Genomic DNA, 212,710 nt, shown 5'->3' with positions numbered 1-212,710 from the left:
ACAAGCAACTCATAAAATTCCTCCGATTTTAATAATTGGCTCTTATAGTTTGGTATGAGCTGGCTCCAACCATTTGCTATGTCCAAGCCTAGGGTCCATTTCTCACTCAGCATTTCTCCCTCCCTTTCTGGTTTGCCCCCCCTCTGAAGTTCCCACCAGGGACAATACTGTATTGTCATTTGCTTCTCATGAACCTTCTACATTAGAATCCCCACATGAGCATGGCCACATTCCAGACCAATTGAATCCAATTTTCTGGGGATGGGGCTTGGAAATCTGCATTTGAGTGAGCTCTCCCACCCCCTCCCTCTCCTGGTGATTCAGAGGCACAGGAAGATTGGAGGAACACTGGGTTTAAGAGACTAGTTTTGAAGTTTGACAGAAACATGTTCTAACCCCAGGTCTATTGCTTCAGGAAACTGCTCGATGACTTTATCTGAAAATGAGGAACACCATGAGCATTCCATGACATACTGCAGGCAAGGGAGTGGGCACAAGAAAAGCACTCAATAAGCAGAAGGCTTCTGTGTCCTTTCACTCCTTGCTGGGACAATCTCCTGAGTCATGGTACCCTCTTACTGGCCACTGCAGTGCCCCATCCAGGCATTCCTGTTTCAGAATCCTTCCTCCTACCTTCTGAACTCCACTCACCAATGCCTGTCATTCCTGCAGAAATGCTCTTAACCAACCTCCTCGTAACCAGCTCTCCATTCACACTCAGGCGCATTGATGAATGGAGGCCCATGCACCTGCCCAGGGCTGTGGCTGCTCTCACAGTTCTCTCACCACTGGGTTGTGTGTCTACGAAGACTCAGTCAGGTGTGTCACCAAAATGTTCATGCCACTGTTACTTGTCGTTGTGTAATTAATTAAAAATTAGGTAAAACTATTTTTAGGCAAGAGTGGAAAAAAAGTTGAATGCTTTTGGAAACACTTGAATTTTTTAAATGGAGTTAGGTATAGATGAGAAAACAGTGGAGGACTGAGGAAAACTCATAAAAATCTCTCAAGATTCTGTTCTTAGACTGGTTCACAAACCTGTCACTCTACTTTAAAGAAATGAAAACTGGTAAGGCTAGAAAATGCATTATGGTAAAAAGGCCCTGTTCCTACAACTAGCCACCAATCAATGGATGAGTATATGCTTACATTTTAAGTTTAAATAAATTATTAAAATTGTGCTTGTATGCTTCATTTTTTTCGATTCTCTTCTTTCATTGATTTCTTTCGCATTAATCACCCCACTATCTGTTCTGGTTGTATTGGTTAAGAGGATAAATATGTACCATAGCAGACAGGTAACAACCAAATGCATTCTGTATGTGATGCTTGAATCAGCTGGACAGCACTTCATTTACAAGCATCACCACCTGAATATCTAATTACCAACTTAAATTAAATATGGGCCAAAGGGTTTATCATTGTTTTTCTACAACTCTACCCTGTACCAATTTCTCTGTATCTCAGTGGCCACCCCAATATTACTGACCTTCACACAATACTGCCCAACAAAAATATAATGTGAGCCATATATGTAATTTAAAATTTTCTAGTAATTGTGTCAAAAGAAGTAAAGGAACAGGTGAAATTAATTATAATAATAAATTTTGCTTAGTCCAATATATTACCACTTTAACTTGCAATCAATATAAAATGGATTCATGAAATAGTTTTTTATGCTAAGTCTTCAAAACCTGTTGTGCAATTGACATTATGGCACATCAGCACAATTCAGACTAGCAATATTTCAAGTGCTCAATGTGCATGTTTTAAGTAGCCACATGTGACTAGTGACAATGGTATTGGACAGCTGACAAATCTTGCTGTTCTTATATTCTTATCTTCTCTAATGAATCCTTTTGCTTTATCTTCACAGTTAATGCCTTGGTCCAGATGCTAGTTATTTGTTGCCTGGACTATGGCAACCTTCTCCCCTGGAGATTACTTCTCTCCATCACTGGTTAATGCCAGTTTTTAATCTTGCTGTCAAAACCACCTTCTGCATCATTCACCCGAATTACACTATCTACCATATTGTCACGTCCATCATTCAGTAGATCAAAACCAGAGCCACGATCCTCTTCCATAGAGAATTTCATTAGAGAGTCTTAGGAAATCTTGCTTCTCCTCCTGCTTCTTTCATGGCTTCATTTTTATCTCACAAACTATTACTTCAACTTCCTGCGCCACCATTCCCCAAACTACCACCATATTTAAATCTATATGATCCTTACCTCCCAAACTGTCTTTCCTCCTTCCAAGGACAACCTTATTCCCTAGACCATGTTCCTATCCTCCTCTTCTCCATTAGGCAATCTTCCATGTTTCCCCGAAAATAAGACCTAGCCGGACCATCAGCTCTAATGCGTCTTTTGGAGCAAAAATTAGTATAAGACCTGGTCATATTTTACTATAGTATAAGACCATGTCTTAATATAATATAATATAATATAATATAATATAATATAATATAATATAATATAATATAATATAATATAATATAATATCAGGTCTTATATTAATTTTGCTCCAAAAGACGCATTAGAGCTGATGGTCCGGCTAGGTCTTACTTTCGGGGAAACAGGGTTATTCTCTTCTATACTTTCAGGTCCTCTTTCTTTCCTTGCCTTTCCCCCTTTGCACAATTTTCTCCTATCCTCTTGGGGGGAAAAAAAAAGGCAGAAATTCTCACTTGAGTTCACTTTCCCCATTAGTTATCATTGAAACGCTTCTACTTTCTCACATCTCATTCATCTTTTACTTACTTACTCTGTAGGTTCTACCCTTCTAATAAGACCTACAACTCGTTGACCTTTCCTGGGCTTCCCTGGGGCTCCACACTTGGCCCATGCTCTGCTCCCTCTTCACATGCCCTGGGTGAGCTCATCCATGCTCATGGTTTCAATTATCACCTCTGCTCCACGAGTCAGAGTCCTATATGCAGTCCCCTCTACTTAGAGACCAGCCTTATGTTTGCCTCCACAGCCTAGCACAGTGACAGCCATAGTCATGGGTGCTCAATGTGCTTGCAGATGAATGAATGAATGAATGAATGAATGAATGAATGAATGAATGAGTAAATCTGCTACCAGCTTCCTTCTAACTATGGCACTCCTCCCATGTTTTTAACGCTCTGCTTACTTGACAAGTTCCCACAGTCTCCTACAGGATCCCTTTCTCGATGGGATGCCAACAACCGCAGTTTCCTCTTCACTCATCAACCACATTTGCCAGGTCGCTTGCACGTAACATAAGCCACTTGCCAATTTTCTCATTTTATCTTTGTAATTAGTCAATGTATTAGTTTGTTGCAAAAGTAATTGTGGTTTAAAAGGTTAAAAATAATTGCAAAAGCCACAATTTCTTTTGCACCAACCTAATAGTTCCTATTTCTGTCTGCATTATTTGTCTGTATTTTAAATCGACCACACCTTAAAATTACAACATTCAGAAGAGAAAAGTGGAGTTTCTATTATGTTCTTACCTTTGGAAACCAAATTACTAAAATGGAGATCGAATTGCCAATTTCTATCAGATAAACATCTCAAAGAATGACTGGTTTTCCCTTCAGCTATTGAACGCTGACAAAGAAGAACAACATATAACAACTCTATGATGTAAAAGGCTAACAACTTTATGGTGCTTAGGAATATTAAGCATTATGTAGATGCACAAAGAAGTACTGGAATCTTGCATTATAAACAATAACCATGGCTTATCTAGTATGTTACTGTTCTATCCATGATATAGCTTGGACCTTTTTAATCTCAAATGTCCAAGAAAGAAAGCTGTTCGCCTCTTTGTTTTACACAGCATATGAGACAGCAAGATGAAACAGTCTCTTATTTGTCAAAGCTGCTCATTTCCTAGCAAGACTACAAATGTATAAATGTATATAAACATATGCTGTGTCCACACATGTGTGTTAAAGTGTCTCCTGCCTTGACCAACACTTTGGAAGACTCTGCTCCTAGATAGACTGACCAATGTGCTAATTCAGGTCAAAAATTAAAGATAATCAATGATCCACGTATAATAAGAAAAACCAAACAAACAAGTAAATCTCTTACTCATTACTAGGACTGCACCCTTCATTTCAAAGAAGTTCTACGGATGAGAACAAACTCATCCTCACTGAAGGACTGACAGCTGAAATCACCTACAGGTAGGTGTGTGGTCAGTCACATGATTATTTGCAAAAAAAACAAAAGGAAGGAAAAAAAACCACAGCACATTCATCAAGGGGAAGCTCCAAACACTATTCACCAGTAACTATGACTTTGTTTTTAACATGGTACCAGCACATAGTTCTTGCTCGTGTACACCTCCCTGTCAACAGATCCGTCTTTGAAGTTGAATCAGGATTCTCCTACACCCTAAACACAATACTTGCTTTGGCCCTTCTACTGAATAGTGACTCGTATATGGAGTCTTGCTCCAAGTTAATGAAGAAGACAGCTTGGCTCGCTCCACTTGGTTGCATGCCTTACTCCAGGGGTCTGCATCCAGAGGTGTATAACTTGGGAGAGGGCAGAATCCACTATACTGCTAGGGAGATGAAGGGCCAGGAGGTATGGAGTGGTAGCTGCCCAGCAGTCCTGTTGGTGGTTTAGCCTCAGTCTGGGGGCTAGTTTTGCCTTCTCATGAGTGATTTAATGGATTGTCTCTTTCAGAGGGAACACTGTGGGTGAAAGGAATGGAGTTTAGCCAAGAACCTAGGTGGGATTTGTGTTAAGAGAAGGAGAATGGGAGAGTGGGGGGAGGGTGGGGAGAGAGAGAGAAAAACAGTGTAAGAGAGGAAAAGAGAGAGAGAAAGAAGAGGAGGAAGAGGAGAAACAGGAGAAGGAAAAAATAAAAGCAAGCAGTGAAGAAAAAAAGCACAAGTAAGGCAGTTGAAAATCCAGTAATATCTCTATTCAAGGGACTTAGGAACTTTATAAACTTCATCTACTTTGCTATGATGAGAAGTATAGGACATTTACCTTCCTTGTAGATAGATGAGCAGTCCTAAATCAAATTGAACAATTTCTATATCTTATTCAAGATACACAGTAGCATAAGAAAAAATAAAACATAACATTTATAAACTATTTCAGTGTTTACAGAGTGCTTGACCTGCATTTTCTAACTCGAATCTCACAATGACCTCATTTTATTATCCACATTTTACAGATAAACCACCTGAATTCATAAAGATTAAATTCCAAAGCAAGGATACATGGGATCAAAGAGAAATATTATTAACTCAAAGATATATTTTATAATTACTGCTTTATTTCATTTTTCAGATCTGAGCTGATTCTATTTTAGGAAAACCTACTACAAATCGAAAGTCTTAACATGTTACTAGGAGTCAACAACGAATTGAGTTTCTGTGTTCTCCTCCTTCTCGCAAAGGAATTATTATTCCTGTACCCTTACCAACTATACAATGTAGCATGTCTTTAACAACTATAAAATGTGGTGATCGTGTGCATCAGAGTTAACTTAAAATGATATACTCTGCTATTTTAAAACAAGATTCCCAAAATGGAACAAAAAGGATAACAACTTATAAGATGTTCTGCTGGGCCCGAGTATTATAGTAGAGGATGTAGTGCTTTATAGGCCTTAGTTTTTCTAATGACATATACGCATGTTTGAGAATGAAGTTACCAAAATGAAAATCAAATGCCACGCTCTGGTCAGACAAATGTCACAAAGGATGATTGGTTTTCTCTTTAGCTATGGGACGCTGGCCGTCTTACAAGAGTAAAAATCTTATAAATTAATAAATCTTGTAAATAAATAAGATCTTTATTTATGGTGTGAGTTAAGTTGTTTGGGAAACTACAATGATAACTAAACAGTATACAGATGTACATAACAGTACACTAATCTTTCATTACAATCAAGAATCAGATCTACTTGGATCTTTAATACTCTTACCAAAGTCTGTATCATTGCTCCCCTTCACCAAAACAAAACAACAACAACAAAAACCTGTTTTTCTTCCAGTCTACTTTATCTCAGAAATGGCCTCATTATGTATTTGTTCAATAGAATTCCATTTTACACCCTCGATCTTCCCCTTTTCTCCATGTCCCCCACTAGCAATATCTACCATAGATATTAAATTATATCATATATATGAAAGCCACCCCTTCTTGCCAAGGCCACTGCCACTACCCTAATCGAAGGCATGAACTTTTCTCACAAGAACCATTGCAATCGCCTCCTAACTGATCTCCCTTACATCTACACCCCCCTCCTAGAATTTATTATTTACACAACAGCCTGATTAAAAAATATAAATCAGATTATAATACTCCCCTGCTTGAAACTTTTTGGCAACTTTCCAATGTTCTTGGAATAAATTCCCAACTTCTTACCATGGTTTTCACCATCACACAGAATCTGTTTCCTGCCTGCCTCACCCATCTCCTCAAGTACCACTTTCTCACGTGCTTAGGTACAGTAGGCTCTCCCAGGGACTATCTGTCACGTATTCCTGTTCATTTCCTTCATCATGCTCATCACAAAATGTTTCTTCACTTGTGTTGCTTTCTTTTCCTTCTAGAAGGTGAACACCTTGAGGATAACCCATAAAAGAGATTCAATAAATATTTGTTGGGAAAAAATGAGACATATGTTCTACCTTTTTAAGACCACAAAAATTTTATGCCTTTTAAACTTTAAAGATTTCAAGAAAATAACTAATCTACCTCTAAAAGATTATCATTCCTAATAACCTTCACAGCTAAAATCTTTGACCTAGGCACTGTACTATTGGCTTTAATCTTCCACCATCTGACTGTATTTTACAAATAAGGAGACTAAAATTTAGAGAGGTGAAATAATTAGTACAAGTTTATATAAAAAAAGAAGTGATGAAGTAAAGATGGTGAAGAAACACAGCATTTTTTCCATAGTATCTTGTAGGGCTTTCATTTATTCATTCAATGAACTCTTATTTAGGACCTATTATATGCCAGGTACTTGGTAGATACTTGGTGGGATGTGGTCAACAAGGAATATAAAATTGATTAGCATGTAGTTCCTGCCAGAGGGTGCTCAGAGCTCATTCTCCAGTGTAGAGACTCAACATTGCCTTGTCATGCCATAAGCATGTTCTCTGGCTAGAACCAATCACCATGCATAAGAGAGTTTATTTCAATTGGGATTTAGCTGAATTGAAGTCAGGGAAAAACAGGTGCTGTTAAGAAGTGATTTTTTCAGTATTTTAAACACTTTCAAAACTATATACAGTAACTAGATTGGTTAAATAATTAATTCATAGATTCACAGCACACCACACCCCAGCTGCTTGGGAACCCACTGTGCCAGGAAGTGGTACCAAACCCACTGGTACCAAACCTAATTTCCCTGTTGTGAAATTAGGTTTGGATGCCACATTGCTCAAAGTTATTTCATGAAGGATTCATCCAAGCTTTAATATTTCACTTGTTCTGCCTTGTTCCTTGCCTCAGCAAATTAATATTTTGACTCCTTCACTTGATAGGGCAAGCTCCCTTGTCTAAAGTGCTTCAGAAACAAACTCCAAAACACATGAGTTAGCTTTATTTTACCCAACTTCTCTCGCCATCGTCATCATTGCTTCCATTCTTCATGTAGTATGTGGCATATTCCATTCTCTCTTACCACCAGATCTTAGCACATGCTGTTCCCTTTACTCTTCCCTTTCTGTCCCCACTCCACTTCTGGGTAATTTTTGTTGTCAAGGTCTCAGATTAAACATTACTTCCTATGGGAACCTTCTCTAACAGCCTCCATCAAACAACAGTAGATCCTGCTGCTATGTGATCCCAAAGTTCCTTGTGCCTCTCTCCCTTTTCAGAGATTTGTTAATACTTACTTATTTAATCGACCACAATCTTCCTGATATTATACATTTTGTGAGGACAGAAATCATGTCTTTCATGCCCCCTGGTGTACCCTAGTGCCTAGCAGTGCTCATACATAATTGAAGCTAAGGAAATATTTACTGACTGAATGAATATATAAATTCTTATAGAGATCAAGCTTTGCTTCTCAGTTCTGACACCTGGTACTCCTCCACTTAAGTTGAGCCTCAACAATTTAAAAATAACTTGCTCAAAATCTACTTTCATTCAGCTGCAACCACGTCTATGCAGGAAACAGCCCATGGTTGTGGATGTGTGCAGATCTGAGAGAAGTTATTGTTCTGAGTCTGAGGAAGAACCCATCACCGCTGCCTGATCAAGGAAACTTGGAATAGACCTCTACTGACTCTGAAGTCCTTAGAAGGTGACCTAATCAGGACTTGCTTTGTTGTGACTAAAATAAACTGAATTCAAAATGGCACAGTAGGAAAGAAGGTAGGGATGTAGGGCACTTATTAATTCACATAAATGGAGCTGGCCTCTTTCCCAACTTCTTCCCAGAACTCCTCCAGCATTAGGAATCTCCATCTATCTATCCACTCACCTATGGGTTACTTTCTTGCCTCCACCTGTGTTAGCCTCATTCTATTCAGTGAGGAACGTCTACAGGGATTACTGTAGACACTTTTAGCACTCTCTCAACATTCATACATAAAATCCCAAATAATTGTAGATTTGGGGATCGGCCTGGCAGACTTGGGGCTGGTGCTATTCTCAAGCTAATCACTGGAGGTAAGAAAATGGGATATTACGGAAGGTTACAATTAAAATTTGAAATCTAAAAGACAAGAACAAGTAAAACATTCAAAGAGGGTTATCTAAGACTAGAAACACAGGTAAAGATATATGTCACCAAGCACATACTCAATCTGTAAGAAAAATATGACATTTCCAGATTTTTTAGACTTAATATACTTCTTAGACTAGAATTGTGCTTTTAAATAATGCTCCTTATGTAAGAAACAGTCAAGATTTTTTGGTGACTTATTTCTACCTTGCTCCTTGAAGAGAACCACCACGTTCCGTAAACATCCTTTGACCACAATTAAATGTTAATCATTACCAAATTCTCAGTCTGGGACTGTTCAGGCTGTAAACAATTAAGGCTGTAGAGGACACAGGCTGCCATATTAAAAGGGAATATTTGTTAATAGTGAAGTCTCAAACCACTGCTGCAATTTTGTCGCTTGTCCTCACTACACTGAATTGATGCTTTCAAAACAATTATTAGTCAATCCTCAGTCTCATAAGAAATTCTAACATATAAGCTAAGTGCAGTAACTAGAGACTACCCTTGGACTAAATGGTAAAAATAAACTGGAATAGAATGAACAAAATTTAATAAGACCATTCACTTTGGTAAATTGTTTGGGAGAATAGCCACCTGGACTATCTAGTCCAGAGTTACTTCATGCTTTCAATCCAGCATGGCACTTCTCAGAGCAGGAAAATCACTTTCATATTTGAAGTGTTATAAGAGGTGCTGCAAAATAAAACGATTCATTTGGATTAAAATAAATTGACAAAATGGCTGATAAACATCATTTCAGTGTAAAATTTCCGATGAAATTGAAAATAAAATCTTAAGCTTTCCTTAATAAATCTGCTGTTACACTACTATGAACTAATAGCTATTTCAAGTTTAAATGTGCACTTGGTGTTTACTCCAATTTATTTTGAGTATCTGTACACACATTTTATAGAAAAGTATTTGTAAAAATTATGTATTTCAGTTGGTGTGCACACGGAAAAATGTTTCCAATGAAATGGATAAGTATTAGTTCCAAATTTTCCATTTCCTTGAGTCTGTTTGAAAAATATTAGTCAATTAATTCAGAAAATCAAACCTCAGTTATCTTAATTTGCAGCTTTTTGTTGCTGCCATTTCTATTATGCATTAGATTCTTTGCTGGGTTTTTTATAACTGTGTTTAACCCTCACAACCTTCCAAGGTAAGCATTAATATTTCCATTTTACAGATAAGGAAACAGAGGCTCAGTTAAACAACCTGTCCAAGGTCATACAGACAGGTCCCACAGTAAACAGCAGTGTCTAGCTCCTGCAGTTCCCGTGCCATTTCCATGGGCCTCATGGCTTCAAGCAAATGTCACAAGTTGACAATTAGCTACTGCTGATGGTGAATTTGCTCTCCCGCGATGATTAAATGACTTTGAAGGTCACAAAGGACACAGCATTCTGAAATGTCTTCATCAACTCTGGAAAAACCTCCATTTCTTCCAGGTAGGTTTTCAGGCTAACAGGAGGAAGAAAAATATCTTCTGTCTGGATTAGTCTTAAAGAGAGAATGTGGTGAGTTTTTTAGATCTCTAGCATCCTGGTCTTCCATTTAGAATTAAAGAAAATATGTCCATATTGCTTCTTATGGCTTGAAATGCGTTTCCCCAAAAGATGTCAAAGCCCTGCATGTAGCCAGCTATCATACTTGATAGAGTTGTTCTACACTAGGCCTCTCTATTTACTCAAACTATTTTTTGTCATGATTGCCAGATCTTAAATAATTCCTGGTTACTTCTTTATATATTAGTCAAAATATGACATACCGTGTTTCCCCGAAATTAAGACCCTGGCCAGACCGGTCTTTAACATATAATAAAATATAATAAATATAATTAATGTAATATATAACATAATACTGGGTCTTATATTAATTTTTGCTCCAAAAGATGCATTAGAGCTGATTGTCCGGCTAGGTCTTAGTTTCAGGGAAACACGGTAGTAAACATAGTATGCTTTACCACGTGTAGCCAACCAAAGTGCAATAAAATGACACCGTTCACTTCTCTGCAGGTTAGGCCTGCCACTAATTCAGCGTAAGACTGCCTAAACTTTTGGGTAAGTTAGTATATGCAGTCTACTAAAATTCTCGTTTTTCAGACATATATTGCTATTAACCCAGGTCTATAACTCTCATCCTCCATTTGTGCAGCACAACTTTAAAACAAAAAACTTGTTGGATCTTGATTCTGTCATATAGAACAAACATTAGCTTTTCTTTTGCCTGAATCATAAACTTGATAAGCTTGCCTTCCGAGGTCATTACCCGAGTCAATGATAAATATGTTTAACACGACAAAACCACAGACAAAGCCTGTCACAACACGAGAAACTCATTACTCAAGATGTGGATTCAGCTGTTTAACCAGGTTAGTAATTTCACCTTATTCCTGGCTAAAAGTGATAAAGGAGGTACCCAATTTCTTGATCCAGGTAGTGATTACGTGGTTATGATCATCCATCAATCTGTGTGCTTTTGTGTTTGTATAATGTACTTCAATTAAACTTTTCCAACAGTATTGCAAAATACTGAAAACCAGCATTGTAATCTCATTCAGAGCTGTTTATAAGGCCTTTGGGTCACAGGTCCTTTCTTCAAATCTACATGGTCACACCTCCCATGGGCGCAGGTTTGTTTTTCACAGAAATTGAATAAAAATTGAAGAGAAGGCCCAGGACTCTCCAAATACTTGGGAGGCCATGAGGTGGGCATCAGGCTGAGAACAGAGGGCACCTACGTACTGAGCTACGGATCTTAAGCACCCTTTCCATACTTAATTCTCAGAATGTCTGCATCTGGGCATATTCTTCCCTAGACAGAAATAGAAAGGTTCTTCTCTGGAGAAACTGAACCTGAATCCAATCTACAGAAAAAGACAGTCTGAAAGGACTAATTTGCTGCCTGATCCTCTAAAATGGTTTCGCAATCATATTTGCAAATTCTTTCTTTCCCTCCTCAGCAAAGCAATTCGTTTGAACTTAGAAACTTCCACGTTCATTTAAAGCTATTAGGGACCACATTAAATTTTCTCCTCCTCTCTATTAGGATTCAATGCGCTCTTCACAGAACTATTTTACTTCCTATTCAAAAAAAGGGGAAACTTACCAAAAAATGGCTCCATATTTTATAACAATTCAGTACTACCATACACTAAGTTAGAATTATTAACTCTTGATTTGACTTGGAATCTAGACATTTGGAATTAAGTCATCCCTAAAAAGTTTAGCTCTATTCTTTCATCTGTACAGACAACATACATTCTCTAAGTAGAGAAAAAAGCTGCTTCAATACCCTCCACTTCATTAGGTCAATGGAATTTCCCACAATAGATAACCCAATAAACACATGTTGAAATTGGAAAAAAAAAAGTTCAGCAAATGAAGCACTTACAAAAAATAAAATTACTCCTTTTATTACAAAACTTAATAATTTCACGATTTCTGTACTTTTCCTTGTAAGAATAAAAGGTGACAGCTGGTGTTCAAAATTGGAAACCAGATAATCTGACAGAAAAATCACATTTATTTCAATAGCTCAATGTGCAAATACACTAAGTCAGTTCACACAGTTTCAAGATACAGCTTTAAGTATAATAAAAACCTGATTTTCAAATATTAACAAGTAAACAGAAATAAAGCTTCATTTTATAAAAAGTTCAAGAAACTTGAAAACCTTTAGACTAAAATATTCCACTTACGTCAATCCAAAAATGCCTTTAAGAGACGTCAGTAGTACATTGGAATCCAAAAGGCCTTCTCAAAGAGAGCATCACCCCAAATCAGTCAGCTCCAAACAAGAGTGTAAATTCTTGGTGCTGGCTATTCCTCATTTTGCGGCCTTACTCACACTGTATCAACTGGTATCATTTAACCCATGACATTTTGATCTTTAGGCAAATCTAAAAACATGTTTCAAGTTCAATATGAGGCCAATATGATTGGCCATTATGAGGGCCAATCCCCTACCAAGAGTTTCTGAAGTGCCGGGAGTATTTAGAAGATTCAAAGACCAATTTCAACTTCAGGCCTACGGTATTACCGAGGGAAAAGACGTAGATTAATAGTTCTTCTATTACGTAAAACCAACATGGCCTTTAAAACTTCCTTACTTCTATACATACAGAACTTAAATGGAGAACGTTCTCACGCGAAAGATAAAGGTTAATCTTTTTTTTTTATCACTTAGTAGCCAAGACACATTTATTTCCGCTCCCCAAAAGCAACGTTACTACTAGTTTTAATTCAGGAAAATGTACGTATGTCTTCAGGAAGGTTTACATAGATATTTACTCAGTCGTTTTTCTCAACCTTCTTCATCCTTTCAGTGTAGGCAATAAATTGAGAGTCTGTTCCAAAAAGTCTGTCCCACCATGTAAATGTTGAAGCATAGTTTCCAATGAAGTTCATGTGGTGAAAATCATGATGCCGAGAACCAGCATAAAAAGGGATGAGATTTAAAGGGTTGAGAGGAATATCATAACCACTGAAATAAAAATAATAAAAATTATAAAGGAAATAAATACACTTCAAATAACTGACACTTTTATTGATAGTCATATGTTTGTTCACTAATTCAAATAACATTCCAGTCTACCTAAGTCACTTTATTTTGGGTATGTTTACAAGACAAAAACTTAACAGAAAATTGCATATTCTAGAAACCACTTTAAGAAAGAAATGTTTTAAAAAACTTAGATCTATGGAAATTGTATATCATACATCAGGGGATGTAAGAGAGGAGTTGTAGTAAATGAATAGATTTTTCAAGAATTATTTTTCTTTCTGTTTTAGAGGAGTTTTCTCACCTATAAATACTACATGTCTTTTAGGAAAAGCTATATGAAATTAGTATCAAGCATTAAAGGTTAGACCTGAGAACCACTGTGCTGCAACTTCTTTTAATTTTTCAGGCAACAAGTTGGAATTAAATGTACCATATTAATTACAATATTAGTGTGCTTTCTGTAGTTGGGAGAACACATATGATTTCAAAAAGAAATATCAGAGTATCCTCCTTTATTTCTAATACTTTTCTAAAATCTGACAGCCACAATTATACCAGTCCAAATCACCCCAATCTCTCCCTCCCTGTAGGAGGCTGAGAGGGAAAGAGAGAGGAGACAATGGAAGGAAAGAAAGAAAGAAAGAGACATCATTTACAATTTATCTACAGAATGTTCTCTGCCTAGACTTAGAGGCATTAATTTTACTATTAGTGGCTTAAAACTAATTCTTAGAATATTCTGCTTTCATGGGTATAGTAATAAATCCCAAATCAAAATGCAATGAATATATAATTTTTAAATAATGAAAAATTAGGATATTTTAAAAGGCATTAAATATAAATAATTTACAACAAAATATCTTCCAATCAACAGAAAGGAACATGTGAAGTATGTAAATATTTTAAGTCGTGCTTTCATCAGTGTTGGGCAGTGAGACTAGAAATACATACTCTTATTTAGTGAAGGTTAAATATTTCAATGTTTTTTTTCAAATAAGAGTTAGGCTTTGATTCGTTACAGAAGGATAAAGGAATAGCTGATCCTGAATTGTGGTATTTAACCAAATTTTTAAGAAAACCACATAGTTTCATTTGAACAATGTTTCAGGAAGACCTAAGCAAGGCATGACTCCAAGAGCCATCAAGAAAATGACTGATTTTAATACATGCAATTAAAAACTTCAGTACTAGAAAAGAACATCGAAAGTTAAAATTCAAATGACAGAGACAAAATATTTAGAACATATGTAACAAACAAAGCTTACATGAATCAATAGGTTTAAGATATATAACTAACAGAAAAATGGGCAAAGGACATAAAACGGTGATTCAAAGAACAAAAATACTATTGGTCAATAAGCACACAAACAGATGCATAGCCTCATGGGTTCCTGGAGAAATGCACACAGATCAGTGCACTCAAAGCTCTCCGTCCTCTTACTGACAAAGATGAAAAGACTGTAATATCTAGGTTGGGAAGGGTGTTGAGGGAGGGAAAGCATTCCAACACACTTCAGCTGGAAAGGAAACAGGGCCGCTTTCAGAGGGCAGTTTTGAAGTACCTATCAAAATTTTATTTTATTTAAACAACTGAACTTATTCTCACTGTAAAAACGACAACAGCCACAGACAGAGATATAAAAAATCTCCATTATTTGAACTTTTATCCAATGATTACGTTCTCTTGTTTTCTTAAAAATAATAATATTAACAAGATTAACTTCTATTTATCTACTTAGAAATAAAGATAATCTAATGGCCATGAAAACAAACACATTTTATGATACCTCATGCTGGAATAGAAACCAAAGCTCACCTGTGGACATCAATAGTTTCTAGCAAACGAATGGTCACCCATGCCCAAAGAAGAACTACATGATCACATAAAAGTACGATTCCAATAAAAAATCCAGTGCCAAGAATTAGGGTTTCCAGGGGATGTGCATATTCAGCTTCCATTCCAAATGGAGCCTGAAATAGACAGATAAGAATTCCGTAATATACTGTGAGAGTTAATTCTAAGCGTCGGCTGGGCTAGGCGATGGTGCCCAGTTGCTAAGAAAACACCAGTCTGGATGTCGCTGTGAACGTATTTTTCAGATGTGACTAGCATTTAAATCAGTAGACTGAGTAAAGGAGATTACCCTCCACAATGCAGGTAGGCTTCGTCCGATCAGTTGAAGGCTTTAAAAGCAAAGATTAAGGTTTCCTGAGGAAGAAGGAATTCCCAAGACTGAATCATCAACTCTTTCCTCAATTTCCAGCTTGTGGTCTGCCCTACAGATTTCAGACTTGCCAGCTCCACAATCACATGAGGCAATTCCTTAAAATAAATCTGTATGTGTGTATATGTGTGTATCCCCTCTTCTTTCTTTTTCTCTGGAGAACCCTAATACCTATTTACTATTTATAAATATACTTTTATAAAATTGTTGTTTCTACATGTAATGATAGTATATCTAGCCATACATATGTAAACAATAAAAGTAATTCCTAATAAGAAAATCTTTTAGTTCCTACCAAACATCAAAGGTCTAGGGATGTCCTTAATAGTATCTTAATAACTATCTTTAATGGTTTATAATAAAGGCATTAAACAATTGACTTCAACTCTAATTTTGGTTTATGCATCTGAATTTGTTCTGCCAAGAAAGAGATGCTTGCTTTAGCATACTGTGTAATTAGGATCAATGCAGAACGTCATACAACCAGTTTGACAAATGTGCATCAAAAGCAGTTCTGATAAAAATCACTGTTGTTATGGGAGTCAGCAATGTGGTGAGAATGTTTTAAAACTAAGTCGGTAATTCTCTCAGAAGTTTAAAGATTAAAGGTCTGTTGTTTGTGGGTCCCATTCCAATGACCCTAACATTGCTATAGCTTCTATCAAACAGCCAGGTATTCACCTGCATCAGATAGTGCACTGCCCTGAACTATTCCATGTAACATTTTTCTTTCAGGTCTCAATTTACCATGAAATTAAGACACTACAAGAAAATTTGATAGATGTTGTATTACAGAATTGTACACCTGAAACTTATGTAACTATGTAACTTTACTAACCATTGTCACCCCAATCACCTTTAATTTAAAAAAAAGAAAATTTGTAGAATTGGCTGTGTGTGTGTGTCTGTGTGTGTGTGTGTGTGTGTGTGTGTGTGAGAGAGAGAGAGAGAGAGAGAGAGAGAGAGAGAGAGAGACAGAGAGACAGAGAGACAGAGAGAGACAGAGAGAGAGATGTTCTTAACAATCATGGCAAAGGAAAAAGAAATAAACATCACGAACAATTTTTTTTTAAATGCTCAGGAGATAAAAATGACATTTTGCCTCTAACAGAAAAAAAAAAGTATTAAATATAATTCTAACATACCTGAAACTCGTGATGAATTTTATGAATATATTTATATATTTTTTTGTGGTGTAAGAGCCTATGTAGGAAATAGTGCCAGGTATCCTCAATCACCGCACAACCAAAGCATCTTGCCAAAAGCATATACCTTTAAGATGAAAATACTGTCATGAGTATCAAGTACATCTAGACTTTTACTTGGGATCACTGCTTGAGACATTACATAAAACCAAATACCCACTTACCAGCTTGACCTAATTGGATATACTGATTAATAAATTCTCCAAACTGCTAGATACAAGGTAGCTATGTGATACCACCCGAAGAAGAGGCAAAGAGATTTACCACTATACCAATTCTAACTCACTTTTTAAAAAATTCACAGGCATAAAATCGGAGTTAAGAAAAAAATTCAAAACTTCTAGAAAAACAGTAACATTAATGAAGGATCTGAACTAAGATTAATAATAGTAAAATCATCACTTTTTTCCACCAAAAAGAAAAACATAAGGGCAATGGGCAAAAAATATTCTATACACAAATGAACACATACAAAGAAACTCTTTCATATGTTGAATATATGTTATATAAAAAAAGTATATATCTACATATTGTATGTGTATCTGTATTCAGGTTATGTCAGGAATACATAGTTGAATACAAATATTATTTGAACACAAATGCTTGTGCTCAGATAATATGAGATGAGGTATGATCAAAAAATACAGTGAATGCTGCTGCCGAGTGCCATTCAACAGAAAGGCAGGGATCTTCAATACGGGAAGCAGCTCATAGAACCTTAGTAACAGAGTGTGACAAGTTTCAACTTGTTCAGTGCAGTCAGTTGGGTGTGAGCTACGGTTGACAGGTGTTTTTTCAAGTGTGCCATAAATCATCCTCCATCATGACAACGCTCCATGTCACACATCTCTTCTGGTATATGGCAATTTCTGTCAAATAAAAACATTATGGTGTGTCCTCATCCACCTTATTCACCAGATCTGGCACCGCATGACTTGTGTTTCCCCAGAGTCAAAATGATCATGAAAGGTAAACGTTTTGAATCAATTCAGGACATCGAGGCAGCCATGACAACACAACTAAAGACATTCATGAAAGGACTTCCAGAACTGCTTTAGCAAGTGGCAAGAATGATGGGAAAAGTGTGTATGAAGCAAGGGGGAGTATTTTGAAGGGGATTAATGGTAATGTGTCTTTTACTGTAGTAAGTTTTTCTTTAAACATTCACCGTATTTTGTAATTACACCTCGTATATTTGTGTCTATATGGACACAGTTTTTATAAACCTCACAAACCACTATTGTTTTCATTCATTTTAGACTTAACCTGGAATATATTTTCTCTTAGTATAAGCACCTTCCAATGGAGTATTACACTAAAATACAGAAACATCTAAAAATGGGAACATTTTAAGTTTCTACTATGGCTTACTTTTCTAAATTTTATTTACTTCCAAAGTTCAGAAAAAACATTTAACCAAATGAAGAAAGAAGATAAACATTAAGGATATTTTAACTGGATAGCAAACCATCACTGAGTCTAAAAATCAAATATTTATTTACATAAAGATTTATTTATATCTACGTACCATCTTGGCATTCTTTCCCAATCATAAGGAATATTGAAATACTCTGTAAAGTAATAAGTTCCACAAATCAAAGGAAGCTGGATACAAAAGTGATTAAAGATAAGTACTTTAAAGCATTTCCATTGGTTTTCCCATGTTTCTGGTTTATCCTATGGAGAAAAAGCACGATATTTAGTATTAGCCTCCATTTTCAGTAGGTTAGCCCACTATGCGGAAGTAAATTCCTAGTTCTTTCTCTAATGTTTATTGAGACCTTAATTATATGTTAGTTAATTAATTATGTTATGTGAATTCTACATTACAATAACTAAGACCTAGGAATCACAACATCCTCCCCTTCTAAATTCTTGACAACTACTATCAGTACTTGAAACAGGTGAAGAAATTAGACAAACCCAGGCATAATGAACATAAGATCTCAAACCAAAGAAGCATGACAGTATGAGTAACTCCAGTCTTTGCTGCCCACAGATCATTTACTTCTTTTACCAGGAATATCAAAAAAGAAATGTTTTATGCTAAGATTAGAATTGGGTTTTCCAACTGTTGAAGCAGCTGTACCAGCAGCACTGAAAGCCTTTGTTACACAGGTAAATTGATGTTTCCAGACATCTGGCAGTATTCATTCCCAGAAATCAGTGCATTTTTGTTCATCTACAATGACAGAATTATAAACTCTCTGAGCTGGAAGAACTTCAGAGGTATGTCCAGTGGTTCCCAAAGAATGGAGAGCTACTGCCCACAGACAATGAAATTCACAGACTGAAGCCAAACAGGAAAGGTGAGATCAAATGTTCATTTAAAAATGTTCAATTAAACCTCATTAGCATACCAACTTGCCTAGTAAGCCATATTAAAAAAGGAAACTAAATTTACCCAATTTAAAGGGCTATACTTACATAAGAAAAAGTGTTTGCTCTTGTTTTATAAAAAGATGGTGATAACAAATAGTAGTTATTGCTGTGTTTTCAATGTTCTTACTGAATTAAAAATTCAGAAATCTGCCAAGGAAACTTTTTTATCTATAATATTTCAAGCATGAGAACTACTGTAATTAACTTTAGTGATTTTTTTACTTGTTTTTAAATTCCCTCATATTATGAAAACTTGTACTGCTTTACCATCACAATTTATTTTAGTATCAAAAAAACTCAAAGCACAAACTTTCGTGGTTGTAAAACTCAAAGGAAGACATGCTGAGGACAGACCTAAAGCCACACTACCCAGCCTTTTAATCTCTGTTTATAAACCACCTATAACCAATTAGAGGACTGCTTGTCCTTTATTTTACCATATTTTCTTTCAAGCCACTCTTAAAACCTTGGCTGAGAAAGGTCTTCCTGTCTCTGGAAATGTTAACACCTCTGACCAATGAGCCAACTGCAAGAGCCAGGAGGGCAAGGATTCTATGGCCTGGCCAGCTAGCCACACGATGAATCAGCCAGATAAGCCAATCAGTGGGCAACACATGGCAGCCAGAAGCATCCCAAACACACAGGAGACCTTTAGACATCCAAACTGAATTCTCCCTTTCAAAGCAGGCCTTTTTATAGAAAGCATTTTGGAATTTCTGTGTCCTCAATTTAGGGTAACACGATATTCTCCTTTGGGCCACATCTCTTTTTATTCCCTCCCCCTTTTCCTTTTGTTCTTTCCTCCTCTGGCTTGGAGTCCACAGGCACCTGACCCCCTGCACTATCCCCAGAGAGGATCAGTGTCAGTACCGGCCTAACGTGAGACTCAATGGGAGAGGCTATAAAGCTAAGAGACTAGGAGAGAACGTGTACACCGACTGCCATCCAACGCAGACTCAGTGAGTGCAAATGTGTCTCTATGGATGAACGCTTCCAAGACACCTACTTTCTACCAAGACCGTGTGCCCGTGAGTTTGAGAGTTTGGCATGACTTTTTAGAAAACTAAAGAGTAAGCGCGAGAAACTATCCTGGGTTTACCAAGTGCTGATAAATCCTCTGTCTCTAGGTAGGCTAGGCCAGATTCTTTCCTGGGAACTGTCAAGCTCATCAGTCTACACATTAGTGGAGGTCACTATTTTCCCTGTGTTTACAACTAAGAGGCACTACACAGATGTCAACACCTTGTCACGCACAGTGGGTTCTCAGGAAACATTTAGTGCACTGAAGCGAACCCCTCGAGACAAGGAGCACGCCTCAGGGATGACATGGACACTGCAAAACTACCACCTTATATTTTGGGAAAAAACAAAACTGTAAGAGCTCTGACCAAGGTCTTAGAATATTAGCATACACTTAGGGGCTGAGACCTCAGGATCTGGAGGGAATTGCAAAATTAATACGTACAAATCCCCATAACGTTCCTTTCAGCTAGTTTAAAAATTAAATGTATAAACCCATTACATAAACATCACATGTACTTAAAGCACAATTTAACAAATAATTCTTGAAAGATTTTCAATAATGATCGAAGGCTGTGCTGTCCAATATGGTAGCAACTATCATGTTTCCCCGAAAATAAGACCTAGCCGGACAGTCAACTCTAATGAGTCTTTTGGAGCAAAAATTAATATAAGACCCGGTATTATATATTATTTTATTATATTATATTATATTATATTATATTATATTATATTATATTATATTATATTATATTTATTATATTATATTTATTATATTATATTATATTATATTATATTATATTATATTATATTATATTATATATTACTGGTCTTACATAAGACCCGGTCTCACATTATAGTAAAATAAGACTGGGTCTTATATTAATTTTTGCTCCAAAAGACGCATTAGAGCTGATTGTCCGGCTAGGTCTCATTTTCAGGGAAACACGGTAGCAACAAGTCTCTACTGAACACTTTATATATGACTAGTCTAAATCGAGATGGGCTAAAATTAGTGTAAAATACACACCAGACTTCGAAGACATGATGAGAATACGAACATAAGATATTCCATTAAGTACTTTTTAATTCTGATTACTTATTCAAATAATAATAGTTTAGACTTATTGTGTTAAGATTTTAGGTTGGTGCAAAAGTAATTGCAGTTTTTTGCAATTATTTTTAACTCGTTAAACCACAATTACTTTTGCACCAACCTAATATATTATTAAAATTAAGTTTCCTGTTTCTTTTTACCTTTTTACGTATTCTACTCGAAAATTTTAAATTACACATGTAGCTTCATTATATTTCTATTGACAGTCCTAATCTAGAGTCTCTCAAAACAAAGTTACGTTTTAAAAATATTCAACAACATTAATGATAACATTCCATTGAAAGTCCATAGTACTTACCTTCTGAATTTTGTACTTTTTCATGTAAGGTATGAATTGAAACAAAAATCCAGGTAAACAGAACAAGAAATAAAGGGCTTCGTGAACTATGAGGGATCCCCATGTTGCAATCTGGAACTTTGTATAATTATCTAACATATAGATCCAAGCATTTTTAAATGGTTCTTGCAGAGGATTCTCAGGTAAAAGTGAATCTACATACTCCACAGCCAGGAATGCTGAACTAAAGATGTTGGCACTTTCATTTGTTTCCATTTTTCAAATCTCTGCAGACAGCTTTACAGTTCTGTGAACATAAACAAATACACAATACCTATCAGATACCAAACACTTACCAGCCATCAAAATAAATACAACCTTTGACTCAGCAATTTTGTCATTCAAGTGTATCAAGACAGGCACATTAAGACTGAAGGAAGCATTACTTAATAATAGCAAAAACAAAGAGAAAAAAGAAAAAGAAAACATAAATTAAGTCCATTGATAAAAAAATCCATTAAAAGATTCTGTTAAGTCCTTCCACAGACAATTACACAGCCACTAAGAGAACGAGGAAGATTTATACGTTCCACATAGAAAGATGCATAGGACTCAGTGATAAATGAAACGGCAATGTGCAGAATATTACGTATAACAAGAGCCTCACGTATGTTTTTGTGAAAGATTATGTATTTTACCTATGCACTTCATGCATATGTACATACAGGCACATACACACACACACAGAAAACGTATGGAAGGGTACCCAGGGAATAATGCACAGTGGTGACCTTTAGGAAAAAAGATCAAGGGTAATAGGGGTGTGTGTACGCTCACGTGCACACACACTGTGGGAGGTTGTTACAAAGGAGAGGAGGAAAATTAACTTCTCATTTTATACCTTCTTACAATTTTAATCTTTTTCATGAGCATGTTTTACTTATATAATAAATACGCTTAATAGGTCACCAAATCAAAACTAGAGGAACTTATGAAGAATGTTCTGTTCCTAAAAATGTTCACTGCTGTTCCTAATTTATAAATGATGATGGACCACTCTCCAAATATTTGAAGCCAAAGAAGCACTCTTAATAGTGCTTAAAACACTTCCCTCCCCTCTTTCAACCCGCAAATTGACCTCTGATCCCGTTCCTTGTAGAAGATACTGGGAAGCGTAGCCAACTTCCTCAGCTCTCTGACTTCACTCTGCATCCTTCCTTACTGTCTGACCTATTCTCCGTATACCATGGAGACTCTCGTATTCCATCCTGTGCCATCCCAACCTCAAAACTTCTTTGCTCACTCACCCTCTCCTCTAAGACTGACTTATCTTGTGTTCTTACCTTACCTCATCAAGAACTTGTCCAGCATTCACTTAACTTTTCTCATCTTTTGTCTTTCCCTCTTTATTGAGTCCATTCCCTCAAGTTTAAAAACATACTCAAGTCTGCCTTTCTTGAGAAAAGCTTTCCTACCCTCTTTCACTTCTCCTCTCAAGCCACTGTCCCATTGCTGTTTCTTTGAACCAACCCACTCCTTTCTCAAAGGAGAGATCAACCTAAAGTCTGATTACTGAACTTGCATCCACACAACTCCCTCGACTATTTGTAATCTAGCTCTGTGGGGACAGAGCCAGGAGTGCAGTTTCCAGGCTCTCAGCCTCACGCTAAAAGGTGCTCACTCGGGTAGTAAATGGCCATCAACTGTGATTGGGTGGCCATCAGCTGTGGCTAGTTGGCCGTCAGCTGTAACCAGTGAGCCATTGGTCACTAATACAACTGCTGTGGCTACGCTAGCAGCAAATGGGGGCTAGCAAGAAGATGGTGGCTGGCAAGCGCAGATTGCAGTTAGCACGGCGGAGTGTGGGTTGCAGATTGCAGAGAAGTGGATAGCAGGTTGCAGACAGTGTGGCTCCTGCTTCCTGTGTCTCCAACCTAGCTGCCAGCAAGACCATAGTGGTGTGATTCCCCTACCTATGGCTCCGTGGGTGTTCCTTTTTGGCCTCACCATGTCCTGCGTTCCTATGTGGGGGGAGCGGGAGCTGAGACCCCGCAGGCCGCCCTGCATGACAAGCTCCCCACCCAGATGTCATCAAAGATCTTCTAAACTGCAAAATGCAAGTCATTCCAATCCTCATTTTCATGAGGTCATTAACAAATTTGACAGTTTTGAACCAACAGGACTTACTAGCTCCGTGACCTTGAGCAAGTTACATAACCGCTCTTATCTTAGCCTCAGTTTTATCATCTGCAAAATATAAAGAATAGGAAATAGATGGTGGGAATCTTTTCACAATATCTAATCACCATGATGTACACTTTAAATATCTTACAATTTTATCTGTCAATTATACCTCAATAAAGCTGAAAAAGAAAAAAAGAGTAACACTAGTTCTTCCAATGAGTCTAAGAAAGCATGAGTGTGAAGTTAATACTTAGCACAGAATCTGAAACACAGTAATTCTGAGAAGCTAGTAGATTTTGATTGAACACTTTCTATGTGCCAGGAACTGTGTTCTAAGTGTGCTATATATTCTCTACATATTAGACTTTAATTCTTACCACACTTTCACGAGGTAGGTACTTTTATTGCCCCCATTTTCTAAATGAAAAACTTCACCTGAAATCTATGTAACTTTACTAACAATTGTCGCCCCAATAAACTTTAAAGAAAAAAAAAAAAAAAAAACAAAGAAAAACTCAGCTTTAGAAAGATCACGAACTTTCCCAAGTTATAAAAGTGCTAAGTGGGGAAGCCTATACTCTCATCCATTATGCTATGAGTAAAAACACACACAATAAATATTGTAGTAAAAGCCGAATAGTTCCTACAGCTTATCCCAACCTCCTGAAAGAGTCTTCTACACAGGCTGTCTTCCTTTTCACATTTCCCATTTAGTCTCCAGCAACTAGAATCTACTTTCTATTCTCATCACTGCACTGAATTTACTCTTACTAAAATCACTAAGGATCTCCTAGCTGTCAAATCCAAGAAACATTCTTTGGAGTTTATTGTATTTGACCAATCTGGGAGATTAGATACTTCTCTCCTTGAAATACTTTCCATCGTTGGTTCTTGGAATTCTCATGCATTCAGTCTGATTTAATGTGCGCTACGAGGGTGCAGTCACTGTGTTAGCTTCTGCCCTCACCCTGTCTTCACAAAACATAAAATCTAGTGAGGAATACAAAGAAGGACACAGACTATCCTAAAAGCACGTGAAAGAACAACAAAGGCTGGGAAACACAGAGTGCTATGAGAACACAGAGGACCAGAAAGAGTTCCTAAAGAAAGATGCTATCTAAACTGAGACCAGGAGCATGAGGGGGAGGAGACCAGATTAAAAGAGAGTAGAGTAAAAGAGTTTCAGAGAATAAGGGGATTTTTTGAGTAGAGGGGTCCAAAGACTCAACCAGGAGATGAGAAAGGATATAGCGCTTTGATTGGGTATGTCTGTGTGTATGGCTTTTGAAAAATGAAGACTTGACAATTGAAACTGGAAAGTTTCCCAATGATGTTTTCCTGTCTCCTTTTCTAGCAGTAATTTGGTAATTCCAGATTACCTTAGGTGATCTTAACTACTTCCTATTTTTAAAATCTGCTGATATTCATAACCTATGTCTAGCCCTCGCCCCTAAACTCCAGGTTCTGCTTATCTAAAAGTCTACTGGATAGCTCCAATTAAGACAGTTCAGAGGCATGTCAAACCCAACAAGTTCAAAAGTTACGCACCTGAGCCTCACAACCCTGCCCAAATACTCCCTAGTTTCCGGTAATGACTAATTTGGTTAATTGTACACACCTCTTTAGTCATCTCTGACAATGTTCTACGTCTCTCCTCTCTCTGCTGCAAAGGTACCTTCAAACTTTCAGTTTAGAGATACCTGGTTTAACTAACATTCAGGAGTTAACTCTCCTTACACAGGGAGGAAAACGGGCACACTGCTGCCAACTGAACAAAAGCAAAAAATAGAAATTAAACAGGAGAGGGGAGAGGAAATAAAGAGTGAATTTTCTTTTCCTTTTCTCATCCTTGGACCACCTGATTGACTGGAAACCTGCGCCGGGGCAGGATGATTAGATCCTCAGGAAAAAGAAATTTAGTTATTTGCTGATTCTTTGAGAAACCTTGAAGTTTAGCTCTGAGTACTGTCAGCCAATGTTGCACCCTTTGCCTTAGTTAAGCCGGGATTGCACCAGGTCCCTCATTTGCTGGAGTTGCCTTGCCTCCAAGCTTGCTCTTCTTAAACTTTATGTCCACGACCCCAATGCCAGGATCTATCTAAACAGCAGAATTCACGCTCTTAAAGCCCTTAAAGTTCAAGGGAATACCTCCCCTACGGATAAAGACTAAGGTCCTCAACGATGCAAAACTGGCCCTGCCAGGCCTCTCCACTCTCTCATCCTATACTTCCAATTCTCACACTATCGGCCCTCCCATTGCTCCTACTGCTTAATCCTCTCTGGCCACGGAAACAGCATCTCCTTGCTAGTAATGTCCTCCTATCCAACTCCTTTTCCTCCTTCAGTAACCTCCTCTTAGACGCCTTTGCGCATCCCTCTACCCCCATTACACACACATGACAGATCTTATCCCCGCTGTAGGAAGTGTTTCTGTTTTGTAAAACTTTCATCACTCCATCACCCTGTGCTGTAACTGTCGTCCAGTATGTCCCATCTCCGGATGGCTGTAAACTCTTAAAAAGGAAGAAACACGTCCCCCCACCCCAGCTCCACCACTTAAGAATTTCACACCGTTTTCCGCCCTCCTCCCCGGCCCCCCTCGCTTGGGGTATGGGTGCCCCTATCCGGCCCTGAGCGCGCATCCACGCCAGACCCCGCTCCACTCCATCCCGTGGAACATAGTGCGGGATCCCGCACGCTCCCCCTTCCTCACCTACTAGCCTCCCTTCCGGCTCCCTCACCAAGACGTTCGCGCGGGCAGGTGCAGCGGACCAGGTACAGCGGAGCCCGGACGCAGGGCTAGAGCGAAACAGCTGAAGGGCCGCTCTTCCTGCTGTTATTGGCTTGGGAGGGCTCCGCCCCGCCTCCTCGGCGCTGCAATTGGCCCATGCGGTTGCCGGCATCGTGCGACTCGCGCAAACGAATCTCTGACGGTGCCAGCCATTGGCTGTGCGGATGGAGTGAGGATAGTGAGACAGAAGCGTCCAGTCAGTGGCAGGCGCCGCGCCACTACTGGAGGCGGGGCAGCGTGAGGGAGCATGACGTAGGAGGGGGCGGGCACCGGCGCCTCGGAGGAATTCGTCGCCTTGGCAACTTCGGTTCCGTCGCGGATTTCCAGCGAGCTCCGGCGCATTCTCTGGGAGAGCGAACCAGACCATGGTTCCTGCAACTTTAAGATGTAAACGATACTGTAGCAGCCACATGGCCCAAAACCGGAAAAATAATAGGACAGAGGAGTTTTAAAATCTGTTTTGACTGTTTTTGTTTAAGGACAGCTGCCCCCTTCCTCTGGTCGCCTCTGGATTTAGATCATTCTTCCTTGTGTCCCCACCCCAAGAATCCTTTAATAAACCGCTACATATGGAAGATGGAGAATTTCAAATGCAATTTATCACCTGCGACAACCCAGAGTTACCCCCACTTGCAGATGGGAAAACCCGATGCTCGGAAAGGTTTAGAAAACGATTTGACTTAACAGATGGCAGATGGCAGGTGGCTGCCCCGCTGGGATATTAAGGCCTTAACATAAGCTGTCCCTGGGTGTTGCAATCCCTGTACAGGACAGTGAGCACCAGGGGGCAGAAGGTTGTCTACAGCTCTGACCTCATCTCAGTCTCGCTCACTAAAATGTTGCGTACTAGGGTATAACAGTGTGTACACAGTGTAATGCACCAATTTAACTTACACTTAAGAGTCCCTTTTTAAGATTTGCACAAGGGCATCCTTTGGGCAGGTTGAAGGCATTTTTTATACAGTAGTTTCTGATAACAGCATGCTGTTGTTTCTCTCACAATATGCTCAAACTGGCTCTTCTGCCTCAAATAACCATTTCCTCCCCTACCCATCAATTCAGGTACCACCTGTGTGAAGAAGTCCCCTCTTGAGGTATGTCACTCCTTAGGTCCAGTCACCACTACTCTTCTAACTCTTCCATGTGTCTGACACCCACATTCTTTGTGAAGTATCACGACAGAGAGGTCACACCAAATGAAGAGACGTGGGATCTGTACCTTGGGTGGTCAGAGTCAGAGCCCTGCCTTTAGGAGGCCTGTGCACACAGAAGTGAGCGGTGGCCTGGAGAGGGTGCTGTGATGCACCACCGAGGTCCCCCTCTTCAGGACTAAAGCAGGTGTTCAGCTGAGGAGTGCTGGCAAAGAGAGCCACCTCTCCGCACGGCATAGCCTTTCCAGGGGCAGCCTGAGTCCAGCGACTGGTTGATGCAGGGGTATCAGGCCCAGCCCCTCACCCCGACTTAAGACTACTTTACTTGGCCAGCCCAGCTCCACAGCTTCCCCTCCTATTGGCTGAGGTTGTGGGTGTGACTGCACCAAGCCCACTTCTCCCTCTGCCCAAACCTGCTGCCCTCTGTCAGGTAGTGTTAAGAGCATGCACTATGGGGTCACACTTATAAAGCGTTGTCACTTATTAGCAGTGTGTTCTTGGATAAGTAACTCCTCAAAGTCTTATCTAGTATTTCTGTAAAATGGGTATTATAATAGTACCTACATCTCAAAGAGTATGACATTTAAATGAGATCGTGTACGTAAGGGCTTTTGCACAGTATCTGAAATGCAGGAAGTGCACAGTAAACACTGGTTATTTCTGATTTAGAATCCTACCACATTAGATATATTTTCTAAATCAGAGCAAGTGTATGTATGTGGTGGGCTGCAATTATTTTAAATATTGGAGACTGAGAACTGAAAGGCAGTACGGATATGGCAGCTCAATTCATTTCCCCACAATGAAGAAATGGGAGGTTCAGAGAAGAGCAAAAGTAGCAATTTGTTAAGCGGTCTCTGTATTTCAAGCACAATATACGTATCTTTCAAACTCCACAATAACCTTGTACATGACACAAACACTACTGTTGCTATAGTGAAGACAAAATTAAGGTCAGAGGTTAAGTCGTGTGTTTTAAAGAAGACAAAAGTCTGAGGTTAAGAATCTGTTTATTGTAAAGATTTTGTAGAGTATCCGATGGACACTTGTCTCATTAGGGAGACCACATCAGGGATGATGTAGATACCTGATCACTGTACTGTACACCTGAAGCTGAAGTTGAACAATAATGAATGTCAACTATAATTTTATATATATACATATATACATATATATATATTTACAAGAAGCGGAGTACAGCATTAGGAATAGAGACAGTGGAAATGTAATGGCTGTGTGCGATGTCAGAGAGGTAGTGGTAGGGGGTGGGGGTTGTCACTGTGTGAGGGATATAAATGATAAATGTCAAACTAGTACATTGTTTTGTGCACCTGAAACTAATAAAAAAAAAACGGAAAAAGAGATCTGTTTAAAGTCACAGAGAGCAAATTATTAGTGGGGGATGAGAGCCATCTGATTCTTATGCCCATGGGCTTTCCTAATAGATCACACTGATTTTTTTCCTTCAAGTCATGAAGCCAGGGTTAGAACCCTAGATTCTTGATTCAAAGTGTGATTACATTCACCTATGGAGCCTCCTTTCCACAATTAGACACTAGAGCCATAAAACTCAGTAGGAGGCAATTCACTGAAGACCAAATGGAAACAAGAAGCAGGCTTATTAGCACATCACTGTGTAAGAGTATGATATCTTTGTACCTAATAAAATAAGAAGTCTCATAATTCATCATCAGCTGAGATGATAAATACCTAGGTCCTCATACTATCTATAACGGATGATAATAAATACCAGGAATCATATGCCCGAGTCCATAAAAAATGTGAAGGGATCTGAAAAGTATCCTGGCAGTATACACACAATCCCCCTTAACCCTCTCCATCACTGTTTTCAGCCAAGAAGGCACAGATCCAAGCAAAGCAGGCAGCAGAGTTGCTTCATGAGGCAGGTGCAGGCATCTAGCCTTGAACTCTGCTCAAACCTGGTGCTGTTTCCTTGACAAAATTTCTAAGACAACTCTTTGCCTTAACTTCTGACATTTTATTCTACAGTAGAACAAGCCAGGAACCCTCTTAAATATCCTTAAAAAAAAACACACACACACCAAGATGTTTCAAACTGAAAAGACAAAGGCTGGTGTGACGAAAGGGGACATGTTCAAAGCCCCTGAAATCACAGGTTATGAATCCACCCCGCTACTGACAAACCCTGGCAAACTATTTTATGGTATCGCTATTAAAGCTGCAAAGCAAGTAAGTAAAGACAAAGAGGTATCTGACATGCTAAATATTGAAGACTTTGTTACCCTAATAGATTATATTTTAAGAAAAGCTTTAAAATGTTTTAGATGTCTTTCATTCATAGATTCATGGAGTGTTTCATGGAACATTAGTGTTTGAAAATGATCAGGAAAGAAAACACCACAGATTTTTCTTGGTGCCAGTCAGAAACAGCTGGCAACGTTCCAAGTTCATTAGACCCTCATGTTTGTTGATGATGGGTGTGCTTGGAGCCACCCTAAAGTGGAAATTCATGTTTTCATAAGGTAAGCATAGGCTTTTTTCTTTTTCTGATTAAATTCCCTTCTCTCATCTCTTGTGTCCAGCACCTCAGCTATCCACCCAACTCCCCAACTCCCATTTCCTCAGTGCCTTTTATTTGGTATCAAAACCACAATTTCTTTCTCAATTGCTATAAAGTAGTGTTTTTTTTAACTTACTTTTTAGTCCAATGTTATTTGTTGTATCTTGTGTTCAGCTCATATTAGGGACAGAGGAATATAAAAACTTTAAATTTCACAATCCTTGGGAGACTTTTCCTTGATGGTTGAGTTAACTTTTTCTTGAAGAACAATTTTCGGTAACTTTAGTTATTGATTCAGCAGACTGTTCTTAAAGGTTTCTTTGGCAACAAATCAAAAATATCGATTTATGAAGTTAGAAAATGCAAATTTTACAAAAGAACAGAAAAACTGAACAGGCAACTTTCTGATCAAATTAAATAGATAAAAATCAAGGACAATGTAAAACAAATAATATACAAACTTTTATTCAAAGGTAATTCAAGAAAGACATGTTTTGGTCATTTTTAAAGTGAGATTAATTGAAGATCTCAGAAAAATTTTACCTGATCAACGCACATGGCTACTCACAGAAAGGTCTCTCTTCTGTTAATAGCAGCTAAATTTATACACACAGAAAAAATTCTTAAGACCATGCAAATTCAGTTGAATTCCAAACATTCATTATATTCATCAAAAACCTGCAGTAATGTTCATGCCCACGTGTTACTTTAAGAAAAAAAATTAGAAATACACACCAAAACATGACCAAGATTAAACCAAAGAAAATAATAAATAAGCATAATTTATATTTTATTTAAAAAAAGTTTGGCATCACACAGATTCAAGTGTGTTACACCATGTTCATTCCTCAGAAGTGGCATTTTAAAGTGTTAAGCACTGTTAAATATCAAAAAATACAACTCTGTTTTACAATGTTTTACTGGCATAATTCAAAGTACTGTGCCAATTATAAATAGTATAATCAAGTTTCAAACATCTCCTCAAACATATTTAAAGGAAAGCATATAGACACACAGTTATATGCACACCATTTATTATACTCATGTAATCAAAGATATTTTATAAAAGCAAACAGTTTCATCCCTCAACTAGTTTGTATACTTACATAGATTTTAATACCTGTTCAAAGATTTTCAGTTCCTGTGTATACAGATTTTCAGGAGAAGGAATAAAGAAAGATAAAATTTAATTTTACAAGAACACATAGTACTTTATCCTCCTTCACAAAATAATCCACAGTCATTCAAGGCTGATAACTAGTCTTTATGAAACCAACTGTTGTCTAAAGACTACAGAATAAGTACTGCAGTCCAGGTTACTTATTAAAATTCAGTCAGCTGCTGCTCATTGCAGAAAGAGCCTACACGGTGCTTCTAGCAAAAATAATCTTCAGTATCTGAGGCCTATAAAGGCAGACGATCTTATCTTCTGCAGAGACTTAAAGTGCAGCTACAAGTGGAGAAGTGCTAGATTCGCAGTCACTTCAGAAATACTTGTGGAAGTCTGTTTCTCAAATATGCCGAAAATGTCCTTCAGGCTCATAACGGTTTATCAATAACGGTGACCCCTATGCAAAGAAATGAAGAAAACAGAAGTCACAAGCAGCATTCTGTATCTCTGAGAAAATACTGAATATTTTACTACTCAAGCAACAGGGACTGAACAAAGCATGATGTTTCAAAAGAATTATCATTTTAATTGAAATGACAGTGAAATTTGTTTATAGTTATAGACCAAAACTACATCAGACTACTTAACCCACAATTAGTCTTTTGCCCTTTGTAGTTACAATTAAGCAAAAATAGTTTTACTCAGGAAATGTCAATCCACCTAATACTGAGGGGCACAGAGAAACTTTTGGGCGTGCTGAATATTTTCATTATCTGGATTGTGGTGACTGTTTCATGAGTATATACATATGTCAAAACTAATAAAATTGTATACTTTAAATGTACGCTGTTTATTCTATGTCAGTTATAGCTCAATGAAGCTGTTAAAAAAATATACCTAATTTTGGGCCATGTTATTCTGGGACCCTGCTGTATATAGTTCTATTAGGTGTTGTTTGGCATGATACATACACAATAGTGATGGTTAATTAGTATACACTTCTTTTTTCTCCATTATTGGATCAATATTAAAATGTTACTGAAATATTCTAATATTTAAAGCAATATGAATATCTATCATCAGAATAATTAATATGTAACATTTTTAATATGTAACAGTTTTAAAGACTACTCATTATAGTTTTACCATTAAAGAGTATTACCATTTCTCTTACTAAGAGAATAGACCAAAATGATATAATTCAACCTGTGCTATGCTTAAGTAAGAAAATTCCTCCACAGCCGCACTAATAATACTATCCCATGGAGCCATGCCAGGGGAGATATTGTAGGAGTCATATATCTTGGATAGCTGAGTAATTAAAGTCTTGCCACATAGTGAATTCTACTCCACTGCATACAGATGTTAGCCAAAAACACAAAAACAAACAAACAAAAATTTTGAGAAAAGCCTTTCTTCATATAACAGAAAAACATTCTTAATGCAAAAATCATAATGATGTCATCTTTTTTGCATTGCAATAGAAGACTGTAAGAAAATCAGACAATTATTACCTGCATAACTTCTCCCTGTGCTCATACAAGATGATACAACTGTCCATTTATCAGTTGTTGGGTTATAATATTCTACTGATGCCAAGTTACAGGAACCATCATCTCCTCCGACTACATATAACAGACCATTAACAGCACAAACTCCTTTAAAAAATTACAGAGAAAAAAACAATTATTTTTTTAAAATTTGGATGAAGAGGAATATCCCTACTCATGTTTGGTGAAGTGATCCAGAGACATTTAATTCCTTAAGGAGGCAAGACGAGAAAATGGTGAACAGGGAAGAAATCCTTTTTATATGTGAGAGTCTAATACCACTTCTAAGCTCTTATCCGTGTCATTTATGCAGTAGTTGCTTTATTTTTTCATTACTTCATTTAATCGTCACTATAACCTTACTTTACAGGTGAGACACAATTTTAATCTTCATTTTATTTTATTTTTTAAATAGAAAATTAAAGGTCAAAGAAGTTTAGTAACTCTCCCAAAGTCCCTTTCTTAGGGACAAAATATATATTAGTAGCAGATAAAAATGATTGTGAATTTTAATTATCATACTATTTTATCTCCTTTAAAAGGGGAGAACAATATTATTGATTTCATTATTATTAGAGTAACTCATGGGGTTTTTTGCAAAAATTCAAAACATCTAGAAAAGTATAAAGAAAAAAAGATCACTTCTAATCATACACCATTGAAATTGTGATCTCTATTCTTGCTGATGCTTTTCTATGCACATATACTCAGACACTTCTTTTTTATCCCCAAAGCAGTTCATATTACACATGCTATTTTATTACTTACTCACCCACTCCCACCAAACAATATACCTTGGACATTTCTCCAAATTAATAAATAAATATAGGTCTACATAAATTTTAACGACTGCATAGTCTTCCATGTCTGATGATACCATAATTTATTAATTGTCTTTGATGGATACCAAATTTTTTTTTACTGATGAATAGTAAGTTATTTGCAGTATTTTTACTTTTATCAATGATGTGGCAATGAACAACGATTCCCTCTTGCATACTTCTTTGCATTTTTATGTAACTATTTTCTTAATATAAATTTTTACAAATACAATTACTGAGTCAAAAGATAAACACCTTGTAAAAGCTCTTTATTCCAATTTTTTTAAAAGGCATATTAAATAGCTTTAAACAAGACTCAGAGCTATTATGAACTGGTACTAGAGGGCATCAAAAAATCCAAAAGGGGCCGGCCCGGTGGCTCAGGCAGTTAGAGCTCCATGCTCCTAACTTCGAAGGCTGCTGGTTCGATTCCCACATGGGCCAGTGGGCTCTCAACCACAAGATTGCTGGTTCAACAAATCGAGTCCCGCAAGGGATGGTGGGCGGCGCCCCCCGCAACTAGCAATGGCAACTGGACCTGGAGCTGAGCTGTGCCCTCCACAACTAAGACTGAAAGGACAACAACTTGAAGCTGAATGGCACCCTCCACAACTAAGATTGAAAAGGACAACAACTTGACTTGGAAAAAAGTCCTGGAAGTACACACTCTTCCCCAATAAAGTCCTGTTCCCCTTCCCCAATAAAATCTTAAAAAAAAAAAAAAAATCCAAAAGGATGCTGCCCACACAATGGTCTCTGCAGTTTTGTAGGTAGTTTTGCTAGTAAAATTAACACATGCTTGCAGATTTTTAACATAACAAAATAATGAGCCCACACTACATACAGCATTTAAAAGAACACGTGCAATAATATCTTCTGTGCAAATGGAGTGGATCTTCTCTACTCAAATAGTGTTACTATTCTAATCTCTTCAGAGGAAGCAACTTCATACCATTTTAAAGTAGTTCAAATACTTGCAAACCAGTTGGAGGACAATGATAGCTCTACATATACAAATTATCGCCTTATTCTTTTGGCTAACAGAAATGAGCTAATTTTGATTTGAAAACAATAAAACAAGGGTGGAGAAAAAAATAAGATTATTCCAAACTGCAAATTTTCCTAAAGAGTTCAAATTGCAAATAAATTTCCTAACACAGAAAGGCATACACACATATTACTATGACTTTTCTAACTTAATATGTACTGGGTCAAGCACTCATTCTACCTGGGGCTCAGTTCTGTAGGCCTTTACCATGGTCCTGGACTATCTACAGCTGAGAGGTTTTTAGTACCTCACCAAATACAACAAGTTCAAGTAGAATTATAAATTCTGTTCTGTTGTTGACAGCCCTTGCAGTCTCATGTATTTAGTTTCCCATAGTAATCACATTGAAATTAATGAGAAATTCAGAGGAGCGTTGGGAAGGGCAGAACATGCGTTTTGCAACAGCATCCAATGGTGTATGGTGAGTTCGAGAATCATCAGGAACTTATATGGACCATGGAAAATGGCATGATGACATTGGCATTTTAAAGACTAGCATTTGCCAAAAAAAGACTATCTAGTTTTACTGAATATATTTTCCATTTCTATTTCCCTTTGTGGATCTTCTTTTCAAGTAGTTAGTTCCCTGATCTTAAAGACCTCAGCTTTCCTAAATTATTATTTGTTGTTGTTTTAGCTTTTCCATTTTATAGAAATCCTGAACTGTATTAAACTAGGGTTAGCTTCTTTGGGCTTCCCCTCCAGATTCAGATAAACAACTGGCTTTTTAATCTGGCCATAAATATTTACTCAACTAGAGTAAACTCCCTGAGAACTGGGATCCCCAATATGTGGTACATGGTAGGCTCTCAAAACTGTTTGTGGTAAGAATGAAGGAATTAAAGTATCAAATAAAGAGGGCTCTTCCTCTAATTTAGTCTCTACATTCATCACCCAAAATAGCCACTACCGGGTTTCCCTGAAAATAAGATCGGGTCTTATATTAATTTTTGCTCCAAAAGACGCATTAGGGCTTATGTTCAGGGGATGTCATCCTGAAAAATCATGCTAGGGCTTATTTTCTGGTTAGGTCTTATTCTCGAGGAAACATAGAAGTAGAAATTGTAAGTTAACTCAAGTGTCACAAAAACCTGCTGTGTTCCAGACACTATACTAGGCATTCACTATATAGGACTATTACGTACGATTCTGCCTTTAAAGAGCTAATCTGTTAAGGAACCCAGATCACCAAAAGAACAATGGAAATACACATTTATTCTAGTAAAACTGTAAATACAAATTCATATAAGTTTCATAAATATACATATACCTGCATTTCTTCGGCACATGTTCATATCTGCAACCTGTCTCCATGTATTGGTAGTGGGATCATACACTTCAACACTTTTTCGTACTAAAGGGCCATCGTGACCCCCGACAGCATACAGTAAGTTGTTTAACACACCAACACCTGTAAAACACAAAGAACCAAACTATAGTAGAAGAAAAGGGACAAGAAATGTATAACATATTAGGGTTATTCAAGTAACTTATAATTAAAACTTTTGAAATTATTACTCATAGTAAAAGTAAGTTGATATTCAAGTATACAACCTAAGAAATGGAAATGAATAGAATGGACAAATGAGAATCTCAGTAAGAACTATTCTTCTAAAAGAAAGAGGCATGCCAAATAGAATAAAAATAATGCATAGATGAACACAGAGTGGGAAGTCCTTTAACATAATCCTTTTGAGAACAACTTTCACGGTAAAAGCAAACCAGTACGACAGAGGAGATGATGTGACCACTACAGGACCCTCCTGCTAGATCCAGCTGGATCTGGGCCAAACAGAGATTACTTCCCTGGAAGTCCCCTCAGAGACTGTCCCCGCCTTCCCTACGCCCAGATGGGCTGGTTCCTGGAACAGGCCTTTGCCCCCCCAGGCATTTTCCCCTTCTCTGGGCAGGTCGAGCCCCAGTAGCCCTATGCATCCTGTCCTGTTATATATAATAACCCCATAATGCCTGCCACGTAGTGGGAAGGATATCCACGTTCTCTTGCTGCAGCCTGAGACATGCCTCGTATGTAAGTCCCTTCATAAACTCATACTGTAATGCTGGAGTTGTCAGTCTCTTTCTTTAGTCTCTCAGCCCCGGGAAAATTTTACATAACAAGTATTAAAGCACAAAATTTGTAAGAAATGGATATGAAGAGACTTGATTATTAAGCAAGTTCCCCTATAAGCACTAAAAACAAATTTTAAAAAACTAAAAAACATGCCAAACAACATAATTAAATGAAATAGAGAAGCAGCTTTTAATAGAGCACTCAGAAATTTTACAATGTGAAATTTAAGTGAGCTACCTACCACTACCTGTGTAATTCAAGACATTTTAACAGTGTCATTAGAATCAGTACACATATATATATGTATGTATGTATCTGAAAACATAAAGAGATATGAACGCATCATTTCACTTGTTTAATCCTTTTCCATCATTTTCGTGCTTCAGTTGCTAAATGAGGTTGGTATTCACCTGCCCCGCTCCGCCTGGTACTCATTTCCGCTATGTAGGTCCACTCGTTCGTTGTGGCATTATAGCATTCTACTGTGCTCAGACACTGACGTGAAGCTCCATCATAACCCCCCACAGCATAGAGCAAACCTAAACATGGAATCACAAAGAAAGCCACATTCTTAAAAAGTTCTTTTTTCAAGTCAGAAGATAACATATTTTCCTCCGTGGTGGTACAGTTTCCCTTTAATGATTACTGATTTTTATGAAGTATCAAGATCTTGCCTACTGGTCAGAGGTGGAGTTACCAAATCACATTATGAAGATCTGCAGGGTATATAGATGATAATAATTTAACATTTTCATCAATAATCTGACTGATATAACAGAAAGTACACTCATTATATTTTTAGATAACACTATTTGGTAAGTGAACAACACTCTGGAAAACAGATTTAATATTAAAGTTATCTTAGTAAATTAAAAGTTAAATCAAGGTTAGTACCAGCGTACAATGAAATACTATTTGGCAGTAAAAAGAAATGAGGTACTAGTAAATGCTACAGCATGCATGAACCCTGAAAACATTGTGCTAAGTCAAAGAAGTTAATCACATACTGTATGATTTCATTAATATGAAATGTCCAGAAATGAGAAATTGACACAAAACCAGAAAGTAGAGTAATGGTTGCCAAGAGCTGGGGAGGGTGGAGGTGACAGCTAAGGGAGTAGGGCTTCTCTATGGGGTAATAAAAATGTTCTAAAATTAATTGTGATGGTAGATTCACACTGAATTGTACATTTAAAATGGATGAATTGTATGGTATGTAATTTATCAACCCACAAATTTACTGAAGCAATTAAAAAAAAAAAAAAAATCACACCAAAAAATACTTATAGCCTTTCTTAAACTCCGCTGGGGCAAAGTAGAATGTAAATAAATAATTGTGGCAACCCATCCCTTAAATGTTAAACAACCCTTCTCCAGATATAAATTTTGCGTATATGCCATCTGATTTGTTCTTCAAACAACTGTATTAATAGCAGTTAACAGTTTTATATAGGTTACACATGCAGAAAGAGACAGAGAAAGAAAGAAAAAAGACAGAGGGAGAGAGGGAGGGACAGAGGGAGGGAGAGATGCGGCTAACCTGGGAGAGGGGGGCCTTATATAGGGTAGTTTATATCGACAAGCTAATTTTAAAAAGAGGATAATTAAAATTTTACAGTAACTACTACTTTCCTTTTTTAAATGATCGTTTGCTCGCCTGTTTAGAAGACTGGTGTTCAGATTATTGGAAGAATCACTCCTGACCCTCAAGAAGCCACAGTACCTGGCAGCGTCCACCAGCAGGAGGCAGCAGCACCTACCTCCAACAACACCCACACCAACACTGCTCCTCCTTGTGTTCATGGGGGCCACGTGAAACCATTCGTTAGACTTTATGTTATACGCTTCCACCGATGATAAGCCTGCAATAAAGCACACGGCTCTTCACTTCCTCCGCTAGAAAACATTTAAGGGAACTGTGCCTTCATATATATTATTGGGGAAACATACTTCAGGTATTTTAACCTGGGCTAAAATGGAAAGAGAAAAATGACGGAATGTAAACATATCGATTAAGTGATAAATCACAAGAACTTCTTTTCCACAGGGCTCCTACCCAAGCCACTGACATCTTGGGCTCCTACCCAAGATACTGATGCATGAGAAAGAAAATCTATGCACTTACCACTCTTAAAGGAATCCTCGGTGGAAATTTTAATATTTATAATACCTGTTAAAACACTCAGATATCTATCTCCTAATTGTGCCACGATTTGTTCTACCATAATCACGACTGCTATGTTAATTCTAACAGCAACATGGAAAAGACAAAAATGAAATTACCTGTACTGCCATCAAAGCCTCCCACTGCATATAACAATCCATTTAATACAGCAGCACCCAAAGTGCTTCTCCGGTCTCGCATGTTCGCGACACTGGTCCACTGATCTTTCACAGGGTCGTAGGAATCGACCGTGCGGACTCTCAAGGAACCATTAAAGCCACCAACGGCAAAAACCAGCCCAGCCATATAGACCATCCCTGCAAAAGAAATACAGCAGTTAACGATGGATATGCGACTGAACTACCACTACTATATAAAGATTGCTTTACAATATGTCACAGCTGCGGTCAGAACATATGTTATTTTTAGGAGAATCTGACTGAGTAGGTCCTAAGAAGCGCTATTCATTAGCAAGAATATGTAACAACTAAACTGTCCTCCTTTCTAAGATTATTAAAATTGTTAATGGCACGGGCTGAGGTATTTACACACTTCAATGAGCCAGTATTTCCCAACTCCTTGAACCCATGTATGTCTCCCGTGGCTTTCAATGATCTTCCACGCTGTATGTTTATACTTAATTTGTATAATGTGCTCCCAGTTTATCATGTTAGTGGGCTACATCAGGTGTCTGTAAATTATAGCCCGCAGGCTATTTTTGCAGAATCCAAGAGCTAAGAATAGTTTTTACATTCTTACATTTTTTACTTTAAAAAGTGGTTGAAAAACAATCAAAAGAAAAAGAATTGTTCCATGATGCATAAAAAAATTCTATGAAATTCAAATTTCAGCATCCATAAATAAAGTTTTATTGGAACACAGACCCACCCATTCATTTATGTAGTGTCTGTGGCTGCTGTTGCACTGCAGTGGCACCTGAGCAGTTGTGACAGTAATCGTATAACCCACGAAGCTTAAAAGACTTCCTGTTTTTTTAAGAAAAAGTTTGCTATCTCTGGACTAAAGAGATGTTCCGGGATTACCGTAAAGGGATTACCTCTAGCTCATCCCGCTAGCCTAACCAGTTCAACCACCCTTTCACCTTTCTGAGCTTTCTCATGCTGTTCTCCTTATCTGAAAAACTCCTGTCACCATCCACTCTGCTTTCTTCAAGTATCAAGCCCCAGTGAAAGGTCCACATTCCCTATGAAGCTTTCCCCGAACTACTTCAACCATAAAGTGATTACCTCTAGCTCCTGAACCCCTCTAGCAAACACACTTATTTTAAGGTTAATAAATCTTACATAGTCTGCCATTATCATTGCTTTAAATTGTTCAAGTTTTTGTAGGCCTTACGTTCTGTAATGTTTATGTTACTGGCCCAGCCTGAGGGCAGGCACTGTGCCCCACAGCTCTCTGAATCCCACTAGGGAGAACAGGAATGACCAGCTCTAAGTGTCTAACTAGCTCAGTGTTTCATATGATGTCACCAGGGAAAGCGTGCATCACGACCCCCTACTGCCTTACCCTCTGGTGCTTTATCACCCTCCAGCCCCCAGAATGTTTATGCTGTCAGGGAGAGGAATGACTTTTCAGTCCCTCATTCAATCACAAAATGAATACTCAAGCTACTTTCTGGTAAATCCAGGACTGCGCTGAGGAGAGCTGTGGGCAACGCACAATTTAAGTAGGCAGAGAACGAGCAGATGATTAAGGATAACCATTAGATTTCCTGAGCACCCCCAATAGCAGGGAACATGGTAGATCTCCTGGCAGAGCCTGGGGGCCAGAGAGCAGTGACAAAGCGGCAGCATATTTCAAGCAGGCAAAAGTCCTGAAACCAAAATCATAAGTAACACGGGGGAATGTTCATTGCAGGAATCTGGGCCACTGAAATGTTCATTTTCTTTTCGCTACAAATAAAACAAAACAAAAATCTATCATATTTTAGTGACACTATCGTATGCTTACCAAGTATTAGGGTATTTCAGGTGACAAGGAAGAAAAAAATAAATGAATCAATCTATGAGGTAAGATTCCCCACCCCCAAACACTCCAGGTGAAGAGGGGGATCAACTAAAAGAACTGATCACTCCCCTAAGTTACAGGGAACCAAAGCTCCCAGAAGTTTGAGTAGTTTGGCCACGATTACAGTTAGTTAAAGGACATCAGCTCTGACCTAAAGGGGGTGGGGTCATGAGGGTACAATAAAGGTAAAAAGATAAAATTTACTCACGAGCCGTACACTTTGGAATGGATCCAATGTAATGACTTATGGTGCGATGGAAAAAAAAAACAACTGTACCAGGAATCTGATATTAAGAAACCAGTTATAAATATCATGGAAGATTCCATTTCCAACAGTTAACAATAAAGATTAAAAAAAAATAAATAAACGTGGCAAGAAACATACAGAGCCATATGGAGAAAATGTTAAAAATCTATTGAAGGACATAAAAGAAGACCTGAGGACGATCCCTAGGTCCTACCATGTATTACAAACGTATTACAAAGCACAGTAATTAACACTGTTCTGTTTTGATGCGTGAGGCAAGGCAAATCAATCGAACAGAAAAGAAAATTTGGAGTAAAACCAAGTAAATGTAGAAATTTAGTATATGATAAAGGCAGCATTTCAAATGAGTGAAGGCAAGTAGATTAGTCAATAAAGGTGTTGGGAAAACTGGCTAGTGATTAAAAAAACAAAATCCATACCTTACTTCTTATATCAAAATAAGGTTCATGTTTTTGATATGAATATAAAAAATAAAACTACAAAAGTACTAGAAAAATTCCTATTTTTATAATATAATTTTGTTATAAAGGAGAAACCTGGCAGATACCACTTAACCAAGTGATCAAGGTTAACATCTCCAGAAGGAATCATAATAAACGCAATCTAGTCATAAGAAAACATCAAACCCCAAACAGAGACACCTGACCAAGTATTCTCCAAAAGGAATAGGGGCAAGAAAGACAAGGAAGGACTAAGGAACTGTCACAGCTCAGAAGAAACTTAGAAACTATGACAACAAAATGCAACGTGGGATCCTGAAACAATGTGAACATTAATGGAAAAACTGGTAAAATATGAATGAAATCTATAGTTAACAATAATGTAACAACACTAGTTTAATTTTGATAATCATTTAGTATAGTTACGCAAGATACTAATATTAGAGAAAGAGTACTCCAGGACTCATTGCACTATCTTTGCAACTCTTCTGTTAAGTGTAAAATTATTTCAAAATAAAAAGTTTTAAAGAAAATGTGTGCACGCTGCAAATAACTTTGAAGTAAGGCTTTTCTATACAAGAAACAAATCCTTACATCCAAAGACAAAACTCTGATGTACAGAACTTCATAAAATGGTAAAAATTTTTACATGGCAAAAATAACACAATTAAAGTCAAAAGAAAAAAAGATTACTACAAATAAATATTCACACCACATATGACAGACAAAAAGGCTACTTTCCTAAACATATAAAGATATCATAAAAATAAAAAATGGCAAAAATCATAAGCTGACAATTCAGAAACATGTTTAAGGTTCCTCATAATAAAAAAAAGTACAAAGTGAGATGAAATAGCATTTCACCTGCCAGACTGGCAAAACTCAAAACATTTAATTATAAGGTGTCGGGAATGTACGGAAGTTGGCAGCTCCATATTTTACTGTTAGTGGAAGTAACAATTGCTGTATCCTCTTAGGATGCCTTTTGAATCAGTAATTCCAGTTCTAGAGTTTTATCCTACTATAATGTATTAGCACATGTACGCAAGGATGTATGTATAAGGAATTCTGTATAGCATTGTTTATAGCATAATATTAAAAACAATTTTAACGTTTAATTAAAAACTAGTAAAAATTATACTACTTCCAGCCCACTCCCCCAGAAAAAGAATTAGACGGCTCTTAAAGAATGAAGTCAGCTCTACGCTGATATGTGACAATCTCTAAGATGTACTGTTAAAGTATTACCATGATAGCAATGTTCCATTACACTGAGAACTCATTTTGCTATGGGAGCTATGAATAATGGATCCAAGTCGGAGTCCCAGGAAGAATCCTTAGTTTACAATGGCCTTTTCTGATTGCAGTTTTGGCTAAATAAGGTCTATTTTAACAAACGTCTGTAAAATGGTGCTTGGAAGAAGGCAACTGTGGCTTATAGGTAAGTCAGGGATCTCCTAGAACGAAAGGTCCCAACCTAGAGGATTCTTTCTCAGCACTTCAGCAAAGGTAATTAAGAAAATATCCAGCAAATTGCTGGCTCCTCCACCTTATATTTGAGATTCAGAAAGGTATGTAAAAAGGAAGGCAGAGAGGCTTTCCCCGCCGATGTCTTGTGAGTTATACGAGGCTCCTGAATCAGTTTAACCGCATAGCTATTTTAATCACAGCTTTTCTAATTCATACAATAAGACCTGAGACAGAAGCTGCCAAAGACCCAGCTGTAGGGAACGGCTTACCTGCCCTGCATCTCCTGGAAGGTAATTCTGCCACTTGGTGCCACCGCTCTTCTTTAAAGTCGTAGCATTCCACACTTCGGATAGCCTTCGGCGCCTGGCCCCCAACCACCACCATCAACTGGAAAGGCAGAAATATAAGCACCTGAACGAACAACCATTGCGTATGCAGGGGTATTTTTTTAAATGTCTTACGAAGACACTGATGCAGAGAGTGTTAGGATGAAGATGGTAGGGCGAGCTGGGGGAAAACAACCACCTCATCAACATTTCATTAACATCAACAAAGGGGCACAGGTTAGAACTACAATTCTATTCTGTAGCACATTTAGTCAAAAATAAGGATTTCAGAAACTAACGGACGTTTCTGATCCTTCAGCCAAAGCAGTATTTAAGCCAAGAACAGCAGGCAGGCAGCACTGACAAGGCTGCAGTGTCACAGGGCTTGCTGGAAACCAGGTCCTGGCTTTGTGATGACCAGGGATTACATCTCCACAGTCCAGGAGAGCACACAGAAGTGACATTGATGGTAGTGGATAGGTGAGGGGAAAGGACAGGAAGATATTAAAAGAAAGATGGAAGAAGGGGAACTATTGAAAAAGGAGGAATACTGAATTGGAGTTCACAGGAGAGCTCAGATTCCTGGATCTCAAGTAAAGAGACGTCCCTTGATGCCCCACAAATAAACGAACCGAATAGGACAGATAATGGAGATACTAGAAATCATAGTGAATGAATGAATGGCACAATAGTCTAGTACTGAGAATAAATGAGATCTATAAATGTCTTCAATTCAACTCAGTCCAACAACTAGTTCTAAAGTGCCTATAACCTGTATTTGTCCAGAATTGCACTGTTATGCACAAGAAATGTAAGACATGGTCTCCTCCCCCCAAGAGCGCATAGATCCCATTAAGGAGACAAGACACATGAAGTAATTCAAGAACAATATACAATTATATATGACCACAAGCTATATGATTACTATAGACATTAATTGCTACTGCTGATCAGAAAATGGAATGTTGCCGTAATTCAGGAAAAGTTTCCCGGAAGGAGTGGAACCTTGAGAGATAGATGGAATTTAACAGTCAATGTCTTTGTCTTCTACTGAGTACAAATGACCACTTTTTGGCAACAGTGAAAACACAGCCTTCAAATCAGAAGAACATAAAAGTTAATGATGTCACATATGGAAAACAATAAAGAATGGCAAAGGACCTTGGGGGAAAAGATGAGGTGATGACAGGAAAATCTATTCAAAAGAAACAAAAAAATCAAAACAAACAGAAGATGGAATGACTCAGACATACAACAAGGGGAGGTTTGCAACCTTGACTGAGCAATGACTTATCTGTACTTAGAACTACAGAAAGATGGGTACATAGAAAGCATGATTCCTGAATCAGAATAAATCCCAAGTTTCCAAAAAAGAAACCTATTTTAGTAATTTATTCACTGGAGAGTGGAAGGAATTTTAAAGGTATTAAAAAGAAGATTGAACATAGACCAATTATACGATTTTTTTAGATCTGCTATTCTCCTAGCGTTGAATAAAAAAGTAAAAGAAAGAATTAACAAAGAAAATCTGCAATACCCTCCCCTCCTACCACCAAAGTGGGGGGTGGGGACCACAGAGGTAAAACACACAGTAAGATGACCCCTATACATAGGTATTTATATAAGATCTATCTGGGTTTAAACTTCTAAACTCTGCCTGGCAGTTAGACAATAGCTAACATCTCTGATGAAGATCAATTTTTTTCTTTTTAAATCTCTGAAGGGAATACTTTTCAAAATAATCCTTGAGGAACAATGATTAGATTTCATGATCCTTGAAGTTTGACTATTATGACTTCCATGTAACAGAGTTCACTTTTGCAACATCAAAATGAGGATGGATGGGAAAAGGTGCTACTGAGTACAGAGAACGGTAGTCATACCTATCCTTTACTCACCCAAGAAAAGTAAAATGGGGTGAGGGTTTGGGACTCCAGGAATCAGAGATAACAGGGACAAGGAAGAATGTATAATGGAAGAAAAGGGAACAGGGATAGTTGCATGAGATCAAGAGACTGTGCTAGGAAAGCACTGCACTACTACCACCAAAAGAGGCGCTCACGGCTCCGAACCCGTTATGTGTAAGGCCCGCGATCTCATCTGAAAAACACCAAACTAATTATGCTCATGTAAAGAAAAACTGGGAAGACCTTTTGTATGGAGAAGTTAAATGTGACATATTTAAGAAAGACAAGGGGTAGAGAGTTGAACAAATTCAAGTGACCATCCTGAAATGTAGGTCAATTAAATTTTGTTCTTTTGTTTTCTTCACCTATTAAATATTAACTTAAAAATTGCCCCTGAAAAATCAAGTTTCATAATTTTCCAGTTATAAATCTCCATAGACATCTGGGGTAAAATATAAAAATATATAGATACCCAGAAATAATATGATAGCATTTGTAAAAATACAGATTCCAAAGAGAAAAAGAAGCTAACAAGAAAGCACAGTAGCAAAACATATACTTTTTCATTATGCTGTCTGAATCCAAGAGTGCCTTATACAATCCCAATACTGTTTATTGAAGATGCAAAACTGTGATATACAGAAAGAATCATTCATGCAGATTAGTATGAGTCCACAGAATCAGACCCTAATATAAAAAGTACTAAGTTATTGTGGTAGAAATATTTTCAAAATGTTACAATACTTTCCTCAGTACTACTGCCACATTCTGTCTGATCTAACTTATCATTACTATGAAAAAAGTGCATGACTACTATGAAATATGTAAGCACGAGAAAGTTTTTTTCAGTCCTCTCTTCTTCATTCTTACCTATGTACTTAGAATTAATCTTGAGTATACCACTCTAAAATGACAGAGTGCTGTTGAAAGAGCATCTAACACAAGCACCTTTTCAAAACTATGTGTAGGTAAGTAAATTGTGAGAAGGGAACCACACAAATGCAAAGTTGGAGCAACAGTGCAGTTCATTCTCATCGCTCTCTGTCACATCTGCAGCCGCTTCTTCCCTAGCCACCCTGATAGAGCAGAACAAAGAGAACCTTCATGGATTAGCATACTCACCCCAAATATAAAAGCTAAAGAATTGAGAAATCCAAAAGTATAATACAGGCCACTCCAAAGCTACAACCAGAGGAGCCCAGAAATAATGTCAACTTAACTGATGGTCACAACTGATTTTATTTTCTCTACAAAAGAGAAAATAAAATACTTGATAGGCTTGTACCAAAAACTTTTTAGAAGGTTTCAAAAGTGATGTGTTTATTCCAGAAATTAAAAGAGAATTAGTTTTTACCCTAAAAGTCTCTGCAGCACAGCTAAAGATACCAAAACTAAAGATGCCAGAAGACAGAATATACAAGAGATCTATTACGAAGATCAAATTATTAAAGATCAAATAAACTATTTAGAAGGAAGTTGAAAAGACTAGCATAAAAGAAATGGTCATTTAAACGAGCTAAGACTATGAACACTTTTTTAAAATAAATCTATTTTTTGTAAGAGCAAAAAACTGACACCAAATAATATGGACAAATGTGAAGGAATGAAGACTTATAAAGATGGCTACTTATAAAAGCAGGAAAAAGGGTATTTGGAAAATGTAAACATTTATAAAATCAGCAGACCCAGATGGCATGCATACTAAGGTGTTAAGGGAACTAGCTAATGTACTTACTGAGCCACTTACAATTATTTTTGAAAAATCTTGGAGAACTGAGGAGAGATCAGAAAATTTAAAAAAGGCAAATACCAATTTTCAAAACAGGGTAGGAAGTGAGTGCCTTGTAAATACCTTTTAAGTGATAATAACTGTCATTAAAAATTTAGAATATTTTGAGAAAAGCATTCAAACTTCTAGGATCCGACAAAATGATGAGTAACACACAGAAGGATGTTAAAATAAAAATCATGCCCAATTAGAATCTATTTCATCCTGAATCTCATCGGACGTTATATGTCAAATTACTTATTTTTGGCTTAGATAACAAATGTAATCATATGGACTGAATTTTCTACAAATGGACTATGTCAGTGAATCGATATTTCTAATGAGGTGTCTGTCACCAGGGAAAGTGTTGAGGTCCATTGTAAGTTAAAATATTTAATTTAATGATCTAATAATCTAGAAGAAGGAGTAAATAGCATACTGGCAAAATATGCAGTTGGTTCTAAATTGAGAACTGTTGTTAACACTGGCAAAACAGGAAAAAAACAATACCATACCAATATAGATTTGAAGCAATAAAAAAATGTAGATTCCAAAAATAAAATTTGAAAAAACATTAAAATGAAATAATTTGAAAGACATAGTTTAATGGAAAGGATTAATAACTAAAGATAATGTAAGAAAACAATGGATAACAGATTATTTCTTAATCCATCATTGCCCCAAATACACACAAGAGCTAAAAAAAATACATAAATAAAAGCATTATATGGATCATTCTGATTAGACCACACACAAAATGGTGCATAGAGTATTGGTCTTACAGTACCGTAAAGATGCAAAGAGAGCAGAAGGAATTGCAAACACAGAGACAGAAATGAGGGGTTATTCCATAAGGAAAATTAAACCAGTAAAACATGAATGGCTTCAACTAAAAATATGAAAGTAGAACAAAAACTTTCACATAGGAAAATATGAACACACTGGAGATCTGGAAAGACATAGGGGAACTCTACACTGAAATGGCTACATATCATGCGTGGATAACCATCAAATAGTACACAACAGGGAATAGGATGGAAATGAATTGAACAAGCCATTTTATCCTCCTTAGTTCTAACATGTAATTCTGTGAAACTACTCAGTTTCCAATTATTATCCAACCCAAGTAGCTTACAGAGATATCTTTCTAGCTAGTCTGGTTTTTTTCCTTTCCACTATAACTAGAGCTAATAAAACTCAGAAGGGACAGAAACCAGTTGCCTTCTGTTCCAGAAGAGTGACATCATGGAATTATAAACATTCAATGAACCAAACAATCCCCACCCTCCAGAGACAAATTAATAGACAAGTTGAACTATATACACAATGAATTCCTACACTGCTGTTGCAGAGAAACTAGAACAATAAAGTACGGAAATTCAGATGAGCAAAAAATCTTAACAGCTTCACTAAGGACCTTTCGGATGAGGTAATAACAAGTATGAACAATAGATCCTACTTTGGGAAGGTTCATGGGTGTTCTCAGTCGGGTCCGGACACTCTTCATTAATATCCGCTGCTCTGTTGGCAGCAAATGATACTTCATGGCTTCAATGAGGTAATCTTTGCAAGCACTGCTGTTCTTGACCAATGCTTCCTCTTCAACCCTCTGTGAGAAAAAATCAGACACACCACATGAGGGGACAGATATTTCGTCATAAAGCTGGCAAAGAAACAATAGTAAAGAGGAGGAAACAAGCAATAACTATCCTCTCTAGTTCAGTGTAAAAGTTAACAGAGGAAAGGTTAAAATATCACTAAGAGTAAACGAAACCAAAAAAATGCTCAAGTACCTGGTCTGAAGAGAAAAACATATAAAATAAAGAAAAAAACTAAAATGATAATTGTATACTTCAATGTCAACTATTGAATAACCTGTAGATACTATTACAGCCACCTGTTTCTTACCTTTAAACGTCAAGCCAAACAGAAGAAAACCAAGAAAAAAAAAATTTAGATATGAGTCCTTTAGGTGGGGTAGGCTATCCTAATAAATTAAAGATAACCTTTTTCAAACTCAAGACGGCAAATAAAATATCCAGAAAAGGGATTCAAAATACTTTGTGACAATGTGCCTAACCCACAAATAAGTTCTGTCCTTGCGATGCCTGACTTCATATGCAGGGCAGGTTTCTTTCTGTTCATTTCCTTAACAGCAGAGTTACCAGTGGTTCCACGGATCCCGACAATAATGAGGCTTCAAGACATCCTGAAATGCTCAAATCTAATCTCTTACTAAAGAAATGTTTCCTTAGATGGTTTCAATTATAAAAATGTGGAAATGTCCCTACTAGGATGCTGACAGTAAAAAGTAAGGTTAAAATTTGTTCAGAGACTACTAAAGGTCCATTTATTCCCATTTATTTCAAATAACCTGGTTTCCCTCCACTTAGAAGTGAAGATAGAAATCCAGTGCCTGCCCCTGTGAAATTATGAAGTAGAACGAAACAGTATTTGGATAGAATGTCGACATTCCACTTCTGCAAGGCCATCAGAAGAAGCCAGCAAAAGGAAAACAACAAAGACACAGAGCAGTGAGATGGGGCCTCGGGTGCACTTACTGACTGACAGGCACTTACATGACCTCAGACACCGCCTGCATAAGGTCTAGCACCTGCTCACCCACATCAGAAACAGGCGGGAACAGGGGCCTTTACTGTCCCTCTGTCCTGCGTTCCACGCATCTGCGCTTCATACCTCTTACCACTTTGTAAAGGGGATGTACATGGCGTCAGCCCAGGGACACGGTGCTACATGTACTCACGTGCTCTGCATATGCTTTTACCTGAACTAAATATTCCCGGGGGAGCAAAGGTAACCGTACATGTTCCATCAGCCGAGCCATAAATTCTTGCCTTACATCTTTGTCATGGTTCACCCAAGCTATCACAGCTTCAAATACCTTGTGGGAAAGACAGGGACAAGAAAATAAGTAATGAGTTTGTATCATCATGAGTAAAACATGACTACATTTCATGACACAACTCTTGCTAAGACATCCAAGTTTACTCCGTGGCTGAAATGTTTTCAAAGTCTTGACTTGTGATTGACTTAAAAAGCCATTCACTGAATTTTTTTCTTTTGTTCATTTGGTACTTAGTATTTTCTTGTAGCTTTGTGGAGATATAACTGACAGATAATACTGTGTAAGTATAAGGTGTATGACCATAGGTATTGATTCGATATATTTACATATTGCAAAATGATCACCACAGTAGCATTAGCTACCACCTCCATTATGTCACATAATTACCACTTCTTTTTTGTGGTAAGAACATGTAAGATCCACTCTCTTAGCAATTTTCAAGTATACAGCACAGTATTGTTACCTATAGTCACCATGCTGCGCATTAGTCCCACAGAATTTCATTATCTTATAACTGGAAGTTTGTGCACTCTGACCGACATCTTTTTGTTTCCCTCACCACCCAATCCCTTGTAACCTTCACGCTATTCTGTTTCTATGAGTTCAATTTATTCAGATCCTACATACATGTCATATCATACAGTATTTTCCGTTCTTTGTTTGACTTATTTCATTTAGCATAATGCTCTCAAGGTCCATCCATGTTATCACAAGAGGCAATACTTCCTTCTTTCTCATGGATAAAATAAATATTCTATTCATAATAAATATTAATAATAAATATTGCATTGTATATATACACATCTTTATTCATTCGTCCGTTGATGGGCAGTAAGTTGTTTCCATATCTTGACTAGTGTGAATAACGCTGCAATGAATACGGGAGTGCAAATACCTCTTTAAGATCATTTTTTCATTTCCTTTGGATATATATCCAGAAATGGGATTGCTGGGTCATATGGTAGTTCTACTTTTAATTTAATAGTACTTTTATGTATTTAGTGAGTACTTTTCATTTGGTATTTACTAAGCCTCTCACCAAGTACCTTATCTAATCTTCTTGAACTTGAGTGGTAGCTGTGATAATTTCATGATGTATGATCTAATTCACTGTTGATAATTTTTCCAAATCGAACTTGGTTCTATTTACCTAAATTTAAATCTCAAATCCCTTTGGAATAAAGCACCTAAAATAATAAATCAAAGTGACATTGTGGAATGAAAATCATGTATCCTTATCAACAACTCATTTTGGCTCTTCCTCTAGGTTTATAAACAGATGTTGGACCATACACTTCTAAATCGAGGGTCTGAAGAATAGATTAAAACTCTTTTGTCACAACAGAATATATTAAAATGTAATATTTTGAATTTAAAATAAAAACTAAATAAGGGCATTATAACTTACAACATATACCTATGAAAAAGTTACTATGAAGACAGTATTTGACTACATAATTTCCTTCCAGATAGATGAATATATAACTCAATAATCTTTACAGGTTGTAGAAAATGTTTGATGCTGTGTAATGGATTATTGAAAGCTAAACATAGGTTATTTTGATGCAGGAATACAGTAAGAAACTAAAAATAATCTACATTATAATTAATATATATACCTCCATAATTCATTCAATCAACAAGTATCTAACAAGAGCCTCTATGTGTCAGGTGCTAGAGAAGAAGAGGCTCCTGTTAATTCTACTATATCTCCACTGTCTTCTTTTCTCCACCTGTTTCTACCATTCTCCATAAGATCCTACTGCTCATGGGTATGACTCCAACATCCTCCTACCTTACCCCTACTTCGCCTCTGGTCCATTCTGCACTCCACCCCTGGAATAGCTGGTCTCCAAAGACGGTTCCCTAATAAACCACATCTCCCGGTATCCACAGTTTATCAGGTAACCTCCCACAGGAAATCGAAGCAGGCCTTGTGGAAGCAACAGAAGGTGGTGGAAGCTGCACTTTGTGACTTCTGATGCTGGGTCACAAGAAGCCTTCTGGCTTTTACTCTGGTCTCTTGAAATGCTCATTTGGGGGAAGTCAGATGTCATGTAAGAAGCCTGATTACTTGAGATCACCATACTATGAGAAACCCAAGCTAGCCACAGAGACGAAGAGGAGAGGAGGGGGGAAAGAAATGGGGAGGAGTAAGGGGAGGGGGAGGGGGAGAAGGCGGGGGGGAGGGGGAGAGAAAGGAGAGGAAGGAGAGGCGGGAGAGGAAGGAGAGGGAAGAGAGGAGAGAGGAGAGGAAAGGGGAGAAGGGAGAGAAGAGAGGAGTGAAAAGAGAGGGGAGAGGGGAGAGGGGAGAGGGGAGAGGGGAGAGGGAAGAGGGGAGACGGGAGAGGGGAGAGGGGAGAGGTTAATCTCCTCATATCTGGGACTCTACAGCAGTGTCTGGTACACGGTAGGCACTCAATACACACCTATTAAATTTGAACAGTAATGCATTCCTCTCCTCTGTATTTCTAGAGTGCTAAGGTGAAACATCTCACAACCAATTTTCAGATTTTTTCATATGGTAAATGTTAGAGTAAATGTATCTTTTTGCCCTCAGGTGAAATGAATATCCCTGAAGAACAGAATTAAAGCTCACACATCTTTATATGCAAAGTACACAAAGGAAAAGCTCCAGTTTCACTTCCTCCAAATGCAGTGTGTTCACAAATTTTAGTGCCCTGATTCCCAGGGGCTACAAAACCTACCCAAAGGAAAAAACCAACTAAGAGAAGCTTCTTCCTCCACCTGTATGAATGGTACAGGTGGTTGACAAAGGCAATTCAAAACGTGGGGAGACAGAAGGCTACAAGCAGATGGAGCAGCTGCACAGAAGCACTGGGGGGGGCTGGAGTGTATAAGTAACAGGGGACCAGTCTAAAGGAAGAGTACAGTCCAAGATGTTCCGTCTGGAAGCGGCTGAACTCTGTCACCCAGGGTAACTTCTTCCAACTTAGAAGATAGTGACATTACTTCAGTTTGAGAAACAGTGCATTTAGATCACAATTTTTATAGGCATCTAGTTGTAGGAAGAAATCCAGTTCCCAAAAGACACTTGTTTAAGACAATTCAATGTATGCAAGCTCTTGCTGTGGAAGTCAAGTGCAAAACTCTAATATCTAATTGTTCAGGGAACTACCTAAGGAGTGAAGAACACAGTAATTTACACAGACAATCAACAAGTCAACTAGCTGGGTTTTCTTAACTTCCAGATCAAAGATCACTGGCTGGCACTACATAAAGTTACAAAACAAAGTCAAATAAAGAAAGGAAATATACTACCTTGCTGTACACTAGGAAAAGAAATACATCCTTACCTTCTCTTCTGAGGAAATGGTAAGTTTATCACTTGAGATTAAGCTGCATACTTGTTCAATGCCGAGATTGAGAAATTCTTCACTAAGTACTACATCTGAAAAATGTTGCTCTGTTTGAAGGTAAAAAAGAAAATCTATTAATAACAACATTCCATCATCATAGTTTCAAAGTGCTTAAAAAAGAAGAGGTTTTTCTTAATCTAACCCGAGAATGAGAAAACCAACTGTATTTCCTCAAGGCCAATGGTTTCGACATGGGTGCCAAGACCCCTCAATGGGAAACTGTAGTCTCTTCAACAAATAATGTTGGGAAAACTGGATATATACATGCAAAAGAATGAAGGAGGGCTCTTAAGTTGATTTCAGTTAGTGACCTATAAGTTTCATGAACACGAATATCCAAATCTCTTGCCAGATTTGGGAAACTGTCAACCATTATTTCTTTAAATAAGTTTCCTGCCCCCTCCGATTTCTGGAACTCCAATTGTTCACACATTGGTCCTTTGGATGGCATCCCACAGATTGTGTAGGCTTTCTTACTGTTTTTCAATCTTTTATCTTTGTTCTCTTCTGACTGAATAGTTTAAAAGTTCCTGTCTTCAAGCTGATTTTTTTCTTCTGCTTGATCCAGTGCATTGTTGATGCTCTCTATTGCATTCTTCATTTCATCCACTGAATTCTTCAGCTCCAGAATTTATTTGATTTTTTTTTTATGATTTCTATCTCTGTTAAATTTCTCCTTTTGTTCATGCATTGTTTTCCTGATTTTGTTGAATTGTCTTTCTGTTTTCGTAGAGTTTGTTGAGTTTCTGTAAAATAGCTATTTTGAACTCTTTATTGGATAAATCATATTCCCACGTCTTTGGGCTCAGTTACTGGAAGATTATTGTGATCCTTCTGTAATGCTACGTGTCCTTCATTTTTTACGTCCCTTGGAGTTCTGCAAAGCTGTCTTTGCATTTGAAGTAAGAGTCACTTCCTCCAGACTTTACTAACTGCCTTCGGGAGAAAGATACCTTCCACTAGCCCTGCTAGAAACTCTGAGGCTTTCTCAGGGATTCAGTTCATCAGCCTCTCTCAAAATATGGAACCTGAAAATTTCATAGATATGGTCTTACCCGGGCATAACAAAATGTGATCTCTTTACATCTTTCGGGACACAACTATATTATTGATTGCTGTTAAATACACTATGAACTAAAACCCTAATACCTTTGGATTGGTTTGGCCAATACAAGTCTAATACTTCTCACAAAGCTGAGATGAGATATTCTTCCTTTCACTGAATGAATTCTTATTCAGCTCACCATACCTCAGTAAGCACCATACCTCAAAATTAGCAGTTTCTGCACAATGGCAATAAACATACACACACTAAAATGCACCTACAAAGCATTTACCTAAAATGTAACGCTAAAGGGCAGGTCATCTCAGAGTTTAGTTTGTTGCCTCTACTCATATTCAGGGTTAGTTTCCATATCTCCAATCTTGCTTCAGTCACCTCCTATCTTCATTACCCTAGTTCTCACTCCGTTACCAACCTCAGGTAGTGTTTCCAATCCTTTTACTCATATGTTGACAGATTATTGTGTTTCTAGCACAGAGCTTTCACTGTGACATTAGTAATTTGCCTTTACTGGTTTACCACTGCCATTGAGTAAAGCCAACGTAGTCATACTGGCATTCGATAATCAATTCCATCTCTCTGAACATATCCCGTAACTGCAATAGGGCATTAATTCCCAGTGGTACAGACTATGCCATATATATGCAATATGCATTAAACACATAGACTGTATACATATAATATACATATGCATTCTTCCTTGTACATAAGAATTCTCTTTAGTCTCTAGAGCTAGTGAACTTTCCTGTTTGCTTCCCTCCTGCAAATAAAATAAGCGTATCAAGAAATGAAAGACAATTCCTAGGGTTTGTCACACCGAGTATAAGGTGAGGTCACACATTCCAAATTAAGTCCAATGAAATCAACAACAGAAGTCCAATGTTTTGGTTGTCCTGTTTTGTATATACACTGTGATAAGGTAAAAAGTACTCTATTTGATTTCTAAACACCAAGCCCCTTTTATTATTAAAATTAAATGCCATGTGCGGTTCCTATAATTCCTCTACACTCCATCTAGACTCCTGTCTGAAAAGTGAGGGTGACTCCATAGATAACAACTGTATCTTATATCCACAAACAGCTTACTCCTGAGAGACAGAGTGTTTGGGGGAAAATAAAAATACCTTTGGTCTACATTTTCCTAATTAACCAAGTGAAAGTGTTAGACTACATAATCGTTAAGGTTCCCTACAAGTGCTAACACTTTATGATTCTTCGATTCTGAATACAATTAGTCTCTAGGGGGGAAAAAATTCACATATATATATATATGTGAATTTTTCCCCCCTAGATATATATATATATATATATATATATATATATCCCCCCTAGATATATATATATATATATATATATATATCTCCAGCAGTTCCACTAACACAGTTTTGGTGAAACCTGAAAACAGCTCACTCATCTGGAAGAACTGTCAACAAAGCAGAGCAAAGAGATTGCATGTAGTTCTCTAGGGCATAAATGAGGACCATAACGAACGTAAGAATATAAAAATGATTAATTCTTTTAAGAAGTGCCATGTAAGTCGGCATGAATTCAATGAAGTGTGGTACATCAAATGCTTTCACAGTTCTCCAAAAAAAACTCTTCTGTATCCATCAATTAACAATGAAACAGACCACTGAATAATCAGCATCTATTCCTTTGGTATGCATATCACACTGTCAAAGCTAGTAACAGCATTATTAAAAACACTCTCAACAAAAGTCTCTTTCCAGAGAGCAGCTTTCAAAATCATGGGCCTGTTATGACAGATGTTTACCCCAAGCAGTGATTCCTAGCCTAAATTATAGAAGAGTGGGCAAATGATTGAAGTAAATGGATGGCAGAAAAAAACAAAAAAACGTTATGAGACCTGCTTTTACAGAGGCATAATCGGAATATACTAAATTTGGATGTGAGTGGACTATGACTGGCCTGTAAACTCTTTGCAAGCAGGGCTTAAATCGTACTGAGCCTTTATCACCCACAGCAGTCTGGGCAATGCCAGGCACATAAAGAGGGTAGCTCTGAAGTGACTGACAACTGGGTCTAGGACGAGCAGCCAAGAGATGGCTGGGAGAACTGGGACCAGAGAGCACAGATTTATGAAGAAATACAAGAGCAGGAGAAGGGATGAATATGGTCAGCACAAAGGATGAGGCCTTAGAGTTCCAAATACCAGCAAGATCCTACATGTCCTGGAATGGCAGTCAAAGGTGGCCAGTGGGTTTACAGAGGAGAGGTGGTGGTCACAAGGATCAATGAAAGGCAGTTTCAAGGGAGTCAGTCAACAATGCAGGTCTGGAAGTTGCTAATGGCAGGAGAAACCAAGTGTAGTGGGAAGAGACCACCACCTAAGTGTCAAACACAGAAGTATGCCTGGAGGCCTAGAGAAAAAATGGGCTGCAGAGAGAATGCTGCTGACTGAGAACCAACCAGCCAGTGCAGAATGGAGGAAGGTGACAGTGACAGAATAGTCTGGTACTCGGACCCTTTTACCTACTTCCCCAGTGTCCCTTAAAGAAATTTGCCCCCAACATGCAAGTTTGGGGAGAAAAGCAAAGTTTCATTTAAGACGATGGGAGACGGGACACACATGAAAATAGTTGGGCATGTAAAAAAAAAAAAAAACAAATTGATCAGTGTGCAAGCACAGAGGAAAGGCTAAAAGTGGGGCAGTGTGGGGCGTCTACACAAGCGTAGGACATATAAACAAATAATAGGGCTAAGAGCAGGAATAGAATGGGAAATAAACTGAAAGCATGCGATGACGAGAGAAGACTTCCTCCTCGCGGGGAGTCCTGTTACTGAGGAATGCTGAGTGCTTACACCCCAGAATTTCACCAAGAGCACTGGCTTGAAAATGATACTGCAAATTTCCCAAAGGTCAACTGGAACAGATATTAAGTAGATTCTCAAACTGTTAATGCGGGAAGTGGTGAGATGTAGGAATGACTAAGAATCTGAAACTACTATTTTCCTTAAATTTATCTGAAATTCTTACAGTTCAACCTCTGGCAATTTTTGTTTATCAATGAGGAAAGTTAAATAAAATTCATATTTCAAGTTAAAATTAAAATCTAACTTCCCAAAGAGTCTTTTGCTGGGACTACTGAAATGCATCAAAATTATCAAATTCGGTTTTTATGTCCTCTATTCTTTTTAGCCTGGCAAAAATGCTAAAAACAAAGGTCTTGGGCCGGGCCGGTGGCTCAGGCAGTTAGAGCTCCATGCTCCTAACTCCGAAGGTCGCAGGTTCAATTCCCACATGGGCCAGTGGGCTCTCAACCACAAGGTTGCCAGTTCAATTCCTCGAGTCCCGCAAGGGATGGTGGGCAGCGCCCCTGCAACTAAGATTGAACACGGCACCTTGAGGTGAGCTGCCACTGAACTCCCGGATGGCTCAGTTGGTTGGAGCGCATCCTCTCAACCACAAGGTTGCCGGTTTGACTCCCGCAAGGGATGGTGGGCTGTGCCCCCTGCAACTAGCAATGGCAACTGGACCTGGAACTGAGCTGCGCCCTCCACAACTAAGACTGAAAGGACAACAACTTGAAGCTGAACAGCACCCTCCAAAACTAAGATTGAAAGGACAACAACTTGACTTGGAAAAATGTCCTGGAAGTACACACTGTTCCCGAATAAAGTCCTGTAACCCTTCCCCAATAGAAAAAAAAAAAAAATGTTCTAAAAATAAAGGTCTTAATGATTTGGGCAATAGTTAAAATTTGTATGCCACTCAAAACATATAAGTAAAAGGGTCCACAAACCAGTATTATCCAAACAAGTCCATACACTTGGAGTTAGGTGTGAAATTTTCATTTTTACGCAAGAAGCAAAAAGTAATTTGACGCAGCTTTTTAGCTAAGAAAATAAGTATGCGAGAGCTTAACAAAGGTTGGCCATAACCCAGGACACTGTGCTTCTCACCACGTGTGTCTCTGAACCTGGCTGGTGTGTCGCTCTCAGTCATTACTGGTCTGAAGCTGCTCACTCCATGCCCTGGAAGCAGCTGGCCTGTGTGAACAAGCTGTGACTGCAGAGGAATTCTGCTGAAGCCACAGGAGCTCAGGATGAGCAGCACGGATCCCACACCGTCTCTGCTCAGACTTTCTACCCTCCTCACTTGATCTCTTACATTTTTTCTTTTCTCCAAAGATGAGATTATGAAAAATAAGCCCAAGTTCATAGATGCGATTTCCATGGAACACCTTAATTCTTTCATTTCACCTGTACAATGTAATTATGATTATTACAGCACTCATTTCCAATCTGCAAGAGAAAGAAGTGAAGCAGATCTTACGTCCAGAATCTCTGGTGAGTTCTTGCATATGCATATTAGACTTCATTAAAGTTTCCATATATAAAATGGTAACAGAGGAGGGGGAAGTAAAGAAGGATATAGTGGAAACAAGAATAGCCATGAGCTGACAACTGTTAAAGTTGGATGATGAATATTATTCTATTTTTTCACATGTTGTAATTTTTCATAATAAAAGATATTATAAAATATTGCTTGTAAACTTGAGAAACTCAAGCATATACAAGATTAAGAAGATAGTACACTAGCAGTACATCCTTTAAAACTAAACTTTAATTTAAAAGAGTGCACTTAAAATAAAAAGCCAATTTTTCTTTAAAATTTTGCTGAAAAGCGAGAATAATTTTTCCACAAAAAATTCTTGGCATAATTATGAAGGACACTACAAATTAAAAAATAGTGGTGTCCTAATTTTGGTGAAAAATTGTTCATATTTTGTAGTATACTACAATAAATTGAAGATTTTAAATGAGAAAGAAAAAAAAATTTATCTCCTAAAATGTAGTAAATTAGTTGTTTCTGATAGAGTTCTAGTTCATCATGTAAACTACGTACGGACATCTTTTGCATTAATCCTACTTTATTCATTCTCTCCCAGCCCCACTTCATATCTCTTAAGTGTCAGTAACATTTATCACGACAACTGTAGCAGTCCAAGAAAGAGAGAATGTTAAATAGCGATTCCCTCATGCAGAAAAGAATTATCAAAATATAAATCACTTACAACAGGCACATTATGTCTATCAGTTAATGGATCTTACGGATTTAGAAGGAATGTTTTCTATTTAGCTGAAAAACAGAATTGGTTGTATGGAAATACATCAGTGAATTCCAAATATGTCTTTGGTTTTTCTTAAAATGCCTCATCCCACTCGAAAGGATTACATGACTATGATTACACATTATAGGCATTCCCCGACTTACAGAGGGGTTGTGTTCCAAAAGTTCATCTGTAAATAAGCTTTCTAGAACTCAGATCACATTTTCCTACTGAAATAATTTTATAAAGGGTAGTTAGGCCAACTGGGCCACCCTACAGAAATCTATAAAGCTGAAATATACTGGACCTATTATGTTTTACTGAAGCACTGTGTTTTGTTTTTTTCAACTAACCCATCTTATACCACTATTTCTTTGATAAATCCACGAGGAATTCTAGGAATACTTCTCCTCTCCAGGCTCTGGATGTACACATACACACCCCTTACTCACATCTATGTGTGAAAATGTCCCTTACTCATCAGAGTAAGCATGATGGAGCAGAGTTTAGACAAGGGGCTCTTGCATTTGAAGGTTGGAAGAAGTAGGGGTTCTAGAACTTCTTAACGAGAGCAGAGGTCATGGAAGGTCCTATAGTAACTATTCCTTTGGGTCTCAGAGCAGATGGTGGATTTTAACTTCCACAGGTTTACCTTTCAGAAAGATGGTTTAAAAATATTACAAACTTCCTAATAATCACTTTTAATATGTATGTTTAAATGTTTAAAAACTCAGAACAAAATAAATTATTGGTACAAATCACTTTTGCTACATTTAAAGCTATAACAATCTCTCCTCCCCAACTGGAGAGACGGGAGAGCTGAGGGTCCTCCCAAGTGATGGCTTCCTGGACAAGAGCTACAAGCCCTCCCTCTGCCACAGGGAGAGGATGCCAGCACCAGGTCCTGGAGGACATGATCTAAGAAGAGTGTTCGTTGCCTGGATTGGATCTACTTTTCTACCCCACCCAAAGGCATCTAGATTTCATTGCTCTGAAGATTTTTAAGCAACAAGATTGCTTTCATGGATGCAAGAGAAAGGTGTAAAAAGCCACAGAGGTAAGATGACTTAATTTCCTATACAAAAACTTTTTTATATGCCTATTAATTTGAATATTTGAAAGAAAAATACATAGGGATTTAATACTTGCATAAACCTAGCTATTCTATTATTTAGGCTCAATATTAACGTATAGGTACTTTTTGTAAGTTCAGAATTTTATGAGCATGCTTCAGTTATGCAGTGCTACCATTACAAGGTTTTGAATGTATTTGGATAAAGTCTAGATCCAGAAACATGACATGACTTTCCAGAAATCACTACTGAATCATATCAGAACTCAAGAGTTTCAGATTTCTCCTGGTCTCAAACGCAGCCAAGGTCGATTGTACTTGCCTGCATAGGTGTTCGCCTTGTTCAGGAGGTCGGTGCATGCGTGCATATCAGCGAAAGCCCGGATTCCTAAGCAGTTGACAGGGTGAAGCTGAGATTCCAAAAATTCACAGCAAGTCTTCTTCACATCCTGTAACTGTAACAGACCGGCTGCTGGCAGAAGCACCTACAACACACAAGTAAGCACGGTTAGCAGGTGGCTGGAAAAACGCCATCACCACTGACCACTTCTACGTAAGGCACAAGAGGTCCAGCCACAGCTTATGATCTGCAACCAGACCCATACACAGAGAAGTCATGAAACAATTATTTGCAAAAAAAACAAACCAAAAAAAAGTGATGCCTCCTTATAGTCTCCATAATTTCTATGGAATCCTTCAAAGGTCTCTTCTTGGTCACAAGAATATAAGAGAAATTAGATCATATTAGATTTAATGGTTCTTTTTATAAGCATACACTAAATGTTCCTTTGAATTTTCAAAACATACATGATTCGGATGCTAGGGGGTGCTATGGTTCAGTGAAAACGATTTGGTTTCCTTAGTTCAAACAGTCATGAGCTTCCGTGATTTGTGAGGCGGGGTGAGCCCATAGTAATGCATACCGTTACAAAGCCTCACTTTGTTCTCCCACTGTCTGAAGAACACAGAACTGCTTTCCTTAGGCGGCAGAACAACAGTCTCTAGCTATAAGCAGACAGTGTCTAGAATACATGTGCTAAAAAGGAACACACAAAATGTAACTGCCAAAGAATGACTTTTTAATTTGTAGTTTTATTTTAATAACTCCAAGAAATTTTATATTAGTTATAGGTTATTCTATGGGATTTAGCCAGTATCTTCACTATAAATACAACATCCAACAACTCTACAACTGCTTTTCAAATAGGTCAGTAATGAAAACATTTTTCCTTATAAGTGAATTAGTACAGTGTTATGCTAAGGACCATATTTGAAAGTCAAATTTAGGAGGACTTCAGAAAAAGAAGTCCTCGAACATCTGCTGTTCCTTTATAAGAGCCAAAAGAAGGAAAAAAGAAGAAAGCCTCTACTATTACAACAACGGTCACTTTTAGAGAAGATCACATTAGAATAAATAAATAAAACCCAAGTTCCTTCAGTAATTGACTTTCATATAGCCCAAGCTGCAGCCAAAAGAGAAAAGAGAAAATAGTAGTTTTGAATATCTTTTACAACTGTCCGAAATCTACATAACAAGTCCTAAATGTGGAAGAGAAAGAGTGTGTTCATGTCTTACTGTAACCCAAACTACTCTATTTTCTTAAAGGAACTGCAGAAGCTTTAACTCTCAGACTTAAAGGCTATGTGTGCCCACATGTACACAATCAAATGGTCATGAATTAAGGACTAAGAGGATAATTTCTTCTGTTTTAGTCCAACTAATATTAATTTTTTTCTGAAAAATTGACAGTATCTAGAGATAATGCCTTTTACTTCTGAATTTAGGAAAAATAAAGTGCAAATAAAATTGTTAATAGCCAAACCTTTTTATAATATGTATAGTGTGTTTCATTATGTTATGAGAATGAATCTCCATGGAAGGCTTTAGTTGAAGATAATTTGCCAGTTGGAGGATTTTCTCCACTGGTGTAATTGTGCTCTGAAGCAACGTAAAGTACATTCCACGCTGCTTAACAGTGTAACCATTTAATTCAACAAATGCATACAGTTAAGAAAGTGGTCTTCAAGGTAAGATTCAATCCTGTGAAATTTGCAAAAACAGTAATGATCACCCATCTAATCAGCATTTCCCAGAGACAACACAGTGTAGTACAGAAGTATTCAAATTGTTTGGTAAGAAAAGACAGAGATACTTGGTAGGGGAGAAAGTGCTGAACAGAAACAGGCTCACTCATGCATTGTTGGTGGAAGCGTACATTGGTTCAATCTCCATGAAGCACAATTTGTGTATTTCAATCACAATTACAAGTGCTCATCCTCTGACCCAGTGACTTAACTTACAGACACACTCATGGATGCACAACATCTCACATGCACAAGACATTTATTACAGCATTATTGTGGGTAATAGCAGAAGTTAGAAAAAAGCCTAAATGTCCATCATAAGAAGATTGGTTACATACTTATAGACATACATTCAATGGACTTATGTGCAGTCATTCAAAAGAATGAAGAAGGGGTGGCCCATTAGCTCAGTTGGTTACAGTGTGGTGCTAATAACACCAAGGTTGCCAGTTCGATCCTCACATGGGCCACTGTGAGCTGTGTCCTCTTTAAAAAAAAAAGAAAGAAAAAAAAAAAAGAGGCAAAAGAATGAGGAAACTATATGAATGGGATACTTTCTAAGATATATTCCTAAGCAGAAAAAAAAATCAGTGATGGGTTCAAACTATACTGACATACACACCCACTTATATACACATTCATCTAAAAAGACAGCTACAGCAGGCTTTAAAATTTTTTATTGTGCTTCATTGATTTTAACTTTACTACCAAATCCAGATCTCCCTTACCAAGAAATTCATAAAATTGAAATTCATAAAATTGTAGAATCTCAGACCTGGAGAAGATATAACAAGTTGGGTAGGCCAGGAATATACAAGTTATTTAAATTATAGGCCATGTCACTTGAAATTCACATACAGTTTTTTTACTGATGACGATGGTGATTCAAGTGCGTCCATGCTTGGCAAACATATATTAAACATGTCTTAAATGTTAGTCAAACGCATAAAACGAGTTTATTCATCTTTTCCTCCTGTCACTAAATCCCTCAAAAACGCCTCGGTTATGATGCAATTTTACTGGGACTAAACTTCAGCAGCTCGTAATTAGGAAATTAATTACATACAGCTTCAAAAACAGTAATTGGCCCAGCCTTCCTAACATGATCCCTGGTGACCATCAGTCACTCATGATGAAAACAGGAGAGCAGCTAGGGCCACGGAAACTTTCTAGATTACTTTGTGTATTCGTTAGCTGGCCAGCTGAAACAAAATGAAATAAAAAACGCTCCAAATTCTAGATGAACCATAGCCCACCATCAGAACCACGCAAATGGCTGGCAGCCTATGAGCTGGATGCCTTCGGATCAAATCAAATCAAACTTCCTAATTTGTCTGATGAAGAAACCAGATCCTACAGAGGAAAAAAACTTGACCAAGTCATATAGCTGGTCTGTAGAAAGCTGGGGATATAATCAATTCACCAACTCTTTGGTCTATTGTTTGTTCCATTACCTTGAGCCGCATCTCAAGGTGCAGAATGGAAGTGCTTGCCTGATTTCTAAATCTCCAATATTGTTCTTTCAGCAAGAGTAATAAAGATAATAATCACTTCAACAGTGCATTCTTTTAATTACTCAGTTTCCATTAACTGAACGACTGTGTTAAACACTTGGGGGGGTAATAATATCTCATTATCCCCATTATACACAAGTGAACACTGAGGCTTGGAGAAGTTGGGTAACTTGCCCAAGGTCACACACCTGGTAGGAGACAGGTTGAGTCAGCTATGAGCTCAGTATTAACCAAAGTGGATATAATGCTTTTAGATGGCACACAGTTAACCATTCTCATGTTAATAGTTAGGAATCAGTTTTTAAAGTTACCTTCTACTTATTTTAGTAATATAAATTCTTAAGTAAATTAATTTAAGCAAAAATTGAGTCGATGTAGAGAAAAACATTAAACAATAGTATCAGTAGGGAATACGGGAAAATCATGGAGGTGACACATAAATTACTGAACTTTATAAAACCCCGATTTGGGAGGTCAGATTTAGTATTGCAACTTTCAACATCTGACATCATTCTGATTTCTGTGGTTTTTACACATCACTGAAAAGAAATAATGTGCTTTAATCTGGGGCTATCATAATCCCATCATTTATTTTCTATAAAGTGGATAAATTGTACTATTATTCACAAATGTGGGAAACAACTAGTAATGCAAAGAGGTGGTTTATTAACTTTCTATTTAGGTCACAAAAACATCTTGGGCTTTGTAATCAAGATGTCTGAAGAATAAATTTACATCTTTAAAACTAATTTTTTCTGAGTTCTGTAGAACAAAGAAGCAGTTGAATAGGGCTGTTTCTTATATGAGGTGAAATTATATTGATACAATAAACTCCCAGCCACACAGCATTATGATCTAATGCAAAATTTCCCTTGGCTTCCATTTTCCATATGCTTCACTGGTATTAAGCCTGAGATTAATGAAAATAACCTTAAAGCACCCTAAGATCCTGCAGTGTATTCCAAAACATCCAAGAAAAAGCTATTATATTTGCTATGTGTTCTGAATGTTAAACAATATATCCTAAGAATCTAAAAGTGATTAATTCCCATATAGTGTATATACTGAGGGAGGACCACATTCCAAAAGCTGAAACATTTTTCTCGGGTATGTTGAGCCCTACGAAAAAATGTAAAGCAGACAGTTTGTCTTGGGCCTGGCCCTCACCTCTCCGGCCTGCAGCCTCCTCCCTACACATTTCTGCTTTAGTTCTACTCCATCACCCCGGAGCTTCTCCACTAGACCCTGGGATTATCCATGGTCCCAGGCCCTTTGAGGTCAGTATTAGGAGCACTGCTCCATTTCATTTGCTTCATAACACTCTCCATTGTCAAAACTGATCTTATGCATTTGCTCCCATGTTAATTGTCTCTCTCACTTTAAAAGAGTGTCTTCTCTGCAACAGTAACTACATCTGTTACCCCCGCGCATTGTATCCTCAGGTACCAGAAGAATATCTAGTGCCTAATAAATGAATCAGCCTGAATATAATTTGTTACTCTTGTAAATGTTTATATGTTTTAAAAGATACAATTTTAAGTGTTCTTTGATCCAGACATACAAACTCAATTTCTAGAATGTATCTGTATGGGAATCTGTGTCCTACCACAGATCCTCTCGGCTCCACCTCTTGCTCAAGCCGCCAGTGCAGCAACCAGATCTAAGTAGGCTTTGATCACCTTTGTGAAGATGTAAGTTCACAGCGCATCATCCCAACCCCTACCACACCTCTCTCAGGCTTCCTACCCGGGGAACACACTGGGGTCTCACACCTGCCCAATCTGGAAACACAGAGGAAATTACGCTTGTGGAGCACCTTGGACCAATAGAGACCAGTTCAAAGGAAGATGATAGATAAACGCTTCCCCTTTTTATTCCCCAAGCAGACAGTTCTGAGACAAATTTCATAAGCCTCCTGGAAAGGTCCTCATAAGAATAAACATGTCACATTTAGCGGTGGCCAGATCTATACCACATTTTGAATCGGTTTTCCCTCCTTTCCAATTCAAATCCCCCATTCACTGACTGTTGCTCTCTTAGACCGTTTTCCAAATAAACTGCCCAAAAGCCTTGCTCCAGGGGAATCATTGAACAAACCTGAATGTGGATATACTTAGTAAGAGAAAATAAGAATAACAAAGTGCAGCTTATAGTATCAAAACTTAAAAAGAACGAACGTCCAACAAGAGACAGATGAAGTAAATTTTGTAATATCGATAAAATTAAATACTTCATAAGCATTAAAAGATATAGTAGACAAATATTTAATGACTTGGGAAATAGTCCTAATATATTTAGTATAAAAAGCTAATTTCTAACAGCATATACAGTATGATCTGATCCTTTTTTTGTAAACACACATAGATGTAAACGGAGGCCGCATTAGAGGAAGGACTACACCACAATTGTTAATAGGAATTATCTCTGGTTAGCGATCGGATGAAGGCTTTCTATTGGCTTCTTTTTACTTATTTGTATTTTCTACATTTTCTAAAACGAATATGCACCATTTAAAAGATCACATATTATTTATAAGAAAGTCCAGAAGAAGCAAGTAAAGGAATGCCTTTCTGGATCGCTAGAATTCTAGCCAATCTAGAAATAGTACAGAGAGCGCTTTACTTGTGACTATCACCCACCACTCACCAGAGATGGCCTCAGTTTCACCTGTCCTGAGTACCACGAGTCTCAAATGCCTCTGACCATCAAGCTAGTGTTTTGTAGACTAAATAAGCTCTGTACATTACTTCTCTTGTTCAAGTGAATAGCAATATATTATAAGTGCTTGGAGAAACATGAAGTAAAAGAACATGGCCAGCTAATTAAGTTAACAACTTCAAATGCTATCATTTTGTTAAAACAGGGGGAAAAAATGTCATCTAGATATGCTGATTTCCAACAGAAGGAGACACATAAAAGCCTAAATATTGTATACCATGGAGATGTTTTCTGCAATGAACAAGGAAGTGGGGGGAAGCTACCACTGATTAGTGAAGACAAGCAGAACACTAGACACGGAAGACACCCAAACCAAACAATTAGCACCCAGATGACACTCGTGCACCAGCTGCAGATTTTAAAGTAAGATGCTTTCATCCTACTTCATGGTGTTTGACAAGCCAAATTACACATAAGATGTTTCACTTAGACAAGTACACTCCTTCTGCTTGGCTAGTAGGATCTATAGTTTATTTTCAGCTTGGGCATTTACTCCATTGGGGGAAATAATTTATGCTGCAAATCTCTTCAATCTGAGCCCTCAGCAGTGTGTTTATTAGAAGACACGGTCAATGGGTCTGACTGCTCCAAATGTAAGATTTCCAGATGTCTATGAAAACATGCAAACATGAAACTCACAACTCAGTCCCTGCTAACATTAAAGTAAGTACACACTGCTGAAAAGCAGTTTTATTAATGTCCCGGCTATTTTATATTCATATCAGAAGCATCCATTTATTTAAAGTGCAAAGGCCTTGAATGCAGGGAAGGACCTTAAAACAAACAAGGAAACAGCTGTGCAAAGGGCATGAGCAGAGGGAAGAAATTATGCCCACACTTAAAGAAGCTACTGGTCACCGGACTAAAAAAGCATGATGAAATATAATCCTTAACTTTCATTAGCATACATCTTCTAAAATCTGCATTAGATTCCCAATTTATATATAAGTCATTGTCCACAAGTTTATTTTTTTTCAATTGGCTGCTTGACGCTCACTGCACATTTACTCATAGAAACAGTATTACAAATACTTATAAACCACACTCGCAATGAACATATTACTACTTGACTTCTGTGACCTCAGTGGGTATCAGGTACAGGGAAGAAGGAAGAAGAAAGCTTCCTTCCTCTTTCTGGGATCTAGACCTGGCCCAGTGCAGAGTTTTGAAATAGGAAGTGTTTGTTCCTGGCATCCTGCCACCTCAATGGCACTTCTACATCTCAAAACCTCCGCCACCAGGAGCTAGCCCTGTGTTCTGTGCACCCACCTATGATTCTCTACCCAGATCTTCCTCTCCTGATTGCTGTTTCACCCTCACCTACCGCCCCTCCCCCTCCCAGCACACTCCTACCCAAGGTCCATCCCTCAGGCAGTTGGCTTGACTGCCAACAGGGTCAAAAGGAAAGCCACCTTATTATTAATTCATGTTAATTATTAATAAGGCATCATCTTCCAGGACAAATCCCTTGCAATGGTATTTCAAGTTTTAAGAGAGGCTAACTCTTAAGAACAATACATCTGTAATTAATGTCATTTCTAATGGTACAACAGATGAAGGGGAAAAGCAAAGGCAGACAGAGCAAAGAGATTTGGAAGCAATGTGATTTTCAGGTATGCTGAAAGCCACCTCTCCTAGACTATCCTTTTTACAGCTGCTTCTTCCATTATTTTTAACCCAAGGTTTCTTTAAATCTCCAACTTACTCAACAGTGGCTCAAATGTATAATAAAGATGGCATCTCCCTGGTAGAGTTGTTGAAAGTTTTAAATTAGTTGGTCAACCATTCAACACAGTGCTGGCACATGACCAGAGTAGCGCACTAGTTCTAACTCAAGACTTTTTTTCTTGGATTGAATCGAACATTTAACCCCATGACAACAGAATGCTAGGATTTCCTCTCTCCCTCCATTCAATCCCAGCTCATTCACAATAAGCATAAGGTTGCTTTCTTTTTTGATCAAATATTCCAAAAATAAAAGACATCATCAGGGACAACTTAGAAAGAACAAACACAGCATTCAAAAATATATTTAAATACTGCACTAGTTAATCAAATAAATGTATATTAAAATGAGAGAGCACATTTTATCACTATCGATACAATTTTTTTTAACATACATTCAGGTCAAGGTACAGTAAGCTTTGGCCACTAGCACACTTTTGTCATCACTGTAAACTAGCCAACTCTCTTAGGAAGTAAACAGGCAACATTCATCAACAGCTACCAAAAGATATAAAAGTTTAAAGCCTTTAACCCTGAAAGTATATTTCTGGAAAGCTACCCTGAGAAAATAGCTAAAAAAAAAAAAAAAAAAAAAGTAATAGGCTACAATCCATGAATTTTATTTCAGCATTACTTATACGAGTAAGGAAAAAAAAACAGAAATAACTAAAGATTTAAGAATAGGCAACAATTAAGTAAATTATGTTGAATCCACATGATGAAAAATTATAATCAATGAAAGATGATGAAGGCTAATAATGGGTTAAAAAAACTAATACTTCTAAAATATTTACAATTACATACAATCATATTATAAAATTAAATGGATACAAAGCTTTAACCTGTAATCATATTAGAAAATCTTAACAGACATCATCAAGTTCCTCTGATCTCAAGAATGTGGACCGAGACAGAAGAAACAACTGAACACTTCCACACGATTTGTAACACCTAGTGGATATAAGTAAAGTGTTCTATACTGATCTTTTTAGGACAGCCTGGCTCCCTGCCCTTGCATCCATCAGCTCCCTAGCTGGCAGCACTGGACCTGGATGCAATCCTGTCTCTGATCAGAGAAAATGTCCAGCCTTACCTAGCAGCTCCCCCCAGTCCTAATGAGACACTGTGCGCCATTGTTCCCCAGACCCAGTTCCAGCCCATCTGCCCCTTGTGGCCTCTGACTGGGACCCTTCTCCCACTGGGCATCACTAACCTGGCCCTCCTGTGCTGTGCACTGGCCAGTTCTCCCAGAGGCTGAAATCCTGACCCCATGTCCCTGCCCAGAAGATGCAGAGTGCTTGTTCCCAGGCTCCTCTCTGTCCCATTCCTACCAGGAACCCCTGCTTGGCTCAGCTTCCTTTCATTAAACAGGACCTGCCTATCCTAGTGGGCGTTCCCTATTTATTCATTTAAAAAATATTTATTGAGCTTCTAATAAATACCAGTCACCAGTCTAAGTTCTGGATATGGCAGCTGGACAAATGTACCAGCTATCCTAGAGCCGAGAATCTATCAGGTAGCACTTACAATTAGTATGGGCAAGAGCAGTATCCATCATCTCAGCATCCTGCCCTTCAAAGTCTCAAGTCCACAGGCACTAAAGGACTCAGGAGCTGTAGACATTAATTCCCAATCTGTCACCGAGTTCCTACAAAGCCTCAGGGGCAGAATGCAGTGAGTACACAAAGAACGGAGAATGGAAACTACACCACAGGCTCCAGAGTCAAGAGACCTCTGGCTTTGAATCTTGGATGTGTGCCATCCATACTATGTGACCCTAGAAAATCACTTAGCCCTTCTTGAGTTACAATTTTCTGATTTATAAAAACAACTCTCTGCCCAGGATGCTATAAAAACTAAATGAGGTCAGTACTTAGAAAAGTAACTGGAAAGTAGGCAGCCCCTTCTTCCCAAATGAATATCTTATTCTATTTCTACTGTCATCAGAATTAATCCACTTAGTCTCTTCTCCTCTCATCCTTCCTCTCAACAATTACTACAAATCAAAACACATGACTGCTAGTCTCTTGACTAACTTGGTCATGCACTTTACTCCTATAGATCAAAACTTGGGTCTCCATTGGATTATCCAGGATTCTTCCTTTCCACAACATCAGAATTTCATGAATAACAGACTATCACTGACTCCACACCCACCTTCCAAAAACAGAATTTAAACTAGGGAGATCAATCAAGGTGGTAAAATTGAGGCATCAACCCAGCGTCTAAAGAAAAAAGTTGGGACCAATGAGTACCCTCAGTAGGCCTCAAAATATTTTTTTAAAAATTAAAATACAATCAAGCCAATTTAAGGGACCAAGTTCATCAGTTAACTCAATGAACAGAGGTAAGATACAAATCTCTTAATATAAGGGACTAATGACACCTCTCCCTTTTGAAAGGTGATGCATGGATAGGATATACGAGTATTTATAACTTGGATGGCAATCGCCAAATTAACTGATAAATATAATTGTCAAAATAATTTATTTTCATTGTCTCCTTTTTGTGGCAGACATTCCCTAGACCAGGGGAAGTATTTCAAACAGCTCCCTAGGCCACTGTATTTATTATATATAACTCCCCTCTCTCCCTCTTCTTTCTTCTCTCTTCCTCTTGCTTTTTCCTCTATACCTACTCCTTTTTCATCTTCTTCCCAAATTGAGTTATATTACTCAGAGGCCCCTCACAGATTACCAAGTTTATTCCAATGGAGGTTTTTTCAAGGCTGAAGAGGCTGCAAATAATTTTTTAAATAACGCCAAATCAAAACTCACAGACACACACACACTCTCACACACATAACACACTCTTACCTCTTGGATAAATAGCTTTTTCAGTTGCATGTTATTTTTCACCAAAAATTATTTTTATTATGTCTCTCCTCCCAACCTCATCTGTAATCAATATTTATACACTATTTTCCAAATTTGTTTCTCAAAGCCTAGGCTTCACATGAAAAGGGGATTATAAGATAAGATCAAATTATTGCTGGAGGACAAAAAGGAAGAAAATACATGATAGAAAAGCACAGATTAAGCAAAATAACAATATCACATTTAACAGGCAATTAAATAACTTCATCCATCCTCCTGATGCCTCTCTCTGACCCCAACTAGAGCTTAATTATAGAATATATGTTAGTCTCAATGATCCTTATCAAAGTGCTTTAAATCTTATTCACAACAGCCAAACATGTTAGCGCATGTGAATCGACACACTACATTGCAGTAAAATCATACAATGGAATCCTCAGCAATAAAAAACAAACTACCGAAACACGCTGTAACACATAAATCTCACAACTGTTCCACTATACCAAACAAGTCAGCCTCAAAAGAATACATTCTGTATGATCCTGTTCATAAGAAATGCAACAATAGATAAAACTAACCTATTATAATAGAAATTGTATCAGTGGTTGCCTAGAGTCAGGGGTGAGGGATTTATTGGGAAGAGGCCTGAAGTTATAAATGCTTAAAATATTGATTAGGGTGTGGTTTAATGGGTATATGCACTTGTTAAAACTTAGTAAACTGAACATTTAAGATCTATGGTATGCAAATTATATCCCACTAGGGGAAAAAAAATTAATACTTTAAGCCCACACTAAGAGATTAATTAGGTCAGTGGAAAGCATTTATAAATTCTGAAATAATTTTTTAAATGGAAGATAATCTTATCTGATAAAATCCAATATAAAAAAGGACACACACAAAAAAAACCAAATATGTTTACATGACAAAATTTAAATTTCTACAGTAGTAGTCAGAAAGTTAATTCAAATAGCAGCTTGTGAATATATGTTAGTAATACAGCTATACACTATTTTCACACAAAAAATAAGTTTTCATAAATTATGCATATATATCCCAAGGAAAGGCACAAGTACACTTAAACCAGATGATCTTCAGAAGCACATTAATTTTACTAACCTGACAATAGGATTAAGATGAGGTCCAAAGGTAATAATATTTTTAAAAATTGTATGTCAATAATGCTAGGGTTTATAAAAACCTTTGGCTGATCTCAAAGCAAATATGCCAGAACCACAGATTATTTAACAACTCTAGACTCTCCCCACCTAATCTGGTTTGGAGAGAGGGGTCCTGAACATTGACAACAAGCCTAATACAAATGGGCGATCTACTCAGGTCCACAACTAAACAACATTAGGCAAAGATCAAAAACCCAGAAAAAAATTCACCTGATACCGACTTTGATGTATTTCTAAATTTTCTCATCCTTGCTTAAATTACTACGAGTTTGTTATAAGAGGTTCTGCCATAATAAGGATAGAGTCATTTTTTGTTCATTAATATAATGCCTTTTATGTACCACATAAAGCTATGTAAAACATGAATTGCAAAAATGACTCAACTGTGTGGACACCTTCGAGATTATATATTTTAATAATATAAAACCACAAGTAACTTAATTACTAATGCTTCTGGAGTACCTAGCTTTTCTCCAAACAAGAACTTTAAAAAATTACTTCAAGTTTAATGTCCATCTAGCTTTACAAGATGTTCTTTTAATAAAGCCTCTACATTTTCTTAAACTAACTGAGCTCAATGGCTTCTTCCATACTAAATTTTAAATAAACTTTTCATATGTTCTGTACTCTTAACTTATATAGAGTAAAAGATCATTTAACTGGCATGATTAGAGAAATGAATGCTCTCACTGGTCAAATATTTTTTTTTTTTTTTTTTTAAGATTTTATTGGGGAAGGGGAACAGGACTTTATTGGAGACCAGTGTGTACTTCCAGGCCTTTTTCCAAGTCAAGTTGTTGTCCTTTCAATCTTAGTTGTGGAAGGTGCCGTTCAGCTTCAAGTTGTTGTCCTTTCAGTCTTAGTTGTGGAGGGCGCAGCTCAGCTCCAGGTCCAGTTGCCATTTTCTAGTTGTAGGGGGCGCAGCCCACCATCCCTTGCGGGAGTCAAACGGGCAACCTTGTGGTTGAGAGGATGCACTCCAACCAACTGAGCCATCCGGGAGCTCAGCGGCAGCTCAGCTCAAGGTGCTGTGTTCAATCTTAGTTGCAGGGGGCGCTACCCACCATCCCTTGTGGGACTCGACGAATTGAACTGGCAACCTTGTGGTTGAGAGCCCGTGCTCCAACCAACTGAGCCATCCGGGAGCTCAGCTCAAGGTGCCATGTTCAATCTTAGTTGCAGGGGGCGGAGCCCACCATCCCTTGCGGGACTCGATGAGTTGAACCGGCAACCTTGTGGTTGAGAGCCCACTGGCCCATGTGGGAATCGAACCGGCAGCCTTCGGAGTTAGGAGCATGGAGTTCTAACCACCTGAGCCACCGGGCCGGCCCCACTGGTCAAACATTTTGATTAAAATTATGAAGATTACCAAGTTCAGACTTAAAATACAATTAACATTAAAACTCAATAATAAAGAATTCAAAATTTTATAGAAATTATTCATGTAAAAGAAATCGATCACTTTGTGCCTCTGGATAATAATAAACTTAAATTATCACTATCCTGATAAAGTGATAAAATACTAGGTTAACAGATTTCTGGGTATTAGAATGTCAGATAAATTCACTTCAATGATAGGCTTCTCCATTGCTGAGCCATAAACAACCACTAATCCTGAAGGTTTGACTCAAGGCATTTTCATGTATTTTTTTTGAGTTTTAACCTGTGTTTTCCAAGCACGTAATCTGCTAAACCCTTTTACTCACAAAGGATTTACTCTCTATCTTATGGGAGTAATAGAACATGAATGGACAAACAATAAGCCTTCCATAGACTCTGGTGGGAGAAATACCACGTCTCCTTCAGCCACCACACGTCAGACTAATGGAAAAGGCTGTTATAAATCAAAGATAGAAAACAGTACTGAAATCACCAGAGGGCTGTCTCCACACTAACCCAAAAACACAAGAATTGCTGAGTGGAGAAAATCAATAGCAAATTAAGTCTCTCTTTTTTTGGTGCAGGGGTGTCACAAAAACATATCCCACTTCAAAACATAAAGAGTGAGGGAAAGGTTACATGAGCCATTTTTTAACCCAGTGACCCCTAACAATTTCAAAGAGTTCTTCTTCCTCGTGGCCTCAAGTCTTCTTTTTATTGCTGCCCCATATCTTATTTCTGCTCAACATTCATAGAGAACGTCAATATTTTCACAAGCTGTAACTGGTATATTTTATAGCATTTCTATAAGGTTTCAAGGCATTATTAGCTTCATTTAAAGCTGAAAAATTGAAAGGTTAATGTCTTAATTAAGGCCATTCTTGAAGTCAATGGTAAATTCAACATTTGAGCTCTGATTTCTAATATGATGATGGCCAGAGTCCAGTAACCCATGACGTTTTCTAGCATAGAGCCAATCTAAGGGCCCCTTATTATTCCCCACTGAGCTGTTCAACAGTAATTTAAGTATGCAGCATTGTTATACGTGTAACTTAAATGATTTTATCCTAAAACCCACTAAAAACATGTACAAAACTGTTCAATAGATGTTTTGTTCACCTTGAAGATGAGCCTTCTACTGAACTCCTTTAGTAGTTGGACAACTTCTAAATGTGTGGCCAAGAATGGAAAATGGCATTCAATCAAGATAACTAAAGGGCAGATCTGGAACGTGACAAGCTTAAAACATAAGCAAGTGTATAGTTATCCGGCTCTATCAGAAGAAACTATTTTTAACCTAAGGTGCAAAAGGGTCCATATTATTCAATTTCCATATAGAATAAGATGAGAATTCAAAATACTCAGGCCCCCACCCTCTAGTTGAATGCTAGCCTCAGTGAGCCACTGTGGCTGGCAAAGTTAGTCATATCCTCCAGTGCTTGAGGGCAGAAAAAGACAACTACCAGATTATAAAATGTTCAGAAGTGGGTTTATCTGAAGAGCAATTATTTGTCAGTTTTTCCGGTATCACACGAAGTGGAGAGACGTTGAAATTGATGGCACTAGCTCAATGATCAATATTCTGGTCAACAGAAATGTTACGTGTTGTAGTGGGATGATAGCTCATTAGGCCCTCCCTTATACATTTGAAGTCAACCCCCTTCTCGGTGACTCCACGCTCACCAAACAATCCTCTGATTACGAATTCTATCACTTAGGTACCTAGATCCTAGGAATGATGCACATTGGATAATGTACACATATACAGTCACTAGAAACACCTACTACCCTGGAAAGGTAATAGGCTATAAAAGCTCTCAGGACAGAGGCCTTGCCTGTCATGTTTGACTGCATCACCAGTGGCTAGAACACTGGACAACATATAAAAGGTGCTCCATTCATGTTTAATGAACTATCACTGAAAAGTGGAATTCATCAGAATCGATACTGGCAGTGGGAAAATGGGCATGCTCAACAGCTTCAAAGTAGGAAAGAGCAAGCCACACATAAAAGGTGGTCAAATGGTTATTAACCCTTACCTGGTCTATCCTGGTCTAGCCACAGATCTTAAAAGTCTTAAATCTTCAAGTTAAGTCCAATTCAGTCCTAAACTAATCCTGACCAAGACTGCAAAGTGCATTAGAAGCTTAATCAGTGTTTATGGTCTGTCATTAATCTTGTTGCCCTAAATGTGGTGTGCTCCCCAGAGCACCCTTATGCCTACCAAGATACAATGTGAGGCCTACGGGCCCATAGGACTGGGCACAGCCCCAGATCCTGGGTTTCCTGTCCAGTTCCCTAATGGGAACACAGACTCTCCACAACCCCAAACTTACGTGGCTGTAACCATTACAATTACCCAGCCCTTACCAAATCTCTTTCCAAACAAGCGAGAACACAGGAGCTGTAGGCTTGAGTCATTGTTCACCCAGTGCAACTTTTCCTGGATCTAAGATTCTGCCATCAGCCTAACAGCAGGCACTACCACCACCATCACCATCACCACCACCACCACCATCACCACCACTACCACCACCACCACCATTAACATCAACACCACCACCACCACCACCACCACCACCACCCCCACGACCACCAATACCACCATTAACATCAACACCACCATGAGACTTCAGCACGTGCAGCACCTCATTCAAACCTGAATTTGTCACTCATCCTCAAACATTTTACTTTGGACTACATGCTCCCCTCAGTTTAAAAACTATTTACTAAGTGTGTGCTCCCCTATCAGTGCCCCTATTCCTGGTCCCATTCATTTATGACTCAAGCCTCAATTTTAACTAGGCTTTTAGTGAGGTCCCAGCATGTCTCATCTCTACATAAACCCGTTATCTAATGACTGATGTTCTACAAACTCTCACAGAAGAAAGAACAGAATTAAGCCCTTTTATAAACAAGAATATGAGGCTCAAAGAAGTTCTGGAATGTGGACAAGGTCACTTGGTATTTAAACAGCAAAGCAAGATTCAAATCCAGTCTAAACCTATACTCAATCCATTATGCTTGGTTCCTTGTTCACTGTTTATAGCATCAGGACCAAGTGAGTAGTTAGCAGTTACTCCACCAATGTCTGTTCAACTGATAGGATGTCTTCAAAATCATTTTTAAGAGAAATGTCCATCTAATGCGAATCTCATTGCAATGTTTATCTACACAATTCTGCAATACACAGAGCAAACGCACCCTTTACAACCTCTGCTTAACCTACTCACCTGACTAACCAACTCGCCCCACTCCCCAAAGTGTACTCTCTAATATGTTTGTATATGTACTTCCGCCCCTCCAGCTGAGTTGCATTTTATCAGCTCATACATGTTGGATTTGCTCCCAAATCTGTTTATGACACTTGCACTTGTTATTGAAATTACATAATTTAAATACATGCAAGCCAACGAAATGTGAGTGTAAAAAGAGAGCTGTTTCTATGAAAGCTAAGTTTATTGCTTTAGAATCATGACCAATGTGTTAAAGCAAAAAGAAAAATTTTTTTATCAAATTAGACGTGGGAGGAATTTGAAAGAGAAATTGTATAATTCGAAGATGACTTTGCACTGAGATTTCTTTTCACGTATCTCAGTTCTTACTGCACTTAAAAAATAATGGAAAATGAGAATTGACGCATCTGTGTGGTATGGTATGTGCAAGAAAGAGCCTGCGGCTCTCCAAGCACCTGACCGTACTTAGTTTTACAACGAAAGACTGACATACAATTGTACAGTTACATGTTTCAGGTTAAAATAGAATATTTAGGGTATACAGCACATATTTTCTTTTTCAATTGTTTCTCCACTTTAACATCCTTTTTTGTTAAGTGCTCAGTCACATCAATAGCCTCCTACTGTGGAAGCTCCTCCTTTGGGATGCCTTCCTTCAAGAAACCCTCGTGGACAAAACACTGTACAACACACTGCTAGCACTTCCTGTCTGAAACAAATAAAAACAACCTGCCCTACACCACCAATAAAATGGACACACTATGTTGAATTTTCTACTGTACTGAGATTGTGTCAAACACTCTGATGGGTTCATTACCAATAATTAATTTTAAACCTCTTGAAAAACTCTCATTTAAATGTTCCTTTTTTAAAAGGATGAGATTTTTCTATTTCAAATAATCTCAATTTATGCAACATATAAGTTTCATGAGCTATTTAACAGCTGTCCATTCAATGTTATCAGATGCTTATTAAAATCTTCTGAGATGATAAAAGATCTAATTTAGACAGAACCTGTGGATGAACACACATTAATATGGAAATAGGAGCATTTACTTACATTTGGCATTATCTATTAACATCCTTACCTTTGTTTTTCACACTTACAGCAAGTGAAAAATCTTACCTACTTTTAGCAAACCAAAACAAATACCCAAAAGCTGAGAAGTCAAAAATGTAACAAAACCCCAAATTTAGTAATGAAGTAAATGTTTAAAAATTCAAGATCCTTTAGGACTCTGCAAAAATGTTAATCAACAAATCATATGAAGAAGAGTAAATTTTCAATAATTTTTGGATAATGAAAAAATGTTTTTCAGTTATAAGGGTATTTTTATTTTCAAACTAATAAACTCTCTTTTTAACAATACCAGTTAATGACAACTTAGTAGTTGCTGCATGATGTTGAACTAATTACTTAATCTTCCTGAGCTTCCTCATTTGCAAAATGGAGTAATACCTATCTAATAGGGTGGTGAATAGCAAATGAGACATATGTAAAATGCCCAGCATGTGGTTGAAAATAAACCCATGTGAAAACCCTTCATATACCAAGAGTGTCAAATAAATGTATACAAGTGGACACTTTGCTCAGCGTTGCGCAAGCAGTAGTTTGCCGTAATCAGAAGTGTCTGGACGCTTTGAGTACCTCTTGTAACTGCAGAAGTCAAACGTGACTTGTATTCATCTTTTGTTATTGGTATTCATTGAGTATTACAATTTTAATAGTTTTTTCCTTTCTTTAAATGTGTATACATTTTTGGCACCCCCAGTATGTATGTATGTATGTATGTATGTATGAATGTGTGTTGAGGGAGAGATATAGATATATAGATAAATCTCCAAGTATTCTTAATAGTGAAGGGTGGGGGGGGGAGACAAAGTACATGAAATCTCTGAAAGTGCATGCAAAATTATGTGCATAAATGCTTATGTGCACTTTACTTGGGTTTTTTTAATCAGATTCTCAAAGGAGTCCATGACCCCAAAAAGTTTAAAAGCCTACTTTATAGTAGGCTTTGGCTTTATTTTCTCTATTCTCAAATTTATAAAGTTTATAAAATTTGATTGGAAACTCAACACAAGCTAATTTTAAATTACTTACAACAACAAAAAGTTCAAATAAAAGATATGTATTCTCCTTTCATTTCTCTTTTAAAAAATGAACAATTTCATTTGGCTGAAATTATTCCCCAACTTTGCCATAAATAAAATACCTAAACTCAAAACCAAAGTTTAAAAACCTAAACAAAAAACAACAACAACACACACACACATCAGGGAAACCCTTAACAGCCAAGAATTAAAGCCCTATTACTTGTGTAATGAAGTAATAATTGTTCCTTCTTCGGAGTTAATTTTTCAAACTACTTTATTGTCTCATTCTAACTCAAAGTTAACAACTTTCACTTCAAACTATTATTACAAATACACACACACACACACACACACACACACACGGTGCCAAAAAATGTACATACTTTTAAGAAAGGAAAAAACTGTATTAGAATTGTAATACTCAATATATACTGATAACAAAAGACGAATACAAGTCATGTTTGACTTCTGCGATTACAAAAGCTGCTCAAAGTGGTTACCATCAGCATAATTTTAAAACAGTTTTTTCCTTTCTTAAAATGTATATACTTTTTTATGGCACCGTGTGTGTGTGTGTGTGTGTACTCGTGTATTTAATCTGTGTAATGGATACTTTACGCTATCACAGAAGGGACCCTACACTAGGAATCAGGGAAACCAGGGTTATGGTCCTGTTCTGTCACTGACTGACGCAGATGGGCCTCAGCAGTCTATAGCACTATGATTCTACATAAAAACATGCAATCCCACAACCAAAGACTGATTAAGATACCGGTTATGCTTAAATTGTACTTTATTACTAAAACAGAAACTTACAAAAAGGGAGGTCACCTGACAAGAGATTTGATTCTAGGTCTAATGAGAAAACATACCTAAAATAATAAACCTTTGAATTATAGACAGTTCTGTCCCCAGTTGGCACTCTCAAAGCAGGCATACTCAGAGCGGGGCTTCTCGTTGCGGCCATTTCAAACTTGAGCTTAACATTAATAAGAACAGCAGATACCTCCACCATACAGTCCTTTCCTTAAGGTGAACAGCACTTACAAGACAGATTTAACAAAGTACAAACAGACAAAAATTCACTAACCAGAGAAAAAAGCCATTTGGTATATCTTTGATAGGTAGACCCTTATTTTGCATCTTATTAAAAAATACTTGTTATGGAAAAGGCAGTTTATTTTCATTTTCAATTTTATTTCCATACTGTCTTTTCCAAAACAAGCATTTTCCAATGGAATATAAAATAAGGCTTTCCGTACCAAGATACCCCTGTGCTGAAGAAACATCGCTCTCCCCCACCCAAAAAAACAAACATTTAAGTCTGCCAAATACAACTCACTGAATGTATGCCTGTAAGAGCAGCACACTATACACAAAAGGCAAATTAGCATGGCAAGAGGCTTTCTGAAAGGCTGTGATGATTAGTATTTCAGGACTAGAACGTGACAGTTATTAAAAGAAACATGAGAGGCAGGCAGTCTCCCAGTTCCTCAGGCCCGTGTCTCCAGCACAAGAACCACTACACACAGCATTCACGGCAGAACTCACAAGAGCTAGTCTCTCAGGCCTAAGGCATCTTTTGCAATTTTCCCCTGTGCGGTGCACTGTGGGAATCAAAGAAACCAATCAGTAACTCCTTTGTTGAAGGTCAGACAGAGGGCACAAGGAGGCCTATGCACTCAAATGAATAAAAAGAGGGAGCAAAAAGAAACCCAAGATAAGATCTGGTTGAAAATAATGCCCCAGATCCAACAAATAGCATAACTGTACAAAAAACACCAGAATGAGATGACATGTTGGTACTGTTATGACATGACATGTACCGAACACTTTTCTCCATGTTTTAAAAACAAAACAAAAAATGTTCACCTAGCATCTGATTCACACCTACATAGTCGACTTCAACGTCAACAGAGGTTTTTCAAATGCCTTACCTCATGAACAGGACTTCCAAGCAAAGGCTAATGAGATCCCTTGCAGGAAAGATCCCGCAAGGAGGCCTTAATCAAAGTCAGTATTTCAGATTTAACAAAAGCATGTCTTAAGTTAAAGTGCAAAGATTTCAGTCTCTACATTCCAATATTTTGTAACATATTTCAACTAATTATAAAGAACAAAAGATTGAACCCACAATTTCCTATTTGTGCAAGTAGAATTGAGATTATTTCTTAAGAAGTTAATCCTAATTCTTTTTGTGGTCCTCAAAACAGTTTACCTGTTGGAAAAAGTATATATGAATGAATGAATGATGAATGAATGAAGACTTTTAGATGGCAATTTGGCATATCTATCAAAAATTAAAACAGGCATGTACCCTTTGATCCAGCAATTACATTTTGAGGAATCTATGCCATGAAATTTTTGGATGCAGAGAAATTCATTCTCTGCAGCATTTTTGCAAAGGTGAAAAATCATATATGCCGATTAACATAATGGATACCACACAAAAGAATGAGCTGGACCCACATGTACTTACGTGTAAAGAACTCCAAGATACCTTGTGCAGTGAAAAAAGCAAGTTGCAGAACAACAGGTATAGTAAAAATATATTTATGTCAAGAAGTGTGGTGTGTGTGTGTGTGTGTGTGTGTGTGTGTGTGTGTGTAACTGCATAGAAAAGGGTCTAAAAGGATTGACACCAAACAGTGGTTATGCTCTGGAGAGTGGATCAATGTGTGTGGCTTGGCATGGGCATGAAGGGAAGAGCAATTTTAAAGAGGGACTTTCACTTTCTACTCCATATACATCTGTACTATTTAAATACATCACATATATAAAACATTTGTTCTCTATAGAAAGTATGAAAGATGCAATGTCAAATTTTAGCTAACCTAAAGCTAAACCTTTAGCTAAACCTTTAGAAGCACTAAAAGAGGACGCTGAAATAATAAAAGAAGTAAATGCTGTTGGTAGTCAAAAACATCCTTTGTAGATTTCAACCTTCAAGGGAATAAAGACAAATGTGGGCAGCATCAATCAGTAGTTATAAATGAATATGACAGTGTTTTCATAAAAAAAGAAAAAAAGAAAAAAAACAAGCATCATTCAGAAACTAAAGGAGTTGTATCTTAGAACTTTAAGAATATAAAAGATATTGAAATCAGAAACATTATTAAAACGATATCATCGTTCCAAATATCTCTGAGAGATACAGTTTCAACAACAAATTCTGTTACTCTGGCACAAAATGTGCATTGGGTAGGTAGGTTCTTTTGATTTAAAAACCTGGCATGTATAAAGCGCTAAGTGGTATGGTGTTTACTCTTACCTGTACATTTTCTTCTGTAACCTGGATTTCAGCAGTGTAAACATAATCAATTAGCATCCTCAGGGTCCAGCCATCTACCTCTTTTATTCGAACTCTCTTTGCTCGGCTCTCACTCATCTCACCTAGAATACAAAGGAGTAAGGGTGATGCAACAGCAAGACGCTGCTGTGGAAATACCAATGGCAAGCAGATTGGTCCATTTTCTTGAACACTCCCTGTATTCAGTAGGCAACACAGTCAGCCTCTTTTTGCAGGCCTAAAACATTCTGCTACCACCCCTAAAAGCTTACCTGAGCAAACCATAAAATGTACTTCTGTGACCACCTGTACCTACAAATCACAGCACAACAATGAACATGCCACGTGTCCAACTGGATGAATAGTGATACTTGTGGCATTACAGCTTCAGCACCTGATGCTGTCCGTGCTTTTGTTTTGGCCCGTGCTTTTGGGCAGTTTGTTTTCTTTTTAGATTACTGCTCAAGACCAGAAGAGTCACAGTGGCACCGCCGTTGGCTAACAGCAATGAGCACTGGCTGGAAAAGGCCCATTGGGTTAGCAGCAACCATTCAACAAGCACAACCAATGCCTGCCATGGACGCGCGCGGCCTGCGCTGAGCCCAGAGGCTCTGCACAACTCTGCACTGGGCACAGAGTTCCTGCACAACTCTCATGCAGGAAACACTCAGAACACAAATTCAGGAAGATGCTGAGGGAATGCAAGAGAAAAGAGGGATTAGAAAAGGGTTAGTCAATTGCAAAGGTTTGTTACAGCGACCTTCTAGACCAAATCCATTCCTGTTTGTCATCTGCGGTGACTTCATCTTCAAGTCGTTTCCAAGCCAGCATTCACTACTAAAGCCAGTGCCTTCTACACCACTGCCTGCTAAGAAGTGCTTCAAGACCTTCCACCCCATACCAATGAACCAATTAAGTATTCAGGGATTATAAATAAGACCCTCTCTTACGGAAAGAAACAAGGAAGCAGACAGGTGAAGGGATGGCCCCTAAACCAAAGGGACTTACGGAGAGTAAGAAGCAGGTTTATGTGCGGACAACAAAACGACCCGAGAAGACGTAAGTAATCGAACGGTGGAGAAAATTTCAATTAAAAACAAGGGCAGTAAAAACAATACTGAGTGCTATGGAATACCTTAGCAAAAAGGTTTGATTCTAGATTTCATCAGGTTTTAAAGATAAAAGAAGCAGCATGAAAAACGATGCCTCCAACCCTCACCTTTACCTTAAGCAGGCATCTCCTGTTAGAAAAGAAACACAATGGCCTCAAGATTTCTTCAAAGTTCATTAATTTTTCAGATACAGTGCACTGCTTGCGACGGTAAACTATTAGAAAAGCCTATGGGAATCCATAATTACACAAAATTCCTTTGCAAACACAGAGCCTGGAAGGAAAAAAAATAGTAATAGTGATATATATTTAACAGTGTGCTTCCCTGGAGATTACCTCTGACAAGATCTCAGAAAGAAGCTGTTCTCCTAAGAGCTAAAATACCTTAAAAACTACCCTGCTACTTCCCAAGGGAAAAATATCTATCAGTATCACAAGGGAAAGGAGATAGTTAATGAGAAAAAGGTACATATGCCTATAGAGCAGGAAGACAGGGGACTGGGTTATGTGTCTGCTGTTACAGAACATATTTCTTGTCCCCCTTAAAAAAGGGGAGGGAAAAGAGGGTTGAGGAACATGGAAAAATTGTTCTTCATCTGCATATCTACTCTCTCTGGATCTTGTAGCTAGACGAGATTTGTATCACCTTGGATGCTCTTCTGTGCCAAAAGTGAAGACACTTAGGTGATTCCCACATGGACATCTGACATTAGACACATCTAATCCATCCACAGAAGCCCTGCAGGACGGGGGGCCACACAAACACAAAGCCATGTATCAAGTTCTCAAGGAGACTCTCCCCTCAGGATTTAGGCAAGACTTAGCTTAAACGAAAGTCGGACTTTAATTTATATATGTAACTGAAAAACAGTCCCCTGCCAGCAGCTTTTAATGTTATAGTTTTTAAAGTACTGCTGTAAGAAGTACTTTGCTAATTCATACATTCCTTATGTCGTTTTTAATATAAATTGTTTCTCTCCCCCAGAGAATTGTATCTACCTACTTTCACCAAATTCAATTCCAATCATATACTGTTTCAGAAACATTTTCATCTTTATTTTTCCTATTATTTTACAAAAGCAGTAATAAAAACAAACAGCTTGCCACAGATTGATTGCATTAATAGTTTAAAAATTGCAGTAACTACTAAAAATCAAAACACTAAAGAAAGCTGTAAAGGCTGTTTCGATCTAATTCTAGTTGTTACATATGACCTTAGCTACTGCCCTTTGCTGCGTTCGTAGAGGAAGTCTTCACACAGTATGGTTTTGTGAGATTTATTTTTGATAATGCATTTTAAAAAGGTATCCAATGACACTGCAGAGAGTTCATCTTGTATGGGTTTTAACTTCCCATAGTCCCTCTCTCAGATTAGTGTTCTGTGTCTGTGTTTTGATCATGTAGAACTCGGAAGCTCTACTAGGATACCCACCCACTCACCAAAACCCTGAAATCATCCCTGACTCTCCTTATTCCTTAGGCACCCATCCCACCGTTCACCCAAACCTGCAGAATTAACCACAGATACATCTCACATCAATACCCCCCCTCCCCCGTCATCCCCTCAATCCCTTCTGCCACTGTGCCATGGCGGTTCCCATCACCTCTTGCCAACACCACCACCACAGTAACCTCCTAATTCTCTCCTTACTTCCAGTGCAGACTCCACGGGTCTGACTACGGCCCTCAGAAGCCTTCCGCTGCTCCCCGTCCAGGCACACAAGCCCCTTCCACAGCCGCCCCTGCTTTGCTATCCAGCCTCCTCACTCTCTCCCACTTCTAGTCTCAAAATATATCAAGAAGGAACTGTGCATAGTTTCCCACACACACTGAGCAATTTCCTACCTTGATGCCTCTGTTGAGCTTTGCCCTGTTTGTCTCCCCATACCCTCATTCCCCAGGCTAATCCCCACAATTTCTTCAAGATTCAGCTGGAATCTTTCCAGGTAGCCTTACCTGTTGGTGACCCAAGGCTGGGTTAGGCTCGCACCCTGGGTATACTTGCCTACCTCCTGCAGATCCACTCTGTCGTAATAATAGCTAGTTCTCCCCACCTGGATTCTTCAGGGGGATGACGTCTTTCTTATGTCTTTTCCCCACAATGCCTGATGTATGGTAAACATCCAATAAATATTGGTTGGATGAATGAATGACTAGAAGAACGAAAAGTAAGCAGGTGCTAATTTAAGATGTAGCACCTTTACTTCACATAATTAATAACTCTTAAGTTAGTCTGGAACATGGGTATTTGAGCTATGGAAGATTTCAGTCAACATTTACTGAACATCCACTATGCCCTCCAGGCCAAGCTAAGCACTTTCACTAGTGAACACTGAACCATCTCGACTTTTTTTGAGGAAAGAAATGAAGTCCTCCAAATTGTAAAAGGTTAAGGACATATGTATGAATAAAAACATTTCCATCTCAAGGACCTTTAATCAGGACTTGAAGCCCGACACAAACGGCTCACTTTATCCATTCTGAAGTTCTAAAAAGTAAGTAAGTTTAAGAGGGCAAACCCTAAGATCCATTCCAATTTTAAAAATCCTATGGTTCCAATTTCAGTTATTGTTTAGCACATAAAAATATTTGGGAAAAACCATAAAACTATAATACAGAAGCTTTTAGTATGCTGAAACCCTAAGAAGTAATAACAAATTTAGTTGCATTTACTAAATAAAATTTACTCAAGTTCCACTGTCATCTAATCATTACTGCCCTTTGTTCCCTATCGGTCTGGGTTACAAAGAAGCTACTACTGACGTACAGGTATTTTCACTCTGGCAAGCTGACCCGTACGCCCCTGCCAGCCATTCTCTATGGTGGTCATAGTACCTAACTCTCCAATTCTACAACTAATCAAAAGCAAACATGGGAATTGCATTCCTCTGCCAGTTTTTGGTCTAGTTTGTGTAACTTCTGGAAAAATCTCCTAACTCCTAAAACAGAGAAACATAGAAAGAGACAATCCTCCTCCTTCCTTGAGAGGTTAGGGCCACTCTGGCAGGCCTCCTGCATTCAGGAGCAGATGCAATCTTAGGATAAAATTTTTATTGAGCACCGAGGGTGGAGAGACAGAAGGAACTAGATTCCTGATGAAACTCGTAAGCTGCAGGTGCGATCATGACTCCTTTCCAATTATGAGAGAATACAATTCCTTACTATTTACATCAGTTTAAGTGGAGTTTTCTAGTAGGTGCAGACCGAAATGTTCTAACTTACACTCTTCATACGCAATAGCCTATTTCATTTCCTGCACAGCAGTCAGCGGTATCAGAAATGATCCTTTCTTTACCTTTTCGCTCTAACCTTTCCTCCTCTCCCCAATGAGAATCATGAATACAGGGACTTATCTGTCTTATTCATCTCTGTGGTTCCAAAAGCCTACGACAATGCCTAGCACACAGAAGAGGCTCAATAAATATTCCTTGATGAATGAAAGCATGAATCTTAACACAAATAGAACCAGGCACACAACTGAAAAAAACTCATCACTTCTTAAGCATTTAAATGATAATCTATCTTTTCCTAGTCTAATTTACTTCACCGAATAATGTTCAGTGTGACAAAAGAAATCATGAAAAAAAGCACACACACAAAAAGAGTGAAAATTAAAATTCAATATTTCCCACTAGATTTCAGATATTTTAGCCTGTGGCACCAAATAAGCCTCAAATGTATTTGTAAGAGAAACACCTTTTTAAATGCCACATTTGTAACAAACAAGTAATTTAAAAAACACCAGAATTTGACATATTCTTTCTCAAGTAATAGTTAACTTGGTCTTGTTCTAAACTGGCCCATACTTCACCAAGTAAAAACCTGTGACTGTATCACAGAATTACTTTTCATCTCCCTTCTCTACCCAAATACTTGGAACTATGATATGAAGCAGAATTCTTTTTTAGGTGATGTAATTTGAAGCAAAAATTCACCTATGGTTTATAGGACATTAAAAACAAAGGCTAAGAAAGAACACCGGCATATTCCCCATTTCCAGGAGGTGAGTCATGGGAAAACAAAAGAAGAGGAGGGTAACGCCCTGTGCCACTGCAAACACGTCTGCTTACCATTGATCAAGAAAATATAAATATACACGGCCTATGATGGAACGGAAACATAAAAAGTCTATTTGTTGTCCTCTCTATATTTTTTATAACTTTTTTTATTAGTTTCAGGTGCACAAAACAATGTAAAAGTTAGACATTTATCATATCTATCCCTCACACTCTATACTTTTTTATAATAAAACTTTCACAGGGCTTCAAGCCCAACAAAAGAGATAAAGAGACAATGGACTCATAGTCTAGCAAATCTTAAATGAATATAGTATGTACACTAAGCCACCTCTGCCAAATCTCCATCTCTTCTTTACATCATCTCTGCCAAACTGGTAACTACGCAGTGGATTCAGAAGAAGAAAACATACAAGGATTGCCAGACAGGTAAAGAGCATCTGAGGAACCATAAAAGTCTAGTTCTAATCTGGTAAGTACATGAAGAGACGCTCAGCATCATTCGTCATTAGGGAAGTGCAAATTAAAACTACAAGAGATGCCATTTCACACCCATTTAAAGTAGAATTACTAGTTTTAAAAAAAGACAGTGAGTAACAAGTGTTGTCAAGGAAGCTGGGGAAATGGGACCTGTGTGCACTGTTGGTGGGAAAATAAACTGGCACATCCACTATGGACAACAGCATAGCAGTTTTTTAAAAAGTTAAATGTAAATTTACCGTGTGACCCAGCAATTCCACTCCTATATGTCTATCTACCCCCATGAGAAATGAAAATAATTCTCCACGCAAAGAATTACACATGAATGTTCATAACAGCATTATTCCTAACAGTCAAAACCTGGAAACAACCCAAATGTCCATCAGCTGGTGAATGGACTAATCAAAATGTGGTATATTCATACAATGGAATCTAATTAGCAATAAAAAGGAACAAACTGACAATACATACTATGATATAGATAAGCTTCGAAAACATTATGTAGGAATAAAAATGTTCTAAAATTGATTTACAATAATGGCAGAACCGTTCAGCAAATTTACTGAAGATCATTGAACTCTACACTTAAAATGGGTAAATTTTATGTAAACTATGTCTCAATAAAGTTGTAAAAAAAAAAGACATTGGAAGTACTTAATTCACATTTTATATGTGCCAGAAATTAACATAGCATCCCTTCTTTGCATCTACCTTAGCACATAACAATCTAAAATCTGGCCAAGCATTCTCAGGCAGAAGTAGGCTGAACTGCAAAAAGTACCCACCTGCCAGTTAACTGAGCTACACTAGGAATATTCATGGACTGAAAAATGTCTTCAGGGCCTCACTCCCATTAGGCAAAGCTCACATATTCATAAATTACAAGTCAGCTAAAACATGAAGAGTTGAGAGCCACTGAACAAAAACATAAAGAGGAAAACTCAAATGTAATTTAGGTTATAAAAGAAACAGAGAAGAAAGATAAAGACATAAGATCTCCCACCTCTAGCATCCATATCCCGGATGTCTAAGGCTCAGAAAGTCTGAAGACTCGAAGTGTTGCCTTTTGAGGGGAAAGGAAACTAACCTTGACCTTGTAGTTTTAAGTGAATCACTTTATTTTTGTAACTACGGAAAATTAAAAAATTTTTAAAAATCTAGTCTAAAACTTTCTCAATCTTCTATTCTTACAGAATATAAAGACATTTAGGGATTGAGAGTGAAAAATAATAATGATAATCATAATTACTGCCAACACTATTTGAGCATTTTCTACGTGCCAAGTGCTAAAGAGTCACATATATGATTTCATTTACCCTTTATAAAAGTCCAAGGAAGTGAGTAATATTATCATCCCCATTTTCCAGATGGGGAAACTGAAGCACAGATTGACAGTGATGGAGTGAAGCACAGACTGAACTCATCTTCATCTGTGTAAACCCTTTACATCCATTAGGTTTCAGGAAATGTCAGATTCCCGTCTCTCGAGGCTGCCCATCGCACTCCTCGCCATCCGTATCACTATTTGGAGCACACAGATCTTCCATACACTCTTATGTATTTAAAGTGTACATTTCCTGTGGTACATTTATACAATGGAGTATTACGCAGCCATAAAGAAGAAAGAAATCTTACCATTTGCAACAACATGGATGGACCTAGAGAACATTATGTTAAGTGAAATAAGTCAGACAGAGAAAGACAAATACCATATGATCTCACTTATATGCGGAATCTAAAGAAAAGAATAAGTGAATGAACTAATCAGAAACAGTTTTGGAGACATAGAGGAAAAACTGAGGGTTGCTAGAGGGGCGGGGGGGTGGGGATAAGGGGGAAGGTGAGGGGTTTAGAAAATAGTCGGTAACCACAAGATGGCCACGGGGTTTTGAAAATTAATTTGGGGAACGTAATTGATAATGTAAAGATTTTGTAGGGTATCCGATGGACATGTGTCCCATTTGGGAGATCACCTCAGGGATGATGTAGATGCCTGATCTCTGCGCAGTACACCTGAAGCTGAACGATACTGAATGCCAACTATAATTTTATATAAATATATATATATGTATGTATATGTATATATTTGTATGTATATGGTTACAGGAAGTGGAGTCCAGCATTAGGAATAGAGACAGTGGAAATGTAATGGCTGTGTGCGATGTCAGAGGGATAGTGGATGGGGGGAGGGGGGTTCACACAGTGTGATGGATATAAATGATAAACGTCTAAGTATTGCTTTGTCTTGTGCACCTGAAACTAATAAAATTATATAAAAATAAAAAATAAATAAAGTGTACATCTCATCTCCCCAGTGACACAATAAGCTACTAGAGGGAGAAGTACGCTTACATTGGTTTGTATTCCTTATGAGTATCTAGCAAAATGTTAAGCACAAGAAATACTTGATAGTTCCTAAAGTATAAATATCTTTGTATCTGTGCCTTTATTGTATAACTACATTTGTATTTGTAAGTATTCTGTTTGCCCTACCAAACTCTAAGCTCATTGTTGGAACAGATAACTTCATTTCTTTGTAGAATATTATCTGTTTCATTTTCTTTTTTTTAAATAATGAGGTTAAAGACTTTAAGTGTGGCAGGCATACATACATTCCCATTTTTCCTGAAGTACTAAAATCATTCAATATATATTTTTACAGTGGCCTAAGTATCCACCCTATTTTACATTCTACATACTTTTACAGTGGCCTAAGTATCCATCCTATTTTCTTATATCTCCGAATCAAAGGACACTAAATAAACATATCTCTGTTAACTGTAAACACTGGATGAAATGAGAAAATCATTTGAAAAAATGTATAATAGTAAAAGTGCTTTTCTTTTGCCAAAATAATAAAGTGCCAAAAGCTGTTATAAATGGCAAGAAGGTAAAGTGAGCCAATATATGTAAATGTAAGTGAAAAGGGGGAAAAAAGGGAATAAAATTGTGAGTATCTGTATGTAATGTACACATACACACAAAAGGATTACAACAATGAAAAACAAAGATGAGGAGGAATTTGGAACAAAGCAAGAACGTTTTCTTGAATTACAATGCTTGATTTCATAAAAGTAAAATGTTAGTAAGAAAATATGAAAAGAAAAGCCCAGATCTGTGTATATTAAAAAAATACCTGTAACTCAGCTGGCCTTGGTTTGCAGCTTAGCCTCTCCCAGACACCTCCAAGAACAGTGTGGGTGGCAGCCATCTGCAGACTGCTTTGTGGCTCATTCCAGGTGTCCCTGTGGCTGGTACTCCTGGTGGCCTGCTTTAGACTGAGCCAGAGCACCACCCAGCTCAGTGGCCTCTGCGAACAACACACCCAAAGCGCAGATTGGGCAGGCAGCAGAGCTAAAGTGAATCCTGATCTGTAGTGTCAGCCCCTGCACAACAGCTCCTCCACACGCCAGTCCTCACAACAAATCACCCTGAGGGTCAATCCCTCCCATTCATGTGCAAACAGCAACCAAGGCTCAACTATAACAGGAGATCACACACAACCCACACCAGGGACACACCTGGAGCACCCAGCTCAGGTGACCAGGGAGACTGTGCCACTGACCCCAACAGGACACCAACTACATAAAGCCATTCTACTGAGACCGGTAGCAGCTCTACCTAATACAGAGAAACAAACACAAGGAGGCAGCCAAAATGGGGAGACAAAGAAACATGTCCCAGATAAAAGAACAGAACAAAGCTCTAGAAAAAGAACTAAACAAAATGGAGACAAGAAATCCACCAGATGCAGAGTTCAAAACACTGGTTATAGGGGCGGCCGGATGGCTCAGTTGGTTAGAGCACAAGCTCTGAACAACGGGGTTGCCAGTTCAATTCCAACATGGGATGGTAGACTGTGCCCTCTGCAACTGAATACTGAAACCAGCAACTGGACTTGGAGCTGAGTTGCACACTCCACAACTAGGTTGAAGGACAACGATTTGGAGCTGATGGGCCCTGAAGAAACACAGTTTCCCAATATTCCCCAAGTAAAAAAATAAAAAGAAAAGAAAAAAACAACACTGGGTATAAGAATGCTCTATGATCTCAGGGACAACGTCAACAAAGAGATAAAAAACATAAAAATGGAGATAGAAAACATAAAAGAAGAACCACTCAGAAATGAAGAATACAATAACGGAAATAAAGAATACATTAGAGACACAAACGGGGCATCTATAACCCATCAAAGGACTCTCTGCTCATCACGCAGAACAGCTAAGAGACTCGTGCAAGGATTACTTGAAGGTGGGCAAATTGGGAGAGCAGGGGAAGAGGGAAGGGAGTGGAGTGGAAACACGGCCCATATCTGAGGCTGTAGAGACGCTGCCAGCATCTGCAGAAACACAGGGGATCCCAGGACGGAACAGAGAACACAAAAGCCAAGAGGTGGGCTCTTTCCCTGCATCCCACAACTGATCTCTCCCACCAAGGGGGCAGCATATCCAGCATTTGAGGCAATAACCTCAGCTGAGACCTCCAGCTGGGCCCTCGGTCAGACAAAGGACACAAACTCCATACCTGGGCCCCTCCCCCCACTCTTCCAATCCTACTCCCACCCTTCCAGAGACTTAAACTGGCCCCTGAACTGAGGAGTAGTGTCAGATTACAGAGGAGCCTTAGTGCTCAGGCTCTGGGAAGACAGGCATGCAGCTCTGACACAGGGAAGAGGCTGGGAAGAGTGTGATTTTTGCTGGACTAGGAGAGAAGAGACTAGTCTACCCCCAGCCACCACCTTTTCTGGCGTGCGGGAAGAGTGTGACACAGCTGGGCTGGGAGAGAGAAGACACCTCATTCCCAGCCCCCACCCTACAACTGCGGAGGCACTCCCAGGAATCAGCAGTAAGCAGCAGATGTAGCCCTGGGCTTTCAGCAGCTCAGAAATCTCCCGCCCGCCACACACACACACACACACACACACACACACACACACACACACACGGAAGAAGTGCCCCAAGACTCAGAACTGGACACAGGGCTGGTGGTGCTACTCTCAGTGTGCATATGTGCAGGCAAGAGCAGAAACTGCACTGACTTTGTAGCAAATACCACCCAGACCCCTCAGCAAGACTCATCTAAATCTGCAGTCCCAACGTCACTCTGGGCACCAGGCTCTGCCTGCACAATACACTGAGGACTCTTTGGTACAGCAGAGGACAACCTGGAGATTACTTGGTGGGCTTAAGCCAAGACTGGCGCTGCTTTTTTTTGTCTTTGTATCTTTGATATCTTTGCCTGTGTTGAGTGTGGGTTGTCGGTTATTTTTACATGTGAATGTATTTCATTTTTTCTTTGTTGTTGTTATTGTTGTTGTGCTTGGGGATTTGCTTTATTCTGAAATTGCCCTACCAGGGCCCAGCTTAAGAGGCACAAGATTCAACACACCCAGAGGCCAACTCCAGACCAAACCAGAGTACTACCGGGTTTGACATACAAGTGACACACCCAGAGGGAATTCTCTACAGACTCAAGAGCCCATATAGGCAAAAACACATTTAAGTGGTCAACCCTCACGCAACAGAACACCCTGCTGTGGGCAGAGCCAAGTCTCACAACTAGTCAGCCTAGGCGTTAACCCCACTTACTCACAAGCGAAAAGCAATTAAAGACTTTAACAGGACAATATACACAACACAAGAGTCACCTTTGGAGCACACGCAGAAGAGAAGAATGAAGTAGTGAAAGTCAAATATAAAGGACATTTATTACATACTAATCCAGCAAGAACTAAGAACTCTAGGGGCTCTACCTAATACATCGAAGCAAACACAGAGAGTCAGCCAGAATGGGGAAACAAAGAAACATGTCCCAAACAAAAGAACAGAAGAAACCTCCAGAAATGGAACCAAATGAAACAGAGGTAAACAACCTATCAAAGACAGAGCTCAGAACACTGATGATAAGAATGTTTAAGGAGCTCAGTGATGACATAAAGAAGGATATAGAAATCATAATGAACAACCAGTTAGAAATAAAGAATACAATTACTGAAATAAAGAACTCACTTGAAGGAATTAACAGCAGGTTAGATGAAGCAGAGGATCGAATCAGTGACTTAGAAGATGAGTTAGCAGAGATCACCCAAACAGAACAACAGAAAGAAAATAGAATAAAAAACAATGAAGATGGTTTAAGAGACCTCTGGGATAACATCAAGCGCAACAACATGCACATCATAGGAATACCAGAAGGTGAAAGAGGAAGCAAGGGATGGAGAACATATTTGAAGTAATAATGTCCAAAACTTCCCTAACCTGATGAAGGAAACCGACATACAAACCCAGGAAGTACAGAGTTCCAACCAGAATAAACCCAAACAGGTCCACACCAAGACACATTATAGTTAAAATGGCAAAGATTAAAGACAAAGAGAGAATCCTAAAAGCAGCAAGAGAAAGACAGAGGGTTACAAGGGAACTCCCATAAGACTATCAAATGACTTTTCTACAGAAACATTGAAGGCCAGGAGGGAGTGGCAGGAGATACTCAAAGTGATGGAAAACAAAGGCCTACAACCTAGATTGCTTTATCCAGCAAGGCTATCATTTAAAGTTGATGGAGAGATAAAGAGCTTCCCAGAAAAGAATAAGCTAAAGGAATTTATTACCACCAAGCCAGCATTGCAAGAAATACTAAAAGGACTTCTGTAAATAGAAGATGAAAACAATCTAACTACAAATTTAAAAATGGCAATAACTATGTACCTATCAATAATCACTTTAAATGTAAACGGATTAAATGCTCCAATCAAGAGACATAGGGTGGCTGAGTGGATAAGAAAGCAAGACCCTTGTATATGCTGTATACAAGAGACTCACCTCAGATCAAAAGACACACACAGGCTGAAAGGGAAGGGTTGGAATAAGATATTTCATGCAAATGGAAATGAGAAAAAACCTGGAGTTGCAATACTTATATCTGACAAAATAGACTTTAAAATGAAGAATATATTAAAAGACAAAGATGGGCACTATATAATAATAAAGGGATTGATCCGACAAGAGGACATAACCTTAGTAAACATCAATGCACCCAACATAAGAGCACCTAAATATATAAAACAGATATTGACTGACATAAAGACAGAGATCAACGGTAACACTATTATAGTAGAGGACTTCAACACACCTCTGACAACAAGGGACAGGTCTTCCAGACAGAAAATCAATATGGAAACAACGGCCTTAAATGACACGTTGGACCACTTGGATTTAATTGATATTTTCAGAGCATTTCACCCCAAAGCTGCAGAACACACGTTCTTCCCAAGTGCACATGGAACATTTTCCAAGACAGACCACATGTTAGGCCACAAAACAAGTCTTGATAAATTTAAGAAAACTGAAATCATACCAATTGTCTTCTCTGACCACAGTGCTATGAAATTAGAAATGAACTACAGGAAAAAACTGGAAGACACACCAATTCATGAAGGCTGAATAACATGTTACTAAATAACGAATGGGTCAACCATGAGGTCAAGGAAGAAATCAAAAGATATCTCGAAACAAACGAAAATGAAAACATGACAATCCAAAACCTATGGGATGCAGCGAAAGCATTCCTAAGAGGGAAATTCATAGCACTGCAGGTCTACCTAAAGAAACAAGAAACATCACTAATCAACAGTTTGTCTTCACACCTAAGGGATCTGGAAAAAGAACAGCAAAATAAGCCCAAATGGAGTACAAGGAAGGAGATGATAAAGATCAAAGCAGAAATAAATGAAATAGAAACCAGAAAAACAATACAAAAGATCAATGAATCCAAGAGTTGGTTCTTAGAGAAAATAAACAAAATCGACAAACCTTTAGCCAGACTCATTTAAAAAAAGAGAGTGAGGACCCAAATTAATAAAATAAGAAATGAAAGAGGAGAAGTGACAACAGACATCGCAGAAATACAAAAAATTTAAAGAAATTACTATGAGCAACTATATGGCAACAAATTTAACAATCTGGAAGAAACGGACAATTTTCTAGAGGCGTACAACCTTCCAAGGCTAACTCAAGAAGAAGCAGAAAACCTGAATAAACTGATTACCACCAGGGAAATTGAATCAGTAATCAACAATCTCCCAACAAACAAAAGCCCTGGACCAGATGGCTTTACAGGTGAATTTTACAAAACGTTCAAAAAAGAATTACCACCTATTCTCCTCAAGCTCTTCCAAAAAATCCAGAAAGAGGGAAGGCTCCCAAACACTTTTTACGAGGTCACTATCACCCTGATCCCAAAATCAGACAAAGACACCACAAAAAAAGAAAACTACAGGCCAATATCGCTAATGAACATAGATGCAAAAATCCTCAACAAAGTACTAGCGAACAGAATTCAGCAATACATTAAAAAGATCATACACCATGATCAAGTGGGATTCATCCCTGGTATGTAAGGGTGGTTCAACATCCACAAATCAATTAATGTGATACACCACATTAACAAAATGAAAAATAAAAATCACATGATCACATCAATAGATGCAGAAAAAGCATTTGATAAAATCCAGCAGCCATTTATGATAAAAACGCTTAAGAAAGTGGGAATAGAGGGATCATAGCTCAACATAATAAAGGCCATACATGATAAACCCACAGCTAACATCATACTGAATGGGGAAAAGCTAAAACCATTCCCCTTAAGATCAGGAACAAGGCAAGGTTGCCCACTTTCTCCACTTCTAGTCAACACGGTGCTGGAAGTTCTAGCCACAGCAATCAGACAAGAAAAAGAAACAAAAGGCATCCAAATTGGTAAGGAGGAAGTAAAATTGTCATTATATGCAAATGACATGATACTATATATAGAGGACCCTAAAGACTCCACCAAGAAACTATTCGAGCTGATAGATGAATTTAGTAAAGTAGCAGGATACAAACTTAATATTCAGAAATCAGTTGCATTTGTATATACCAATAATAAAACATCAGAAGGAGAAATTTTTAAAAAATCCCATTTACAATTGCTTCAAAGACTATAAAATACCTGGGAATAAATTTAACCAAAGAAGTAAAAGATCTGTACTCAGAAAATTATAAGATACTGAAGAAAGAAATGAAAGAAGATACAAATAGATGGAAACACATACCATGTTCATGGATAGGAAGAATTAATATAAATAAAATGTCCATACTGCCTAAGGCAATATACATATTCAATGCAATTCCTATCAAACTACCAATGACGTTTTTCAAAGAAATAGAACATATAATCCTAAAATTTATATGAGACCATAAAAGACCCCAGATACCCTCAGCAATCTTGAGAAATAAGAACAAAGTGGGAGGTATAATGATACCTGACATCAAATTATACTACAAGGCTACAGTAATCAAAACAGCATGGTACTGGCATAAAAACAGACACATAAATCAATGGAACAGAATAGAGAGTCCAGAAATAAATCCATACCTATATGGACATTTAATATACGACAATGGAAGCAAAAATGTACGGTGGGGTAAAGACAGTCTATTCAATAAATGGTGCTGGAAAACCTGAACAGACACATGCAAAAAAATGAAGCTGGACCACCTCCTTAAACCATATACAAAAATAAATTCAAAGTGGCTTAAAGACTTACATGTAAGATCTGAAACCATAAAATTCATAGAAGAAAATATAGGAAGAAACTTCACAGACATTACCCGGAGTAAGATTTTTACTGATATATCCCCTCACGCAAGGGAAATAAGAGAAAAAATAAACATGTGGGATTATCAAACTAAAAAGTTTTTTCACAGCAAAGGACACCATCAATAAAACAAAAAGGGATCCTACTGAATGGGAAAAGATATTTGCCAATGATATACCTGAAAAGGTGTTAATATCACAAATTTATAAAAAAGTCACTCAACTCAACTCCAAAAAAACAAAACCCAATTAAAAAATGGGCAGAGGACATGAAGAGACATTTTTCTAAAAAGGACATACAGATGGCAAACAGACATATGAAAAAATGCTCAACCTCACTAACCATCAGATAAATGCAAATAAAAAACCACAATGAGATACCACCTCACCCCAGTCAAAATGGCTAGCATCAATAAATCAACAAACAACAAGTGCTGGCACGAATGTGGAGAAAAGGGAAGCCTTGTGCACTGTTGCTGGGATTGCAGATTGGTGCAGCCACTATGGAAAACAGTATGGAGGTATCTCAAAAATCTGAAAATGGGAACTACCTTATGATCCTGCAATTCCACTCCTAGGTATCTATCCGGAGAAATCCGAAACTCTAATTCAAAAAAATTTACACAAAATACCTTAACATAATAAAGGCCATATATGACAAGCCCTCTGCTAATCTCATAATTAATGGTGAAAAACTGAAGCCCTTTGCTCTACGTTCAGGAACACGACAGGGCTGTCCCCTATCACCTCTGCTTTTCAACATAGTGTTGGAAGTCCTTGCCAGAGCAATCAGGCAAGAGAAAGAAATAAAAGGCATCCAAATTGGGAATGAAGAAGTTAAATTATCACTCTTTGCAGATGACATGATGCGATATATAGAAAACCCTAAAGACTCCACCAAAAAGCTATTAGAAACAATCAACGAATACAGTAAAGTTGCTGGCTACAAAATCAACGTACAAAAGTCCACTGCTTTCCTATATACTAACAATGCAATCTCAGAAAAAGAAATACAAAAAACAATTCCTTTTGCAATTGCAGCAAAAAGAATAAAATACCTAGGAATAAATTTAACCAAGGATGTGAAAGACCTATATGCTGAAAACTATAAAACATTTTTGAAAGAAATTGAAGAAGACACAAAGAAATGGAAAGATATTCCGTGCTCATGGATTGGAAGAATCAACATAGTTAAAATGGCCATATTACCCAAAGCAATATACAGATTCAATGCAATCCCCATCAAAATCCCAATGGCATATTTTAAAGAAATAGAACAAAAAATCATCAGATTTGTTTGGAACCACAAAAGACCCCGAATAGCCAAAGCAATCTTTAAAAAGAACAATAATGGAGGTATCACACTTCCTGACTTTGGCTTGTACTACAGGGCTACAATAATCAAAACAGCATGGTATTGGCAGAAAAACAGACACATAGACCAATGGAATAGAATTGAGAACCCAGAAATAAAACCACATAAATATGGACAGATAATTTTTTATAAAGAAGCTAAAAACATACAATGGAGGAAAGACAGCCTCTCCAATAAATGGTGCTGGGAGAATTGGATAGCCATATGCAAAAGAATGAAACTGGACTGCTATTTGTCACCATGTACCAAAGTTAATTCAAAATGGATCAAAGACTTAAGCGTAAGACCTGACACAATAAACTGCATAGAAGAAAACATAGGTACTAAACTTATGGACCTTGGGTTCAAAGAGCATTTTATGAATTTGACTCCAAAGGCAATGGAAGTAAAAGCTAAAATAAACGAATGGGACTATATGAAACTTAAAAGCTTCTGCACAGCAAAAGAAACCATCGACAAAATAAAGAGGCCACCAACTGAATGGGAGAAGATTTTTGCAAATAGTGCCTCCGATAAGGGGCTAATATCCAAAATATACAAGGAACTCATGCAGCTCAACAACAAAAAAACAAACAACCCAATTGAAAAATGGGCAGACGACCTGAAGAGACATTTCTCCAAAGAGGACATACAAATGGCAAATAGACATATGAAAAAATGCTCAACATCACTAATCATCAGAGAAATGCAAATCAAAACCACAATGAGATATCACCTCACCCCAGTCAGAATGGCTATCATCAACAAGACAAATAGTAACAAGTGTTGGAGAGGCTGTGGAGAAAAAGGAACCCTCATACACTGTTGGTGGGAATGCAGACTGGAGCAGCCTTTATGGAAGGCAGTGTGGAGGTTCCTCAAAAAATTACGAATAGAATTGCCATATGACCCAGCAATCCCTCTCCTGGGTATCTATCCAAAAAATCTGAAAACATTTATACATAAAGACACGTGTGCTCCAATTCATTGCAGCTTTGTTTACGGTGGCCAAGACATGGAAACAACCAAAATGTCCTTCGATAGATGAATGGATAAAGAAGTTGTGGTATATATACACAATGGAATACTATTCGGTGGTAAGAAAAGATGATATAGGAACATTTGTGACAACATGGATGGATCTTGAGAGTGTAGGTTCCATGGTGTAATGGTTAGCACTCTGGACTCTGATCTTGAGAGTGTAATGCTGAGCAAAATAAGTCAGACAGAAAAAGCAGAGAACCATGTGATTTCACTGATATGTGGTATATAAACCAAAAACAACAAAAGAACAAGACAAACAAATGAGAAACAGAAACTCATAGACACAGACAATAGTTTAGTGGTTACCAGAGGGTAAGAGGGGTGGGGGGTGGGAGATGAGGGTAAAGGAGATCAAATATATGGTGATGGAAGGAGAACTGACTCTGGGTGGTGCACACGCAATGGGATTTATAGATGATGTAATACAGAATTGCACATCTGAAATCTATGTAATTTTACTAACAATTGTCACCCCAATAAATTAAAAAAAAAAAATTTACACACTCCTATGTTTATTGCAGCACTATACACAATAGCCAAGACATGAAAACAACCAAAATGCCCATCGGTAGATGACTGGATTAAGAAACTGTGGTACATTTATACAATGGAGTATTACGCAGCCATAAAGAAGAAAGAAATCTTACCGTTTGCAACAACATGGATGGACCTAGAGAACATTATGTTAAGTGAAATAAGTCAGACAGAGAAAGACAAATACCATATGATCTCATTTATATGTAGAATCTAAAGAAAAGAATAAGTGAATGAACTAATCAGAAACAGTTTCAGAGACATAGAGGAAAAACTGACGGTTGCTAGATGGGGGGGGGTGGGGATAAGGGGGAAGGTGAGGGGTTTAGAAAGCAGTCAGTAACCACAAGATGGCCATGGGGTTTTGAAAATTAATTTGGGAAATGTAATCAATAATGTTGTAAAGATTTTGTAGGGTATCCGATGGACACTTGTCTCATTAGGGAGACCACCTCAGGGATGATGTAGATGCCTGATCACTGCACTGTACACCTGAAGCTGAAGCTGAACAATAATGAATGTCAACTACAAGCTTTTATACATATATATATATATATATATGTGTATCACACACACATACATATATACATATATATGTGAATATATATGTATATATATGTATATACTTACAAGAAGCAGAGTACAGCATTAGGAATAGAGACAGTGGAAATGTAATGGCTTTGTGGGATGTCTAAGGGTTAGTGGATGGGGGAGGGGGATTCACACAGTGTGAGGGATATAAATGATAAACGTCTAAGTATTACTTAGTCTTGTGCACCTGAAACTAATAAAAAAAGAAAGAAAATATTAAATGGAGATGTCTTTACAGGAGAGAAGTTTTGAATGGTGGCCTTTCAAATTTTGAAATAAATTATTTTAATTAAAAAAAAAAGAATACGTTAGAGGGAATCAAAAGTACGTAGATTAGATGAAGCAGAGAACTGAATCAGCAATTTAGAAGATAAGGTAGCAGAAAACACCCAATCAGAAAAGCAAAAAGAATCCCCAAAATGAGGAGAGTTTAAGGTACCTGTGGGACAACATCAAGCACCAACATTCTCATCACAGGGGTGCCAGAAGGAGAAAAGAGAGCAAGGAATTGAAAACCTATTTGAAAAAATAGTGACAGAGAAGTTCCCTAATCTGGAGAAGGAAGTCCAGGAAGCACCGAGTCCCAAACAAGATGAACCCAAAGAGGCCCACACCAAAACACATAATTAAAATGCCAAAGCTTAAAGACAAAGAGAGAATCTTAAAAGTAGCAAGCAAAAAGCAGTTAGTTACCTACAAGGGAGCTCCCATAAGACTGCCAGCTGATTTCTAAACAGAAACTTTGCAGGCCAGAAGGGAGTGGCACAAAACACTCAAAGTAATGAAATGCAAGAACCTACAACCAGCAAAGCTATCATTTAGGATCAAGGGACAGATAAAGAGCTTCCCAGACAAGAAAAAGCTAAAGGAGTTCATCACCACCAAACCAGTATTACAAGAAATGTTAAAGGGCCTTCTTTAAGAAGGAAAAAAAAAAGAATAAAATGGCAATAACTACGTATCAACAATTACTTTCAATGTAAATGAACTACATGTTCCAATCAAGATAGCGTGGCTGAATGGATAAGAAAATAAGACCCATACATATGCTGCTTACAAGAGATTCACTTCAGATAGAAAGACACAAACTGAAAGTAAAGAGATGGAAAAAGATATTTCATGAAAATGGAAACAAACAAAAAAAGCTGAAGTAGCAATACTTATACTGGACAAAACAGACTTTAAAACAAAGGCTATAACAAGAGACAAAGAAGGACCCAATAATCCCACTTCTGGGTTATTTACCAGAAAAACCCAAAATGGTACTTCGAGGGGATGTGTGTATCTGTATGTTCATTGCAGCACTGTTTACAATGGCCAAGATATGGAGGAAGCCTGGATGTCCATCAACAGATGAGTGGATAAAGTGTTAAGTGGTACATATATCCAATGAGATATTACTCAGCCATAAAAAAATAAATAAAAAATTTTGCCATCTGCAACATCATGGATGGACCTAGAGGGCCTTATGCTGAGTGAAGTACTCAAACAGAGAAAGACACATTCATATGATTTCACTTATATGTGGAACCTACAGAACAAGATAAATGAACAAATTCATAGACACAGAGAACATTTTGAGGGTTACATGGGAGGGGGCTGGAGGATGGGTGAAAAAGGGAAAGGGATTCAGAAGTAAAAACTGGTAATTACAAAACAGTCTTGGAGATGTAATTATAGCAGAAGGATTACAATCAATAATATAGTATTAATAATAACTATGCATGGCGTCAGATGGGTACTAGATTTATCAGGGTGATCACCTCATAAGTTATATAAATGTCTAATCACTATGTTGTACACATGAATATAATACTGTATGTCAACTATAACTGAAAATGTTTTAATTATTTAAAAAAATAAGGAGCTTAGATTCTGATCTAAGTTTAATTAAATATTTTATCACGAATTAAAAATATAGAATAGTCTGAGCTTTCTCAAGATGATGTGGCTAAAAAAAATACCTGTAACTAAGATATTTCATACCTGTAAACATGGCGTGAAAATAAGGACTACAGGCGGCCAGCACCACTCTATGAGCAGAGATTTCCATGTCTTCAGCCACAATTGTGACATCGCACAGCAAATTTTGACTGTTTACAAAGCAGAGGAAACAAAATTAATGATACCAATAATAAATGTACTGAGCATCCTATGTAAAAATATTACAGTAAAAGCCCACTTTTCTGAAGTTGAGACTAACTGAAAACTGCCATCCTTCAGAACAGGATTTCTAAATAGGAAGTACACAGAAAACTGTCATGACAAAAACCCAAGCTTTGGGCCCTCACGCAGAATCTTGCCTTTGTTTATCAGAGAAATATTTCCAACACTGATTATCGATTTCTCAACCTAAAAGAAATGACCAGCGGCAAACAATCAATGGACACAGTACAGGGAAGAATGTTTGAATTAAGAACAGCATTAGCAGAAGTGGCAAATGGCAGTCTGACATTAAGACCAAATAAAGCATATGTAGAAAACTAAATTGGGTCAAAGTACCAAATATATATATATATATATATATATATATATATATATATATATATATATATTTAAAACGACTCTGGGTCATCAAAGGCAAAATTATATTCAATTTCATCTGCTGCTTAAAAGGCATTTGGGCATTTGAAGCTTAACTTAACCATATCATTTTTTCTAATGCAAAATATCTCATTCCTCAAGGCCATAAAATATTACCACACATAAAATTAAAAAGGATTTTATTTCCTTAAACCATTATTTTACCTTACCCAAACCATTATTCAGCAAACATACCTCCAATTCTAAAATATCCATTTTAATTCATTCAAAAACATGTGGTGAACACTTTTCACATGCTATACCAGCTGCTTGGTGAGATTCTCCAGCTAAATAAAAATGTCACAGAATATCTTCTTGGCGAAAAAGGTTGCTGATGCTTATTCGAGAACAAGCAAGAAGGTGCCAACTCTAAAACCGACTTCCCTCGTAATCATGTCATCCATGGCAGAAACAGGTGTGGTGAAACCGAAAGTCATTTCCGCAGCTCAAATATCAGAGCACTGAGTTTATGTGTGTAGCATACACAGGTCGCACGTGGCCCCCTCCTCCACCATTCTGCTGATTTGCCTCCCAGGCTAGCCTGCCTGCTTCTGTAAGTTTCTAGCAGCTGATAAGCAACTAGCAACATTTTCACATGAGTTTAACCAAGTCCTTGAAGTTTTCCATTTTTCCACACTGCTTGCAAACCTGCTTCTGTGGAGTTCACACCAAAACCCACCAAAGGCCCTACTGACGTCTATTTTCCCTCCACTCTAGGAGAAACTATAAGCTACATCATCACCCTCCAGCACCAGTGATGACTGCATTCCGCGGCCTCACTGGTGATGAGCTTGCGATGCCCTTTAGACTGAGGTCTAACTCCTGAATGGTACCAATGTGACAGCTCACGATGCTGTATGAGACATCAGGCAGGTCCCACATCGGAGTCATAAACGATGGCACAATGTTTTACTCATCCGTCACTCCTCCACATCACTAATTTGTGATTCTTCCAGTGTGGGGAACTGACAACGTCTACCGTCTGCTCTGAAAATCTAAAAGCACTCCACAGTCCTGAGCTCCATGGGTTCACAAATAACCAGGGCGAGAAACGTCAGCAGTATACTCTGGAGGAAACTATGCAACAGCTTTATTTGCATGTAGCATCTAATTTAGACCCCACCACAATTTGTGAGGTAGGAATTATTAGGATTTTTACCCTTAAAATGCCTCGCTGGGGAAGCCACGGTTAAAGATGAATAACCAGCCTAAAGACCCCACTAGTGGCAATGCCTGGAATCAAATCCACAGAGTCTGCCTGCAGCTCCTCCTAACCACGACAAAACCACCTAAGGCTGCGTGGTTTTAAAACTTGTGAAAGCTTGAAAAAAACAGGGAATAGAAAGTATAAATTATAAATAACACGAATTTGTCACTTGATGTACTATATACCAGAAACTAGTTTTGTAAAGTTCTATGTAGTTTATAAAAAGGCCTGATTTTAGTGGGTTTTTAGCACTATCTCTATAAGAATATTTAGAACAATCACAGTTAACTTGCTCATTCAACAAAGCACTTGCAAGCTCACACCTCTCCTGAAGTAGACTGGCAGAAAGGGCTGACAATGCAAAGACTACAGCACAGAGTGGAAAGTGCCCCCGTAAAGATGCTATGGGAGTCGGGAAGGATCTAAATCAGATTGGGGGTCAGAAAAGGCTCCTGCAGCTACTGACCTTAAGCAGAGTTCTAAAAACAAGTCCACGTTAGCTGGATGAAGAAGGAGCAAGAGAACTCCAGAGAGAACAGTGTGTGCTATTGCATGGAGACCTGAAGCAGCAAAGCCCAATGGGGAGCTGTGGAACAAGAAGCTGGAAGAGGCAGAGGGTGTGTGGGGGGAATGGGGGGATCGGGGGGTCAGCAGAGTTGCCTAGTCTCTCCAGAGGGCCATTTGCACTTTCCTACTGTGACCAGGAGAACCAGACACAGTTCGAACATGAGTCAAGTGAATCTTTATGCCTATATTCCTTTTGTCAGTAATCCCTCTTAGTACCCTAGTTTCAAGGTGAAACTTAAGTGGAATTACACTGGAAAATCTCAAAAATCATATAATTAATTACATTCAGCTTCAATTATAATTACGCATTGATCCAAACCTAGCATAACACCTGCTGGGTGGCACCTACATAATTATAATTAGCTCGGCCTTAGAGGCTTATTAGCAGATGTTAGTTAACAAATAAGGTAAAAACATTGCCAAAGTAGTAAGCAGTACCCAGGGTTAGGTCACATGGAGTCTAAGGGCCACCTTACAGATCAAGGACATACGTACTTGGATTCAGTGTGCTATTTTTTTTTTTTTTTAATTGGGGAACAGTGTGTTTTTCCAGGACCCATCAGCTCCAAGTCAAGTCGTTGTTTTCAATCTAGTTGTGGAGGGCACAGCTTACTTATCCATGAGAGAATCGAACAGGCAACCTTGGTGTTATAAGCACTGCGTTCTAACCAAGTGAGCTACCCAGCTGCCCCTTATGTTTGATTTTTTTATCCTTTTGCCTCCAGTAATAACAGATTTTAAAACAGCACTCAAAAAGGAGAGAGATCTGACCAACCTTCTCTTCTTCCAGCCAGTATGGGTCTACTGAGTCTGGCCTTTACCTCTTTCCAAATGTGCATGCTCACAAAGTTGAATGACTTTGGGGTGAGGTGGAAGAGGGCTACAAACAAAAAGTGTGGCAATAAATGTAAGAGAAACTTGTTTGAGCAGCCCATACCCAGTCTACACGGTGAGTTTCTGAGTGTATGTTCCTATTACTTGAAATCTAATGAAAGAACGCACTATTGAAGGGAAAGGCTTTCAGTATCATCAAGTCAATGAAGTTGCATTTCTTCATTCATTCATCAACTATCCCGAGTGGCTACTGTGCAGCAAGCACTACATAGGTTTATCACAATAAACAAGATAATGGTCGTGACAGCAAGGAATTTAAAGTACAGCAGGGGACACAGACTAGCCAACAGATAACTAACTACAAAACGAACATGGGACTATGTAGATGACACAAGTGTGGGGTGTTTGGGAACACACAAGAGGAGATAGGCCCAATCTCACGGAGACTTTGGAAAAAAGATGCTTCTAAGTTCAAACGCGAAAAACACAAGTTACCCAGCCCTCATGTAAAACTCAGATGGCACAGAGAAATGAAAGGCACGCCACCGCCTAACTAAAAGGACATCATGAAAATTGGTCCTTCTCAGGAAAAAAACTGCTGTGCTTTGAAACTTAATAAAGCATGCCCTAACATACCAAGGCATTCTTTGGTTTTATGATATAAAATAAATGAATTCCTAAGACAAGAAAAACCTATCACTGTTGTGCGTGTGTGTGTGTGTGCACGCACCATCGGGCACTAAGATATCAAAAATAATCAGCAGTCACAATGAAACAAGAATTTTACTTTCTACTAGAAGCAGGGATGGTAGGGAGAGGACATGGCATCTGTCCACCTTTCTTCCTTGGGTGTCAGGGAAAATCTGGAGGCACTTTCTGCCACATGGCGTAGAATCAGAGTAACAATCGAGGTGCCGGCTGGTGAGATGCACTGTTAACCTGAATCCCCAGGGCAAACACAAACAAGCCAGAGCCTAGGAATGTGCCCCAGATCATCTTGGAACAGCATCAGATAAGATATTAAGACAAAGAAACAAGTTAAGACATAAAAAGACATGAGGCAAGAGATCAGAAGCAGAAAGTTAAAAGCTGGTCAGGGAGGAGAGGTGAGCCAGATGTGCTGCAGCCGGTCAGGACAGGGCCCAGAGTCAACGGTTGGCCATCAGGCACATAGGGAGGTCAGGTGGGGAGACGAACTATTTTAAAGGTGAACAGCTTCCTGACTGCTCACTCAAATTAGTCATATTTAACCAAACCTCCTATAACTGACAATGTCATTCAACAGACAAGGCAGATGCAACTTGGCCCAAAGGTCAATAACCTCAAAGAACGACAGAACTCCGAGATGAGTGCTGTCTCCCTTCTTTTCCTTCTTAAAACCATGATGGTTTGAATTTGTGGCAATTAAGCACAAGGAAAACCTGTGATCAGATTTACCACACAATGAGAGTCCTGAAGAACAGCACGGCCTCCTCAACAGATTGGTACCTGCTGAGATTTTCAAACTGGAAATCGGAAGCAGTGACAAGTCAACTTGAAAAGTCACAAGAAAATCCTCCTATAGTCAGTGATTTAGGAACTGCTTTAAACTAGTACGGGGCCCTAGAAGAATCTATCATTCTTTTCAGATAGAATTGAGACAGCAGAATGTCAGTGAAAAGTGACGAAACGCAGCCACAAGAAGACATGGAGGAAAGCACGTTACTGTAGGGCAGGGAAGGTATCATCTCCAGGTGTGAGGACCTGTAAGAAGTTGGTTACCACTGAGAGGAGAAGATGAAAATAATAAGAAATAAAGTGAAAGTAGGGGGCCAGGGGCCGGCCCAGTGGCTCAGTCGGTTGGAGCTCCGTGCTCCTACCTCCGAAGACTGCCGGTTCAATTCCCACACGGGCCAGTGGGCTCTCAACCACAAGGTTGCCAGTTCAACTCCTTGAGTCCGCAAGGGATGGTGGGCTCCACCTCCTGCAACTAAGATTGAACGTGGCACCTTGAGCTGAGCTGCCGCTGAGCTTCCGGATGGCTCAGTTGGTTGGAGTGCGTCTTCTCAACCACAAGGTTGCCGGTTCAACTCCCGCAAGGGATGGTGGGCTGCGCCCCCTGCAACTAGCAACGGCAACTGGACCTGGAGCTGAGCTGCGCCCTCCTCAACTAAGACTGAAAGGACAACAACTTGAAGCTGAACGGCACCCTCCACAACTAAGATTGAAGGGACAACAACTTAACTTGGAAACAAAAAAAAGTCCTGGAAGTACACAATGTTCCCCAATAAAGTTCTGTTCCCCTCCCCCAAAAAAGTCTTTAAAAAAAAGAAGAAGAAGAAGAAATAAAGTGAAAGAAGACATTAGGGACAGAGACAAGAACGTGGGGAGGAGGCAGAGTAGAGAGATAAGGAAGTCAAGGATTTCAGAAGGGAAACAGTAGCGCAGAGGTGAGTTTTTGAAAATGTGAATGAAAAGTGTGACTACTGGTAGAAAATGCAGACTATATACAAAGGAAACTTCCTCATTAAAAGTTTTGTGTTTGTTTTTTTAAAAAAAAACAGCTTGGTGAAATAAATCACAAGGTGAACACTCTTAGCTAAAAAAATTTAAAAGAAATAAGCCAAACTAAGATTTTCTGATTTAAGAGGGGAGACTGAGGCAAACTCTGAAGCAGCAGTTTTTCACACATGGTAGGTTTTCAACAATATGGAGAGAGAACAAGGAACAGAAGTTGGGTTAGTAAATTCATTTACTACTATCCATTCTTCACATTCTTTGAAACGTTTAATGATTGTGTCCATGCTCAATAAACACCACATTAAAAAAAAAAAAATGATCAATCATGAGTGCTGAAGGATTACTGCAGATTACCAGTTAACCTGGGACTGTGAGCTTCAAAATATCCCTTAAACTTTCTAAACAAACAAGTCTGCTTGATTTGGGGGCTCTTTCCAACTGCTCTGTCCTTCAAGGAATGATTTATATTCTACTCTAGGATGACATGAAAACAAAAGAATCTGACAGTGCTTTAGTGTAGAAAAATACTTAGAGTGATGGAAAAAAAGTGCACATCCTATAGAGTTTCCCAAAGTCTCTTGTAAAAACAGTGATATAATGGGAGTGGGGTTGAGGGAATGGGTGAGAAAGGTGAAGGGATTAGGAAGCACACATTGGTAGCCACAAAATAGTCACAGGGATGTGAAGTGCAGGATGGGGAATACAGTCCATAATGTTGTAAAACTGTGCATGCTGTCGGATGGGTGCTGGACTCGACGGGGTGATTACTTCATAAGTTGTAAGGATGCCTGTCCACTGCACGTACACCTGACACTAATATAAAATAGTATCAACTGTCAACAATTTAAATATATATATTTATTTATTTATTCGCGGATGTAAAGTACATACGGAATACAGTCAATGGTATTGTAATAACTATCTACGATGTCAGAGGGTAGTAGACTTGGGGTGTTATCACTTTGTGAGGGATGTAAATGTCTAATCATAATGTTGTTTTGTACAGCTGAAACTAACAATTTAAAAAAAAGATAAGTTCTGAGGATCCAGTGTGTAGCATGACTATAGTTGACAATATAGCACTGTATACCTGAAACTGCCAAGAGTAGATAGTAAATGTACTACACACACACACACACACACACACACACACACAAATGATAACTATGTGAGATGATGTATGTGTTAACTGACTTTATTACGGTAATCATTTCATAATATATACGAATATTAAATCACCCCATTGTACATTTTAAACTTACACAATGTCATATGTCAATTACATCTCAATAACCTTGGGGGGAAAAGTGATATAAAGCTATGAAGAGAAAGATAGGCTCAGTTTGCTGCTTCTCTTGCCATCTAAGCAACAAAGTACAAATTACCAAAGACGAGCCACAACTCAAATTTTTCTCAGATGCACAACAGATAATTTCATCCTAGTAATGATATGGGTCCACGGTGTCTAAAAGTCCTGGGGGAAAAAACGCAATAAGCACTCCGCTAAGAGAGCGCTCCGGGCTCTTTTGTTGAAATTATCCTCTGCAATGTAAGAACTGCTATTATAACTGAATGACTAAATATTTATGGCTTCTGTATGATCCAGAGGTGAACATTTGCATCGCTTCGTATGATTTAGCCTTACTGAATACCTTCCATTCCCAAATATAACTTAAGGATAAAAATTATCTCCGTTCTAAACAAATAATAGGCTGGCCCCCACTAATAGACACTGACATTTTTAAAACTCAAGTACGGTCTTATCCCATATCCTAGAAAACAGACGTCTTGAGTTGCATTTAAAATGCATTTTAAAGGCAAAATGCTACCTCTGACAGTTCCTTTTTCAGTCTTCTCAAAAAGCTCACAGGGTTGGGTCTGGAATTTAGTCTGCTTCTTTGTCTCCTCCATCAACCCAATACAGTGTGTCGCACATAACGAGCACTCTGTAAAGATCTACTGGCTTGATTTTGAAAATGTTAGGGTTTTGAGAAATTCCTCTCCTGGCCCCCAACCCATGCTTGGGAAACGTAAAGAGCTGAGTTTCCCACCAGATCTGTGTTGCGGTACTAAACCCGCCCTTTCACCACACTGCCAGTTGTTCCCCCGACACCATGAATTTTACAATGCTACTCCCTTCTCAAAACTTTCACTGAATCCCACTGACCACAGGATTAGGCCCAAAGTCACTACGCTGTTGAAACCTGCCACAATGCTCTTACTTCCTAACCTTTTCTACACAGACTTCCCAGCATGAATTCTTGATTCACTTATCCAATCGGTTAGGTTTATCCCCTCCTTAGCTCATGCAATCATCCAGACCAGGAACTGCCTTTCTTCTCCCATCTTTTGCATGAATCCTACCACCACCACCCCCACACTTTTGTCAGGCCCCGCTGAAACCTCATCTGTGGGACGGTCTGTGGGACGTTGTAGATTTGTCCTGTGAGAATCCTTTTCAGCACCCACATTTTGCACACCATCTTGCACCACCTCATCCTCTTCTCTGACATCTCCTGCAGCAAGCTAGACACTTGAAGGGCATGGGCAAGTCTGATACGGTTTTGGGCTCCCACACAGCCTTTTGGGCATGCTAGCGGATTTCAAAGGGGAACGAGAACTTAACACACCGTTACAAATGCATTGTTGAATACATTGTTAAGAAATGACGCAAGGTTTTTAAACTAAATAATGTTAAGTTATTCAAGCTCACACTGGGCTGGGACACAGAGATATATCTTGGCCTCCTGTCTAAAAAAAAAAACTAGTTTAAAGAAAATGTCACGTTCCTTTTCTATAAACTGTAGTAACTTAAACTTTACAAAACTCCTGTCCTCCCACTCCTACAACCACACCTTACACCACCTATAATTGGAAGAAAAGTGACTTTTACCCCTAAAATTTCACTTCATCAGCCAAAGGTTTATAAAAACACTCTGGTGTACAGCTGTTATCCTACCAAGTAGAGGGGGCAGCCCGAGGGCAGCGTGGTGAGAACACGGAAGTTCTCCCTTCCCAGAAGTCACAAAACCGCTCTCGGCTACTCTTTCCTGGCAGAAGGAAGTTGATGCAAGGACAGGAAATAATAAGTGATTTTCAGCTGTAAAAGGAGTAGGCCTCTTCAGGGATTTCTTTTTTCTTTTTTTTCTTTTTTTTTAAGAATTACTCAAATTAGCTACCAGGGGTAAGAGAAAAGGGAATGACATTAAAAACAAACAAAAAAAGGTTCTGATGAACCCCAAAGAGAGTTCATTTTTTAAAAAAACACTAACAATTGCTGACTTCAATTGCTACAACAATCCTGGCTATAGACCTGGAAGCCAACACTCTGGCAAATTCAAAGGTCATTCTTTGTTCTGAAAATCAGCATCAACTACCAGGCTGGTGACACACTAGCTCCTGAAATGGTGCAACAGAAAGAACAAGAAGGTACTATTTCACAGCCATATAGTTCACGCCCAAAATGAAACCAATAGGTGAATGAAGGCTAGAGCTCAATAATCCCAGGACGGAGGCCGGACACCACGTGACCCACAGGTAAGCAGGAAAAACACCTCATCAGCTCAGAATGTCAAAGCAGCAGTGACTTAGAATCCACCCTGTCCACTCCCCTCATTTTATAGTTAAGGCTCAAAGAGATCCCCTCACACACACCAGTGGAAAACCAAGGCTACTACAACTCATGGAAGGGGGAGGAGGGCATTTGAATAGGCCTATCAAAAATCAGTGTTTCTAGACTTTCCAAAGAAAGAGAAAAGCCATTAAAGATCTCAGTCTCAAAATAACTACACTATTTTTCTTATTTTTCTTTCAGCTCCACTTCGTAGCCACTGCGTTTTACACTCTAGAAACTACAGTTGCAACGGGATTAAAAAGCTAAAACAGCACAACCAGACCTGCTGGATTATCCCAGCTGTATTTTTTCCCAAAAACTAAATGAAAACCTACGTATTGAAAATGTTCTCAGAGCAAGACTAGGAAGCAAATCTAATATCCAATATTCAGTTTAACTTTCCCTGGTCTCCCTCTCTCCAATCCACTCACTCTCCACCTGGAAGCCAGTGTGTTCTTTTCAAAATACACATCTGATCACGTCACATCCCTGCTTAAAAGCCTCCAATGGCTTCCTCCCAAGGCAACTCCTGATAAAGACCACGATGTGTAAGGCCCGAATAATGCTGGCTCACACCTACCCACTCAGCCTCCTCTCTGGCTCTGACCCCCCCCCCTCCCTGGCCATCTGCACCCCAGCTACCCCTCAGTTCGTCCAGTGAAGCGGGCTCCCCCCCACCATGAGACTTAAGTACTGCCGTTCCCTTGCTGGAATACTGTTGTCTAATCTCTCTCTCATCGCTATCCTGACATCATTTCCTTTCCTTCCAGATCTCAGCACAGCTATTCCTATCTTCTCAGGGAAGCCTTCCCTGACCACTGTTACCTTCCTTCATAGGCCTCCTCACAGCACTTACTGCTGTGTGATGCTCTGACTGCTTCCGTCAACCATCAGCCCCATTAGGACAGCAACCACGTCTGTTCTGGCTCACCACTGTACCCCATCACCCAGCAGATAAATAGATATTGACTCTTTAATTTAACTAAAGAATAAACCAATGAGTAAACAAATGGTGGACCTAAAGGGTGGGTTTTTAGGAAGACATAGCACAGAGATGTTAAGGGAAAGTTTAAGCCATTCCCCTCTTAGCCCAAGCTTTTAAATATATTGAGAGTACTTTCACAAAGGAAATGGTGGGAAAAAATACATGTCTTTCACAAAGAAACCCTAGACCAGCTCTGTCCAATAGAAATATAATGCAGGTCACAATTTCTAGTAATCACATTTAAAAAATAAGAAAATAAAGTGAAGTAAATTTTAATAATAATTCTATTTAACCCAAAATATCCAATATATTATCATGTGAAAATGTAATCAATATTTTTTAAACTTATTAATAACTATTTTACATTCTTTTTCTGTACTAAGTCTTGGAAATTCATATGTATTTTCCACTTAGAGAACATCTCAATTCACATGTGGCTGGTGGCTACCATATTGGACAAAGCAGCCTTATACCAGTCACACTTCTGATAAAGTATTTGCTCTCTTCTTTTAAAATACTCACAGAAAAAGCTTTTAATGTTTTCTGCATCAAACAAAGCAACAATGAGGCAAGGGGAGTATATTTACTATAAACAACTGAAAAATAAAGGAAAGAGACCCATGTATGGTAACGTAATGATACCTTCTTAATTCGTTCATGACTTTAAAAGCTTTCTTCATATGCCAAGGATTCACTGTCAGTGGGCAGTGTTTTTCAGTATTATCATCTTTTGAATCGAGAGGCTTCTGATGACCCTGCTTTGTGCATCTATACATAAAAGAAAAGAACAAAAAAAAACAGAAAAACACCTTATTAAAGATAATTTAGTTCAGGCTTATAAGGCAACAAGAAATACAACGAATGCCCACTCCCTCACTCATTTAGAGGAAGTCTCACAATAATCCCAGCATAAGACACAATTTCGAACACTTTCTGATGGTCACTAAGATTTTAACAAAAAATCTTTTGGTCAAAGATGAACACCGAAAATTCAGTAAAAGTGATACAGCAGACATCTCCAAACAAAAATTCTGAGAAATGATCATCCCTTTTGGAAAGTAACCTGCGTAATTTTAACAATCTGTCGTAACCACACATTATTTACAAACCGAGACAGGAACAAGATAGTATTTTACAAAACTTTAGAAACAGAATCTGATTTGAATTTTGCTCTCTACCTGCAAGGTTATTTACCCCATATATTCTGGACCTACCCTAACAAGAGATTAGTCATGTTAGCTAAAGTTTATTGAGTATTTACTATACGGCAGCCACCGGGCTAAGTAGTTTTTACTGTCTTTATTTGCTTAATCTTCACAATCCTGTGAGCTAATTATATTATTAGTATCCCCATTTAACAGATGAAGAGATTGAGGCAAAAAGGTACTTGGTAAATGGTAGACTTGGGAGCCAAAAAATTAACAAATAAAATCATAGTACGATGGGGGACGAGGGGTGGAATTAACTGCTAATGGACACAAGGGAATTTTTTGAGGAGATGGTCGCACAACCCTAGAACTTTACTAAAAGTCACTGAACTGTACAATTATATGGGTGAACTTTATGGCATGTAAATTATACCTCAATCAAGCTATGAATTTAAAAATTGGGATAGAAAATGAAGCTTTAAAAAAATCATATTTGTATGTATAGCACACAAAGCAGAACAGGCAAACATCAATCATTACGGCTGCATTTCTCTTCACATCTTTTCCTTTCCTAACCCATTTCTGAAAGGCTGATTCATTGTTAAAACATTATCTTTCATTTATTTATTCAACAAATATTTTTAGAGTGCCAACAAAGTACCCAGCACTCTTCTAGGCACTTGGAATACATCAATAAACATGACAAAGATCCCTGTTCTCACAGACCTTGTAGTCTAGTCGGGGGAGGGGGAGGGGGAGGGGCAATACACACAACAAATCAGTGAAGTAGGTGGCCCATTAGAAAAGGGTAAGAGTGACGGAAAAAAGAGAAAGGGCAAAGTAAAGAGAGTCAGGAGTGCGCAGTGACGTTAACTCACAGTATGAAATAGGGTGATCAAGGCAGGCCCTACTGAGAATTGAGATTAGGACTAGGAGGTGAGAGAAGGTCCAGGAGGAAGATACAGCGAGAGCAAAAGCCAGTACATGCCTGGTGTGTTCCGGGAACGTGAGACCCGGGCTGGGGCTGGTAGGGACAGCGGAGTGCGGATCACGTAGGACCTTGCAGGACCTTGTAAGGGCTTTGGCTTTTACCCTGAGTGAAATGGGGAGGCACTGCAGAAGAATGACACGATCCAACTTAGGTTTTCAAAGGATCACTTTGGCAGCTGGTTAAGAATAGTCTATATGGGTCAAAGATGAAAGGGGGAAAGCTATTTAGGAGGCTAATGCAGTAGGAGGTGACAGTCGCTCAGAGCAGGGTAGTAGCAGTGGAGGGAGGAGGGGTGATGACAAGTGACTGGGTACTGGATCTATTTTAAAGGTAGAGCCAATGAGATTTGTTCACAGAATGCAAGATTTGGTCACATGTGGCCAAAGAAAGTCTGGATGACTGCAAGTTTTTTGGCCTGAGCAACTGGAATGAGCGCCTGTAACTGGACGGGGAAGGCTACAAGTAGAACCGGTTTAGGGGTAGGAAGATCAAGAAAGAGCTCAGGTTTCATACATGTTGGTTAAGATATCAGAGACCTCCAAGTGAAGACGTCAAAAAGATGCCATCAGATGACTACTGGAGCCTAAAACTGGAGAGAAAAATCTAGCTGCAGGCAGAAATGTGGGAATCATTGATTACACACGTGGTACAAGAAGCCATGAAACTCGGGCACTCAAACATTAAGGTAACCGCCAACATTAACCACAGAAGGTATCCTTGCGTGTTCCCACTGTCCTGCCCCTGGAATCAACACTAATGGAGACAGCTGAGTCTTCAAGCGCTGGCCTATGAAAAGCAACCAGCAGTCCCGCTTCCCCACCACTTGGAGTTCTTAAAGGGGCCTTGCAAATGACTTTAGTACACGGCACTGTCTCCAGTGGGTGAGTGCACAGTTGGAGGGGAGAATGGGACGGTGCACTCTACTCCCTGAGGCCTCTCGTGTGCATGCGTGTGTGTGTGTGTGCATGTGTGCGTGCGTGTGTGTGTGTGTAGAAGTATGACTTACACCTGGCCTAAGAAAAAGTACTAGTAAGTCTAGAAACCAAAAGATGAAAGAACATCCAGATATGGTGGAGGGGACTGGGGAAACACTTAATGGTATAAGGCACAGTCTCATAATGCCCCTTCTCACCATCCTTTCATAAAGAGTACAGCAGAAAAAAAGGGGAAGTTATGTAGATGTATGAAACCTACACAACCTACACGTTTTCACCATGCAACACTGGATGTCCATATATACAGCGATTTAATAGTGTTTATAGCTGCTTCTAGTTTAATAACTTAGAGTTTACAACAGAGGGAAAATATAATACTGAGGACTGGTGAACTATCATGGAAGACTTTTCAATGCTCAGAATGGAAATGAAGGCAACTATGCCCTAGACAGAATATCATTAAGAGTCAAGAGTGTTTATATTTGCTTAAGCAATTAGGAATTAAAACTTTCTGCATGAGAGAATTAACTTTAAGACAGCTACCATACAATAATCAATGTCTATACTGGTGCTTTCCTAAAGCTATTTTCAGCTCCTGCTTTTTCTATGTATTCCAGAACCTCAGCAAAGAAAAGACTTCAGTCAAAGGCTTAAAGGAATAAGAAATAACACTGACTTTTTTTTTTTTTTAAGTGTTCTCTGTACTGAGAGCCACTTACAAATACAGCACAGGTCTACCCAAGCCCTTTCCATAATTTTCCATTTCCTATGTGGTTTTGTGTTAGATGTTCTCTCAGTCAGAAGCAAAACTGAGTAACAGAAAATTACACATCATGTCTAAAACTATAGATGTGGAAAAGGAACATACACTAGGAAGCAGCTAAGTGGGAGGTAAAGGTTTACCCTTTAAGTTATACCAGTAGGTGCAGTTACACCTTCTGCTTGCTTCCCTTTGAAGCAAAAAGCTAGCCTTTTCCAGAAAAGCTCCTCATTCTGAGAACTGCCTTCTTTGAAAAATCTGGAGATACTTTTGCAAGGTTCTGTTACTTTTAAGTCTTTCCCCAACTCTACATTTCATAGTCTTAAAATTATCCAGCAACCTCTTGTCACAAAACATACTCTAAAGTAGTTGAGGCTTCCAAGGGTTTGGACCCCAGTACACGCCTAGTCTGTGCAACAGATAACCCTAAAGTCTTCCTTCAACGAATGACTCTTCTGCAAATTCCCAGTTGTGGGCAAGGGTGGCTTCTCAAACCAGGCAACTTTCTAGCTCTGCCTAAGAACACACATCTGATGATAACTGAATTCTCGAAAAGGAAGCAAACAGACTGGCTATCTCCTTCAAACATTCAAGACTCCATCACCTGGCAGAGGTTTAAACCTACTGCGAAAATTTTGAGAACAGCTTAAAAATGAGTTACACTTTCTTGAAATGTTTATCATTTGCTTGGGAATACTGATTTCTGAGGGAGGGGGACAAAAGGATCAGAATGACCCAAGTAAGTTTTTCAAACTATACTTCACCATACCTCTTCACGTGAAGATTCAGGCAAGCCCTTTTTATAGGACTGGGTGTATCAGAATGATAGCCATCTCCAGGAGTAGGGGGGAAAGGGCAGCTAGGTACAGTTAAAAAAAAAAAAAAAAAGTGATGTAATATACCCCACTACCCACTTACCTCCTACTCCAGGACAATCATCTCAGATTGTGAAAAAACACTAGAAAATACGGTTATGTTTTTAATGTTTTCTGGTGGAAACAGTGCTATAATTCATGCGAATGATGCAGCTGCAAAATTTAACAGGGGACCAGCCATTCTCACATTCAGGACACAAATACTTAGCCCCTGGGTGGCCCCCATCTCTGCTCTCCCCTCTGCCTGTTCACCTCAAAAGCTGCAAGACTCCCCTGCTTGCAATGAGTCACCCACCATTAGTCACAAATTTCTGCCAAGTTCACATCAGCAGCTGTTGTTTTTCAAAGTCACCATCCATGCTGTATGGCTCTGAAGTTTCTCCATTACTTTATAATATCTCTTTTGTTTGCTCTGCTGTCTTCCCAGCTAAACTTACACTCAGAGGCTGGTTATCGAACTAACATTGCTTCCATACCCAAGTCCAGGATATCAGAAGTACAGAGTCAACCACAACTAATATTTTAACTAATATTTGTCATATCACTCTACAGTTTCCCAACAAAATACTCTCACATCCTGCATCTCACCCAGATAACCACCATATTACTTAGAGGTTGTAAAAGTCGAGGGCTCCCTCCATTGGAAACACGTCTTGGTTTGTGGTATAGTTGTGGTTTCAGTTTTTGCAATTAGCTAAAGGCAAAGAGACATGCTCTGCCAATTTTCTTCAAGTGTTTAGAATTTAAGCTTTTATGAGGTCCAGAGCCAGGAGACTAACTGCCACCTACAAAGATACAGTCGTATTGCCAAATAAATATAGCTTTAAAAAATGTGATCATCTGCCCTACAGACATGTAAAAACTTGAATTATACCTTCAGTATGTCGAGCTTTAGAAATGAATACGAAGCATCTTGGGAGATAAAAAACCTCCTATCCAGTCATAGGACACCTTACATTCAACCTCATAATAATGCCACTGAATACATCGGTATAGCACAGGTATTGCTACAAGTTATGTTTCCCATTTCTCAGAGCTGGAAAGGAAACATCTAGAAAAGCTGAAAATGCCCAATTTTACTAAAATGGAGTAGCAGTTAATAGAGCACTGAACCTACTGGAGGACAGAGGGAGGGATTACAAACCACCCTCTTCATCCTCCCTCCTAGAACTTGGCTGTGTGGCTTCTGGTTAAGTGTGTGGGGAAGCTGTGGCAGGAGGAGGTGGTTGGATGTCTGAAGTGGAGAGGTTGATGGAAGCTGGAGTATAATTGCTCTCTGATAGTAGAACAATAGAGCTGTAAAAAGCTCTGCTTCAGTTCAACTCAGCTCTCCCTCCCACCTACATGACAAACAGAGCACAATCAGGCACTTTTTGTCCCCGACAGTGACTATTACCAGGAAAGGGACCATGATAAAAGCCTGTCTTATGCAAGATCACCCTTATTTTAAGGAATATGTTACAAACAATTAACAAAGCACTATCACAGTAGGGTACTGTCAGGCTCTAAAAGAGGAAGAAGAAGGGTGATGATCCATTTCAAACATTTTCATGTTTTTTATCACTCATATTTCTCACCTTTCTTTTGCCACTTTTCCTAGTACCGCCATCACTTGGCTGGTACAAGAAGGCAGCAACATGACGGCAATTCAGGTGACTGGGCTACATTTTCCAACACTTGGATGAAAAGGCATTAGCAGAGGACCAGAATCAGCTGCACGGCCTGCACTGTACTCCTGCCTGTGCCCAATACCAACCAAGTGACCTTGGATTAGTCACCTAGCCTCTCTGGGCTTCAGACTGTTTACTTATAAAATAAGGTTTTGTTATTCCACAAATAGGTCTACTATGAAATGGAACATGAAAGTCAAAGATAACAGCACCTCAGCTACTTGCCTCAGGAAGCTGTACAAGCACTAAACACTATAAGAATGTAAACAGAGTTAAGAAAAATGTTGATGTTAGGAGCTAAACTGAATGGAGATATATTTTTATGGATTTTATTGACCTTCCTCATCTTTCATTGCAACAGTCAATGAAAACTATCGGCGATATTCCAGCCAGCCACCACTGTTGATAAATCCAGGAGGTAAGCACTGCCTATATGCCCACTGCATGCCCTATACTAAGCAGGGGTGAGGGGCATAAAGAAGGCGGAGCACAGGAGCCTTCTCCAGTTCCCACTGTACCGGGGAGGCACATCTGAAACCACCGGGGAAGGGCACAAGTCAGGACACAGGTGCAAGATTACGGGCTATCGATTATAAATACTATTAGCATGCAAAGCGAGCTGGAATGAGTTGGCGTCAACAGGGAAGGCTTTGTGAAGGAGACAGGCTTCTCAATCTTGGAGGAATTCCAAGTTGTTTCAAGTAGGGGCAGGATAGGAAAAGACTGGAAACTCCTGGCTTGGGATAAGGCAGATTTTCAACATATAAGACATGGCCACAATGAAACAGGGCTGTGATCACTTGGCTGAGATATCTGGTTTCCTTAAGTCATTTGGTGTGACTGTAAGATTTTGGGCTGAGGGGAGGGGAGTGGTGCAAAATAGTAGGTGGACTGAAAGATGAGGAGAGAAAACAGAGCTCAATAGGAGAAAAAAATCCAGGTATCAGGTGATGAAATCTGTTCATCAAAATACTAGCAGTCAGAATGGACACCTGAAACCAAGGCTCAACAGTTCCTGGGAGCTGGTAAGACGCAGAGGGTGATGAAAGAGAAATCAAAGACCATTCCAAGGCCTTGGGTATCCAGGACCAGAAGGATGATGATTCCACTGAATAACTATAGATGTTGTAAAGGGAAGTCAATTCAAGAACAAAGATTATGAGCTGAGTTTTAGACTCACAGAATCTGAGGTACGAGCTAGATGTTCGTCAAGAAGCTCAAAATTCAAGACTGAAGCACAGATCTAGAACCCACCCTTGAGATACAAATGGAGCCACCACTTAGTAATTAATAGTTGATTGAAAAGAATTGGCCACGGCCTTCATCTGTGTGGAACGCTACTGCCAAGGAACAGTAATAGAAGAGAAGCCACACACGTAAGACCAAAAAAGTGATCAACAGAAAGAGATCAGAGTCCCAGTTTCTCCTCTACATGTTGAGCTTGGGAAAGTAATTTAACCTCTGAAAAAAAGATGATTATCAGAGACCTACACCATAAGGTAGGTTGTTGACAAGATTAAATGAAATAAAGTAATAAAATAATACAAAAAATTAAATCACATTTAGGAAGCTAAAAACCAGAGGAAGAAACTAAGAAAAAGTAGTGCCATGGAAAGCAAGGCCTTGTTTTTTCAAGGCAGAATCAGTGAAAAGAACTGGTCCGAAAAATACTTTAGCAAATGCAGAGTCTGAAATGTAAGAAAGAAAAGCGTATAACACAAGTATCTTCACCCATCCGTGACAGTAATTGTGTTATATGTTTATTTACTATCAGTTTCAACCATGAGGAAAAGGACCTTGTCTTCTGAGCTATCCCCAAAGCCTGGTCACAGAAGGCACCCAATAAACAGGAACAAAAAGCCTGAACTCCCTTATTATGAACAGTAAATACCTTTGGGATTTGGTAGAATTCTATAGAAGAGCATCTAAAAGGCAATTTCCACTCTCTGTATCACCTTGAAAGAACCTTCTACCTGATCTTAAGAAGTTGAACTGTTTTCATAAACACTCCTGGGGCAATTCCATCACAGCCACAGAGGAGTAAATTCACAGTCACCTTCATGAAAACCCACTTACTAATATTTATTGAATGCCTACTAAGTGCATTCGATAATGTAAATTAGAAACAAGAGGTTTGCAGGTATTTGGTAGGAGGAGGAGGAGTGATTTCCCAGCCAGCATCAGAAATTTTTAAGATGACTACATAAACTACCTATTCCAGAATCCACTTCTCAAGTTCCCAAATGCACCCCAAAATCTTCCTTATAGACTACACTTCCTTCAATACACATTGATCCATATGTCTTCTAACATTACCTTGTGGGTCGTTACGGATCCTAAATATTTTAAAGGTTTTTATCACGAAGAGATTCACCTATGATCTGAGAGATGCCCAATTTACACTAAGACTTGTCAAACAAAAACAAGAGTACAGTCCAATGGGCTACCAGAGACAAATTAACATTGGGGTAACCTGGGGCAAGATTCCAAATTGACAGTAATTGAATCTTAGAATTAGAAAGAACATTAAAAGGTCATAGGGTCCATAGTTCCCAAATGTCAGGTTTCAATGAATTTTTAACTGGTCTATGACAAAATGAGGGCAATGTAGTAAGTTTTCATAAAACTAAATTTATTCCAATTAAGAGCTACCATTAACCTGAGATTATGTTATTCTTTGAATTTGGGAACGGGCACTAAAATGTCCATTCTTTTACAAAAAGATGATAGTTGATAATTATTATCTTATTGATAATTACTTGGCAAAATAAAAAACTTAGCAATTCTATGTTGGACTTCTTTTTTTTTTTAATATTACAAGTCGGTAAAATGCAAAAGTCTGAGAACCTCTGCTCTAACCCAAGCAATCTCCTACTGCTTAAATAAATGCCTTAGAACATGCTCAACAAGATGTTTGCCAGCCTATGCTTGAACACCTCCGATGTTCAGAGTATCCAGTGATGTGGAATCGACTGAAAAAAGCTGTGGTTGCATCCAACATATGTTTGCTTAGCTTTGAGAAGGAAAGCAAAAAAAGCAAGGACTATAGAAAGTCAACTTGTGAAAGAGGAGCCATTTGGAAAACCAAGGCCAAGAAAACTGTCCAGCAAGTGGAGGTAAAAGGATGCACTCTGTCCTACACCTCCTACTACTCTTCCCTCACCTTAATAATGCCATAAATCTTTGTTTAAATTCTCAAAGCTAGAATCTAAAAAAAATTCCTGAGGTCAGGGCGTATCAGTTTACATTTCCTTTTGTACATATCAGTTCAAGGCCTGAAACTCCTTTACTAATTAATGTACATCTAATTTTCAGTTGCACACCTTTGTGCAAATTGGATCAAAGGCACATGTCCCCAAAACACAACAGACTCTAAGTGCCACATATACTCAAGGATGCAAAAAACAATAAGCAGAAATATGAAGCCAGTGACAACTGATATAAGAATCAAAAAGGATGAGGAGAACTTGGAGGCACCGAGTGAAAAAAGGAGAAGAAATCAAAAACCTAATTTCAACAAGACCATCCTGAAGAAACCAGGGAGCCTAGGCATAGTCACCTCCATCCCTCCAAGACAATGTGCTAACAGGCTGAAACGGAGCAAGGGATTTCAGAACAATGTAAAACTGACTGTTAAAAGAGAAGCATGAGCAAAAGTACCACACAGTGCCAGGCAGAGACAGACACTGAAATATTTGCAGAATTAATGAATTAATAAACAGACACTCACACAAAGAGGATATGAGTCCCTGCCTCCAACCACATCATCCAAGGCACTTTAAGTTCACATCAAACATCTTTCTTTGACTTAAAGCTTAGGCTAAAAAATCTAACCTTCATTAAGAAAAGCTGAGCCCTCCCAATAACTTCCACTGGCCTCCATCCTAGCCCAGCTCTAGCCCAGTGAGGCCCACTGAAGCTCTTTTCCAAAGACACTGCCAGCATTTCTCAAATCCCGCACCCATGATTCAGTGCGGAAGGAAAAAACAAGTTAATGGGAGTGGAAGCCAACAGGCCAAGGAGTGGGAAGGAAGACTATTCCTGATCTACAGAAAGGTAAGTAACACTCTAATGAGCTTTGGACAAAGAGTTATTCCTAGATAGGCCAAATGAAAATAAAACCTATTTGTATTGATTATCAAATCTCACCAACTGTAGTGAGCCATGATTAAAAGAAGTTTTAACAATTCTCTCATCACGGCTAGCATTCCAGGCTTTCCATTACCTCTCAGCCTGTCATTGTTCCAGCACTACTGATTGAGTCTCAATACCAAACACCAAAATGATGCCAGACACCAAAATTATGATTAGTTGATCTGTTTTAGATTCAATTTATCAATATTTGCATGCATAGGTCTATTTCGTCTTTAATTATTTCTATTTAAATCACTGTCTATGTCTCTACTCCCTCTCTCCAGAGCCTGCTTTTCCACACCCTTTTTTTCACCTGCATTCCAAGATCTTGTTCTTTCCTTTGCTCCAAAAAGTGAAAACGGATTGCAGAGGACTGATATAAAGGGGGCAGGTTTGCTACAGATAACATACCTTCATGGTATATTCTATATACTGTGTGTTGTCTATGTACAGGTAGCATTTCCTGCCTTAAGTGCCTCTGAGCCTGGACAGAACTCATGTGCTGGTGCTGTGCTCACGCTGCTGAGGCAAACAATCCACCATCGTGTTTCCTAGGAGTCAGGAGCCTTCCTGAACCTGCCGAAGAACAAGACCAGATCACAAAGCCCTCAAAGCCCCAGCGATCATGAAGCAACTAAGCCCCTGTTTCTATCAGCCCAGGAGGGTCAATTCAAGAGTCTTATCATCTACTCCTTAGATCCCCATGACCTGTTCCACTCAAGCTAACAATTCCACAAGGCACTTTTCGAAATTGCAGTTCCAGAATCCTATTAGCTCTCCTAAAAGGACTCGACATCAAAAACATTATTCAGCCCAAGCCTAATATCCATATTTTGGCTGGAATTCTGCCAAATAACCACAAAAGGCTAGTGCGGTGCAACTGCCATGAAGGGAAGCTGGCCAAATCTAAGTGAAAAATGGTAAGGCTCCATGAATAAGCTCTTAGGAAAAGGTACACCATTCTTCAGAGTGAGGTTGGTCTGCGTTTTGAAAAGTCAGATTCAAAGGGCTCTTCTTCCTTCATAAGGTTAAACTAAGGAAAGCATATCAAAATTGAAAATTTCAGAACTCCTGGGGATTTATAGACCACTTTTATCAAAATGGTTTTTTTTTAAGTCTTGTACTGAATAATTTAATATCTTCAATATCTCCCACATAATTGTTCAGCTGTTATTATTTCTAAAAAGTCATTTTGTTGCAGGTGATCTTGAACGTATCTGGGTACCCAGGAAAAAGACACCTGTGCCTGGCAGGTCGCGCTACACTACTAATTTGCCCAGGGTACCAAGGAAACAGAAGATGCTCTGATTTCTGGATAGAATTTTCTGCAGTGCCAGGTAAAAGAGGTCACATGCCCTGAACAGCCGCGGCTCATTTAGTGTGATGTAAAAGCTCCTCGGATATTAATTTTGCTAGAAATTCGGAGATGCAAGCAACCTAAGATCCATTCATTTAGATGCCGAGCGTCTGGTACTTTTCAGTTGCCTTTTTTCAACGGAAACCCGTGCATCGTATTTCCATCCCTTAGAAAAGGGTAGGTGAGATGGGCACGAGCAGCCCATGCCTCGCAGGGAGGGATTCACAGGACCAGCAGAGTCCCCAAGCACCACCCCGTCCCGACTCTTCTATTCGCCTGGGATCGGAAAGACCCTTCCCTGGAAATCCTGGGCAGAGCCTTAAGTCCCCCGCCTGGCCAGGCTGAGTTTCCGCCGCGTCCTCCTCGGGACTGCGGGAACCGCGCCTCGTCACGCCCCGCAGCTCCCACCTCTCACCTCCCCCAGCGCCCGCTCCCCGGCGGCTCCGGGCGTCCAACGCCGCCAGGCACCGGGCGACCGTCGCCGAGCAGCGCCCGCGGCCGGCGACACGCACCGCAGCGGCGCGCTCATCGATAACGCAGAGGCTCAGCCCGGCCGCTCACTCACCCGGGAGGCAGCGGCGGCGTCTCCATTGTGGCTCCTCTCGGGCTTCAGAACGCGAGCACCGACCGCCGCCGCCAGCACCATTCCAGCCGCGGACGCCGGCACTGCCCGCCCGCCGAGCCGCGTTCCATCCGCCCCAGAGGGGGCGCCGCTCGCCTCACCGCGCGCCACCACCTGCGGCAGCGGCCCCCGCAGCCATGGCCCGCCGGGCCGGGCGCGCTCTGTCTGACTGCGCGGCTCCCGCGTTCGCCCGAGTGCGGGGCAGCGGCGACGGCGGGACGGGCGGGCGCGCGGGCTCGGCCACTTCCGGGTTTGGCCCCGCCGGCGCCGACGCTGTGACGGGACGGCGATGCGGCCTCCCGCGGCGGCCGAGGACCCCTCCCTCGGCGCCTCCCCTTCCTCTTGCTGCCGTTGCCGAGGCTGCGGCGGCGGCGGCGGGGCGGGCGGGGCGGGGGGGCCCAGACGCGGGCCCGCGGGGCGGGACGGGCGAGACCGCCGCCTGCAGTGGAGTCTGTGGGTCGCCGGGGCGGGGGAGCGAGGAAATTAGAGGGGGTGTTGTCGGTCCAGGAAAAAGGCGCCCGAAAGCACAGCGTAATAGCGTTTGGTATTCACTTATCGCTGTGCTTGCCAGGCACGTTCACGTTGTTCTCTTGATTTGAGCCCAGGGAGATGGGAAAGGTAAGTAGAACCAACCAATTCCTTTGCAAATGCTGACACGGAGGCAGGCAGAAAGGAATTTGCCTGTCTAGTGTCCCAAGCAAGGAGCTGGGCCTCCTTCCTTCACTCCTTCCATTCGAGTGAAGTGAACGCCTGCTCGGCAAGATTTGGGTACCGCAGACACGATGGAGAGCACAACCAGGTCTGCGAGTGTGAAGCTCTCCACCTAGATCGATAAGAGACACGAGAAAGGAACTCAGTGTGAGGAGGTGAGATGCTATTTTAGGAGTGATCAAGGAAGGCCTCTCAAAAGATATTATTTAAACAGAGATGGGATAAAATGAATTTTGAGTAATGCAAAGAGTACTCAGGGCAGAGGGAAGAGCAGTGCAGAGACTCCTGTGCAAAATCTTGCCTGGCTTGTTAAGGAACGGGAAGGAGAACAGTGTAGCAGGTGGTACCTACAAATATGCCCGCTGGACAGCAGGAGCATCTGGGAACTTGTTAGGAATGCGAATTCTGGAAGCCCACTTCAGCTCCCCTGAATCAGAAACTCCTGAGAGTGGGCCAGGCAGCCTATGCTGTGTGTAACAAGCCCTCCAGATAATGTTGGTGGCCACTAAGGTTGGAGAACCTCTGGTGTCACTCAAGCAGAGTGAGGACAGGAGACAATGGAAGGAGATGGTGTGAAGTGGGGATGGAGGGTCATAGTGATCAATCACACAGGCCTTATAGGCCATGGTAAAGGATTTGGATCTTACTGGAAAGTGGTGCGCAGCTTGAGCTGATCATTAAAAGAACAACTTTGCTGCAATTTGTTTTAAAATACTCCACCAAAAAAAGAGGAAGGGTAAAGAACAGAAGAAAGAAGATGGGCAAGATGTTAATTTTTGAGGCTGAGTAATGGATACCTTGGGGGTAATTATCATTTATGTGTGTATATATGTGTATGTTTTAAAAGGTTCATACGTTATTTGTTTTTGTTTTTGTTTTGCTTTTTTAATTACTGGTTGCTATATGAGCAATATATGTAGGGAAGCAAGAGAGCAAGCAAGGAGATTAGCCTAGCTGGGATGAAAAATAAGGATGGCCTGGACTAAAGTCAGTGATGGGGAGAAATGGTCACATTGTCACATTTTGATTCTATTTAAAAGATGAAGCACCCAGGAATTTCTAATAGAATAGATATGAGTATAAGAGAAAGAGAAGTCAGAAATGATCCCAAGGGCTTTTCGTCTAGGCTCTTGGGAAAGTGGAATTGACATTTACTGAGATTAAGAAGACAGAGAAGAAACAGATTTGGTGGGGGGAGGGGAGTATTTGTAAACTGATTTAAACATGGTAAGTTTGAGGTGACTGCTAAACATCTATGTGAAGATAGGTGTAGACAAATATATATACCAGGTGGGACAATTAAGTTCACAAACTCATCCTAGAAAAAGTGCTACATACCTCATTGCTGAATATCACTGCAGTCTCATTTGAAGTACTCCCCTTGGGAAGCTATGGACTGATGCCAGCGCCTAGTCCACCCTTCGAAGCAATTTTGGAACTCTTTTTCTGGAATGGCCATCAGAGCTGTCATCGCATTACCCTTGATGTCCTGAATGTCATCAAAATGTCTTCCTTTCAGTATTTCCTTTGTAAAGAAATACTGGTAAAGAAAGAAGTCATTGGAGGCCAGATAAGGTGAGCAGGGAGGGTGTTCCAATACAGTTATTTGTTTACTGGCTAAAAACCCCCTCGCAGACCTTGCCTTGTGAGCTGGTGCATTGTTGACTCAAGAGTCATGAATTGTGGGGGAAAAGTTCAAGTCGCCTAACTTTTTCATGCAGCCTTTTCAGCACTTTCAAATAGTAAACTTGGTTAACTATTTGTCCAGTTGATACAAATTCACGATGAATAATCCCTCTGATATAAAAAAAAAGGTTAGCAACATTGTTGCAACAAGTTCACGAACTTAATTTTCAGACCTCCTGTGTGTGTGTGTGTGTATACATAGATACATATATATACATATGTATATGTATCTGAGGTGGACTGAAATGTGGAGGTTGTCAGTATATAGATGATATTTAAAGTTATGGGACTGATTGAGATCGACTAGATAATGTAACTAGAGAAAAGAAGAGAACTAAGAAGTGAACCCTAGGGCACTCCAACATTAAAACAGTAAGATGAGGAGGATTCAGCAAAGGAAACAGAGACAAGCAGCAGCCAGTATGGTGGGAGGACCAGAAGAAGTATCTTCATAGCCTAGTGAAGAGTTCCAGGAAAAGGCAATACCTTAGTATGCCTTAGCATGAGCTAACCTCTCTAATAATCTGGTGGCATTATTAATCCACCATGAGTAGGACACACATGATGAGTTATTCCTCTAGTGCTAGTGATGGTTTTGATCAAATCCATAATAAAATTGCCTACTTTATAAAATCATTGTAAGCATTAGATGAAATAATCTATGCAAAGCATATAGCACTAAATATAAAATGGAAACAATAAATGTTTGTCGCTATTATTATTTCTACATATTTCCATGACCATCAATTATACCTGACTTAGCTAAGCATTGAGGTTAAATGCTAGACCCGAGAGATACACACTAACTTAGGTTTGATCAAACCTTTGGCCTGACTTCCTTCTTCTGTATGCAAGCTGAACGAGTAAGGCTGTTTAAGCAACCATTTCAGGAGCTCTTTCAGGAAAAAAAAAAATCTATTGCTTTTGTATCTTCCCACCCAAAATAGTATTATATGTACAAGTAAATACTAAAAAATGAAAACGTTTCAGTCTTACAAGTAGGCACACAACTCTAAACCATAGCGCCTTTCACATCCTCCTTGGATTAGTTTTATCTGTCACAATTCTCTGCTGCTTAAGGGACCTAGGCCATTTAGCATGCTAAATGTCTACCTAAACCTTTTCTTTTTCACACCCATCCCTAAATTTGTAGGCTAGTCTGAGAAAGAGCACCTTTTACCCACATATAGCTCAACCTTGCTAAGAGTTAAATATCAGCCAACAAACTAGTGTCTAGTATGTTGACCACCAGGTAGATTTGAAGGCAGTTCCTAATCCAAGTCTCTACCCTGGACCCCATTCCCTTCAGAGAACAGAAAGAGCTGAGCCCACAACACAGCATCTCATCTAAGATGCTTGAAGCAAGTTGGAAATGTTAATTAATCTACACTGAGCCTTTGTTGGTTTTTTGAAAAGACGGTGACGGAACCTTTGGCTTTCCAACATAAGCAGACCTGCCTGAGATCCATAGCAATTCTGGCCTGAGAAGCCAGAATTTCCATTTTCATCTTTGTTTGAGCCAAGTAACTTCTCAGAACTGGTCCTTGGCCAGATGCAACCTCAACACTTAACCCTGTTTAACCATTCACAAGAAAAGGAAACAAAAATGCTTTACAGGATGAACACAAATCCATCCGTGGGGAAAAATGTTTTCATAAATCTTTGTATGTCAATTTCACCATTTTTTCAAGTAAAGGACACAAAGGATTAAGAGGCCCAAGGCCACCAAAGACTTCTGGTTTCCATTTCCCTTGGCATAAAAACTGATTGGACATTTAGAGGCGTTTGCCCTCTTCCTGCTCAGGGTATTCACTCCACCCACCTGATTATCCTTTAGATGAGCTTTTTTCACTGCCAACTGAGGAGAAAGATCTTACAAAAGTCCATCCACTCGTTACACTGTTGAACTAGAACAATCCCTTAGCCATATTAGTAATCGTAACCTAGAGCTATTGTAAGAAACCAGAAGGTCTTTGTAAAGAAGATGGAACGACACAGAGCAACATGTCCATGACAGTAGCTGGTGGCAAAAAATTACTTAGATTGAGTTGAAATCAGGTGTTGCAGTAAAACTGCGTGACATAACATGACATGACAGGCACAAACACATCACATGGCCAGAATCTGGGAACTGAGCATTGCTCCTAAAAAGGAGATTTAACTTCACCAAAGAATGTAAAACTGTAACAGCCTGTTTTATAATTCCTTTCAGCGTAAAGATAGCAAGTATGAAAAGCATCACTCATTCAAAAATAGGGTATAAAAGAAGATGGAGGCCTTCTAAAAAGTCTTATATTCTATCCTAAAGAGTTAGTCTAGGGCGGCCAGTTGGCTCAGTGGTTAGAGCGCAGTGCTCATAACACCAAGGTCGCTGATTCGATTCCTACCTGGGCCAGTGAGCTGCACCCTCCACAACTAGAGTGAAAACAATGACTTGACTTATAGCTGATGGGTCCTGGAAAAACACACTGTTCCCCAATATTCCCCAATGAAAAAAAATTTTTTAAAGTTAGTCTAAAATGCATTCCTTGATTTTCTAGTTTTCATTTAGGGTTTTTCACTTTTATTCTTTTGATTTGGAAGCAGCTTAGTGTACATAACATATTATGAAGCATTTCAAAGTGTTCTTGTGAGATTTTGCTATTGAGCAAATGGATTTGTCAGTACATTCAGGCATTTGTTACAAGCATTGTGGTGTTAAATGGGGTAACGTGAGTCTTCACTCCAGATCAATAGAAAATCTTTCATTGAAGAAGTCCTTAATTTCTACGAGTTCAGTTTACTATACAAATGCTTACTCCTTGTATTTTGTATTTAAGGTACCCAGCTTACTTCTAGCACAGCACACCTGCCCATTATCCTATATTGGAGGTTCCTAGAGAAATGAAAGAAAATTGCAAAGTTTAATTGGAAATCTGTTGGAATTGGTACAGGAAGAATCCAAAAATAGACTTCACACTCATGTATATCAGGTAAGCAGTTTCTCTGTGCTTTTTTAAGAAAAGGCAATTTACTTCATCTATTTTTACTTGTATATAGTTATATGGTGTCTATTTATATAGTCTGGTGATGTAATAGCTCATTATAGAATTACCTAGGACTAAACATCTTTCTACACTGTCAGCAGTGCTGGGGGAAGAAAAAGCAAGTAAAAATTATTGATGAATTATTAGCTTGATGTCATTCAGCTCAAGTTATACACACACACACACACAAACTTCTACCCACAGCTTTGCTTTGTCCATCTCAGCTATTCATAGCATGACCTCTAAGCAAAATTGTGAATTTTTTTGATTTTTGGCATTCTTACTTTCCCTGTTCAGTTCCCTTTTTTCCTTCTGGTGTCAATATAGAGGTGTGATACCACTTCTAACCTTTACCTAATCTGTAGGTCTTCATTGTCCTTTCTTCATCCCTAATCAAACTTAGAAATTATCTAATATTAGTTAACAGAATGATTAGTGGATTACACTCTCATATAATGTTTCAATATACTGGAGTAACTTCCTACTAGTATTATTGTATCCAAATAATATCTTTATACCCTATACCCTATTCTCCTTCCTCCTAGAATGTATTCCAACGCCTTGCATATTACTTCATGGCAACATTTTTGGTGACAAAGGTAATGTTAAAATGTGTTTTCTTCATTAATATAAGTATTAGTGGTTAACACTGTGAAAAGAATGATTACTATAATAAAGGACAATGCTGAGAGAGGAGATGAAAAATATTCTTCTTAAACTCTAGACCTTTTGAAACTAAACCTCTGGGAGTTTGTATTATTTGTTCAAATTGTTCACATGGTAATGTGAAAAGATAAGTCTTGAATGTCCACATAAATCCTAAATTTTGAGCTCAGCCCAAGTCTTGGAATTATTTTTGCAACTGAGGATCTTTTGCCAAGAAATCCTTTCTGGTTCTTAATCTGGTACTAGTCAGCTTCTGGATGCAGAGAAGTATGCTTAATGCAGGTATAAGTGGTTAGTCAATTCCTGAGGCATGCATATTTCTTCATTTTCCTTGTTAAGATCTTGGTAATAATCCAACCCAAGAAATAGAATTGAATCCAGGCTGCATTTGTATGAGAACTATTCTTCATTGAACTAAAAATGAACCTAAGCTGCCATTTTGAAGTCTTTGTTAAAAGCCAGCTAAAATTAAATCATGAGAAAAATATTCCTAGTCATATTTTCTGAGGCAAACTGATTTAAGCCAGTCTTAATTGTATTATACTTGGGTATTATATCAACTTTTTTCTATGCCAGATATGGAAAATACTGATCACCTTATTTTAAGGTGCAACTACCCCCTACACCATCAACCCTAAACTCCTTTTCTGGTTTTATCTTTCCCCAAAGCACTTATCAAAATTTGACAAACTATGTGTTTTGCTCATTTATTGTCTGTCTTCTCTATTGGAATGTAAATTCCATGAAGGCGGAGGTTTTAGTCTGTTTGGTCACTGCCATATCCCCAGGGCCTAGTAAAGTACTGGCACATAGTATACCCACAACAAATACTGTTAAATGAACAAACTAGCAGGATTCATTGTATACATTAACTAAAACATTTACCTTTAGGAACATACATTCTAACTCAGATTGATTCAAGGTGCATTTTAACAGCTATATACTACATTGTATTTTTTTTAATACATTTAGAAGTATAAAATCAGTGCTCCCCCAAAATAAGGAAGGCACAGAGAAACTTTCTTTGATGTTAGTCATTCAATCAGCCAACATTTATTGAATGACTTCTTTGATGAATACACTGTATGTAATAGGTGGGGAATGGTGGAGGGGAAGAAATAATAAAAAGCTTAAGGCAAAGATTCTGCCTTTAAGAAACTTGTAGTTAACTTCAGACACAAGAAATAGATCCAATGCATTAAATCAAATTAATTAGACAAAAATGCCAGACAACAAAGTCCTCACAAATAAAATAAATACTTACTCGAGCACTTAACAAAGAGTAAGGTGCATCGTGGGGAAAGAGAGTATGTTCAGTGGACAGTTAAAGAGGATTTAGATAAATGATTCCAAGAGTCTGGTAATAAGAAATAAAGACGAGGTGTTAGTGTTAAGGTCAGACCCTAGGGATCCTTAAATGGATTTTAGGCTTTATATGAAGTAAGTAGACAAGTATTGGAGGAGCATATTTGTCTGTGTGTGTGTGTATGTTTGGTCAGGTAGTAAACAAACTCGACTCTTAAGATTTTTAATCTGGGATTTACGTGCAAAATTAATGACAGATGGGAGAGACTGGAAGCAGGGAGATTAGTTGGGATGCTATTATAAGAATTTGTGTGTAAGATAATAAAACTTGAAGTACAGTTGATCCTTGAATAATGCATGAGGTAGGGGCACCAACCTCCCGTGCTGTCAAAAATTTGTGTATAACATTTGACTCCCCAGAAACTTAACTATTAATAGCCTGCTGTTGACCTTACCTAGAGAAAAGAAAATGTTATTTAGAAAATCAGAAAGAAGGAAAATATATTTACAGTACAATAAATATATGTTTATTGGGGAGGAAAAAAAAAAGGGAAAAAAATCCAAAAAAAAAAAAAAAAAAAGAAAAGAAAAAAAATCCGCGGGTAAGTGGACCCGCTCAGTTCAAACCCATGTCATGAAAGGGTCAACTATAGTGTAATATAAATGAAAAAGGGAAAGTCAAATGGCAGAGATGGGATAAGCATGACTTGATGACTAATTTAATAGGGGGGCAAGGAAGACGAAGTAGTCAAATATCCTGCGGTTTTAAACCTGACAATGTGGAGCTAGAATAGATAAAAAGAAGAAAGTGACACGATGTGTATGGTTTTAGGTCCGCAGAGTTTGCAGTAATAGCAAGATATCTGAGTGAAATGTCCAACAGGAAGGTGTAGATGAGCCAGAACAAGAACACTCCATACAAAGACAGAATCACTCATAAAGTTATTGTCCCCTGAAGAAACTGGTAATGCAACCAACTTTCTGTGGCGAGCTACTTTGCTACAAGATGTAAACTCTCCTGCATAGTCTCCACATCTCTCTCTGCATAGGTTGGCATCCCTATGTGTTGCTTTCTTAATTTTAAGTTTTAAAATTGGGCAAATAATACATGATTATATTATTTTTCTTTTTTTAACTTTTATTTATTTAAGTGTGTTTTTCCAGGGCCCATCAGCTCCAAGTCAAATAGTTGTTTCAATCTAGTTGTGGAAGGCGCACGCAGATCACAGTGGCTCATGTGGGGATCAAACTGGCAACTTTGTTGTTAAGAGGACCCTGATCTAACCAACTGAGCTAACCTGTTGCCCCCATGATTGCATTCTTACAGTCAAGATTCAAACCATAAAGTGAACAGATCCATTGACCCACCCCTAACCCCTCTCCAGAGAAAACACATATTAACGGTTTTGTCTTTTCAAACAGTTTTCTACACATAGGTGGCACATATAGAAATGCATCGGTTTGTATTTGTTTGTTCTACATAAGTGGAATCATGTTGTACGATACCTTCAGCCCATTAGCGGCTGCTAAGGAAGCCTCACTGCCAATTTGCTGTAGCTGTGGGGGACCCAGGCAGGAGAGTTCAGCTGTCAGTTGCCAATACCTCCAGGATTTTAACTGATACTAATTGCAGGGAAGGTTTTGAACATCAGGAGTTTGGCTGATGCATCTATCTGGACCCTGCCAGATAGATACTCTATTGCAGCTTAGTACCACAAACCATTTTTCCCTCCCCTCTCACCAAACCCCACCCACTCTTTTGGAAATCTCGTTTTTCACTCTAACCCTTAGGGAGGCAGCAAGATTCCAAGTCTACTCCTCCAGTAAAAATTAGTTCTTTAAAAGTGGATTTGCAATACCAGAAATCCTAAATATTTCTAGATTCTTTCTTTCTGTTTTTTCGTATCTTTTATTTCAGTCTGTATTTTTTCTCTCCATAATTTTTCATGCCAGTTATCTTGCCTAAGAAAAGAGTTTGTCTTGAAAACTCAGGGGGGTGAGGAAGATAGTGAAGAACTGAGGTGTGGTGGTCAAAAGCTGCTGAAATTTAATTCTTTTGTGTTTTAGTTCCTGGTTAAAGCGTCCTAAAACCATTGTAATTGTATGCCTGCTTATAATGATTTACTTTAAAGCACATTTAAATATTGCAGCAACATACATTTTATTTAGCACAGTCCATTTTTAAAGTTCTAACTGTGGGAAGCTATATATGTTCATAATTACAGTTTATTTGAATGTGTAATATTTTTGGAACAGTGAAGTACCATACTTTGGGGGGGTGGAAGAAAAATAATTTATGCATTTTTAAATGAATTAAAGGTTTGTTTCTTTGTGGGTTTTTTGTTTTGTTTTGTAATGTTCAGTCTCTGGGATAATTTTAATATTCATTGGTTCTGTTTTATAACATAAGCTATGAATAAAAATATCTTTATACTATGGAATCTCACTAATGTGGTTTTAAAATCCATGTCATGCAGCCACCACCAACTACTTTGATGATTGTGGTGATTAAATTTTCTTTGAGAGATATTTCTCTTATACTGAATTCCATACCAAATAATTTTTGCAAGTAAGTGGAGGGGTCTTTCAAACGATCAACTGAAAATTATTTCTATTTCACCAATAACTAGTTATAATCATGTTATTAGAAAAGTATGGCTGAAGCCACTTTGAAAACTCATCAAGTCCATTCACCCAATTTCATATGGAAGGATGACCAATTCTAAAGGCACGTAGGGACTATTTCCGAACTTTCTCCCGTAATGCGTTCTACACTTTTACAATTCTTTTCAATCAGCACCTAGCACTACGTTGGCTTTGGAGATAGATTCAAAAAATAATCTACTTGGGGGCTGGCCCGGTGGCTCAGGCGGTTGGAGCTCTGTGCTCCTAATTCCAAAGTCTGCCGGTTCAATTCCCACATGGGCCAGTGGGCTCTCAACCACAAGGTTGCCAGTTCGATTTCCCGCAAGTGATGGTGGGCTGCGCCCCCTGCAACTAGCAACAGCAACTGGACCTGGAGCTGAGCTGCGCCCTCCACAACTAAGACTGAAAGGACAACAACTTGACAACAACTTGAAGTTGAACGGCACCCTCCACAACTAAGATTGAAAGGACAACAACTTGGAAAAAATCCTGGAAAAATACACACTGTGAAAAATACACACTGTTCCCCAATAAATTCCTGTGCCCCTTCCCCAATAAAATCTTTAAAAAAAAAAAAAATTAAAAAAAAAATAATCTACTTGGGACCAGCTTGCCCACCCCCAAGTAAATGAGATACATACATACCTAAAATTACAGGGGAATATAATACATGAGTGAAAAGATAATTTGTGGATGGAATTATCCCAGAAATACTTTCTGGAAGAGACATAATTTGATCTGGGCTTTGGGAGGCATATGGGATTTAGATTAATGGAGAAGAAAAGGGAGAAGGTTTCTCATATAAATGGTGGACCTGTCAAAAATTATAGGTCTAGTCTAACTAGAGTTGAAAAGTAGTAGATGAGGTAAGGCAAGGTGTTTTCCCAGGAGACTCCCAAAGCCTAGACGAGAATGGTTTGAAATATATTAAACAGCTAGAAGACACCAAGCCTTTTTAAAAAGGGTGTAAAATATGCAAACATTATTTTAGTGAGATTTATCTGGCTGGAGTGGACAGACCAAGTTGGGAGTTGGGAGATTTTAGAAGGAAGAGTATTGATTAAGGAGACATTACACATGCATCAAAAGTTGAAAGAAATAAATGTGTCTTGTGACACAGCATTTCTACTCCCAGGAATTTATCCTAAAGAACTAATCATAGATGCACATAATGAGTCAGCTACTGGAATATTTAGTACAGTATATTTATATAACAATAAATTGGAAACTTAAATTGACCAATAGGTGGCTGGCCAAATATTATTATCATACCACTATGTAGTGGACTATTATGGAACCATTAAAATTGGTTAAAACTATTATAGACTAATGTCATAAAAAGATGACATACTGTTAAAGGAAAAAGGAAGTTACAAAATACTGTGTACTCGTATGGTATGATCCTATGCAGGTAAAAGGAAAAAAATGGGTGTGTGTGTGAATGTAAGTGTGTACGCGTGCATCTCTCTGTGGGTAACTGCTAAGTTAAACAAATATGACACATGTTGATTGCATAGAAAATGCAATTTCTGTCCTTGTAAGCATGTATTCATTGGTGTTATCTTTTCCTGCCCTAAGATGAAGTACGGAAAAGGCCTATCCTCTTAGATAATAAGAAGTCCTTTAGCCAATTATGCTCCTAAAAAGCCACAATTCAATCTGAAGTAATAGTACAATTTCAAATTTAACTTTGTGTTCACTTTTCTTCCTGCCCCAATCTTTGACTTCTCCAGTCTGAAATCTTATAGTGGGGAAAATTGGGGCTGGGGGGAGATCCCTCTGCGGTACTCGCTAGACTTAGGATGGCTCATCAGGGAATTTGAACTCTAAAACCACCTCTATACCCCAGACTGGTAAATTAATCAGCCCAATTTTTCATTACCTCGTGAGAAAAATGGAACTAATATTACTTGGCCTACATGCCTCTTCGATTTATTATGAACATCAAATTATATCCTAGAAGCAGAATTATTTTTATAGTTAAAAAGTGTTTTATTGGTGTATTATAAATACAACCCACTATACCAGGAATCCAAAAAACCAAATGCCTACAGGAGGCCTGGAAGGTAACCTACATGACTACTCAGGCCAAGCGTAAGATGATAAATAGCAACTGCCACCTGACCTGGACATTGGGTGGGGAAGATGGTGAACCAAGAGAGAAAGCTCATGCCTAGTAAGAGGGAGCAGCTGCTCCTCAGATCTCAGCTGCTTGTGCCATGTAGAACTATAGGCCATGTTACTAGATCCTCTGATGGTTCAGGGGAAGCCAAACATTCTGATTTTTATGTGAAATCTTCTGATTTTCCAATATTGACTACTGATTTAAATATCAACCACCATACAGACCAACAATATGAGAGTTGAGCTAATAATGAATAAAGACTAGATTCAGCCCCCAGGACATGACTTCATCATTTCTGCCCTAGCCTATAAGCAATTTGAAGGCTGAGTCCTTGACTTTCCTCTCAATATTCAATACAACGTCTGATGTATTTGGTGCTTAATAGATGCTGGTAAAATGATGGATGCATGATGCTAAATTAAAAGACTTGTTTCTGTAGGTAAAGATGTCACAGAACTCAATACCTCCTTTTGGCCTTTTGTGTAAAGCTTCTTTATATATATATATATATATATATATATATATATATATATATATATATGTAAATGTAATCATAACAATCCTTTCTTTTGTTTTTCCCCTGCTGGTCAAAGTAGAGTAGGGGGAAAAGAGCTGAAGGAATGGACGTAAATAAGAGACTGATGTGAGCAAAGAGATAAATTAAATAAATAAAATCATAAGATATTTAGTTATTTCTGGTGCTCTACTTAAGCTCCTGTAAGGAGGTTAGATGGGTCTGACTGAAGTGGAGATTTAGCCAACTAAAGAGGTAAATGAGAAGAAGAGAAGCACTTAGGGGATGTGGGCCTCTGTTGTAGAGACAGCAGGTAGTCAGAAGTGACTTCCTGAGAATGCGATGCTATTTAATTCAACAAGTGATTTAACTCAACAAATATCTATTGAATGTTTACTGTGGAATATATCGGCAAACAAAGACCTCCAGCCTTCATGGAACTTATATCTGAGTGGGGGAGACAGACAGTGGACGTGATAAATTTAAAAATTATAAAGTATATAAGATGTTAAAAGGTATGATGGTCAATTTTATATGCCAGTTGACCAGGCTATCGTCCTTAGTTATACAATCAAACACTAATCTGGGTGTTGCTGTGAATGTTATCCTTGATAATCTGGGGGGACCAGATTCAATCAGTTGAAAGACCCTAAGAGTAGAGAAGTAAGGCTTTACTGGAAAACAAGAAATTCCATCTATGGACTGTAGCTTTCGCTCCTGTGGGCAGGTTTAGCCTGCCCTTCCTGACAGTCAGCCCTGTGGATTTTGGACTTGCCTAGCTAACCCCCACAGCTGCATATGCTAGTTCCTTACTACATCCATGTCTCTATATCTATATCTATATTGGTTAAAACTATATCTATCTATACGAGGCAAGGCCAAGATTTGGACTCAGTCTGGCTCCAGAGACTGTTCTTCACTACTAAGTTCTACATGAGTAAAAGCCATGTGAGTGCGACCAGAAGGGTGAGTGATGGACCTTAAACACTGTCAAGGTCCCATCCTTCAGCTCAGTGCAGACCGCAGCGATAGGTACAGGCAGCCAGGGATGGACGACTTGGGGGCTGAGGTTCCTGGAAAAAGAAGACAGAAAAGCTTTAGCCAAGAAATGGAGTCAGAGTCATGGGCTGAGACAAAATGAACCTTGAACCAAAGGGCAGAAGGCAGGTGCAGACATGAACAGGTAGATGTCAGCCTCTGGAAGTCAACCCTGAAAAAGGTTAAGAGAACGGAGTGGAAACAGAATGTCCTACACGTTGCTGCAGACAAACTAGACTTGAATTTTACTTCTTTGCAGTGAGGTACACCTAAAAAAAAAAAAAAATCTAGTTTTATAGCAGTTTATCTGGAATCATGGTCATCATAGCAAAAATGAAATTCCGTTTTACTCCTTTTTTTGTGAGGATGCGGGTGTATGCAAAAACTGGGAATAGTGAATGTGCTGAAATAACAGTGAGCAGCTTTGAGCAGACTCTGAGTGTATTTATAGCTATCAAGCACACGAAATACGCCCACGTCATACACCCTCTCCCCAGGAATCCAGGATGCATAAAGAATATTACAAGGTGTACATTTTGCAGTCTATACCACACACAGGGTGTGCGAGGCATAATACCTTAAAAATCCTTTCTAGTACCTGACCAGTGGTTTTTCAAAGCTATAAAATCAGTGACTGGCAGGTTCATAGACAGAATTGTTTTGAACGTAAGATTTTTTTTTTCTTTTTCCAAACGTTGGCACTGACAGAATCTGTCTGAATCTCTCAAGACATACCAGTTGTGACCTCAGATGAATGGCTTGGTAATAGGATGGCTAAGGGCTGGAACTCTTCCTTTTTATTCCATTCAGTTCTCTACCATTGCTTTTAACAAAATATATTGCTTTTGTGATTATGAAAACTTCACTTTTTTACAAATGTCACAGGCTCTCTAGATAGAGCTGTCTGGCTCTCTTAGTGTGAAATGCAAAGTGGACTATAGGGGTTACAGGCAGGACAGGTACTTCGGTCAGAGGGGCACTTCCCCAAAAGCCCCAAAGATTTAGGAATAAATTTGTGAAACTCGAGGACCAAATTCCAACCAATACAGGCATTCCTCTTTTTATCGCACTTCACTTTATTGTGGTTCACAGATGTGTTTTTTTCAAATTGAGGGCAAGACCCTCCACCAGCAAAAAGATACAGCTTTATTGCGATGGTCTGGAACTGAGCCTGCCATATCTCCAAGGTATGCCTGTAATAGTCTCTAGGCATGAAAAACTGGAGCCCCGGTGGCTTTTTGATTTGTCATCTTTAGAGGCAGTGGAGAGACATACATCGTTTACCAGAAAAGCCATCACTTTCTCACTCATCAGAATAAAAGGGAAAGGAATTGCTGTGAGAGCCAGGCTTAGAACACATAGTACAAAGGATTGAGGGCATCTGGTTTCCTGTCACCAATTTAGTGAAGTGCAAAGAACAGAAAAGATTGGCAGAGTCTCAGAAATGTTTAATCTGAGAGAGAACATAGGCAAGCACGTGTTGCCTTTTCTAGACCAAGGAGATCTCAAAGGGTTTAATGCAGCAAACACAAACTGACTATCCACTGTGTACTGCCGAGCCCTGTAGGGAGTTCATGGGGGAAATTCTGCCTTCAAGGAGTTGATAACTTGACTTCTGCCTTTGCTTTCCAGGACTTTGCAGCAGCTTAAACACACTCTCTCTATTTCTTGCTATTGGATTTGCTTGTTTGTTTTGTTTTGTTTTGGTCTCTCACTGTTTCTACCACAAGTTTTTCCAGATGTTTGATGGGTGGCGGACTTTATTTTTTACTTCAATTCTCTCACATCTGATGTCCCAAGCGAAGAAAAGACAGATTAACAGTATGTTATCTGTTGGGGTGTTTTCAGTGACTCCCTCCTCGGGGTTTCTAAAGTCACAAAAGCTCACTGACAGGAGAGAACATCTCTTTCTCTGAGCTGTTAATTCCTCCATTAGGTATAAACTATCTTTTCTCTTGTAACATAATTTCATAATGTGTTCTCTTTCAGAATAATCACAATAGAAAAAGTTATAAATCCATTCTTTCTTGCCCTTAAGTGATCAGCTAGTTACTAAACGTCTGACTGCTTTGGCTCTGTGACACCTAGCAACATCACACTAACAGGTTTCAGGTGCACCCGTTACTATGTGACTGTCACTCACAGGGGGAACAAAGAAAAGCCGAAGTCACCTGGCTTCTGATCTACCACAGGTCCCCAGAATTCTTTCTTTCTTTTTTCTTTTTGAATCATAACGTGGAGCTAATGGGATGCTCTGAAGGAAAACCCGAAATAATCTAGTGCCTGGATTCATAGGAACAGGGAGAAATAAAACAAATACAACTTATGAAGGCCATTTATTGAAAAGCAGAAATACAGGATGACACCAAGGCACATTTTATTCTTTTCCTGTTCTTTTCTCTCCAGCGAGAGAACACTATGTAGGACACCCTTCCTAACCTCCATGCCTGTCAGCCATGCTTGTCAGGAGGAGCCTCTCTCTCCTAAAGCTCAAGCAGGCCTTTGCTGAGAAGCAGCCCAGGACAGGAAAAGCTTAGTAAGTGAAGGGCAGCAGAATATGTCATCCCAAAATAAGCCACTTTGGCATACTTATTAATTTGAATTAAAGTTACTTGAGAAACAGCTGGTACACAAAGGATACTCTGACCCTCCTTTGTCCCTCTGAAAGCAGAAAATAAATCTCCCATGTGACACGTACCTCCCCTGTACCAGGAGGGTAGAAAGCATCCTTCGCACCAGAGATAGGGAATTTAGGGCCAAAAAGGCTGTATAAACAAACCTTGTTACTTCCTCAATAATTTACTACCCCAAGCCCAAACTTCTATGCTCTGTCAATTCTTCACAAATTTGTTATTTCTTTGTCTAAAAGGTATAAAAGCTGTCTGCTTTGGTCACTTCTCTAAGTCTCATATTTCTATGGGCTCTCACACGTACAAAAATAGATGTGTTTTTCTCCTGTTAATCTGTCTTATGTCAAATTAATTATTAGACCAGCCAAAGAACCTAGAAAGAAAAAAGGGAAAAGTTTTCCTCTCCTACATAAACCAGGACAAACCAAATAACACAAAACGTGTTCTTTCAAATTCAGACAGAGTTCAGAAATCTGTAGAAATTCAGAGGTGAGAGACCATTTTTAGTTAGGAAAAACCAAGGAAGGGGTAACGAAGAGAGTGGCTTTTGAATTGAGCCTTGAAAAATGAGTAGGATTTCCCTGGCAGAGATGATGGATAGGGAAAGATAACAACCTGCTGCTGCCGTGGTGTCCGCTTGTAACTCCATCTCTCTGAGTTCCAGTATCTTCCTCTGTAAGATGAGGATTCGAAAATCTGGAAGGTTTCCTCCCAACTCACCTCTTGTACTAGCATGCAACACAGACTCCGATTGAACTCTGGCTAATCTAATATTTGCATGGATCTTGACCAAGATCTTTCCCATTCACCTCTTTTATGCCACTTTTTGTCTTTCTCCATTTCCCCCTATTTAATCCTCTTTGCGTTAATAATGAAATGATCACAGCTTATGTTGTGTAGTTATCAGCCAGTGCCGTGATTATGCTGTGTCTACACCACCACACTCTAGTGGCTTATGACATTAATTGTCATGCTCACAGGTTTCTGGGGTAGCTGCTCCAGCCTGGACTTTGCTGGGTGATTCTGCTTCACCCTCCAACCTTAGCAGGCTTCAGTTTGTTCTCATTATCCCTTTTGAAAAATGTTTTGGATCCTAACCTTTGTCTACACCATCTCCCAACACATCGCTTATGTGGAAAAAGACACAGATAAATATTCATCAGCTAAATCAACACAAAAACCACAAAATTTTCCAGTGTCTTGTTTAATGTCAAAATGAGTGTTCTAGAAATAGCTTAAATCAAACCATAAGGAACTGCCGTCTGGACTGCTTTCCACAAGGTTTATACACATGGCACAATGAACCATTCTTGTGTGATAAAAGTCATCATGAGTATTCCAGTAATATCTCATTAAATAAACCTAGTATTTAAAAAGATAGGAAAATCTAAGGTGGCAAGGTCACGACCTTTATACTTTTTCTAAAGAAAGTGTTTGATAAATTATTAATGAAAAAATTATTAATGAAATTAAATAAATTATTAATGAAAAAAGGGACCTATTCACCTTTCTCAGGAAGTGGTTTTGAACACCCTTGAAATTCTGTGGCAGCATTTCTTTGCATATGAATGATGAACAAATTAAAAATCGTATTTATTTATTTGTTAAAACAGGTCTAAATGAAGTTCTCCTTGGAAATTTGGTGGGAATTAGCCCATATTCCAGGAGAGCTTTAAAATACAAACATGTAGATGTGAAAGAGAACTTTATAAATCAGACTAAGTCATGTGAGTCTTTCAGGTCATTATTCTGAATTAGAGTTTTCACTGTGTTAAGCCATTTTACCCACCTCCTGATGACATAGGAGGGATAGCAAAGGAAGAAGTGATTTGGATGTTTTAACCCAGATCAGTCAGGCCAGACAAACCTCATTGCAGTCGTGACCCAACTGTACCACACTAGGACCCAACTGCATTGCACTGAAAAGAAAGGCCATGAGAAATCCAAAAGAATATGAGCATTATTCTTCCCAAAGTGGTGCTGCTTATATCTGAAAGTAATTCTTCCTTCACGGGATACAGATAGACAGTCCCTGTTTGTTCTTCAGAAAGTATATTTTTCTAACAGTTCCCTGTAATGATTGGTTAGAGTATAAAAATGTGTATGTGCTTTTGCTTACTATTTGTATGTCCAGTTTCTGGCAGCAATAGACTTCTTACCTTAAAATGTTAAATCCCCATGCATTGGAGTAAACGTCATTTTTTATTTATTACTGTACCACCAATTTTATGATGATTTACTGTTAGGGATTCTGTGTTTCTTTACAAACTTAAAAATCAAGTAAATTTTTCTTAATTTTTCTCTCCCACCCTCTCTTCCAGAGCTCTTGAACCCTTGATTTTTCATTTTGTTTTGTTTTTGGTTTTGTTTTTTTCGTACTACCAAAGCTTCCCCTTTGCTTTCCCAATCACCTTTAGGCCCCATCAAAAACCTTAAACTTTTTGGAATTGCCACTTGGCAAGGGTTATGTTTATGTGTTTCAGTTCTGAAATGCAGTGCCAAAGATTTTAATTTCACTCAGCCTTTAATCAAGCTAATCAAATCACATATTAAGCCTTCCAAATTCACAGCTTGCTCATGAACTAGACAAGTGTGGGATGGGGGAGGAAGCTGGAACACTGGGTACTGCATGCTCCTCTCTGTCCCTCTGTCACCTCTTTTACCAAGAAAATTTTCTTAAGCTCCCAGCTAAATGACCAACTCTTTTTAACCCTCCTTCCTTTACAGTAACTTTCAGTATTTATTAGAGCTTCTCAATCTTTTGTAACCTGTACACTTAATGTTTGAGTCTTACCGTCCGTCATTTTATTACAAACATCAGAGTGTCCCTCCCCCCAAGGTATAAAATTGTAATATTGAATTCTTTTCCACTCACATATACCTAGAGATTCTCAACTCCCTTGCGTGTGGAACGGAGGGGACAGGGGTTGACTCTTCACTCTCCCACATGGCCTGCTTTGAGAATCACTGGTCCACCTCTACTGCTCCTTGAAGTTTGGTTGGTAAATCTGTCAAAATTGAAAAAGAAATTCCAAAGAGTAATTCCTTATTGTTGGAGATATTCCAAATTGCATTAAACTAAGAGTTGGGGCTATAAATAGTGAATTAATTGGTCTCTGGGGAAAATATCCAGGTTTCTAGTATGAGATTCTACAGTTGGTACTAGAACCTTGCAATAGTGACTTTAGGTTTTGCAAGTAATAAAAACTAGCAGCCCCCAATGAGCCTTGTGCTTTTTTGAATTGGGCTAAAGGGAATTTAGAAAGCTGTTTGACTAGTCGAAATGAGTTCTCTATTTTCAATCACTTTTCAAAAATATGTGGTTCTGTAGTTCAATTTTTATGCTAAATTGGCTTATGCACATTCCTTAAAAAAATAGATCTAGCAGTTAGTGATTGACAAATGGATCAGGCTCAACACTGGGACAGTGTGGTAAGCTTGTCTTCTGTTAGCATTTCTCTGACCTCAGAAACTTTGGTCTTTCTAAAGCTGAGGGGTTTGGGGGTTTTGTTTTTCTGGCTTTTTTTTTTTTTTTTTTTTACCTTCCTTGACGAGGTATTGTGGTAGAATTTGTCTGTGAATGTGAAGCATTGAAAGTATTAATTTACACATGTTTTTCATTTGTGGGACTATTTTTCCCTTTAGTTATCAATATGCAATACGCATATCCATAGGACTTTTTTCCTTAAAAATGGTTTATCAATGTTATTTCATTAACCCTTACTGCCCCCCTATGGAGTAAGGCAATGTTTTTCTCTCCCTCTCTCTGTCTCTGTCTCTGTCTCTGTCTCTCTCTCTCTCTCTCTCTCTCTCTCTCTCTATCTGTCTCTCTCTCTCCTTCTCCCTCTCCCTCTCTCTCCTTCCCTCTCCGTCTCTTTCTCCCTCTGCCTCTCCCTCTTGCTTTCACTCTTTCTCTCTCTCTCTCTCTCTCTCAACTGGGCTGACCAAATCTTCCAGAAATAAAGAAATTTGTCCAAAGTAAATTGTGTAACACTGTTGCAACCGGAAATAGAGTTCAAGGCAGCAGGGTCTAAAACTTCTCAATCAAGTTGTAGTAAATCATAAAATTTGACTATATATATGTATATAGTTGACTGAATATATATATATATATATATATATATATATATATATATATATATATATATATATATATATATATATATATACTCAAGGAAGTTTGTTTAAAACAGAATTTTCTTTTCTTTAGAGGGTGCCTATTGGCATCATTACATGAAAAAAAAATTCCTAAATAAGTATATGTGAAAATTTATAAGAAATACAAAGCATACATTTATTGCTTCCAATATTATGGAGATCTTGACTAATAGTTACTGGTATTCAGAAATGCTTCAGGTCAGGAAACCGAAGACTAAATCTTATTTCTAAGTCTATTTCATTCTCTCTAGAACATAATACCCTCTTGAAATATATTTGATAGTTCAATGACCAGTCCTTGCTCCATTGCCAGAAATATGTTTCTGGCAATGGTGTGCAATGCTTGGCCTTGCTCTGATACTATTTTTTGGCCGTTGACTACAAATGTTTAAGTTTCCTTCATGGGAGTCAATGATGCTTTACAATGATGCTTTTCCTAGCCTGGTGATATATCATTTTAATATATTTCATCATGGGAATATGTGCAAATTCAAGAGATTTAAGGTTCTGAACCATGAATATAACTTTTGAGTATAAATGTAATATTTTGGTGGTAGAATGTTTTCAAGGATACCTGGATGCTAGGTGAACTTTCTGAGGCCACTCTATTAGGTATGGAGCTGTCTGACTCCATATGAACCACCTTGTGTCTGGTGTACTAAGTAACTCCTAATACCTCCTCCAGCTGCTGGGCTTTTCCACATTTTTCTTTAGGACTGGGAGAGTTTTAGGGGAGAAATGTCCTTGATGTCATCACTGCTCCCAAAGCTGTGCCAGCCTGCTAGCACATGCACTGCCATGCTTAAAGGAGCTGCATTTAGGATCAGTACATATTGAAACTAGCTTTCTGTCTTTAAAATGACATATGCTCGTTATATGTGAAATTCTCACATGACAGTAAAGTACAAAGAAGAAAATAAAAATATAATTAAAATCCTGTCACCAGAGAACATCTGACAATGTGGGGAACATTCTCCAGACATTTCTCTCTACACATCTACACATTTGTAGACAAATGCAATTTTACATAAATGAAATCACACTGCACATGCTATTCAAAAACATGCTTCTTTTCAGTCAATGATTTCTCTCAGACATCTTTCCATTCCCATCAATACAGAACTACTTTCTTGTTTTATAGGCTGCAGTGTATTTCACTGAATCCATACACCATTATTTACTTAAATTCTAGTCTGTTTCTGAATTTCTACTGTTGTGAACAAAGCCACGATGAGTATCCTTCAACTACGTCTGTTCTCACTTATTCATTTATTTCTTTTGGAATAATTCTTATATGTGGAGTTTTGGATCATTTTTATGCATATTGACAAACTCTCCTCTAGAAATATACAAATTTACATTCTCACCAATAGGACATAAAAGTAGCCATTTTCTGAAACCATCTCCAACTCTGAATATTATTAACCTTTTTAATATTTATCAACTGGACCCCAAAATGATATTTCATTAATATTCTATTTGGCTAATCTTTGATTCCTAATAAGGTTAAACATCTCCTGTGTTTATTGGTCATTTGGATTTCTTCTTTTTGTAAATTTCCGGTTCATTTCATTTGTCACCTTTCATTTCTTTTTTCCCCCTACATATGTATAAATTTTTTTAATTTTTAGACCTTTATTATGTATCATGTTGCAAAACATTTTCCCAACTTGTCTTCTGACTTTCTCCCTTCTTTTTGGTGTGAATTGTGTTTATTTTTTGTTTGGTTGTTTACAACACAAAAGTTTAAAGAGTTAAAATTATAAATCTTATCTTTTTTGGTTCCTGGATTTTTGTTGCATAGGTTAAAAAGGCCTACCATATCCCAAAGGTAAAACTGTTTACCTATTCTCTTCTGGTATTTTCAGTGTTTCTTCTGTCACACAACTTTTATCCATCTAACAAGTATTTACCTGTAAGGAGGTGAAATCTTGATCTGTTTTGTTTTTTTGAATGACTGACGTATTGTCCCAAACCCTCACAGAATGATCTTTTTAATAAAAAAATACTTATTTAAAATGCTACCTTTATCACATAAATTAATATGTGTGAGTATATCCAGCATAGTGATTAAAGCATTGTATTTGGAATCAGACCTCAATAAAATTTGATCATTTTCTTCATTTCTTGTTAAGGTTTTCTAATGTAACTTATAGTTTTGTTGCTATTAAAATTGATGTGTTGTCTGTCAATATCTTTTATAACCAGGTATTTTTTGTCTATAAGCCAACATTAATTTTGTATATATAGTTTAAAGTCACCTGCAAAAATGATACTTTTGCTGCTTTCATTCCTTATTTGACTCCTTGGTTAATATATTAGTGGCCCCTCTATTTTACTCCAGACTTTAATGAATTAAAGAAATATTCATATAATTCTACTTCACTAAGTGTTTTTATTGGAAGTGGATGTTAAATTTTATTAAATGCATTTTTGGCATCAATCAAGGTGATCATACAGTTTCTCTCCTTTGACTTATTAATATGGTGGATTATATTAACAGTTTTTTAAAGCTATAAGCTACATTTGCATTTCTGGAATAAATCCCACTTGGTCATGGAGTTATAGTCTTTTAATGAACTTCTGAATTCTATTCAAGATATACAACATTATTTTTGCATTTATAATTTGATTGTAAACAATGTGTCTTAACAGTCCCACCATTTTTTAGTCCTACTTCAAGTAGTAATTTCGAAATCAATTCATTTAAAATATCATATGTGTTATAAAATGAAACTATGATCACATGTGAATTTACCCCTAGACAGTGAAATAGTCTATATGAATTTGCTTAAACAATAGTTCAATTACATTAAAATTTTGAAACCATAGGTGTATACCCAAGACAATTGAAACGTGGCCACACAAAAAAAGTGTTCACAAAAGTCCATAGCATTATTCATAATAGCCAAAAACTGGAAATAACCGGAATGTCCACCAATTGATGGCTGGATAAACAAAATGTGTTATATCCATACAATGGAATATTATTCAGAAATAAAAAGAAATGAAGTCCTTATACATGATACAACATAAACAAAAATTTTAAAATCATTATGCTAAATGAAGGAAGCCAGCCACAAAGAGCCACACGCTGTGGTTCCATTTATATGAAATGTCCAGAATGGGTAACTCCATAGAGACAGAAAGTAAATTAGTAGTTACCAGAGACTAGAGGAAGTAGGGGATGAGAAATGACTACTGATGGGTTCAAGGTTTCTTTTTAGGGTGATGAAAATATTCTGAAATTAGATAGTGGAGATAGTTGTACCACTCTGTGACTATGCTAAATATTATTGAATTGTACACTTCAAAAGGCTGAATTCCATTATATGTGAATTATATCTCAATAAAGCTATTTTTTTTTAAATAAGAATTGTATGAGGGGAAAGTATTGAAGCCACAGACGGAAGCAATTATTTACTCCGTTTTTTTTCCTCTTCCCAAAGGCTAGCCTAGGAATTTTGAAAACCCCTGTTAAAAACTTGTTTTGCTGTAAAAGGAACAAAGAACACTCTAAATCTCTTGACTAATGCAAACTGAGAAATTATAAGGTTTCCAATCATCAGTCATAGACCTGGATTAATTTAATTGTAGATAGTTTAATTCCCCTGGTCTATAAAACTTTGCTAACAAAGGGCTTTCCATTTTAGAAGATATAAATTTGAAACCCACTTGCACAAATCCAGCTGACTTTCTGTGTCTTTCTGCTCCTACTACAAAGGTAATGACAAATCTGCTGAAAGTGGGCTGGTGGTTGGATGGGCGGGTGTGATGGATACACAAACCTTGTAAAAAGGAGGGAGGAATATAGGAGAACCGTGGTGTGTTTATCAGAGAAGGGTGCTCTAATCCATGAACATTTTTTTCCACGCTTTATACCCTTCTTGGAAAGGCTATTGTCCCTGTTGTCACCCTCCAGAACCATCCAGAAGCACCTGATCCTCACTGCAATCGCTGAAAGACCACATCAACTCAAGTGAGTCACCAGTCAAGACCCACGTTATCCTTTTGTTGTCATTGTTGTTGTCTAAAGGGCCTTGTTGCTTCACGCAATCAATCAGTCAGTCAGAGTCTGGTGTAGGACTCTTAGGAAAATGTAATCAAGTCTGTGTTTAACACTTCATTGCCAATTCAGTAGGGTGTGTGAATGAACACCAATTTGGAAATTATAGTACTATAGGGTGCAGTACCACTGATTTCAATCCTCACACAGGAAAAAAATCTACCGCTGTGTTTGCCCTCACCTGCAATCACTGTAGATGCAGCCATATGTCTTTGAGAAACTTGGATTTAATTTTTGAAATACCATTTTAAAGTGTTTTAATATCTAATAGTTGTTAGAGCTGGGTATCTGCACTAGAGATATGCTTTGAGAAGCAACTAATACATGGAAAATGTTTGCTTTTTATAAACAATCCAGTACTGTACTACTAATGCTTCCACAACTACTGCTACTACTACAACTACTAATAGTAGAATAATAATTATATAGAGCTAGACATGTCCTTGTCCAATTTACTTGGAATCTATTATTTAAACCAAAAAAAAAGAGGGATAGGATTCCTGATAATCAATCTAATAAGGGGTAGCTGGAGCATTTATTATAATAACAAGTATACCAGAAGGAAAAAATGTTATAAAATATGTCTTCAAGGATGATGTCACTATTTAGTCACTATTAGTGGGCAAAAATTTTAAGACATTTTCCTAAAGTGTCAGTTCCTCAAAAAGTTAATCAGAATAACCATATGATCCAGCAATTTCATTCCTAGGTGTACACCCAAAATAACTGAAAACAGAGACTCAAATACCGAGGGTACCAAAAAAATGTATACAAGTGGACACCTTGGTCAACATTGCTCAAGCAGTAGTTCGCCATAATCAGAAGTGTCTGGACGCTGATGGTCACCACTTTGGGCACCTCTTGTAATTGCAGAAGTCAAACATGACTTGTATTCATCTTTTGTTATCGCTATATATTGAGTATGACAATTTTAATACAGTTTTCTCCTTTCTTAAAATGGGTATACATGTTTTTGGCACCCTCTGTATACACTGGTATGAAAACGTTCACAGTCGTGTTACTCACAATAGACAAAAGGAGGAAAACCCAAATGTCCCTAAGAATGAATAAACAAAATGTGCTATATAATGCAATGGGATATTATTCATCTGTGACAAGGAATGAAATTCTGATGCATGCTACAACATGGATGAAACTTGAAAATATTATGCTAGGTGAAATAAGCCAGACACAGAAAACACAACTATTTTATAACTCCACTTACATAAGGTTCCTAGAATAGGCAAAATCATAGAGACGGAAAATAAAATTGAGGTTACCAGGGACGGGGCAGAAAGGGATGAGGTGTTATTGTTTAATGGGTACAGAGATTCTGATTGGAAAGATGAAAAAGTTCCAGAAAGTGAATAACATTGAGAGTGTACTTAATAACACTGAATTGTACACTTCAAAATGATTAAAATGGTAAATTGTATGTGTATGTTACCACAATTTAAAAAATCATGAGTGCACAAGAGGAAGAGAGAGATTCAGAAGTATTAAGTGATTTGCCTAAAGTCGCCTCACAAAACTTGGCAGTGTTGGGACTTAAACGTCCTCCAACTGGCCCAGGAGCTTCCTACACTGCTCCTACCATCTCCATCCTCTGGCCATTACAGCATCAGAGCTGAAACAAAGCAGAGAGGTCCCTTCTTTGACCTCAGCTGGGAGTGAGGACATCAGGTGAGTCAAATTTGGGGGGCTCTGTGTATGACTGCAAATGGCCATGGAAAATGTCATGAATATTGATTTTGGAGTTACAAACCAATTTTATTAAGCAAGCAAATTCACCAAATTGAGATCTGCAAATTCACCAAACTGAGAATCAATCAACTGCATTTATGAAATTTTTTAACTTGGCAAGTATGGGAAGTGATTTTCAAAGAGATGGCTACAGATTTGGGTAAGGTGCACGGTCTCATTCTGGCTTTACTTGGATGAACACTTCCTCAACATGGAAAACATATCTAGCAGTCATTTACACGCTTTCATGCATATAAGAATCACTTGGGGGAGCATGTTAAAATGTAGAATATGGGCTTCAGCAGAGAGGTTCCAGAGATTTAGGATTGAGCCCAGGAATCTTCATTTTTAAAAGCAGGCTCAGGTGATTCTGACAAATTTTGGAAAGAAAATATATAGAAATTCTAAATCTGGGTCTGTCAGTTGTCAATGCACCACAGCCAAAGACCACCAGTAAGTCAAACAAATTTGAGTTTATGGACTGGGCTCATTGCAATCACATAGACCACACACCATGGGGGAACTCTGGGGACATCTCATTCAGAAAAAGTTATTAGGAACTTTCTATGGGAATTCGGCTTGTGTTAGACATTTTGAGGGTGGGTTCAAGAAAGCAGACATTTGCCATGGCTTGGGAGCTATCGGGAAGTAAGCGCAATTCCATGATGGAGTAGCTTAATCATTTTTAGCTAGAACACAGGGGGGATGAAGTGGAGCTACAGCTGCAATTGGTAAAGAACCAGTAGTTACTCTGCTAGGAGAGAGGACATTTGATCATTTTTATAGCTTTGCTTTTGTTGAGTTCAGACTCAGTTACAGAGTGGTCTTCTTTTTGTATTTACTTCATCACTGACACAGAGTGACCTCATCTAATATTCATGCTCTCAGACATTGTTTGTGCTCAACAGGAGAGCATGATGGCCTAGCTACTAGTGCCAAGGCCCAGTTGGTGGTACCAGGCCAGCTCCCAGCTGTTAAGAGTTGCTTTTTTCTTTCTCACTCTTAGACACCGGTTGTTTGTCCTGTCCCCTCCTTCTCCCATGGTCATGTCACCCTCCCTTGTCCCATTTTTGCCAATGTTTTACCAGATTCAAGTTCAGCACTGTGGACACCAGGAGGAATAGCCTTTGCTCACTATTCCTTTCACAATCAGCCTGTGTCATATACACTGTCATAAAAAGATGTGGATTTAGTGATCATGAGGTCATTAAGAAAGCCAAAACATGTTGTTTAGACTTTTTTAGAAATACAGAATCTACTGCTTTTCTGCTTTTCTAAAATCTTAGGATGTTTCTTTATGTGTTTATCTTATTCCTTTGTTGTTTTCAGTTTTATATCCCACATATCAGTGAAATCATATGGTTCTCGGCTTTTTCTGTCTGACTTATTTCACTTAGCATAATAATCTCAAGATCCATCCATGTTGTTGCAAATGGCACTATTTCACCTTTTCTTATAGCTGAGTAATATTCCGTTGTGCATGTATACCACATCTGCTTTAACCAACCATCTATCAAAGGACACCTTGGTTGTGTCCATGTCTTGGCCACCATAAATAAAGCTACAATGAACATCAGGGCACATACATCTTAGACACAGTCAATAGTTTAGTGGTTACCAGAGGGTACAGGGGGTGGGGGGTGCTAGATGAGGGTAAATGGTATCAAATATGTGGTGATGGAAGGAAAATTAACTCTGGGTGGTGAATACGCAATGTGATACATAGGTGATGATTTACAGAAATCTACACCTGAAACCAATGTAACTTTACTAGCCATTGTCACCCAATAAACTTTAATTTTAAAAAAAGAAGAAGAGGAAGAAGGCTCTCTCAAAAAAAAGAAAAAATATCTTAGGATGGCCAAATTCGATTTTCCACTGGTTCTGGGTCTGTCTTGGACAGGATGGCTAAAGCTGAGGGGCTTGCTTGGCATTGCCAAATGGTTGGTAAGACCTGGATCTTTGTAAATGGAGTGATGTTTGCCATAAATATGTTAATTATTGCCAACTATAAATGCTTAGCTTCTCAGAATGCTTTTGTTCAGAATTTAGGGAGTAGAAATGTCAAATCAACCATCTACGTTATAAAAATATGATTTGCCCATTGAAAATATTTGGGTCCTTATATATTTAGGCAATGTCCCCCACTTCCCCATCAAAAACTTTTAATAAAAACTTTTGAGTTATTTCTATAAACAAAGTCTCTGATAGTTCAAAATAACAATCTGTGTGTTTTAGTGCCTGAAGAAGAAAATCTACTTTTACCAAAAAGAAAAAGTAAGGAATTTGGATGAAATTAGCTGAGGGGGAATAGAGCAATCACATCAACTTGACAAAAGAAATAGCCCTAGATAGTCTATTTATAGCCAGCTCTTGAAATTCCAGGTAATCTTAGTTCCTCTCTGAAGCAATGAATGCACTCTTCCAAAAGGGAAAAATCATATTTCCAAATATAGAATACCTCATTGCTTCTTTACTATCCTTACCTCTTAATTTTCCTATATGTTGTCTAGAAATAGAAAATGTCTGGAAAGAGAAATACCATAAATATACAAAGAATACTCTGAGGTTTGATTTAGTTCAATCTTGACAGTCACGTTGATGCACACAATTACTCTACAAATGATCCGCTTAAAATATGTTTTAACCTCTTTACCTGGTGTGTTGAGAATATATACCAATTCAGTAAAACAGATTTATAAAAGGAAACCCATATGAAGTAGATTAGTAGTGGGCAAATGTAAGTGTATTTTAGTTTTGTATCTAAAACAAAATGATAGACTTGACTCTTTACAACTTTTAAAAATGAAGTGTGGGGCGTGGCCGGTTAGCTCAGTTGGTTAGAGCGTGGTGCTGATAACACCAAGGTTGCCAGATCCCAGCATGAGCCACTGTGAGCTGTACCCTCCTTAAACAAAATGAAAAAGAAGCATGTGGCACATAACTTTTTGGCAATCTTCTCCATCAGTGTTAGAAAATTGGAAATATATTCCTTTCATTCCATTTGCCTTTGGTCCCATTTTAGAGATGTACAGATAAAGTAAGAAATTTAGTCACCAAGCTTATATTTTTAAGAGAAACAAGTTTAAAGACAGTGTAGGTGGGTCTAGAAATGAATATGCACAGAACTAAGCTGAGGTACACAGGTAGGGTTGGTGGGTACACTGGAAAACATGGCTCTATCTGACTTCTGCCCAGTTCTCCAACCATAACTTCGTCTCTATCCCTCTGAGCCTTCAAAGTCCTGAGTGTCTGATCTTTCATGCCACAAACTAGAGTTCAGGTACTTTGGTGTTAAAAGATCCATGAACATGTGATTCTGATCTACAACCATTATTTTCCTGGCTGTTAAAGCCAGGTGAATTGTTTACGTCATAATTGAAAATGGCAAACTCTCTGTTGGATTTACTTGGTGAAAAACAATCAAGAATAATACAAAAGGAAAAAATATCCTAATTGGGAGAAAGAGAAGAATGGAAAGGTGCTTCAATTTCATGAACGTGTATGGGAATTTATGTACACACAGACAATTTGTATGTGTGTAAGAAATTAAACCAGTTTTTCCGGAAGACACATCTGCAACACCTTTTGCCAGCAGACATGTTCTGAAATAGCACAATCCCAAGGATGGCAGTTAGGTGTGTTGTTTCAGGGTTAACACACTACAATTTTATTCAGTCTGTTCGTGTGTTTAATTGCCTTCTGTTATTATTTTTCATGCAAGAAACCCAGCCAGAGACCAGTGAATTGAAGCAATTATGTTTGGCTTGCATTCTTCCAAATGAGAACAGAGCCTACAAATTGCAATGAAATCTACCCTTCACCTGCACTTTCAATAATCTGCCTCAGAGCACATGCACAGGCAGAATAAAGGGCTTAAGGACACTGTTCAGAGGAACCAAGCCGCCCAAAATAACTTTGAAGGAAAAAAGATATTTTCTAAAATACAATCTGGTTACTGATTTACCACGATTGGTTTTAAGTATGCATGTTATTCACCAATTGTTCATAAACTATTGCTCAGTACTTCTCTTAATATTCGTGTGATAATATGTGTGTGACATTAGTTATAAAAATGGAAACAATGGTTAAAACTACAGGGAAAAGACTGAATCAAATGGAACTGAGTCTTAATATTTAGAGAATCATCGTAATGGTATCTGAGTAGCAGGACTACTATTTTTATGTGACTACTAAATGGTATGGAAATATCAATATACTGCAGCCAGACTTATAAAACCAGCATTTTCATGTTTCTGATTTTACTATGTTCACATTTCAAAACTAGATAGTCTCTTTTCTTCCTTCCTTTCCTTCCTTTTGTCTTTCCTTCCTTCCTTCCTTCCTTCCTTCCTTCCTTCCTTCCTTCCTTCCTTCCTTCCTTCTTTCTTTCTTTCTTTCTTTCTTTCTTTCTTTCTTTCTTTCTTTCTTTCTTTCTTCAGTTTTTACCTCTGGTAGTTGTACAGTGATGCTGGCTTCCCTTCCGCCTCTCCATGCTAGTTCCCCCGGGGTAGGCTGGCCCAACAGGCTCCCCAAGATCAGATCCCAGGCTACTCCAGGAAAGCCGTTCTCGGCAGGCTCAGAAAATGCACACATCTTCTAATGGCTCAGAGTTCCTTCTCTGCAGTAATACTCGTTTTATTTTTGTTTTCTCATTATTTTTCCTCAATAGGTAAGTATGTTTATTTCTAAAATATTCATATATTTTACTGTCAGTTTCACCCCACAATTTAACTCCTCGCTCTATCACCAATTCATAAATTTATTTATTTCACATAATTGTTTAATTTTATCTGCTTGTGAAAAAGAGATCTATTTTGGGTTTACCTTACATTTAACTTTATTTTTTCCTCCTTATCTTTTAATTAGATTTAACTTCCTGTTCTTTTGTCAACTTGGCTGGGCTAAGGGATGCCCAGATAGGTAATAAAAAATCATTTCTGGGTGCATCAGTGAGTGTGTCTGGAAGAGATTAACATTTGAATCACTAGACTGAGTAAAGCAGATCACCCTCACCAATTCGAGTGGTATCATCCAGTCCCTTGAGGGTCTGAATAAGACAAAAAGGTGGAGAAAGGATGAATTCGGTTTCTCTGCTTAAGCTAAGAGCTCCATCTTCTCCTGTCATAGGACGTCAGGGCTCCTGGTTCTTGGACTTTTGGACTGAGGTGAGGAATTACACCATCACTCTCCCACATCCTCAAGACTTCAGAGTTAGACTGAATTGCACCACCTGCTCCCCTGGTTCTCGAGCTTGCAGATGGCAAATTGTGGGACTTCTTGGCCTCTATAACCACATGAGCCAATTTTTATTATAGATAGATGATAGATAGATAGATAGATAGATAGATAGATAGATAGATAGATAGATAGATCCTCTTGGTTCTGTTTCTCTGGAGAACCCTGACTAATACAGATACCCATCAAACTGTAATGGTGATGGTTACTTCTGGAGAGAGAGTTCGGAATGGGAATGGGGTGAATAGGAACCCCAACATGTTACTCTGTAAACTTCTCTATTGTTTAAACCATTTGCAATGAGAATGTATTTGTGTATTATATGTGCAATTTTGAAAGGAGAAAGAGGGGGGGGAACAGCATGGAACTGCTGTGAAACCAGCAAAGTTTTGACAGATGGTCTGTCAGAACTACCAGGGAAAAAATGCAAACATTGGGAAAATAACGGAGAAAAAAATGTCAGGCAAATGTCCTCAGTTAATTAACACTAAGAAAGAAAAGGAAGAGAGAATTAGAAAAATAACCTAAATAATTAGAATCTAAAACTAAAGCAGGAGATCTGAGATCTCGTGAAGAAGTGTTAACCTTGACCATAGCCCATTACATCTGTGATTTACGAAGGTCCTTTTGTCAAAATGAGAGCATCACAAGTCTTCCTTACAACTCTATTTCAGAAAGGCTGGAAGGCATCTTTTCATTTCAACACCCAAGAGGAAACGACCATGAGCCAAGAAAGATTTAAATATCCTCAGAGAAAAGAGTTTGCCTTGCCAGCTTTTAAGGAGCCAAGATTGTCATAATGAACAAAGATGCTAAGCAGAGAACAGATTCTCAAGTAAAAGGCAAGAACCAAGCACTGACATCTGCACGTCAGATGTTTGGGTTGTTTCTTGTGTGTGTGTGTTTTTTTACTTTTTAAAATGTTTATATTAGAAAATTATTTGATACGTGCCCCTTCAGTCAAAATCAGATCATGTCAAAGCAGCCTTCTGGATATTGAGCTGTCCATGTCACTGAGCTCCATTTTTCTTACACATTGCCTAGCAGTTTAAAAAACACTTTATCATCGTGCATTATCTCAGGGGGTTCTCACAAGTCTAGGGCTGGTACTTTTGACCTTTATAAGTGGGGAAACCGTTTAAAGGAGTAGCTTCAACAGGGTCGCCTCAGTGAATGGCATAGCTGGGATGCAAATCTATGACTGCCAACTCCAGGGTTCCCCACACTAGTCGCTCAGGAAGAAATCATTAACGTATTTGATCTTTCCTCGAACAATATTTGTGTATTAGTACAAGAGAAGGAAAGTAGGTCGTTTTGGATGGAGGAGAGGAACTTGGATAGAACCTAATATGAAATAAGCTCGGGGAAGCAAGCACAGGAAGAAGTGAATGAGCAGTGTTGATTTAGCTGGAGGGTGTTCCATCTGTTACGATTAGGCATATCAAATGCCAGTGCAAAACTTTGAAAGAGGAAATGCCACGATCAAAACAGTGTTTAAGGGAAACTGTTTGAAGAATTCAGCACAAGAAGCAATGGGAAAATGGTGTATTAGGAACAAGGAGGATGGGGCTGGATAGCAAAAGATGGTGAGAATCAGAACTATCGAGCACAGGAAGATTCTCAAGACCCTGGAAAGAAGAACCATTTGGACTGTGACTAAAGAATGCAGAATGAGTCAAAAGATATGAGCCAACAGTATATGCCAAGATTTTATATCAATTGTACCAGCGTGCTAGTATGCTAGTGATGCTAGTGACTAATGGAAATATTGAGAGAGTGGGTAGAGATGACCCAGCCAGGGACTGACACGTAAAGCTTCAAGGGTCAATAATCAAAGGAAACTTTTGTAAGGAGTTGCTGGTATAAATCTGGAGAAAGGTGAGGAATGAGTGCTAGTCTTTTCTATCTGACGGCCATTTATTAAGTTTTGGGATCACAACAAACAGGAGAATAGAGAACAACTCAGGCCTAAGAAACACTGGAGCAGTTCACCCAGCAGTAGCCAAAAAGGGATCTCCAGCCAGGCAGGAGGGATCAAGCAGACGGTGAAGGTTTCAGCAAGTAGAACATCAGCCAAAGTAGGAGTGACATTAATATCTTTGCATCATTTAAAGCAGTTGCATAGTATTCTATTGTGTTCCTAAACCTTTATTTACTTAGCCATTTCATCCTTTTATACGTGATATTTTGATTTTTTTTCTTTCTCTTTGATCTTTGTTTATTGAAACAATGTCATAAGAAACACACTTGTACATATTTGTGTGTGTGAGTGTTTTTGATGTAAATTCCTTTTTTAAAGTACTTCTAAAAAACAAAACACTTGATACAGACAGCCGAATTGACCTCTAGAAAGTTTGTGCCAATTTTCACCCTGTCAGCAGAGGCTGACAGTGCCCATTTCAACACATTTGCATCAATAATGAACACGTTTCTTCAATGTATTGCCAAATTGCTAACTAAACCAATGGTTTTTGCTTGATTTTTTTATTTATTTTATTATTAACGAAGTTGCACATTTATACATTCTTATTGGCCATTTGTTTTTCATAGAATTTTAAAATACCCTTTGTAAGCAAAATATGGCAATCACAGAAGCCTCTTTGCAGGTACCGTTTACTAGAATCTCAGAAAGGATGCTTTCTGCAAAATCTCAAGAAGGCTTTGTTCTGGTTCCTGTCAAGCTTTTAGCTGAGTAACAAAAGCATTTGGCTTCAACCCCCAATAGCTCTTCATTATTTAAATGATGGGATGGAAAACTCTCAGATGGACATCTGAGACTATGTCAGTAACAGAGCCTTCGTTATCTTCCCCTGGATGCTGTTTTCTAGTCAGTCTTCACTGCAGTTCATCGAAAGGCTAAGCTGAATAGACTGTATATTGTATAGTTTACCACCATGTATGACTAAGTGCCACCACTTTCTTCAAGAAATAAGACATTAGAAGTGTTGGCTGTCATTGATTTTCAAACAGAGCAGTGGAAATATTTCTTTTCCCATGGCTAGTGGTGGTAAGTTTAGGGAATGGTAGGAATTCAAGCAGAAACCATTTTGTTTAGGTGGATGAGATCACAAAGATTGCAATAGTGAAAGCCTATTTGATTGCCCACATTTCTCTTCTAGGAACTCTTTCCTGCCTTTCTTACCCTTACAGTTTATTTAAATTATCCCCAACAGATTGGTTCTGCTATGGCCAACAGTCCAAAACTGGACCAATCTCAATCCTTGGGAATTGCAAAACTCTCTCACCAGGTGGCTGGACCTGCAGGCTAAGACAAATTTGAAATGTTTTGGCAGTTAGGTTTTCTCCCATGTGGAAACAGAGGAAGTTGGTCAGCAAGTCAAAAGAATACGCAGATGAGAAATGGAACAAAATATTTCCTTGGTTCATTAAGATGCTGCAGGCTCTAGTTCCAGTCTACAGGCATGTGTCCCTGCCTATATCTTTGTAACAAATTCTCTCAAATCCGCCCCACCCTCCATCTCCATCTCCATCTCCATCTCCATCTCCATCTCCATCTCCATCTCCATCTCCATCTCCATCTCTCTTCTTAGTGCCAGTGAGGGTTGGTTTCTGCTGCTTGCAGACAAGGGAATTCTAAATAATACAACCCAAATCCCAATCCCTTTTTCTACCACCCAACCTTAAAATAAAGAACATGCTAATGATTTTAAACTGGTGAGGAAAAGATATATTTTCCCCCCTACTGTCCTTATCTCATCTGCTCACTTTTCTTTAGTAGAGCAAAATACTTGCAAATTTACAAGAACACTCAGAGTGCAATCAATTTAATTGTAAATGCAGTCCATTTAATTAGTAAATGTAATCAATTTAATTGTAGGAAGATGTTGTTGTGTGATTGCCTTGGATATTCCTCTTACTCAAAAGAATTCAAAATCTTCTAAAGGGCATTTCAATTATTTTTTTCTAGGTACAGTCTTATGAAGTAGGCATGTTTTGAGACATACTGCTGAAAGATTTCCCTGTTCAAAAATATTTCCCCATTTGGAGTGATGAATTCAATAGTGGTGATAGTTGTACAACCTTATAAATATATATATTTAAAAACACTGAATTGCACACTTGAAATGGTGAGCTTTATGGTATATGAATTAAATTTCAACAAAATATAATAAGAAAAACAAAAACAAACAATGACAAAAAACCTGGCCACAGTGGGTAATACATGTTTAAATTAGAACATGATGTAATAAAATTAAATTTCTTGATGATATAATACAGGGAAAAAAACATATCTCCCCAACTACCATGTCAAAATGCCTCTAATTCCATTATTAGAGAAATTAATCCTTTAGGTAAGGCATTGCCACTTCTGGAAACCTCTATTAATAAGCAAATACATTTTACAGGGTTATTTAAAAAAAAAAAAAAACACAAAAAACAATATTGGCCATTCCCTCCTTTAGTTAACTTATCCGGTGAGCAGCCGTCAGTTACCAGGACCTTGAGGAAAGAAAATATGATGGAAAAGAATAAGTTCTTTTCAATGTGGACAGTTGATGGGGGGAGGCATAGTGGTGAGAAGGTGGGCAGTGGTCAAAGAAAGGACAATGTGTTGCTAGGTCCTAAACAACTAAAAGGTAGCATTAGTGTTTGGAGTCATGATAGAGTAATACAGGATCAGACTGTGGGGTAGAAAGAAGAAAGAAGAGGAAAGAGGAGCATTAAAAAGGACAGAAGTTCTCAGGGGACGCATAAAAGTACTTAACCCACGCTTGACTTCTCTCTTATAATTGCCCCAGAGTGGATCTAGCCTGTTATCCTCCTCCCTAGAATTCTGCGCTTTCCATGGAAATTGGTGTCAAAGACAAATCTTAGAACAAAACTAAATTACTAATGGTCCCTGAAACAAAATGGACTTTTTATTTCTCTGACAACACACTTGTTCTCCTTTGCTTGTTAACTGCTGATCACACAGCTTCCATTTCTCTTTGTTCTCCCAGTGGTACATGAACTTCTTGAATTCTTGCCATATTGCAGAATGACAGGATGGGGTTTCCTAAATAAGGTGTGATGGGTAAGTCTTAGTTACACAGGCAGCCAAGTGCTGAAGTTTTCACCAAGTGAGACCCTATTCCAAAGAAAGACTCTATATTAAGAAAACACAATGAAAATGAATTCTTTAAAAACAGTATTTATTAATCTTTTAAAAATAATTAAAATGGTATCAATTTTCCCATCCAAGATTAAAGTGAATTTAGAGGTAGAGGATTGAGTAATGATCTTGTTATTTAGTATGTGCATATAGAGTTTAGGTAGCGTGCTATTTCCTCATCAAAATGTCTTAGGATAAATGTGTCCTAGCCTTTATCCTTGCCCATGTAAATAACTGCCTGTGAGCCGTGATAGATAAATTGAAGTAGCTACTGCTTGAGGTATGACCAATTATATTACATGAATACAATGATGATGGTTAAGTACTAAGATAGAATTGCTATAATACTAACAGCTAAAATTTACTAAGTACATACTGTGTACCAGGATTTCTTCCAAGCATTTTACACATACTAACGCATTTAAAGTTTTACCACAACTTTGTGAGATAGGACTACTAATAGTATCTCCATTTACAAAATGAGGAAATTAAGGCATCAGCCTGCTAGTGGCAGCTGTAAAATGAAGCAGAAAGATCCCATATTTAAAGTACAACTCAAAGAAGCAGACGGGCTTGGTTATTTATCCCCTCTCCCTAGAAATTCTCCTTTCGACATTAAAAGTTGGAGGTGCTGGGTTTTATCTCATCATATCAATTCTAAGGTACGTTGCTTTAAATGCCTTGTCCAAATGCCCTACGACCCTCACACTTCTGTATGAATTCTGTGGGTACAGATCTAGAATCTCCCAGGCTAACGTGAACTCTGATGCTTTGCTCTCATTACCGAAAAGCCATGGGAAGGGCTTCTGACTTTATTCAGAGTGAGACGGCAAGTCATTTGAGTATAGAGTGTCGTGATTTTATTTTTGCTTTTTACAGGTCACTCTGGCTAATGTGTAGAAAATAGATTAGGAGGAGGGTAAGGACTAAAATAGAAAAACTAATTAGAAAGCCATTGAAGCTATCCAGGTGAGAAATCATAATGGTCTAGATCTGGGAGGTGGTAGAGGATGTCTGCAGCAGGCACCAAATACAAGTCCTTCAGGCACCCAGATATAGCATGAAAATAGTGGGGAAGAAAGACATATTCTACTCATCAGTCAGATTCTCCTGCTAGAAAGCAACATCTGTTGCTTCCGTAACCTTCTCTTGATAGGCCGAAGACAACCTGAAGCAAAGACCCAAGTGAAATGATTCTGCTATCTTTGTCATGCTGCTATGTTAGCATGTAAAGGTCATTGAATCTCTCTCCCTTGAGCAAAAAAATCAAAAAATTGCAGAGTCCATTTGAATGTAATATGTGCTAGAAAATTAGGAGAGTGAACTGGAAGTCAATCTGTAATGAAACAGTTTTATGTTTCTTTGCATTCAGTTTAAAGTCCTCAATCACCTAACAGTTCTATAAAGCAATGTTGAAGAAAACAGTTTTTAAAAAGAAGAAAAAAGAGAATGGATGGGCAACATTGATTTCAGGACAACACAGAAACCTTATTCAAGACCCCTAATCTTGCCATTTTAAAATAACTTCAGGGAACTGAAAACATCATCTCCCACCAGAAACCTCTGCACTTCCCTTTGTTACTGTTGTGCATTTGTTTGGTGAAAACCACGACTTTGGTGTCACATATGCTTGAGTTTGCACCTTGGTGTGGCTGTGTGACTTTTGTCAAGTCATCTGGCTTATCTGAACCTTGGTTTCCTTTTCTATAAAATAAACATAATATCACTTACCTCATAAGGTTAGAAGGTTTAATAAGAATCCTTTTATAAGACAGCAACATAATACCTAATATATAGTGGGTATTAATAAATACCAATCTCCTTTTTCTGCCCTCCTTCTTGAGAAAGGGAAAATGAAGATACTCAGGATGTCTCTTCTCAAGCTCACAGTTAAAGTAATTCTGCTGTGTTATCTGTCTTCACGCCCCTGCCACCTGCACGAAGAAGAGAATACCCAGGTATACAGCAACAGCTCAGTGCAGTACTTATGAATCTGACCTTAGTGATGATGATGAGGAAGAGGATGACGACGATAGCTGAAGCACTGTTCGTTAAGGGCTCACCGTTTAGATCTGTCTTTAGATATTCAGGTATGTCCACCTCCTGGCGCAATGCCTGATGCATACACACAAATGCTACTCAAAGAATAGCTCACTTCACTTATTTAGGATCCACTAAAGAACCTCTTCCTACATGTCACAAAAGGAAACAAGTATCTATTTTTAAGCGCTTAGCCAGAAACACTGCATGTTTGTCCCATCTGATGAGAAAGATTACGCTTCTGAATGCACTGTCTCCATCTCACTAACAGAGGAACAGCACAGCTCAGTGGGCTGGATGAGAACTGCGCCTCCAAATCAAGTGTGGTTCCGGGCAATTTACAACCAATTATTTAGCTATTAAGGAACAAGTCAGTTCCTTAAAAATTCGAGATAGCTTGCAGTCCCAAAAGCATTCGGATGGGCATTCTGTGCTGCCCAAAACCTCATTGCTTGGTCTCAGGGAACAGCCACAAGTGTGGTGTAGGGAACATAGTATGAAGTAGAAGACAGGAGAAAGGGAGGTGAGGTCATAAGATTTCATGTCACAGAATTTCTCCTAGGGAGAGTCCTGAGTATATTTGGAAGAAATACGTTGATAAGCTGCTTGGAGAGAAGGGTGAGACATCAAGGGCCTGCTCAGGCAACAAAAGATAAAAATTGAATGGCTCTATGGCTATGCATGAAACAAGAAGCAATCTTTTTTTTTTTTCCTTCCTAAGAAAGAGGGAAAAGCAAAGGAGAGGGAAAAGGCCTGAGCAAGTAGGATGACAGAAAGCCTTACACTTCATAAAACCTCAGATAAGCCTACAGAATCCACAAACACTTAGTGTAAATGAGCTTTCTGTAGAACTCAGTGAAAGGAGAAAGACAAAGAGACCCCGGCTAACAATTGTGTTTCTTCTGAAAGCCTCATCCCCTTGCTGACCCGTTCTTCCTTTAAAGGGTGGATGACGGTAACAAGAGACCAACCACTTCATCAGTCTCTCTGACTAGCCCCCAGTTTCTCAATCTTTCCGCCTCTCTGCTAGATGGCTATGTTGTTGACCAAAAGGCAGGCCTTCAAATTCTAGACATCTTACTGTCCAAAGGTATAAAAGCAAAGGCTGTGAGACAGGTATGGGCATTATCATTCCATCTTGGGGGAAAATGAATTGAAGCATCATTATGTGATTTGCCAAAACAACACTCTGAATTTAGCATTGGTGCCATCTGAATTTCTGCCAAGGAAAAACATCCAATCAGGGTGATTGAGCAAAGTGCTTTTCTCCTGCTATGATGATGCTGAACTTAATCAAAAAGCATTTATTAAGTACTTAATTCCGTACCGTGTTGTGCTGGATGCCCACAGAGGGAACTGTGTGTACCTGACCCCTCCTCTCCTTCCGGTTACAGTCTAGAGAAGTGGAGGTTGGGGGAGAGAAAGGAAAGAAGCTGAAATTTCATGAGTTCCTCATTTGTACCAAGTCCTCTGTAGAGATTCCACATGTGATTTAATCCTTATGGTCACCTTAGGAGACAAGTATCATCTTGTCCATTTTATAAACAAGAAAAGTGACGCTCGGAGGGGTACATTGTAGAACTGGAATTCAAGCTGAGTTTTCTGACTCTGAGCCTTTTTCCCTTAACACCACATTGCCTCTGGGAGGACAGGTTGTTGAAGGGAAATGTGCTCAAAGTAAAAGGACTCCTTGAAACAATAAGACAGCTTCCAAGCCTCTGGGGATGGAAGGCAAAGATAATGTATGTTATATAACTTGGGATCGAAAAAGTATGTCTTGCAGATATTCTGAAAACTACTTTTTTATTCAAACTCTAAAATCTGAGGCAGAACATTTTGCTTATTATCTTAGGCTTGAGGTACACCATTAAAGCAGCAATCTGAGAAGTAGCTGCCCCTTTCTCCTCTCCCACTTCCCCAGGCTATTTAAAGATTCTGAGAATGCCCTTGGAATTTAAGGCTTATACTTGGGACAGTGAGTCGGCCGTGACCCAGGAGCATTCTGGGAGTAAAGCTGCAAGGCTATGGTAGGATCCACAGCAAACCCGACCAAATGAGAAATCTGCCCAAATGAGATATCCACTGCTGCTGGTGGCCTGGCAATGCGCTGAGGACCCAGCTGAAGATTCTGCCACCCTGTAGCTATTTGCTCACTGCCTGGCATTAGTTTGCCACTAACTGCCAGCATGTAATGTTTGTGTGTTTGCTGCCCTGCCTCAGGCACCTTACACTATTTATCTCCCTGTGCTCCTTACTAGACCTTCTGGTGTTTCACGTACATCTTATTATCCATATCTTGATGGAATTAATAAACAGCACAGGTGACATCCCAGTTCAGTGCCCCTCAGGCTTCTCCTCGCTATTTTTCCATATCTCTCTCCTCAACTTTTACAAGTGTGCTTTTCTGTTCTTCCTCCATTCCTCGCATCTCTCCTCCTTCCCATAGCTCTCTGTCTATCATATCCTTTTTTCTCTATTTATCCCACTCCCTATCTTCCCATTTCCTACCTTCCATCAGTATCTTATTTTTACATCTTCTCCCTCATTTGTCTTTGGCTGAGTTCAATTCAATCACTATTTTTCACATGTTCAGTTCTGGGCTGTGCGTGATGAAGAGTAGCTGAAGTTTAGTTGGGGGGAGGGTTTTAAGGCATCACCATGAAACTCTTAGTGATTACAGAAAATAATTATTATTGGAAGTCAGACAGAAAAATGGTGTGACCTAGGATCTAAATAGGTAAGAAAGGCTTTTGTCTTCTTTTAAGCTTCCAAACTCTGAATACCAGGCTTAACCTGTGCTAATTTCTCACTCACTAAAGGATAAAAATATGAAAATTATGAGAAATGTGAAAAGTATGAGGAAAAGAAACTTTTCTTTAATTCAAGGTTGTTAATACTTTCAAGTAGCTGAAGAAAGGCTATACGAGGGAAAGAAGAGGGGGCCAGCACACGCATGTTAGGGAATGGGCAGATGTTATTTCTGATCAACAAGGTCAATCTTTCTCTTTGAGTCATGGCACTGCTTGGTGCTGAGAAAACCTTTACCCTGTGAGTCCCCCATTTCTTCAATCATGGGGGATTCCTCCTCACATTTCTGTTGTTTGTTTTCCTCATTTCTTTATTTCTTCAGTTACAATTCCCAACTTTGATTCACTATATATATAACTCAAAAACCAAGTATGGGGGGCCGGCCCAGTGGCTCAGGTGGTTGGAGCTCCGTGCTCCTAACTCCGAAGGCTGCTGTTTGGATTCCCACGTGGGCCAGTGGGCTCTCAACCACAAGATTGCAGGTTAAATTCCTTGAGTCCCGCAAGGGATGGTGGGCAGCGCTCCCTGCAACTAAGATTGAACATGGCACCTTGAGCTGAGCTGCCGCTGAGCTCCCAGATGTATCAGTTGGAGTGCGTCCTCTCAACCACAAGGTTCGACTCCCGCAGGGGATGGTGGGCTGTGCCCCCTGCAACTAGCAACAGCAACTGGACCTGGAGCTGAGCTGCGCCCTCCACAACTAAGACTGAAAGGACAACAACTTGACTTGGGAAAAAATCCTGGAAGTTCACACTGTTCCCCAATAAAGTCCTGTTCCCCTTCTGCAATAAAATCTTAAAAAAAAAAAAACCCAACTATGTTTCAGGCATATAGATAATGAGGTAGGTTTTTAAGTCATTTTTCCCTCATTTTATTTCTCTCGGTTACTTTCAAATAGAGAGACACCTTCATCTCATAAATATGTATTCTATTTATATTGTTGGATATTTATGTTTAAAAGAAAAAATTTCTAGTTACTTTCCAAAGCATGATTCCTTTCCAAACTATTTTTAATTGTAAAAATGACATACCTGTTCTAGAAAAATACTTCCACATATGCACCAAGAGGCAAAGGCGTACATAAAGAAGGAAGTAGAAGAATGTTCATTTATAGCATTACTTGAAACATCAAATAATTGAAAGCAAGCTAAATACCCATTATTTAAGGACTGGTTAAATAAACTATAGTATCCATAATCAGAATATTATTCAACAACTTAAAAAAATGAAGTGGATCTGTGTACATTACCCAAAAATAACAGCTCTATAATGTAGAAAAAATAGTTAAAATGTTATTCATGAAAAATGTATGTGTAATAGAAAAACCAAATATTTTAACACGCAAATTTATACTATAAAAGTAGTATATAGAAAAACATTGGCAATGCACACACACTGCTCATTGTGTAGTCATGAATTATCTGTTTAATTAAAAATTTAAAAATTAAGTTCAAAAAGTCATACATAGTAAAAATTTCAGAGTATGGAAAAATTTAAACTGGAAAGAAAACATTCTTCTACATTCTCAGTAGTGGTAACCATGAATGATTCTGGCATTCGAGGTCTGACAATTAAGTTCGCAAACTTATCCTAGAAAAAGTGCTATATATCTCATTGCTGAATACCACTACAGTCACCTTCGAAGTACTCTCTGGGTAGGTATGCACCGTCACCAGCACCTAGTCCACGCTTCAAAGCAATTTTGCAACTCTTTTTCTGGAATGGCCATCAGAGCTGTCATGGTATTACCCTTGATGTCCTGAATGTCATCAAAATGTCTTCCTTTCGATATTTCCTTTATCTTTGGGTAAATACAGAAGTCACTGGGGGCCAGATCAGGTGAGTAGGGAGGGTGTTCCAGCACAGTTATTTGTTTACTGGCTAAAAACTCCCTCAGACAGTGCCATGTGAGCTGGTGCATTGTCATGACGCAAGAGCCATGAATTGTTGGCGAAAAGTTCAAGTCGTCTAACTTTTTCACGCAGCCTTTTCAGTACTTCCAAATAGTAAACTTGGTTAACTGTTTGTCCATTTGGTTCAAATTCATAATGAATAATCCCTCTCATATCAAAAAAGGTTAGCAACATCATTGCAATGAGTTCGCCAACTTAATTGTCAGACCTCATATTCTTGCAGAAAAATTTTATAACTGTACAAAAGCAAATATGTACTAGATACTTTCCCACAAATAGAAACTGATATATATTAATATATATACATGATATATGATATATATATTAATATATGATTATATATGATATATATGAGATATATATACCTATATCTTGGTGCAAATTGAAATGTTTTTACTTAGCTATCATTCTGTAGTACATATGGATCATTGCAAATAGATCTACCCCTAAGTTTTTTAATGGCAACTTTCATTTATTTATTTATAAATAGATAATGATCTATTTATATCTATATATTACACTTTTCTTTAGTGCTTCTGGGTTTGGGGTCATGCATGGAAAGTCTTTATTGTAAGACTATGTTAATTTTTTTCTGGAACTTTTGTTGATTTATTTTTATGTTTAAGTTTTTGAACTATTAAGAATTTATTTGGGCTTAAGTAATATTGTAGTGATCCAGCTTTATTTTCTTCCAAATGGCTACCTGATTTTCCCAACATCATTCATTAAATAATCTGTCAACTGGGGAGTACTTATAAAAGAAGTATAAAGTTCAAGTTGAAAAAAGATGAAACGTTTTCACTCCTGAAAGTGTTATACAGGCAAAGAGACTCGGGAGAGTGAGTCTCCTGAAAACCGGTGAAGTCTATGATTCAGAACTGAATAAGCGCCAATTACTGCTCAGCAAAGTGTGTGAGACTATGGCTTCCAATTTAGTTTCTTTATTCGTGCCCATTGGTGAAATTTGTAAATAGGTCATGGGAATTAGAATCTTTTTTTCTGTTCGTGTCCCTCTACTGGCGAAGTTTTGAGCTAAAAATAGGAACCCTAAAATTCTACCACTGGTTTTACTTATGCATGGCGCTGTGCCTGCAAACAAAAATCAAGGAAGACCGAAAAAAGTTAGTATTTCAAAAAGAAGCAAGTGGCGGCCGGAAATAGTTAAATTCTTGGACTTGGAAAGCATCGTTCATTGCCCAAGTCCCTAGCCAATAGCAGACCCGAGCGGAAAAGGAGAGAATCCCCAGAACCGCAGGAGGTCCCAAACACAGCTGCGGCCCACAGGTCTGGTCTTCACGGCAGGACACGCCCCTCCCTCTGCTTCGGCCAATCGGGAGTGAGGAGGTGGGGCGGACGCAGGAGTCGGTGTGTCTGGAGTAGGGTCTGACAGGTCCTTGGACGTGGCAGTTTTTCTGAGCCCACGGTGCATGGAAACAGGTGGAGAGAGGCCGGGCTGGCCAGGGCTTCGGCCTCAAGCGTCGGGAAATGGCGGCGGGAGGCAGAATGGAGGATGTGAGTGCACGAAAGTGGCGGGCGGCTGGCCGCGGAATTCCCTTCTTCCTGGGCTGGGCGCGCTGGGCGGAGACTGCCGGAGGAAGCCACCCTTAACCCGCGTAGACGGAGCGGGAGGCGGCGCCTCCTGCGCAGGGCTGGCTGGGGCTGCGGGGTTGTAGGAGAAGGCACCGGGAGGGGTGAGGTCCGCGATGCGCGGGATCCGGGCTTATTTCCCCGGGTGGAGGCCCGGGTGGACTGCTGGGCGGTGGCCACGCGGGTGCGGGGGTCCCTGGTGGGCGCCTAGCCCACGTGCAGTCAGCATCTTTGATCCAGGAACTGAAAGCCTCACGTGATGCGCGCCTGACCTGACAACCCTGCCTCTGGGCGCGTCTCTGGGCGCTGGGCTCCGCTCGATCGCCCCTGGAGCGCAGGGGGCGAATCTCCCCTCCTCTTGGATCCCCTGCCTCGGCTCTAGAGAGCTGTGGACCTGGAGCGGCAGCAACACGCAGACCAGCCGCCGGCGTCCCACGGGCCGGCCGGTCGCTGTCATCACCCGGAAGTCCACATTAGAGAAAAACTGCCCTGATGTTTTTAATCTAGGCATGATAGGAATTAAAGAGTTTTTAAAATCTCCTTTCTTAGATGGATCCAAACCAGATTACTAAAACTCCAGTGCCCTAGTTTACAGTGTATATAGAATGAAGTGGTAGCATAGTTGCAAAAAATCTTTGCTTAGGTATATTAAAACATTTTTAAAGGAAATGTATTTGTGCCCAGAATTAACTGGGTTGGGTTGCCCCATTGACTCAAAATAAAATCTTGCCCTTGAGAAATGCAAAGTTGACAGTTACATGAAAGCATTTTTTGGATTAACATATTAATAAAAGCATTACTGCGACCCTATCACTGAATGATGTGCCTCAAGCCAGGCCGGTGAAACACAGTTCCAGCCCTACAAGAGCTTAGATTCTTGTGTGAATAGTGACTATAGTTAAATTATCTTAATTAAATAAAGACCAAACAATTTCTAATGACTGAAAATTCCTTTTTTTAACCCTAGTGGAGAAAATGGAAAACTAAGACCTGGAAGTAGATTCCGGGTTTCTATATTTAAAGAAAAATTGATTGTTTCTACATTTTTAAGGGTGGGGTTCATGAACTGACAATGTATGAGAAAAAAATTATATCTGAGAGTAAAAGAGAGACTTAGAAAAATTCATGCAGTAAATGCCCCAGGGTACTTGGATCTGCAGCTTTTAACTTTAGGATGAGTACAATCTTAGAAATCTGTTTCAAAAAGAAAAAAGAAATCTGTTTCACCAAACAATTGGAGATTGATGTCTCACCAACCATTACATAGCTAAATCACTTTCGATGTGAGCAAGTTGCCTGCTTTTGGTATTTTGTAGATACAATTTCTACCATTCAGTAAAAAGTTAAAAATGATCTGCCACGTCATAGGCACAGGCACTTCAATGAGTTAAAAGAGGCAAAGGCTTTTTAGTTAGGGTTCATTGTTTGCAAGCAGTGGAACCAACTCTGGCTAATTTAAAGAAGAAAGGGATTTATTTGAAAGGATCTAGGGTTGATGAACACCTAGGCCTCTGAAAGGACCCATACAAGGGCACCTCAAGTCCTTTCAGGGTCTGTTCTGGAATGAATCTGCCCCAACCATGGTCTCCCTTTGCTTTGCTGCTCACAGAAAGAGTGGATTGTCCCAGCCCTTTTTGTTTCCATGACCACCCCTAGGCCAGAGAAGAGTAAAGAGTATTGAAGGATGTTCCCATTGAGACTTAATGCAGAGATAGATGGTAGGTCCCCAAAGGAAATAGAGTTATTGTCATGAAAGAAGAAGGGAGAGATACGGTGTGGGCAAAAACAACAGATATTTTCTACAAATAGAAATGTAGTATTAATAGTGGAAATGAAGAAATTATTTGGACTCGGGAGTCCTCCTCCCTTCCCCTTTCACCTGCAGGTGGTGAGTTACAGAGAATGATGGGGTGCTGTTTGTATGGTTATACTACACTTCCTATAGGATCCATTGGACAGTGTATTTGATATAGACATCAAAGACGTTTTATTTACTTAACATCTAATAAGTGACATAGAGGAGAAACTGTATTGTGGTCCCTAACCCCTTCAGTGTAGACAGGGAAAACCAAAGGCATATACATGAAAAAAAGGAACAATAAAAGACAGCATCAGAAACATTCCAAATCAATATTATGGGCAGTATGTTTTAGTTTTAAAGTAGAAAGAAAACACTTGGCTGGACAAGTTTTATAGAAAATATACATTTTGGTTGGGACCATGAAAGATGGGTTGGATTCTGAAAAAGGTAAGAGTATATTTGTGGGGCACTCCACAAATATACTGGGCTAGAGGAAAAGGTGCATGAAAGGGAAGTAGTGGGAGGTAAATAAAATACAGCATTTCCTCGAATAACATCATTTTGTTCAACGTCGTTTCATTATAACATTGATGAGATGCCTTAGGAACTTAACTCTTATTTGTATCAGTTAGCCTGTGGTGAAACTGGTTTCCTTACACGTCACACGTTGTTTTGATTAAAGTTGCAGAAGCTATCGATGATGTTAAGTGAGGACTTACTGTAGATTACCATCTATGGTTAAGGTCACAGTGCTAGCTTTGTTTAAATTCCCAGGTCCCAGCTATTTAAGAAGTTGGGTAGTCTTTCCTTCAATCTACACACACATTAAGAACCTGCTATACATCAGGCACTAAAGGTACAAAGAACATAATACAATATAGAGTCCTGCCCTTGTGAAGCACACCTTATTCCAACAGCTTTGATTCCTTGTGCTTAGTATTGTGAGTTATAATAGAGGTGTGTATGAGCCAATTAAAACTGATTCAGAAATGACATGCTAGAAATAGCAAACAAGGACATTAAAACATTTTTATAACTGTTTTCTGTGTGCTCAAAAGGTTAAAAAGACACATGGAAGATACGAAATAAACCCAAGTCAAACTTGAAGTGATGAAAACAATAGCAGATGAAAAGAGCAGAAGAAACAGCATTGAGGCATCAGAGAAGGAAGCATTTTTGCTGGGACAAGTATTTGACAGGTGGCATGATCCAGATGCTTGGGTGCCCAGGAAGGCTCCCTGTGGAAATTGCCCCAGCTGGGCCTGGAAGGCTGCATGAATGTTAGCTAAGGGAAGAGTGGTGGAGGCTAGAACATCTGCTGATTGAGAAAGAACTAGAGGCCCAGGAGTCTTATAGAGAACAGAAATTGTCAGAATTGCACCATGAGTTATGGCAAACTAGACAGGAAGCTGTCTGAGCATTGAATGCCTGAGGTTGGAAATCAAGCAGCTCACCCCAGATCTGGGGCATGCCCCAGATTACTGTATTATCTTTATAATCCTAGTGCCCAACAGTCATGTCACGCCATTTTTGTCCCACCCTCTACCCCTTCCAAAGTAAGGAGCCCTGATCCTCTGTCCCCGAATCCTATTCCCAGGCTTCCCTTTGTGCGTTAAATCTTCATTTTCCTCATTCTAGTACAACTGGCTGACCTAAACTTGTATCGTCTGTGCTATCACTTTGCTCATTTATTATCACTTCCCTATATTCTACTGTATATTCTTGTATTGTTTAGCCCTGCATGCTTTTACCCCTAACCTCCCCAATAAAAACATAATCTCCTTTTGGACTGTGTTTTATATTCTTTTATCTTGGGCACAGATACCAGAAAGTACTGTTCCTGTCGAGACAATACTTTCAGGACCTTTAAACACGACTAACTAGATTTTTAAGTTGGCAGCTAAGCCTTTGCCGACTATCTAAGTGACGTTGCAACTATTAAAATAGTTGTTTTCATTGAGAATCTGGCATCTACAAACTAAAGTCTCCCTGAGGGTCTATCAGGGTGATCTGTTTCTATTAGTACTCTAAAATGTTAATATTTCTATCCTAACTGAAAATTTGTTTTAAGACCTCTTAAGAAAACCACCAACTTGCCAAAATTTTATGGAACACAGAGATAAAGTTTAAGAATTGCCACCATATGTAATTATTTCATCAATAATATTAAATAAACCAATATCTAAATTTTGAGGGCTTGAAGAAAATTATTTGTTTTAATCTCATTATGTATTACCTCTTTGAAGATAAATTAAGATGTCCTCTACCTGTTCTAATAACTCTTGTTTTCACCAATTTGTGTACAGTTATCTAGAGGTTTATGGTATATGTTCAAATTTGGCTTTAGCTGGGGAGTGGATTTTTTTGCCTCTAACTTGTGTAATGATTTTTCAAAGCTTTATAGTTTAGCTTTATAGTTTGTCTTAGAAACATAATCCAGAGAAGTGGTGATTACAGCTTGCTTCCTTTTTTCTGCCCCCCAGGGTTCCATGGATCTGAACCAAAGTATTGAAGATGACCCCCTTCTGGACCCCCAGTATCTCCCATATCATTCATTACATGCTCAGTTTAGACCAAGATTCCATCCTCTTCCTACTGTCCTCATAGCAAATCTTCTCTTGTTCATACATGTAAGTTGACTGGGAGAAAGTGACCCATCTAGAGGTGATGTTCTTCAAAATATGTATCTAAGCTCTTCAGAGGGCAGTTGGGCTATAGTTCTCAACATTTAAAATGTGCATACTTTTTTACTAATATCTCTATTTCAAAGAATTTATTGTAGACATAGTTGCAGTATTATCCAATTTCTTTTTTAAAAATTGGCTAATACTATATTTATTACTGTACAGCAGTGTTCCTTGAACTTCAGCCTGCATCAGACCCCCCTGGCAGGCTTGTTGAACTACAGATTGCTAGGACACACACACACACACACACACACACACACACACACACACACACACACAGAATTTGATGCAGCTGGTCTGGGGTGGAGCCCCAGAATTTGCATTTCTAACACATTCCCCAGTGACGCTCATGCTGCTAGTCTGGAAATCACGCAGCAACGTATAAACTACTACTCTGCAACGTATTTCTTTTAATCTTAACATATCCTAAATATCCATCTAAACTAATACACAGAGATTGAGTTAATTCTTTCATAGCTGAATAGCATTATATGGATGGATGTACCTTAATTTATTCAAGCATTCTGCTATGGATGGATACATATACTTGGACAGTTTCCAAGTTTTGCAAAGATAGAGAACACTGCAGTAAGTATTCATACCCGTGAATACTAGGTACTGGTGTTTTTACTTCAGGGGGGTAGAGTCTTTACAGTAGGGTTTCTGGGTCAAGATATTTCCCAATTATTTTTCACCAGCAATTCTCAGACCAGTCAGCAATGTATGAGAATGTCTGTTTGCCTGTATTTTGGTACCAATCTTTTACATTTTTGTCAACTTAATTGGATAGTTTTGTGTGTTAATACTGAAACTGGAAATAAACTTTTTTAAACCATGATTTTCATTAGTTACCTTTGAGTCACTCAATGAACTGTTTTTACTTTTTTCAATAAAAGAAAAGTGGGCAGGAAACTGTTTAATATGAAGTACTCATCTCTATTGGGATTTTGAGTGATTTTTAATTTCTTATTTGTGATTTGGGTTTCCAAGTTATCTGCAAATTTTTCTCCAAATTTCCTGTTTAAAAAGTTTGTAAAAATATGTTTTTTAAATTCATGTCTAAAAATTGGATAGTGAAAGTCATAGGTTTAAGAGTATGTGCTGGGATGGTGATGTTTGTTTCCTAAATACAAATGCTGAATATTAATCTTACTGCTGTGCTTCCCACCAGGTTGTGTTTGTTATTTTAGCATTTTTAACAGGTGTGCTTTGTTCTTACCCTAATCCAAATGAGGACAAGTGCCCAGGAAACTACACCAACCCACTGAAAGTTCAGACGGTCATAATCCTTGGAAAAGTTATTTTGTGGATTCTGCATCTCCTGCTTGAACTCTACATGCAGTATCACCACAGCAAAGTAAGAAACCGAGGCTATCACATGATCTACCGATCGACGAGGCATCTTAAAAGGCTTGCACTAATGATACACTCCACTGGTAAGCCCCGTTGTCTCACTCAGCCTGTCTGTGGCGTACTTGAGTGGCAAAAATGACAGCAGAAAGAAATGTGAAGTTTGATTTTATAATCAAATACAGCAGGTCCTTGAATAATGTTGTTTCATTGAAGGTCATTTTGTTAAAATGTTACGGGATGCGATAAGATCTTTGTTTGTTAATGTAGTGGAGGTAACATCATTTTCCCTCTACCCTTCCAGGTTCTTGGCTGAGACCCCACTGTAATAAAAGACAGATTAACAGGAGAAAAATAAACAGAAGTTTAATAACATGTATACCTGCTGTATACTTGGGAGAGACCCAGGAAAACTGAGTAACTCCCTAAAACAGCCTAAGTCATCACCTTTCCAGCTAAAAGACAAAAGAAGATGTGGGGGTGGGTGTAGTTATGGGAGGTTACCAGGAAAAGCACAATAAACAGGAGTAAGGTTGTTATACATATTTAGGTAGGTGCCTTCTCCATTAATAAGTTTCTCAAGATTTAGAGTCATCCTTCTCTTCCTGGTACAGAGAGGGAGACAGTCTTACAAATGGATAACTTCTGCTCGGTTTTCAGACCTTTTCCGGTGTCTGCTGTTTCTTAAAACTAATCAGCTTAAAGTCATCCTTATACCAAAAAATCATATTTTGGGGTGGCATTTTCTGTTCCCCTTCATTATGGACGTAATGTCCACATATACCTGTATGAAATGTAGAAATTTCCCCTTTTTCCTTATTCAGCTCAAGGAGATTTAAATGCTGCTGCTGTTTGATACTTATAGACTAAGAAGTGAGAATTGTTTTATTTTGAATGAAATTCAGTACTTTTCTTGCAGTTAGAGACTGCTATGTAATAAGATGCATTATCCAAACGGAAAACTAAAAACAAATTATGAAGGCAAGATCAGAAAGTCCATATAGGATTTAGAGTTCATGAGTGCCCGCTTTTCTTTATTGCTGCATTTTAAAGGCTTAATGGAATTAAATTGAATTTCTTTAGGTATTTTTGCCTTAGTGTTATTAAAGTTTCTGTCACTTTTAAAGACCCTCTTTTTCAACTTGAGTCCCGAATAAATCTTTAAACATTTTAAAACCAAGTTAGAAATGAATTTTTCCACAGAAAAATAGCTCTACTGAATTTGATTTTTATTTTTCTTCTGTCTTCTATTAATACATTTCCTTAAAGGCAAACTACTAGTCAGTCCATCCACCCACTGACATTCTCAGTGGAAGCTCAAGTGCCCTGTTGTAACAAAGCCGCGTTTTGTAGAGATGACTGATTTTCACTTAGCTAGAAGGCTAGGGCGACATTCACTGCTCCTTTCTTGGTTTTACAAGTTCAATTTTTGACGTGTAGTACTCTTTCGTGGCCAGAAGATGTCACTATCACCCCTCCCTCCCGGACAAAGATAAAAGCAGAAACCTATTTTTAACTACTGAAAGAACTTATATACTCTATGACCAAAATAATGGTCAGTTTCTTAAGTGATTCTCTGGAAATAGTATTTTTGAGGCCCACCAAGAGATTGTCTGATCTTTACCTTTCCTCAGACTTTCAAATTCGTATTAATCATGTGACCCTCCATCATCATCTGTTTCTTAACAATTGGACCCTTAGTTTAATCACAGATGGCATCACTTGTATGTTGCTCACATAAAGACCCAGAAAAATCAAAAAGACTGAGGCAGGTATTTAACCTTGTATCTATTTTTCTTTAAGTATATTTTTTTCTTATTTGAAAGAAAAGGAGGTACATCATAGAAGATATAGAACTTTCAGCTAATCAGAAGAGTATAGCCAGCTTTATCACATGTGCTAGTATTGCTGGATATCGATTAGCTTCGTCCTACTTTTTGTTATTGTCTAGAGAGGAAAAGAAATTTATTTTGTGGAGATGGGAGAAGGGGCTTTGCTTTTCTTCCAAATAAGTTGAAAATATTTATCTAATTTATCTGTTCTCCTTTGTTAGATCCAAATACATTTTGAACTCTATCAAATAGTATTTGTTACATAGTAAGTTGCCTATTTCATTGTTTATTTTTCCATTGAAATGAAAACTTGGCCCTTCACTTAAAAGCAGTCATTTTTAATCTGTCAGATGGGCTCAGACAAGCAGTGTTTCTCTCTGGGGCCTGACAGGGTGAACCTAGAGATTGAAGTCATGCAAAAGTTCAGCTCGAAGACCATTTAAGATCTTGCTTCCCGGCATACGTCATCAGTTTGGCTCAATTAAACTCAAATAAAAATTCTCCAAAACAATTTTTTTGAAATCCCAGAAAAGTACAGTTTGAGGGAACTACTCTAGACTGTAATTCTGGAGGGAATTCTTATTTATAAAAGTAGGTCCCAGTGTGAATTCTAGGATCCTAAGTGGGAGAGATTGTGTGCTGTACACCCTTGGCTCTCACTGGCCCCACATTCTTCGGGAAGGCGCAAGGTACTGCTGGGAGCAGTGGAGCAGAGCTAGGGCTTGCTCTAGTGTGGCCTGCGACTGTCAGTCAGCCATGGGGACTCGCCTGGAGGAGGGACCATATGGCATATGCCAGGCGTTGGGATAGGTTCCATAAAACCATTATTATTATAATAATATGTGCCATTAATTGAATACCTGCTTGGGCCTTGTTAGTTCATTTCCTCCTACAACAGGGCTTGTATGACAAGTATTATTCCCCCCCATTCATAGAGGAGGAGTCTGCGGTCAGAGTAACAGCTTTAGTCCATAAGAAGTGGCAGATCCTCCACTAGAGCCCAGGCCTCCAGGCTCTCATCACTGTGCTAGCTCCCCTGGCCCCCAAGAACTTGTTTCTTCCTAGTATTTTGAATGAATAGCAAGGATTCCATTAACTCTTAGAATCTTTTTTTTTTTTTTAACGGTGAGTGAAATAAAACAAGAAACATCTAGGTTTGTGTCTATGGTTATAAAACCATAAAAAAAAAAAAACCCCGATCATGGATTGTTGTCATGTAAAAAGTATTTGTTGGACCCTGACAGAGTAAGCAAAGCAGCCAGCAGGCAGGTGTGTGGGGGGGAAGGGGGTGAGGCTGCAGAGGTTATCCTGAGAGGCCCAAGGAGAGCAATCAAACCGGAGAGACTGGCTGAGATTTGTGAGATTTAGAAAGCTCTGTCAGGCTCTGGAGCTGGAGAGTGCAGCTGGTTGGCACAAAACCGATCAGGCTGCTGCAGTCACCCAGCAGTAGGGTGATCTTAGTCTGAACGGAGATGTGCTGGGCAGGGCTTCCTCCAGGAGGGCACCTTTGTAGTGTCCACAGCGTGTGCCCTGTGGGGAGGATTTATTTCCGTGTGCCTCTTCCACTGGGCTGCACACTTCATATCTGCAGAGCTCCCTCTTACGCCCTCTGGCCCTCCAACTGCTGACACATAGGCCACACACAGCACATCGAAAATCCTCTGAATACTGTGGTCACTTCTGTGCAGTGGTTTCCCCCCCTATAAATGTTGTAAAATTGTATTTGTCATGTTCATAAAACTAATTTACAAATTGAGCAATCTGTCACCATACTAATAAATACATTGTGACTGGTCATTTTTGCATGTAAGGGACCTTGTTAGAACACAGCTTTGTACAGTGCCTTCTGATAGGTCGTTTAAACTCTGGCTCCATCGACCCTTTTTGTACCAAGAAGTAGAAGGTAAATCAAATAGGCATTTCTTTTCCATGATCAGACTTAGATAAATATGTTAAAATAAGGTTTAGGAAATTCTAAGGTAAGATGCTGTAGGAATCACTTTGGCCCCTAAACTTTTCTTTGACCGTCTTCAGAATAAAAGTGCGGAATGAGGTTTAAGTGGTCTTCAAAAGTAATGGATTTAGCATGATGCCTGGCCTGTACGTATCCAATAAATATATTTATTGGATACGTACAGGCCAGGCATCATGCTAAATGTTTTTCAAATGTTAAGTCCTCACAACAGCACTGTGAGGAAGGTCCTGTTATTCCCATTTTTCAGATGAACTCGAGGAGCAGCGGTCGTTGATCATTTGCCCAAGGTTAGCTAGCGGGGGTCCCCGATTTTCCTCCAGGTTTCCGGAGCATCACAGCACTGCTGTCAGCATACTGCGTGACCAGAGTGGGCTCCTAGGGTCCTCAAGTGCCTCTGCATCCTGAAGAACTGGGATAATGCAAATTGCTAATAACCACGTCATTTATTAAATGCACGAAGGACCCAAAGGAATGTCATTGCTAATAATTCTCTAAAGCCAATGCATTGTACACCTGAAACTAATATAAAATAATATTGAATGTCAACTATAATTAAATACATGTGTGTGTGTGTACACACACACACACACACACACATATCCACATATACCTGGGGTGCCAAGAAAATGTATACACTTGACTTGTATTCATCTTTTGTTATCCGTATATATTACAATTTTAATGGTTTATTCCTTTCTTAAAATGTGTATACATTTTTTTGACACTCGTGTGTGTGTGTGTGTGTGTGTGTGTGTGTGTGTGTGTGTAGTTGTGGGCTGTAAAGTACAGTATAGGGAATATAGTCAATAGCATTGTAATAGCTATGTATGGTGTCCAATGGGTAGTAGACTTGTTGGGGTTATCACCTTATGACAGGTGTAAATGTCTAATCATTATGTTGTGCTGTATACCTGAAACTAACAATAATACATAAATAAATAAATAATTCTATAAAGCAAAACAATAATCCCTTAGTTTTTAAGAAAGTCCAGGTTCTTCTGTATTTGTATTGAGACATCATTAACTTAGAGGTTTTGGTGTGTTGTGTGTGTTTTTTTCTCTCAAGATGAGCAGTTTGGGATTTTTATCCTTTAACTTCCTTCACTGCTGAGTGTAAGTGGTGCACCCAGGACCTTGTGGGGGTTGGCGCTGGGCTCTGCCTGACACTGCTTGTTTCTCCTTCTCAGGCAGCACGGCACTTCTCCTCATACTGTGCGTGCAGCATTCCTTCCCGGAGCCCAGCAGGTTGTATCTTGACCTCATTCTGACCATCCTGGCCTTGGAACTGATCTGTTCTCTGACATGTCTGCTCATCTACACAGGTGAGAAATGCTACCAGGCTGTTCTTACAAAGACCCACTTGAAGCCTAGCCCATGATCTTTGCAATGGGAATCCCCACAGAGCCCATAACCTATTGAGCACCTATCTCTCCCGTTGCTGACCACATCCAGACTTCTCTCATTTCAGATCCCAGTGAGTCACAATTCTAAATTTGTGTCATCCACAAATCTTTTGTCAACTAAAGTGAAGCCTTTTCATTATAAAATAAAAACAAAAGAATTAAAAAGGTCCACAAATTTTTGATTCCTCATAGGCAACTGAAATGTAAGTCTGGCATTAAAAATTTTAAGTCAATAAATAATGCATTCAAAACTGCAGTTAGGCCAAATTTGCTTTGAGATAAACCACTTAAGAACCCAACTTCTTTCTAAATTTAGAGCTGTCTGATGGCTGATCTGTCTTTCTCTCTCAGAACTCTGAATGGCACAATGGTATACTATTTGGCAGTAAGAAAAGATGAAATAGGACCATTTGTGACAACATGGTTGGATCTTGAGATTATAATGCTAAGCGAAATAAGTCAGACAGAAAAAGCAGAGAACCATATGATTTCACTGATATGTGGTATATAAACCAAAAACAACAAAAGAACAAGACAAACAAATGAGAAACAAAAACTCATAGACAGACAATAGTTTAGTGGTTACCAGAGGGTAAGGGGGGAGGGGGGTGGTAGATGAGGGTAAAGGGGATCAAATATATGGTGATGGAAGGAGAACTGACTCTGGGTGGTGAGCACACAATGTGATTTATAGATGATGTAATACAGAATTGTACACCCGAAATCTATGTAACTTTACCAACAATTGTCACCCCAATAAACTTTAATTAAAAAAAGAAAAAAGAACTCTCAATGGTAAAATTAAAGTAAGCTTCAGATATGAAAATTAGATGAAAGGATACTCTGACAGGGAAAAAAAAAATTCAAGCCCTGGAGAAATCTAGATTTCATTCCAGCTGCAGTGTTGACCTGCAGTAAAATCTGTCCATCATAGTAGCTAACTTTGTGGCAATGAGCAACAGTTGTTTTGTGGGAATGATATACCTTATCTATCCATCTTGAAAGAGATAATTTCTCTGGTTATGAAGAAAGAAGTCACACAGGGCTTATCTCGTATTTCACTTTACTGGTCTTTGGTCTCCTTGAAGCCTAGCCGAAAAGTATTTAGAATATGGATGGAGTGACTAGCTTGTAAATGTGAATGGTATCACATTCATAATTGACTTCTATAAATTTTTCTGTAGTTATCTGCTAACTATTAGCCAAATTAGGTACAGGATTGCATTTGTACCTTTAAAAATTCTTTAAAAAGGAAATGTATACCACCCGCTTAATAGAAAAGCATGAGACTAGTTTTAAAGTAAGGTTAATTTTTCAGTATATAGGAAACAACATGTCAGTAGTGGTCCATGTGAGAGAAATGAACATTGAATTATCTTGTTGATTGATTAATTCCATTCTATGACATTTGTCTGTCACGTACTATAAATAGGTTTAGGTCTGAATATAGAATTCAATTAGCTTGTTTTTATAGTATCTCTACAACTTTGATTCACTACAAGGGGTGCAGTCAAGTATATTTCCTGTAGACTTCTCTATGACATAGAAGGAGGTGATAGTAAATTCCAAAAATCATGTGTGTCATCATGTAAATAAGGGGAAGTTAATACTGTTAAAATGTAGTCCAAGATTGTTTCCCCAGGATTTACTGTACTATTTTTAAAAGATTTACTGTAGCATTTAAAATTGATTATGCTATAAATAAGACAGATGTTAAAAACAAAAAAGACCTGAGGTCATTTAAAAAGAGGCAGAGGAAGCAGCTGTTTCAAGAATCCTGAGAACTAGGGGCAGCCGGTTTTCTCAGTTGGTGAGAGCGTGGTGCTCTTAAAAAGGTCGCCGGTTCGATCCCCACATGGGCCACTGTGAGCTGCGTCCTCCACAACTAGATTGAACAACTACTCGACTTGGAGCTGATGGGTCCTGGAAAAACACTTAAATAAATAAAAGTTTAAAAAAAAAAAAAGAAGAATCCTGAGAACTAATTTTTACAGTTGGCACAATTGTATTAGTTACATGACACCTAAATTTGAACGGAAAGACTTTTCCTTTAGCATATACCATGTATTTTAATCCATTGTCTTCCTAATTGAACTGTTTTTGCTCTGCAGTCAAAGACTTAGGAGCATATTTCATCTTTATTTACATTCATTTTTAAATTTTTTATACAAATAATATATACTATTAAAAATTGTCCTTTTAAATCTCAAATTAACATGCTTCCTATTTTAAGAAAACCTGTTAATTGGTGAATTCAGGCTTGCAAAATAGATGATTTACATAGGGAAGATTTATAATTATAATCATTATAAATTTACTTAATGTAGGGCTCTCTGCAAAGACTGGTTTACTTTCGAAGGTTCAAGTTTTCCATCCACATCTTCAATTTTAAATTATAATGCTCCTTTAAATGTAGACTCTGACAAGAGAGATTTAGGGAGTCGCTTCTAGGGACAAATGTTTTTATTCAGTGTCCCAGAAAATTTAAGGTCGGTTCCCTGATAAGTGGATTTTTCTTGCTTCTCTGTATTTTAAAAGATGGCTAGTTTTGATATTAGTAAATGTGGATGGTAACTCTTCGGACATGATTCTTTGATACACTAATTCTAATCTAATCTTGACTAATTTATTTGCATTGTAAGTAATTAATCTCTAGAAACCAAGGTAACACTGTTTGAGACTTGACTTTATAAAGTAGCTTGTTGTATGTTCCAAAAGCTATTTTGTTCTGTGTTAAAGCTACTAGTTGTCTTAATGTAAGTTTTAAATAGACTTATTTTGTTAGAAAACACACACACACACACACACACACACACACTCCTTTTCTCAGGATCCTAAGTATTTGTTCAGGCTCTTCTCTCATCTAAAACACCCTCTTCTCCACTCCCCTAGTCTGTGTGATTAATTCCTGTTTCCCTCAAGGTTGAATTCAGGCCCTGCCATTACTCCCCTCTGCACTTCTCCCCACCTCATCCCACTCGTAAGGGGCTGCTTTCCAGGGCTGACCTAGCCCCTTGTGCAAGCTTAGATTTATGGCCCTTTTCATACTGTCTTGGAATGTAGGCTTATCATCTGCTGGTCTCCCTGGACTAGTAGCTCTTTTTACAGGGCAGTGTCAGCAGAGGAGGCTGTGGAGTGCTCCCTCCTGGATTATAGCTCTGGCTACTTGTGGAGCTTCCCTGTAAAACAGTTCACCTATGCCTTCTGTTTTAAATGCACAAAAAATGATATGTTATTATTATTATCAGTAACAATAATCACTGTTCCCGCTGCTTAGTACAGGCCTGGCATGTAGACTTTCAAATGTTTGAGTACATCAATAAATGTACTTTATGAAGCATTTTTATGCATATTAACTTATTTGAAAAGAATAGCCAACTGTGATGTGAACAAATGGAAATAGAAATTTTCATAATTAGATAACCTGACAATGACTTTTATTGTTTTAGTGAAAATTCGAAAATTTAATAAAGCTAAACCACAGCCTGATATACTTGAAGAAGAAAAGGTCTGTGCTTACCCCAGCAATATTGCTTCAGAGACTGGATTCAGGTAAGTTTGGGGTGAGGAGTAAAAGATGAGAGAAAGAGAACTGAAAATCTTTCCCCCCCTGGAAATCTTAGAAACCATTCTAATGCTTGGAGAGTATGACTCTGCACATGTGCCTTTAGAATTAGGTTTAATGTGTTTACTTCCTTTCAGCTGTGGTGAGATCTAGTCTAATAAAACAATCTCATTTTGGAATATTGCCTCGGCTTAGAACATCTAAGAAAAAGTAACGGGTGGCTGGTTAGCCCAGTTGGTTAGAGTGTGGTGCTAATAACACCTAGGTTGCCGGTCCAATCCCCGCAGGGGCCACTGAGCTGCGCCCTCCTCAGAGAAAGAAACAAGAAAAAGTAACAAATACAATATGCTGTACTTCCAACAGTTTTCAAGGGGTAGGGACCCATTTGCGAAGGGCTTAATGAGTATTGGTGAGTATGAGTAATCCATTCGTATCTTAATTCTTTACAGGACTATTTCAAGCCTAGAAGAAATTGTCGAAAAGCAAGGAGACATAATAGTATACCTGAAGCGACACAATGCACTGTTGAGTAAGCGGTTGTTGGCCTTCACTTCGTCTGACCTAGGCTCCCAGCCAAGCAGAATGTGACAGGGGGAAGACATCAATTGCAGAGGGATCCAGAGTGATTTAAGACTGATTGACTACCTGACAAGCTGACATAGGGGATTGCAGCTTTTGCCAAGTAACATTTTACAATTTTGGTTGGAAATCTGAATTTGGTTCTCACCTGTGTGGCCGTTTACTATGTAGGGTTTGAGTCCTGTGAAAGGTGTTGTGGAGCCTTGATAACTCAAGAATGTCTGTTTTGCACATTTTGACATTACTGAACTGCCTGGTTTATTCAAGGACCAAAGGCAGTTTAAACATCTCTCATTGGCCAGTACTTCTTCCACATGACATAAGAACCCTGTAATTGGGCTATTTACAGAGGGAATCTGACAGGACAATGTGTTTAGAACAGGGAGCTGATCAAACAAGTTCTTCCCACTTTTAAATTGATGAGGAAAGTGATTTTTTATGTTTCTTCCCATGGAACCTTATGGATTTGATGTTTGTGTGGTACCGGCTGGCAGCATGGCCCTTGTATCATTTACAATTTCCTCACTGGAGAACCAAGGTCTCACTAGGTGATGTACTATGCAATCTCCTGCAGTTTTCCATTTTCCAGACATGTGATATGAGCTAAGGTGACTTAGATCAGTGTTAAACTGACCATTTTACACTAACCACTGCTGTTTGGTACATCTGTGGAACCTTCCACTGGCAACAGCTGAAATACTTAAAAACCCTAAACTTTCTCTTTATTTTTGCTCTTCTTCAAGAAGTTGCCATGTATTTCAGTATTAACTATATGACTATACCTTCACTGGATCGGTTAAGTTCAGTGATAGGAAAGGGATCTTCTGTGGCTTTAAGTTTGTCTAAATAAGAAAAAAAGACACTTTTAGTTCTTGGATTCCACTGAAAAATTATGATGGGAATAAAATGTCATATCAACTTATATACAGATATAAACATATCTAATTCTCCAGATAAAATGAAACATTTTTATGAGTAAATGGCATTACTTCTCCAGTTTTCTAGTGTGCCCCTTTATCAATTTGCTATCAGCACCTTCACATGCTGCCTTAGACGTGGTTGAAAGTTTAACGAGGGGAGATGTTTGTGATGATGTATGCTGCTAATTATTTATTTACTATATTTTATTTTTTATTATTTTGTGTGTGTGTGTATTTAGCTGAATAATCGGTATTTAGTTTGAAACCCCTTAAGCTATACACAACTATTTGGCAAGAGATGTAGTCATTTGATCACACCCACTGTTACTTATAGAAGGTGGGCAAACACCTGTTTCCTTCAGACACAGCCACCATGGGGCATCTAAGAATTTTCTAAGGAAGAGGTGATGTTTCATCTGCAAACAATACCATTGAATCCCCAAGATGACAAGATTCATAAACTAAAGCCAAGATTGTATTTTTAAAATGCAGATTGTATCCAAGCTTCCTGGCTTCCCCCTGTCCCTTCTTTTCTTCTTTCCTTCCTTTTTAATAAGTCTCAAAACCACTTCCTTCTCTGGAAATCTGTCTCTATGTTCTGCAGAGTCTATAAACTTTGCCATCAGCTATTTTCTTTTTCAAAAGGAAAACACTGATGAGAGATGCTCCGTTCTTATTTATTCTTAAATTCAGTTAGGACCTATAGTCACTAAGGTTAATGGGATGAACTTTGGTTTACAGTGAAAGGTATAAGTTTAAAAAGTCAGGATACTCAGGTTCTGATGTGATGTCTATATAACCACAAACGCTCTTTTTAAAACTCAACAACAAACATTTCAAACAATAAAAGGACACTTAAGTATCAGAACCAGCAAAACAGAAGAATGACCAAAGCAATTTAAAGGTTAAGCATTCTATTCACCAGGTAAATACTGTCCTAGCAGCAGGGGTACAAAAATTAGTAAGACAGACCTTGGTTTGCAGCTTACGAAGAGAGAGGACTAGGATTTCTAGGCTCTGGGCTATGTGAAATAATGGCATTAAGCCCAAGGTCGTATAGGAGCTCCAAGGTCAGAGTACCCTAGAGGGGAAGGAAGCTTCAGGATTTTCAGACAAGTCCATGGATAAAGCAAACAGCTACAGAAGAGCACCAGCATCGTTAACAGTGGGAACCAAAGCGTACAGCAGGACAGTAGGCGGGGTGGCCAGTGTTAGATCTTGGACGGCCTTGATGCTACCTTACTGTGTTGTCGAAACAAAATGAAACTTGCTTCTTGAGGGGTGGAACTGTGAAGGGGGGATTAGATTTACAGTCACATAAATACAATAGCCTACCCACCTCCCATTTATAAAACAAACAAACAGCTATTAAACTGGTCCAACCTATCGGAGTTTTCATTCATAATCTGTTCCTGTACAGATTCTGAGAGGTTTTGAATCAGGCCCTACATGGAAATAAGGCCTAAGAGGTCTATTAAAAGTGTCAGTGAAAGTATAGATATGAGATTTGTCAGTCATGTTATAAAATGAGATCTCTCCCATCTCATAGTCCAGGAAAATGCCAATGCCTCTGGGTTTCACTCCCGACAGCAGATTGGTTGTACTAGCTCCCGGGGCATCATAACTGTCTTCCTGCCGCCGTATCCTCCAGCATCCCTGCCAGGCTGATGGACTTCTCCTTGCCCTTGTGGAAAGAGAGTCTTTGCAAACCCCGACAGCCCATTTGGATTTGTCTCCCACTTCTACCTCCCAGAAATGCCTGCCGGAATGAAAATACGGAAAACCCAGGACAACTGTGTTGACTGTAAATCTTTTTGGAAAATCAGGAACATTTTGTTTTCTCTTTGTAAACCTCACACATTTCTTATCCTCAGAGACAATCAAGTTAGGGTGCGCCGTTTCAGGATCTAGAATTATATCTATTCTAAATTTCTTTATAATTTTCTGCAAAGCAGAATACTGGAAAGGAAAACTGCAGCCTTCTCTCCTTAACTGAACTGAAAAGATTGATGGGCTAAACTCCTCACAGTTCTTGTAGAAATTTTTCATTTCTGATAGCAATTCCACTTCGGGCAGCACACTGCTCTCTATTACCTTACTTAGTAAACCTTTGAGTGTGGAATTGTAGTCGGAAAATGCGGTTATATTAGTGCTGAGTTTCTTTTGAATAGCCTTTTCCTCATCAGCTAGCCTTGAAAGAACTGCTTCTTGGTCACGTTCCAAAAACTGCGTCAGGTGCTCAAATTCAGAGACTAATTCCTGCTTTTGGTTTTCCACCTTCTCTCTCAGTTCTAAGGGTTTTTTGCTTTGAATGCTTATTAATTTCTGAACATCTGCCACCTGCTTCTTCAGGGGCTCGATGTAACTGCTGAGTCTTTGCCTGTGATCACAGGCGGCCTCCTGCATGGGCCTCACCTGGTGGCCCTGGTGCTCAGGGGGCTGAGTGCACAGGGGACACAACACCTCTAGGTCCTCCTCGCAGAAGAGGCTCAGGACCTGGTGGTGCTTCTCGCACAAGCACCTCTCTTCCTGCCTCTTCTTCTTGCTCCTGGTCATCTGCAGGAGCTTGGCAATGTCAATCATCCTTCCCAGCTGGGTGTTGCTCCTCAAGTGCCTCTGTTGGCAAGGGTGGCGGCACACAGGGCAAGGGAACCTGTCCCGTACATCAGCCCAGGACTTCTGGATGCAGGAACGACAGAAGTTGTGCCCACATTCGATGGTGACAGGGTCTCTCAGATAATCCAGACAGATGGGACAGTTGACTTCTGCCTGGAGTCCTGCCAGGGCTGCTTCGACCTCCATGGGGCCGTGAAGGAAAGATTGGACTGGGGTGGGTTTTCTTCAGGAAGCTGGATTCTGCAGTGAGAAATGGATACACCCTAAAATCTCAGTCCTCAGTTTGCCGGAAGCCTATGAAGTCCTGAGTCTTCAGACCTTTTAATTCTAGCTGCCAAGAGAAGCCCTTCCCACAGACTCACAGCTCAGCTGGACAGCTACTCCTCCAGCTTTTGGAAGCTCAGAGAAAATGAAGCCACGGTAAGCAGCTTTCTTGGTTAGGAGAACAGTGGTTTCCTCACATCGTTAGTTGCTCTGGTTGAAAAGGTATTTCTTCCTTAAAAAACCAACCAAAACAAAACAAAACGGGTTTATTTCAAGTGGTCCTTCCCTCTACCACATTCCAGTCAAACACAGATTATCTTCTCCTAACCCCAATCTTCCGTTTCCAAACCTTTATTATGGTGCTTTATATATTAATACTCCCGTCTACTTGGTATGACCATCCCTACATCCCATCTGCTTCCCATTTACCATACCCAAATTAGGATACAGCCTTGGTCACCTATCCATGTAACTTGGGAGAACTGATCTTACATCCTGAAGGGGTTCAGACCATGCTACCGCAAAATATGCCATTTTGGATGTGGATGACTTTGAGCTTAAGGCAATCAAGACCCCGCAGACCCAGGAAAAGCCTTTTAGCTCCCCCTTAACTGCCAAAGAAACAAAAGTATAAATTTCCCCAGTTATGGGGAAAATCAGCAATTATAAAGGAAATTTACATTCGAAAGGTCTGTAGCAGGAAGAGAGATATTACCAGAGATAACTTTTTCACTTAAGAGACTTACCTGCTTCCGGGACCTTTGTTTACCAAACATTTCCTCTTCTCACCTTCCCGTGAATTGCCTCCCCAACCTAAAAAGCCCCAGACCCCCCACCCCTTACCTCAGGAGAGTGTAGAAGTCTCCATTGTCTGGCCACATTCTGATTCCCAAATCTGAAATCCCTGCATGTACGAAATGGAATTAAAATGTTTTTTTCCTCCTATTAATCTATTTTATGTCCATTTCATTCTTAAGACACAGAACCTAGAAAGGTAGAAGGGTAGTTTTCCTCCCCTACAATCCCAAACTCTTAGAATCAGGTATATAAGAATAATAATATCACTATAAATTTTTGTCTTATGAGGGTATGGAAGTTAAGGAATTCCCCCATCGGTGTTGAGGCTTGAACCATGTATTTATGATAGCTCAGAATTCACATTTACCTAATTCAGTTGGCTTTTTTTCATTCTTGCTCCTCTACAGTACAAGACACAAAATACATTTTTTCCCTCTACCTTCCTAGGTTCTTGGCTGAGACATCCCTGTAATAAAAAGACAGACTAATGAGAAGAACAAGGTTAATAATATGTGTACTTCCTGTATACTTGGGAGAGACCCAGGAGAAGCAAGTCACTCCCCAAAATGGCCTAAGCCATCACCTTAAATATCAACTTCAGCTAAAGACAAAAGAAAGACGTTGAAGTGGGGAGAGGCATTTATGGGAGGTTATCAGGCAAAGCAGAGGAAACAAAGGTAAGGTTGTTAGTAGGTAGATTTTAGTTGTGCCTTCTCCATTGATCAAGAGTTTCTAGAACTTTATAGAGTCCTACTCTTCCTGGTACAGTGAGAACCACCTTTCAAATGGAGAGTTCCCTTATAAGTGTAAATTTCCCTCACAAAAAAACAGCAACTTCTAGACTGTTTTCAGAGATTCTCATGCAACTGCAGTCTTTCAAAAATAATTAGCCCCAAATAATTCTTATTCCAAAGAGGCATATTTTAGAGTGGCGTATTCCAATTCCCTTCTACAGCTGAATAGGCCACAAAATCCTATTAGTGAAATGATATCCAGAAAATAAATGACATTTAAAACATACAAACTGAATATAAACAAAACTGGGAAAAGTATTTTCAGTATTTACTAGTAAAACATCATTATCTCTAAACAAAGAATACCTGCAAGATAAGAACGTGGAAACAAACAAAAAAAAAAAACGAACTCCCTGTGTAGAAAAAGAAGCAGAAAGGCAACAGTGATGGGAAAATGCAGAAATTTATTAACCATCTATGAATTGCAAATCTGCCCCTTATTTGGTATGCTTACTGTACTGGTAAGATTGAAAAGAGCTGATAATTTCCTGTTTAGCTTGGGGAGGTAGATATTTCAGCACTGTAGATGTGAAGTAGAAACCTTTTTTTAAGAGAGCAATGCAATGCTGAACTGTCCATCAAAAATGGAAAAACCTTTTGCTTTGCCCTTGTAATTCTACTAATACTAATTCCAAAAACCTCTTGTTTAAAACAACAAAACAGGCCCCAAAAGAAGTTACTTATGCTAAGCCCCAAGTCACCAAATCAAGACTTACAGTTTCAGCTTTCTCAGAAATGGCATCTAAAATGAATCAGAAATTGCCAGAGCAGCACTAGTGAGGTAATCTGTCTGATACACACTTGCCATCCCCTGAAGGAAAGCAACCTTGCAATAACTAACCGGCTTTTTTGCCTGTAACTTCCTTGTTCCCGTTCCCTTCTGCCTAGGTACAAAAGCCTGTCATTCTGTACAGCTCCTCAGAGCTCCTTTCTCTCTGCTTGATTGGATGCTGCCTATTGAATCGTTGAATAAAGCCAATAAGATCTTTAAAATTTACTCAGTTGAATTTTGTTTTTTAACACATATATAACTTGAACAAATAGTCAAAGATATACGGGGGAAAAAAGGAACAAACGCAAGATGCCCTAAGATGTTCTCTTCAAGCAGTGGCTTAAACTTCAAAAAAATGGAAACATTAGCAATATCAATTGTCAGTATTGACTGAATTAACCACATACGTGTTAAACACATTCTGTTCAAGAGACTGTCAAGCAGATTTTAAAGAAAGATGGTAGCATCAAATGTATTGACTACAGGAAGAGGCACACAATGCACTGTAGATGGAAACAAGCAGGTAATTTCCCACTCCAGTGCCAGCTATTTTGTATTTTAGAAAATGAATATGCTACATAGAGCGTGTATTATGTAAACATCCACAGAATGATCTGGGGAAGCACTTCCTATTTAAACATAGTAATAAGGAACAGAATGCATGTGTATTCAAACCAAATGGGATAATTAAAGACTAAATAAAAAGCTCTTCATGTCGGGATGTTCTGCCAAATAAATTTTGCACTAAATTTTTCAGAATCTTGTTTTACAGCTGTGTGGGGGTTTCAGACCTGTGGGCTCGGTAGGATGACCCTATGACCTGGGCCTCGCATCCCCCAGGCCCCTGCCATTCCTGCGTCTGCTTACACAAGGGCAGGACTTAGAATGTGCCCAGGGTTTTCAGACCCTTCACGGAGCCCCCAAGACTCTTCATGGTCTGTCTCTTACCTGACACCAAGCCCCCTCCAGGCTGGCTTCAGCCCCAGCCCCAGCTTCCTTCACTTTCTACAGGCTGACCTGCCTCTGGGCCCAGAGCTTTGTTTTTTTGTTTTTTCCCCTGGGGGGGGATGGGTGGGGTGTTAGAAACATCTTCATCTCGATTGTTCTTAACTACTTCTCTCCACTTACTACAAAATAGTGATATAACCCTGTTCTCTCAAGACAGCATGCAAGTACCCTTTTTTTTTTCAATTGAGATATGATTGACCTGAGGGCATTGGAACACTGCTGACCTGGAATACAGCAAAGGTCTGGCCAGGACATCAGTCCTTACTTCCGCCTCTTGCTCCCCTGGCCTCATCATTCAATTTCAAGTTTCAGTATCGCACACTTCCCCCTCTATAAGACTTCATCACTGTAGTGATTTTCTTTGAGGTCAAGATCTGTCTTCAACACTAACCAAAACGGTATCCTCCTTTCTTATCATTGATCCTTAAACGTCCGGCTCAGGGCTGGACCCTAATAGGAACTCATTCAATATTTGTTGACTAATTAGATTCCTGGTGCCCCCTTACAAGTTCTGTGGCTTTGCGTAAACTACTTAACCTCTCTGAGCCTGTCTGCCCTCTGTAAGATTAAGGAAGATCAAGGTCATCCAGGGCCAGACAATCAAGTCTACCGACCCCATAGTTCTCATCCCTCCACTCCCCGAACCTACGCAAACCTCCCCTCACTGGGACATCCTGGAAGGGGATGCCACACTTGGCCTCAGACCTGCACCTCTGGGGTTTTGTCACACACAGATATTAATTGTTCCCCTTTAGGACAGCGTGGGATCTGTGTCTGTGTTTTCAGCAAACATTTCAGGCGATTCTGGACAAGGCTCTTTGAAGACCAGGAACCATAATACACGGGTTTGGATTCCCTGGCGCCGCACGATCTCTCCCGGGCACCAACTACCACCTCCGAAGGCCAAGCCTCTTACCAAGCTCCAGCCTCCTGCACCCGCATGCTCCCACTTCCCTGCTTACCTGGAGCAGAAGGGCTCTGCGACAGGTCCTTTACCGGCGCAGAGGAACCACGCACTGGACCTAAACGCGCGCACAGGTGTGAGAGTGCGGCTGTGAGGACTCCACCCAGCAAAGCCGCGGCCCCTCCTGGAAGTGGGAGGGGCGGGACACAGAGAAGGATGGGGGTTTCTCCTGTCGTTGTAATAAGCACTTAAGTGTCCTTGGCCTTGATCTGAGGCTTCGTCCTCGTAATAACCTTGTAGGACTGTTTCCGTTATTGTTTGCATTTTTTAGACGAGCAAGCTAAAGTATAGAGAGGTCGAGAAAGTCAGAAAGAGATTTCAACCCAAAGCCTGCCAGCTGGGTTACCTACTGAGCGATCCTTTCTTCCCAGGGCTTCATATGAAGCAAGCAGTGAGTGGTTCATAGATACCAACTGATTTGATAAGGAAATTCTTGAGAAATAAGCTGTTCTTTTTATCTGATACAACGTATAGAACAGAATTGTGAAGTGATTAAGTTGTTATACTATTAATGACTGTGGGAGGTTCACTGTCCTATTCTCTCTACCTTGTATAAACTTTAACATTTTCGTAACAAGATTTACAAAAAAAGATTTTTTTTTAATCTTTTAAAAAAGGTTTAGTAACCGAAAACATTGTTGTGTTCATGTGAATCCAGTATAATGTATAATGGAATCCTGTAGGAAATAATACTGTAGATATTGTGCTGTTCTGCAGCTAACTTGTTAAAAGATAAATCACTAAAATGAAATTGTATTATTATTGGTGAATACTGGTAGATTGCAGGCAAAAAAGAAAATTATTTAAAACTAAAGCATTAATACCATTCACGTGGTACTGTAAACGCAAGTAATACCAGTAACTAAAAAGCAAACCAAACATATAAGTTAAATAAATTCATATAGATAAAATGAATTTAACAGTAAATGAAGCAGAATTACACACACAAAGCAGTATTTCCTATTTTACAAGACTACACCCATTCTTAAAGACAAATGAAATGCATTCAAGTGGGTGCTCAGTGGAGGAAGAGAGAATGGGATGTAGGGATGTGGTCTTTCATGGAATAATAATGTGGTCTGATTGAGACGCACGATTAAATCAAATCTCTCAAGGAGAGAGAGTTCCCTCTGGCAGCAACTCTTTATGCACACAAACTGATACACTAGAACGTCTTATTTATAAAATTGAAATATGCTTTTTAAAAAAAGAAGTCCTGTTCATTTTGTCCCTCTATGCCTCAATTTTTTTTAACTGTAAAAAGAAAGTTTGTATCTATTAATATTTCCACTGACAGTATATGATTTCCCTCGCAATCCTTGCCAACTGGTTATTATTATCTTAATTTTTGTTAATCTGGCAGAGAAAATGTATCTCAATTTAACTGTCTTTTCTCTGATTACTAGTGAGTTTAAGAATTCGTTCATTTGTTAATTTGTATTTCTCTTTGGAGTTTTCTGGAGCGCCCTCTTTTTTTCTCTTTACTTTTCTCCGGAGGTGCTATCATTCCTCCTTGGCACTATTTAACGTACCTCAGTGCAGAGAGAGGACATAACATTTTTCTCCTGCCTGGCCCGTTTGCAGGCCACCAGTCTTCTGTATGCAACTGTTTAGTGGAGGCATACACTTGGATTTCTAACTGGCATCTCCAGATTCATGGCTCCAAAACATAACTCTCACTGCTGGGAAACTGCTCATACCCCAGCTCTCTCTATCTCGATTCAGGGAACATCCATTATCCTCATAGCTAAGGCAAAAACCTAGGAGGCATTTCCAATTTCTCTCATTTCTTTTCTCCTGACCCAATCAATCAGGAAGTCCTGTCATTCTCCCTTTGGTCTAATTCTTGGATTCCAGTACACCCTCCTGGGGGACACCTGGGAACACCTGTCCTGGGTTACCTGACTTTGGACCTCCAATTATCTCTCTCCAGAATCACACTGTCATATGGGATGTGACTTTGGGACCAGGTTTGGGCTCCTGTGGGACCTGTGGAGACCACTGGCCTAGGGCAGCTCCTTAGGAAGCACTGAGTCCTAAGGAGCAGGCAGCAGAACAGCTGTTTGCAGCAGAAGAGCTGTTTGCCAAAGAGGCTAAGAAAAGCAGTCAGAGGCCAGTCAGCGCCAGCACATGTATGAGGGATCAAAACAACTTTAAAGGGAATGAAGAAGTGTTCAGTGGACTCGCACACCAGATTGCTGATAAATTAGTGGGAATAATTTCAGTGCAGTGGTTGGAGGTAAAAGCCAGGATGCCTCTGATGGGAGATATGAAAGAGAAATACTGATTGTAATTCCTAAATGTAATTAGCCCAGAACCTGAAATCCAAGTAAACCGGATGGATTTTGCAGATTAATTTGCATCTCTGATGATCGGTAATTGCTTCTCAATTCTGCCCCCTCCCACCTATTGGCTCATTCCATTTAGTTTTATGGCCTAACCTACAGATAAAGGAAAATGGTCAGGAATACAAGAATTTTTCCCCTTCAGGGGTTTTAATACCAGACAAGATAAGATTTGCTGTCTTGCGAATGAAGCTGAATGTTTTCTATTCTAACTCTAATAAAATTACAATAAAATAAAGTGGAGGTTCTAAGAAAGTGCAACGTATTTAATATTTTCTAGGGAAAAAATGAAATGGAGACAAATGACAAGCAATGACCATCAGAGAATTGTAGAAGGACATATCCTGGTCACCTCTTCAGGCCACACCTATTCCCTGTGTGGTCTCAACTACCATCTGTCTGTTGAACACTCCCCAACCTGTATCTCACTGTAGGTCACTAATGTTCTTTTTTTCTGATTCTAAGTGTGTCATGCCCTGCCACGTAATTGTAAGATGATTTCCATGCCAGCACTACTTGTCAAATGAAAAGATTTTTTTTTTTTTTTTTTTTTTTTAAAGATTTTATTGGGGAAGGGGAACAGGACTTTATTGGGGGAACAATGGTCAAATTGTTGTCCTTTCAATCTTAGTTGTAGGGGGTTCTGTTCAGCTTCAAGTTGTTGTTCTTTCAGTCTTAGTTGTGCTCAGCTCCAGGTCCAGTTACTCGAGGAATTGAGCTGGCAACCTGGTTGAGAGCCCACTGGCCCATGTGGGAATCGAACCGGCAGCCTTCGGAGTTAGGAGCACGGAGCTCTAACCGCCTGAGCCACCGGGCCGGCCCATGAAAAGATTTTTAAAAAGCCACGCACAGAGAAGACACAAGGACCTTGAGCTCGGGTGTGATCTCAGCTCTATTATCTACCAGCTAGGTCTCCTAGGAAAAATTACTTGATTCCTCTGAAACTGTTTATTTTTATATAAAATAAGTATAAGACAAAAGCCATCATGGTGGTGTTAATAATAACAGAAAATATGTATTATCCAAATAACAGACACAAAATAGTTATTCCATAAATGACAGTAGCAACAGATCAGTGCCCCTCAACAAGCAAAAGGGTAAGAAATTAGTAGATTATAAAAACCTCAGAGTACAGACTTTACTTGAGGAATTATTGATCCCAAAATCTTACTTTAGTTTTCTTTTTTTTTTTTTTTAAAGTATGTTATCCTCTATAGACTGATGGAAGTGCCTAGAACGTATGCATATGTTCACTCTATCTGTAGACATTATGTAGTGTAAAAACTTTTCCAACATTCTAATTTTGTGGAAGAAAAGTGGACATAACATGGGAAGGAGATCGTTCTGCATAATTTAAAAATATCTTCACCAATTCTGGGTACAAGGTAATGTATACAATACAGAAGGTTATTTAAAAAGGGGGGAAACAAACAAACAAAAAATGACAGTGTCTCTTGAGTCCGTGCCAACTCATTTCACTTAATTCCACCAATCTATCTCTCTAAGAGCAAATACTCCTATTTTTCCACACATTCTTTTTTGTAAATTTCAAATCTGCAAAAAAAAAAAAGAAAAGAATAGTACAGTTAAGGAGGCGACGCGCGGGAGGAAAGATGGAAGACTACCAGTCTGCGGAAGAGACTGCTTTTGTTGTTGACGAAGTGAGCAACATTGTAAAAGAAGCCATAGAAAGTGCAATTGGTGGCAACAGCTACCAGCACAGCAAAGTGAATCAGTGGACCACAAACGTAGTAGAACAGACTTTAAGCCAACTCACCAAGCTGGGAAAACCATTTAAATACATCATGACCTGTGTAATCATGCAGAAGAATGGAACAGGATTACACATGGCAAGTTCTTGCTTCTGGGACAGCTCTACTGACCGGAGCTGCACCGTGCGATGGGAGAACAAGACCATGTACTGCATCGTCAGCGCCTTTGGACTGTCCATCTGAGCTCCGCCCGCCGTCTTTCTCCTTTGTCTCAACACCTCTCTTCCATCTTCTAACCACCAGCCATGAATTCAGTGAACTCCTTTGTCGTTCTCTTTAAGCGTCCTTTGTTGCACTCTCAAAATGTAGAGAATAACCCAGACCACTGCACTGTTCTGTGAGCTGCACCCCCTAAGTCAGAGGAATCGTCCATCGTAGGTGGTCAGTCAGAAGCCTGGATGCCACTAGTTTTCACTCTGAATATTTCTGTTCAAAGGTGCTAAAAACAAAAATCTTCTAGCGTGATACTTTCTTTACTGTCTGAAACGATTCAAGTGCACTAATTTTCCATACTTTGTACTTTTGTTAGAATAAATTATTCCAATTTTAAAAAAAAGAGAGAATAGTACAGTTAACACTTATATACATCTCTCTTAGGCTGCCCAAATGAACATGTTTGCCTTATTGTTTTAATTATCTCTAAATATTCATTTTATTTATTAATTTGTTTTGCTAAAAGTAAGTGTCAGAGCCCATGACACTTTCCCACTAAATACTTAAGCTGTGACAGCCTAAAAAATGAGGATTTCTCTTATAGGATTATAATATCATTATTATAAATTAAGAAATAAAATGACTTTAATTACATAATATCCATTTCTCCAATTGCTCCAAAGCTATCCTGTCCTTCCCTCTGTTTTTTTGTTTTTCATGATGTTGACTTTTATGAAAAGTTCAGGCCAGTTGTCTTTTTAGTAGTGGTGGGTTAGGGTGGTGACAGCCTGAGAACTCAATGTAAAGTCCTCACTAGAGTTTCTGGTGAGCTCAGTAAGGTGATGCTAAAAAGAAGTCTTAATAAACAGTGAAAGGAAGAAATAACACTGTCATTACCTGCACAAAATATAATTGTCTTTTAGAAAACCAGAAGAATTTACAGACAATGATAAAGACATAGGGGATTTTAGCAAGATTATTGTATAAAACAATCAATAGCCACATGTGAACAACAAATACGTATATTCCTATGTGAAGCAAAAAAAGAAAAATAAAATGTTGAAAGTGAATCTTATACACTTGCATCAAAATATAAAACAGCTAGGAATGAATCTAGGAATAAATATGCACGAATATGATGATCAAAATCATAAACATTCAATGAAAGAGATTAAGAAGAACTTTGTATATAAAAGTATACCACCGCATGGATCGTACGACAATATAATAAAGATGTTAGTCTTCTCCAACTTGAATTACAGCTTCAATGTAATAAAATCCCCAAGGGCACTGCTTTAATAATTAAATATGACTTTATTTATTATTTTGCTTAGCTGTGTTCAGAGAATAAACTAAATAGTCGAATACATTGTGGAGAGCATTCACCTAGAAGAGTAGATAACCTACAAGTTCTTCAGAAAACGTCTACCATCTTTATACTATTTCACACTCAGTCTTTTTCTTAAAGATGGAAACACATTTATTTTATTTTATTTTTTTGGCAGTTTTATAACTTTATTCGACAATCAGCAGCTAGTTCTGTCTGATCCACAGTAACTGTTTGCAGATTTTTGAAAGTAGAGACAGGTACATAGGTAACCAATCTATGGAGTTTATTTGGAGAATCTTCATCCTCATTACATTTTCTGGACAACTGCACACAGAGGTTGTAGGCGACATTCCTTATTCCTTTGACCAGACAGCTTTGTTGAGTCTGGTGCCATGCGCACATCTGGGGTTCCCATCTCCTTAATGGCAAATTTCCGGATTTCTCTGAATACCCGAAGGGCACGCTTCTTGAAACCCACTCCATGGATCGCTTGTGAATGTCGATAGTATATTCTCTGGTCACTACCTCGGTGATGGCAGAACGGCCCTTCTTCTCGCCACCCTTCTTTGTGGCAGCCATTGTGCTCAAGTTGGAAAGGAACAGCGCAAGATATTGTGTGTCAGAAACACATTTTAAAACAATGAAGTACATGTGCTGATAAAGGACAAAAGTATGTGAAACATAGGCAATTGTACAATCCATAGATTGCTCTTATCTGGAGACATACAAGGGGAATGTTCTCTATACAAACATATAAATCACATCAGTGTTTGGTTTTATATGTATAGACTATTCGGAAGGGTCTTCAAACAGCCATCAAGTGGGAATTCCTCTAGAAAGGCAAATAGAGGAGAGGAAGTCACTGTATAGCCGTTATACCATGGGAGCCTTTTCCATAATATATGGGGTTTCATTTTACCTTTAAAACCTTTACAGAAAATAGTTCTGGAGTAGAGGCATTTGTGTTCCTGATTAAAGAAAATCTTCATGTTCTCCTCAGAGGAGATGGCTATTGTCATGAAGCTGAGGCCAAAACCTTTATTCTGTGGCCCTTCTCTCTCCAGACAGCACTGTAGCTCCTTGCTGGTGGGGAATGTGCTGTGAACCCTATATCCAAGGCTGCTAGTCAGCGTCCATGGACAGTGAGCCCTCTACAAGTGTGAGTGGTGAATATCTGAATGATTGAGCTGTCAATGGCGGGGATGTCACATAGGTGATTGATATTATGTTTATACAGATCCTGAGAAAGATCAAATCTGAATGTGGAGAGTCAGGATTCCTGAGGAACTCACCAAAGGTCAGAAGCACCAGGGAGGTTCAGTTATAAACACACACACACCACACACACACACACACACACACAACATCCTATGACTCCTAAAGGCAAAATTCTGATACTTTCCATCCAGTATGGGTCCTGGCACTGCTCAGGCATAGTCCATCCCCCACCGCCCCCACAAAGTTCCCATTTCCTGAATGAGCAGTGAAAGGAGAGATGTTACTACTGGGAGCTTGTATGCTGCCTGGGAGCCTATGGAGGCTGAGAACTACAGAATGAGTTTGTGAATCAGATACCGGTGACAAGGGCAGATTCTGGAAACACCTCCTTTTAGGGGCAGAAGGTATTAAAACAACCTCAAAGAAACAAGCTAAGACTTATAGGCATTTCACTTGAGAAAAACAAAATGAGGACTTTTCAAAATATTCAGTAGATTCAGAACCCAGATCACTGATGGAATTAGAGAGGAGATTAAGTGCAGTCGTAAAAGGAGGTGGGAACTTAGAAGATGCAGAAAGGCAGATGGGAAATGTCATCAGGGGCCTGTCATTTCCTCGATGTTGATTGCATTTAGAGTTTATCCAATGGGACAAAGGAGAGGAAACTCCCTACAGGATTATAAAAGCTGAACCAGGTCAGATTCTGGTAACAGTGAAGGGAAAATTTGGGCCGTGTTTTGTCCTCTGCCGTGGATCAAGGAAGACTACCTGTTCTGCGAGGAAGAAAGCAGCCGTCATCGCCCCCCAGGCCTAACGGACACAGGGCTGCTGCCGCCTCAGCAGAGAGCCAAGTCAGCAGGTGAGCATGTCCCAGGCCACAGGTGACGGGCACCCAGGAAGGGGACCAGAATATCGGGGTGAACGAAGCGGGAGCGACCAAGTCGGCCGGCCAAGGTGTGGATTGGGGTGACTCGTCGCCGGCGCCTCACCGTGGTGGGTGAAGGCGGTAACGGGGGAGTTGGCCGAGTCAGAGTGGTCTGGGAGGCTGCAGAGAGGATGGGAGACGATCGTTGGATTTATTTGGAAGAGATTTTTCTGGAGGGCAGAGTGGATAATTTAGTGGGTTCAGAGGAGGGGAAGAGGAAGCTCCAGCTGTGGGTGTGGCTGTGACCCGATTTCTGCTGCTCACCTGGACCACACCTGAGGGAGGTGTGGGAAAGTCCCAGGGGCTTCTGGTGAGCAGTTGCAGTGTGCCAGGCCCTCTGCTCATTGCTGTTCCATTTTCTAACTCAATGTACTCCCCGTTTAAGGTTTTATGTATGTGTGCATAATTACCTAATTGAAGATTACATATTTACCGATATTTTAATAGGTATATATGTTCCTTTTTCACTCTGGAACAAACTGGAGACTTTGTTCTGGTGAAACTGTAGTGTTTTAGGTGTTTCGAGGACTTCAAAGTGAATTTGTACATTAGACATATTTTGACAGTGTTGAGAAAAATCAGCAAACCTGCAATTAAACAATCTAAATAAGGCTGATGGTGCCTTTTTCAGCACCACCAAGCAGTTATTCAATAAAAGCTGACAATAACTGAGTATTCCTAAAATTTAGGTGAATTTGAAACCATCTTTCTAGATAGTCCCCACAGCATCGGATCCCACAAGACTGGCCCCACTGCAGAAGTCAGTCGAAAGCCTAGGTTATTACCTATACTTCTGACCCACAAACTAAATCAGGTCCCTACAACCTCTTCTTTGGGTTCCATTTTAATTTGTAGGTGCAGCTCACAGAATTCAGCGTTTACTTAGGTTAACCACCTTTATTATAAGGGACACAGATGAGAAGCCAGATGAAGAGGCACGTAGGATGATATCCAGAGAAGTTCTGAGACAGGAGCTTCTATCCCTGTGGAACTGGGCTGTGCCACCCTTCTGGCATTTGGATGTGTTCCCCAACCCAGAAACTCTTCAAATCTCCTTCAACAGTTTCTACTTTTTTCCCAGAATTTAATCTCCAGAAAGACAGTGGTGTAGTTGGAAGGCCTGAGAGTCAGAACAGGGGGTATAGATTCCAGTCTGGGTCTAAAGACCTAAGAATCAGGAGCACCGAGGAAAGGAGGTGGATGTGCTAGCTTATTCACTCCAGCAGAGTGAATTCAACCTTCCCTCCCCCGCAATTTTTCTTCTCTTCAGGCCCTCAGTTGATTGGATGATGCCCACCCACATTGGGGAGGGACATCTGCTTTGCTCATCCACTGATTCAAATACTAATCTTCCAGAAATCCCCTCACAGACACACCCAGAATTAGTGTTTGACCAGCTATCTGGGTACCCAGTGGCCCAATCAAGTTGACACAAAATTAACTAGGTATTCCTTCACATGTTTCTCTATCCCTGATATTTTCTGTAAATAGGTGGTTAGGTCTCTGCTTGATGAGATTTAGGTTTCTGGCAAAACTTCTTCCCAAATAGTGCTATGGACTTCCTTCAGCATTTCTATAAATATGTTTGTCATGCTTTTTGTGATGTTTGTAGCCAATGATGCATTTGCCTAGGTGGATTAATTCATTTAGAGTTGCAAAATAGATGATAGCCTTCATTGCTAACTCCTTAAATATTATCTTGAAAAATGATTTGGTCTACCTGAGTGAGGTATTGTGCATATGGGAATGTAAGGATTAATGCTGATTGAACTTTCCTTTAAATGGCAATATTCTTTTGTTCACAGAAACCATACATGACTTGGATTGTGCTTCAGTTTTGACCACGAGGCTTCTGTGGCTGACCTTCACTCGGGTGAATGTGCCATTAAATATAGAAGGAGGGGGTGATTAGAAGACTGGAAATCAGCTGGTGGCTGGGATGTGACTTGGGGGCTCCTATTGCATTCCACAGAGGAGAGCGAGGACTGAGGAGACATCAGCTTCTCACTTTTGCTAGCTCCTGGAGAATCACACTGACTGACTGAAGAGAGTCTCCTCAGACAGAAACCTTCATAGCACAATGGCCTTCGCAGTCTCCTTGGCCAAGCTCCAAGCGGAGGCCAGATGTCCCATCTGCCTGGATTACCTGAGAGACCCAATAACCATTGAGTGCGGGCACAACTTCTGTCACTCCTGTATCCACCAGCGCTGGGAAGACCTACAGGACATCTTTCCCTGTCCCGTCTGCCTTCACCACTGCTCTGACAGGAACTTCAAGAGGAACATCCAATTATGTCACATGACTGACATTGTTAAGCAGCTTCCCACCCCAAGGAGAAAGAGGAAAAGGCAAGAAGAGAAACCTCTGTGTAAGAAGCATAATGAAGTTCTGGCTCTTTTCTGTGAGAAGGACCTGGAGCTCCTGTGTCCCCAGTGCGGGGTCTCCTCCGACCACCAGGCTCACCGCCTGATGTCCATTGAGGAAGCTGCAGCTGGTCAGAGGAGGAAGCTCAAAAGCTTCATTGAGCCCCTGAGGCAGCAGGCTGAAGATGCTGAGACGGGATATGAAAATGAAGCTTCAAAACCGTTTGAAGTGAGGAGGGAGATGGAAAATTGGAAAAGAGAATTACACTATGAGTGTAAAGAACTCAAGTATTCTTTGGAAACAGGGCAAGGTACCATTAATGCCTGCCTATTTATGGAAGAGAAGGATGTTGAAGAAAAACTAACTGAAAATAGGAGACAAATGTCAAACCATATGTCCATGCTAAACAATCTCTTAAGTGAAATAGCAGAGAAGTATTTGCAGACAGACCTAGATTTACTCACAAATATTGAAAATATCCACAACAGGTATGAACACATAGAGACCCCAGCAGTCTTTTCATATGAATTAAAGAAAGAGAGTTGCACTCTCCCCCCACATTATTTTGGCCTGCATAAAATGATCAGCACATTTCAGGTAGATTTGACACTAGATCCAGAAACTGCCCATGCATGTCTCATTGTCTCAAGAGATAGAAAACGTGTGATGTTTAATACAATGACACGAAACTATCTTCATAATCCCCAGGCATTTAGTTCTTACCCAGGAGTCTTCAGTTATGAGGGATTTGATGCAGGTAGGCATTTTTGGCACGTAGAAATAAGAGGCACAGGTGAATGGTCCTTAGGCGTCTGTAAAGAATCTTTCCTCAGAAATTGTCTTATGTCACCATCCCTAAGCAATGGCTGCTGGCAAGACCAGCTTTTCACTACTATATGCGGTACATGCCTTACAGGACAAGTCATGCAGATTGGCGTTTTTCTGGACTATGAGTTGGGAGAGATTTCATTTTACAATTTGAATAACAGGTCATATTTGTATAGATTCACTGATACATTTACAGAAAAACTAATGCCTTGTTTCTCTATTGGACCCTCTTCAAAATCTCTTACAATCTGTATCCTCAGAGACAAAGGATGAACTACTTAGAGGACAATTTTGTATGTGATTTTCTTCCCTTGTTATTGGGAGATATACTTGTAATAAAGATTCTGGTTCCAATTTTGATGTTTGACTACTGAAAGCTTTTAAGACTCACCCTTCTCTCATCCCTTTTTCCTCACATTGGGGAAAGCTGATGAGAAAAACTGGGTGTCCCACCCTCTGGCCGAGGTGGGAAAATCCAACCAATGAAGATCCTAATAGTCCCAGAACCCTTCCACTAACACCACCCAGTAACCCCAAGCTAGTACTTTTCCCCTGAGGTCTCTGTCATTTTGGGTTCTACTCTGAGAGCCACCCTGCTCTCCCCAAAAAGCTCATCTTGTAAGAAACCTTCTCATACTCTTCTGGTATGTGGTGTGGCATCACTGGCCTTAATATTTGAAACAAATTTTGAATGGGTTCCACTGTGGCTATGCAACCTGGTTCCCACCATTGGCGCTGTGAACTGGATTATCCAAGGTGGGGTACCACCATGGGTTCCTCTGACTATGGCTAGTAACTGGCTCTGGTGCCCAAGGCAAGGATGCACTTTTCAGGTGTGCTGCCTTGTGCTGCATTTGCTGAGTTCTACCAAGAATGTGACATTGATTTCACTAACCAGTCAGAAGTTTCAATAAAGAACACATTCTATTTTCTTTATTTTTTTTTATATAAAATTTTAAGAATTCTAATTGTTTTGCTTCTGTCTCATATTTTATAAAATCATTTTCATATACAACTTCAAAACACCACATCCTCGTGTTTAACATTATATGAAACTGCTGACATTTTAGGATATGCTTCTGTTTGGAAGCCTGTATGTGTATTGTGGGGAAATAAAAAAGAGTTTTGCTTTGTACATATCTGTCATATTTGTCTATATCCATAACATGAAAAGATTCTCAGCAGCACTTTTGAGAACCGCTTTCATTGAGGTATGAGAGACCCCTGCATTGATCAGAGTAGCCATGCGATGATGCTGTGGCAATCTCAGTTGCTTAGCAAGACAAAACCTAGTACTTACTCTTCTAAAGTGCTATGTGGGTCAGTATGTCAATATTCATTACCCACCCAGGACTCCCTCTGTTTTAGGTTGTCACAGCACAGCATCACTTCAACTAGAAAAAAAGGGAGCATTAAAAGGGCATACTGGGCCGGCCCCGTGGCTCAGGTGGTTAGAGCTCCATGCTCCTAACTCCGAAGGCTGCCGGTTTGATTCCCACATGGGTCAGTGGGCTCTCAACCACAAGGTTGCCAGTTCAATTCCTTGAGTCCCACAAGGGATGGTGGGCAGCGCCCCCTGCAACTAAAATTGAACATGGCACCTTGAGCTGAGTTGCCGCTGAGCTCCCGGATGGCTCAGTTGGTTGGAGCATGTCCTCTCAACCACAAGGTTGCGGTTCGACTCCCGCAAGGGATGGTGGGCTGTGCCCCCTGCAACTAGCAACGGCAACTGGACCTGGAGCTGAGCTGCGCCCTCCACAACTAAGACTGAAAGGACAACAACTTGAAGCTGAACAGCACCCTCCACAACTAAGATTGAAATGACAACAACTTGACTTGGAGAAAAAGTCCTGAAAGTGCACGTTGTTCCCCAATAAAGTCCTGTTCCCCTTCCCCAATAAAATCTTTAAAAAAAAAAAAAGGCATACTGAGATTTGAAGGCCAACTCCAGGAAGTGACACACATTTTCTCTTCTTCCATTTTCTAATACTAACTGCAGGGCCCCATTTATATGCAAGGGGTAGGAAAGAATACATGTAATATGAGGTGAAAACCTAAACTGTTTGCCATGATTCCTGAATCCAATTAGACATTAGTGCAATTTGCACTAATGTTGAGTGCTAGAATTAAAACTCTCCACTTAAAACTTGTAAGTAAATAAACACTGAGATTTACAATAGTTTGGCTTCATCCTATAGTAGCTGTTCAATAACTTCTTCCAGTAAAGGAGATATTTATTTAAAAGCCTTAAAACATTCTGCATTTGGAAGAAATATAACACATTATCTTGAAATTGTGGTGATTCATTGAATCATTGAGACTAAATGTCTTAACACAATTGAATGAAAGGGAAAAACTCAGTGGATAACGGCTTCTGTGGGTAAGTAACCTAAGAGCTACATAAATGACTGCAGAGACATTATAAAGGCCAGCACTGGGGTTGAGGCATGTTTAGACTGGAAACAGACAGACCCACACAGGCAATTCACACTTTGCATAGTTCCAATATACACACCGTTCTTTGCCATGGTTACTTGAATAACCAGGTCCCTCGCTGGTTCAAACTTCAGTTAGCCATGCCATATAAACAGTGAGTAATTCTTACAGTAGAAACTATATGGACCCAGAGGGTGGAGTCTCCATCCACAGAGGACTATTCTCCTCAACTAAATATCCAAGTTCTTTACTTACAAGTTCTGCTTTCCACATAATGATAGTACACAATTCAGCTATGTTTTCTGTCACTGTATAACAAGAATCAGCTTTTCTCCAGTCTCATATGACATGTTCCTCATGTCCATCTGAATTGTCAGCAAAGGACCTTTCATGTTCATGTTTCTACCAACATTCTCCTTTGGACAATATATGTCTTTTTCTGGGCTAATTTATCTTATTTGTCGTGAACTCCCTATTGGGCTGGCAAATCCCATGGTCTGGAGTAAGGGTTAGAAATACATCGCAGAGGGGGGTGGCCGGTTAGTTCAGTTGGTTAGAGTGCAGTGCTCTGAACAAGGTTGTCAGTTCTATCCCCATGTGGGCCACAGTGAGCTGCGCCCTCCATAACCAGATCGAAACAACTACCTGACTTGGAGCATCTGATGGGTCCTGGAAAAACACAAATAAATAAAAGTTTAAAAAAAATAAAAAAGAAAGAAATACATTGTGGGAAAAAACAGAATCCCGATGGAAGTGACTTAAAGAGTCAAGTGACCTACTTTGAATTTTCTAGAATAGGAGATTTGAAGAACTTATGTCTTTGTCTCTACTTCACACTTTAACCAACAGCAGTTTGACACCTGAGCTTATGACTCCATTGAAATGGTTTCTCAGTAATCTCATTAGTCATCTGGCAGGAAAATCACTGGAACACTATTCAGTCATTATTATTATTATTATTATCATTGTTTTCCACAATTACTTTTTTTTTTTTTCTTTTTTTAAGATTTTATTGGGGAAGGCGAACAGGACTTTTATTGGGGAACAGTATGTACTTCAGGACTTTTTTTTTCAAGTCAAGTTGTTGTCCTTTCAATCTTAGTTGTGGAGGGTGCTGTTCAGCTTCAAGTTGTTGTTCTTTCAGTCTTAGTTGTGGAGGGCACAGCTCAGCTCCAGGTCCAGTTGTTGTTGCTAGTTGCAGGGGGCACAGCCCACCATCCCTTGTGGGAGTCGGCAACCTTGTGGTTGAGAGGACGCGCTCCAACCAACTGAGCCATCCGGATGGGGAGCTCAGCGACAGCTCAGCTCAAGGTGCCATGTTCAATCTTAGTTGCAGGGGGCAGAGCCCACCATCCCTTGTGGGACTCGAGGAATTGAACTGGCAACCTTGTGGTTGAGAGCCCACTGGCCCATGTGGGAATCGAACCGGCAGCCTTTGGAGTTAGGAGCATGGAGCTCTAACTGCCTGAGCCACCGGGCCGGCCCACAATTACTTTTATTTTTTAACTTTTTATTTATTTTAAGTGTGTTTTTCCAGGACCCATCAGTTCCAAGTCAAGTAGTTGTTTCAATCTTGTGGAGGGTGCAGCTCACACTGGCCCATGTGGGGATCGAACCGGCAATCTTGTTGTTAAGAGCACCACACTCTAACCAACTGAGCTAAATGGACACTCTACAATTATTAACATATCTCTTTCCTTAAGACTGTTGTTAGCTGTGAGTTTGACAAGACTCAACTGTGATTCTGTACTTGTTTTTTTTGCTTTGTAGGACTCATTGATTTATAGATGGGTAGCATATAATATATATTTGAATTTTTAAAACGTGTGAGTGATGTCAACTATAATTGAAAGTAAATTTTAAAAAAGGAATGTGGGTAAATTTTTAGCAATCAATATGAATACCAATTTACCCAAGAAATTTGCCAAAAATAAATTGTGATGAAGAATTTTAGAGCTCACAGAACGTTTCTCAAGAAAAGTAACAATTAGGCTGTGATCTGAAGTAAGAGTGCCAATAAACAATGGAGTAAGCAATGTGTATGCAGCACAGAGCTGTCATGGACCAAAGCCGCCTGAGCAAAAGTCCTGTGGCAGAGGGATGTCATGTCCTGAGTGTGGAGCGAGGGTACGACTGCAAAGTGCTGAGATTGCATAGTGTGAAGCGAGGTTGAAACTGGTGTGCTCCAGAGTTCCATCTTCCTGGGTGAGAAAAGAAACAGGCTTCACTTAGCCTTTTAGATTTCAGTTTCTTCATCAGCAAAAATGGGATTAAAGAGTGTTGAGTGGATGAAGGGAGATTTACAATGATGCAAATTAGATCATGCATATCAGCAGTGTCAGTCCTTCTTGGCCTGATTGAAAAACAGGACATCTATCCCCACCAACCAGCAACTCTGAGCCAATCCCTTCCTCCGCGAAGGAGGAGTTATCTGGCTTTGGTGGGCGGGGTCCTAATAGCTCCACCCCACCTAGGGGTGTATATATACCAGGGTCACATCGCAGACCATGCATTTCAGACCCTACCAGTGCCCAGAGCCTTCTGTTTCAGGTGAGCCAATGCGAGACCATGTGGGTGTGGGAGGCGGGGGCGAGGTAATACGTCCAGAGAGCCTGCTCTCTTCCCAGCTGACACTTCACAGCTTAAAATGGAATCCAAACTCGGGTTTGGCTTATTTTAAAACGTGCGATTTTTTTTTTTTTTTTTGGGGGGGGGGTCGTAGAATAAGCGTTTATTATCAGAGCACAGGTGGTTTGAGAAGACAGCGGGTTAACACCTCCAGAAACTGCCTTCACATTCTCAGTATGGCTTGGGGTATTTAAAAGAATCTGGGTGTTCCTCCAGAGGCTACAGGATAGCTCTGAGGGTCTGCCTTAAAACGTGCGATTTTTAAAACTCGTATGGTTTCCTGGTCCCTCTCGGAGCCATGTCCTATGTCACCTAAATACTCACTAAAAATATAGATACCCAGATCTGACCATGCAGGGGTCAGAAACGGGAATATCGGTGTGTGAGAAAGCAAAGGCGAGTGTCCTCAAACGTCACTCTCACAGACTAACTAACCCATAGCAGCGGATTCCAGGTGAGCTGGGAGACAGGAAGATATACGTAGGTGCTGGAGGCGGGAACGTGTTAGGAGCCCTGGCTTCCTGTGCCGCTGCTTTTTTGCAGGCGAATCTTCACTTGGATTCAGGTTATTTTAAGGCACATGCTTTTATTGTATTCCAGATCCCTCCATGACCTTTGTCCTAAGTTATCTAAATGCTTGCTAAAAATACAGATATGGAGATCCCAACCTGCCCTAAGGGTGACTACCTAATATCTGTGACAGCGCTCAGAAGTGCTGGTCAGAAGCCACATGTGGAATCCCTTTCAGGAGGTCTCAGTGAGGGCTGGTTTGTGTATAGGCAGAGAGTGGAGCAATTAGGGTTGTTGTGGGGCCGGTATCCCTGGTACTCAGACCATGAATTAACTTGATCTTTACCTGCCTGCAGACAAACGCTCAGAGAGTCTAAGTAGTAATCTCAAAGTCACTCAGTTCCTAAGGGAACCCAGAGACTTGGCCAAGATTTTAGTCATTCAACAGTTTTAGCCAGGGACTGAGGAGATAATTGGAGATACAATCATGGTGGGCATCACATGGAGGTTACAATAATGGGGAATTGAGATCTCCAAAATGTGTTATTTTGCAACATGAGAGTTGAATGAAAATTCATGATATTGCCTTTACTGTTACATGACACTGTGGTTAAACAAGGTGACCCAACATGGAGGTCACCTTCTCAGCCTCATGGCCTCTACAGTGACTGTAAGGGAAAGCTCAACTCTCTTCTCAGAAATCCTCACTAGTTGGTAGCTTGCTAACTTCAAACAGTAGTGTGTGTGTGTGCTTCCCAGCTTTTTCTCACATTGAATTTCTGACGTTGAATTGTATTCTGTATATCATGTGATAATCACAGGTTTCCTACTTGCAGAGTTTTCAGAGTAAATCTAATCTGGTCCTAATACCATCCTCTTAGGTACACAGTACACTATATCCTGCATTTGAGACGAATAGATGAAAAAGAAGTAAATTTTGATATATGACAATTAAGTTTGCGAACTTGCCACCGTGTGCTTACATTGGCAGCACTGTACAAAGAGCTCAGTAAGCTTTCGTAACCTTGGTATATCAGTGTCTCACAGTTGTGTTTGTATCTTGCTGAGTGGCATTCATCATTCTTGTGTGCTTTTGTGTGCCATCACGAGAATGTCTGAGCTTGAATTAGAGCAATGAACAAACATTAAATTTCTTGTTAAAATACAAAATAAAAAAGATTATCTTGTTGGTTCCACACACAAAAAAATTCTGAATAAACTTGGCATGAGTGGAAGTGAAATCAGGGATATGTTAGTCCAAGTTTATGGGGCTAATGCCATGAAGAAAATGGCAGTGTACAAATGGGTTAAACGTTTTTCTGAGGAGAGCAAATACGTCACTGATAAAGAGAAGCTATGGTGGCCAGTAACAAGCAGAACTAACAAAAAACATTGCAAAAATTCATCAAATTGTGCATCAAAATAATTGGCTGACTGTGCATAGCAGACCAAGTAAACATTGATAAAGAAACCGTTAGGAAAATCTTAACTAAAAGTCTTGACATGAGGAAGGTGTGCGAAAAAATGGTCCTGAAAGAGCTCATCGATGAACAAAAGCAGAGGAGAGTCGAAATTTGCCAAGACCTTTTGGAGAGGCAAGACTATGTTTTGGGCCATGTTATCATTGGTGATAAAATATGGGTGTTCCAGTACAACCCTGAAACTAAAAGTCAAAGTGCACAATGGAAGTCAGCCAATTCTCCACAACCAAAAAAGTTCCATCAGTCCAAATCAAGAGTCGAAATGA

General features: G+C 39.0%; 5 protein-coding genes, 1 long non-coding RNA gene and 2 pseudogenes across 15 annotated transcripts; 4 read left to right on the top strand and 4 right to left on the bottom strand.

Annotated features, from left to right (window-relative positions):
- Positions 1–12,096: 12,096 nt before the first annotated feature.
- Positions 12,097–26,455, bottom strand: MSMO1 (methylsterol monooxygenase 1). Of its 3 annotated transcripts, XM_019744666.2 has the most exons (7): positions 26,327–26,453; positions 23,617–23,676; positions 21,451–21,736; positions 18,162–18,310; positions 16,574–16,700; positions 15,020–15,174; positions 12,097–13,182 (listed from the first exon to the last, which is right to left on the bottom strand). In XM_019744666.2, the coding sequence occupies exons 3-7, from the start codon at positions 21,703–21,705 to the stop codon at positions 12,990–12,992; spliced, it is 879 nt and encodes a 292-aa protein (XP_019600225.1). In that variant the 5' UTR covers positions 21,706–21,736; positions 23,617–23,676; positions 26,327–26,453; the 3' UTR covers positions 12,097–12,989. The 3 variants fall into 3 exon arrangements, with proteins under 3 accessions (XP_019600225.1, XP_019600224.1, XP_019600227.1); XM_019744665.2 differs by lacking the exon at positions 23,617–23,676 and having other exon boundaries at positions 26,327–26,455; XM_019744668.2 differs by lacking the exon at positions 23,617–23,676 and having other exon boundaries at positions 26,355–26,439.
- A 4,082-nt stretch (positions 26,456–30,537) lies between these two features.
- Positions 30,538–126,432, bottom strand: KLHL2 (kelch like family member 2). 6 transcript variants are annotated; one of them, XM_019744635.2, is made up of 16 exons: positions 126,056–126,348; positions 124,545–124,709; positions 114,263–114,388; positions 103,319–103,425; positions 82,549–82,670; positions 60,848–61,010; positions 53,253–53,362; positions 49,855–49,971; positions 48,529–48,678; positions 43,338–43,455; positions 38,982–39,179; positions 38,459–38,560; positions 37,109–37,237; positions 35,898–36,038; positions 32,723–32,866; positions 30,538–31,665 (listed from the first exon to the last, which is right to left on the bottom strand). In XM_019744635.2, exons 3-16 carry the CDS (start codon positions 114,298–114,300, stop codon positions 31,637–31,639), a joined length of 1,668 nt encoding a protein of 555 aa, XP_019600194.1. In that variant the 5' UTR covers positions 114,301–114,388; positions 124,545–124,709; positions 126,056–126,348; the 3' UTR covers positions 30,538–31,636. The 6 variants fall into 6 exon arrangements, with proteins under 6 accessions (XP_019600194.1, XP_019600193.1, XP_074194384.1 ...); XM_019744634.2 differs by lacking the exon at positions 124,545–124,709 and having other exon boundaries at positions 126,056–126,432; XM_074338283.1 differs by lacking the exon at positions 103,319–103,425 and having other exon boundaries at positions 126,056–126,349.
- Positions 126,433–126,533: 101 nt separating this feature from the next.
- LOC109454214 (uncharacterized) lies at positions 126,534–138,726 on the top strand. 2 transcript variants are annotated; one of them, XR_012498123.1, is made up of 5 exons: positions 126,534–126,730; positions 128,185–128,398; positions 131,329–131,481; positions 132,081–132,134; positions 134,671–138,726. It is a non-coding gene; the product is annotated as an uncharacterized LOC109454214 (long non-coding RNA). The 2 variants fall into 2 exon arrangements; XR_012498124.1 differs by lacking the exon at positions 134,671–138,726 and adding an exon at positions 134,339–134,664.
- Positions 138,727–150,487: 11,761 nt separating this feature from the next.
- TMEM192 (transmembrane protein 192) lies at positions 150,488–187,313 on the top strand. 2 transcript variants are annotated; one of them, XM_074338285.1, is made up of 6 exons: positions 150,488–150,596; positions 175,410–175,556; positions 176,785–177,049; positions 181,958–182,092; positions 185,623–185,725; positions 186,188–187,313. In XM_074338285.1, the coding sequence occupies exons 2-6, from the start codon at positions 175,416–175,418 to the stop codon at positions 186,324–186,326; spliced, it is 783 nt and encodes a 260-aa protein (XP_074194386.1). In that variant the 5' UTR covers positions 150,488–150,596; positions 175,410–175,415; the 3' UTR covers positions 186,327–187,313. The 2 variants fall into 2 exon arrangements, with proteins under 2 accessions (XP_074194386.1, XP_019600198.2); XM_019744639.2 differs by lacking the exon at positions 150,488–150,596 and adding an exon at positions 170,866–171,050.
- Positions 187,314–188,632: 1,319 nt separating this feature from the next.
- On the bottom strand, positions 188,633–190,039 carry LOC109454199 (tripartite motif-containing protein 75). The gene has a single exon (XM_019744625.2). It carries the CDS (start codon positions 190,037–190,039, stop codon positions 188,633–188,635), a length of 1,407 nt encoding a protein of 468 aa, XP_019600184.2.
- Positions 190,040–198,259: 8,220 nt separating this feature from the next.
- Positions 198,260–199,921, top strand: LOC109454207 (dynein light chain Tctex-type 1; annotated as a pseudogene).
- A 309-nt stretch (positions 199,922–200,230) lies between these two features.
- On the bottom strand, positions 200,231–200,632 carry LOC109454200 (large ribosomal subunit protein eL31; annotated as a pseudogene).
- A 3,486-nt stretch (positions 200,633–204,118) lies between these two features.
- On the top strand, positions 204,119–205,662 carry LOC141572859 (tripartite motif-containing protein 75-like). The gene has a single exon (XM_074338720.1). The coding sequence runs from the start codon at positions 204,277–204,279 to the stop codon at positions 205,660–205,662; it is 1,386 nt and encodes a 461-aa protein (XP_074194821.1). The 5' UTR covers positions 204,119–204,276.
- Positions 205,663–212,710: the final 7,048 nt, after the last annotated feature.

This window comes from Rhinolophus sinicus, linkage group LG07 (genome assembly GCF_036562045.2).
Source record: "Rhinolophus sinicus isolate RSC01 linkage group LG07, ASM3656204v1, whole genome shotgun sequence".
NCBI classification, from domain to species: Eukaryota; Metazoa; Chordata; class Mammalia; order Chiroptera; family Rhinolophidae; genus Rhinolophus; species Rhinolophus sinicus.
The sequence above is the reverse complement of the archived record's forward strand: the minus strand, read 5'-3'. Positions and strand labels throughout refer to the sequence as shown.

Excerpts from the sequence above, each read along its gene's own strand:
- MSMO1 (XM_019744665.2), bottom strand. The coding sequence starts at position 21,705 with ATGGAAACAAATGAAAGTGCCAACATCTTTAGTTCAGCATTCCTGGCT. Across the intron at positions 18,311-21,450 it reads AAAAGTACAAAATTCAGAAG|GATAAACCAGAAACATGGGA; the intron begins GTAAGTACTATG and ends TTTTCTCCATAG. Across the intron at positions 13,183-15,019 it reads GAAACTATTGATGTCCACAG|TGGTTATGATATTCCTCTCA; the intron begins GTGAGCTTTGGT and ends TTTTTATTTCAG.
- KLHL2 (XM_019744634.2), bottom strand. The coding sequence starts at position 126,081 with ATGGAGACGCCGCCGCTGCCTCCCGG. Across the intron at positions 48,679-49,854 it reads CCCGGGAATATTTAGTTCAG|AGGGTTGAAGAGGAAGCATT; the intron begins GTAAAAGCATAT and ends TTTTTCTCACAG. Across the intron at positions 31,666-32,722 it reads CACAGGGAGAAGTTATGCAG|GGGTCACCGTTATTGATAAA; the intron begins GTAATAATTGTC and ends TTCTTTGCATAG.
- LOC141572859 (XM_074338720.1), top strand. The coding sequence starts at position 204,277 with ATGGCCTTCGCAGTCTCCTTGGCCAAGCTCCAAGCGGAGGCCAGATGT.
- LOC109454199 (XM_019744625.2), bottom strand. The coding sequence starts at position 190,039 with ATGGAGGTCGAAGCAGCCCTGGCAGGACTCCAGGCAGAAGTCAACTGT.
- TMEM192 (XM_019744639.2), top strand. The coding sequence starts at position 171,024 with ATGGCGGCGGGAGGCAGAATGGAGGAT. Across the intron at positions 175,557-176,784 it reads ATCTTCTCTTGTTCATACAT|GTTGTGTTTGTTATTTTAGC; the intron begins GTAAGTTGACTG and ends GCTTCCCACCAG. Across the intron at positions 185,726-186,187 it reads GCTTCAGAGACTGGATTCAG|GACTATTTCAAGCCTAGAAG; the intron begins GTAAGTTTGGGG and ends AATTCTTTACAG.